General features: G+C 42.1%; 2 protein-coding genes across 4 annotated transcripts; one reads left to right on the forward strand and one right to left on the reverse strand.

The window, feature by feature from the left end:
* Positions 1-31,037: 31,037 nt before the first annotated feature.
* LOC126212958 (ankyrin repeat domain-containing protein 65-like) lies at positions 31,038-86,188 on the reverse strand. Of its 3 annotated transcripts, XM_049940484.1 has the most exons (6): positions 86,081-86,188; positions 71,637-71,771; positions 71,467-71,514; positions 55,653-56,214; positions 49,521-49,670; positions 31,038-31,700 (listed from the first exon to the last, which is right to left on the reverse strand). In XM_049940484.1, exons 2-6 carry the CDS (start codon positions 71,722-71,724, stop codon positions 31,214-31,216), a joined length of 1,335 nt encoding a protein of 444 aa, XP_049796441.1. In that variant the 5' UTR covers positions 71,725-71,771; positions 86,081-86,188; the 3' UTR covers positions 31,038-31,213. The 3 variants fall into 3 exon arrangements, with proteins under 3 accessions (XP_049796441.1, XP_049796443.1, XP_049796442.1); XM_049940486.1 differs by lacking the exon at positions 49,521-49,670; XM_049940485.1 differs by lacking the exon at positions 71,637-71,771 and having other exon boundaries at positions 86,081-86,156.
* Positions 86,189-105,983: 19,795 nt separating this feature from the next.
* LOC126212725 (neurogenic locus notch homolog protein 3-like) lies at positions 105,984-225,453 on the forward strand. Its single transcript, XM_049940136.1, has 5 exons — positions 105,984-106,161; positions 185,691-186,267; positions 203,189-203,338; positions 209,920-210,069; positions 224,884-225,453. The coding sequence occupies exons 1-5, from the start codon at positions 105,984-105,986 to the stop codon at positions 225,389-225,391; spliced, it is 1,563 nt and encodes a 520-aa protein (XP_049796093.1). The 3' UTR covers positions 225,392-225,453.
* Positions 225,454-288,358: the final 62,905 nt, after the last annotated feature.

Raw genomic sequence — 288,358 nt, forward strand, 5'->3', positions numbered from 1 at the left:
CCAGAGAGCCATGGACACATTCATTCATGGGTTGCACAGAGACGAAGTAAGCAAAGCTGTTAGATTGGTACGATGTAAAACGTTTCAGGAAGCAGTAGAATCAGCTGTTGGTTTCGTTGAAGCACTAAGACGACCGAATTAGATGCAGAAACAAGAACGCAGAGTTTACAACACAACAGTACAATGCTGCAAAATCACGGTCACAAGCGTAAGGATTGTAAAAAGAATCGAATCTGCTATCATTGCGGAATGCAGGATCATGTTTCGAGAGATTGTCGCAAGAAGAGGAAAGGTAATGCGAACAACAGACAATCGGCCAGATCTTTAAACGAGTATGTGGACGTAGGGGCGACCCCTCTGTCGGCCCCCTGCCAGAGACAGTGATTTCTGTTAGTTCCAGCGAAAATCAGACCGAAAATGACTTCGTAATAGGTGCCGTATATCGTGGGAGAAACATCAAACTACTTATTGACACAGGAGCACAGACCTCATTAATGTGGTGTGACATAGATAAACAGGATAAGTTGAAACCACCGCTATTAAAAGTGCGAGGGTTAAACAGAGGAAAACTACGTAACTATGGAGAAGTTGGCGTAGAATTAATTCTAGGCCAAGGCTAAGATGAAGGTGAAAATAAATACACAGCAATGGTGCAAGTAGTTTCAAATAACGAAACGCGTTACGTCGGCGATTTTCTCTCCGCTAACGAGGCAGAGATATTTGTCACAGAAAGAAAGATCAGACAAGGCGGTAACAACTACAATCTAGGAAATTGTTCTTCAGATCTTACTCAAAGTAGCAGCTATACTGACGCTTTGGTAATGCACCGCCCAAACGATGCATTATTTCAAACCGTCCAAGTCGATGTTCAAACTGATCAGCCTCAGCTAATTCCCAAGGGAACAGGAAAGACAATCTACGTTGATCTACGTTGAAGTTAAGTCACTCTGAGGCAAGGAAGGAACTTTGTAATTAATTGAGCGATCCGAGAAAAGTGAGTTACTGGATAAAATACATTGTTATGTTGCTAGAAGTGTAGGTGTCGGTACTATGGTGAGACAGGATGTCGCAAAAGTCCCGGTTACAATAACGAATATGAGCAATGGGGATGTTGTTTTGCCACGAGGAACAAAAGTTGCTGAAGTGTCGAGTGTAAGGAAAAGTGACGTAATACAGATTCCAGATGAGGTAACAAGTGCTGCAGTTATAAACATAGATGTTTGTAGCAGTACCGTAAAATTATAATAAGGAGGCAAAGTTAATAATGAACTGAAGCCCAAGATTTGGAAGAAGATAGAACATTTGACACCTGATAAAGAGAATATTTTGGCGCCTGTTTTGTTGGAGTATGCAGATTTATTCCGAGAACGTGCAAATTTACCTGTCACTCATGCAGTTCAGCATCGTATTCATACAGGGAATGCAGCCCCAATCACACAGAAATCTTACCGAATACCATTCAGTCAATGAGAGTCGGTAGAAGACATGGTTGAAGAACAATTAGAAGCTGGAATTATAAAACCACGAGATCACCCACCGTAGTGTTCACCTGTTGTAATTGTAAATAAGAAATCAATTTCTGGAGAACCACAGTTCCGTTTTTCTGTTGATTACCGATCTTTGAATGCTGTGACCACAACCGATATTTACCCCTTACCAAATTTAGTGGAAACCTTGAATTACTTGGGCAGATGTCAAATTTTTTCAGTATGTGATTTGACAAATGGTTATCACCAATTATCAGTGCATCCAGATGTTCACACAAATACTTCATTTGTAACAGCAATAGGAGTATGCAAGTATCTTCATATGACATTTCGACTTCGTAATGCTCCAGCTAAATTTCAAAGCCTGATATATTCAATTTTACCAGGGCTCACCCCAACACAAGCACTTGTTTACTGTGATGATGTAATAATTTTTGGTGAAAACATGAAGCAGTGTACTTAGAGACTACAAGCTGTTTTGAGCCTATAAGAATCGCAAACCTGTCTTTATCAGTAGATAAATGGCATTTTGCACAAAGTAAAGTTAACTATCTTGGTCATGTTATAACCAGTGAAAGTGTTCAACCTGATGAAAAATTAATTGAAGATGTAAAGAATTTTCCTGAATCACAGAATTTGAGAGAACTACAATCTTTCTTGGGATTGTCAAATTTCTACAGACAATTTATTGCCAGTTATGCGAATACAGCACGTCCAATGACACAGCGACTGAAGAAAAGAGCCACATTTAATTGGTCATCAGAGTGCAAAAAGGCAATGGATGAACTTAAAATTGCTCTAACCACAGCCCCAGTGTTAGCCTATCAAGATATCAGTAAACCTTATATTCTTTTAACTGATGCATCCAATTTTGTCCTAGGTGCAATTTTGTCTCAAGACGCTCATGGTCATGAACACCCAACAAAGCAGAATGTAATTATACTACTACTGAGAAGGAGCCTTGTGCTTTGTTTTTTGGTACAACACATAACAGATGTTTCTTAACAGGAAGAGAATTTACAGTTATTGCAGATCATGCCGCACTGAAATGGTTATTGACCTTAAAGGGTCCAAGTTCCACATTAACAAGATGAGCATTAAGACTAAGTGAGTACCAATTTAAGGTTATATGCCGACCTGTGAATGCTGATGCAATGAGTGGAAAAGTCAATGTTTGTGTTACAATAAGTCGAGAAGAAGAGTTAAAGGCAGCTCAAGAATTTTGTCGAAATAGATAGATTATTGTAGAAAACCACTAGTCAAGGAAACGTAGATATTCCAGAAAGCATTAAAGAGCAGATCATGAGAGAACAACATGATTATTTATTACCACGACATTGTGGTAAAAAAGCAACAAACATTAAAATAGTTAAAATGTTTTGGTGGCTGAGCCGCAAAAGCTGACTTTTCAGGTTTGTTTCACAATGTGATTCCTGTAACAAACGGAATAATGTAGTAAAAAGTAGAGCACCGTGCAAGAAGTGCGAGAGACAAGCAAACCATTTGAATGAGTAGGACTAGACGTCATAGGACCATTGCCTATGACTAAAGATGGAAACAAATACTTATTGTCAATGTTAGATCATTTCTCTAGATACCTTCTCACTATACCAATACCTCATCAGAGCGCTGAGACTATAGCTACAGTTTTTGTAAGCAAATGGATTCTTAACTTTGGATCACCATTAAGTAAATCTAGTGATCAAGGAACGAATTTTATGAGTGGATTACTTAAACAGATTTGTAAGCTCATGCAAATAACTGAGTTAAGGACTACACCAGCATACCCTGAAGGAAATGGAAGAGTTGAGCGAGTCCACAGAACAATCATTAAAATGGTTAGCCATTGTGTGATCAGAGAACATTACAACTGTCATGTCTGTTTACCTTACTTGGTAAGTTGTTACAATGGCAAAATGCACAGCTCAACTGGTCTAAGTCCATGTGAGATCGTCTGTGGAAGAAGAATGCATCCACCCTTGGACTTTGCGAGATAGACTGCCGGAATCAGCAATAAACATGTAAGGGATCTAGCATGCAAGCTAAAGATGCATGGAGGGGAGTGAAACAGCGAAATCATCAATCCTTTCTTCAGCAAGCAAGACAACGACCACCAAGCAGCAGTGCCACAGTATCGGGTTGGAGATCTTGTGTATCTGAGCAATGTGGTGTTAAAGAAGAGTCAAATAAAAAAGTTAAGAAGTTTTGGAAAGGACTATATCCAATCTTGGAGGTGTTGCCGCCAGTCATTCTTAAGCCCCAACACCGCTTTCGTTCGATTGTCGTTCATGTCAATCGTGTAAAGTAATTTCTGGGTAGATTTTCTGTAGTATTCCAAGATGACGAGGACAGACCGAGAGGCACATCTGTTCTTCTTAAACCCAGGAAACGAAAATCGCGATGTAACGGTCTAGAATTCGAGGCCAAGGCATCACCAAGTCCCGAGCGATCCTGTTCCAGAGACCTCTGCAATCTGCATAAACGTGTGTAGGTGTGAGAGTGCAATGCATATGTTGATTTCAGCCATGTGCTTATGTGAATATGTTGTGAAAATTTTGTGCTGAAGCTATTACAACAGTGCACAAGTGAAACTAAACATTTTATTTCACCGGTTACCACAAGAAACTCATTTAATTTATGTTCATTGTTAACTCTAGTATTTAGACTTAATTAACCATTGTTCATTTTTATTCTAATGTTTCCTATGATAGCGTATTCTACTTATGCTGTAATCGTAGTACCACAGAGTGCAGGTCTTTTGTTTGAAGCACTATCAAACATGGTAGTTTCAACAAGTAATTCAAAAGTTATCCTCAAGTACAGTCTGAGTGAAATCCAGCAACAGTTCAGTTCTGTAAAGAAGCAAACTGATCTAATTCGATCTGTTAAGGGTAATGATACAATTTTGGAAATGGGTACATCTTCGTGTAATAACTGGGTCACAGCCAGAATGCAGGCAAAGTCTACATTTACTAATTATGAACAAGAGTTTTACTGTTTTTTAAGGCCTTTGCCACACAAAACTTTAATTAGATATAAACGTGTCTGGTTTGATTTTGGAGGGAGTATCCTTCGTACCATTATTGGTACTTTAACTAGTCGAGATCTACTGGAAGCTAAAAGCAAAGTATTAGCTCTTGCACAACAGTCCAATACAAAATTCAACTAACATCTATAATGAAATTACCTAATTAAAGAATATGCAAAGAACTATTACTAACTACACAGTTTTCATTGAACAGATTGTAAAGCATTTTATCTCACATTTCCACATAATTCCTAATGAAATGAAAGCAAAAATCCTAGAACTATTCCAAGGATTAAATTCTGTGAGTGCACACTTAAATTTAAAAACACTTTTGTTAAGGATTACAGATAGTTTATCAAATGCTAGAACTGATGCCCTTAACTTAAGAACAGCCTTAGAAATTAGTTGAAATGATTGTTTGAGCAGTGTACTACTGCATCCGGAACAATTTTTACAGATCCTATTATCAATTGAGCGAGAGGTAGATGCCATCTATACTATGATTTACCCTGTTATTACAATTTATACAATTACTATAAGTAAACCAGCTCATATTCTTTAAAGATTGAATATGAATTAACTGTTATTGCTTCTATACCCACTGCTAGATCAAAGAATAATTTTGAAATGTATAAGATTTATACTTACCTTGTGAAATGGAGACAGGCAGGGATTCAAGTAAGATACGTACTGAATGATTATCTACTGATCAGCGTGCATCGAAGATATTTTGTCAGTAAATGAAAATGATTTGCGTATGTGTAAACGTAGTCATAAGTTAATATGCGCTGAATCAGAGGTATTCTTAGATAGTAGAGTGTATAGCTGTGAGAAAGATGTGTTTATGAATCATTCTCCAAGAGATGATTGCCCTAGAATTTTAACGCATCTTTATCATCCATTTCTTAAATGATGTTTGGAAGATGTAATTGTCTCATTTAACTCCAACCTTGATGTCACATTTACATGTAAAAGTTATGATACAACTGAGCTACCCTTTACACTCAAATTGAATAATAGTGGATTAATCTTGAATGCGACACATTGTGATTTATCATGTGAACTATTTTATATGCCTAGTATATTGCCTACTACATTTCATTCAACTGGGCATTGGCCATTAATGAGAATGTTATCTGCTTATTACAATGATTCATACATATTAACATATGGAAAGCATTTCTTATCAAGGTTTTCCATTTGCAGTAATTTAATTAAGGATATCCAAGGAAATGTGATTTCTTCCAATAATGAGTTAAGCTTCATTGAAGCAGCAAACAGAATTAAGTCTTTCGATTCATTCAGTAATGTTAATGTATACTTGCTTTCAGTATTGTGTTTTTATTGCTTTTATTAAATTGTTTTCTTGTCAACAGCATTTGTCATGTATGAAATTGTCATCCTGAAGGCACGCTTCTCTGTACCGAACGTTGCTGTGTCCGCAAATTAAACACATGTTGCAATGCCTTCTGATGCCACAAATGGCGAAATAGATTCATAACGCCCAGGAAGTCGTTTTGAGCCACCTATGGTTGCTCTTCTTCTCTGGGGAGAGTGACGTATGGGTCAACCGGTTGCACGCAGACATACGGTACGTAACACGCGCTCGCCAGCCGACCTATCTGGAGTGCTGACATCTGCTCGGTCAGTACACGTGCATCCGGCCGCAGTGCGACGCAGGAAGTAAGCCACTGGCCGCGATCCGCAGCGTGGCCTCAGGTGCAAATATGTCTCTTTTTCTTAGCTCACCATGGAAACTTTCGATACGACCATAATTACGATGTCAGACACAGTGGTGATGGGTGCACGTAGGATGCATGTTTTATGATCAGCCTTTGTCAATAAAACTGTTTAAACTTACTTCTCGGCGTTCACATAGTGCCACACCTAAAGGACCCACTGGTAACAAATCCTGACAAATATTTCGTCTAATTATCACCCAGGGCAACAAGACAAACAAACCCTTATACACTGTTGATGCGTTACTACGTGACATTTAACGATAATGATCACATTTCTGTAATAAATTTTCAGTACTCTGATGGCTTGAAACGGCATACTACTAATTATAAAACAAACGTGTTTCATGTCTAATTTGCAAAATATTGATGATAATAACTCACTTCCGAGAGAGCACTCTTATGTGAAGCCATTAACCATCGATAAATCATTATGTAACATTTTATTATTGCAGTAAATATAATATATCATTCCAAGAACGTCGTGTTTTTGTAAACCTCCAGTGTGTGCGCATTAAGTCTTGTCAGAGGTCTGTATCGAAAGCTAACGAAAGTCGATAGCCGATCATGCTGTCGTAGATGTTGCATGTGACGTCAAGATGACGTCACGTTTGTGGAAAGTGTGATGAAACGAGCGTTAACCTGTTTGGAAACATAGCCATAGTACATGAATGTTCATATCCTCAGTGCTTTGCTACTGAAAATTCGAATGGCTATTAGCAAAACTACTCTAGCAGCATTCCTAAACCTTGTCACTGGCGGAGCGTTTTAAAAAATAATAGCGAATTGAGAATGACTTGGTAAAATTAGTTGTAATGGGTTCCGTAATGTGAAAATTACCAACATAATATTACACGCAACTGAGGAAAACAGGCCATCTAAAATTTAATAAGAAAGGAGATCAGTCACAGACGAACAGAGCTGCCTCGTGGGAGGCAATCACATGTCATTAAACCCTCCTGCTGTGCCCGCTACGTTGCACTTCTGCTGGCTGAGACTGCCTTTCAAATGCATCGCTTACTTCACGCAATGCTGTATTGCAAAACACGCCGCTTCAATGTAGCCAAAGCCCGTCCTATCACTGGCGACCCAGCGTCCACGATCCGTGACCCGGAAAATCAGCGTCTTTATTTTTTCCTCAGAGTAAATCACTCACCAATGGAGTTCGAGAATGATTTTGATACCGACCCTGCGTCTGCGGGTGAAAGATTAGATTGTCGTTCTTCTTCGAAAGGAAAGAAGCTCTGAACGAGGATAAAATCGTAAAAAAAGCACATCTCCTGTATATGTATTACAATGGTATCAATTCTCACCTCTTTCATTCTACGAAGGTCACTCCAAAAGAAATGCACACTATTTTTGTAAAACTACAGTTTTCATTCTGCATGTGTGAAAGTTTTACAGTGTGTATAAACATCCTTCCTGCTTGTGTTCAAACTTAGTTCCACCTGTTCCAGTGCGTAGCACCGTCACAGCGTGTCTTCAAGATGGCTGCCACACTTGACGTTCGTCAGAAGTGACGTGATGTCATAGAATTCCTGTGCTGTGAAAACGAGACAGTGGGAAACATCCACAAGAGGTTGAAAAAGGTGTACGGAGATGCTGCTGTCGATCGCAGTACAGTTACTCGGTGGGCGAGCAGGTTGCGTAAAGAAAGCGGGCACGGCAATATTGAGGATTGTCCTCACAGCGGAAGGCCTCGTACCGGGCACACTCCAGACAATGTGCAGAGAGTTAACGAATTGGTGACTGCTGACAGACGCATCACATTGAACCAATTGTCATGCTACGTTCGGATAGTGGAAGGAAGTGTTTGCAGAATACTGAAAGTGTTGGCGTTAAAAAAGGTTTGTGTCAGGTGGCTTCCCAGGATGTTGACAGTGGCTCACAAAGAAACAAGGAAAACCGTATGCAGCGAACTTTTGGAACAGTATGAGAATAGTGGAGATGAATTTTTTGGAAGAATTGTGACAGGTGATGAAACATGGCTCCATCATTTTTCGCCAGAGACGAAGAGGAAATCAATGGAGTGGTATCATGCAAATTCACCCAAGGAAAAAAAAAAATCAAAACGACACCTTCTGCTGAAAAAGTTACGGCTACGGTGTTTATCGATTCCGAAGGACTCTTGCTTGTGCACATCATGCCAAGTGGAACCACCATACATTCTGATGTATATGTCACGACACTGAAGAAACTTCGAGCTCGACTGAGTCATGTTCGACCACATCGGCAAAAGCAGGATGTTTTGCTGATGCACGACAATGCACGGCCACGTGTCAGTCAAAAAACCATGGAAGCGATCACAAAACTTGGATGAACAATACTGAAACACCCGCTTTACAGTCCTGACCTGGCCCCATGTGATTATCATCTCTTTGGGAAACTGAAATACTCTCTTCGTGGAACAAGGTTTGAAGATGATGACTCCCTTGTGCACGCTGCCAAACAGTGGCTGCAACAGGTTGGTCCAGAATTTTACCGTGGAGGTATACAGGCGCTGGTTCCAAGATGGCGTAAGGCAGTTGAGAGGGATGGAAATTATGTGGAGAAACGAAAATATTGTCCCTAAAGGATGTATCTACACACTGTTAAACTTTGAAACATGTAGTATAAAAGATGGATTTAAAAAAAAAGAATAGTGAGCATTTCTTTTGGAGTAACCCTCGTATTAAGTCCATTCATTTCGTAAAAATTAAATTCATATTACTTAAGAGTGGTATATTACAGTGATTTTGCATATTGTCTCTCGAACTTTCTCGATATATTGGAATATTCAGCTTTTCATGTTACTAAATATACAATTCCTGCAAAATTATGAAAATCTTAATTTCTACAAGTATAATTTCATACAAACAAATTATGAGCGTTATTGGAAACTGATGATTACATGGATATAAGCGACAAGAGAGTCAAATTTTTTAATAATGATTAACGAACGTACATAAGCGAGCATACAGTGTTGAGTCCTGCCTGGTCGTCTAAGAAACCTGCTTTCTCGTATCGCCAGACAACAATTACAGCAAATCGTATTACTGTGTTTTATTAAAAAAGGAAAAAATACAATACTTAACTTTATGTTACACAGATGTGTGGCATGCAAAGGGCGGCATGCAAAATAAGCAATGTTCTTTGGTATAACAGTTCCCATGTCCGTGTTACATAGACTGCACATGGAAAGCAACTAGCGTCGATGCTGCTACAGACGCCGCTCATCTTGAAGCTACTGTTCAGCTGGGCCGTGGTCAGTCGGGCGTGGCGTGCATAGTGGCCGCTGCTGTCGCGTTGTCGTCCTGGAGAGGGGTCGGCCAGGCTGCGGTTCGGTGGCGTCTTCCTCAGAAAGCTCTCTGCTCCGTCGTTCCCGAGTGTCGTGCCGGCGCTTGACTTCAAGTCGACGAGCGATCTCGCCTCGCGCCCACCGCTGTCTGCTGCCGCTAAAGAAACCCTGAGAAACACAGGCAGCACCGTGTGGCGTGAAGCGCTGCCTGCGGCCTTCCTGCGGCGTCGGATGCCGAGGAGGGAGGAGCAGGTGGAGGGCGTGGCAAGCAGTGCCCTCTAGGAGCGGTGTCCCTCGCACATGATCTGCAAACAAAATCTGATGATCATAGAACAACATTAAGTGTATTTACGTAATTTGATTAGTTTAAGTAATAGTTGAACAAACAGTGAGAAATCAGTTACACGTGGGGCAGAACGTGGCAAACAGGTTGTGAAAAGCAGCTAAAAATGACACCATTAGCTGACAGTAAGCCATTAATCGAGCTTCTCTGACTGACACCTGCGTGGAACGGAAAGAAACTTCTTAGCATAGCAGGGATCCACATGGCCGCTCTGAGAGGACCAATACACGGAATTTGCATTTGCGAGAAATATTAAATCGCAAAAATGAAGTTAAGAATGGGGCACAGACGACGGGAGAACACATATAGAAAGAAAAAACCGGAGGCCGCCGACAGCTTCTCGGAAAGGAATGCTTTCAGAATGACAACGGGAGGTCTTTGACAAGCACGAAAAACATTGTCCCTGTGTTTCTTTTTTTTTCAGGATGGAAAACAGACCGGTGGAGAACACCGCTATTTTTAACAAATACTCGCATATCACGTGATGAAGGAGTGGAGAACTCGAGGTTCGATGTGAACAGTTCGTTTATGGGCGGACAGGAACGAAACATGAATGCTATAGGCCAGAAGGAAAGTAGTTTCCACCCTCCAATACGCTTCTAAAGCTTCATTCCGCCAAGAAACGACGCAAGTCGGCACCACAGTCAGCACTGGCCGCTACTACCTGTGGTAGGGGATGAACACAGGGTACAGTGGGGGAGAACGAAGTAGGTATACAGATCGGGACCCTGGGTAGGAGGAGAGGGCTCTTCAGATCAGGGCCACGTGTAGACGGAACACTTACTGTTCTGTAAGCCTACAAGAGTTTTTTAGTGAACACTTGTGTTCCCAGGGTTCGAAAATCTCGTAACATGTCCGGAGTCGAGATTACAGATTTCGACCCGAGTTAGTCACATTCTGCGGAACAATTAAGAGGGCAGAGCTGTACACGCCGCTCAGTCAGGGCGAGTGGACATTGCCATAGGTTTAGCCTCACGAAAAGTGAGGGTAGGTTTCCGACTGCTGACACAGCTGAGGCCAGAACAGCGTCGAGGTTCAGACGTCCGCACAGCGTCGACGCGCCGCCGCCATCGGACGCCACTGCCGGCCACAGCAGCCGCCGACAGAGCGCGCTGGATGTCGTGTTTCTCTGGCGCTCAGTAAGGCAGTCACTAACGTGTGTGTGCACTGCAGTTCTACTGGAGATTCGAGTTGTGTTACGTATTTTCTTCTCGTTCGCCTGTGTCGATGTTAGCCACGTATCGTGTGTGTCTTCATAGGGCTTAAAAGTCGAGAAAGGTATCGGTAAATATATGTTATTGCCCAGCTAAAATAGCATAGACAATAGGGCAATAATGAAGTGTCGTGAGTGTAATATTTGGGAGGGTAAATTGTTTTGTGATCCTTGTATTTTGAGTTACGCTAGGGGTTCTTCTCTCTTGTAGAAACGCATTTTAAAGGTTGTATGTGTTCATGTATCACGATTAAGTTCATTTGTGAATTCGTCAGGATCTTCCTAATTATGCACGATTTTCCAATGTCACCAACTACACACTTTAACCCAATGCTTTTGCTGTTCTATAATAAAAAGATTTAGTGCAGGTAACAGTTGTTTCTGTGTTCTACAGTAGAGGGTATCCTTCCCTCACTGAAATATTTTAGGACATGTGTGATGTCTGTTATTGTGATGTTTAATCGTGAACCAGGACCTCCTTACCTTGCAGGGCCTGAGGTCACAGGCACGTTAGTTCTGCCAGATATCCCCGTGTGTGGCAAGTGGCAGCGTCCGGGGAAGTACGTTACAACACAAGACGTTTCCAGGCACACTAGCACACTCTATGAGAATCCGGTCAGGTACGGCATCAAGAGGCTGCCGTTGTATGCGGGATTACTGTGGAAGGTAACGACAGTGTACTGGTAGCTTTCCCAAAACAACAAATATGTTAAATCATCAAATCTTCTACACAAGTAGAGAAGCTACCGTTGATGGTATACCTCTGGATGCTTTTCAGCAGTTATTAGAAATTATTGGCAGAGAGTCTGACATTCTGGCGGTTTTCATCCCAAAGTACTGTAACAGATAGCTACTGCAAGACTGTAGGTTGATAATATGAATTAATACTGATTGTAAATGCTGTTACAAAAAGATTCAATGTATGTTGACATTGTTGCTATATATTATGCTTCACTTGCTGCACCTGCGATGCCGTCGAGCACCTGTGCTACGGTTCATGTCACCACACCAAGTCCACGAGGCATACCTCGTGGGAATAAATAGAACGACAATAGAGCGTGCTCTGTACCAATGCTTCATTCGTAATAAAGATTGTTCTGACTGTATAAATGATCATTTTGCTCCGCTTTACCACAACATACAACTATGTATGCTTCTTTATTTATATACCAAGCTAGTATCGGGTTTTCTTATCAATCAGATGGTTTCCTTGCCTGAAATCCTTGTCAATAATATAGCAGAAAATCTCGTACTCCTTCAATCACTATAAGCAGGAATTATACGATGTTTACGCCACCCTATACAGGGTGCTTTTGTAAGAGCATGCAAAAATATAACAGGGCATAGAGAATGTTCCAGTGAACAACTTGAGGTATGGAACCTGGGGTCGGGCAAGCCATACTAAGGACGTATGGAAGCAAGCCTGGCCACCGCTTTGTCCAGCATTACTATTTTCCAGCTTATTTACAACTAACATTCGTACAAGTTTATACGTACTGTGCTCTTTATTAACATGTACATAGTTTATCTCTTGCAAGAAAACAAGAACGACGAAGCTGATTCAAATGGTTTAAATGGCTCTGAGCACTATGGGACTTAACATCTGAGGTCATCAGTCCCCTAGAACTTAGAACTACTTAAACTTAACTAACCTAAGGACATCACACACAGCCATCCCCGAGGCAGGATTCGAACCTGCGACCGTAGCGCTCGCGCGGTCCCAGACTGAAGCGCCTAGAACCGCTCAGCCACACCAGCCGGCACGAAGTCATGATGCAGGTTTAGTTTACTTTACCTGTCCATAAGGTGTCTCTGTTGTACTGTACATACATTGTCCCAAGACAGAATGTGCGCCCGCAGAATTTCCAGCTTGCCGGGATAGCCGAGCAGTTCTAGGTGCTACAGTCTGGAACCGCGCGACCGCTACAGTCTCAGAATCCTGCCTCGGGCATGGATGTGTGTGATGTCCTTGGGTTACTTAGGTTTAAGTAGTTTTAAGTTCTAGGGGTCTGATGACCTCAGATGTTAAGTCCCATAGTGCTCAGAGCCATTTTTGAACAGAACCTGCTATGAATCAGCGACAGAACCATTCATTACCCAGTGCCATACAGAGACGTACTGACGTGCACCTCGTGTATGGGGAAGTAAGCTGCAATGCTCTCGCTTCTGAAACATTGTACAGAGAACGATTCCCTAACAGGAATCATCCGTCGCGACGGCTGTTTATTTCTCTCGATCGACGAATACTGGAGACAGGTTAATTGGAAAGCAGCAGTGAGGGACCTGGCAACATGAGGATCATAGCAGAGATATTTGGCAGGTTGCGTCATAAGTTCGTTCCCCGATGTTATGCTTGCGTTGACGTTAATGGCCGACAGTTTCAGCACATTTTGTAAGGTACAGTAGAAATGGTACGTTCATTGTGTCAACAACGGAATTTGCAGATAACAGTAACTAATATAAACAAAAAAGTACGCAGTAATGTGAAGGTTATTCGTATTATCTCCTTAAGCAGGCTATCCCGATCCAAGCTTCGCTACCTCTAATTGTTCTATGGAGCATTCTCTATGTCCTGTTAAATTCTTGCACGCTCGTACGGAAACACGCAGTATATTAGACTGAATACCTTATGGAGCTTCTGTCACTAAAGCAAAATAAATATACAATGAATTGAAACATATTGTTCAACTGGTTTGGACTGGTCATACTAAGTCGCTATTTTAGGAGATAGGAAGAATAATGACAGTCATAATTCAGAAATAAAGAACTCCTATGATTATCTCACAAAGCGAAAGATTCAACAAAAGGGCTAAGGTAACAGCTGACACTAATCAGGAAATCTGGATTTCAGTCATGTTGTGGCACAAATTTAAAGGTGTCACCAAGTTCTATGACATAACAGAGCAAGGTCAGCATACATGACAGGTTAGCACTGATATCATTTCATTTCAGTGCACCTTCAGTTTCTTCATAGTGTCTGACATACACTTCTTTTCAGAGCCTTAATGTAAGTAGCCGGCCGCGGTGGCCGTGCGTTTCTGGCGCTGCAGTCCGGAACCGCGGGACTGCTACGGTCGCAGGTTCGAATCCTGCCTCGGGCATGGGTGTGTGTGATGTCCTTAGGTTAGTTAGGTTTAAGTAGTTCTAAGTTCTAGGGGAATTATGCCCTAAGATGTTGAGTCCCATAGTGCTCAGAGCCATTTGACCCATTTTTTTTTGTAATTTATCTTTCAATCGCTGCTGAACGATGTTTTGGCATTAGATTCTGTTTCCTGTCAATTCACATAGGGTGATACATTATTATAACATTTTACGCCAGTAGAGAGAGAAAAATTTGAGCAACAAAGCAATGGAGATAATTGTTTCATAAATTATAAACGTGGAATATACAGGGTGGACCTAAAGTCATCGTAAAATTATTATTACTTTTTTAAAAAGACTATTAAACTTACAGATTTGTAGTTTGTTAGAAAAGAAAGAATAAATCACGAACGTTTTGTAATGAGGTCCAAAATCTTCAACTTGTGCACCGTTTTTTGCTCGAAGAATGTCTAATCGATATTCGATTTCACGCCATACACTTGGCAGCATTCCTAATGTAACACCATCAACAGCATCTGTTATCCTTCTGCGATTTGACAAACTGATCTAGCATTTCGGCGTAGATGGTAGCTGATACTTCTGTTTGCACAAAACAGATATGGCCAGTGCCTTTGTTGTGGATTCAACCACGCCAACATTAATTTTAATGGAGTCCCTAACATGATCTAAGGCAATGTGTGGATTTTCAGAACCCTGTATCCTCAGACTATGGTTGTTAACTTCATATGTGGAAAGTAGCTTCATCCGAAAAAAAAGAATTTATTGAAATCTTTGCTAGTGTCGATTCGATCCAAAATCTTAGTCTGGTGTAAGGCGTGTCTTATATTGACCTTACATGCATAAAGGTGTAATCTGTTGTATAGAATTGTTCGCACTGTGGGGCTAGGAAAGTCTGATACATGGGATGTGCATCGAGTCGATCTGGAAGGGCTTCTCACTGACAGAGGGCTGCCCTGTTCACAGAAGATCCAATACACTGCTCTTCTGTTTAAACTTCATGTACTATTCAACAATGCTCGTTTCCATCCGGTGCTTCTCTCTCGTATTGTTTTCGAGAATACTGCTGCTCAGTAACTGGATATTTCTTCTCGTGATAGCAATGAATACACTGTGCCTTGTCTTCATGTGGCGCCATTTCACTACAATAGCGATTGTAGTGCTCTCCACTCAGTTTCTGCCTGCAGTAAAGGTATGCGAACAATATGATATTATAATCTTTTACCACGAGCTACACATTTCTGTGTTCTACATTTATCTAAAACAAATGTAGATAGTTGTGGAAAGATTTCTGACCAAATATCTTTGTTAAGTATAACAAATTTGTTTCTCGCTTTGACATTTCTCTGATAAAACCGTAAGTTTCATGTGTCACTTGTTGGTATTCGTACATACAGTAATACAGAAACGTCAGTGCAACGTGTAATATGTGCAGGCAGGTCGCTCGCATCGGCACTTCGATATGCACATTTCATGACAGGTGCGTGGAACATCGCCGTCATATAGGGCTACAACAGTCGGAAAAACCGGCCGTAGCATAACATTGCTTAAACGAGGGGCAATGTATGAAATCTGACGAAACTGTGAAAGTTGCCATTCTTTTATTGGTTTCTGGCGCATTGTCTATAAGGAGGCAATTGAAATCAGGCAAGCGGATAATTTTATTAATAGAGACAATGTGTTTCTTCTTAGCAGGATGTGGAACCCTGTACTATCCCATTTACATCTACGAGGTTACTTTGCTAATCACAATAAAGTGCCTGGCAGAGGGTTCAATGAACCACCTTCAAGCTGTCTCTCTACTGTTCCATTCTCGAACGGCACGCGGGAAAAACGAGCACTTACATTTTTTCTGTGCGAGCCCTGATATCTCTTATTTTATCGTGTTGATCTTTTCTCCCTATGTAGGTGGGTGCCAACAGAATGTTTTCGCAATCAGAGGAGAAAACTGGTGATTGAAATTTAATGAGAAGATACTGTCGCAACGAAAAGCGTCTTGTTTTAATCATTCCCACTCCAATTCACATACCTCCACTATTTCACGACAATACAAAACGAGCTACCCTTCTTTGAATCTTTTCTTTTTCATCCGTCAGTCCCACTCGATGTGGATCTCACACCGCACACAAATACTCGAAAATAGGTCGGACAGACGTGGTGTCAGCAGTGTCTTCAGTAGACCTGTTGCACCTTTTAAGAGTTCTGCCAATGAATCAGAGTCTTTGGTTTACCCTACCCACAACATTATCTACGTGATCGTTCCAATTTAGGTTATTTGTAATTGTACTCCCTAAATACTTAGTTGCATTTGCAGCCTTTAGGTTTGTGTGACTTATCGCGTAATCGAAATTTAGTGGATTTCTTTTTGTACTCATGTGAATAACTTCACACTTTTCTTGATTTAGGGTCGATTGACACTTTTCGCACTATACAGATATCTTATTCGTTTTGACCATCTGACTTTACAGACAATGTAATAGGGCTAGAGGGCTATACTCAGATTGACTCCTATGTCGTTAATATAGATGAGGAACTATAGGGGGCCTATAACACTTCCTTAGGGATCGCCCGATATTATTTCTGTTATACTCGAATTTCCGTCTACTACTACGAACTGTGACTTTTCTGACAGGAAAACACGAATCCAGCGGCACAACTGAGGCGATGTTCCTTAGGCACCCAGTTTGGATAGAAGACGCTTGTGAGGAAATGTGTCGAAAACATTCTGAAAATCTAAAAATATGGAATCAGTTTGATATCCCCTGTCTATAGCACTCATTACTTCATGAGTATAGAGAGCTAGTTGTACTTCACAAGGCATATTTTCTTAATCCGTACTGACCGTATGTCGATAAATCGTTTTCTTCGAGGTAATTCACAATGTTCGAACACAGTACACGTCCAAATACCGTACTGCAAATCGACGTTACTGATATGGGCCTGTAATTCACCGGATTACTCGTAATTCCCTTTTTGGGTATTGGTGTGACGCATCAAAACAGAACGTTCTTCGGTGCGGCCAGTCCGAATGCTCGAAAATCTTGCGACATATCGACGCCGCCGGTGTTCTGCTAAGGGAGGCGCCTGCCGGCCACTTTTCCAGGTCAGAAACAGTGATGGGAGGCCGTGTACGGTACGGATGCTCCCAGCACTCAGCCCTCATACGTATAATTCCTGCCGCTTTCTACGTACGAGATAGCTGCCATTTCAGTTCCCCCTGATTATTTATACCCGTGAATATGTTTTTAATTACCAGTTTTTCGCAGCATTAATGATTTTCCGTCCATTTACACGCGTGTCTTTGGTGTAAAGTGGTTGGTTGGTTGGTTTTGGAGGAGGAGACCAGACAGTGAGGTCATCGGTCTCATATGGATTAGGGAAGGACGGGGAAGGAAGTCGGCCGTGCCCTTCCAAAGGAACCATCCCGGCATTTGCCTGGAGCGATTTAAGGAAATCATGGAAAACCTAAATCAGGATGGCCGGACGCGGGATTGAACCGTCGTCCTCCCGAATGCGAGTCCAGTGTGCTAGCCACTGCGCCACCTCGCTCGGTATTGGTGTAAAGTGGTGTGAGTTCACTTTTTCGTGATTATTTATACGAGTGACGATGTTTCTTACTATCTGGTTTTTCTAGATATGTGCGAGGGTCATTCATTTATTAACGAGACACACCAAAGTCAAGAGTCGTTTTGTTGGCACTTCCCCGAATGATTTTAGAAATTCTGATGGAATGTTATCTATCTTATTTGATCGTAAGTCCTCCAAAGCTCTCTTAAAATCTGATTCTGATACTGGATTCCGTATCTCTTCTGAATCGATTTCTGTTTCTTCCCCCTAACAGGGAGTTTCAGTGTATTCATTCCACCTATCCGCTCTCTCCTCTGTATTTAACAGTGGAATTAACGTGGCACTCTTTATGCTATCAGCCTTGCTTTTAAGGTCACGGAAGGTTATATTGAAATTCTCATTTTCTGTGTCAGTCCTTCCCACAGTCATTTGTTTTTCAATTTCTTCGCATTTTTCAAGCATCCATTTCGTCTTAGCTTCCCTGCACTTCCTGTTTATTTCATGCCTCAGCGACTTGTATTTTTGTATTCCTGAATTTCTTTGAACATTGTTGTACTTGCTTCTTTTGTCGATCAACTGACGTATTTCATCTGTTACCCATGGTTTCTTCGCACTTACCTTCTTTGTACCTACATTTTTCTTTCGAACTCCTGTGATTGCGCTTTTTAGAGACGTCCATCCCTGTTCAACCGTACTACCTATCGAGCTATTCCTTATTGCTGTATCTGGAAAGAACTTCAAGCGTGTCTCGTCATCCCTTAGTACTTTCGTATCCCACTTCTTCCTTACTAATATCTTGAACTTCAGCCTCCTCTTCGTCACTACTATACTGTGATTTAGTCTATATCTGTGCCTGGGTAAGCCATGCAATCCAGTATCTAGCTGATATATTCCCGTATCAACCAGTCTTTTCCAAGTATACTGTCTCGTCTTGTGATTCTTAAACATAGTATTCGCTATTACTAGCTGAAATTTAATACAGAACTCAGTTAGTCTTTCCACTCCCTCATTCCTTGTCCCAAGTCCATATTCTCTTGTAACCTTTTCTTCTACTCCTTCCCCTACAACTGAATTCCAATCCTCCATGACTATTAGATTTTCATCGCGGTGTATGTACTGCTCTACTCTTTCAGTATCTTCATATTTTTCTCTATTTCTTCATCTTCAGCTTGCGATGTCGGCATGTATACAGCTCAACTATCGTTGTCAGTGTTCGTTTGCTATCGATTCCGATAATAGCAACCCTATCACTGATCTGTTCATTGTAACACACTCTTTCCCATACCTTCCATAACGAATCCTACTCCTATTATACCATTCTCTGCTGTTGTTGGTATTACCCTATACTCATCTGCCCAAAAATCCTTCACTGAACTCTTCTATATCTAGATTGAGCCTTTGCATTTCCCTTTTCAGATTTTCTACCTTCCTACGACATTCAAGCTTCGGGCATTTCACGTCCAGCCTCGGAGAACGTTATCGTTTCTTTCATTATTCAGTATTTCTCTTAGTCACCTCTCCTTGGTAGTCTCCCCCCCCCTCCCCCCAGATATCCAAATTGGGACTGTTCCGGAATGTTTTGCCAATGGAGAGATCATCGTGACACTTTTTCCATTACATTTCCTTGGAATTTTGGACATATTTTCACTTCCCACCTTTCAAATTTTTACAGTCATCAAAACTAAGACACTGCAGTGAGCTGCAAATTAATGTCACACTATCTGTTATGAACTTCGTCATTATATACACACCATGGGGCGTGGGTCGATTACATTTGTTAAGAAGGTTCTTTCAAAGTGTTGTGCATCTGAATAATAATTCGTATTCAACAGACTACTGCAGCCTACTCTTAGTGTGCTCCCTGCCGCCGTTGGATAAGCAGCTGCCAGCAGCAAGTCGTATACTCGTAGCTCACTTATTTGTTACATAGTTTAATTCTTAATTTCTTTGCGTGTTTTTGGGTACTTGCGTAGTTTAACTCATAAATTTCGGGCGTATTATAGTATTTGAGATTTGTAGCATCGCGTTTTAGTACCTGAGTAGTGTAAAATCGCGTAGTGTCCTTCTGCCGCCGAGCAGTGAGTCTGCAGTGCGCAAGTAGCAGCAAGTGGCTTATTTAGCGTTCATGTAAGTGTTGTAGTCAGGTTGAAAATTTGTTTGAGTGTTCTTAGCGCACTTGTTTAGTTAAATCCGTCAAATCATTGTGTAGTTTCGTAATTAGCAGGGGCAGATCTGCATTTTAATATCTGTGAATTGTAAAGTCGCGTAGTCGTCTGTCATTTGTTTATTTCTTTCAAATAGTCTTTGTACGTTACTGACAGTACAGTTAGCCTTCTACCGCCAAGCAGTGTGTGAGCAGTGCGCAAGTACCAGCATTACTGCATTTACTAGGCAGTCTTGTATTTTAATAACCGTTTAAATTTTGTGTCGAATTGTTCGTGCTCTCAGTAGACTAGTTCAGACGTTCTTTGCACAACAGTGTTTAGCATGGATAGGGACTGCGACTACTGTGTTCGGATGCGGGTTGAGTTGGCATCCCTTCGCTTCCAGCTTCAGGCAGTGTTTGCTTCGATCACACAGCTTGAGGCTGTGGCCAATGGGCATAACTGTGGAGGTCCGGACGGGGATTTGTAGGGGACGGCCAGCTCGTCCCACACATCCCCCGATCGGACTTTGGCTGTGGCTGCCTGGGATACTGCCCACATTGAGGCTGACCCTCACCTATGGTAGAGTGGGAGGTCGTATAGAGGTGTGACAGGGGGCGAAAGACATTCCAGAGGGCTGAACGGAAAGCCTCTACAGTTTGTCTGACGAACCAGTTTCAGGCTCTGTCTCCAGCTGATACTGATCGGCCGGACATGCCAGCTTGTCCTGTTCCAGAGGTGCCCCCAGTCTGCAATATCCGGGCGGTCGCAGAGGGTGGGCTTACTGGTAGTTGGGAGCTCCAATGTCAGGCGCGTAATGGCGCCCGTTAGGGATATGGCTGCAACGGAGGGGAAGAAAACCAATGTGCACTCCGTGTGAATACCGTGTGGAGTCATTCCAGATGTGGAAAGGGTCCTTCCGGATGCCGTGAAGGGAACAGAGTGCACCCATCTGAAGGTGGTCGCTCATGTCGGCACAATGATGTGTGTCGCTATGGATCGGAGGAAATCCTCTCTGGCTTCCAGCGGCTATCTGATTTGGTGAAGACTGCCAGTCTCGCTAGCAGGATGAAAACAGAGCTCACCATCTGCTGCATCGTCGACAGGACTGACTGCGGACCTTTGGTACAGAGCCGAGTGGAGGGTCTGAATCAGAGGCTGAGACGGTCCTGCGACCGTGTGGGCTGCAGATTCCTCGACTTGAAGCATAGGGTGGTGGGGTTTCGGGTTCCGCTGGATAGGTCAGGAGTCCACTACACCCAACAGGCGGCTACACGAGTAGCAGGGGTTGTGTGGCGTGGACTAGGCGGTTTTTTTAGGTTAGATGGCCTCGGGCAAGTACAGAAAGGGCGACAGCGTCAAAGGGTGCGGGCAAAGCCAGGACATGTGGGGACCAAGCATCAGTCTTTATTGTAATTGTAAACTGTCGAAGCTGCGTTGGTAAAGTACCGGAACTTCAAGTGCTGATAGAAAGCACCGAAGCTGATATCGTTATAGGTACGGAAAGCTGGCTGAAGCCAGAGATAAATTCTGCCGAAATTTTACAAAGGCACAGACGGTGTTTGGAAAGGATAGATTGCATGAAACCGGTGGTGGCGTGATCTCCTTACCTTGCAGGACCTGGGTTCACAGGCATGCTAGTTCTGTCAGATATCTCCGTGTGTTTCGAAGTATTTTACTACACTTGCACCTTCCAAAATTGAATAAAATGCAGAGTATGATGAGCTACTCTTGCCAAATAAAGAGACTCAAGCATAGCAAATTGTAATGGAAATTGAATTTTGTAAATAAAAAAATACAGCCTCTGCACTGTAACTGACACTATTAGATGACATGGCAAATCATCCTGCTGCATTACCTTTATTACTGAACGGTATTCTCCTTCTTATTCTCGTCCATTATCAGTCCTTTCCAATCGCCATGTAGGGCACTATGAAGATAGTCTTCAGTTGAATGCTCACAGGTAAAATCGTCTCAAAACCCCTCCTAGATATCAGTTGAACACATGTACCACCAAAAATTGGAATTTACCTCAATTTCCAACAGGATAACACATGGAACTGCCCTATGTCTTTCCACACCAGCACCTTTTCACAGACTGAGCTTTTTCTCACCTATTTTCGACTGGTGTAGGGGAAAGTGGAAAAAGGGGAGGGTGAAAACCCGTGCATTTATCGGTGTGACGTTGCGGCATCTACACCAGGGGGCAGGGGGGAGGAGTGGGGATCCATCATCTCGAATAAATTAAAACTGTCCCAGGGCGAACACTATTCCCCTACTATTGTACGGTATGTAGGAGGTGGGAAGTGGCTCAGGGAAGTTTGACTGGTTGTTTAGTACTCTTATGCATACCTGCACGTTGTTCAATTATCCTTCGTAAGCTTATAACAGTAGATGTAGCATTATTCACCTTACTGTGATCTTGTGTTAAGATGGCACTGCACCAAGCGGGTAAACATAGTAAATTATCCATTACTGAGTAATAATGTTATTTGATTTAGTCAGTTTACTTCTTCACAACAATAAAAAATTATACAACATGACGTGGAAGCAGTTACTCGGCCTGACATCGCTATGCCTCTCTTCGTTGCATTCAGTGAACTCGTTCGTACACGATGTGCATGTTGGCCAAATATCTACCAGCAAACCTATCCATATTTCCGTGTATCTCTGACGATAAACTACAGGGTGTCTTTAAAATTAATTCATTCATGTAGTTTCGTGAAAAACTGTATGGCAGTAGTAACTCATATATATATATATATATATATATATATATATATATATATATATATATATATATATATATATGTTTTAAATGAAAACGCATTGAGGATTGAATATGCAGCAGGATTTTGGAACATGTATTGTATTCGAACATTATGAATTACCTCGAAGCAAAGAGTCTATTGACACACAGTGAACAATGATTTACAAAACATCGTTCTTGTGAAACACAACTAGCTCTTTATTGGCATGAAGAGTTGAGTGCTATTCACAAGGGATTTGAGATTGATTCCCTATTTCTGGATTTCCGGAAGGATTTTGACAATGTACCACGCAAGCGGCTCGTAGTGAAATTGCGTGCTTATGGAATATCGTCTCAGTTATGTGACTGTATTTGTGATTTCCTGTCATAGAGGTCACAGTTCGCAGTAATTTGATGAAAAGTCATCGAGGAAAATAGATGCTATTTCTGGCGTTCCCCAAGGTAGTGTTATAGACCCTTCGCTGTTCCTTATCTATATAGACAATTTGGGAGATAATCCGAGCAGGCATCTTAGGTTGTTTGCAGATGACGCTGTCGTTTATCGACTAATAAAGTCATCCGAAGATCAACACAAATCGCAAAGCGGTTTAGAAGAAATATCTGAATGCTTCGAAAATTGGCAGTTGACCCTAAATAACGAAAAGTGGAAAGTTGTCCACATGAGTGCTAGAAGAAATCCGGTAAACTTCGGTTACACGATAAATCAGTGAAATCTAAAGGCCGTAAATTCAGCTAAATATCTAGGAATTACAATTACGAAAAACTTAAATTGGAAGGAACACACAGAAATTATTGTGGGGAAGGCTAACCGAAGACTGCGTTTTATTGGCAGGACACTTAGAAAATGTAACAGATCTACTAAGGAGACGGCCTACACTACACTTGTCCGTCCCCTTTTAGAACACTGCTGCACGGTGTTGGATCCTTACCAGATAGGATTGACGGAGTACATCGAAACAATTGAAAGAAGGACAGCACGTATTATATTCTCTCGAGATATGGGAGAGAGTGTCACTGAAATGATACAGGATTTGGGCTGGACATCATTGAAGCAAGGGCGTTTTTCTATGCGACGGAATATTCTAACGAAATTTCAATCACCAACTTTTCCTCCGAATGCGAAAATATTTTGTTGAGACAGACCTGCATAGGGAGAAACGATGATCACGACAAAATAAGGGAACGGAGAGCTCGTACAGAGAGATACAGGCGCTCGTTCGTTGCACGTTATACGAGGTTGGAATAACAGAGAATTGTGAAGGTGGCTCGATGAACCCTCTGCCAGGCACTTAAATGTGATTTGCAGAGAATCCGTGTAGATGTATATGTTGTTGATACTCCCCAAGTGAAGGTCAATAGCTGTGTCATTATCTATAGGTAATGATAGCTTAACTTTTACAAACGTTTGATAGACATATTACGCTTTATCATTCACGGAGACTCAAAGAAGCTGTTCAATTTCCATCAATATGGATATCAGCAACTCAGCTGACGGATCACTAACTCAATCACAATTATTTACTTGAATTATGGAAAAAGTATCAAATTATTCCCTGTACTTCTGTTATTACCGCCTCAGTTGCACCATTCTGCCTAGGGTGGGTTCCATTTCATGTCTATCTTTGTGAAATTTGTTTGACTGTCTTGTGTTCATAGGTCACAGTTTCACTTTTGCCTGAATGGGAACTTCTACCCTTTTGACAACTTTATTTGGATGATGAAATGTGTGCATGATGAAATGAAGATGGTATCAGTTTCATTTTTGATGTGTAATATATTCCATTTCCCATCCACGGACCATAGACCTCCTTGCCGTTGGCGCGGAGGTTTGCTTGCCTCAGCGATACAGACAGCTGTACCGTAGTTGCCAGCACGATGGAGGGGTATCTGTTGAGAGGCCAGACAATCGTGTGGTTCCTGAAGACGGGCAGCAGCGTTTTCAGTACTCGTAGTTGCACGGGCAGCAGTTTGGATGATTGACTGACCTGACCTTGTAACATTAACCACAACGGCCTTGTTGCTCTGGCACTGCGAACGGCTGGAAGCAAGGGGAAATTACAGCCGTAATTTTTCCGAGGGCACCGCTTTACTGTATGGTTAAATGATTATGGCGCCCTCTTGGGTAAAATATTCTGTAGGTAAAAAAGTCCCCAGCTCGGATCTCTAGGCAGGAACTACTTAGGAGGACATAATTATCAGGAGAAAGAAAACTGGCGTTCTGCAGATCGGAGGGTGGAATGTCAGATCCATTAATCTGGCTGGTACGTTAGAAAATTTAGAAAGGGAAATGGACAGGTTAAAGCTGGATATAGTGGGAATTAGCGACGTTCTTTGGCAGGAGAAACAAAACTTCTGGTAAGGTGAATTCAGGGTTATAGAGGTAATGCAGGAGTAGGATTAATGATGATTTAAAAAATAGGAGTGCGGGTAAGCAACTACGAAAAGCATATTGAATTCATTATTGTAGCCAAGATATACACAAAGCCCTCGCAGTGGTTGAGAAGGGAGTGAGACAGGGTTGTAGCCTATCCCAAATGTTATTCAATCTGCATATTGAACAAGCGGTACATTTTCTGCAGTTCATCACACTGCTGACTAGGGCACCCGCCCTGCCAGAGTTGCGGCACCTGCAGGCGCTCTGCCGATGTGACGCCTGGTGCAGGGAGATGCACAGACGACGGATGGAGGGCAAAAATTTAAAAAGGGAAAATATGCTGCAGCACCCTGCAATGTCACTGTGAAGGTCTATTTTACCCCACACACATCGTAATGTGTTGTGGAACTACAATTTTACAGCTCTGTTGGGACATGTGTTACTAACGGTTTTCTACAATTCGTTGTAAATAAACGTAAACCTATTATATTGTTTCATATCATGCGCAAACGATATGGTGCAAATATTGGTACTAACGCCATGCTATGAACACACTAGCTTTCAAACCATCTCTACTGCTGACACATGAGTAAATTTAGTCTGGGATCAGAACTAAGTGGTGTGAATATTGCTATTAATGTCAAATTATAACAGAGGTCGCCAATTAATGCATCGTCTGCACACACAGAAGCAGTCTTAGATTTGAAGTGAAAATGCGTTCTAACCATAGAGTTCATATGCCAGTAATATGGATGTGCCACACACGTGTTCTGTTTTCTTGGCACCAGTGTGTATCAGTAGCTCACGCGCACTCTTTGGTTCCAGCGAAGCTAAGAGTTCCTAGCTCCGCTGGTCAGCTGTAGGTGCTCGAGCACAGGGTATTTTGGGCACATGAAGGACAATTTTACATGGCCGATGGAGAATTTTGTGGTCAGAGTCATGGACGCTGAGGGGGACCTATTATTGCTGTGTTTGCGGTTGTTGGACTTTGCAGAGTCTTGGATTGTAGATGGCCAATGGAGTTGTGTGATTAATACATCAGGCCTTAGGCGGAAGGAAAATGCTTTGGACTGCTCGATACTGCGATTCTTCTAATTAACTGTGAAACTTGATATGTCTCACCAAGTACTGGTTTCACATCGGAGTAATCCATCGCATTCTGGTTCCACCTCTATCTTTGTTCAGTTAATGTTCTCCTCTGTGATTTTGCTGGCGCCTATACCTGGTCAATTTGTACAAAGTTTGGCAGTTATCTATTGCATGCAGTGGTGGAACTTCAGATACATTTCTGTGTGGTCAATTCATGGGCTGTGAGAGTAACTGATCTTCGGTGTTAACTGCAGATTTCGTTAGTTGTGATTGATTTGTGTTAATATTCCGCGCTTCTCTTACAGACCTATACTCTGGTCTACAATGTGTTTTAGTGTGAGCCAACTGATGGACTGTTCGGAGAAAACTACTGATTTGGCTACTTGTTATTTATTTTTGTTGTTGTGTACTAATTCCTACTATTCTTGCCAGTGACTTAAGATCTAGTATAAATGTCCATTATTAAATAAAAATACGAGTAGTACAGGCCTAAGCCAGGTTTTGTGACCAAGGTCATTACTTGTCTTAAAGGGGAGTCTGGCTAACTTCAAAATTGTACTAATCCACGTAACACTTTTTATCCACCGTCACTCATTCTTTGTTCGTATCGTAATTGAGGTATTTGGATATGTTACGTTTCCTTTAATAGTAACCGTAGGCCAGTGTGTATTAATTGCATAATGAGCTTATTTACTCTTCCTCGTGAGCCTCCTACAGGTATCCAGCGTAGTGTTAACTTTACTCTGTTTGTAACCTGTGGAGCGCTGTTGGCTGTTGGGCACTACTCTGCCCAACAAGACTTCTGCTAAGTCGTTCCAGTTAGAGCAATTGGTTACTTAAGTTTATTTTCGTCTTCTTTTTATATACAAGTTTCACACAATATGTAGAAGTTTATGTCAAATTATATATATGGTCACATTTGACCGACATACGGTATATGAAAATGGCTCTGAGCACTATGAGACTCAACTGCTGTGGTCATAAGTCCCCTAGAACTTAGAACTACTTAAACTTAACTAACCTAAGGACATCACACACATCCATGCCCGAGGCAGGATTCGAACCTGCGACCGTCGCGGTCGTGCGGTTCCAGACTGTAGCGCCTTTAACCGCTCGGCCACTTCGGCCGGCGACATATATGAAGTTCCTTTTCATACATTCATTTATTTACAGCGAGAAGTTAAGCAAGAGCGCCTTATCTGATGCCTCTTGACCAGCTAAAACGCACACATCAAGAAAAGCTTTGCATCAACTCGGTTTCGGAGAGTTTCGGAATATGTACAGAATGTGGAATAGAGCTCAACATAAACATCATTTCCTCCCTTTTTATTGCCCATAAAAACCACACACTGCATGTTGAACCACCATAGAGCGAGACGTTCAGAGATGGTGATCCAGATTGCTGTACACACCGGTACCTCTCACCCTCAGTAGCACGTCCTCCTGCATTGATGCGTGCCTGTATTCGTCGTGGCACACTACCCACAAGTTCATCAAGGCACTGTTGCTCCAGATTGTCCCACTCCTCAATGGCGATTCGGCGTAGATGCCTCAGAGTGGTTCAAGGGTCACGTCGTCCATAAACCGCACTACCTATCCCAGGGATGTGCAATTCGGTTCATGTCTGGAGAACATGCTGGCCATTCTAATCAAGCGTTGTCGTTATCCTGAAGGAAATCGTTACAAGATGTGCACGATGGGAGCGCAAATTATGGTCCATGAAGACGAATGCCTCGCTAATATGCTGCCAATATACACTCCTGGAAATTGAAATAAGAACACCGTGAATTCATTGTCCCAGGAAGGGGAAACTTTATTGACACATTCCTGGGGTCAGATACATCACATGATCACACTGACAAAACCACAGGCACATAGACACAGGCAACAGAGCATGCACAATGTCGGCACTAGTACAGTGTATATCCACCTTTCGCAGCAATGCAGGCTGCTATTCTCCCATGGAGACGATCGTAGAGATGCTGGATGTAGTCCTGTGGAACGGCTTGCCATGCCATTTCCACCTGGCGCCTCAGTTGGACCAGCGTTCGTGCTGCACGTGCAGACCGCGTGAGACGACGCTTCATCCAGTCCCAAACATGCTCAATGGGGGACAGATCCGGGGATCTTGCTGGCCAGGGTAGTTGACTTGCACCTTCTAGAGCACGTTGGGTGGCACGGGATACATGCGGACGTGCATTGTCCTGTTGGAACAGCAAGTTTCCTTGCCGGTCTAGGGATGGTAGAACGATGGGTTCGATTACGGTTTGGATGTACTGTGCACTATTCAGTGTCCCCTCGACGATCACCAGTGGTGTACGGCCAGTGTAGAAGATCGCTCCCCACACCATGATGCCGGGTGTTGGCCCTGTGTGCCTCGGTCGTATGCAGTGCTGATTGTGGCGCTCACCTGCACGGCGCCAAACACGCATACGACCATCATTGGCACCAAGGCAGAAGCGACTCTCATCACTGAAGACGACACGTCTCCATTCGTCCCTCCATTCACGCCTGTCGCGACACCACTGGAGGCGGGCTGCACGATGTTGGGGCGTGAGCGGAAGACGGCCTAACGGTGTGCGGGACCGTAGCCCAGCTTCATGGAGACGGTTGCGAATGGTCCTCGCCGATACCCCAGGAGCAACAGTGTCCCTAATTTGCTGGGAAGTGGCGGTGCGGTCCCCTACGGCACTGCGTAGGATCCTACGGTCTTGGCGTGCATCCGTGCGTCGCTGCGGTCCGGTCCCAGGTCGACGGGCACGTGCACCTTCCGCCGACCACTGGCGACAACATCGATGTACTGTGGAGACCTCACGCTCCACGTGTTGAGCAATTCGGCGGTACGTCCACCCGGCCTCCCGCATGCCCACTATACGCCCTCGCTCAAAGTCCGTCAACTGCACATACGGTTCACGTCCACGCTGTCGCGGCATGCTACCAGTGTTAAAGACTGCGATGGAGCTCCGTATGCCACGGCAAACTGGCTGACACTGACGGCGGCGGTGCACAAATGCTGCGCAGCTAGCGCCATTCGACGGCCAACACCGCGGTTCCTGGTGTGTCCGCTGTGCCGTGCGTGTGATCATTGCTTGTACAGCCCTCTCGCAGTATCCGGAGCAAGTATGGTGGGTCTGACACACCGGTGTCAATGTGTTCTTTTTTACATTTCCAGGAGTGTAGTTGCACTATCGATTGGAGGATGGAATTCACGTATCGTGCAGCCATTATGGCCCCTTCAAGACCACCAGTGGCGTACGTCGGCCCCACATAATGCCACCGCAAAAGAGCAGGGAACTTCCATCTTGCTGCACTCGCTGGGCAGTGTATCTAATGCATTCACCCTGACTGGGTCACCTCCAAACACATCTCTGACACTTGTCTCACTGAAGGCATATACGACTTATCGGTGAAGAGAACGTGTTGCAAGTCCTGAGGGATGCATTCACATATTGTTGGGCCAAACTGTACCGCATTGCATGGTGTCGTGGTTGCAAAGATGGACCTCACCATCGACATCTGGAGTGAAGTTGTGCATCATGCAGCCTATTCCACACAGTTTGAGTTGTAACACGACGTCCTGTGGCTGCACGAAAAGCATTATGCAACATGGTGGCGTTGCTGTCAGGGTTACTCCGAGCCATAATCCGTAGGAAGCGATCATCCACTGCAATACTAGCCCTTGGGCAGCCTGAGCGAGGGATGTCATCGACAGTTCCTCTCTCTCTTCATATCCTCCATGTCTGAACAACATCACTTTCATTCACTCTGAGACGCATGGACACTTCCCTTCTTGATAGCCCTTCGTGACACAAAGAAAAAATGCGAACGCAATCAGACCGCAGTACTGACCGTCTAGGCAGGGTTGAACTACAGACAACACTAGCCATGTACCTCCTTCTCGGTGGATTGACTGGAACTGATCAGCTGTCGGACTCCGTCCGTCTAATAGGCGCTGCTCATACATGGTTGTTTACATCTTTGGGCGGGTATAGACAACTCTGAACAGTAAAATAGACTGTGTCTGTGATACAGTAGCCAAAGTCAACATCTATCTTCAGGAGTTCTGGAAACTGGGGTGATGCAAAACTGTTTTTCATGTATGTAATTGGCTTAGAATAACATGTAAACATAATCTTAAATTACTCTAGATGGGATACAGCTCTGAGCATTGTTTGATATATTGTTACATTGTCTCTTAAGGTCAGATTAATAATATTTTACCTTTTATTTCTTACGGTTTGCACTTTGTGCAGCATACTACATGGAAGAACCAATCAGTAATTGTTTTACCAAAGATGATTTATTTTCGTGATGTGGACTCCTTCAATGAAAATTTCTGTGGGTGTATGCCTTATCATGAATTTTGAAAATTGTTGCATTGTGAACACATTTTCATCTCCGCAAGACATGGATATAATTAGTGAGCGTGTGTTTCTCTTGTAAATGCTTGTCTTGGCAAATAAGAAAATTCTTGATGTTTTTAAGAAGTGCTGTAATATCTTTATGGTATTGTAAGAGGAATGGTTTGTTTTGAGTAATCATTGTTATTTTTTCCACAGCAACTGTGATACTGTATTACAGTATTCTGAGGCACAAACTAAGCCTCTGGGGTTTCCTTGGGGATGACTGATGTTCCTGCTCAATACAACATGCTCTTTTTCTGTTCAGACGACTGTCTTTGGACTTTCATCATAACTGTTTACTTAAAGTCATACTTGGCCGACCTGCACTGGCAGTGTTTACAAACTGCACAGTTGGCTCAATAAATGAATTGTTCTTGATTAAATTAAAGATTTATTGTTACTGTGGTCCAACAACTTACCGCAACAGTACAGCGCCTTACTGCCACACTGGAGGTGGTGTTATTTGTAATAGCATATTCTTACCAATTACTTTACAATAATGAATTTAGTTAAAAACATGTTTATTATTAATGATATACGTTTCGATTATTGTTGAGTTTTCATGGAAGGAAACTCGCTTCTTGCTACACACATTAGTTTATATAAATCTCACATTGTCGCTACTGTTGTGATTTTGGTAGACTAGCGTTGTTTTTACTTCAGAGGTGTGTATTGTACTGCTAGTCTCGTCTTATCCTGTCTATCCAGTGTTGGTGGTTGAACTGCCTGGCGCGGTCCACTGGGGTTTTCCCCTTGTGGTTCCTGGCCCCGCTGTCAGCCCCTGCATCGAGTAGTGCAATCGCCTCCTCTGTGCGGCCGTGCTCTGCCGCGAAGTGCAGCGGCGTGTCCCCGTCCACATTCCTGGCATTGGGGTCTGCAGAGGCCTCCTCCAGCAGCCGCACCACGGCCGGCCGGCCGCCCCATGCAGCCCAGTGCAGCGGCGTGTTCTGGACCCAGTTCCCGGCGTCCACCTCCGCGCCAGCCCCCACCAGACAGCTCGCCGCTTCCACGTGACCCTGCCAGGCTGCCCAGTGCAGCGCAGTATTCTTGTTCCCATCCGTCGCACCCACATCAGCCCCAGCTGCCAGCAGCATCTGCAGCTCTTGCACTGCCCCATCGCTAGCTGCCTTCATCAGCCTCCTTCCTTTCTCCGCTGCCGAGAGGGTCCTACACAAAACACAGAAATTCTCGTACTTTTGTTCAAACACACACTTCTAATGAAGAAACGTATCAGAGTGGTACAACTGTAACCAATTCTATAACTCATCTCTCTGACAACTGATAAATCTCCCTTCTGTGATACAGAACACTGAGAAAGTTGTTTTATATTAACGTACAGATGCACAGTTACGTCATCCTCTCAAATTCTTCATGCACTCTCCACAAAAAATTCGTACATTCCAACTCTCAAGATACAAAGTTACCACATTTTGTCACTTTAATTCGTGATCGTTAGTTTTTTGACCTTAGAATTCAGTCGTTATAGAAGTTGTTGCCTTCCACTTCGTTCAGCCATTACTACGTCTCTGTGTGCAGCAGTCCTCTCTGACACTTGCAAATGTGACAAATAATGCTAATGACGTCTCCTGCTATTTAAAGAGAAGTTTCTGTTATTACAGGAACAAAAGTAAACCCAATTATCAACAAGTTTCTTGACACAAACTCGTCAAACAGAGAAAGCTACTGTTAACCAGGAAACCATTTAGTAGTTACGTTTCGGATACAGCAATAATACCAAACTGGACTCCTCTACCACTACACACAATCACACTCATTGACAGATGCACATACACACAGGAACTAACACAAACAAACAAACACACACACACACACACACACACACACACAGAAACATACACATAGAGAGAGAAAGAGAGAGAGAGACAAAGAGAGAGAGAGAGAGAGAGAGAGAGAGAGAGAGAGAGAGAAAGAGAGAGAGAAACTTTCGTCTTATATTCTTCTGGCTGTGATGCGCCTTAAGGCGACAGCGAGATCATGAGAGTAAATTAAAGTTTAATGAACTTGTCTCGATATGACAACCGTTGGAAAGTAAACCTTGTTTCCTGGAAAGTGCTGAAGTATGTAATTTACATGCGACAATCTCGCTAGGACGGGTCTAAACGAAAATACCTACATGCTGATACTACGCACTGTGCGGCATGTGCTCAGGGGAAGAATTTAGTAACATTTTTTGAAACCAAAGTCAATTAAGAAGTAATTATTTCCATTATTCTGGTAAATGACGTATTAAAATAATGAATCCAATATCCGATGATCGATAAAATACATAATTCCTTTTTCTAGAAATATTTTGGGCAGACAGATTTGCAAATGTTGCTGATTCTATTGAAAATCATACAGTTGACATACTCAAAACTCATTTTATAGTTCTGATAACTGCATCAGATAATAATGGATGTTTTCTATATAGAGAGAAACAGACGTGAATCCTGAATGACTGTACAGGAACGAACAGCTCTGAAGCCCTTTTGACTCCCACAAACTTGGTGTGGTCCTGGTCCTGGTCCTGGTGAAGGCAGTGTATTTATGTTTGCCTCGCACACATGTTTGAGTGTGTGTGTGTGTGTGTTTTGTGTGTGTTTGTTGTGTGTGTGTGTGTGTGTGTGTGTGTGTGTGTGTGTGTGTGTGTGTGTGTAGTCTGGTGAAGGTGTACCCACGGTGTGACACTGAATGTTTGAAGTAGTGCTACTTTGTTTTTAAATGCACAGATCACTGACAGACGTCAAAGTCACATCTCCAGGTTCAAAAAACTCCTACAGATGAGAGCCAGACTCTGAGCTGTTTGGGCAATTTAATACGGAGCTGTGGAAGCTGCTTCACAAACGGGCGTTAATCTATCATTACTGGTACTTTAATGGTAATCATTTATAACCTGACCAGAATCAGTGACGATTTAAGACACTTAATCTACTACGGTTTCTCATTACTACTGAATATTTTATGGAATCCCCACTTTAATTACAGCTCGTTGCCTCATGAGTACACCCAGTGCATGATCCTCTCTCCTCCAATCCAACAGATTTTCTGGGTGGACAAGATGCTGCAATTCTATATTTTGTTAGATCAGTCGTATGTGGGCTTCTGTGCCACAAAGTGTTTCGCTGTTAAAAATGATCCGCTACTCTGTACTCTAAATCTGTTGCTGAAGCAGCCACACACAACTTCTACAGAGCGATGAGTCTTTGCCTTTCATATGTGTGGTTATTGGGGCTGGTAGTGGTACCACCCAGCATGGGCGTGCCTCAGCTATGAACCAATGATAGCCACCTCCTATACTCGAGTGATCTCTGATGGGGTGTGGTGTAGCAGGCAATTTGAGTGGTGTTTCTAGCACTGATGTACAATGGATATGGTGGAGACCTGCCAACCATGCCCAAAATTGCATGCATGAAAATGAAAACTACACGTCATAAGCTTTCCTAGCATTTTCTCTCATATTTTTGACAAATATTACATACATATAAACTTTGTTAGTAATAGTGAGTCACTCCCAATTCTTTCAGTATTTAGCAGCGGTCCTTCCACTGCCCAAAAAATTTCCTAACAGAACACAGCCAGTGTTGTGTCACTTTCTATGTAATGACAGCATCTTCAAGACTGCCTTTAGTGTCACAATGCTACAGTACATGCAGATGTAGGATCTCAAACCATGGGGCTGACTGTGCTCCCATAAATTAAAAGTTTGCTCTCTGCATATGGATTACTGTACGTAGAATACTAACAGGAAATGGGGTAACTTATGATCCACTCTGAAATGTATGAATTACTATATAAAAAATTTGTTATACTTAACGGACTTTTAGCTGAATGATTCTCAAAACAGTGTTTTTCATTTATAATTTTGGCACACAATTTTTCCTCTCTAGTGATGAAAAATAATGTTTCGCCTCATGAAAGTAGCAGGAACATAAACCTACTATAAAAATATAATTCAGTTATAGTAAGTAGTTTTGAGAGGCACCCGGCCGGAGCGGCCGAGCGGTTCTAGGCGCTACAGTCTGGAACCGCGCGACCGCTACTGTCGCAGGTTCGAATCCTGCCACGGGCATGGATATGTGTGATGTCCTTAGGTTAGATTGGTTTAAGTAGTTCTAAGTTATAGGGGACTGATGACCTTAGAAGTTAAGTCCCATAGTGCTCCAAGCCACTTGAACCATTTGAGAGACAGTATGTGCCATAAGCAATAATTGAAGTGAAATTAATCTAATGCACTAAGAAAGAAGAAGCCAATCACACTGAAAACAATGAACATGCACTGAAGTGAAATGATATCCTGGAAAACCACTCAGAAAAGCTGAACTTGCAAAGTAATGTAATGAACATTAGTGACAGTTTAAATTTTGTTTCACATCACGACCGCAAGTTAGATTTCCTGCTTAGCATGAACAGACACTTTAACAGATTTTTTAATCTTTCACTTTGAGAGACAGTTAATAGGATTTCTTTTCTTTAAAACACTGATTTAGTGCATTAGTGATCAGTATATTTCGGTTTAGGAATGCACTTGAATTCCGTGTGTTTGTAAGTTGCTCTGTTGGTGAACATGTTTTTTCCACCATGCAGCTCCATTGATCGTTTGTCTACTATTCAGAATTGCAGGCAAAGTAAACTTGGAGGGATAGGAAACTGTATTATTTATCTGTGACGGGAACATTATCACAAATTACCTCCTACCTGCTGGCTCTGAGTTTTGTGGTCAGCAAGGGATTATTTAGATTATTCCCTGAAAAAAAAAAACTGTGTCCAACTAATACTCAGAAACAGAATCTAGCTTGTGATTTATTAGATCTACATTGATCGAAGTGTATCTGCTAGATGCTTCATATGGAATGAGAATGCATTTGGACATAGCAATAATTTCTTGCCTTTCGTGACGTTCAGTTCCATGGCTTGAGATCCAACATTTGCATGTCCTGTAGCATTGTGACACTAAAGATGGTCTTGAAGGTGCTGTCATTACACATGAAGGAATACACCACTGCCTTTGTTCTGTTTGGAAATGTTCTTGACAGTAGAAATACTACTGCTAAATACTTTTACCAATGGTATAAGTCTTCATGAAAGTTCCCACTTGTATCTTATAAGCAATTTTTGTGTCACAGACATCTACCCTTTCAAGCACTGACATACGGTTATGTTCCTAACTAACTCAAAGCGTATTGTAAATTGTGGGAAAATACATAAGATCCGCAAGCATCCTCTCGTCTGTTACATTTATGGAGACGATATTTAGGCTAGTTTTATGAGCTGGAACTGTTTCGTTGTCAATTACTGGTCTTGCTGTTCAAACGTGTGCAGTTTTCTGCAAATTTTAGTTCCTGTTGAACTGCAAACTGATTTATGAGCATTTTCCCTACATATCTTCTTCATCTTGGAAACCTGAAGTGCTTGTCATATTACGAGATGTGATTTAAAATCAGTAGCATGTGATGTTGCTGGCAGCAGACATCCCATACTAATCTGGGTATAGTGGTGTCATAAGATGCTGACTAACGATGACTGTGGATGCCTCGTTAATTATAACACTGTATATCATGTTACTCACTCATCTGTTAAATCGCATTTTGCTCACAGTCATATTAAAAATTGGTTTTCACTCAGTCATATGCATTGTCAAACCCAACTATCATTTTCGCTGGATGTGATTTACAATCTGAGGTCTGATATAAAATGTATATGTACATTCTGGCAATAGATCTGACATGTTCCTAGCTATAGTACTACGAAAACTGCATTGAGCTCGATTCTTTATGAGAAGCAGTTTTAGTTGGTTGGTTGGTGTGGGGAGTAAAGGGGTCAAACTACGCTGTCATCTGTCCCTTTCCCAACATTCAAACAGCTCTCGGGTTAAAAACATTACCAAAACGATTTCGGGAAAGTAAAAGGAGAAAGACTGACTCGAAACTACACTGAAGAAGAAAACAAAAAAGGCTAACAAAAGGGGGAAACGTAAACTAAAAGAAAAAACAGTGGATGGTATCAGAATAACATAGCAGATGTCCCGGACTGGGTGATCACGACAGAAATAAAGGATGAGCGAGCCACTCTGCAACATACTAAAACCTCCAGCCTTAAAGACAAGGCTAGACGAACTTGGACAGGGAAAATACGAACACCAAGGCTAAAAAACAGCAAAGAAAGAGTGAGGAAGAGTTAAAATAAAGGTAGATTGTGTGATAAAAACTCCCCTCACAAATAAAACGTAAAACGATGTCAACCGTTAAGACATTGACTCCCAACACCGTTAACAGTGCGATGGGAAGGTTAAAAGTCCACTGCAGAGCAACTAAACTAAGGCAGTCCACTGAGATGAGGACGACAGTCAAGTGGGACCTACAGCAACACTGAGGTACGTCCTAGCGACGGAGGAGGTGTCTATGAGTCAGCCAGGTGCGGCCGATTTGGGGTTAGCAAAGGACAACAGACTCCCTGCGAGTAGCTTGCATGGATGATTATCACAGATTCGTATTCTCCTTGACAACACACAGTTTATTTGGTGTACTGACCGTGTGTCATTCAGCGTCCCACATCCTGAAAACTTGACAGCATAAGACCAACTGGAGATCGGTCTCCAGTGGGAAGATCTCCAGAGTTGGTTTACTGGTAGCATGTTTGGTCAACCTGACAGCAAGTTCACTGCCCAGGATCCCAGCATGTCCTGGGGTCCTAATGTAGGTCACTGAATGTCCGCTGTCACCGAGGGCACAAAGAGACTGCTGGATAGTTAACAGGAAAGGGTGGTGAGGGAAGCACTGATTGAGAGCTTGTATGCTACTTAAAGAGTCACTAGAGATGACGAAGGACTCACCTGCGCAGGAATGGATATCCTGAAGAGTGCAAGAGATAGCTACCAACTGTGCAGTGAAAACACTGAAGCAATCCAGCTAGGAGCTCTGTTCAGCACGTCCAACGTGAGCATAAGCGAAGCCAACAAGAGCCATTGAGCCATCTGTGTAGACTGTTTCTGAGTCCTGGAACTCACCAAGAATAGAGAAAAACTGCCATGGAGGCCACAGGTGGAACTGAGCCTTTTGGGCTTTGCGATAGGTCCAGACGAACCAGTGGCTGTGGTATGGACCACGAAGTGAACACGTAGAAAAGTGATAGAAGGAAAGTGTCGAGATCAGTAAGAAGCAAACACAAACTGCAATTGGCATCCCCAATCTGCGCTGCTGTTGTCAGGGATGGGTAGCCATATTAGGGAAAGGAGATCATAATTTGAATGGTAAGGCGAATAATGAATATGGGCAGTATAGTTCGCAAGCAACTGCTGTCACCTAATTCGCAATGGAGGAACACCAGCCTTTATTAGGACGCTGGTTTAGGAAGCTCCTGTCGCACAGTGGTGTATAGAGTCCAGCAGTTGGAATGCTGAGGGCAAAGTAGAACCACACACCAGGTATCCATAGGAAAGAAGGGACTGCAAAGTGCTTTGCACAGCTGCAGCAGTGTAGGGCGATCAGCACCCAATTCGTTGTGGTGCAGGCATTGAATAACATTAACATGCTGCCAGCCCATTTTCTTAAGCTGACGAAGATGGGGAAGCCAAGTTAAAAAAGTATCAAAGACCAGTCCCAAAAAGCAGAACGTCTCCACTACATTAAGTAGTTGGTCATCAAGGTAAAGTTCCAGATGGAGATGGCAACACAACAAAAACAGAAGGGCATGACACAAGTCTTGGCAGCTGAAAACTGAAACCTGTGAGTGAGGACCCACTGCTGCACCTTTTGTATGACTTCCAGCAGTCGACTTTCAGCCACCAACAGAAGAGGAGCAAAGGGAAATACAAAAATCATCAGCATATAGGTGGGGAGATATTGAGGACCATTAACGATGATTAAAAAGATTGGAACGCTCAGGACAGAGCCAGTTGGGACCCCATTCTCTTGGATGTGAGGCGGACAGTGTGAGGCACCAGCTCGAGCTCTGAAATGCGTAGCGACAAAAAGTTCCGTATAAAAATCGGGAGCGGGCCCCAAAGACACCACTCATGCAGAGTAGAGAGGATGTGGTGTCGCCAAGTGATATTGTAGGCTTTCGTCAGACCAAAAAAGGCGGAAATCAGGTGCTGACGCAAGGAGACGGCCATTCAGATGGCAGTCTCCGGGTAGAGTAAGTTGTCAGTGGTGGAGCGAACTCGCCAAAAACCGCCCTGGGAGGGAGCCAGAAGACGCTGAGACTTGAGGAGCCAACACAACGGCCAGCTCACCATACATTCAAGCAGCTTGCACAGAGCGTTGGTGAGGCTGATAGGACGATAACAGTCCAAATCTAGCAGGTTCTTACCAGGCTTTAGCACTGGGATGATCATACTTAAATGGCACTGCGATGGGGAGTCGCCATCGCTCAAGATTCATTTGATGATGGCAAGGAAGTGGCGCTGATAATCCACTCACAGACATTTAAGCTTTTGGGAATGGATGTAGTCTGCCCCAGGGGTTGAGCCAGGAGAATCGGCAAGGGCCCTGAGCAATTCCCACTCACTGAAGGGAGCACTATATGTCTCGGATTGGTGTGGAGCGAGAGATAGGAATTGTCGTTTCACCACGATTTAATTGTCAGATGCAGAGATGCGAAGATAATGATCCACAAGACATTCTGCAATTACATGTGGATCGGCATATACAGCTCCATCTGTCGAAATTCCATGTATACCTGAAGGAGTCTCATATCCGTAAAGGCATCTGAGCTTGGTCCAGACCTGGGAAGGAGAGGTTTTTGTGCCAGTGGTGGAGATGTATCGTTCCCAATAGTCCCATCATTCAATGAGCTGACAGACCTGGACACAATGCAGTTTGAGGGCAATGAGGTGCTCTAGAAATCAATGGCGCTTATGATGTTGAAGGGTCCACCTACAGTCTCTAATGGCCACAGCGATTTTGAGTGACCACCAAGGCACTGACTACCACTGGGACAACCTGAGGAACAAGGGATTCAAGATTCAGATTGGGCAACAATGATAGTAATGGTGGTCCCATGCAAAGGAGATTCAACAGTTGTAGTGCCCTTGAAAGCATCCCATTCAGCCTTGGTAAGAGCCCATATGGGCAAGTGTCCAGGCGATGCTGGGGTAGGGACAGAAAGATGGAAAGTGGTCACTACCACACAAGTTGCCATGAGATCTCCAGTGGATATAAAGGAGCAGACCAGGACTGCAAACCAAGGGATCAATGGCTCAGTATGTGTCAGATGCCACACTAAAGTGAATGGGGGCACCTGTAATGAGGAGGCAAAAGCCGAGGTGAGTTAGTAGATCCTCGACAGCCTTACCACAGCAGCAATCTTGGTTCCACCCCAAACAAGGTTGTTGTTGTTGTGGTCTTCAGTCCTGAGACTGGTTTGATGCAGCTCTCCATGCTACTCTATCCTGTGCAAGCTTCTTCATCTCCAAGCACCTACTGCAACCTACATCCTTCTGAATCTGCTTAGTGTATTCATCTCTTGGTCTCCCTCTACGATTTTTACCCTCCACGCTGCCTTCCAATGCTAAATTTGTGATCCCTTCATGCCTCATAACATGTCCTACCAACCGATCCCTTCTTCTAGTCAAGTTGTGCCACAAACTTCTCTTCTCCCCAATCCTATTCAATACCTCCTCATTAGTTACGTGATCTACCCACCTTCTCTTCAGCATTCTTCTGTAGCACCACATTTCGAAAGCTTCTATTCTCTTCTTGTCCAAACTAGTTATCGTCCATGTTTCACTTCCATACATGGCTACACTCCATACAAATAGTTTCAGAAACGACTTCCTGACACTTAGATCTATACTCGATGTTAACAAATTTCTCTTCTTCAGAAACGATTTCCTTGCCATTGCCAGTCTACATTTTATATCCTCTCTACTTCGACCATCATCAGTTATTTTACTCCCTAAATAGCAAAACTCCTTTACTACTTTAAGTGCCTTATTTCATAATATAATTCCCTCAGCATCACCCGACTTAATTCGACTACATTCCATTATCCTCGTTTTGCTTTTGTTGATGTTCATCTTATATCCACCTTTCAAGACACTGTCCATTCCGTTCAACTGCTCTTCCAAGTCCTTTGCTGTCTCTGACAGAATTACAATGTCATCGGCGAACCTCAAAGTTTTTACTTCTTCTCCATGAATTTTAATATCTACTCCGAATTTTTCTTTTGTTTCCTTTACTGCTTGCTCAATATACATATTGAATAACATCGGGGAGAGGCTACAACCCTGTCTCACTCCTTTCCCAACCACTACTTCCCTTTCATGCCCCTCGACTCTTATAACTGCCATCTGGTTTCTGTACAAATTGTAAATAGCCTTTCGCTCCCTGTATTTTACCCCTGCCACCTTCAGAATTTGAAAGAGAGTATTCCAGTTAACATTGTCAAAAGCTTTCTCTAAGTCTACAAATGCTAGAAACGTAGGTTTGCCTTTTCTAAATCTTACTTCTAAGATAAGTCTTAAGGTTAGTATTCCCTCACGTGTTCCAACATTTCTACGGAATCCAAACTGATCTTCCCCGAGGTCGGCTTCTACCAGTTTTTCCATTCGTCTGTAAAGAATTCGCGTTAGTACTTTGCAGCTGTGACTTATTAAACTGATAGTTCGGTAATTTTCATATCTGTCAACACCTGCTTTCTTTGGGATTGGAATTATTATACTCTTCTTGAAGGCTGAGGGTATTTCACCTGTCTCATACATCTTGCTCACCAGATGGTAGAGTTTTGTCATGACTGGCTCTCCCAAGGCCATCAGTAGTTCTAATGGAATGTTATCTATTCCTGGAGCCTTGTTTCGACTCAGGTCTTTCAGTGCTCTGTCAAACTCTTCACGCAGTATCTTATCTCCCATTTCGTCTTCATCTACATCCTCTTCCATTTCCACAATATTGTCCTCATCGCCCTTGTATAAACCCTCTATATACTCCTTCCACCTTTCTGCCTTCCCTTCTTTGCTTAGAACTGGGTTGCCATCTGAGCTCTTGATATTCATACAAGTGGCTCTCTTCTCTCCAAAGGTCTCTTTAATTTTCCTGTAGGCAGTATCTGTCTTACACCTAGTGAGACAGGCCTCTACATCCTTACATTTGTCCTCTAGCCATCCCTGCTTAGCCATTTTGCACTTCCTGTCGATCTCATTTTTGAGACGTTTGTATTCCTTTTTGCCTGCTTCATTTACTGCATTTTTGTATTTTCTCCTTTCATCAATTAAATATTTCTTCTGTTACCCAAGGATTTCTATTAGCCCTCGTCTTTTTACCTACTTGATCGTCTGATGCCTTCACTACTTCATCCCTCAGAGCTACCCATGCTTCTTCTACTGTATTTCTTTCCCCCATTCCTGTCAATTGTTCCCTTATGCTCTCCCTGAAACTCTCTACAACCTCTGGTTCTTTCAGTTTATCCAGGTCCCATCTCCTTAAATTCCCACCTTTTTGCAGTTTCTTCAGTTTCAATCTGGAGCTCATAACCAATAGATTGTGGTCAGAATCCACATCTGCCCCTGGAAATGTCTTACAATTTAAAACCTGGTTCCTAAATCTCTGTCTTACCATTATATAATCTATCTGATACCTTTTAGTATCTCTAGGACTCTTCCAGGTATACAACCTTCTTTTATGATTCTTGAACCAAGTGTTAGCTATGATTAAGTCATGCTCTGTGCAAAATTCTACAAGGCGGCATCCTCTTTCATTTCTTCCCCCCAACCCATATTCACCTACTATGTTTCCTTCTCTCCCTTTTCCTACTGACGAATTCCAGTCACCCATGAAAATTAAATTTTCGTCTCCCTTCACTACCTGAATAATTTCTTTTATCTCGTCATACATTTCATCTATTTCATCATCATCTGCAGAGCTAGTTGGCATATAAACTTGTACTACTGTAGTAGGCATGGGCTTTGTGTCTATCTTGGCCACAATAATGCGTTCACTATGCTGTTTATAGTAGCTAACCCGAACTATTTTTTTATTCATTATTAAACCTACTCCTGCATTACCCCTATTTGATTTTGTATTTATAACCTTGTAATCACCTGACCAAAAGTCTTGTTCCTCCTGCCACCGAACTTCACTAATTCCCACTATATCTAACTTTAACCTATCCATTTCCCTTTTTAAATTTTCTAATCTACCTGCCCGATTAAGGGATCTGACATTCCACACTCTGATCCGTAGAACGCCAGTTTTCTTCCTCCTGATAACGACGTCCTCTTGAGTAGTCCCCGCCCGAAGATCCGAATGGGGGACTATTTTACCTCCGGAATATTTTACCCAAGAGGACGTCATCATCAAACAAAGTTAGGGGCATTAAAATCACCCAGAAGTAGGAAAAGTGGGGGTGGAGGCGAGAGATGAGAAATTAGTGCAGCTAATACATGGTGCAACACTTCACCGTCTGGAGGGACTTATATCTTGCTGATGGTAATTTCCTGCATTGTCCTCACAGTTTCCAAAAGTGTTTCAAGGGGGAATAGGTTCGCTACAGACATAGACATAGATGCAGACTCCACCTCGCAGTCTGTCACAGTCAGTACAATTTTTGTAGTACCCCTGTCAGGCACAAAGAGCTGGGGTCCACATCACAGGAAACAACGTTTCTTGAAAAGCAATGCAAAACGCAAGTCTAATGCTTAAAAGTTGTCATAATTCAGCGAGGTGGGAGAAAAAACCGCCACAGTTGCACTGGAGCAATAGGTTGTCAGTCATTTGGGAACACATGAAGGGATCAAGGAGACAGTTTATGCCTCAGTGTGACCATGAGTGCTGGTATCCAGGACTGTTGCGTCTGAAGCGTCAGCACGATATAGGACCTTGAGCGATTCTACAATCTGCACCTCGTCCTCAGACCTGGAACTGCTAGGGACTGGTGGTGTTGGGACCACTGGTGGCCCATGGTAAAGCGCGCCACAGCACGTAGCGTCAAGCAGTTGCCCTCCGTTTTCTGGCGGTGGCGCCGTTGTCGCAATTAAAGGCTTCGGTGTCTCCTTCTAGAGGGAAAGTGGAAAAGTGGGCTGTTCGCGTGGGTTTAAGATGTGGCTGTATGGGCTCTTGTGGAGAGTTGGCAGTTGCGGCATGAAGAAGCACTGTGAGACTTAACATCTGAGATCAATCCCCTAGAACGTAGAACTACTTAAACCTAACTAAGGACATCACACACATCCATGCCCGAGGCAGGATTCGAGCCTGCGATCATAGCAGTCGCGCGGTTCCGGACTGAAGTGCCAAGTACCGTTCGGCCACCGCGGCCGGCCTCCTGCGGGTTTATTCTACTGTTAGCCTCTGCTATGTCTGTGAAAGTCTAAGGCACCAATGGTTGTACTGTTTAAAATGCAGGGCACTAAGACCTGATTCATTCTCTCGCCTGCCATAACTGGTATTACTAGACTCACATGTAAAAGGTACTCTAAGAAAGAAGAAAAAATTCCTTTTTCCTCGTGGTAAGAACTAGTCAATTGCATAAGGAATTCCTGCTCATCTGGAAGCTCTGACTTACGTAAATTTGTGTTTATATATATATATATATATATATATATATATATATATATATATATATATATATATATATGGCTATAATCAAGCAAGGTTGTTAATGAAACTTCCTGGCAGATTAAAACTGTGTGCCTGACCGAGACTCGAACTCGGGACCTTTGCCTTTCGCGGGCAAGTGCTCTACCAACTGAACTACCCGAGCATGACTCACGCCCCGTCCTCAAAGCTTTACTTCTACCAGTACCTCGTCTCCTACCTTCCAAACTTTACAGAAGCTCTTCTGCGAACCTTGCAGAAGATTCAGTATAACTGTCACCCTTATTTAGCCTTCCTGTGCATAATTCTGATTAAATTTATGTGTGTGTTATCTCTACATTTACACAACACTGTGCTCTCGAAAATTATGGACTATTGTTTTGTAAGAGTGGAGGTGCCGTCTGATAGCGAGCCAGATGTGTTCCATCAGGTTGACACCAGGCAAATTATGTGGACGAGACAAGTCGAGTTCAGTACCATTCTCCTCCAGTCACTGTACCACAATCCTGTCTTCGTGACAGGGTCATCGTCGTTGAGGAAGACATAAAGCGTGAAAATGTACAGGTTATCTGCATTAGTGTACAGGTAATCCTCAGCTGTCATGGTGGCATCGGTTACAGATACCATGTAAGCCCAGATGATTACACCCACCACATAGTCCAGCTCTCACTGTCCAGCATATATGTTGTGCATCTTTTGGGTAACTATTCACCTGGATGATGGCATGTCTGGAGATTGCCATCAGCATAATGTAACCAAAAGAACATGATTCATCCTACTAGACCATACGTTTCTAGTGATCCACTGTCCAGTCTCGATGAGCCTGCTCCCACTACAGTGGTAATGACTGTTCTGGTGTAACCACTGGCGCCAGAACGAAGACAAAGAACGCAAGACCAGAGAAGGCAGTGAAACGACATGGGCCAATGGTGCACAGATTAGGACCGCACCATGACTGGAGTGACAACTGCAAGAAATGAATATAGGCGCCGCTCCTGCCAGCCTCGGCCAGACATTAGTGGACAGCATTAGCATGGCCTGGCAGAGACTGCTACGAGAACTGATATTTGTGATCAACAAACTGAGAGACAGACTTGCCTGAACATTGCATATTGCACTAGACTAATTTATATTGCATTTCGCCCATCGCTTGCGACTCCTGTTTACATTAAAGTTAAGTATTGTCAATCTGCTTTAACGAAGTAAAACTGTTAAAGTTATTTGCTTGAATTGTTGTATAGCATTTTGAGAACGAAGCATCCATTAGGCACCCTACACAAGACGAGAGGACAAGATCCAACAATGATGCTTTAATTCTGTCCACATGCAAACTTGTATCAGGTCATATAGTATGAATATTCACATTCAACAACTTGTGTCAAACTTTGTCCTGCGAACCACTTGTGCCGGCACCAGAGTTATGCTGTGTCGCCAGATCTGCAACAAATCACCACTCGCCCTGCTGTACAAACCTCTGACCTCGGTGTTCTGAGATGAGTTGTGGGCGCTCAACACATCACTATCTGCTCTTGGTTTCACTGGTCTCCAGCCACTTTCTCTAGATGCCGACAACGCTGGCACGTTCGAAGCCTCTCCGTTTCTGAGGTTATCATTCGTAGGCACTTAGTCTTTCATAGCTTGTGATCTTTTATGTAAGGTGTTTTACGCGTTCGCACAGCTGTCAGCGAGAAAGGTCTTAACTTTCTTCTACCTGTACGTTATTGGAACCATGCATAACAAAAGTCTTCCTCGACACACGTTCTGCTCTCATCTTGATATACTTACTAACACAATTCTCGACCATTCTTTTAAATTCTGTCCTAATTTGTTTTGTGTTCTGTTTTAACATTTGTTTCCTTCTCCACTAGCTCCCTCATCGCTTTTTGATATTTTATTGGGACTGCGTCCCTCAAGTTTTCGTAACTCTATAAATTGGTATAATTCCTTTTCTGTTACGTAATTTACCGAGATTCCACTAATTTTGAATATACTACATACAATATATTTTAAAGTATTTCCTCGACAGTATGTACACTGTGTTTAACAATATCGTACGTTTTGCGGTGTGCATGTTTGCTTGTCACCTCAAGCAGAGAGGTACGTGGCATTTCTACAGATTCTCGCTGTGGTCTGTCTCTTTAATAATTTTTTCGATTCATTCTTCTCGTTGGCTGTTAGCATGCACCTCTTTTTGTGTTACATCACCTGCATTATTTTTATGCACGACATTTGGCAAATGCTTGTCAGTTTCCAGTTCGTGATGTAACTTCAGAATAAGTGTTCTGTCTTCCATGATTAGGTATTACTGTTTGTGAATTGTATAGTCCACCTATGGTGTACGAGGCTTTTAAATGTAAATTGGATCCACAGTTTATGCATGCCCATGGCTGACCGTCCTGGTTCACCAAAGCACGAAGTACTGGAATCTCTGTGGAGCAGGCGTTGTGTTTCCTTAAATTCACTTATGAACTTTGTACCAAAATATAAACTTTACAATACTTCTTTCGCTCCCATATATTCCCTTGAGTAATAAAGAAATTCTTATGTCACACAATACCTTATTGTATTACACCTTAATTATATTAAGAAGGCATGTTGAACACTGTCATTGTTGCTAATTGTGGGCATGTATACGCATTGTTCACGTGCAAAATACATTGTCTTTGACTTTAACAGTAAGTGCATTGGCAATGAAATCAGTATATGGCCCTGTGCATGCGCTACAAACATGACACAGCTCTCTTGGAAGCCTTATTATGCTTCGCAACAGGTGCATAAACACACTGCCTGTGTCCAGTGGCCTATGGAAGCACAGTGAGGCTAGGACAGAGGAGCATGCTACTCAGAATGCTGCGTGCTTTTGGCACCACGTCAGTAGAAGCCTTGTGTGTGGTTATGGGGTCTTGCCGCATTGACGTCATTATCCACCACAGAGCGGTGGTGTGTTGGGTCAAGAGGGGAACACATGACTAGATTCCAGTAATAACAGGGGAAAACATTGTAGACATGAGTCAATTAAATAACTGCCACCTTGACACCTGAAAAGTGAACTGGGAGATGACCGACAAAGGCCATCGTATTTTCTCCTTCTTCCATAATTTACAGGTACAGGTTCATCACAAGCATACGGACCCAAGCCGTGCCATTGCTCACATTGCGACTGGGCTTAAATGGAGTGGGCCTTAGCTACAGAACTACACGCACGTGTGGGGCATATGGGTCTCCTGAACATTACATTCAACACCCTCACACATATAAGATCTGTAACAGAGCATAACGACATCAAAGAAATGCTACGAGACCCAAATAGTGTGATCTAAGCAACACAACTGTTAATGTTTCAAGAACACTGCACGAAATCTACAGACGAGGAAACTCATATGGCAGATCTCAGACAAGCACATAACAACCACAACAACACGATCCTTGCGAGAACACAAACTCAGACACACCACAGACATTGTTGTAGATGCAGGCACAGAAAATGACACAAGCACAGCAACAACATCAGACAAAGACTCATATTATAAGAGGTTCAATACCTAAAATAGACAAAAAAATATAACTATAAGAAAGGAGGCATCACATGCGATTTTTTCATTTACCTGATGTGCATTTTCAATACAACAGTTAAAAATGGGAAGGAAAACGACTAATTGAAGAACTGAGACACTCATTACATCTAAGGAATATGCTATATGGTGAGGCGAATCTTAAAGTTTAAGTTCTGTGGTTCCACTCCAGCCTATAACACTGCTTAAAGATAAAAACATCATGCTCAGAGACATACAAGATAACAGCACACATACGACATGTATATGGGTAACTACATCAAGCCATTGCAACACAAATAGTGCAATAGTGTGCCCTAGATAAGATCTAATAAGTATCACTAGTCCATAGACAGTATAAACAAATACACTCGGAGTCACTCATGATGTATTTCATTTAGTAACGTTTCTGCCAAGGCCCTCCGACATGGAATGGCATCACACAAATCATAATTTATATGTTATATTTTGTTTTAACAGTAAAATAATATTTGGAGATCATTCCTTTCCTATGTTTCTATTTTCTGTTCTAAATTACTATCATTTATTAATACTCTATTTCCTGCAACTAATTCATTGTTATTGCCATCCTTTTATAGCTCAAAACTAACTTTACTAGTGATGTAGAACAATGCAGTATTATATGTAAAATTGCATAATGCAAAACATGCTTTTTAAAATGTCAGGTAACAGGTCTTTAAATATGCAACAAATGTAATGCAATGTGCACTCACAGTTTTTCGTGAAGTCAACTACCATTATCTGCTACCACCGACAATCGATTTGCATAAAGATAAGTCGATATCAGGATGCATTTTCGCAGAAATTTCCCCATGCTGAATCAAGATCTGTACCCATAACACCTGTGAAACACCGTCAATTGCAGGGATTTGTTTACAGAAGACGTCATACGCCACTACACACGACTCCACCCGACCACACGCGCAGCAGGATTGCCTGGTTAGCACGAGCAGCCATCTTGACCATTATGTAGTGACCACCGAAAAGTTGTCCCATACTGGCTGTCGAATACGGATTTCTTGCTCATCACAAGCAGTCGCCTTTACTACTAGGCTGCCTCACCACACGACTGCACATGTGACTTCCAGTTTCATTTAGGCTGATGTTCCAAACAAATGATTTCCAAGGACTACTGCCAGACGATCTCATATTCAGCTCTCGTGGCAGACTGAACTTGCGTCTCTTACAGACGCCATTCATCCAATGGTGCTATTCGGGCGTATACTGTCAAACGCAATTATAGTTTCTGCAAAACAAACATGGAAATAAAACTGACAGCTGAAAGCTTGAGTCAAGTGAGGTCGTTTGATAGGATGACCAACTAGCTTCACTCTACAACATTCCATAACCTTATTCTGCTGATGGATATTATTTTTACGTCTTTTCCTTCATAATGACCCATCATCATTTCCTTTTGACGACCATAACTAACTTGTACATAATTATTTATTCGCACTAAAGTAATATTTTTAGTTACAATGCATAAATGTAGCTGTAACACCAATTTTATACAAATTTACTTTAGGAGTTGGGAAACCACCACTGATAAGATAACTTTCACCTCACAGACCATTCACTACATTTGGAGAGTAAAAGTTGTTTATGGTACCTTTGTCAAATAACTGCATGGATGGACCAACTGTGGTCTGAACAGGTTGTAATTCACACTCTGCTCCCAGAAAAATATCTCGAGAAACACTATGATACATGCGTACACAAACATCAAAAATTAACAAATAAAATGCCGTTTCTTGACAATTATAACTTCTATTTTATCGAAAAATACAATAAAGTGAGATTCTGTTTTTGGATAAGATCACTTGGCTAACGCCCTCATAAGTGGTATGATGAATGTGGAAATCGTGCATGTATAGAGCGACAGTACTCACCTCAGGAAAGAGACGGAAGCGTCGTCAAATGTGGGAGTGGGGCAGGTAGCTGTGTGCTTTGCAGCTGGAACAGGAGCCCTGCTGCAGTTTTTGTGGACAGTGTGCAGCGGACTGGTGGGGGTGACCTCGTTGTCTCCAGTCGCTGGAGTGCTGTGCAGAGACACAGGGTGTGGTCACTCTGTACACACGGAGGACAGAGGGCAGCCTAATGCTGACAATGCTGCTGAGAACTTGTCCAGACACAACTAATAGAACACACACTTTCAACATCAGTAGTGGGTCCTCTGAGACGAAGGACTTACCCCTGTGCTAATCGGTTTAGCCCCCACACTAGTAGCCGGCCAGTGTGGCCAAGCGGTTAAAGGCGCTTCAGTCTGGAACCGCGCGACCGCTACGGTCGCAGGTTCGAATCCTGCCTCGGGCATGGATGTGTGTGATGTCCTTAGGTTAGTTAGGTTTAAGTAGTTCTAAGTTCTAGGGGACTGATGGCCTGAGGGGTTAAGTCCCATAGTGCTCAGAGCCAGAGCCCCCACACTAGTAGCATCGCTTAGCAAACAACAGGCTGAGTAAATTAAAGTACAAATGAAAGGTACATGCTAAGGTCAACATTTAGGTTGAACTGATATGACAACTAGTCGTCAGCGTAGTTTAAATACATAAAAACAACATTCCCACAGAAATAAAAATGGAAATAATCTTTACATGTACAACTTGTACCATTATCATCAGATTGTATCGGTAGCTGTTAGGGACTTGGCTGTAGGATGCGCAGCTGGTAAATTACAGAAGAGCAGATTCTGAACTGTGCACCAAAAGAAATTTAGAGAAGCAAGGGATACAGATGTGTGATATTGTGCAGCTATTCCCTTAATACATTTAACTGTCACCAAAATAGGCAAGTAAATATACACTCCTGGAAATGGAAAGAAGAACACATTGACACCGGTGTGTCAGACCCACCATACTTGCTCCGGACACTGCGAGAGGGCTGTACAAGCAATGATCACAGCACGGCACAGCGGACACACCAGGAACCGCGGTGTTGGCCGTCGAATGGCGCTAGCTGCGCAGCATTTGTGCACCGCCGCCGTCAGTGTCAGCCAGTTTGCCGTGGCATACGGAGCTCCATCGCAGTCTTTAACACTGGTAACATGCCGCGACAGCGTGGACGTGAACCGTATGTGCAGTTGACGGACTTTGAGCGAGGGCGTATAGTGGGCATGCGGGAGGCCGGGTGGACGTACCGCCGAATTGCTCAACACGTGGGGCGTGAGGTCTCCACAGTACATCGATGTTGTCGCCAGTGGTCGGCGGAAGGTGCACGTGCCTGTCGACCTGGGACCGGACCGCAGCGACGCACGGATGCACGCCAAGACCGTAGGATCCTACGCAGTGCCGTAGGGGACCGCACCGCCACTTCCCAGCAAATTAGGGACACTGTTGCTCCTGGGGTATCGGCGAGGACCATTCGCAACCGTCTCCATGAAGCTGGGCTACGGTCCCGCACACCGTTAGGCCGTCTTCCGCTCACGCCCCAACATCGTGCAGCCCGCCTCCAGTGGTGTCGCGACAGGCGTGAATGGAGGGACGAATGGAGACGTGTCGTCTTCAGCGATGAGAGTCGCTTCTGCCTCGGTGCCAATGATGGTCGTATGCGTGTTTGGCTCCGTGCAGGTGAGCGCCACAATCAGGACTGCATACGACCGAGGCACACAGGACCAACACCCGGCATCATGGTGTGGGGAGCGATCTCCTACACTGGCCGTACACCACTGGTGATCGTCGAGGGGACACTGAATAGTGCACGGTACATCCAAACCGTCATCGAACCCATCGTTCTACCATTCCTAGACCGGCAAGGGAACTTGCTGTTCCAACAGGACAATGCACGTCCGCATGTATCCCGTGCCACCCAACGTGCTCTAGAAGGTGTAAGTCAACTACCCTGGCCAGCAAGATCTCCGGATCTGTCGCCCATTGAGCATGTTTGGGACTGGATGAAGCGTCGTCTCACGCGGTCTGCACGTCCAGCACGAACGCTGGTCCAACTGAGGCGCCAGGTGGAAATGGCATGGCAAGCCGTTCCACAGGACTACATCCAGCATCTCTACGATCGTCTCCATGGGAGAATAGCAGCATGCATTGCTGCGAAAGGTGGATATACACTGTACTAGTGCCGACATTGTGCATGCTCTGTTGCCTGTGTCTATGTGCCTGTGGTTCTGTCAGTGTGATCATGTGATGTATCTGACCCCAGGAATGTGTCAATAAAGTTTCCCCTTCCTGGGACAATGAATTCACGGTGTTCTTATTTCAATTTCCAGGAGTGTATTTGATTCACATTGGCCATCGAGCACTCTCAATAAACTAGCGAACATTGAGCAATGAGTAAGATAAAAAAGGCAAACAGAAGCATTCTATACATACACTTATGCGTGATATGTAGTCAGAAGTTGTTATTCGAATGAAAATAGAAATTATATACAGTTCTATCAGACTGTGATAAGAAGATTTCCTGTAGAACGAAGGAAAGAGTTGGATTTAAATTAAAGAGACATGGGTTACATAACACAGGAGACAATGCAATGTTGTGTAAATACGCATTAAATCATTATCAGTCATTAAATGTGACTAAAGTAAGCTGTGGTTGCTACAAGTGAGGAGAAGATACAGGTCGATGAGTGGAAACTCTATCAGTGATGGAAGCATACATAGGGTGTTCGGAAATTCTCTTTACAAACTACTAGGACTTGTAGTGGGGGGAGAGAACGTAATATGTTGAACAGGCACTCCGTCTGGAAATGTACTGCATGCATTCTACGACAGTTTGAGTTCACGTGTTTAAATCATTCACTTCTGCTTCAAGAAGTGAATTAGGCATGATGTAATACAGTTATTAGGTAACAGTCCGAAAGTAAACACAGCCAAGCATCCATTTATCACTTCCATACATCTGTTTGCATTAACACTTAAACATTACCTTCTGCATGTACAGTATGCTAGCTTGATCTTTTGCTTTGGAGTAATGTGAACACGTAATATTTAAGTGATAATACAAAGAAGGAGGCTTAGCTGATAAAGGAATCTTTCGTTGTGTTTCTTTCGAATTGTTATCTAGTAACTGTACTGCATCACACCTAACTCAGCTGCTCAAGCAGAAGTGGATGAGTTAAACATCTGAACTGAAACCGTCGTAGGAGGGAAACGGTTTGTTTCTGGACATGGATTCCAGTACTCACTCCCCTCTACAAATCATATAAGTCTCTAAAGGAAATTTCTGAACCTACTGTACACACACACACACACACACACACACACACACACACACACACACACAGACACACACACAAAACATCTGCAAAAAGCAAATATGTGTCAACTATTGGGCATTAGGATTTTATGGTGCATTTGTTAAGTGATACAGCATATAGAAAATGATAATGAGACAAAAGGTCTTATGAATACTCATATTGTGGGAGATGTATCAGTAACTGCAATGTATAGGCTAGGGAATGTCCTAACACTGTGAAGTTCTTTGGGCAGCCTTTAGAAACAGCATAGAGAACTACAAGCAAGGCTGCCAGGTTGGTAGACAACTGACAGATGTTCCACCAAGAAGCAAATACAGTGTTTTGACTAATAAAACCACCTTCCTAATGTGCTAGAGAATGGGAATGTCCAAATTACAGCACATATCCTTTGGAACAACGGAACACAAGGCGAAAGGAAATGGGAAGCGTTGTGTGGATGTGCGCATTTTGTGGATCTTTCTGGGTTGCGGAGACTGGTCTGTTGTCTCCTGAAGTGGCCGCAGGCTGTTTGAGGAGTAAGTACCTACAGCTTCCTGCAGACGTACTTGTGTCACGTCCTGCAACGGATGTCTTCCTCATGATTCGATTCAGCACCGCACCCTCCTTCTTGGATTCTAGCACACATCTTAAGATCTGTGTATCTAATAACACTCTACTACTTGGGGAGAATAAACAAAGTTTGTTCTGTGAACCGTAGGTATATTTCAGAAATGAACATAGAAAGTGAAGGAGAAACATATAAATCAAACTGCAGTAGTGGTGTGGAAATAGTGATCAGTCTGACCGTCTTCTGTACAGCACCTATTTTTTTCCAAGGTTTAATTTTTATGTCATGACAACATCAGAGATGGAAAGTTTTAAATTCTTTTCTGATCTCTTTGAACTGCGCTGCAGAGTTCCTGGTGTTAACGCCGGACTACACGCTTGTTGATCAACGCCATCCTTCCTTTATGCAGCATATGTCGGTTGTAAGTATCTCATCGTGAACACCAGAAGAGACAGCAGACAACAATATATGTAATATTGAGTAAAGAGATTTTGGTGAATTGCACAGCACACAGAATAAAGCCTGCAGGTCGCTGCCATGGCTGCTGACACTACACATCGTTGTGTCTGGTGTACATCTGTTGTGAGCAGCACATCACTGTGTCCACCCCACTGCTGATACAGCTCCTACCCTCTTCACAGCAATATACCGCTTATTTAGATTCTTTACATCAGAACCTATAAGGCAGCACATCTAATGGCCGCAAATAATGATAAAACCATTTATAAATCTACGAATAATTAAGTTCTCCAGTGATTTTTTAAACCTAACCTATCCGGTAATAAACCCAGTTGGATCTAGTACTTCTTTAATTCTAACAGGTGTGAATATTACTGAACTATCAGTTTAACAGGTAACAGCAGAATAATAATAAACACGAATTCTTTACAGACGAATGGAAATGGTAGAAAGCGAGCATGGGGAAGACCAGTTTGGATTCAATAGAAATGTTGCAAGATGTGAGGCAATACTGACCCTACAACTTATAAGATAGATTAACGGTAGGTAAACCTACGTTTGTAACATTAGCGGACATAGAGAAAGCTTTTGAGAATGTTGACTGGAATACTCTTTTTCAAATTTTGAAGGTGGCAGGGGTCAAATAGAGGGAGCGAAAGGCTATTTACAATTAGTACAGAAACCAGATGGCAGCTATAACAATAGACAGGCTTGACAGGAAAGCAGTGTTTGGGAAGGGACTGAGACAGGGCCGTAGCGTATCCCTGATGTTATTCAATCTATATATAGAGCAAGCAGTAAAGGAAAAAAAAAGAAAAATTAAGAGTAGGAATTAAAATCCATTGAGATGAAATAAAGACTCTGAGGTTTGGCGACGACATTGCAATTCTGTCACAGACAGCAAAGGACCTGGAAGAGCAGTTGAAAGAAAAGGACAGTGTCTTGAAAGGAGGATATAAGATGGACATCAACAAAAGCAAAAGGCGGATAATGAAATGTAGTTCAATTAAATCAGGTGATGCTGAGGGAATTAGATCAGGAAATGACAAACTTAAAGTAGTAGATGAGTTTTGCTATTTGGGGAGCAAAGTAGCTGATGATGGTGGAAGTAGAGGGCATATAAAATGTAGACCAGCAGTGGCAAGGAAAGCGTTTCTGAAGAAGAGATATTTGTTAACATCGAGTATAGATTCAAGCGTCAGGAAGCCTTTTCTGAACGTATTTGTATGGAGTGTAGCCATGTATGGAAGTGAAAGATGGGTGATAAATAGTTTAGACAAGAAAAGAATAGAAGCTTTCGAAATGTGGTGCTACAGAAAAATGCTGGAGATTAGATTGGTAGATCACAGAAATAATGAGGATATACTGAATAGAATTGGGGAGAAGAGGAATTTGTAGCACTTGACTGAAGGAAGGGATCCGTTGGTTGGACATATTCTGAGGCATCAAGGGGTCACTGATTTAGTATTGCAGGGCAGCGTGGGGGGTTAAAACTGTGGAGGGAGACCCAGACATGAACATATTAAGCTGGTTCAGAAGGATGTTGGTTGCAGTAGGTACTGGGAGATGAAAAAGCTTGCACAGGATAGAGTAGCATGGAGAGCTCCTTCGAACCAGTCTCTGGACTGAAGACCACAACAACAACATTAAACTAACATGAGAAATCAATGAAAGCATCGCGAGATATCAGTAAATGTCTGTCAGTGATGGTGTATTTTGCTGCACAGATACACGTAAAGGAGCTGGAAATACACGCACACACACAGAACTACACAGGACTGGACAACGTAGACATGTAGCTTCTCTTGTATTTACCTGGTTTCCGCTGGTGGCTCAGACAGCAGCTTGAGCACTTCAATCAGATCTTCAGGCTGACAATGTAGCGCATCTGCCCAGCCCTTCGTGGCCATCACGTGCAAAATATGAGTCTTTATGAAGGCGGCGGCGGCCTTCTTAAGGCTGCTACAGGAGTTCCGAATAGCGAGCACAGCTGTGGCCACCGCAGTCTCAACAGACAGCTGTGCAGCCAACTGCTGCTCGCACTGTGCCTTCAGGCCTGACAAGCCGTACATATCAGCCGCGACCAGCAGCTGGGGGGCCATTCTGGCCAGCTGCGGGGCCTGCAGGGTATACATGTAGGCCACGAGGTGGCGCAGCAGTGGGCCCCCCACGTCTGGGACTGCGGCCTCCAGCGTGCCGTGGCTGAAAACAGCGGCGAACACGGGACTCCTGGCGGCCAGGACGGCCCTGTGCGCTGCCAGACGGGTGTCGCCCGCCACCAGAGTCACCACGGCGCTGCCTCCAGCGTCCAGCAGGGTGCCCAGGTCCACAGCTGCAGCCTCTTTCACCTCCTGGGCCTGTCCTGCTGTGGGCGATTCTGAAACACAGCGTCACTGAGTAGACCCTCCCCCTTGCACAGCACCCTCCGTGTGAGAACATGCTTGAGCCACAACTGGATCTGCGTCAACCATCACTTCCTAACACTAAAAGAACCAGACTTCGCCAAACCCCTGGTAGTACCATGTGGGTCATTTTTGACCCGCAGTAGAAAACCACCATTTTGTTCGTATTTGGGTGGTATTTTAAGCGTCTTCATGTTGACAATACGTCTCTAAAATGAACAGTACATGGTCAAATATAAATTTTCTCTAAGTAAACATTTTTTTTATTTTAAATGTTACAGAAGAAATTCCACAATCTTTCGTAAATTTGGTAAAGCAATGTTGTAATGTTTTTCTTTATAAAAAGATTGAAACAGAATCAAAACATATTGTTTATGTGAGTATTAATAGTATTTTTCCTTTTATAGAAGAATAAGATAAGCACCAAATATTTGTGAAACATTCTGAAAAGCAGTAGGTGACTAAAATGCTCTGCATTTTTTGTAGTTATTGCAATGAAGGAAATAAAACATAAGAACAAATAACTTCAGCCTATAATTATAGATATTTAAGTATATTTAAGAAAAAGGACGTGACAGAATTGCCTACTCAGCGATTCAGAAAGCCGACAACAGTTTTTGCTCGGCATCTTTTGCACACGTACTTGTTGCACTTGACGTTTTATTTCCCTTTATTGTTTTGTTGTCCGCAGGAAACCTGAATTTGAGAAGACCTTCTAATTCCTTATTGGCCATTGGCAGTATCGAGTGGCTGTAAGGGGAGACTGACTTTTGTCTGCAGTATGTAAGAGGCAGCGAGGTCATCTGCTACTCTGAGGATAAGGTCCCGACCGGAAATCTTCTGAGAGGTACATAACTTAAAAATTGTGCGAGCGTTAATCATGGCGAGGTCAAGGAAAAGACACTTACAGAGCATCGTTGTGTAACAACTCGGAGACTGTAGTATCTAGCGATTTGGTCAAAAACATCGACTCCATCCTTAGTGTCATTATAAAACTTCACTGTTTCTGCAAGTTACTTCTCAGAATTCTCATTCTTCTGACATCCAGCATGCATGTTACTCAGGATACGGATATCTTTTACGTTTTCCCATCGTAATCTGTGAGAAGATGGTCGCCTGACTTGTGAGTGTGTTGCATACAGTGTGTCGTCTCCACTTCAGCGCTCATCTGCCTGTTTAATGGAGGTGAGGAAGCTGTCAGTCGTGACGTTCCATAAGGGCGACGCGACTGACATCTGCTGTAGTGTAAGAGAACTGTTAGCAGTGCTCCAGACAGTAGTGTAGGAGGGGCGTTGGGATTCTGCACTGTATAATATGTTGTCTCGAATGAAAAACAGCCCACAGTTGCACTAAATTTTGTTTTTTTAAAATCTGGACCGTGGTTTCTGCTATAATAATATAGCCTTCTTCAGAACTCATACACACAAATAAATGAATAATCTCTTAGACCAGCAGCTGTGTCAAGACCAATAAAATAGTTTCAAGAGGCATAAGCCTGTTTCGAATATAAATAAAATTACATATGGCAACGTATGTCCTCCGCCACTACCTCTGTTATACTGTCACTGCCACGATGAAAATAATGAAGTATAATATGTCACATGTTATTTTGTAGTTTTGCAGTGTTACTTCGCGTAGGTCTGCACGTCGCCAGTCCATAGAAAACGGAAAGCCTCGCTGATATAAAGTATCATTCGACAACCGAATAATTTGTATTTAACGTTCTTTTTGGCCCAAAGTATAATGTACCCTAACAGCTCGCGAATAACGTCGAGGCGTGCCCAGATCATATTTAGTGACAGAAAACCGGTATTACTGATATCAAACTGTGCGTTAAATAGGTATGGGTCAAAAATGACCCACATCGTACTACTGGTATAATAGATAAATTTTTCGTACTTCTAGGTGAGTGAGCTAGGGGGGATGAAATTTTGGTAAGTTGTACAATCCCATAAATGATTGAAAGTCACGGGAGCGTTTGGTCGTGCGATGATTATAGAGGCGGGTAACGTGGGTCAAAAATGACCCACATAGTACTCCTAGTAGGAATATTGCTCTTCACAAGTCAGCACAACAATACGACATTCTTCCTGTGTCAAAATAATGAGTCACGTGAATACCCACATATCCTTAACGACACCATTTGATCCAGCACATCTTAGATTCCACCTTAAATGAGGTGGACAAAGTCATGACGAAACTGTATTACTAATGGTTTGTGACAAAACGACGACAAATCAGCGTCCGAGTACCTGTCGTGGGTGGCCACGTACTCTGACACCTTGTTGCTTATTTAGGAAATAAAATCGCTGGAGGTGTAACGAGCGAGGAAAAAGTAAGAATCAGAACAAAACCTGGAAAAAAGATGTTAGCCTCTAAAACTGACTAGTAACACACCAGAAAAATGCTTCCAAAAGCGTGTTTGTAGTGTTTCATCTTGTAAATGTGAGACCTGGACTCCTTGATGTAAGGAACTGTAAAACGTAATACTTTTGAAATGTGCTGTTAAAGGCACACCGTGAAAAGTCAAAGGGACTAATAAGATAACAAACAACGAAATCAATAAAATAATGCTGGCTAGAAGGGGTTTGTTGATTATCTGTTTAGGTGCAATGGACATTTATATATCATCAGAAAAATACCAGAGGAAGTCCACGGTTGAAGTTCGAGAATCAAAGTACGAGAGATGCCTGCTGCCACATCCACACAGAGGTAGGAAAATCATGGGATAGCGGTATGCACTTTCACATATGGCGGTAGTCCGGCATACAAAAGGTATGAAGCGGCAGTTTATTGGCCGAGCTGTCGATTGTATTCAGGTGATTCACATGAAAAGGTTTCCAGCTTGATTATAGCCGCACTACGGGTATAAATAAACTTTGAACGCTGATTAGAAGGTGGAGGTAGACAAATGGGACATTCCATTTCGGAAATCGTCAGACAATTCAACATTTGGAGATCCACGGCGTCAAGAGTATGCCGAGAGTACCTCTCACCACAAACAAGGCAGTGGCCGACGGCGTTCATTTAGGGGCCGAGAGCAGCGGCGTTTGTCAGAGGCAAGGAACACTACGCGAAACAACCGCAAAAATCAATGTGAGACATACGATAAACGCATCTCTTAGGACAGTGCAGCGAAATTACGTTAATGGGCTATGACAACAGGTGACCAACGTGAGTGCATTTGCATAACAGCACGACTTTCTCTGTAGCCCCTCTCCTGTGCTCGTGATCACATTGGTTGGACCCTAGACGACTGGAAGACGGTGGTCTGATTGGATGAGTCCCGTTTAAAGTTGGTAAGATCTGATTGTAGAGTTCGAGGATGGTGCAGACCCCGACGAAGTCAACAAGACATTGTGCAAGCTGGTGCTAGCTCTATACTGGTCTGGACTGTGTTTACATGGAGTAGATTGGGTCCTCTGGTCCAATTGAGCCGATCATTGACTGGAAATAGTAATGTTTGGCTGCGTGGAGACAATACACGATTGGGCTCTAACTATGAGATAAGTATTTGATCGCTAAGTATCAAAACATTTGATTACCACATGAAGCTACAACAATTCCAAAACTTTTCTGTGCCTAAGGCAATTTATATATTACCCCTCACTTTGCAAATTTGCCAATATTGTACATTCAACTTTATTTAGTATACTCTGCCAAAGAGGACGGTGTCTTCTGTAAGTACTGTTTGTTTTTCGCTATGACAAATCTGGTTACAAATCTGTTACAGCCCTGGAAAACTCCAAGTTTCTGGTGTGGAAGCATGATCAATATTTCAACATCCAGGCGTGCAGTACTTACTATATAGCTACTCTAATCCATGGTCAAAATTTTGTTCACATGATGATGAACAAGGCAAAAGATATGAAACATCGCCAGGACCAAGGCTTGGTGGAGCAGGTGGGAAGGAAACAGAAAAGGGCTAGACCCTCTCATCGATGTGGTGATTATCTGTGGATGTCAGGAGGTTGCATTAAGGCCCCCTTAATGACTTAGATCCTACTGAAGTTGACAAACAAGATGACAAGTACAAGGGTAACTTTCGTGCAATTATAAAGCATGTTTCAGAGGACAGGCCTATGACTGTGCTGCATCTACGTGGGGGAATTCCTGTGGGGTTTATGCATTCATACAACAGAACTACCCTTTAGCTGTTTATTCTCACTGTGGAGCTCATAATTTCTGCAAAATCCATCTCTTTTTCGTTATTGAGTATCCCAGTTGAAGCAAAAAATTTTCTTAGTTTCATTATTGTCCGTTCGAAAGGCAAATTAACTGTTTGTCACAATTTATAATTACAATCTGACTATACCTCCTCTGCGTTTCAGAACAAAATACAATTCTGTGGATTTGGCTCCACCTAAATCCCTGGAGCCGGAACTAAACATTGAAATGACCAACACTCGGTGAGAGCTGTTTTCCAAATCAGAAGCCTACTTCTCGCCGCTGCATTGTCGTCATCGATGGCGTATAGACAATAGCATGAATCAGCCAACTCCCGTCGATGGGTACTGTCCACAGTGATCCCTGGGTTTCCTTAAATAGTTATTCTCCAGGAAGAACCGTGCTGTCCCGTTCTAACTCGTGACCGGATACGGGCACGGTCTTGCGATAAGGCCAGCGACCTCTTACTTTTGCCTGTCGAGATATCTATTGGTCTGTAGTTCTTAGTGCGCCTTCTGAAAATCTTGCGTGGCAGCTATGGACTGTATGAGCGTTACATTCTGTGACATACATGGTACAACCGTAATTCATGTTGCCGCTGCCCGCCCTTCTCCCCCAAAAGTGCATCTAGGCCACAGCAGGCCCTGGAGGCCTCGACCGTGTTGGAGCATTCACCATTCTGGGGAAGGGGGGGGGGGGACTGGATCCACTTCTATTCATATGGGATGAGAGCGTGACGAATTGTGGCTGCACACAGGAGGTCTTGGGTGGGGGAAATGGTAGATGGCGCAAAGAGAGTCGCATTACAGGCGTCTGGAGTGCAAGAAGGAGTTATGGCACCCATTAGTGGTTTGGATCCATGATGGGCCCATACTTCATGGATATGCCAGCAGCGACAGCCTCTTCGCAGCAACTGAAATTCAAACATTGCCTGCCCAATCAAATGGAGAATAAAGGGAGGGTGTCCACAGCTGCACTGGATCCTGCAAATAAAACCTACACCATCCATTGATCCAAGAAGGTATGGGGCTGTTCTGATTCTAGGGAAAATGGTGATTTATGAGGTTGACCATGTGGACTGATGAAACTAAATTGAACAGCAAGAAACAGAATTCTGCTGATGATAATTGGGGCCATTGTCAGTGACCAAGGCTTGTGGGACACCTTTAAGGGCGAACAACCATGCAACAATTTGGATCGTCTTCACTGAGGTTGCGAATGGCATGAAAAACACAAAGGAGAACCCACTGCTCACATTCAAATTCAGACGCCACACAGATCCAAGGAATGGGCCAGCAAAGTCCAAATGAAGACAGGACCAATGAGTCACCATAAGAGGCGATGGAAAATACTGACAGGGGGGCACAGCTTGCTTGTTTTGACATGTGAGGCACTCTTTCACCATTCTCGCATTGTCTCCATACCCTTCCAGTGGATGTATTGCTAGGAGAGTAAAAATGACTTCCCAATGCGATAGGGTTCTGGGAATGAGGACCTGAGCGTGGCCCATCGCGACCTTTATCAGCGCAACGTGATGCAAGGATAAAGACTTTTGCAGCGTGCTACAGAAGGCTTGGAGGTCTGGGTACATGAGACATTACTTTGTCTGCAGGCTGTCTTTCTGTTGTATAATGCAAAACCTCCTGGAGGACATGGCCTGTCACTGTGTGTTATCCCACAAGGCGTGCATCAATTGGAAGATAGGTCTTTGGTGATGGCAGTCTCACTGTCCTCATGAAAACAGACTTCTGGACCCTCATGAAATTCTGGGTTCTGGCTGACATGAAATCGCGATAGGATATTGGCATTGGCGGCATTACGGTGATACTGGATACCATAGGCATATCCTGAGAGAAACAGAGCCCACAGTGGAAAGTTGCTGAATACTTGAAGAGTCTCATTAGAGGCTTATGATCTGTCATGAGTGTGAAACGGCGGCTATAGATGTAGGCATGGAAGCGTTTGCTGCCAAAGATGATGACCAAAGCCCCCTTTTCTATGTGGTTCCTCTGTCCTGCTGTAAGTGTCTTGGATACAAATGCTGTGGGTCGCTCCATGCCATTCTCAATATGGGACAAAAGTGTGCCAGTCAGCATCAGCCACTAATACCAATGCTTTCGTTGGATTGTATACCATGAGACAAGTCGGTCGAAGAGGGCCTTCTTCAGGTTTTGCAACACCTTATTACATTAGGATGGCCACTTCCAGGGAACTCTGTTACAGAGTGATTGGTGCCAGAATCGCTGAAGCATGAGGCATGAATGGTCTATAGCAGTTTGGCTGACTTAGACTTCGGCTGGAATGCATCTATCGAGGCCAGTAATTTTTCGATGGCAGGCACACAATGTGGTGTAAGCCATATGCCTGATGTCCTGAAGATGTGTCCTAAATATTCGACCTGGTGGATGGAAAAAGAACATTTGCCAAGATAACAACGAAGGTAAGCTTCTGTGAATGGGGAGAAGACCAACATCAGCTGTATACTTTCCAACAACCAGAAAATTGTCAAGGTAGCTCACGGTCCCTGAGACGTCCTTTAAGTGTTGCTCATCCCCGCCCCCCTGTAAACCATGGACCTTGCTGTTGGTAGGGAGGCTTGCGGGCCTCAGCAATACAGATGGCCATACCATACGTGCAAACACAATGGAGGGGTATCTGTTGAGAGGCCAGACAAATGTGTAGTTCCTGAAGAGGGGCAGCAGCCTTTTCAGTACTTGCAGGGGCAACAGTCTGGATGACTGACTGATCTGGCCTTGTAACACTAACCAAAACGGCCTTGCTGTGCTGGTACCGTGAACAGCTGAAAGCAATGGGAAACTAGAGCTGTAATTTTGCCCGAGGGCATGCAGCTTTACTGTATGGTTAACTGATGATGGCGTCCTCTTGGGTAAAATATTCCAGAGGTAAAATAGTCCCCCATTCAGATCTCCGAGCAGGGACTACTCAAGAGGACGTCGTTATCAGAAGAAGGAAAATTGGCGTTCTACAGATCGGAGTGCGGAATGTCAGATCCCTTAATAGGGCAGGCTGATTAGAGAATTTAAACAGGGAAATGGATAGGTTAAAGTTAGATATAGTGGGAATTAGTGAAGTTAGGTGGCAGGAGGATCAAGACTTTTGGTCAGGTGAATTCAGGGTTATAAGTACAAAATCAAAGAGGGGTAATGCAGGAGTTGGTTTAATAATGAATAAAAAAAATAGAAGTGCAGGTAAGCTACTACAAACAGCGTAGTGAAAGCATTATTGTGGCCAAGATAGACATGCAGCCCATGCCTACTACAGTAGTACAAGTTTATATGCCAACTAGCTCTGCAGATGATGGAGATATTGATGAAATGTATGATGAGATAAAAGAAATTATTGAGGTAGTGAAGGGAGACTAAAATTTAATAGTCACAGGTGAATGGTATTCGAGAATAGGAAAAGGGAGAGAAGGTAACATAGAAGGTGAATGTGAATTGGGGATTGGAAATGAAAGAGGAAGCTGTCTGGTAGAATTTTGCACAGAGCACAACTTAATAATAGCTAACACTTGGTTCAAGAATCATAAAAGAAGGTTAGATACATGGAATAATCCTGGAGGTGCTAGGAGGTATCAGATAGGTTATATAATGGCAAGACAGAGATTTAGGAACCAGGTTTTAAATTGTAATACATTTCCAGGGGAGGATATGGACTGACTACAATCTATACGTTATAAACTGTAGATTGAAACTGAAGAAACTGCAAAAAGGAGGGAATTTAAGGAGATGGGACCTGGATAAACCGACTAAACCAGAGTTTGTACAGAACTTCAGGGACGGCATAAGGGAATAATTGACGGAAATGGGGGAAAGAAATACAGTAGAAGAAGAATGGGCAGCTCTGAGGGACGAAGTAGTGAAGCCAGCAGAGAATCAAGTAGGTAAAAAGACGAGGGCTAGTAGAAATCCTTGGGCAACAGAAGACATATTCAATTTAATAGATGAAAGGAGAAAATATAAAAATGCAGTAAATGCAGCAGGCAAAAAGGAATACAAATGTCTCAAAAATGAGATCGACAGGAAGCGCAAAATGGCTAAGCAGGGATGGCTAGAGGACAAACGTAAGGATGTAGAGGCTTATCTCACTAGGGGTAAGACAGATACTGCCTACAGGAAAATTAAAGAGACCTTTGGAGAAAAGAGAGCCACTTGTATGAATATCAAGAGCTCAGATGGAAATCCAGTTCTAGGCAGAGAAGAGAAAGCAGAAAGGTGGAAGGAGTATATAGAGGGTCTATATAAGGGCGATGTACTTGAGGACAATATTATGGAAATGGAAGAGGATGTAGATGAAGATGAAATGAGAGGCACGATACTGCGTGAAGAGTTTCACAGAGCACTGAAAGACCTGGGGTCGAAACAAGGCCCCAGGAGTAGACAACATTCCATTAGAACTACTGACAGCCTTGGGAGAGCCAGTCCTTACAAAACTCTACCATCTGGTGAGCAAGATGTATGAGACAGGCTAAATACCCTCAGACTTCAAGAAGAATATAATAATTCCAATCCCAAAGAAAGCAGGTGTTGACAGATGTGAAAATTACCGAACTATCAGTTTAATAAGTCACAGCTGCAAAATACTAACACGAATTCTTTACAGGCGAATGGGAAAACTGGTAGAAGCCGATCTCGGGGAAGATCAGTTGGGATTCCATAGAAATGTTGGAACATGTGAGGCAATACTGACCTTATGACTTATCTTAGAAGAAAGGCAAACCTACGTTTCTAGCATTTGTGGACTTACAGAAAGCTTTTGACAATGTTAACTGGAATACTCTCTATCAAATTCTAAAGGTGGCAGGGGTAAAATACAGGGAGCGAAAGGCTGTACAATTTGTACAGGAACCAGAAGGCTGTTATAAGAGTCGAGGGGCACAAAAGGGAAGCAGTTGTTGGGAAGGGAGTGAGACATGTTTGTAGCCTCTTCGTGATGTTATTAAATCTGTATATTGAGCAAGCAGTAAAGGAAACAAAAGAAAAATTCGGAGTAGGTATTAAAATCCATGGAGAAGAAATAAAAACTTCGAGGTTCGCCGATGACGTTGTAATTCTGTCAGAGACAGCAAAGGATTTGGAAGAGCAGTTGAACGGAATGGACAGTGTCTTGAAAGGAGGATATAAGATGAACATCAACAAAAGCAAATCGAGGATAATTGAATTTAGTCGAATTCAGTCGGGTGATGCTGAGGGAATTAGAATAGGAAATGAGACGCTTAAAGTAGTAAAGGAGTTTTACTATTTGGGGAGAAAAATAACTGATGATGGTCGAAGTAGAGAGGATATAAAATGTAGACTGGCAATGGCAAGGAAAGCGTTTGTGAAGAAGAGAAATTTGTTAACATCGATAATTGATATAAGTGTCAGGAAGTCGTTTCTGAAAGTATTTGTATGGAGTGTAGCCATGTATGGAATTGAAACATGGACGATAAATAGTTTGGACAAGAAGAGAATAGAAGTTTTCGAAATGTAGTGCTACAGAAGAATGCTGAACATGGGAAGATCACATAACTAATGAGAAAGTATTGAACAGAATTGGGGAGAAGACGAGTTTGTGGCACAACTTGACAAGAAGAAAGGACTGGTTGGTAGGACATGTTCTGTGGCATCAGGAGATCACAAATTTAGCATTGGAGGGCAGTGTGGAGGGTAAAAATCGTAGAGGGAGACGAAGAGATGAATACACGAAGCAGATTCAGAAGGATGGAGGTTGCAGTAAGTACTGGGAGATGAAGAAGCTTGCACATGGTAGAGTAGCATGGAGAGATGCATCAAACCAGTCTCAGGACTGAAGACCACAACAACGACATAGTACCTCCAAAAAATTGATGTAACTTCGGCGATGTCAAACGGAAGCTATGTGTATTGGAGCAATCCAAAAGGAGTGGCTATGATGGTTATGATTACAGTCTCCTGGGAGCCGTTACGCAGTGTGAGGTGGAGATAAGCATCATGATGTTAATTTTTGGCAAATAAGCATAATGAAGGTCATTTTTGGCAAATACCATAGACCCAGCGAGATGTAAACAGTGTCCTGAAGCATGGGAGTGGTATATCTGACGACTACAGACTGGGCATTCACAGTGTCCTGGAAGTCACCACAAATGCAGCCAGCGCCTGATGGTTTCTCCACAGTGAAATTGGAAGGGCCCATTGGCTGTGTGTTACTGGGATGAAGATGCCCTCATCCTGAAGATGTTGCAAGTCCTGTTGATGCTTATCCTGGTATGCAAACTCGACGCTACAGACCTTAAATAATTTTGGAGCTGCAGTAGGTGTAAGGTATATATGGAATCCCAGGATGCTCACTGGCAGAACACTGGTCCTAATTTAACCAATATGTAGGTGGTGTAGGAAGAGGCCCAGGGCTTGGACTGCATCAGAGGTGGCGCAGAACTCAAGCCCCAAGGCATGAAATAAGTCTATGCTGGATAGGTTTGAGATATAAGGGGCCACAACCTTCAGAATCCAAGCTGGAGCTACTGAGGCGCCACAGTAGCGTTTGCTATAGAAAAGGCCTCTAACAGATATGTCCTGTAACAGAAATGGTGTTGTTACTATAACTTTGTTGTGAAGCGGTGACTGGAGGAGACTTAATGGCTTGTGTAGCCCAGTCGATTACTGTAGCTGATGACCCAGTGTCAGTCTGGAATCTGACTGGCTTCCATTACAACTTAGCTTGTATAGAAAGCAACTGAGTAGACTACAAGAGTATAGCCTGTACCAGTGTCGCTTCTGTAAAATATGGCTGGGAAGAATATTCCTTGGTGTCGCCCAGTCACCAGTCCACAGACATAGAAGTGGAGGTGTGGCAAATTTCAGCTTTGTGGGCACACTAACACCTAGTAACACAATTCAGCTTGTGGAAATGGCATTGAGGACTTTTCCAGACTTGGGCTACAACCAATGTTGCATAGCTTCCAATTTGGGTTATGTGGCAAATACCAGAGTTGGGTCTTCGATAAAAGCTGCTGCTGTGGCAGCCTGCTCAGAAGCCCGACTGATAGGAAGTCATGAGATGAGCAATGGATCTTTGAGGTTCAGAAGATTCTATTGGAGGTTTTCATCAGGAATGTCAGCTAAAATCTTGTCACAGATGAGAGCTGGTGCACAAGGGATGCATTGTGGCACATGGGGACCAGCATTCCTGGGAGAGACCCCGGACCCTAGCTATTGATTTAGGAATGTAGATTCTGACAGCTAAAGAACTTGCATTGATCCGCAGCAATGTGTATCTGAGCATTGAAGTTTTACACAGCTTTCATGCGTTCATGGGTGGACTATGGGTGCATGGTTTATGCATTGGCGAGGCCTTTCGATTTGAATTGACACTGTCCACCTTGAGGGGCTCCAGTTGGCCACAGGTCGCTATAGGGCCAGTCCCATACCCAGCCTATGTGCTGAGGCTGGGGGGTCACCAGCAGCTCCACCTAGTGCATCAGGCATGCAAGTTCCTCACAGCTCCAACTTCACCCACACTCTATATGTTGTTCATCCCCCTTATTTCGAACCGTTGAAGAGCCACAATGCCATTTGCGATCCACGTGCACCATGTGCTGGAGTCCCTCAGTGTGGAGCCAGTACTGCCCCAAATCCAGGGTTTTAACTGCCTTGGTTACTGGAGAGACCCAGAGTGATTTTAGATTTGGGGCGCTACAAGAGAGATTACACTCCTGCTTCCGCTTTTAATGACATATTTTCTGACATTTTACCTGGGCACCACAACAATATAGCTGTTTTTATGCATGTATCGCTACGGAGGGATCCTGTTGGTTGCTCTGTTTTTTTTTTTTACAGATCTTGCCCTCAAGATCATACTGCGTTAAGCGTTTACTGTCTTTTATGCAGAATTTTATGCGATCTTGCGGTCATTGGCGTAGGTGAGACGTTCTTCCAGTGATAAATTTCTTGTCTCATCCGATTTTCTAAGTTCCCTTCACTCTGTGAAACTTTTGTACTCAGCAGGAAAGCTAGTCCCCCCTCCATCTACAACGACTGGGGATTTAGGTGTCCTTTTGCTGGGTACCAGGACACATCGGAATTGCGAGGAACGAAAGGACAGATCTGGCAGCCAAGAGGATTGTCTCGATTCTCAAGTATTACAGTGTGCCATCCTCCTGTATGCTATCACCTCGATGTTGAGCTTAAGAGTCTTGCATCTGTGGGAGGGTGAGTGGCTGGAGGAGACTTTGGTCCACAGAGAAAGCTCTGTTCTGGAGAACAGATGTAGCGTAGGTGCATAGGAAACACGACAGAACCCAGACGACAAGTGCTGCATTCCACTTGGTAATGTATGCAAGAGTTAAGAAGAATCAGGATACTTGTATAGAATTCTTCGGCCTAGGAAAAGCGTTCTACAGCGTGATATGACTAGAAATACTCGGAAATTTGGGTATACAATAATATGTATAGGAACACAAAAGAAGCTATAAGAACGGAAGACTATGAGAAAAGAGATGTGCTTAATGAGGGTGTAAGGTAGTGAAACGGTGTTTCCCCCCCACTGTCTAATCTGTACATTTAGGAAACCGTAATGAACATAAAAGACAAATGTAGGAGTTGGATTAACAGTCATGGTTATAAAGTGCCATGGGGAAGGTTCGCTTAAAACATTACTGTCAGTGAAGACCAGGAAGAATTATAATGTCTGTTGTATGGAATGGGGAGTCAAATGAATGCAAATATGTACTTAGTGTGAACAAATGAAAGATTAACGTAATGAAGAATACCAGAAATGAGATTAGCGTTAAATTAACGTCAAAGTCTGGGATCACAAAATAGATGAAGGAAATTTGCTTCCTTGAAAGCAAAATTACAGATGAAGGACAAAGTAAGGCGGATTTAAGAGGCAGACATACAGGGGGAAAGATGGCTTTCCTCCGTCGAAGGTGTCTACTACTACCAAACATAAGGAAAATATTTCTAAGATATTACGTCCTGGTATGAATTTTCAACATGGAACGTGATATAACCCATTCTACTCTGAAGGTAAGAGGTTGGTACAGGGAGGAAGTCGCGACAGTGCATCAGACTAGGCAGAAGGTAAATGACACAAACTGACCAGGTACATGAGATGCTCAAATGTCACTGACATTAGACTTGCAGTGTATTCCTACAACAACTAACTCCCAATATTTTACATGAAAGTTATGAGTCACCTGTCTGTAACCACTGGGTAACTCAACCAAATCATCCTTTCTTCAGAAATAAGCATCACATGATGTGGCAGTACATCATGTAAACAGCTGAAAACCTACTCTGGGGAACTAGATGGAATACATAGATTTCACTCATGTTTTAATGCAACACTTCACCACAGTATTTGTCTTATCAAAATGAAATACACCATCATATGAACTCATTAGAAAAACGTGCCCTACACAACTCTAATTGGATGTTATAAATGTGGAGAACCTCAAATTATTAAAATAATTAATTCATACAATCAAATGTATTGAATGCTGTGCAATTAGGAATAAAAATAATTTGGCTTTCAGAGGAATATTCCTATCTTTGTATTTGTGTATACCTTAGAGCGTTGACACAGAAATTGTTTTTCTGTAAATACCTTGTGTGATTTGACTAAAGCCTTTGTGCTGTTCAGCCTGCTATTAGCAATTATAAAATCAGTAACTCATCAGTTAACCGGCTAAAACCTTGTCTCATCACAGGAAGTTTCTGTGGCATCAGTACAAGGAGTTACATTTTTGTATAGCCCAGCGTCCCCTTATGCTTCGAATTTCTGGTAACAATCTGCACACAGCAGGCGTTAATTAGGTGTGAAATTAAATTAATGCTTACAGACGACACCAACGTGGTTACTTAAAATTTATGATCTACAGACATCAATTACGTCCCATTCTTGAATGACATTTTGTTTACCATGTGGTTCCTTTGAAACAGTGTACATATCAACTACATACTGCTACGAAAATGTAGACCAACTTGTAGTTACTTTCTGTAACGTACTGTTACAGAAAGTAAATAGCAATAATTTGATGGACATTCACTCAGATGACAATCGTAATAGGGAACATTACATATCTCACACTGTGAAGAGGTAACTCGACGGGTTTTGGTTTATTATTGATTTAGTAATGTTACTAACAAGAGAATCATAATGCTACTGGTATAGTTGTAGCATGTGCCACGTAACTGGTTCTTACAGGCATACCTGTCTTCCTAAAATAACCATTATTTCCAAGAAAATAGAAACTAGTATGTTGTTCAAAATAAATTGAAGGAGTAAGTGCTACAAGTCATCTATATAGATGGGAATACTTAACACTCCTTTAAAATTTACTGTTTGTGCCCATGTGAAGGTTCTATGGAACTCTGTTTTACATGAAAGCAAATGTTCAGCTGAACCACAATGATGACATCCACTATTAATTTAAAAATTCTGCCACTGATGAAGGGACACGTTGGAAGCAAACGTACCATAATTTTGAACCCATACCTCAATGAATTTAAACAGATAAGAAACAGGGATATAACGTAGTCAGCACAAGCATTACAGTTTCTGATGGGTACCTCCTGAGATGATTACCATTATCAGATTCGTGTTTTTAATTGGTTACATAAATATTGTGAACGTGAGAAGGTTTTTCTGTAGTCAATATAAATTTATGCAAGGCGGTGTACAATGTACTACCGTAATCCTGGAAGACATGTCAAATACCTGTATACCACGACTACTTATGTGAAATGATGCTGTTTAGCTTCGTCTATTCATGTCTTATATTGATCTAGATGGGACCACTAAACTTTTATGAAAATAATTCAGAAAAAGGGTATGATTACCACTCTCAAGGCCTACCAACACGTATGTAACACATATGTAAACTGTATTCCAACTCATACCGACTATAAAAGCAAAAGTAATAATATAGAAACTCAGTGAAGTTAGAGATTTTACACATAATAATCAAATCAGTTATTAAATCATCAAATAAGCCTAGCAATGAGATAAGTTTGTACTGCATGAATTTCTTGAACCATGAAAAGTTTCTGGAAGTAATGGAAAATAATGACACTTACCCTGATTGTCAGTTCCAAAGTGGTAGACTGTGAGTACAGGATCGAATCCTGAAACACAAATATACGAAATACGTAATGAACATATTGAATATGTTTTTCATTACCTACTAAAACTGGTTATTCATTATCATATACAGACTTACGTCAATTTACACAAGTAAAATCTTTACCTGTACTGGGATGAGAGTCGCTATAGTCGGCAGCTGTGAGTACTGCGACAAAAATAAAGATGAACCAACTAACGCTTCTGCGGAACATGACGTAAGGACAATGCTGTCAGGCCAAATAAACAACTGCTGGAGAATCTGTAAATTTATGAGTAAATATATCTCCACAGTTCATTTACTTTCAACAAACTGGATTGAAAATCTAAATTAATATAATAACCTAATTTGGATTACGATGGTTAATGGGGAGACCACACTAGGAGGTTCGAAAAATCCAGTTTTTATAATATAAATCGTTAAGCTACCTATCCAAGAATACTCTGTCAAAATTTCAAAGCAAAATTCGCATTCGTACAGAAGGAAATTCTTCCGATATAAGATTTATCAGGCGATGAATTACTGGAGAAATGTGTAGATGGCCACACACAAAATGCTAATGAAACTTTTAATTCCAGTATTTGGTGATTAGCTCCCAAACACTTGCACTCCGGACTAAAAGTGGTTGATTTGGCGTCGTATTTAGCAGCTGGCTTATTCAATGAAGGAAATTCATCCCTTCTGATGGCCATGAATGAGGCAGGAATTGTAGGAGACACGTAAAGCTTCAGTTATGCCGAACAAATGGGTAACCAGCGCGTATGCCGGCAGAATCGACGTAGTTCATTGAATCGAAGGAATGTCGGAAAGCTAGGAAAGCACTGCAGCAAGCGCAAAATGAAGCCTGTGAGGAAGAAGAATGATTACGATATGGCGCTGGAATCGCAGATCAATTGGTAAGCATTTTACACTATTGTTGACTTCCATGAATTTCCAGTTTCCAAGAACTGATTTCTCAAACGCGTTCATCTCTAAATGACTTTGTTCACATTTGCGTGCAGTCTAACTCAAAAAGTATTCAATCGATCATTATTAAATGTGATAGTATGATTGTGTATAAAACTACTAATTATATGAACCAACTTATGAGGAGATGTCATGATTTCACGGGTATTTTTCTTCGCCTAAATGGAGAAAAAAACGTGAAAATCACAGTAAATTGTTCCAACGCCTGCACAGTTTTTAATTTTCATTATTTTCACCTGCATTGAGGCTCATATTCTTACAAAATAAGTTAGTAATGTAAAATCAAATCCTATCTGATTTAAGATAAAAATCGGAATGGCTACACTGCACGTAATTGGAGAACTATACTCACAATCTTCAGCAGATATCACAGAGCAACTTTGTTATTTTGGCTGAAATTAATCAAAAAATTCACAAAAACTCACGGACTTCGAACATCGTCTGGCGATTAGACGTCACTTTTATAATACGTCTGTATGCGAGATTTCCACACTCCTACACATCCCTAGGTCCACTATTTGACATGTGATAGTGAGGTGGAAACGTGAAGCGCCAAATACAGCACAAAAGCGTACAGGCCGACCTCGTCTGTTGACTGACAGAGACTGCCGACAGTTGGAGAAGGTCGTAATGTGTAACAAGCAGACATCTATCCAGACGATCACACAGGAATTCCGAACTGCATCGGGATCCACTGTAACTACTATGACAGTTAGGCAGGAGGTGAGAAAACTTAGATTTCACGGTCGAGCGGCTGCTCGTAAGCCACACATAACGCAGGTAAATGTCAAACAATGCCGCGCTTGCTGTAAGGAGCGTAAACATTGGACGACTGAACAGTGGAAAAACGTTGCGTGGAGTGACGAATCACGGTACACAATGTGGCCAGCCGATGGCAGGTGTGGTTATCGAGAATGTCCAGTGATCGTCATCTGCCAGCGTATGTAGTGCTAACAGTAAAATTCGGAGGCGGTGGTGTTATGGTGTGGTCGTGTTTTTCATGGAGGGAGCTTGCACCCCTTGTTTTTTGCGTGGTACTATCACAGCACAGGCCTATATTGATATTTTAAGCATCTCATTGCTTCTCACTGTTAGAGAGCAATTCGGTGATGACTATTGCATCTTTCAAAACGATCGAGCACCTGTTCATAATGCAGAGTCTAAGGCGGCAGTAGAAGACAATAACATCCCTGTAACGGACTGTCCTGCACAGAGTCATGATATGGGTCCTATGGAACACCTTTGGGATGTTTTGGAGGACCGACATCATGCCAGGTATCACCGAAAAACATCGATATCTCTCTTCAGTGCAGCACTCCATGAAGAATGTGCTGCCATTCCCCAAGAAACCTTCCACCACCTGATTGAACGTATGCCCGAGTGTGGAAGCTGTCATCAAGGCAAAGGGTGAGCCAACACCATATTATATTCCAGCATTAGTGATGGAGAGGCCACGACCTTGTAAGTTATTTTCAGCCAGGTGTCCGAATACTTTTGATCACATTGTGTATTTTCAAGGTCAAAATGTTACATGAGTCATCTCGCATATATTAAGAGAAAATGAGGCACTCCCTCATACATCACTCACTCACTGTCTTTATGTACAACAAAGCATTTGCACAGCATTACACAGAATGTTACCAGTTTCCTGTATAGTGGTAAAGTCAAAACCAGTTCACAATAATTGTACAAATCGCACCAGTTGTGTAAGTGGACTGTGTCAAGAATGCGAGAGAAGAGCACTGGCAGAGATACCAACATTCTGGTACATTTTGAAAACTACGGAGTACACGAGGTCTTGTCCAGGCTGGAGTTTAGGGACGTTCATCAGTCTGTTAGTGAAGTACTGGTGCAGGAAAGAGAGAAGAAGGTAGCGCGCGTTTAGAGAAAGCTGGTTTCTGGTACCAGAGAGCAGAGAAGGGAACAGTCGGCAAAGTGCGGTCAGCTACGACAAAAGGCTGCAAATACAGGAGGGTCTGCTCTGCATGGCGACTGCGTCACAAGAGGGCGACACTTCAGAGTCCTCTGATCCACAAGACGCGCACAGTGGCAACATGTGACCCCCTTTCTCAAGCTTCCAAAATGGCTGTGGGGTACATTCAGCAGAGGAATGAAATCGTACCCTGTGAACGGATTTTTCTAGATAGAGCCCCATATGCTATGCAGGGTTCTATATCTACATCTACATCTACGTGATTACTCAGCTACTCACAATAAAGTGCCTGGCAGAGGGTTCAATGAATCACCTTCAAGATGTCTCTCTACCGTTCCACTCTCGAATGGTGCGCGGGAAAAACTAGTACTTAAATTTTTCTGTTGGAGCCCTAATTTCTCTTGTTTTATAGTCATGATCATTTCTCCCTAGGTAGATGGGTGCCAACAGAATGTTTTCGTAATCGGAGGAAAAAACCTGATGATTGAAATTTCATAAGAAGATCACATTGCGACGAAAAACATTTTTGTTCTAATGATTCCCACTCCAATTCACATATCATTTCCGTGGCACTATCTCCCCTATTTCGCGATAATATAAAACGGGCAGCCCTTCTTTGAACTTTTCAGGTGTCATCCGTCAGTACCACATGATGGGGATCCCACACCGCACAGCAATACTCCAGAATAGGGCGGACAAGCGTGGTGTAAGCAGTCTCTTTAGAAGACCTGTTGGGCCTTCTAAGTGTTCTGCCAACGAATCGCAGTCTCTGGTTTGCTCTACCCACAACCTTATCTATGTGTTCGTTCCAATTTAGGTTATTTGTAATTGTAATCCCTAAGCATTTAATTGAATTTGCAGCCTTCAGATTTGTGTGAGTCATCGCGTAATCGAAATTTAGCGGATTTCTTTTAGTACCCACGAGAATAACTTCACAGTTTTGTTTATTCAGTGTCGATTCCCATTTTCCGCACCACACGGATATCTTATCTAAATCATTTTGCAATTCGGTATGGTCATCTGATGACATTGTAAGACAATAAACGATAGCATCTTCTGCAAAGATCCTAAGACGGCTACTCAATTTGTCTCCTATGTCGTTAATTGTTCTTGTTGTTGTTGTGGTCTTCAGTCCTGAGACTGGTTTGATGCAGCTCTCCATGCTACTCTATCCTGTGCAAGCTTCTTCATCTCCCAGTACCTACGGCAACCTACATCCTTCTGAATCTGCTTTGTGTATTGATCTCTTGGTCTCCCTCTCCAATTTTTACCCTCCACACTGCCCTCCAATGCTAAATTTGTGATACCTTGATGCCTCAAAACATGTCCTACCAACCGATCCCTTCTTCTAGTCAAGTTGTGCCACAAACTTCTCTTCTCCCCAATCCTGTTCAATACCGCCTCATCAGTTACGTGATATACCCACCTTATCTTCAGCATTCTTCTGTAGCACCACATTTCGAAAGCTTCTATTCTCTTCTTGTCCAAACTGGTTATCGTCCATGTTTCACTTCCATACATGGCTACACTCCATACAAATACTTTCAGAAACGACTTCCTGACACTTAAATCTATACTCGATGTTAACAAATTTCTCTTCTTCAGAAACGATTTCCTTGCCATTGCCAGTCTACATTTTATATCCTCTCTACTTCGACCGTCATCAGTTATTTTACTCCCTAAATAGCAAAACTCCTTTACTACTTTAAGTGTCTCATTTCCTAATCTAATCCCCACAGCATCACCCGATTTAATTTGACTACATTCCATTATCCTCGTTTTGCTTTTGTTGATGTTCATCTTATATCCTCCTTTCAAGACACTGTCCATTCCGTTCAACTGCTCTTCCAAGTCCTTTGCTGTCTCTGACAGAATTACAATGTCATCGGCGAACCGTTAAGTTTTTATTTCTTCTCCATGGATTTTAATACCTACTCCGAATTTTTCTTTTGTTTCCTTTACTGCTTGCTCAATATACAGATTGAATAACATCGGGGAGAGGCTACAACCCTGTCTCACTCCTTTCCCAACCACTGCTTCCCCTTCATGCCCCTCAACTCTTATAACTGCCATCTGGTTTTTGAACAAATTGTAAATAGCATTTCACTCCTTGTATTTTACCCCTGCCACCTTGCCGGCCGAAGTGGCCGTGCGGTTAAAGGCGCTGCAGTCTGGAACCGCAAGACCGCTACGGTCGCAGGTTCGATTCCTGCCTCGGGCATGGATGTTTGTGATGTCCTTAGGTTAGTTAGGTTTAACTAGTTCTAAGTTCTAGGGGACTAATGGCCTCAGCAGTTGAGTCCCATAGTGCTTAGAGCCATTTGAACACCCTGCCACCTTCAGAATTTGAAAGTGGGTATTCCAGTTAACGTTGTCAAAAGTTTTCTCTAAGTCTACAAATGCTAGAAACATAGGTTTGCCTTTTCTTAATCTTTCTTCTAAGATAAGTCGTAAGGTTAGTATTGCCTCACGTGTTCCAACATTTCTACGGAATCGAAACGGATCTTCCCCGAGGTCCGCTTCTACCAGTTTTTCCATTCGTCTGTAAAGAATTCGCGTTAGTATTTTGCAGCTGTGACTTATTAAACTGATAGTTCGGTAATTTTCACATCTGGCAACACCTGCTTTCTTTGGGATTGGAATTATTATATTCTGCTTGAAGTCTGTGGGTATTTCGCCTGTCTCATACATCTTGCTCACCAGATGGTAGAGTTTTGTCATGACTGGCTCTCCCAAGGCCATCAGTAGTTCTAATGGAATGTTGTCTACTCCCGGGGCCTTGTTTCGACTCAGGTCTTTCAGTGCTCTGTCAAACTCTTCACGCAGTATCTTATCTACCATTTCATCTTCATCTACATCCTCTTTCATTTCCATAATATTGTCCTCAAGTACATCGCCCTTGTATAAACCCTCTATATACTCCTTCCACCTTTCTGCCTTCCCTTCTTTGCTTAGAACTGGGTTGCCGTCTGAGCTCTTGATATTCATACAAGTGGTTCTCTTCTCTCCAAAGGTCTCTTTAATTTTCCTGTAGGCAGTATCTATCTTACCCCTAGTGAGACAAGCCTCTACATCCTTACATTTGTCCTCTAGCCATCCCTGCTTAGCCATTTTGCACTTCCTGTCGATCTCATTTTTGAGACGTTTGTATTCCTTTTTGCCTGCTTAATTTACTGCATTTTTATATTTTCTCCTTTCATCAATTAAATTCAATATTTCTTCTGTTACCCAAGGATTTCTATTAGCGCTCGTCTTTTTACCTACTTGATCGTCTGCTGCCTTCACTACTTCATCCCTCAGAGCTACCCATTCTTCTTCTACTGTATTTCTTTCCCCCATTCCTGTCAATTGTTCCCTTATGCTCTCCCTGAAACTCTCTACAACCTCTGGTTCTTTCAGTTTATCCAGGTCCCATCTCCTTAAATTCCCACCTTTTTACAGTTTCTTCAGTTTCAATCTGCAGTTCATAACCAATAGATTGTGGTCAGAATCCACATCTGCCCCTGGAAATGTCTTACAATTTAAAACCTGGTTCCTAAATCTCTGTCTTACCATTATATAATCTATCTGATACCTTTTAGTATCTCCAGGATTCTTCCAGGTATACAACCTTCTTTTATGATTCTTGAACCAAGTGTTAGCTATGATTAAGTTATGCTCTGTGCAAAATTCTACAAGGCGGCTTCCTCTTTCATTTCTTCCCCCCAATCCATATTCACCTACTATGTTTCCTTCTCTCCCTTTTCCTACTGACGAATTCCAGTCACCCATGACTATTAAATTTTCGTCTCCTTTCACTACCTGAATAATTTCTTTTATCTCGTCATACATTTCATCAATTTCTTCATCATCTGCAGAACTAGTTGGCATATAAACTTGTACTACTGTAGTAGGCATGGGCTTTGTGTCTATCTTGGCCACAATAATGCGTTCACTATGCTGTTTGTAGTAGCTAACCTGCACTCCTATTTTTTTATTCATTATTAAACTTACTCCTGCATTACCCCTATTTGATTTTGTATTTATAACCCTGTAATCACCTGACCAAAAGTCTTGTTCCTCCTGCCACCGAACTTCACTAATTCCCTCTATATCTAACTTTAACCTATCCATTTCCCTTTTGAAATTTTCTAATGTACCTGCCCGATTAAGGGATCTGACATTCCACGCTCCGATCCGTAGAATGCCAGTTTTCTTTCTCCTGATAGCGACGTCCTCAGGAGTAGTCCCCGCCCGGAGATCCGAATGGGGGACTATTTTACCTCCGGAATATTTTACCCAAGAGGACTCCATCATCATTTAATCATACAGTAAATCTGCATGTCCTCGGGAAAAATTACGGCCGTAGTTTCCCCTTGCTCTCAGCCGTTCGCAGTACCAGCACAGCAAGGCCGTTTTGGTTAATGTTACAAGGCCAGATCAGTCAATCATCCAGACTGTTGCCCCTGCAACTACTGAAAAGGCTGCTGCGCCTCTTCAGGAACCACATGTTTGTCTGGCCTCTCAACAGATACCCCTCCGTTGTGGTTGCACCTATGGTACGGCCATCTGTATCGCCGAGGCACGCAAGCCTCCCCACCAACGGCAAGGTCCATGGTTCATGGGGGAACTGTCGTTAATACAGATCAGAAACAGTAGAGTGCCTATAACACTTCCTTGGGGAACGCCGGATATTACTTCTGTTTTACTCGATGTCTTTCCGTCTGTTACTACAAACTGTGAGCTTTCTGACAGGAAATCACGAATCAAGTCGCACAACTCAGGAGATATTCCATAGGCATGGTTGGAAGAAGCTTGTGAGGAACGGTGTCGAAAGCCTTCTGGAAATCTAATAATAGGAATCCCCCGCCGACAGCACTTATTACTTCGTGAGTAAAAAGACCTAGTTGTGTTTTAAAAGAACGATATTTTCTGAGTCCTTGCTGATTATGTGTCAATAGATAGTTTTCTTCTCGGTGCTTCATAATGTTTGGATGTACTGGTTGGTCACATAGGAACTGCAAGAACTCATGCTAGTTTCCAGGACAGCAGCTCAGCTATATGCGTAACAGAAAATGTAAAGTATAGATACAGGGTGACTAACATAAAATTTGCACCGAAAATATTGCGGAGATGGAAAGTGCTATTGATGCGCAGTTATCACAGAACGTACAGGTAGTCAGGGCTCCGTATTGTTGGCCAATAAACAGTTTGTAATAATATTTGTAAAGTGTATTTTTTGTGCAAAGGTACACTTTTTGAATGGAACAATGCTTACTGTCTTTAAGAAACTAAAAATAGTGTAAATTATAATGTTGGTTGGTTTGTTGCAGGATTCTAGTGCAAGCTGCTTACAATATAAATACTTTGTAAAGTTGCCACACTGTCACTTGTACAATACCTGTGGTAGTACACACTAAAGGACAACGTAAATGCATGCACTAGTTATGTGGATCCTGGGCAGTAACGAGGTAACTGACCATCACAAGTTGTGTTCACAATGACCACCAGTAGCGGCAGCACACGTTTGCTATCTGATATGGAGCGACTGCTGCACACATGCTAGCATTTCGTCGAACATCTCCGAGCAGTGTGCAGTTATGACTCGTTGCGTATCATCAAGTGTAGTCGGTATGTCCTTGCAGACAGCGTCATTCAGCTTTCCCCACAGAAAAAAGTCTACAGGCATCAAATCTGGAAAATGGGGCAGCTAACGTACTGGTCCTCGCCATCCAATCCAACGTTTTGGAAACAATTTGTGAAGACACGCCGTAATACTCCACGCACTATGTAGTGCACAGCGGTCATATTGGTAACACAGGTTCCTCCTTGGGCGCAGAGGAAAGCCTTCTAGTATCTGTGGGAGATGGTTTGTTAGGAGGCTGTGATAGTTGTGCGCATTGATTGTTCTATCTATGAAACTCATGCCTATGATTTGATGGTTTACTATCCCACAGCAAATGTTTACACTCCATGGGCACTGATGTTCCACCCAAGGAAGCCAATGCGGATTGTCAACATACCAATAGTGCACGTTTTCACCGTTTACCTGGCTTCACCACGAAAGAAGACACATGAAACATCTGGAGTACTAGTCGTAATGCTTATGTACAGAAGTTAACACGATTCTTATAATTGTTTCCATGGAGCTCTTGACTGAGGTAGATGTAATGGGGATGGAATTTACGCTGATGGAGAATGTGTAGGGCACTTGCCTGACTCGTGCCACTTCCACAATCGATTGCACAGGAGGTACTGTGTTGATCAACTGCAACAACAGCAAGAAAATTAATTTCCCCCCATCTGTCATCACTTGTTTCATTCTGTTGCGTTCCATAGTTGTTACACTATCATTTTCACACAATTGATTGAGAAGATGGGCGAGATTGGGCTCCTGCCGCATGCACCGATAAATCCCATTGTACACACATGAGATACTGTTTAGACTGTCACTTAGTAACTCATAGCAGTGCACTCAAGGAACACACAAGTACACTGTAAACCAACGTAACAACATCGATCTAACAACAATGCAGGTTGAATGGCACAAAGAAGTGTCAGTGTGGAAACTTTTCACAATGTCATATCCCATAAGTGGCTCGCACTAGACTTCTGCAGCAAACAGCACTGAAATTCTAGTTTACCCCATTTTTAGTTTGTTACTGGCAGTAAGATTTGTTTCATTTGAAAAATTACAGGTACAGAAAATACAGTTTCTAAGTATTATTACAATCTGTGTATTGACTAACAGTACGAGACTCTGGCTTCCAATTCATTCTGTGAAAACTGCACGTCAATATCACATCCCATTTCCTTAATATTTGCAGTGGAAGTTTGAGATGGTTCACCCTGCAGTCGCCATACAGAGCACCACAACATACAAATCAAGAGAAGAAAATGGTTTCAAGCCCTTGACATGTAGGCCACACAGTATTATATGTGTGTTGTGGGAGTATTATCAGCTTGTTTTGTCATCACGTTTAATAGGGGCTACAAGTCTGGGGAGGTTGAAATACATAGAGAAGGGAATGCTAGAGAAAGGGGCAGATGGGGATGGATGGAGATAAAGAGGGATGGAAAGAGAGATGGAGCACCAAGAGATGAATAATGAGAGCTTTATAGCGTAAACTCACGAATCCAGTCACAGATGATACTCCACAGGTATGTAATTTTATTAGAAGCTGGTTGTGAGGAACGGTGTCAAAAGCTATCTGTAGGCCTAGAATTATGGAATCAACTACAGGTCCTCTGTCGATAGCAGTAATTACTTTGTGTGGACAAAAAGCCAGTAGGTTTCCATAAGAAAGATATTTCCTGACTCAGTGTTGTCCATGTGCCGATGATTCAAGGTACTTTATAAAGTTGGATCAGCCTGTATATTCCAAAATCTTACTGACTATAATGTCTGTGATATGGGTGTACAGTTTAGAGGATCAGTTGTATGTCACTGTTCCCACAATTTCACTTGAAAACCTGTATGGCACATATATTGCATACATCTCTGCCTGCACACTGTCTTCATCCATCTCCTCCTCACCCCTCTGTCTGTCTGTCCAGTCCTATGCCCTCATCATTTTCCATCTTACAACTACTCACCTACACTATCCATCTGGCTCCTGCAACCCCTGTCTCAGTTCATCTCATTCTCCCTCTACCTCTGATTATCTCCTCTATTTTCTCTCTCTACATTTCCTCCTCCTCCCTCTCACTCTGTCCATCTTCTCCATCCCCTCTCTCCATTTTCTCCTTTCCCTTTTCTCACTGTCCACATCCTCCTCCCCACTTTGTCCATAGCCTTTCCATCACTCTCCCTCTCCATCTCTTCCTGCCTCCAATCTGTTATTCCATCTAAATCTGCCCCCTCTATATATCCATTTCCTCTTGCACCCTCTCCCTTTGCATCTCCCATCCTTCCCTATCCACTTCCTCCTGGCCTCTTTCACTTATCAATCTCCTCCTGCCACCGTTTCTCTTTCCATTATCTCCTACACCTCTCTACCTTTCTGTCCTCCTCTTCTCCAAACCCATCTCTTCTTCACTGACCTCTGTGGCCGAGCGGTTCTAGGCGCTTCAGTCTGGAACCATGCAGCTGATACAGTCGCAGGTTCGAATCATGCCTTGGGCATTGATGGGTGTGATGTTCTTAGGTTAGTTAGGTTTAAGTAGTGCTAAGTCTACAGGACTGATAACCAGATATTAAGTCCCATAGTGCTTAGAGCCATTTTGAACCATCTCTTCTTCCCTACATTTTTTCCTCTCCTCCTGCCCATCTCTCCTACCCATCTCCTCCTATCCCCCACTCATCTACCCCAGCCACCTCTCCTAATTCATCTTCTACTCCCGGCCACTCAGTGTTCACCTCCTCCCACTCCCATCTCTCTTTATGTCTTCTCCTACTCCTTCTCTCTCGGTCCATCGCCTCCTATCATCTCCCCCTGCCTCCACTTACCGTCCATCATTTCCTGGTCCCTCCCTCAGTCCATCCCCTCCTCTATCCATTTACAAATTCCCCAGCCATGCCCACCCACATATGTAGCCATTACTAAACATGTCGGTAAAGCAGGCTGATAATATTCCCACAACAAACATATTGTGGATTGCAGCTTACACATCAGGGACTTGAAACCAATCAGTGCCCCTGATGTCATGCAAAGAAAATCGATAAACCAGGTCAGTTCTACTTGATCCCAACACGCTGTTGTTCAGTACAGCCTACCCACTGTAAAACCATTTTGTACAGTCGATTAGTAGGCATCACAGCAAAGCAGGTTCCTAAGACCAGCCACCTCTATATGAACACAACATGCCTATTATATGGAGCAGCTGATATGGCATGAGCCGTCAAAATACGATATGGTCCATATTCCCACTCCTATCGACCTGGAAGGCTACAAGACAAGCAGTGATGATGCTCATACAGTCATGTAGTTTGTTTGTTTCTCATATTTCGGTGAAATATGAGAAACATAAACATAAGTTTTTCATATTAGGTGCATTGTTTGCTACCTACTGCCAGGAACTCCATATGACCGACATCTGCAGTCATTCGTCCCGTGAGACAGTAGAATGGGGCGCTCTGCGAAACTCACAGACTTCGAATGTGGCCAGGTCATTAGGTGTCACTTGTGTCATACGTCTGCACGCGAGATTTCCACAATCCTAAATATCACTAGGTCCACTATTTCCAATGTGATACAGCACAAAAGCGTACAGGCCGATCTCGTCTGTTGACTGACAGAGAGCGCCTACAGTTGAAGAGGGTCGTAATCTGCCCAGACCATCATACAGGAATTCCAAACTGCAATAGGATCCACGGCAAGTACTATGACTTAGGTGGGCGGTGAGAAAACCCGGGTCTCGTGGTCGAGCGGCTGCACATAAGCCAAGCATCACGCTCGCAAAACTGTACGAGGTTAAAGTAAAGCACGATTTCTATTTATCTTGTTGTTACTGGTCTGTTGAATCTAATAAAACATGACCCAGACGTCTATCTGCAGTGGAACGTCCAGAGAAGGCAAGGTTGTTGTACAAGTAAATTTGTTTACTTTTCATTAAGAATGTAGAAACGTTTATGTCATTGTTGGTTACCATTAATGAGTTGTTTCAGTCGTTCCCTAACCTTTACACTAGTTTTCTGTACTGTTCAATCAAAGAACACAATAAGAACAGTGTATTTAAGTAAAACCATATAGTAACCGTTGTAGTTTGTAGATTATTTCTGAAATAAGGATGCCTTTCAAATTTACGACGTATGAATACGCCGATATAGTGTTTATTTATGGAAAATTGATGGCAATGCTACGGCTGAAATTAACGAATATCGCGGACGTTATCAAATCTCGGAGGATTCCGAATGGACGAATCATTAGTGGAGTATTTCGAATGTTACAGGAGACAGACAGGTTCTCTACCTAGCGTTCATAATCAGTACGAGAGCTCGACACGTGAAGACGACGATGAAGATATTATGGATGCTGTTCAACGTAGCCTGGGTACAGTACACGGCGTATCTCTCAGCGACTAGGCATTTCACAATGTAAGGTATGATGTACACTGAAGTATAATAATGTGTGTCTCTACCATAAACAAAAAGTGCATCATTTACACCTGGGAGATCCTGCCCTTCGCTTGGAGTTTTGCAACTGGTTAAAAACTAATCGACAGTTACACAAATACGTTTTATTTATTGATGAGGCACTGTTTACTCGAGATAGTATAAACAATTTTTTTAACGAGTACGTATGGTCTGAAGGAAACCCACAAGCAACAGTGCAGCGCAATTTCCAGCAGCGATTTAGCATAAATTTGTTGTCTGGTATAATCAACAGACACTTTATTGGACCATTCATTTTCCCAGGACGTCTAACTGGCATGTCGTACTTACAATTCCTTCAAGAAGAAATGCCCCACTTGCCCGAAGATATTCCGCTTGCTACGCGACTGCAAATGTAGTTTCAATATGACGGCGCGCCTCCACATTTCACCAGCGCAGATACTGCACATTTAAATGAACATTTTCCACAGAAATGGGTTGGTCGTGGTGCTACACGTCTGTGGCCACCCAGATTGCCCGATTTAACACCAATGGATTTTCGTTTATGGGGATGGATGAAAGGCATAGATTATGATGACAAAGTCAATAAACGTGAGGCACTACTTGGTTGCATTATGAATGCAATAGACGAAATTATGAACAAGTCTGTGAAACTGAAAGGAGCAACAAAATCTGTTCATACACGTGGAGCTAAATGCACTGAACTCGGCGGAGACATTTTTGAACATTTATTGTGATTGTGATTGTATTGCGAAATTTTATGTACTTTGTACAAGTTTCTTAACAGTGAGCTTCGTTTTTTTTCGGTTTAACACGAATTCACGTGTGCTGTGGTATAAATAAAAGCAGATTATGTGACACATTCATACAGTTCCAGTTAACGCTTTTACCACAAATTTTCCAAAATTAAATTCTCTACAACTTCTGTTGAAAACTTTCTGTAATTGTCTAGAACTTAAAAAAAACTAATTGGGCGAGGCAGTTAACAAATTAAAAATTTTACGAAATTACGCCTTTGCTTCTCTGGATATTCTGGAAAACTGGGACATGTTTTACTATATTGACCAGACCAATAACAACAAAATAAATGGGAATCGTGCTTTACTTTAAACTCGTACAGTTTTGCGACGGCCTCATGTTAACGAAGTTGCTAAATTTCAGGCAAAATTTTTATTAGCCGTAACCCCGTAACCAAACATTTGCATATCTTCGTGAATCCCCCTGTATATTAGGACTGTATGGCAGTATTCCAGCAGATCTCTACTGCTTCAGTTGTCGAATCTGACAAGTTTGCATCAAAAGTAGCAGGTCCTCGGGAACCTGTTTCTGTGGCACACAACATGTAACAATAATTAGTGTGGCCAGTGGCTCCATTACGTAGACTACGCCGTAAGAATCAGTAGCTGCTGAAATGCGTAGATGACGTGAACCGATACCGGAATGCATATCAAGAGCTATTGCGCTAGAGGTGGTAGAAACATTTGAGAAAATTGTATTAAAACTCGGTACCACCTCTAGCTACTCTCGTTTTCATAGATACCGATTTTAAGGAGGGTACCATTGAGAACAGGAGACCGTCGAGGAAAGTGATACGCTCAGCCCACCGCACAGTGCTGGAAGAAACACATAGAGACTTACCAGATGTGTGAGTTCTGCTCTGTGCCGCTGCAGCCAGTGTAGTGGGCTGTCGTGAAGACAGCCTTTTATCCATATCTTGGCCACTGCTGGACTGGGTTGACACCTCCCACCTTCTCTGTCCGCAGCCTGCCCTCTGCTCCAGAACCCCTCCCCCTCTCACCCCTGCCCCCCGCCCCCCCTCCACCAGCCCCTCATCAAACTTTCTCGGCGTCCGACGTTGGAAGTATACTTGCGCAACGCCTCGCAGCACTGCCCTCAAGGGCACGTGATGATCTTGGCAACCGCTCTGCTGCTCATTCTGACCTCGCGGCATCTTCCAGTACGACTCCGTGTTAGCCAGGTACCTGCTCACAGCAGGGTGCTCACATCAGAGCCTGCTCCAGTCCATCCCCTGACAAGCACGCCATGAGGATGCAAATACCGTCAACACTGCGTGTACCCTTGACAGTGGCCTCCATTCGGCTACGAAGGAAATACACGGATTTCGTATGATATGCACCAAATGATGACTACATCTGTAGAGCTACTAGTCGGGGGTGAGCTGCGATCACACGCTGTTCCAGGAACTCGCAGACTCGCATTTCTATGGGACTAAGATCGATAGATTTAGTGGGGCTATTAAGATGTGATCGGGTTCCTGAGCGTTTGTCAAGAGGGGAACGTATCCATTCAGTCCTGTGAATGTGGCTGTTGTAATCTATCGAAATGGGAGTGTCTACAGCATGCTCATCAGGAAGTGCAGAAGTGAGTGGTAAGGTGGTAGAACAGTAAGCAGGGCACATGGGCTTCTGGAGTGGAATGTTGGCGTCATTTGTGGACACAAAAATTTATTCTCACGACGTTAATTAAAACAGAGCACTGTTAACAACACAATGCTTAATTAGCATTTGCAAATTGGGATGATCTACACCGGTTATTCAATTGAATAAAAGCAATGAGACTAATTCAAAACATAATTTTAAAGAGAAACAGCCTCATGGCCACAACTTTAAATTAATAAGAAATTACTTTACACAAATGTAACCGTATCATAACTACAGTTCTGAGCTCACTAATCACTTGTGAATATGAAAAATTACAATTTGTAAAAGCTATTTGCTTTCAAAACAAATACTCAAATAGCAAGGTCTCATAAACACGTGAATTAACTATTATGGAAAACATTTGCCAATATGATGTTACAATAGCCTGAAAGATTTATACAGCAATCAGCACCCTCTCGACGTTTGGCCTTCACATCGGCCGCGCGTCTGAATTCCGTGCTCGAGAGCTAAAGTGACACCAGCAGGCAGGAGGGCCTGCGCAAATCAATAACGGCTTCTAGATCACACAAACCCAGTATTAAAACACAGTTCACTAAATTCCTAAAACCAACAGCCAAGTACTGGGTAGCGCCAAACGCAGGACGAGATGTTAAACGTTATAGTGTGCCAATCCCAGTTACTGTTAAAGCAATAGTTCATTACATAGTCTCCAATGACGTCAAATTTCACTTGATATATTTTTAAACCACAACTAGTTCAAGGTGATAATCATCAGACAATCCGCACACATCGTTAAAAAGCAAAGCGCCATTTGAAGATGCAAAGTTGTTACTATTACAGTTGCCAACGACAATGAAGTTGGCAATTCCAATTTAAATTGGCGGCTCGAGTTTTGTACAGAGAATAAGCTTTGACTCATAAAATTGACGACTTAACGTATTATCAATGAGACCTGCAGTCTCATGTGCTGCTGGCTACCAACGCTAAATGTCCAGTGTATACGGTTCTCTTAGCAAAGTTCATTCGCAAACTTGTTGAAATGGCCAGACACACAGTGACAGCAGCAATTAATAATAGGTTTGATGCCTGCTGTCATTAACGAGGTGTGACACTCGTCTTGCTTCTTACGATCACTGTCCCCACGTCGCATTACATGGAGGTGAACGTTAAGACACGTTGGGCAGTCTGCTTTGGTATACACTCAAATCAGCCACCTTTATTGAAGTTGTAGTCCTACCTCATTACACAACTTCGCTTGATTGTTTCTGATGAGGTCGTCAGTCATTTAATTTCTGTATAACTACAGCAATCTCTATCCATTTCAACGTACCTACTTTATTCAAGCCTCTGTCTCCTTCCACAACTATTACCCCCATTGTCCACGTATCTTTCCACAATGGAATCGACAATTCATTATTGTATCAAGACGTCTCCTATCAACCAGCTTCTTCCTTTACTCAAGTTGCGTCAAAAATTTCCTTTCCCTCAATTCAGTTAAGTACTTCGTCACCTAATCAAATGAAAGTATATGGTTCCAGAGATCTCTTCAAGTCTGAAACATCTGTGTTATATATATATATATATATATATATATATATATATATATATATATATACTCCTGGAAATGGAAAAAAGAACACATTGACACCGGTGTGTCAGACCCACCATACTTGCTCCGGACACTGCGAGAGGGCTGTACAAGCAATGATCACACGCACGGCACAGCGGACACACCAGGAACCGCGGTGTTGGCCGTCGAATGGCGCTAGCTGCGCAGCATTTGTGCACCGCCGCCGTCAGTGTCAGCCAGTTTGCCGTGGCATACGGAGCTCCATCGCAGTCTTTAACACTGGTAGCATGCCGCGACAGCGTGGACGTGAACCGTATGTGCAGTTGACGGACTTTGAGCGAGGGCGTATAGTGGGCATGCGGGAGGCCGGGTGGACGTACCGCCGAATTGCTCAACACGTGGGGCGTGAGGTCTCCACAGTACATCGATGTTGTCGCCAGTGGTCGGCGGAAGGTGCACGTGCCCGTCGACCTGGGACCGGACCGCAGCGACGCACGGATGCACGCCAAGATCGTAGGATCCTACGCAGTGCCGTAGGGGACCACACCGCCACTTCCCAGCAAATTAGGGACACTGTTGCTCCTGGGGTATCGGCGAGGACCATTCGCAACCGTCTCCATGAAGCTGGGCTACGGTCCCGCACACCGTTAGGCCGTCTTCCGCTCACGCCCCAACATCGTGCAGCCCGCCTCCAGTGGTGTCGCGACAGGCGTGAATGGAGGGACGAATGGAGACGTGTCGTCTTCAGCGATGAGAGTCGCTTCTGCCTTGGTGCCAATGATGGTTGTATGCGTGTTTGGCGCCGTGCAGGTGAGCGCCACAATCAGGACTGCATACGACCGAGGCACACAGGGCCAACACCCGGCATCATGGTGTGGGGAGCGATCTCCTACACTGGCCGTACACCACTGGTGATCGTCGAGGGGACACTGAATAGTGCACGGTACATCCAAACCGTCATCGAACCCATCGTTCTACCATTCCTAGACCGGCAAGGGAACTTGCTGTTCCAACAGGACAATGCACGTCCGCATGTATCCCGTGCCACCCAACGTGCTCTAGAAGGTGTAAGTCAACTACCCTGGCCAGCAAGATCTCCGGCTCTGTCCCCCATTGAGCATGTTTGGGACTGGATGAAGCGTCGTCTCACGCGGTCTGCACGTCCAGCACGAACGCTGGTCCAACTGAGGCGCCAGGTGGAAATGGCATGGCAAGCCGTTCCACAGGACTACATCCAGCATCTCTACGATCGTCTCCATGGGAGAATAGCAGCCTGCATTGCTGCGAAAGGTGTATATACACTGTACTAGTGCCGACATTGTGCATGCTCTGTTGCCTGTGTCTATGTGCCTTTGGTTCTGTCAGTGTGAACATGTGATATATCTGACCCCAGGAATGTGTCAATAAAGTTTCCCCTTCCTGGGACAATGAATTCACGGTGTTCTTATTTGAATTTCCAGGAGTGTATGTGTGTGTGTGTGTGTGTGTGTGTGTGTGTGTATGTAGACTGGAGCGAGAAATGAAAATTCATACCAAGGCCAGGATTTGAACCTGTGTGTCCTGCAGCCTAGGCAGCTGTGCTGGTTAGTACGCCACCCTGCTACAGTGGGTTTGCAGAACAGTGTACACTACACTTGCATGCCTCAATGTTCAATTAAAATTCCCATTCCTACCAAACGGCCTCAGGTGTGAATATGGATTTGGTTTGAGGAGGGAGGTGCTCTAGGATAGTCTGTGGAGTTGTGCAAAGCCATTGTGCCAGCGTGGCGCAGTGGTTACTGCTTCTCCAAAGTGCGCAGGATCCTCATTTCAAATCCCTGCCTTGGTACAAATTTTTGTCTGTCTCTTCTATCTTCTTCATTTGTTATTCAGTACATCATACCTTCAACGTTTTTTAAAATAGAACCATGCTGTTGTCTGATCTGATAATCATCCACGATTTACTGCCAAACAAATACCTACATGTCATACTGCATAACACTTAAACTGATGTTACACCTTAACAAACACTTCTTCAGTGTAGCTTTCCCTGCTATTGTCACTCTACACTCTATATCCTCTGCACTACAGTCTTCATCAGTTATTTTGCTGTCCAAACAGTAAAAGTCATCTACTACTTTTAGTGTATCATTTCCTAATCGAATTAGCATGGCACTGCCTCATGTAATTCTGCCACACTTAATTGTCGTTGATTACTAATCTCGATGTTCATCTTATAATATATCATCAAGTCGCTATCCATTTATTCAAAGTGCTCTTCCAAGTCCTTCGCAAGCCTTATAACATTAGGATGTCGTAACCATACTTAAATGTTTTTATTTTTTTACCCTGAACTTTAATTACCTTCCAAAATATCTCCTGATTTTTCTTCAAATCTTGCTCCACGTACAGACTCAATAGAAGCGGCGATTGTTTACAATCCCGTCTCTCTCCATTCTCGACACTTATAACCACCTTCTTGTTTCTGTACTTAATGTGAATAACCTTTCACTACGTACAGTATCTGATCAAAACTATCTAGACACCCGGTTCATAATGACTTACAAGTTCGTGGCGCCCTCCATCGGTAATGCTGAAATTCATTGTGGTGTTGGCCCACCCCTAGCCTTGATGACAGCTTACACTCTCGCGGGCAAACCTTCAATCAGGTGCTAGAAGGTTTCTTGGGGAACAGCAGTTCATCCTTCACAGAGTGCTGCACCGAGGAGAGGGGTCGATGTCGATCGCTGAGGCCTCATACGAAGTCGCGTTCCAAAACATCTCGACGGTGTTCCATAGGATTCAGGACAGGGCTATGTGCTAGCCAGTTCATCCCGGTTCTTGTCGTGTAACCAATCCGCCACAGGCCGTCAATTATGAACGGGTACTCGATCTTGTTCAAGGATGCAATCACCATCCCGAATTGGTCTTCAACAATGGGAAGCAAGACGGTGCTTAAAACATCAGTTTAGTCCTGTGCTGTGATAGTGCCACGCAAAACAACTAGGGGTGCAAGCCCCCTCCAAGAAAAACACCACCACACCGCAACACCACCGCACTACTCACGCTGGCAGATGTCGTTCACTGGGCATTCGCCATTCCCACACCCTGCCATCGGATCTTCACATTGTGTACGGTGATTCGTCACTCCACACAGCGTTTTCCCACTATTCAATGTTTACGCTCCTTACACCAAGCGAGGCGTCGTTAGTCATTTACCGGCGTGATGTGTGTCTTATGAGCAGCCGCTCGACCCTGAAATCCAAGTTTTCTCACCTCCCGGCTAACTGTCATAGTACTTGAAGTGGATCCTGATGGAATTTGGAATCCCTGTGTGATGGTCTGGATAGATGTCTGCCTATTACGCATCACGACCCTCTTAAACTGTCGTCAGTGTTTGTAACTCAACAGACGAGTTCGGCCTGTACGCTTTTGTGCTTTACGAGTCCCTTCACTTTTCCACTTCAGTATCACATGGGAAACAGTGGACCTAGGGATGTTTAGGAGTGTGGAAATTTCGCGTACAGACATATGACACAAGTGACACCTAATCACCTGACCACATTCAAAGTTCGTAAGTTCCGCGGAGCTCCCCAGTCTGCTCTCTCACGATGTCTAATGACTACTGAGGTCGAAGGTATGGAGTACCTGGCAGTAGGTGACAGCACAATGCACCTAATATGAAAAACACACGTTTTTGGGGGCGTCCGGATATGTTGGATCACAGAGTGTATACAGGGTGTTTCAAAAATGACCGGTATATTTGAAACGGCAATAAAAACTAAACGAGCAGCGATAGAACTATACCGTTTGTTGCAATATGCTTGGGACAACAGTACATTTTCAGGCGGACAAACTTTCGAAATTACAGTAGTTACACTTTTCAATAACAGATTGCGCTGCAAGTGATGTGAAAGATACAGAAGACAACGCAGTCTGTGGGTGCGCCATTCTGTACGTCGTCTTTCTGCTGTAAGCGTGTGCTGTTCACAATGTGCAAGTGTGCTGTGGACAACATGGTTTATTCCTTAGAACAGAGGATTTTTCTGGTGTTGGAATTCCACCGCCTAGAACACAGTGTTGTTGCAACAAGACGAAGTTTTCAACGGAGGTTTAATGTAACCAAAGGACCGAAAAGCGATACAATAAAGGATCTGTTTGCCAAATTTCAACGGACTGGGAACGTGACGGATGAACGTGCTGGAAAGGTAGGGCGACCGCGTACGGCAAACGTGAGGGCAACGCGCAGCTAGTGCAGCAGGTGAGCCAGCAGCGGCCTCGGGTTTCCGATCGCCGTGTTGCAGCTGCGGTCCAAATGACGCCAACGTCCACGTATCGTCTCATGCGCCAGAGTTTACACCTCTATCCGTACAAAATTCAAACGCGGCAACCCCTCAGCGCCGCTACCATTGCTGCACGAGAGACATTCGCTAACGATATAGTGCACAGGATTGATGACGGCGATATGCATGTGGGCAGCATTTGGTTTACTGGCGAAGCTTATTTTTACCTGGACGGCTTCGTCAATAAACAGAACTGGCGCATATGGGGAACCGAAAACCCCATGTTGCAGTCCCATCGTCCCTGCATCCTCAAAAAGTACTGGTCTGGGCCGTCATGTCTTCCAAAGGAATCATTGGCCCATTTTTCAGATCCGAAACGATTACTGCATCACGCTATCTGGACATTCTTCGTGAATTTGTGGCGGTACAAATTGCCTTAGACGACACTGCGAACACCTCGTGGTTTATGCAAGATGGTGCCCGGCCACATCGTGGATTGGCCTCCCTATTCGCCAGACATGAACCCCTGTGACTTCTTTCTGTGGGGACACTTGAAAGACCAGGTGTACCGCCAGAATCCAGAAACAATTGAACAGCTGAAGCAGTACATCTCATCTGCATGTGAAGCCATTCCGCCAGACACGTTGTCAAAGGATTCGGGTAATTTCATTCAGAGACTACGCCACATTATTGCTACGCATGGTGGATATGTGGAAAATATCGTACTATAGAGTTTCCCAGACCGCAGCGCCATCTGTTGTTGACAATTGTAACTACTGTAATTTCGAAAGTTTGTCTGCCTGAAAATGTACTGTTGTCCCAAGCATATTGCAACAAACGGTGTATTTCTATCGCTGCTCGTTTAGTTTGTATTGCCGTTTCAAATATACCGGTCATTTTTGAAACACCCTGTATTTCATCTCAGTGTCTTTGAGAACTCGAAGAGGTATTTCAGTCAACATTGTCAAAAAATTTCCCTAAATCTACAAACGCTATAACAAAAAGTTTGCTTTTCTGTTCTAGAGAAAGTTGCAGGGTAAGTGCAGCCTGGTGTATGCCTGCATTTCCTTGGAGCATATGCTTATCTCCCCTGACATGGGTTTTTTGTCACTTTTTCCATTCTTCTATAAATAATTCGTCTGAACATATGGCGACTGTACCTCACTTAATTTGTGGGTCTGTAGAATTTTCACTTGTGAGCATCTGCATTATGGGAAATAGGAACTCTCACATTCTTCCAGTGGTCTGAGGATATTTCGCCTGTGCCTGTCAACACTGATATTGACTATTGATGACTGGAAACATGTTGACCGGTCGGACGAGCCACGTTTAAAATTGTATCTAGCGTCTAGACGCCGCCTCATGAATCCATGGGCCCTACATGTCAGCAGAGGTCTGTTCACTGTTCTATAATGGTGTGGGGCGTGTGCTGTTGGAGTGATATGGGACTCTTGATATGTATAGATACGACTCTGACAGGTGACACGTATGTAAGCATCTTGTATGATCACCTGCATTCATTTCTGTCCATTGTGCATTCCGACGCACTTGGGCATTTCTAGCAGGACAATGCGACACCACCACACGTCCAGAATTGCTACAGAGTGGCTGCAGGAACACTCTTCTGAGTTTAAACACTTTCGTTGGCCACAAAACTCCCCAGACATGAACATTACTGAGCATATGTGGGATGCCTTGCAGTGTGCTGTTCAGAAAAACTTTCCACCCGTTCGTACCCTTACGGATTTATGGACAGCTCTGCAGGATTAATTGGGGTCAGTTCCCTCTAGCACTACTTCAGACAATAGTGGAGTTCATGACACGTCGAGTTGCGGCACTTCTGCGTGTTCGCTGGGGCCCTCTATGAAAATAGGCAGGTGTACCAGTATCTTCAGCTCCTGCAGTATATATGATGCAATTAAGACTTTTTGTAATTTTGCGATAAATGCTGTAGATATGCTAATGTTAATAGCTGATCTTCCCAAAATCCATATATATTTGCAATTAATATGAGAAAAATAAATATAATATATCATGTTGTTGTTGTTGTGGTCTTCAGTCCTGAGACTGGTTTGATGCAGCTCTCCATGCTACTCTATCCTGTGCAAGCTTCTTCATCTCCCAGTACCTACTGCAACCTACATCCTTCTGAATCTGCTTAGTGTATTCATCTCTTGTCTCCCTCTACGATGTTTACCCTCCACGCTGCCCTCCAATGCTAAATTCGTGATACCTTGATGCCTCAAAACATGTCCTACCAACCGATCCCTTCTTCTAGTCGTGCCACAAACTTCTCTTCTCCCCAATCCTATTCAATACCTTCTCATTAGTTATGTGATCTACTCACCTTATCTTCAGATTTCTTCTGTAGCACCACATTTCGAAAGCTTCTATTTTCTTCTTGTCCAAACTAGTTATCGTCCATGTTTCACTTCCATACATGGCTACACTCCATACAAATACTTTCAGAAACAACTTCCTGACACTTAAATCTATACTCGATGTTAACAAATTTCTCGTCTTCAGAAACGATTTCCTTGCCATTGCCAGTCTACATTTTATATCCTCTCTACTTCGACCAGCATCAGTTATTTTACACCCTAAATAGCAAAACTCCTTTACTACTTTAAGTGTCTCATTTCCTAATCTAATCCCCTCAGCATCACCCGATTTAATTTGACTACATTCCATTATCCTCGTTTTGCTTTTGTTGATGTTCATCTTATATCCTCCTTTCAAGACACTGTCCATTCCGTTCAACTGCTCTTCCAAGTCCTGTCTCTGTCTCTGACAGAATTACAATGTCATCGGCGAACCTCAAAGTTTTTACTTCTTCTCCATGAATTTTAATACCTACTCCAAATTTTTCTTTTGTTTCCTTTGCTGCTTGCTCAATATACAGATTGAATAACATCGGGGAGAGGCTACAACCCTGTCTCACTCCTTTCCCAACCACTGCTTCCCTTTCATGCCCCTCGACTCTTATAACTGCCATCTGGTTTCTGTACAAATTGTAAATAGCCTTTCGCTCCCTGTATTTTACCCCTGCCACCTTCAGAATTTGAAAGAGAGTATTCCTGTTAACGTTGTCAAAAGCTTTCTCTAAGTCTACAAATGCTAGAAACGTAGGTTTGCCTTTTCTTAATCTTTCTTCCAAGATAAGTCGTAAGGTTAGTATTGCCTCACGTGTTCCAACATTTCTACGGAATCCAAACTGATCTCCCCCGAGGTCCGCTTCTACCAGTTTTTCCATTCGTCTGTAAAGAATTCGCGTTAGTATTTTGCAGCTGTGACTTATTAAACTGATAGTTCGGTAATTTTCACATCTGTCAACACCTGCTTTCTTTGGGATTGGAATTATTATATTCTTCTTGACGTCTGTGGGTATTTCGCCTGTCTCATACATCTTTCTCACCAGATGGTAGAGTTTTGTCATGACTGGCTCTCCCAAGGCCATCAGTAGTTCTAATGGAATGTTGTCTACTCCCGGGGCCTTGTTTCGACTCAGGTCTTTCAATGCTCTGTCAAACTCTTCACGCAGTATCTTATCTCCCATTTCATCTTCATCTACATCCTCTTCCATTTCCATAATATTGTCCTCAAGTACATCGCCCTTGTATAAACCCTCAATGTACTCCTTCCACCTTTCTGCCTTCCCTTCTTTGCTTAGAACTGGGTTGCCGTCTGAGCTCTTGATATTCATACAAGTTGTTCTCTTCTCTCCAAAGGTCTCTTTAATTTTCCTGTAGGCAGTATCTATCTTACCCCTAGTGAGACAAGCCTCTACATCCTTACATTTGTCCTCTAGCCATCCCTGCTTAGCCATTTTGCACTTCCTGTCGATCTCATTTTTGAGACGTTTGTATTCCTTTTTGCCTGCTTAATTTACTGCATTTTTATATTTTCTCCTTTCATCAATTAAATTCAATATTTCTTCTGTTACCCAAGGATTTCTATTAGCTCTCGTCTTTTTACCTACTTGATCCTCTGCTGCCTTCACTACTTCATCCCTCAAAGCTACCCATTCTTCTTCTACTGTATTTCTTTCAGCCATTCCTGTCAATTGTTCCCTTATGCTCTCCCTGAAACTCTCTACAACCTCTGGTTCTTTCAGTTTATCCAGGTCCCATCTCCTTAAATTCCCACCTTTTTGCAGTTTCTTCAGTTTCAATCTGCAGCTCATAACCAATAGATTGTGGTCAGAATCCACATCTGCCCCTGGAAATGTCTTACAATTTAAAACCTGGTTCCTAAATCTCTGTCTTACCATTATATAATCTATCTGATACCTTTTAGTATCTCCAGGATTCTTCCAGGTATACAACCTTCTTTTATGATTCTTGAACCAAGTGTTAGCTATGATTAAGTTGTGCTCTGTGCAAAATTCTACAAGGCGGCTTCCTCTTTCATTTCTTCCCCCCAATCCATATTCACCTACTATGTTTCCTTCTCTCCCTTTTCCTACTGACGAATTCCAGTCACCCATGACTATTAAATTTTCGTCTCCCTTCACTACCTGAATAATTTCTTTTATCTCGTCATACATTTCATCAATTTCTTCATCATCTGCAGAGCTAGTTGGCATATAAACTTGTACTACTGTAGTAGGCATGGGCTTTGTGTCTGTCTTGGCCACAATAATGCGTTCACTATGCTGTTTGTAGTAGCTAACCCGCACTCCTATTTTTTTATTCATTATTAAACCTACTCCTGCATTACCGCTATTTGATTTTGTATTTATAACCCTGTAATCACCTGACCAAAAGTCTTGATCCTCCTGCCACCGAACTTCACTAATTCCCACTATATCTAACTTTAACCTATCCATTTCCCTTTTTAAATTTTCTAATGTACCTGCCCGATTAAGGGATCTGACATTCCACGCTCCGATCCGTAGAATGCCAGTTTTCTTTCTCCTGATAATGACGTCCTCTTGAGTAGTCCCCGCCCGGAGATCCGAATGGGGGACTATTTTACCTCCGGAATATTTTACCCAAGAGAACGCCATCATCATTTAATCATACAGTAAAGCTGCATGTCCTCGGGAAAAATTACGGCTGCAGTTTCCCCTTGCTTTCAGCCGTTCGCAGTACCAGCACAGCAAGGCCGTTTTGGTTAATGTTACAAGGCCAGATCAGACAAGCATCCAGACTGTTGCCCCTGCAACTGCTGAAAAGGCTGCTGCTCCTCTTCAGGAACCACATGTTTGTCTGGCCTCTCAACAGATACCCCTCCGTTGTGGTTGCACCTACGGTACGGCCATCTGTATCGCTGAGGCACGCAAGCCTCCCCACCAACGGCAAGGTCCATGGTTCATGGGGGAAGAATATATCATATTTGAGTAAAATAAATTATCTGAAAGAATAAACAGAATGAGAGAGATGAAATGTAACAACGTGAAACCATACCAGTGCAATGAGCACATCATCAGACATTAAGATACAATTATTTTTGAAGGTTTTGTGGCCGGCCGCGGTGGTCTAGCGGTTCTAGGCGCTCAGTCAGTAACCGCGCGACTGCTACGGTCGCAGGTTCGAATCCTGCCTCGGGCATGGATGTGTGTGATGTCCTTAGGTTAGTTAGGTTTAAGTAGTTCTAAGTTCTAGGGGACTTATTACCACTGATGTTGAGTCACATAGTGCTCAGAGCCATTTGAACCATTTTGAAGGTTTTGTGGAACTCCTTTCGTCGTGGAATGACAGTCGAATTAATTAGTTGTGGTTTCGCAGCTTGCTTGAAACCACTGGCCAGCTGCACTGATGAGTGACTTTCCACCAGGGAAACACTCAGGCGCTCCCTGGACTCGTCGCGGGTCAACTGCGTAGGGGTCGCCAGCGATAGCGCGGGCCTCGCCTTCACCAGAGCGTGCCGTTTTGCGACCAGATAACACGAAGTAAAGGAGAGATCATTTCTTGTTGCCGTTCTAATGAAAATTCGAATGGCAAAAACCAAAAGAACAGCTTTAAAACAAGAACAAGTGGAGCAACGAAGTAAATGAAAAAAACACAAGTCTTGACATTTTCCAAGAAGGAAATTAGAAGCCATCATTGCTGACGTCAAGCTGCTGTTGAGTTATGGAACAAGTTTTATGCTCACGTATCACGTACTCTCCTTGAGTGTCACAGCGCTGCAGACATCGGCGGCCAGCTTGATTCCTCCTAGTTCAGTGACTTCAGGAAGTCACTTGGGGCAGTGCCGGCACTCCGTTTGCTGAGGAAACAAGACGTCGCCGATCAGGGGACCAGGCTCAATCCTTCCCTGCGGACAGAATTCAGCACACTGCTCTTAAAGGAACTACATCGTCAGGTGGAAAGGTGATTCCAGTCGCATCAGAAGGACGTGTCAAAGGACCGATACTGTTAACATTACATACCGTGTGTTTCCGTAAGGTCGAACAAAAATTCAACAGGACATAGAGATTGCTCCACTGAACAATTTGAGGTATGGAACCTGGGGTCTGAGAAACCAGCTTAACAAGATATGGGAGTATACTCGTCCACCGCTCTGTCTAGTGTTACTGTTTTCCAGCCTATTTACAACTAACATGTGTAGATGTTTACTGTTGGCCCTCTGAATTTTACTGTTGGCACGACAAACGCTGGCAAAAGACGTTCACTTCGCATTCGACATACCACACCCTGCCATCGGATTGCCAAACTGTGTACTGTGATTCGTCACTCCACACAGCGTTTTTCCATTGTTCAATCCTCGAGTGTTTACGCTCCTTACAGGAAGCGAGGCGTCGTTTGGTATTTACCGGTGTGATGTGTGGCTTATGAGCAGCCGCTCGAACACGAAATCCAAGTTTCACTCACCTCTCACATACCTGTCGTAGTACTTTCAGTCGATCTTGATGCAGTTTGGAATATCTGTGTGATGGTCTGGATAAATGTCTGCCTATTACACATTACGACCCCCTTCAACTGTTGGCGCTCTCTTTCAGTCAACAGACGAGGTCGGCCTGTACGCTCTTGTGCTGTACGTCTCCCTCCTCGTTTCCACTTCACTATCAAATCTGTAACAGTGAACCTAGGGATGTTTAGGTATGGGGAAATCTAGCGTACAGACGTATGACACAAGTGACACCCCAATCACCTGACCACACTCGTAGTCTGTGAGTTCTGCAGAACGCCCCATTCTGCTCTCTCACGATGGTTAATGACTACTGTGGTCGCTGGTATGGAGGACCTGGTAGTACGTTGCAGCACAATGCACCTAATCCCAAAAACGTACTTTTGATAACATTGTGAATTTTTTTTCTCTTCCTTTTCCTACACTCGAATACCAGTCCACTACCAAAATTAAATTTTGCTCTCCATTAACTTATGAATAATTTCTTTTATTTCATATTAAATTATTTCATTTTATGTATCATTTGCGAAGTTCTGGATATTTTTGAACACATTCTAAGTTGGTATCTGAAAGAATCATAAGTTGTTTTCGCATGTATACATAATCTAAGTGATATCTCTACCAGGGAATTTCCTCGCGTCTAGAAATAAAAACAGAGGACGGTGCTATACGAGCTGAGCCGAATAAACCCGAATTGGTGAATGCTATTTGCAGTTTGTTTATGTGGTTGATTGGAAGTGCGAATTATCAGCGTTATTTTATTAGTTAAATCCATAAATTCAGACTATCAGAGTGGAAATAACTGGTAAGACGGATTACATATTATACTTCTGCGCTTATCCAATAAAAGGAAATTTTGAGAGGAAATTTTTGCCAGATCGCTACATTACCAGTTGTACACTCCCCGGTTAGCAGTCGCATTAAGTTCTGCTCTCGGTAGAGAGCGGAAAACGAGTCGTACGAATACGTAATGACGCCTGAACGGGGAACAAACGCACGATAATTGAACCTGTGGTGCTGGCAGGGTTACTGAAATTAACCAGAGAATAAGCTTTCACAATGGAAGGAATACTTACAGAATTTTTGATGAAAAGATTCTTTTTAGAACGAGAAAGGAGAGGAAACGGCGACACCACACAAATTATGTGGAAGAATATGACGACTGCAAATTTATATAATAGATTTGGTAGTACTATTTTTCGATCTCATGAACGAAACATGATACTATTTCTTAATATAAAACTTTCTGCTTGTAGTAGGCCTAATAGGCATTTGCTATTGATACTTCGTGAATTATGCTGTCATGTTACTTACGTAAGCGAGGTAAATAAAAATGATCATTTGTGCGAAAACAGTCTCACTTATTTGGTGTGTGTTACAATTGCAGCAATATTAGGAAGGGCAGTTCATTTTATCTAGCAGACAGTGGAAAAATAGACATAATCAAGTCGAAAAACCACACAAGTCTTGAGTACTACGCGTATTAACAGCTTTTACAGGATTAGAAGACGACATCTTGATTTTGCATATAGCAGACCGTTTGACGGACTTTTATGAGGTAATAGATTCTTTCACAGGAAGGAAGGCACGCCATGGAAATCTGTAGCAAGATTAGAGACAAAAAAATTCTGGGACCTAAGGATTAAAGAGATGTGTATTGTTTTGATGGTCTCTTATTTTCACTGTTTTTTTTTTTCTTCCTTAGGAGGAGGCAGGATGTGAAACCGAATGACTAGAAGCAAGAAAGGCACTAGAGGACATTTTATTTTCCACTGTCCTGAATATACGTTTGATGGCTTCCACTGCAAAATATACACGATCGAATTCCACAGAGCAAAATACAGTGACGTGTGATAGAAGAATGCTGTATGAAGAAGCGTGGCACTCCAGTTCAGTTTGGCATACTTAAGACCGAATAAGTTGTCTTACAAATCCTCGAACATATATATTTTATTCATCAAACCCTCGAGAAAGATGCGCATTTCAAAATGGACATACGTTTGAATAATTTAATCTTTTTAAATTTTTTACGTTATATCACAAACACTCGAGGTGGGGGGGGGGGGGGGGGAGGACGGGTTCCACTACGTTCCTGCCTCGCTCGCCATGTTGTAACTCTGGGAACTGAAACAGCCTCTCGAGTGCACCGCGCGTTGTCGGTGTGACGTAGGGAGCCGCCGACTCAGCGAAGGCGAGGCGCCGCATATCGCTTGTGAACCACTGCCCTCGACCGCCAGCAGTCGCTATCAAAGTTTATTTTTTCTTTTCTGAGAAGTAATTACTCACCAGTGCAGCTGAGCAACAAACAAACTGCGAAGAAGGGCGCTGCTCATGAGGAAAAAGACGTAAAGTCACTCTCTGTATGCAAATTTTATGATATGTTTAATATACAGTTCACGTCAAATTATATCGCCGTTTTCATTATACAGGGTGTATGAAAAAGAATCATCCGATTTGGCACGTCTACATTTTTGAAAGTAACAAAGATATAGGAGGTTGGTTCAGTAAGTAATGCCCCACATTTTTTCCTCAGAACGTATATATTGTTAAGACTCAGAATTTTGTGACAATATAATTCAACATGTCTTGTTCATGTCCTATTTTTCTGCGTAGTCTCCATCACGATCTTTGGCTGTACCCCAATGTTGTGGAAGAGCATGTACTACCCGCTGGTAAAAGCTCTTGTCCTGCGGGCGTAGCCAAGTTTTCACTGCATGATGACACTCTCGCCATCTTCAAAGTGTGTTCCCCGTAGAGAATCTTCAAGCGGCCCAAAGAGATGGAAGTTGGGGGGGGGGGAGGGGGGGGGAGGTCTGGACGGTAGGATGGATGCCACAGTGATGTACAAACCAGTTTGGCGATGTGTTCCCGGGTACTCATACTTATGTGCGGGCGTGCATTATCGTGTTGGATCAAGATTTCTGCTGGTTTCTTGTCCGATCGGACATGTCGGAAACGGTTCTTTATTCAGAGTCTTCAGGTATGTCAATGAATTGATGGTTGAATCCCTTGGCATCACATCTACCAGAATGACGCCATCACAATCCCAAAATACTGTCATCATGACTTTTCCGGCAGAGGGGGTTGTCTTGAATTTCTTCTTTTGTGGTGAATGAGGATGATGCCACTCCATCGACAGCCTTTTGTTTCCGGCGCCAAGTGGCGCACCCTGCTTTCGTCACTGGTAACGATCCGTGACAGAAAGGTCCCTCCGTCGGTCTCAAAACTTCAGATGAAATGGCTTTTCTTTTAATCTTGTGGTCCGCTGAGAGCATTCGTGCAACCAGTCGTGAGCACCTCTTTTCATATCCGAGAGTCTCGATCATTGCAGACGCACTTCCAGTGGTGACCGACAACTGTAGAGCCAATTGTCGAGTTGCGTTGCGCCGGCCGGCACGAATAATGGCTTCCCCACCACTCAGCATGTCTGGAGCAGTGGCTGTGACAGGACGTACCGAGCATAGCTGATCATGGAGTTCTGTTTCTGAATTTCCTGAGGCTGTAACTCTCTTTACCCATCGGCCAACTGTACTCCTATCAACTGCATCATCGCCAGAGACTGTACGCAAAATTTTATGGATGTTCACCCCAGTTCGTTTTCCTGTACACAAGAATTCAATAACATCATGCTGCTTGTAACGTGAGTCGTATGTAGACGCAATGTTGACGCTGTACTACGGCTCTGCCATCTGCCAGAACGGTTCGAAACTTCACCGGGCACAGAACAAACATAAAATGTGAAGCATCAACAAGGACATTTGTCTTTGTACATTAACGCATTTTCCAAACAAAATGTGGAACACTACTTACTCAGTGACCCTCGTACAATGAATATCTTTTTTTCATTAACGGGAAACTGAAAAAGTTTCTTTTTCATACCTTCTCGTAGGTGTTCAGTATGCTTCCTTTGACATGAATGGCAAATGTCAATCCGATATTCAAACTGTTGCTCACTGCAGCTAGCATGTCCTGAGTTACAGCCTCCACAGCTGTTGTCATGCGATGTCTCAGTTCACTCATTGTTGTTGGTAATGGAGGCAAATAAACACAGTCTTTTATAAACCCCCATAAGAAATAATCACATACAGTAAGGACCGTAGACCTGGAAGCCAGTAATGTAAGGGTGAATCATTTGGTCCATTGCGATCGATCCATCGTTCAGTAATCCTTTGATTTAAAAATTCCCGCACTTCCAATTGCAAGTGTGGCGGTGTCCCATCCTGTTGGTAAATGAAGTCGTTCGAATCAGTCTCCAACTGTCGGATAGGAACGCTCACAAGCATGTGGAGATATGTGCTTCCTGTAACAGAGTTCTCGGCAAAGAAACACGGACCGTACACCTTTGTGTGTGAAACTGCACAAAACATATTCAATTTTGGAGAATCCCTCTCATGTTGTACAACTTCATATGGTTCTTCCGTACCCCATACTCTCGCAGCATTACGGTCCACCTCTGCATTAAGTGGAATGTTGCCTCGTCACTTAACACTAAGGGTGGGAGAAAACTGTCACCCTCCATCTGGCTGAGAAGAAATTACGGAACTCCACACGTTGCTGCCTGTCGCCTTCACGATGGGCTTGCATTAGCTGAATTTTGTATTGCATCGAGCACAAACGTCGACGCAACACACGCCAGACGGAAATCGGGGGCATGTTGACTTGTCGAGCTGCACGGCGAACGGATTTCTGCGGACTCCTTCTGAAACTATGGCGGATGCTTTCGTCGTCTGTGTCACACACTCTGGCACGGCCCGGCGATTCGCCTTTACACAAACAACCTGTTTCTCGTTGTTCGTGCCATCGTCTAATGCTCTGTGCTGTTGGAGCATCCACACCATACCGAGTACGGTGAACAGCTATTACCGTCCCGCACTGCACAAAACGTAGAACACAAAACGCTCTCTGTTCTCTTTGCTAGTACTGAAGTGGGCGCACGTGACTGCTACCTCGCGGGAACCATGTAAAACTTGAGTGTTTTCTCTTTCCATCAGTACATTATTCACGCACATATCTCAAGTAACAGAATAGGTGCATTTTTATCGGGTCATCGTATTTTACACTTAGTTGATTGGAATCGAAAGAAGGTCGGAAAACTAGGAAAGTACTGCTGCTAGCGCAAAACGAAGCGTATGAGGAAGAGGAAGGGTTATTATATGCTGCTGGAATTGCAGATTGATCGGAAAGAATTTTACATTATTGTTAACTTCCTTGAATTTCTAGTTTGCGAGAATTTATTTTTCAAACGCGTTTATCTCGAAATGACTTTTTCTACATTGGCGTGCAGTCTAACTCAAAAAGTACAGAACCGATCATTATGAAATTTGATAGTATGATTATTTATAAAATTACGAAATGTTTCAACCACCGTGTGAGATGATATCATGGTTTTAAGGGTATTTTTCTTTGCTTAATTAGAGAAAAACAATCCTGAAAATCGAAGTAAATTGTTCCAACGCCTGCAGACATATTAATATTCATTATTTTCATCTGCACTGAGCTTCATATTCTTAGAAAATAAGCTATTAATGTAAAAGCAAAGACTTTTTGATTTCAGATGAAAATCGGAATGGCTGCACTGCACGCAATTGGAGAACTATACTCACAACCTTCAGCGGACATCACAGCCTAACTTTGTTAATTTTGGCTGAAATTATTGAAAAAAATTCACAAAAAGTGTTCGAAATATGAATTAAGTGGTATAAAAATTGTTTAAAATTCTAATTAAATCTTCCTACCCCAAAAGAATCTCGAAAATTCGGTGTCAAACTGCTTCCTCGTGTGGTTTCCCCCTCAATCACAAAATTATCGACAGTTTTGTACACTTTCAGGTGTGAACCCCTTCTCGTCCAACAGGAAGGATATAGAAAAGGCCAAGGACCGTTAGGAAGAGCGAGTGAAAGTAAGCAGTCAAGATCTTCTCAATTTTATAGCTCTACGAATGTAGTCATCAATTGTAGGGCGCATCGCTGGAACGAGACCACTGTCATGGCTGGACGTAGTGCTGACGGCAAGTGAGAGGCGCCTCCAGAGGGCGAGTAATGGTCTGTCCGGGGTGCGTATCTCGGAGAAGGAGAGGGAAAGGCGGCTGAAATGAGCAGCTCGTGATGGGCAAGTACGTCGCTGTGGGAATGCAGTCGGCTGAGGCTTGGAATGAACAGCGTCTGATGTGGCCCACGTGGCTTTCTGCTAGTGAGAGGTTCCAGCCACTCTGTTCCGCGATCGCTCATCTCAATCTCTGCAGTTTCGGTGTTCGTGCGATGATTGAAAGGAGGGACCGCATTTCGCGGTGAAACATTTTAGAAATACCGAATGCGTCACTTTGCATTACGATGCCAGTGTAGCCACTGGGTGACACGATACGCGACTTGAATTCACTTACTGGGTTTGCGTAAAAGCAAGATTTCTTAGTTCTTCGACTAAGAAGAGACGGGAAAAATACTTCGAATGTCAGACCTATGCAAGGGTTATCGTTGTCGGTGCGGAGGGGGGAGGGGGAAGGAGTGGGGGGAGGGAGGGGGTCTCGAGGAAAACTGCGGACAGAGTGGGTGGGAGGCGGCAGACCAGTCCAGCACAGGAGGCGAGTCTCGCTGCCGACCACCACTGCACTGGCTGCCGCGGCGCCCGACGTGTCTGGTGAGTCTCTACATACTCCTTCCATCAACGTACGGTAGGTATATACTGTGCGTGTTACTTCCCTCAATCTCCTGTTCTCAGTGTTGTCCACACTTAAAAGCGGCGGGTATGAAAACGGGGAAAAAGTAAAGTGAGACCGAGCTCTTTTTCTCTTTTCCCAACTATTTTCCTCTGCCTGTAGCGTGACAGCTCTTATTATGAACTCCTGCGTTGAGTCCTGTCAGCTATGATCTTTGGTAAATACTGATTCTTACAGCACAATGGAAATAATGGTGCTACTAGCAGTAGTTATTATTGTCCCGAGTTGCATGGTCTTGAAAGTGGTTTCAGAACGAATGTTGCTTTTGATGTATACTTGTCGGATCTAAATGACAACTGAAGCAGGCGAGGCTTCCGCAATGAAGTGGGACAAGCGTGTAACGGCAGTTGTGGGGAAGGCGGATAGTCGTCTTCGGTTCATTGGTAGAATTTTGGGAAGATGTGGTTCATCTGTAAAGGAGAGCGCTTATAAAACACTAATACGACCTATTCTTGAGTACTGTTCGAGTGCTTGGGATCCCTGTCAGGTCGGATTGAGGGAGGACATAGAAGCAATTCAGAGACGGGTTACTATATTTGTTACTGGTGGGTTTGATCATCACGCGAGTGTTACAGAAATGCTTCAGGAACACGAGTAGGAGTCTCTAGACGGAAGGAAGCGTTCTTTTCGTGAATCGCTACGGAGGAAATTTAGACAACCAGCATTTTAGGCTGACTGCAGTACAATTTTACTGCCGCCAACTTACATTTCGCGGAAAGACCACAAAGATAAGATAAGAGAGATTAGGGCTCGTAGAGAGTCATATAGGCAGTCATTTTTCCCTCGTTCTGTTTGGGAGTGAAACAGGGAGAGAAGATGCTAGTTGTGGTACGAAGTACCCTCCACCACGCACCGTATGGGGGATTGCGGAGTATGTATGTAGATGTAGATGTAGAAGTTTTCACTCCGCATCAGAGTGTGCCTAAGTTGAAACTTCCTGGCAGAGCACTTTCCCGCGAAAGGCAAAGTTCCCGAGTTCGAGTCTTGGTCCGGCACATAGTTTTGATCTGCCAGGACGTTTCAGGCGACAGTTGCTGGAACACTTCTACAGAGTGGTAATGTACGTAACATCTGTTTGCCAGCAGGAAGAAAGTCAGATGCTCTGGGTTCATATATGTTTTCACTAAACTAAGTAACAACATGGAGGAAATCTGGATGTTCACTTTATGTGCAGGCTGATTCCAGAACTTTACTCAGCAACGTCGTTCGAAACGACGACTATTTGGAACGCCTGCAGCCTTACGTGTGCAAGTACGTGACGTACACGATGCCACATATCCCAGTCACTAGATCGAATGGGGAGACCAATTTGCATGTCTCCTGCGCTCCCCTCATCGGACGCCTCTTAATGTTTCTTATCTCTTCTCATATCAACAACATCGTCTACATGACACGGTGTCTGTAGAAGTTGAGTTTCGTTAACACATGTTGCCGTAAAATTTACAGTCCGTCACTCAAGTTGGATGGCGTCACTTTATTTGATGTCACACTTTTGAGAACGTGTGTTTTGGTCCTGACATTAAATAATTTGTGCAATACTTAATCAGTTTATTACTTCCCATTCGCTCAGCCACCAAGTCGGTACACACTCAAGTTTTATATCAAAGTCTGCACCATTGCTGTAGTTCAAAGTCTCACTCTATTTCTCAGACGAAATAACTCTTTTATTTCGTACACATTCTCTCTTAGTGTAACGTATACCCGTGTTCTGTAATAACTATTGGTTCCTTCTCGTACTTCCCTTGTCTCCACACTTCTTCTTGATAATCATATATCGTTTCCGTCGATACACAGGTGAAATTTGAGTTCTTGGACCTTTTCTCTTTCCTTCTGTCTTCTGACTCCTCTGTCGATAATTTCGAAACAAATAATGGTCTCTCCACACATTTTTGTATTTTAATGCGACAGTGCTGGTGTGTTACTTTGCTGGCTACTTTACCTCTTCCTTAGTCCCTGGGTGCTCAAACTACTTCCACTGCCTGCGTGCTATAGTTCTTTTCCCTCCGACTATTACTAAACTCTCCTGAGTAAAATCATTACTTTCCCTACTAATAAAACAAGACTCTCCTTCGGCCCACCTTTACGTAACCACATCCCTGGTTCAGCTAACTCGCTTTCGTCTTTAAAAAATTTGCACAGGTTAAAATTCTCATATAGGACTAAAGTATTCCCTTTGACGCACGAAGCAATAGGAATTTTATACACACTGCGTTTAATTTAGTTTAAGATCTGAAATGCATACTTCTGTTGGCAGCAGGTAATTATTGCTTGTCTGAAACCTCACTTTAAAGTCGCTGGAAGGCGACATAGTTTTATGAGGATTAACAACAAGAGTGTGCCTTTTACCGATGTCTTTATGGGACCTCGCACGCCATTTTCCCCCATTCCGAGGTCAGTTTCATTCCGGCGACATCCTACGATTTCTGTTATGTAGGTCAGACTCCACCAATGGAGAAAGGATGCCATTTAATACTACATCTAATTGATTTCTCTGTAGAACTTTGTGGCCCTCACAGTCAAAGACTTTGGCAACTTCACAAAATATACAGCGAGATCTTTAATTTAGCTTACCTCGGCAATCGTTCAGTTTCTGAGATTCAGTAGTGTTTTCTCTATACAGAAATTTTTGCGAAAGCCAAACTGAGCGGCTGTTAAGAAGTTGTGGTCAGTCACACAAATCAGTATTGTATCCGAGCCACACTCTCATAGAGTTTTGAAAAGAAGAAAAGAAAGAGTCCTTCAGACTCTAATAGGTCTGTAACTAATTTCCAATATCTTCATTTTTCAAAATGGTTCAAATGGCTCTGGGGACTTAACATCTGAGGTCATCAGTCCCCTAGAACTTAGAACTACTTATACCTAACTAACCTAAGGACATCACACACATCCATGCCCGAGGCAGGATTCGAACCTGCGACCGTAGCGGTCACGGGGTTCCAGACTGAAGCGCCTAGAACCGCACGGCCACACCGGCCGGCATCTGCATTTTTGCAGATCTCTGTTTCCACACTTCATTGAAGTCTGTCAGGCAGTATGGCCCCAGTCATTAAATGATTAGATACGGACTTAATAACTTAGGACCAGATTAAAATAGAAATAAATCTATTGCGCCTGTACTGGGTTTGTTCCCACTTTGAAGAAGTAACCAGAATCGCTATAGCAGAGATTGACACGGTTGAGGGTCGGCCCCACATGGCAAGGAGGTTATGAGGGAGTTATTTATTTTAGTAGGTACCTACTACGAAAATGTGGCACTGATAAACTGTTTTTCATAATTTTTTAGTTTCTTGCCTAATAAATTGTGATCGCTTTCTCCACACATTCCCCATCCACAAATTTAGTAGCAATTGCCTCTTAGCTCAGATACTGGGTATGATTTTGGTAACAGCAGTTATAGCTGTATGGCGTGCTACGTAGCGACTACGATAGGTCGACCATTATCTGTAGAAGGCAAGGAAGGACTGAAAAGTGTACCTCTGAATGTTGATAAACTGAGGAACGAATGAGGTAATAAGTCCAGACGAATATGTTACACTGTGTCCAGAACACTCGTGATCAGTCTGCCATGCATGTATTGTCCAGGTATGTAAGAGTACTTTAGCATTTGTGTGTAATTGTTGTAGTAGTAATGCTAGTAGCAGTAGTAGAAGTTTTTTTTATTAGTAGATCACTTTTTACAGGCATATCGGACACGTCTTGGTATTACAATTTAAGAACGACAAGTGAACGAAATTCACTGATAGAGACATTAGAGGCTTATAGACGTAGAATGGAATAAGTGTGACAAGTAGTTAGCCGTGGCCTCATAGTAGGAATAAACCTAGCATTTACCTAAGATGATTTACGGATACCACGAAAATCTAAATTAGGGTGGGAGAATGAAGAGTGGACCATCCACCCTCCCGAATATCAGGCCAGTCGGTTAAAGACAGTGCTACCTCATTCGGTTTATCCCTTGCATACAATACTTCAGGCAGCAGGGTTCAAAATGGTTCAAATGGCTCTGAGCACTATGGGACTCAACTGCTGTGGTCATTAGTCCCCTAGAACTTAGAACTACTTAAACCTAACTAACCTAAGGACATCACAAACATCCATGCCCGAGGCAGGATTCGAACCTGCGACCGTAACAGTCGCACGGTTCCGGACTGCGCGCCTAGAACCGCGAGACCACCGCGGCCGGCAGGCAGCAGGGAACTCGGTTGGATGGGTAAGTAGTGGATGGCCAAAGTAAACAATCTAGCACGCAATACGAATTCATCAAACAAAGTCGACATCTAGAAAAATTACAGAAGTCGGTCATTAAAGAATTATGCATATTACATGATCACAAAATTTAAAGATACTTATTACTCTGAGGTCACCTAGCAAGATTACTCATACTTCACAGAGCAACAGCAGAGGTTGCTTCGAACTTTACACCGAGACAGCCATTTAGTTAAATTCAGACAGAATGAAATTATTTGTCAAAAAACGAAGGAATCATTAAGTGAAATTAAATGTATATGAAAACAAGGGAACTACAAGCATAATTCTTCCCATGGGCATGCAGCATTATTGTATGGTTAAATGATGATGGCGTCCTCTTGGGTAAAATATTACGGAGGTAAAATACTCCCCCATTTAGATCTCCAGAATTTAAGGAGATGGGACCTGGGTAAACTGACAGAACCAGAGGTTGTAGAGAGTTTCAGGTAGAGCATTAGGAGAGAAATACAGTAGATGAAGAGTGGGTAGCTTTCAGAGATGAAATAGTAAAGGCAGCACAGGATCGAGTAGGTAAAAAGACGAGGGCTAGAAGAAATCATTGGGTAACAGAAGAAATATTGAATTTAACTGATGAAAGGAGAAAATATAAAAATGCAGTAAGGAAGCAGGCAAAAAGGAATATAATGTCTCAAAAATGATATCGGCAAGAAGTGCAAAATGGCTAAGCAAGGGTACCTAGAGGAGAAATGTAAGGATGTAGAGACATATATCACTAGGGATAAGATATATGCTGCCTACAGGACAATTAAAGAGACCTTTGGAGAAAAGAGAACCGGTTGTATGAATATCAAGACCTCAGATGGAAAGCCAGTTTGAAGCAAAGAACGGAAAGTAGAAAGGTGGAAGGACTATGTACAGGGTCTATACAAGGGCGATGCACTTGAAGACAATATTCAGGAAATGGAAGAGCATGTAGATGAAGATAATATGGGAGATATGATACTACGTGAAGAGTCTGAAAGAGCACTGAAAGATCTACGTCGAAACAAGGCCCCATGTGTAGACAACCTTAAAATAGAACTACTGATAACCTTGGGAGAGACAACCCTGACAAGGCTCTACCATCTGCTGAGCAAGATGTATGAGACAGGCGAAATACCCTCAGACTTCAAGAAGAATTCAATAATTCCAATCCCACAGAAAGAAGTTGTTGACAGATGTGATAATTACCGACCTAACAGTTTAATAAGTCACGGCTGCAAAATACTAACAACAATAATTTACAGACGAATGGAAACACAACTACTAGCCGACCTCGGGGAAAATAAGTTTGGATTCCGTCGATATGTTGGAACACGTGAGGCAATACTAACCCTACAACTTATCTTGGAAGACAGATTAAGGAAAGGAAAGCGTATGACAATGTTGACTGGAATACTCTCATTCAAATTCTGAAGGTGGAAGGGATAGAATAGCGAAAGGCTGTTTACAATTTGTACAGATACTCGATGGCAGCTATATGAATTGACAGGCATGAAAGGGAAGCAATGGTTCGGAAAGGAGTGAGACAGGGTTGTAGCCTATCCCCGATGTTATTCAATCTGTATATTGAGCAAGCAGTAAGGGAAACAAAAGAAAAATTCGGAGTAGGAATCAAAATCCATGGACTAGAAATACAAATTTTGAGGATCGTAGATGTCATTGTAATTCTGTGAGAGGCAGCAAAGGACCTGCTACTGGAGTCGAACGGAATGCACAGTGTCTTGAAAGGAGGATACAATATGAACAACAACAAAAGCAAGACGACGATAATGAAATGTAGTTGAATTAAATATGGTGATTCTGAGGGAATAAGATTAGGAAAAGAGCAAAATAACAGTTGATGGTCGAAGTAGAGAGGATATAAAATGCAGATTCGCAATGGCAAGGAAAGCATTTCTGAAGAAGAGAAATTTATTAACTTCTGGTATAGATTTAAATGTGAGGAAGTCGTTTCTGAAAGTATTTGTTTGGAGTATAGCCATGTATGGAAGTGAAACTTGGACGATCAGTAGTTTAGACAAGAAGAGAATAGAAGCTTTCAAATGTGTTGCTACAGAAGAATGCTGAAGATTAGATGGGTAGACCACATAACTAATGAGGAAGTATTGAATAGGATTGGGGAGAAGAGAAGTTTGTGGGACAACTTGACCAGAAGAAGGGATCGGTTGGTAGGACATGTTTTGAGGCATCAAGGGATAACCAATTTAGTACTGGAGGGCAGTGTGGAGGGTAAAGATCGTAGAGGAAGACCAAGAGATGAATACACTAAGCAGATTCAGAAGGAGGTAGGTTGCAGTAGGTACTGGGAGATGAAGAAGCTTGCACAGGATAGAGTAGCATGGAGAGCTGAATCAAACCAGTCTCTGGAATGAAGACCACAACAATAACGAATGTATACCAGGCTTCCAGTGAAAGAAATTCATGGCACAGTAACCAATAGCAAACGATGTACTAGTTTCATAAATAACATAATCAAAATGTCTTAATCAACCTTATGGAGGCATTCTAGACAAGCAACGGCTGCAATAAAAGCTTATACTAATTACGTTTTCAATGTAACTTAGCCAAGTGAATTATTTGCGGAATATGACATCACTTTGACGGTATAATGGTCGGTCCGTGAGACAATTCCAAGTTTTAATGCATTTCCCAAAATCATGACAAAGCTCTCAGTTCAAACTGGCGAGTTAATGGCTACATTTATTATTTAACACAAACATACGGTCGATAGGTGGAAGGGCTGGCTGGAGTGGCCATACGGTTCTAGGCGCTACAGTATGGAGCCGAGCGCCCACAACGGTCGAGCCGGCCGCGGTGGTCTCGCGGTTCTAGGCGCTCAGTCCGGAACCGCGCGACTGCTACGGTCGCAGGTTCGAATCCTGCCTCGGGCATGGATGTGTGTGATGTCCTTAGGTTAGTTAGGTTTAGTTAGTTCTCAGTTCTAGGCCACTGATGACCTCAGAAGTTAAGTCGCATAGCGCTCAGAGCCAAAAGGTGGAAGGCTCCTCGAAAACACATACATTAGGCATGCTAAAAGCTGCCAAGTCTCGTCAGTAATTAATCTTGTGCCCAGAACCCAGCAAAACAGTTTGCTGATGTGGAGATTTAAATATGGACCAACAATTATAACTGTTGTCACACAGGCTAGCACACTGTGGAACTAATGTTTACGCTCCCTCGGATTCAGCAACTACGGTGGCCAAACATCCGCCACAAAGCAATGTTCTACACTTGTCCATTTAAAACAACTTCGTTATATTAAAATCGTGTGCCGGACCAAGACTCAAACTCGGGACCTTTGCCTTTCGCGGACGAGTGCTCTACCATCTGAGCTACCCAAACACGACTCACACCCCCTCCTCGCAGCTTTACTTCCGCCAGTACCTCCTCTCCTACTTTTCAAACCTCACAGAAGCTCTCCTGTGAACCTTGCAGAACTAGCACTCCTCGAAGTCTCGGTCCGGCACACAGTTTTAATCTGCCAGTTTTAATCTCCAAGTACCTACCGCGACTTACATCCCTCAGAATCTGCTTAGTATATTCATCTCTTGGTCTCCCTCTACAATTTTTACCCTCCACGCTCCCTCCAATAATAAATTGGTGATCCCTTGATGCCTCAGAACATGTCCTGCCAACCGGTCCTTTCTAGTCAAACTGTGCCACAAATTTCTCGTCTCCCCAATTCTGTTCAATACCTCGTCATTAGTTTTGTGGTCTACCCATCTAATCTTCAGCATTCTCCTGTAGCAACACATTTGAAAGCTTCTATTCCTTTCTTGTCTAAACTATTTTTCGTCCATGTTTCACTTCCATGCATGGCTACACTCCACACAAATACTTTCAGAAACGACTTCCTCACATTTAAATCTATACTCAATGTTAACAAATTTCTCTTCTTCAGAAACGCTTTCCTTGCCATCGCCAGTCTACATTTTATATCCCCTCTACTTCGACCTGCATCAATTATTTTGTTCCCCAAATAGCAAAACTCCTTTACTACTTTAAGTGTCTCATTTCCTTATCTAATTCCCTCAGAATCACCCGATTTAATTCAATTACATTCCATTATCCTCGTTTTGCTTTCATTGATATCATTGATATCATACCCTCCTTTCACGACACTGCCCATTCAGTTCAACTCCTCTTCCAGGTCCTTTGCTGTCTCTGACTGAATTACAATGTCATTAGCAAGCCTTAAGTATTTATATCTTCGCCATGGATTTTAATTCCTACTCCGAATTTTTCTTTTGTTTCCTTTACTGCTTGCTTAGTGTTCTTACAACTGTCATCTGAGTTCTGTAAAATTGCATATAGCCTTTCGCTATACTAACCCTGCCACCCTCATAATTTGAAAGAGATTATCCCAGTCAACATTGGCAAAATCTTTCTCTGAGTCTACAGATGCTAGTAACGTATGTTAGCCTTTCCTTAATATATCTTCTAAGATAAGTCGTAATGTCTGTATTAGCTCTTGTGTTCCAACATTTGTACAGAATCCAAACCTATTTTCTCAGAGGTCGCCTTCTACCTGTATTTCCATTCGTTTGTAATGAATTAGTGTTAGCATACTGCAGCTGCGATTTATTAAAATGATACTTCGGTAATTTTCAAACCTGTCAACACCTACTTTTTTTTGGATTACATTCTTCTTGAAGTCTGAGGGTATTTAGCCTGTCTCATACATCTTGCTCATCAGATGGTAGAGTTTTGCCAGGGCTCGCTCACCCAAGGCTATCAGTAGTTCTAATGGTATGTTGTCTACTCCTGGAGCCTTGTTTCCACTTAGGTCTTTATATGCTCTGCCAAAATCTTCACGCAGTGTCATATCCCCAATTTTTGAGAGGTTTGTATTCTTTTTTGCCAGCTTCATTTACTGTATTTTATATTTTCTCCTGTCATCAATCAAATTCAATATCTCTTCTGTTACCCAAGGATTTCTACTAGCCCTCGTCTTTTTATCTACTTGATCCTCTCCTGCCTTTACTATTTCGTCTCTGAAAGTTACCCATTGTTCTCCTACTATATTTCTTTCCCCCATTGTAATCAGTTGTTCCCCAATGCGCTCTCTGAAACTCTCTGCAACCTCTCCCATCTCCTTGAATTCCTACCGTTTTGCCATTTCTTCAGTTTTAAGCTACAGTTCATAACCAATAGATTGTGGTCAGAGTCCACATCAGCGCATGGAAATGGCTGGCAATTTAAAACATGGTTCTTAAATCTCTGTCTTACCATTACATAATCTATCTGAAACCTTTCAGTGTCTCCAGGCCTCTTCCCAAGTATATAATCTTCTTTCATGATTCATAAAGCAAGTGTTAGCTACGATTAAGTTATGCTCCGTGCAAAATTCTACGAGGCGGTTTCCTCTTTCTTTCCTTACCCTCATTCCATGTTCACCTACTACTTTTCCTTATCTTCCTTTTTCTAATGTCGAATTCTAGTCTCCCATGACTATTGCATTTTCGTCTCCCTTCACTATCTGAATAAATTCTTTTATCTCAGATTTCTTCAATCACTTCGTTGTCTGGGGAGCTAGTTGGCATATAAACTTGTACTACTGTGGTAGGCGTGGGCTTCGTGTATATCGTGGCTACAATAATGTGTTCACTAAGCTGTTAAAAGTAGCTTACAGCGCTCCTATTTCTTGTTCATCAATAAACCTACTCCTGCACTACCCCCATTTGTTTTTTTTTTTTATAACCCAGTATTCACCTCACCAGAAGTCTAGTTCCTCCTGCCACTGAACTTCATTAAATCCCACTGTGTATAGCTTTAAGCTATCCATTTCCCTTTTTTAATTTTCTAACCCACCTGCCCGATTAAGGGATCTGACATTCCACGCTCCGATCCGTAGAACGCCAGTTTTCTTTCTCCCGATAACGACGTCCTCTTTAGTACTCCCCGCCCAGAGATCCGAATGGGGGACTATTTTGCCTCTGGAATATTTTACCCAAGAGGACGTCATCATCATTTAACCATACAGTAAAGCTGCAAGATCTCGGGAAAAAATTCCGCTGGAGTTTCCCGTTTCCCCTTGCTTTCAGCCATTCGCAGTACCAGCACAGCAAGGCCGTTTTGGCTAGTGCTACAAGGCCAGGTCAGTCAATCATCTAGACTCTTGCAACAACTCAAAAGGCTGCTGCCCCTCTTCAGGAACCACACGTTTGGCTGGCCTTTCCACAGATACCCCTCCATTAAGGTTGCACCTATGGTACCACTATCTGTATCGCTGAGGCACGCAAGCCTCCCCACCAACGGCAAGGTCCATGGTTCAAGTGGGGGGAGGGGTGCGGGGGTCTGTAATAATACTACTTCGAAATACAGCAATGATTCACTTAAATCTTATATTTATTCATGTAACTCATTAATCCGTCTTTCGTAAGTGTTTATATTATTTTCGAGAATGGTTACAACAGAGAAATGGGCCACTAATTTTCTACATACATATACATTCTGCTTACCTCTCTTTAGTAGGGGTACACCTCTTGCCCGTTTTAAACATTCTGGATATTTCCCTGATGTGAAGAAATTCGTCCGTCATGTTTATTAAGGGAGCTTGTATATTCTCTGTGCAGTGTTTCAGTATACACATTGTTACTTCACCTAATCCTACTGACCTTTTATATTTTACTTATGCATAGTGTTACTAGCTTCTTGCTCTGATGATGTAGCAAGATAATTGCACTTATGACTTTTTGCAGCAGTTAGCAACGTTTTGTAAATCTTTTAGCAACTGCGTTAAAGATTTAATAATTGTGGTTCATTATGATTGTTTATAATGTAACCGAGGTACACAAGATCTGGAAGTACTTCTTAACAACTGCTGTTATTCATTGGTTTTTCTGAGACATTTTTTACTGATTTAGATGTTTTTCAAAAGGTCTTTTGAAAATCCAATTTAAGTGTTGAGAATTTAGACGATTGTACATTTACATTCGTTTTTCAATACACTTCATCCCAAGTTTGGTTTGTTGGTTCTTTTGGAAAATCTTGTATTATGATTTCTGATAATTGTGTTCCATAAACTTGCAATTTAGAGAATTCTCCATACCCGTTTTTACTGTTATTTGACAGAAACGCTCTGATAGACCAAGATCTTGTACAGCTATGTCACGCTTTTCCCTATCCATACTTTTGGCCACATGATCAATCACTGATGCCGTTATTGTAGTAACCATTGCTGTATTATTGACCAACAGGGATATCCCAAAATTCTGAACGATATTTGTGAGGATGCTACTAGTTTCATTTATGATACCTGTGTATATGTTTATGTCTTTACGCAACAACATGTAGACTATTGTACTTGCGATTTTTGCAACTACTTCTGTTAATTTATTGAGAAAATGTCCACACTCTCTCCAGGAGATTGAGACAAACCAACACTGTTTAATTTCTTGGCGTTATGTGGTCCTGTCCATGCAATAGTCAATAGATCAGAGAGTTTTTCTTCACTTACCGTACTAAGGTCATTCTTGCTTCAAACTATGATCCTTTTCTGAAATATATACGTGACTCTCCGCCATTTGAAGTAGTCATACAATAAGAGTGTCCTTTCATGCACCGACAATACTGCATATTCGATTTTTGTGTCTCTTGACAAACGCTCAGTAATGCGCAGTTCAACGACTAAACTCAGCTTCAAATTTTTACATTTTATTTTATATCTAATGCATGTTTATATGAATGATTGTTAAGTTTGTGATGTGTCCTGTATTGCTTTTATCAATGGTCTCTTTTTCCTTACGACATGTAGAAGATGTGTTAGAATCTGTCTTAAGTGTCATTGATTGAGAATTTTTTAATTTGTTGCAGATAGTATTTAGGCAGGGAAACCTGTTGTGTGGATTTATCCTAGCAAAGACCTATTTCTGCTGCCAGTGTCATGAGGTGTTTCACAACGCATCTTATTGCCCGAGGTCCACCTGCTCTATGTTCATGAATCAGCTGTACCAATCTTCTCGTCCCAGTTCTGTTTAGGTGTAGGGTACGCCTAGCGAAGCCCAATCTATTGATAATGCTGGCAGCCACCAGAGGCAACATGTGCAAGGTCGTCTGATATCAGTGCTGTCTCTAAACCCACATTAATCCACTTCACAGCATCACTGAGCTGTAGCCATGGTCGTTAGTCCGAATACTGCCTGCTTCGATGCTGCTCTGCACGCTTATATCTCCTGTGCAAAACTCTGCCTCTCGGGATAACTTCTCTAACCTACATTTGTTTAGGTCTGCTTACGATATTCAGTATTAGATTTCCTTCCGAAATGTCCTATCAACGGATTTCTTCTTTTATTCAAGTTGTGACGTAAATTTCTTTTTCTTGCAGTTTGATTCAGTAACTCATTATCTGTTATTCTATCTACCCATCTAACCTCCAACCTTCTCCGTTGCACCACATTTCAAAATCTACTATTATATTCTTGTCTGAACTATTTATCATCCACGTTTCACTTCCACTCACGGCTGCACTCGTAGCAGATACCATTAACTAACACTTAAACTGATATCAGATCTTAATAGATTCCTCCTTTTTAGCAATTCCTTTCATGATGTTCCAATCTGCATTTTATATCGCACCTACATGGGGAATCAACAGTCCTTTTCCTGTCCGAATAACAAAGTTTTGCAACTATTCTTAGTGACCCATCTCCTAACTTAATTCTCTACTCGTCACTTCATCTAATTCGACGAAATTTCAGAATTATTGTCACACTTTTATTGATGTTCATTTTACAACCTCTTCTCAGGCCTATATCCATTATGTTCAACTGATCTTTCAAATCATTTGCTGTCTCTGACATAATTAAAATTTCGTCTGATAACCTTAAATTTTACATTTCTTCTACATTATTTTTTTTCCTTTATCAATTTGTCCTAGGTTTCTTCACAGGACGATCAATGTGTAGATTTAATTACGTACGCTGTAGGCTTCAAAGCTACCATTTCATGTTCTGTGACACTTATAACTGCAGTCCAGTTTCTGTACAAGTTGTAGATAAGGTTACATTTCCCTATTTATCCCTAATACAACTAGAAACTGTAAACGGAGAATTCCAAATCTACAACGCTTCGCCCTTCAAATGATATACGATACATTGCTTCTAGAAGAGGAGAAAATTCTTTTGCATACTCTACATAGAAATGTACTGACATTCTGTCAGGTCCAGTGGCTATTCCTCTGTAGAGAGATTTCAGTTATTTCTCTGTCCAGTGGACATTTATTTGGAAACAAGGTTTACTATGCCAGCTGTTATACCTCGTTTCGACGCCATTGTAGTCCGTAGTGTCAGGACATATGGCTTTAGTGCTTTAGCTGATTTAACAGAAGGAAAAAACTACTTAGGATTTTGTGTGAAGTCAGCATTTAGATTTTAACTTTCAAATTCGTTGAATCATGCAGGTTATTGTCTTTTGTTTACAGGACTTGCAAAAAAGTAGAATAGAATGGCTTCGTTAAATAATTTATTTTTCCAATTATTAAGTTCTGTGCTGAGAATAGAAAAGGTTATATTTCCTTCTTTGTAAAGAATTCGTGAATGTACGTATAAAAAAATTTCCTGTTCCATGTCCAAATTCTAAACTGTATATTTTATTTACAAATGAGTCTCCTCCGTATCTTCTGGCAGCGGTGTCTGGACGCCGCAAGGCCAGAATATCAGACCTACACTACAGGCCAGCTCGCCTTTATGTGTCACAGAGGTTGGTCGCACACCGACGTTTTAATACGCTGGTGTGCAGATGAGAAATGATTCATTTTTCTAACAATTTATGGGCTGTTTGGTGGAGTACTGATAAATGACTGGTACAAATAAATCAGTACAGGTAATAACGTTAACTAACGCAATAGCATTACAGTTCAACGTTCATGAATGTTTATTGATATTAATGAAATATCAGTGAATGGTGATCTCACTTCAGTGTGGATTCAAAGCAAAGCCATTAACAAATAATCATAAATAAAGTGCAGAAGTGCAGCATAGACGCAAAACATGTGCATGCAGATCTTTTTTTATCAAAGCAGTATAAGATTTGCAGACAACATTGTTGTGGCGGCAGAGAGTGCAAGAGAGATGGAACAAATGTTAGATGACCTAAACACAAAATTAGAATGACAGGGAATGAAGATTAATAAGAAGAAAACGAAAAGCGTGGTAACTGGAGGAAAGGGGAGAAAATGCCATATGTAGATAGGGGATGAGGAAATTGAGCAAGTGAATAATTACTTGGGAAGTGTATTTATGGATGATATGTATGGCTCAACAGAAATTAGGAAAAGAATTGCAATGGCAAAAGAAGGATTCAAGAGGAAACAGAAATTACTTTGCGGACTACTAAACAAAGATCTGAGGAAAAGACTTGCCAAATGTTACATCTGGAGCATTTCACTGTAGAGTGCGGAGACCTGGACATTGAGGAAGGAAGATGAAAGATGGAGGCACTAGTGAAGTGGATATGGAGAAGAACTGAAAAAGTGAAATTGGACGGCCAAGTAAGGAATGAAGAAGTATTGAGAAGAGTTGGAGAAGAAAGAAACATGCTGAAAGTCATAAGAAAGAGAAAACTGAACTGGATTGGACATTGTTTGAGGAGGGACTGTTTATGGAAGGAAGGAATAGAAGGAATGGTGGAGGGAAATAGGGAAAGAAGAACAAAATTATATCAAATGCAGGACAATATCAAAGGAGACAAATATTCAGAAATGAAAAGACTGGCAATGGGCAGACAAAAGTGGAAGAGAAATAATTCAAAATCCAAGACCGCTCAATTACTGTTTACTGAATAACGGGTTTCAACACACTACAGGTGCCATCATCGGATCTGAATGTAGCTTAACATTTATAAACCATTTGGATATAACGGTAAATAAGGCAGACCAGCTGATATAAAATCATTGTGACAAAAAAAATTAAAAAACCAACTGCTCTCGTGGTCATTCTTTTCCATCAGATATGTAGTTTTATCTTGTGACTTCGGTTTTACATATCTGATGGAAAAGAATGACCATGAGAGCAGATGGTTTTAGTTTTTTTTGTGACAATGATTTTATACCAGCTGGTCTGCCTCATGTATCGTTAAATAAAAATGGATTACAAATGTCAAGCTAGATTCAGATCCAATGATGGCACAAAGGTTACCCAGTAAACAGGTTACCCAGTAAACAGTATTTATGTGATCTTGGCTTTTGAATTATTTATACAACAGAGTGATCGCCCGACTACGCACTGTGTGTTCACTGCAGAAAAGTGAAAGAGGCTTAACCAACGACAAGACCTTCTTTAAGGCAGAATACCATACTACTTTGTACAAACATTTCAAGAAACTTTGTTCCTTTACAGAACACGATACCAAACATCGTTCACTGCTCATCATCACAAACGACCAATAACATCAGCTGTAGCAAAATAATCTACAAGGTGACAATATTGAACTATATGAGAAAAATCATAAATTGGTCACAAACTACCAGGCGTGCACGCACTTTACTAGTCACGTAAACGTCACTACAGATATTCGAATTTAGCTCATGACATGTTCGATACGCCTGGCATCATTCGCGATGATGTGGTGCAAACGAATAGCGAAATTCTGCAGGACACGCTGAAGTGTCGCAACATCGATGCTGTCGATGACCTCCTGAATGGCTGTTTCCAGCTAAGGAATGACCTTGTCGTTCTTGATGTACATCTTATCTTTCATATGGCCCCACAAAAAGGAATCGCATGTGTTCAGATCCGTACAATATGGCTGTCAGTCGAGGTCCATGCCAGGGGCCCCTAGGTATCCCAGAGGCAGCATGCGGTCCCCAAAATGCTCCTCCAGGACATCACTCTCCTGCTTCGATGGTGTCGAGCTCCATCTTCCATGAACCACATCTTGTCGAAATCAGGGTCACTTTGGATATTGGGGATGATATAATTTTTCAAAACCTTCACGTACCTTTTGATAGTCACCAAAGGAGTATCGCACCGACTGCTATGTCACCCGGTGAGGGTTGAGAGATTTCTCGATCGCTGAATGCGGATTCTCAGTCCACCAAATGCGCCAGGTTTGCTTCTCGATGAACCCATTAAAATTAAAGTGTGCTTCATGGCTAGACCAAACCAAACACATGCACGTACTAATCCCCATCACCCTCATCTGCCAACCGTGCACTTTTAACGCAAACCGTTGATAAGTTATGGCGATTTCATTTCATATACTTGAATAATTGTCAACCTATAAGTTCACTTCTGTCTTCATTCTCACAAGCACGAAGCTAAAGTTCCAACAAGTGTTCCAAAATAAATTATCTGACTGTGTTTAGGGTCCTTCAAATCCTGCACGAAGTGAAAGTGTGGGCAGAGCTCAGTAAATTAAGGGAAACCCACACTCCACACCCAGAAATAGTTCGTGCTAAATCGCACGGCTATATTGCAGAGCAGATCTCTCTTCAGATTTACCGGAACGACCTTCCAAGCCAGCAAGCTGCCGAAACTCGAACGACGAAACACCATAGAACGAAAGAAACGAAAGAAGCATAGACAACACGCGCAATGATTCACGCTCACTCTGTGGCGTCACGTATCACGGACACGACGTTTAATTCTGAGAAATATTCACATTTAAGGCTGTCCTACGTACGTACTTTACATTAAATTCAAAATAATTAAATTAAAAATATCCTTACATATCACGGTCATTTTGTGTTCACTCAAAACATGAGAACTGCAATATTGCATAAGTAGTTGTTGTTGTGGTCTTCAGTCCTGAGACTGGTTTGATGCAGCTCTCCATGCTACTCTATCCTGTGCAAGCTTCTTCATCTCCCGGTACCTACTGCAACCTACATCCTTTTGAATCTGCTTAGTTTATTCATCTCTTGGTCTCCCCCTACGATTTTTTCCCTCCACGCTGCCCTCCAATACTAAATTGGTGATCCCTTGATGCCTCAAAACATGTCCTACCAACCGATCCCTTCTTCTGGTCAAGTTTTGCCACAAACTCCTCTTCTCCCCAATCCTATTCAGTACCTCCTCATTAGTTATGTGATCTACCCATCTAATCTTCAGCATTCTTCTGTAGCACCACATTTCGAAAGCTTCTATTCTCTTCTTGTCCAAACTATTTACCGTCCATGTTTCACTTCCATACATGGCTACACTCCATACAAATACTTTCAGAAATGACCTCCTGACACTTAAATCTATACTCGATCTTAACAAATTTCTCTTCTTTTGAAACGCTTTCCTTGTCATTGCCAGTCTACATTTTACATCCTCTCTACTTCCACCATCTTCAGTTAATTTGCTCCCCAAATAGCAAAAGTCATCTACTACTTTAAGTGCCTCGTTTGCTAATCTAATCCCCTCAGCCTCACCTTATTTAATTCGACTACTTCCCATTATCATCGTTTCGCTTTTGTTTAAGTTCATCTTTTATCCTCCTTTGAAGACACTGTCCGTTCCATTCGGCTGCTCTTCCAGGTCCTTTGCTTCTGAGAGAATTCCAATGTCATTGGCAAACATCAAAGCTTTTATTTCTTCTTCGGATTTAAATTCCTACTCTGAACTTTTCTTTTGTTTTCTTTACTGCTTGCTCAGTACATAGACTGAATGACGTTGGGGATGGGCTACAACCATGTCTCACTCCATTCTCAACCACTGTTTGCCTTTCATGCCCCTCGACTCTTATAACTGCCATCTGGTTTCTGTACAAATTGTAAATAGCCTTTCGCTCCCTGTATTTTACCCCTGCCACCTTTAGAATTTGAAAGAGAGTATTCCAGTCAACATTGTCAAAACCTTTCTCTAAGTCTACAAATGCTAGAAACGTAGGTTTGCCTTTCCTTAATCTTTCTTCTAAGATAAGTCGTAAGGTCAGTATTGCCTCACGTGTTCCAGTATTTCTACGGAATCCAAACTGATCTTCCCCGAGGTCGGCTCCTACTAGTTTTTCCATTCGTCTGTAAAGAATTCGTGTTACTATTTTGCAGCTGTGGCTTATTAAACTGATTGTTCGGTAATTCTCACATCTGTCAACACCGGCTTTCTTTGGGATTGGAATTATTATATTCTTCTTGAAGTCTGAGGGTATTTCGCCTGTCTCATACATCTTGCTCACCAGATGGTAGAGTTTTGTCAGAACTGGCTCTCCCAAGGCCATCAGTAGTTCTAATGGAATGTTGTCTACTCCCGGGGCCTTGTTTCGACTCAGGTCTTTCAGTGCTCTGTCAAACTCTTCACGCAGTATCGTATCTCCCATTTCATCTTGATCTACATCCTCTTCCATTTCCATAATATTGTCCTTAAGTACATCGCCGTTGTACAGACCCTCTATATACTCCTTCCACCTTTCTGCTTTTCCTTCTTTGCTTAGAACTGGGTTTCCATCTGAGCTCTTGATGTTGCATAAGATATTAACAAAAATGTAAATCATATTCAAGTAAGATCTGTACACACAAGAATTATGCTACTTAAAGAAATAGGATTATGTATCGCTCATGTCAGAGGTGCGCCCATCTGCCATTTGTTCATTTATTCTCTAAGACGTTACATAAAATGTATCTTTTACTTTTTTATTTAGTATTTTCACTAACGCCCATTTTCATCAATCAGTAAACATAGGCTGAAATAGCATTCAACATTAATTACGGTATCACCATCAATTATGATTACGCATGCAACTAAATAACTCAAACTAACTCTTTATTACGTGCAGCTGCGGCAAGTTCAGAGTACTGGCACATCTATACAACCGTACTGCTACAAAATAGAGCAAGTTAAATACGTGAAATATTACTTTTGTAGTGTTTACGAACGTCTATAGCTATCATTTGACACATCAGCCCGAAGAGCATGTTAGTCATTAATTATCAATGGCCTGTCACAATATTCGCCAGGAAAAGTATTCCTACGTTTTGTGATAACTATCACAACATTTTGATCGATCTTGCGGTGGGCTCGTTTCTTCACCAACATCTCTGTGATATCTTTGTTTTCATGATATCGTGTTTAGGAGATCGCCCCTATTCGAGTCAGAACTCAGTTGCCAACGTTATACAGGGTATTTCATAAACAATCATTATATTTGGCACGTCTATATTTCTGAAACTAATAAACATATACCACGAACTTTGTTTTTTGAGGAGCGGGAACGGGAAACAGAAAAAACTTTTTTTTCATGCCTTTACATAGGTGTGTAATATACCCGTCTTGAGCAGTACAGCGTATGTCAATGCGATATTAAAATTTTTTCCACACTACAGCGAGCATGTCTTGAGTTACAGCTTCCACATTTGCTGTTATGTGATGTCTAAGTTGATTCATTGTCGTTCGTAATGGAGGCACACAAACAGAATCTTTTATAAACCCCCACAAGAAATAATCACATACAGCCAGGTCCTGTTAGCTTGAAGGTCAGTGATGTAAGGCTGAATCATTTGGTTCAGTGCGACCGATCCATCGTTCGGTAATCATTTGATTTCAAAGTTCCCGCTCCTTCAGATGCCAGTGTGGCGGTGCCCCACCTTGTCGGGAAATGAAGTCGTCCGGATCAGTCTCGAATTGTAGAAAAAGAAAGTTGTGAAGCATATCAAGGTATGAGCTTCCCGTAGCAGTGTTCTCGGAAAAGAAACGTGGACCTTACACCTTTTCCTGTGAAACTACACAAAATACATTAAATTTTGGTGAATCTCTCTCATGTCGTAAAACTTCGTGTGGTTCTTCCGTACCCCATATTCTCACACTATAACGGTTCACATTTCCATTTAAACAGAATGTTGCCTCGTCACTAAACACGAAGCGTGGAAGAAAACTGTCATCCTCCATCTTCCTGAGAACGAAATTACAGAACTCAACACGTTGTTGTTTGTCACCTTCACGAAGAGCTTGCATTAGCTAAATTTTGTATGGTTTCGTGCGTAAACGTCGACGCAACACACGCCAGATGGACATTTTGGGCATGTTGAGCTGTCATACGGACTTCTGCGGACTCCTTGTGAAACTATGGCGGATACGTTCGACGTCTGCCCGGCGATTTTCTTTCACACAAGCAACCTGTTTATCGGAATTGTTCGTGCCATCATCTAATGCTCTGTGCTGTAGGCCTATCCACAGCATACCTAGTACGAAGGTCACGATGAACTGTTCTTACTGACCAGCACTGCGCAAAACGTATAACACGAAACGCTCTCTGTTGTCCCGACACCATTTTTACCAGAACTGAAATGGGCGCAGACTGCTGCTACCTAGCGGAAACCAAGTAAAACTCGAGAATTTGCTATTTTCAGCACTAAGTTGTTCACGAACTTACCTCAAGTAACATAATTGTTATAATTTTTGAAATCGGATGGTAATTTTTGATACACCCTGTGTTTCTTAGAGCGCAGTTGTCTGGAATTTTTTTTTTAAAAAAAAGGCGAAGTAGTAAATAAATAAAAATTTTTATATAATTACGTCTTTGCTTCTCAGGATCTTCTGGAAAACTACTGCAGATACACGTTGGGACATGTTTTATTAGATTCACCAGACCAAGAACAACAAAATAAATGGAAATCGGGCTTTACTTAAACCTCGTACTGATATTCGATGGCTTCATATTGAGGAAGTTGCTTCATTTCAGGCAAAATCTTTTATTAGCCGTAACTCCGTAACTAAACATTTGCGGACCTATGTTTATATGAACTTTTTACTTTAGTTTTAGTTGTGAAATAACAAGTTAAAATATTTGCATACCTTCGTGAATCACCCTGTATATTCGGAACAACGGAGTGGCATCCATCTTGTAAAATGGTGTAATCCATAATACTTTACGCTTCTTTATTTACTATACAGGTAGTGGTAAAAAATGTGTTTTGCGGTTACACTTGTTCGTAAAATTTCAGGTTGTTCAGCAGACTACAAGTTTGGTGAAGTTATTCTGAGGGAAAAGTTCTTTACTTGGCTCGACACCTGAGACCTTCTGCCATGTTCTGCAGAGGCTTTAGTTGGTTCGTCCGCATTTTTGTGGCGGTAGTCGTATCTACTGGCTGCAGTCACCCAGTTTCTGTTACAGGTAAAAAATTTTACTTTCTTCGATTCATAGGAGTCTGGGTATGATAACGGATAACAATTTTTGTGAAGTAATGAACAATATGTTTTTCATTGAGATTTTTACGAATTTCTGTTTCCGAATCCTATATAGAAGCCACCGTACATAGTTTAACAACCGGCAACTCAGGTAAGTGTTTGATCCGTTACTACTACAGACACCTCATGGTGTGGGTGCTATTATATTTAATCACGGCAGTCTTATCTGGTGGTCTGAGAAGTCCACGCCGGCACCGTGGGGTGGCGGTCGTATTCAAACACACTAGATTGCTACCTGAAAATATCGAGCTTTTGTTTTTAAAACAGCGATAGACGATGTAAAATAATTGTCTCGTCCAAGGGTCACACAAACTTGTATCAGTACTGTACATTGCTCCTCGATGATAGGCAATACGTACGTCACACGCTACTTTCTTCCCAGTAGCATAACTGGCAGAGTCGGGCGTGACCTACCCGTGGCACACGCCGGAATGAACTTGTTGGGATAACTGCTTTGGGTAGCGGTGCAGTCACAAGACAACTGACAGCGAACTATGCAACGTCATTGCGTATCACTGTATCATTGCTTTTAGTTTTGTAGAAAGCTCTAGTTGGAATGCCATTTGGTCACCATGTTGCGTATACAGGATGGTTTTTACCACCGCGTACAGACTCTAGGGATTGATCGATGAGAGGATACGGAACAAGAAAGGTCTAATGAATTTGTGTCGGCAAACGCATGGTTTCCACGTTAGAAACCATTCATTCAATCGTACACTGTTACAAAGACTGCGGCCTAATACTCGCTGTACCACGCAGTGACAGGTACAGTATGTACTGAAAATGCTTTCCATGTGCCACAACGCATGCGTGCATACGCGCCGTAGCGTGCTCTGTCTCACACCGGCCAGGCTGCACCATAACAGCGTCATAGGCAGGATGAATACGCTGCTCCAGTGTCTCCACATCTGGAACTGGCTACGCGTGCACGATACTTCTGAGGTGGCCCCATAACCAGAAATCGCACGGGTTGAGATGCGGTGAACGAGCAGGCCATGCAACTGGACCACCTTCTCCAACCCATCAACCAGGGAAGACACGAATGAGATGCGTCTGGACGTTAACGGCAAAGTGTAGCAGCCACATAACCATTAGAATCATCAATAGCACTTCTTCCAGAAAGACGCCCGCAAGAAGTGCCGATAGTTCGGGCCTATTAGGCGATGTGGAAGGAAGACTGGTCCCAAAATACGGCCGCCAATTATCCCGGCCCACACATAACGGCTGCACCGATGCGGATGATTCGCTGTCACCATACCATGGGCGTTCTGCGTACCATCCCACAGATACCTGTTATGAGAGTTGAAGATACCACTCCACGTAAAGGTGCCGTCATCTGTGGACAGGATGGATAACACAGATCCCGGAACCGTGGTTGCCTGGTGAACAAATCAGTGACAGAACTGTTCCCTATGTGGAAAATCTGTCGCTAGTACGCCCTGCACACACTGTAAGTGGTAACGGTAGCAACAATCGTCATGGAGAATGCGCCACACGGTCGTCTGGCTTACCCTGTACAGGCCGGTCCACTGCCTGCTACTGAGATGGCGGTCGCCTTCCACAGTCCTGATTACATTTTCTTCCAACTCTAGTGTCTGATCATTTCGGGTACGTCCTTGACGACTTCCTGCATCCTAGGTCATGATGTGCGATAAACAGTACCACCCTCTAGGAGGATATCATGCATACTGTAACTGTAGCTGCATGGTATTACACTGCAGCTTCTGTAACAAAGAATGATCGAATAAATGGTCTCTGGCATACGGATCATGCACTTCTGGGCATCATCAGACATTTTTTGTTCCTTATCCTCTCATTGATCAATCACTAGAGTTTGTACATGGTTGAAAAAATCATCTTGTATATTCCATAGACCCTTACAGTGATAAAAGTAATCTGTCTGTGGAACATGTCGGTAGAATTTGCACCAAGGTTTAATGATGCACATCTAGCTGTGTTATGTTCCACACCGTACCCTTCTTTTTTGTTTCTTTATAGAGACATACTGATGTTGCAGAGTTCATCTTTGACACGCAAGTTGAAAATGTGACACGAAACCAGCTGAACTGGAGAATCCGACAGTTCCCATGGCTATTTACTCATAATTTCGTATACAAACCGACTTCCTCTATTTCCCTCGTGTCCAAATAAAATCAGATATGACACATAAATTCTCCTCTAAGAGTCACGTGCTAAAACTTCACATCAATTTTAAACATATTTCGTGTTAACTGTATTAAAATCCTGCTTGAGTTGCAATATATTCCGTTTTCGTACGGTGTGTACCACCAGAAACGTATTTTCTGCTGTAACATCAATTGCGATCAACATTTATCCTCCATAAAAATTATCGGAGTAGCAGCCTCATTCAAAGAAACATTTATCCCATGTTTAATTGCCTATCAAAGTGAATAACCGTAAATTATATAAAATTTTCACAAGTTACCAGTGATATGTAGTACATGTGCCATAGAAAATCAGTGTTTGTGTAGCGCTTGTTGTAAGTAACATGTATCCCATTATCTGCATTTACTGTAAACTAACGATAATTTTCATTTGGTTTTCGACTAAAATCTCTAAAAATTTCACGAGATTAGTAGCGTTTATAGACGATATAAAGGAAACATCGATTTGCGTACGGACTGCTTCAGATCTTAACGCTAACTAGCTATACTTGGAGATTAACTGGTCCAGAACATAAAAAAGAACCTGCAGGCTTACTTCAATGATACTTGTTTACTGTTCTGTAAAACATTACACCAGCCACACTGCAGCCCTACTGTGAACACCGTCCTCGAACGTGGAAATAGTTAGCTGACGTTCGTCAGTTAAGATCAGTCGCCTGGAAGCTGCTGTATATGGGTGTTTCTGGAGAGTTACCAGCAGTCATGTAACAGATATGCCACAGATACCTGTTACTATCTCCTGCTGTCGCTTCTACACGGAGTACATGATCTGTCCCCACTGATCCACTTGGCTGTCATCAGCTTCTACAGGAAGTACATGATGTGTCAGGAAATACATGATCTGTCACCGCCCTTCCACTTGGCTGTAAGCGGTCTGTCAGTGGTAGGACTAGGCTGCATGGACAGTAGAGTGGGGACCAGGGAGGACCCAGCACGTGGTACCTATCACCCTAACCAACAAATAGGAGGTGCAGGCTTCCACTGAAATCGAAACTGAGTCAGTGAGACTGACTTCAGTTGTTGAGTAATATGGTATGTGCAGTGTCAAGAAGGGGAAAACACAAAAGGATAGCATCTTTTAACAGTATCAAGTACAAATGTACGGCAAGTGAATGTATCCATTAGGGAAATGCAGAAAACGATGTGAGGGAACACTAAGTGTACTCACTGTCGATGGCTGGGAGCCTTATTCAGCCTGCCGAAGATGTCATACCGTCAACTGCTGAGGGAACGGGGTGCTACCGGCAGCTGATTGTGCTCTGTGGCCACACTTGGATCATTCAACTGCCAGAGATAGTTGAGAATGGTGGTCTCACTCATATAATTTCAGTGAGACTCGCAATTTGCTGCAGTGCAAAACTGGTCGTGCCCCCCACGTTCTGAATCGAATGTAACTACTGACTCAGAGTTCGAAGGTTCTGTGACAAAGCAGCCTGAAATTTCTTGGACTTGCATGAAGGGGTTGAGTACTCTATGAACACCTTAAATGGGTCAGGTGTTTGGTACACATCAAAGACTGCTGCTCAGATAGCTGTTTGGGTGCGGAGTGTACACAACAGCTTTCAGATTAGACTACTCTCCATCCAGTCCAGATAACGATAGGGACCTGAAAGTGTCAGTAATAGTTCCAAAGAAGAGTCACATACTGGCGAGAGTATTACAATTCAAGTGATTAACTGCTGAAGCACTGATAACAACGTGCCAGGTTTGAAGCTGGCCCAGTAGAGCTCACATAAAACCCGATACAGAAGGCTGGTGGAAATGCGGAACTGACAGCAGCGAGATACTGATAAAAATTTCAGCATGTATCGAAAATATACATGGAGATAGTATGGCATTTGTCGCAGGTCACAGGCAAATTGTACCAACCAAAACAGAAACGTAAACTCCATGTGAGGCTGTCTGGGAAAGACTCAGTATCATGGATGGGCATTAATTTGGAATCAGGTCCCTCTGTCAACTTCTAGATCTACTCCAGATGCAACCAAAAATTATAGAGAAAACGGAAGCACTGTGACATAAGTTTCCAAGTCACACTCTCATTGATGAAGTAGATGCTAATTGTGCAGCACTCGACTGAGAAAATGACAGAGGTGGGGGTGATAAGACTTCTGGTGAAACACCTCTAAATGTCTGAGAATTACCTAAAACACTGTTTGGGAGCCCACTAGTGATATTGCATGTGATAGTTTCAAAATGACCATACCTCTTTGAGGAAGCTCACACAGAAACTAGTATCAATGACCATGAAGCAACAATGATTTACAACGTACAAATGGGAACTAAAACAAGTAGCAGAATACATATATGTTCAGCAAACCAGATATAGGAGCTCTGTCCGGCACACAGTTTTAATCTGTCAGGAAGTTTTAATCTGCCAGGAAGTTAGATATAGAAGCAGTTGTGACCAATTTGAATACAAAACTCCGGAGAAAAACATGTAGAAAAATTGTGGTTCAGGTTTATAAGAACAGTCAGTTGTGCACTTTGTACGTATGTAGAGCAGTTCATGATAAGAGGGATACTCCACAGTCTGGAGTCATTTTAAAGAAACATCTAAAGAAAAACAGACAACTGGTCAATGAATGCTAGGTAAACGTGGGGCTACATGTAGGAAGATGCTAAATGAGATGTATTTAGCTGATGAAAGAGAATTTCGTCTAACCTACTCAGACTACCGAGTCGCAGATAGGCACAACAAAAGGACTCTCATAATTAAAGCTTTTGGTCATTAAGGCTGCAGTCAACAATAGACAACAAGCACACACACACACATATGCACTCACGCAAACGCAACTCACACACATGGCTGAACTCTCAGGCAACTGAAACCACACTGCAAGCAGCAGCACCACTGCATGATGATAGTGGCGACAGGGTGGGGTTAAAGATGAGGTTGGGGTGGGGAGGGGTAGGGGTTGTATGTGGGGGTGGCGGACAGTGAAGTGCTGCATGTTAGATGGTGGTAAGGGGACAGTTGGGGAGGAGGAGGGAAGTATCAGAAAATGAGATAAATAGAAAGACTGTCTTTGGTGGTGAAATGATGGTTATGTAGTGATGGAATGGGAATAGGGAAGGAGCTGGATGGGTGAGAATAGTGACTAACAAAGGTTCCCACAACCCGCCTGGCGTCCTCCTTTGCTAGTCACTGTCCTCACCCATCCAGCAAGGTGCCCTGTTCCCACCCCAGCGCTACACAGACGTCATTCCACCACCACCCCCATTTTTATTTCTCTACGTTTCTGCTACTTCCCCTCCCTCCCCACCTCTCCGCTGCCCTCTGTCTAACCTGTAGCACTTCACTGTCCAGCACCCCACCATACTGTTGCTCCCCTCCCTGCCACAGCCTCCTCCTCTCCCCACACCCAGTCGCCACCTCCACCATGCACTCGTGCTGCTGCTCACAATGTGGTTTCAGTTGCCTGAGACTTCAGTCGTTTGTGTCAGTGGCGTGCGTGCGCTCTTGTGTGTGTGTGTGTGTGTGTGTGTGTGTGTGTGTGTGTGCTAGTCTACTGTTGACGAAGGCCTTATTGGACAAAAGCTTTAATTCTGAGAGTTTTTTGTTGTGCCTGTCTATGACTCAGCATTACCGCTCTATGGTGAGTTGCAACTTTCGTTTTTGTAATATTGTTACATTCCATCCTGGATTTTTCATAATTTGACTCCTACTGAGAATACTGTAACAGAATAGGAAGGATCTCTCACAAAACCAAGAAAAGGTACTATGTAAAGCTGGTACCAAAGTTAGTGTCAGAGCACTCGTGAACTGGGTAATGACAGCAATTAAGAGTAGCAAATCAAAATCAGAAATTCCGAATGAGTATCCTGAAATGTTTCTCTAGAGATGGTACTGTGGGGTATTGCTCCAATTTGTGACGGTGACAGATATAGATGTAGAATTAGTGTCACTAGTGTTGGGAAACAGCTGAGATTTAACAAGGCTCCAGAGCGTGATGGAATCTCTATCAGACCCTCCACCGAACTTTCGCCTGAGTTAGCCCCTCTCTTAACCAAAATCTATTGTAAATCTCTAGCACAAATAACAGTGCTCAGTAGTTGGAAGAAGTTCAAGGAGACACGCATCTAGTAGAAAAGCATCACGAGTCATTCACAAAACTACAGTGCAATATCCTTGCCATCCATTTGTTATAGGATTCTTGAACATATTCTCAGCTCAAACGTAATGAGGTTCCTTGAATAGAAGGACCTCATTGCCAATCAGTACAGATTTGGAAAACTGTCACATTTCCTTCATGACATCGTTAAAGCCTTAAACAAGGCAGTAAGGTAAATGAAGTAATTTAGGATTTTCGATAAAATTATTTGACTCACTACCATAACCACACTTATTACCAAAAGTAAGATTACATGCGGTATGATACGAAATTTGTGACTTAACTGATGATTTCTTTGGTAGGGAGGACTCAGCATGTTACCTTCAATGTAGAGAAATTGGTGTGTACAATGTAAGTGTATTGGGATCCACAGTTTCTGTTGTATATCAATGGTCTTGCAGCAGATTAATGATTTTAGAATTTTCGCGGATGATGCACTTATCTATAATGATGTACTATCTAAAGAATTCTGCACAAACATTGAGTAAGATCTTGACAAAAAATTATACTCATCAATGAAAGAGTACAGCTGGTACCAGTTAATTCATACAAATCTCTGGGCGTTACAATTTGGGACATGAAACGGAACGATCATGTGCCCTCAATTGGAGATAAGACAGGTGGAAGGCTTTGGTTCATTGGTAGAATACTAGGGTGATGGAATCAGTCCACAGAGATGACTGTTTACAATTGCCTCATGTGACGATACCAAGAATGTTGCTGTAGTGTGTGGGAGCTGTATCAAATTGGACTGGCAGCAGGTATTGTAAATATGTAGAGAAGAGCAACACGAACAGTCAATGATTCTTTGATCCATGGAGAAACTGAGCTGGCACACTTTGAAGATAGACGGATACTATTCCAAAAAAGCCCACTTTGGAAATTTCAAGAAGCTGCTTTACACCTCGAATCTAGGAATATACTACAACCCACTACATATCTCTCTTACAGGTGTGGTGCGAATGAAATTAGCTGACTTACAGGACGCACACAGGCAATTTAAACAATCATACCCAAGCTCCATTTGTGACTGGAATGTGAAGAAGCCCTGGTAACTGATACAGTAAGAAGTACCCTCTGCCTTCCGCATCAGAGCGGTTTGCAGAGTATGGATGCTGATGTATACGTAGATTAACAGAGTTGATGGGGTTATTGAACAGAATCTGTAAGATTTGTGTTTGAGAAATAACTTCCCTTTTTCTTAAGCATCTAAACTCTGTGGATAGTGGGTTAAAATTAAGAGCTATATTGTATGTAAGATCTCCGTTAATCAATGACCGATATTTCAGTCCATTGTGGATTCCACTATTCTGGCTTACGTGGAAATATGCTGTCACGCATACTTGAGAACCCCACACGACAGTTTCAAGGGAGCTCTCTAGCGATCACTTTCTGGTGTGTTCCCCAAGTTCATGCGTTGACTGTGTTGCGAGGGCGAGTTTGGCTATTCGCACTCTACACGTTCTTATAAGTCCTTTGGTGGTTGTAACGTAGTTAACGTGAGGAGCGTATAGTGTGAGGTCCGCCAGAGTTTTACACCTTTCGCTCGCCACACCTTCACGATGGTAGTCATTCTCAGTTAACCTCACAGATCGCCGATCCCTCTGACACTGTCCTGGTCATACTGCCACCCTAACAGCTTCATTCTTCACACCAATGCAGCTGACCATTAGCAGCAGAAGAGCCGCCCACTATTATTAAAAGGCTCTGTGCCAACTCTCTAATACTGTCCCAGACTGTGAGGTACCGGGTTCAGACCCCTTTCTGCTATTGGCACAGTGCAGATCACTGTCAGTGCCATCCCTCGACCCCTCCCATCCCCCCCCTTCCCCCCCCCCCACGGCGCAGTTGCGCTGTCGAGTGTCTACAGGGTGAGTCACTAACTATTGCCACCAAGAATAACTTGAAAAGTATGACAAGACCTCAAACGTTTCTGGGAGAAAATTTGCATGGGCCAAGGGGACCATAATGTGACGCTGGTTTTTTGTTGCTAGGTGGGATCGTGTCAGAGATGTGAAGGTCTACTTTGTTTTTTTTTTTTTAAATAACATGCTACAGTTGGGTACTTATCGAGACGAATCCAATGATGTGTAACAGGAAGTTCTTTGAAGGTCAACGAGGGTCACAAATGTGGCATGAACATCGATTTACAGAAGGTGTTCGAATTTCTCCAACCTTCTTATGATGGACTGAGTGGTATTCCTTATCACATCGGCACTTATCAAAGCAGCAGCTCTGACATTTCTCTCTTGCATATCTCAGGTGTAGTTGGGGCGTCTTTATAAACAATGTCTTTTATGAAACCCCACAAGAAAAAAATCCAGAGGTGTCAGGTCTGGCGAATGAACCGACAACGACACATCTCCTCCGCGTTCAATCCAACAATTTGGGAATTGTCTCGGCAACTCATTTCTAGACATCAACGAAAAATGTGCTGGACACCCATCGTGTTGATACCACAATCTGTTCCTCGTTCCTAAAGGTATTTCTTCCAAAAACAAACATAATGTTTCTTGCAGGAATGTGGTGTACTTCCTACCATTAAGATTTCCTTCGATGAAATAGGGGCCTATATTCTCCAGAATACTTTTTCAATGACACCTAATGAGACTGCACAACAAGAACTGCTTCATGGACCAATTACTTTTGTTGGTTGCAAGATAAAATTTTCTTGTACTACTAACGAGGTTGTTAGTGGCAATTCTTGGTTGACCTTGGCCATATTAAGAGGAGGTGATTCACCATTATCTGGACTGGAAAGTTACAACGAGAGAGATATTATAGCTTTTCGTATGTTTTCAATTGGAGTGTTACCTAACAGGAACTATGGAACTTGTGTAGTGATGACAGACAAGCCTTTTTCTTTATACACAAGAAATAGGAGGAAGATCAATGCTGATGACTGAATATTTGGTGCAAGATCTTTTTTTTAAAAAGACTTAAAACACTAATCAGTTACTCAATCATCTTTATCTTCTATGGGTTGCAGGGGTACTGACCCCTGGGGAGGTGGGTGGGTGTTTTCGCATGGCTGTCTTCACTTAGACGCTGTGTGTGCCTCCATATTGGCGGTGACCTTGAACGAGTTTCTTCTTGCATGGCTGTCTTTGTTTATTTTTATTTGTTTATTGTTGTCTTATTTCTTTTTTACGAGTTTATGTTTTTTTTTATTTTATTATTAATTGTTTTGCTGTGTTCTGTTACACGCTGTGTGCGCCGCCATCTTTGCGGGTGACCTTGAACGGGACTTAGCCGCAGTTTGTCTCAATTTATCATACACATATGTAAAGGTACGACGTATAGGGTGAGTATGTTGAGGATATCTTTCAGCATATAGGTCTCTAGCTGTCACTGAATTTCGTTGGCACTCTCCTTAAATGAGAAGCATATCGACTTGTTTTTCGAAGGAACACATCATTCACACTCGCTTGATTCGGCGATACTAGTCTTACCATTCCTGTTAGTGTTCTATTGCGAGCCCGTCGAATGGTGTTTGCATGTGAAAGAGGCGTTAGCTAGATATACCACATTCGGCGACTATTTACTATCTGCATGATATACGAGAGAGAGTTGTCAGAGTATGTGCTTCTATGAGTGGTAAGGAATACCACTCAATCCATGATAAGAAGATTGCAGTAATGCATTGATACCGATGGTCATCACTTTGAACACCTTCTGTGAATGGACGTTCAAGCCACCTTTGTGACGTTCGTTGACCTTCAAAGACTTTACTGTTACACATCATTGGATTCGTCTCGTTAACCGTTTTCAGAAAATAAATACCAAACTATAGAACCCCATTTTAAAAAAAAAAACAAGTTGACCGTCATACCTCTGACACTGGTTAGCACTGAAATACCGTGCCAAGAAGAGAATTTTCTGATTTCGTTATACAGCAAGAGCCACGGATAATTTTTGGCACCTTTTTTGAATAGCCACATAAGATCGACACTGCCACCACCGGCATCTCACAGAATCATTTGAGTACTGACTAATTGCACAGACCAGTTATCTGTTCTGTTAATGAATAATAAGTTTCTGTTCCCTAAACAATCGGTTGGACACTCTTATTTTATGCGCAATCATTTACTTAAACAAGGTCCTATTCCAAGTGATGCAATAATCCTAGCATTGAACTGAAAACTAATTACCTCCCATAAAAAAAAACAATAACTTGTGTGGAATAGTCCCCTTAGAAAAATTATAAAGGACTGTGCTTAAACTGACAAAACAATATTTTACTGTGCTTAAACTGACACACAATATTTTTAGCGCAACGCAATCTGACTTTCAATAATCCCTACAAAAGAATGGCCCTGACACAATAACCTATACCAGTTATGAATCACTTAACTCACAGAAATTTTCGTTATTCGAACTACTGCAATACAGCGTGCGCCAATAGTGCCAGCTGAATAAAAGATTCTAACTACTGAAGGCACTAACTGCTGATAGGCATAGTCAGCTAATGAAAGATTTTGATAGAGAATAAACAATGTATTTACCTTAATAGTGTTCAAATGTCATAATATATACATCAGTTCATGACATCCAGTCTTACAAATTTAGTCTCTCTGATGGACATACGTCCAGATCATCCGCTGTCAAAACTCCCCACATCCACCACTGCTGGCGGCTCACCTCCAACTGCGCAACGCTACGCGCTGTTAACAGCCAACTGCCCAACACTACAATAGCAACTATTCCAACAATGCCAACCAGCCACAGACTGCACACAGCACAGCCAGTGATTTTCATACAGAGCGCTACATGGCGTTACCAACATAAAAACCTAAATAGCCCACTTACATAGTTGACACTATAAGTATTCAGTCAGGCCAAGCTTTGACGTACTCCACGTATTTTTCATACAAGGATAGTTGATGTTTTATTAAAGTGTAATTGCCAAGAAAAGATTTGAAGTATTCAACTTAAAGGTTGTTCGTATTAAAATCTTAGTGCGGTGTAACAGTTATCTGTAAAAATTATGATAATTCATAACAGTGACTGGTTAGGCTTGAAGGGCAAGCTTAATGATGATTGTGCAGGTCTGAAGTTAAAGTGTTTATAATGTCATGTATAGATATTTAATAGTGTTTCTTATATCGTGTTGTGACTAAAATGTACAACCGTCATCTGAGTCTACTGATGGACCAGTTTCAGGGTCCTCATGCTAAGTGCTGAAGCAAATTTAAGTCATGTAACAATTATAGGATTAGTGATGTACCCTTGCCAGATTTCTAATATTTGTATGCTATAATAAGCAACTGTCTACAACTATTGAAATTATACTGCATCCAGGCACCACATATCCCTTTTGTGACAAATAGTATAAAGAAGCAAATGTTACCCTACAACAGAAATAATAGTAAGGTTGTTGTTATTATCGTCTTGAATACAAAGACTGATTTCACGCAGCTCTCTGTGCTACTCATCCTGTGCAGGTCTCTTCGTCTCCAAGTAACTGCTGCAACCTACATCCTTCTCAACCTGTTTGCTGTATTCATTACTTGGTCTCCCTGTATGACTTAAATGCCCCCCCCCCCTCCCGTCCCCTACCGCGCTTCCCCCCAGCACTAAATTAGTGTTCTCCTGATGTCTCAGTAGTTGCAGGGGCAACAGTCTGGATGATTGACTGATCTGGCCTTGTAACACTAACCAAAACGGCCTTGTAGTGCTGGTACTGCGAACGGCTGAAAGCAAGGGGAAACTACGGCCGTAATTTTTTCCCGAGGAAATGCAGCTTTACTGTATGGATAAATGATGATGGCGTCCTCTTGGGTAAAATAGTCCCGAGGTAAAATAGTCCCCCATTCGGATCTCCGGGCGGGGACTACTCAGGAGGACGTCGTTATCAGGAGAAAGAAAACTGGCGTTCTACAGACCGGAACATGGAATTTCAGATCCCTTAATCGGGCAGGTAGATTAGCAAATTGAAAAAGGGAAATGGATAGGTTTGTTGGATATAGTGTGAATTAGTGAAGTTCGGTGGCAGGATGAACAAGACTTTTGGTCAAGTGGATACAGGGTTATATATACAAAATCAAATAGGGGTAATGCAGGAATAGGTTTAATAATGAATAAAGCAATAGGAATGCGGGTAAGCTATTACAAACAGCACAGCGAACGCATTGTTGTGGCCAAGATAGACACGAAGCCCACGCCTACTACAGTAGTACAAGTTTATATGCCCACTAGCACTGCAGATAACGAAGAAATTGAAGAAATGTATGATGAGATAAAAGAAATTATTCAGATAGTGAAGGGAGACGAAAATTTAATAGTCATGGGTGACTGGAATTCGATAGTAGGAAGAGAAGGAAACGTAGTAGGTGAATATGGATTGGGGTTAAGAAATGAAAGAGGAAGCCGCCTGGTGGAATTTTGCACAGAGCATAACTTAATCATAGCTAACACTTGGTTCAAGAATCATAAAAGAAGGTTGTATACATGGAAGAAGCCTGCAGATACTGACAGGTTTCAGATAGATTATATAATGGTAAGACAGAGGTTTAGGAACCAGGTTTTAAATTGTAAGACATTTCCAGGGGCAGATATGGACTCTGACCACAATCTATTGGTTATGAACTGCAGAATAAAACTGAAGAAACTGCAAAAAGGTGGGAATCTAAGGAGGTGGGACCTCGATAAACTGAAAGAACCAGAGGTTGTACAGAGATTCAGGGAGAGCATAAGGGAACAATTGACAAGAATGGGGGAAAGAAATACACTAGAAGAAGAATGGGTTGCTTTGAGGGATGAAGTAGTGAATGCAGCAGAGGATCAAGTAGGTAAAAAGACCAGGGCTAGTAGAAATCCTTGGGTGATAGAAGAAATATTGAATTTAATTGATGAAAGGAGAAAATATAAAAATGCAGTAAATGAAACAGGCAAAAAGGAATACAAACGTCTCAAAAATGAGATCGACAGGAAGTGCAAAATGGCTAAACAGGCATGGGCAGAGGACAAATGTAAGGATGTAGAGGCTTATCTCACTAGGGGTAAGATAGATACTGCCTACAGGAAAATTAAAGAGACCTTTGGAGAAAAGAGAACCACTTGTATGAATATTAAGAGCTCATATGAAAACCCAGTTCTAAGCAAAGAAGGGAAGGCAGAAAGGTGGAAGGGGTATATAGAGGGTCTATACAAGGGCGATGTACTTGAGGGCAATGTTATAGAAACGGAAGAGGATGTAGATGAAATGGGAGATATTATACTGCGTGAAGAGTTTGATAGAGAATTGATAGACCTGAGTCGAAACAAGGCCCCCGAAGTAGACAACATTCCATTAGAACTACTGACGACCTTGGGAGAGCCAGTCCTGACAAAACTCTACCATCTGGTGAGCAAAATGTATGAGACAGCCGAAATACCCTCAGACTTCAAGAAGAATATAATAATTCCAATCCCAAAGAAAGCAGGCGTTGACAGATGTGAAAATTACCGAACTATCAGTTTAATGAGTCACGGCTGCAAAATACTAATGCGAATTCTTTACAGACGAATGGAAAAACTGGTAGAAGCCGACCTCGGCGAAGATCAGTTTGGATTCCATAGAAATGTGGGAACACGTGAGGCAATACTGACCCTACGACTTATCTTAGAAGCTAGATTAACAAAAGGCAAACCTACGTTTCTAGCATTTGTAGACTTAGAGGAAGCTTTTGACAATGTTGACTGGAATACTCTCTTTCAAAACCTGAAGGTGACAGGTGTAAAATACAGGGAGCGAACGGCTATTTAAAATTTGTACAGGAACCAGATGGCAGTTATAAGAGTCGAGGGACATGAAAGGGAAGCAGTTGTTTGGAAGGCAGTGAGACAGGTTTGTAGCCTCTTCCTGATGTTATTCAATCTGCATATTGAGCAAGCAGTAAAGGAAGCAAAAGAAAAATTCGAAGTAGGTATTAGTATCCATGGAGGAGAAATAACTTTGAGGTTCGCCGATGACATTGTAATTCTGTCAGAGACAGCAAAGGACATGGAAGAGCAGTTGAACGGAATGGACAGTGTCTTGAAAGGAGGATATAAGATGAACAGCAATAAAAGCAAAACGAGGATAATGGAATGTAGTCGAATTAAGTCGGGTGATGCTGAGGGAATTAAATTAGGAAATGAGGCACTTAAAGTAGTAAAGGAGTTTTGCTATTTGGGGAGCAAAATAACTGATGATGGTCGTAGCAGAAAGGATATAAAATGAAGACTGGCAATGGCAAGGAAAGCGTATGTGGATAAATTTGTTAACATCTAGTATTGATATAAGTGTCAGGAAGTCGTTTCTGAAGGTATTTGTATGGAGTGTAGCCATGTATGGAATTGAAACATGGACGAAAAATAGTTTGGACAAGAAGAGAATAGACGTTTTCGAAATGTAGTGCTTCAGAAGAATGCTGAAGATGGATAGAGCACATAACTAATGAGGAGGTACTGAGTAGAATTTGGGAGAAGAGGAGTTTGTGGCACAACTTGACTAGAAGAAAGGATCGGTTGGATGGACATGTTCTGAGGCATCAAGGGATCACCGATTTAGTATTGGAGGGCAGAGTGGAGGGTAAAAATCGTAGAGGGAGACCAAGAGATGAATACACTAAGCAGATTGAGAAGGATGTAGGCTGCAGTAGGTACTGGGAGATGAAGAAGCTTGCACAGGATAGAGTAACATGGAGAGCTGCATCAAACCAGTCCGAGGACTGAAGACCACAACAACAACAACGATGTCTCAGTGTGTGTCCAATCAACAGATCCCTTCTTCTAATTAGGTTGTGCCACCAGTATCTGTTTTCTCCATATCTGTTCGTACTTCCTCACTGATTATGTGTTGTGGAACAGTGGGGCTTTCTGCGAGCGATGTGCGGTAGGAGAAGTAAGGTTTGCTAAGAAATTACCGGACGTCACTCGCACTGAAAATGTACCTAAGGACCAGTTTAAAACTGGGTTTGAAGAATATTACAAGGGGGGAATATAAGTAGTATGTTAACGTCGGCCTCGACTGTTCCGTCCGCACAATGACACGTCGGACACGGTTGGCTCTGTAAAAAAACTTGGCACATAGAAAGTAAATGATTAAGCAAACACAAATTTAGGGTAACTGACACTATAATTACGAGCTTGGACTTAACGTACATATAACATGTTAACACTTACGTCAATAACAATGACAGAACTTGAGTGGTTTGAAAAGTTTACAAATCACGTAGAAATGTCCATTCATTAACTACTCAACGTTTTTCACACATGCTAGTGCCACATGCAACAAAATGACGTAGTTAAATATTATACAATGGCAAATAAATGGCTCTTGGCCTCTTTCATTACTCAGATCAGTGTTTTGTGTGACGAGATGTGGCTGTGTGAAAATACATCTCATCGCCTCCCGTGTGGAGAATGAGAACTACTGGATTCTCGTGATCCATACGTAATTCCAGTGATGTTATAGTTGCACACAGTACATTCGTTCATCTAAATTGTCAAAATCACACTCTTCAATTAATTAAAATAACATATACATCATAATATCCACAATATGTATCAAATAAGTGCATAGAAGTGTTTATGCTTCTTTTCGCACTATAATGCTTCAGTTCATTGTGGTCGGTGCCACAGTTATTTGTGTTCGTCTGTCTATGCACAGGCGGTGACCTTCATTCTTGAAAAGTAACTGTACAACGCATTGATCTAGCTTCCATATTATTAAATTTAATAAACTCAGTCCTGATGAAAAGGGAGAAACTTATAATCTAACATGAAAATCAAAGGTAGATTGCTTATACACTAATCACTTTCTGTACATTTGTACGATGTTTTAGTTAGTTCAGGCGTTTTGTCTCTTTCGTAGAGTTTTTTGTGTGAATTGCACGGTATTTGCTTATCGCTTAAATTTACACTAATAAATATTCATGTTGCACACGAACACAAAACACTTTGACGCTCTTCGCCGTGAGTTGTCGATGGTGGTTTGTGGTCTTATCTCACCGCACCTTGACATGGCTACGTGGGCAAGACAAGGACATTGAGAAGCTGGCGTCTCATTATGTTAAATGTTCGTCCATGTAGATAAATTTCCGTGAGTTGTGTTTCTTTTGGTGCCTATTTTTTATCATGAAACAATAAAGAAAATCTGACTTAGGTTATGCTTAACAGTAAGCTTACATCACTTATAGGGTAAGGGATAAGGGTGTGAACATCATATTTACAAAGCTAGCGTGAGTACTCGCTCACTTAATTTATACATTGTTCAGTAATATCTTATTTCCGCTCCGAAATGACTATACCAGCCAACCGTTGTGGCCGAGCGGTTCTAGGTGCTTCAGTGCGGAGCCGCGCTGATGCTACGGTCGCAGGTTCGAATCCTGCCTCCGGCATGGATGTGTGTGATGTCCTTAGCTTAGTTAGATTTAAGTAGATCTAAGTCTGGGGGACTGATGACCTCAGATGTCAAGTCGCACAGTTGTCAGAGCCATTTTTTTTACTATGTACACTCAGTACTTGACATGAGTCTTTGGTTTGGATGTATTTATTGTTATACAGGTCTCTATGTTCGGGGAAATGACCATGTCCATATTTTGAATTGCCGCTGGACACGCGACAAAGTCAATCAACTAGCATTCTCAGAGGGGCATATCTTTAAATGTGAAAACTTTCATTTTGAATACGCATTATTCGGTATTCCTGCGCTCTGTAGTATTCGCTTCGCGTGGTGATCCGCAAATATTTAAGCTGGCCATGTCAAGGGACAAATGACTCATAAATTCTGTGAATGTTTCCGTCAGGGTCACGTCGTTCGTTGCCTTGTTTTCCTTCTTACCGCTCAGTCCACATGGTTGATTATCTCACTTGCCGCTGGAGTTTCTTTTATCATCCGCACGTCTATATGTGTCGTTACATGCTGCGGTTACGAATAATTGTTCTCTCTCCATCGTGTCGCGCCGTCTGTTCCTCAGATAAAATTATCTTCGTCTTACATCTAACAAAATTCATCATGTAGAATGTCGGCAGTCGGCTCACCGGCTACGTCCTTCCTTTGTATTCAACTAAAACCTCAATATAAATCGGCATCCAAGGCCAGCAGTCGCGTAGGACTTCATCTTCTTAATAACTAACTTAAAACTAAACCTATAATTTCTCCAGTAAATCTGGTCGGCGACTTTCCTTAGTAATTTTCTTTTCTTCTTTTTTCTGTGCGGCAGTGTCTGGACTCATGGGTTCATTCTTCTTCTTGTCTTTCAGCGGTCTTTTTGTAGATGTGATCGGCAAAATCTTCCTCAATGGTCATTATCATTTTCTTGGCTCGAAGCATACTTCTTAATGTACTGATTGTGGTATAGACCCTTTATTCCTCCAGACACGTGATCGGCTATCAGATAGCAACCAATGTGTGGTTTGGGCAAAATTATGTATGGACTCTCGTACAAGCGCCTCCACTTTTTATTTAGACGGTACAGTAATGAAGGTTTGCAATGTGTCCTCACTAATACTTTTTCATTGAGTTTGTAGTCTACCACTTTCCCGTTCTTCTTACCGTGTGCTCTCTTTCTGATATTCGCATGGACAGTATGTGAAATCATGGCCTGAGTTTTTCATCGAGTTCTTCTTCATCACTCTGAATTTTAGGTATAGGATCGACCCAGTCGTTGCGTTCCCTTTGATTCGACATTAGTTCTTGTGGCGTGTAACCGGTTGACATGTGGGGCCGGTTTTTGACTATCTGCTCCAATGGGGTTATAATTCCACCCATTTTGTTTGGCGTGTCGGAATATATGTGCGGATTAATCGGTTGAATTCCTTAAATACTTGTTCCGTCAAGTTTAACTGTGGTCTGAATTTCGAAATCAAAATTTGCTTGATGTTGTTCCTTGGGAGAAAACCTCTCCATTGTTTGCCCATAATGTTCGAGGCATTGTCCGAAAGTATGGCCTCCGGTTTGCTGAAACGTGGGAAGTAATCCTGCTCTATTCTTCTTGGCTTTCTGGCATTCTAGACAATTTTGTAGGAGTTTGTGTACCTTTTTTCCATGCATATTAGGAACGTAGCAATACATCGATATTTTCTTCTTGCATTTTATAGGATCGAAGTGCCCCCAAGACAGGTGGGTATACCATAACAAATGTTCCACATAGGCATGGGGTATGCACACGCACCTTCTTCCAGTTTCTGTTGTCCGATGAATTAATACTCTTTCAAGTAATTTGTAAAATTTCGCTAACCGGTGTTGAGGTTCAAATGGTTCAAATGGCTCTGAGCACTAAGGGACTTAACATCTGAGGTCATAAGTCCCCTAGAACTTAGAAATACGTAAACCTAACTATCCTAAGGACATCACAGACATCCATGCCCGAGGCAGGACTCGAACCTGCGACCGTAGCGGTTGCGTGGTTCCAGACTGAAGCGCCTAGAACCGCTCGGCCACTCCGGCCGGCTAACCGGTGTTGAGGATTTATCTTAAGTATTCCCTTTACGTTATTCCATTTTCTATCGGCGTCATGCCAGGTCTTCATTTGTCTGCACAGCCGTAGGTAGTAGTTTCAGTGAATCGGGTCTTCCATTAACAATATCTGTCCATTCAGTAATTTTCCCTCAAATTCATAGTTTTCGGGCATTCCCTCCGGCATGCGTAATAGGACATCGCTTATGACGTTGTCGGAATAAACTTTTAAATTTCGACCATAAATATATTAATTGAATCTCCGAAATGCCCGTACGATGGTTAAACCTTCCAATCCCGTTACTCACCAGTTTCGCTCACACTCCGTCATTACGCGACTCGCGAAACTGATAATTGTGATTTTCTTCTCTCCGTTTACTTGTTCTTCTTGGAAGAGACAAGCGCCTAGACCCTGAAAGGAAGCGTCGCAAGATATACAGAAGTCTTCATCTAAATTTGGATGGTTCAAGATATCACTAGAGAGTAATGCTTCTTTTATCTCCTTGAAAGCTCGTTTACACTCTTCGGTCCAATTCCACGGAACGTTCTTTTTCAACATGTTGTGTAATGACGGGTGGTTAAGGCATTGTCCGGATAGAAAACGCCGAAAGAATGACATCATTCCAATGAACCCTTTAAGCTGACGTTTCGTGGTGAGTGTAGGAAAGTTTTCTATAGCTGAAAGTTTCTTGGGACCCGGTCGAATTCCTTCTGAAGATAACACGTGGCCTAAGAATTTGATCTCTTGTTTCCAGAATTTTGACTTCCTGAGGTTGGCAGTAACTCCATAGTCCGTGAACCTTCTGAACACTTTCTCGATGAGCTGGATGTGGTTTTCCCATGAAGTGGGGCAATTATCAAGTCATCGGCGTACACCGCACTTTGTCTAAAATTTCCGGTCCCAGAACGTAATCCGAAGCCGCAATAAATATTCCAGAACTGACATTAAAACCAAACGGAACTACTTTGAACTGATACGACCGGCCGGCGAAAATAAATGCTGTATACTTCCTCGATTGTTGTGACAGCCAGACCTGACAGTAGCTACGTCTTGGGTCAAAACTAGACAGATACCTTACATCTCTAAATTTCTGGAATTTCTCTTCGAGCGGTTCAGGCCTCCTCCAAACCGGTGATATTATTTTACTAATGTTGCTAGCGTCCAGTACCAGCCTTACACTGACCTCTTCCTTCATAACAGGAACTAAGGGGCAGCAATAGGGTGAATCAGAGTTTTCGATAATGTTCCACTTGATCAATTTTCTTATCCCGCCTCTAATATCTACCTTCTTGGATTGCGGAACCGCATAGGTGGTCTTGCAGTACGTGTCTTGGGGAATGACCATGTCGAACTCGAAGTCTCTTATTATCCCAGGCTTGGTAGAAAACACACGTGAATATCTCACTAAAAGATGGAATAAATCCTGCTGTTCGTCGTCTGTTAGTTCAAGTGATTCCAAGGTTTTCCGAATTATTTCTTCTTGAGCCGGTATTTGCTCGTCTTCGTCACAATCAGCAACATGTTGGCTGAAATGCAACAGGTGATCGCTGCGTACTTTACCCTTCCGGTGCTTTGCAATTGCCATTCTGTCAGATTTATGAATGCATCCGCTGCTCATGACATTGTGAATCCGCTACTCTTATCTTGTCACGGAAAAGGTCAACCGTAATTGCTTTGTCGTTGACTGTCAGCTTGCATGTACCGTTATAAATATCAATTTTTTCTCTCGTCTTGCGGAGAAACTCCACACCGAGTATGCAAGGAATGGATAGATTTTTCACAGCTAAGCACACACATGCAATTGTCGCTGATTCTATTCGGACTGGTTTACTCTATGAACCATGGAACAGAGAGCACCGTTGACTGTACAGTGGGTACTTTGATTAATGCAGATACTTTTCTGAAAACACACAACGACATAGCATTCACGTGCACCTGTATCAATAATTGTTATGATGGGTATATCCCTTTGTGCTGAGCTGCTACCGTTTGACGTAGCGCTCGTGCTATTGTCTTCAGTTATCGTCACGGTAAAGCTTGAGTGCTATGTTACCGTTGGTACGAATCTCGGCTGCTTGCAAAAGTTGTAGTTCGGCGGCGGCCTGACTTGGGTGTAGAATATGGTCGGACTGTATGCTCCACGCGGCTTCTGATTTTGTTTAAACTGCTGCTGATATTTTGCATTCGTTGCTTGCTGTGGTGGTGCATTTTGTTGGTATTGCATGACTTGGTTCTGCTGCTGAAAACTGTTATGTTTTCGCGACCCATTTTGGTAGCCTTCATTGTTTTGTTCGCCGTATCGGTTCCCACCGTAGTTCTTACCTTGGTAACCGTTGCCGTATCTGCTTCGTTTGTAGCCATTGCCTTGGTTTTTCGGATTGTCGTTACAAATGGGGTCGAGTCTGTAATTATTGTTACGTCTGTTCCGCTGGTTGCCATTCCTATAGTTGCCATTGTTCTTTCCGTCGCTTGACTGCCAGTTAGCGTTTACCTGTTGGCTGCCGTGTATTTCGGCGGCCGGTGCGCTTAGCGTTTGATATCCGTAGCTGTGGTTGTCCTGAACACGCGTGTCTTTATAGATGAGGTCTAAACTGTCCAACACGGATAAGAACATCTCCTGGTCTTCATCCGGAACGTTTACTAATTTTTCCCTTATCGATATAGGCAATTTCGACTTGAGAATCATCATTACATCTTTAGTGGTGATTGGTGTATCCCAAGAGCGAATCTTCCTCAAGTACTTCTCAAAATACCTCCTAAGACTCACAAATTTGGCATGAAAAGCTTCAGCATTACTCACTTCTTTCCAAAGTCTCTGCCGTACTCCTGAGCTCCAAAACTAATGCAAAAATTGGTGTTCGAATTCGGCAAAGGTATGACATCTATCGACCATCTCTGTTCCCCATAACGCATTTTCTCCTTGAATGAATCCGATAACAAACTGTTTGCTTTGGCTGTGTGACCAACTTTCTGGAAATACGCCAGAAAGTCCCTTTAAAATACGAGATGGTGAATGTTTCTTTTCTCTGGTATGAATATTTGAAAGACTCTATGCTTCAATACGCTCTCTTCTTTCAATAGATTCCCGAAGCGATACTTGAGCTATTTGTTCCGGCTGTAAAGGTCGGTAGTCCTGCTTCGGCACTGATCGTGCGGAAGTTTGGTGCTGGCGGTCGAAATATTCCGTCGAGTTGTTTACGGTTGGTAATTCGCTTTGGGTTTCTCCATGCGCGTCATTATTTTGGAGCTCATTTAGCGGTGTATCATTGTCTCAATTTGACCCTCAAGTTTGCGTTTCCACTCTTGTAAATCTCTCATGAAGACACGTCGAATGTGTCTTAACTCGCTACAGACTGTGTCTCCTGAACTTCCGGGAGCAGCTAAGACTTCTAACGTGGCTGATTTTACGGTGTCTTTGAGGTCGTTCGTTACCTTGTCGGAAATTTCTCTGTCTTTGGTCTCCACCCAATCTTCGTATCTCTTATTCAGTTCCGTGGTGTACGTGTCTAAGACATGCCTTATTTTACTTTCAAGTATTCAACTTAGACATGTCATCTGACAATTCTGTCATTTTATTGCCTATTTTCTTGATATTATCTTCAAGCTTGTTGACCTTTCCTGACACTTCCTCGTAGATTTTTAAGCGTCTTCGCCGCCTCAGACTGGCAAGCGGTTACTTGAAGCTGAAGTTGGTTGGCGATTGATTTCATGCCATTTTCCAACTTCACAATTTGATCTGCCACTGTGGAAATGTTACTATCCATTTTTGCACGTACGTCGGTTTTAATCGAATCTACTTCACGTTTGAGACCTTCTTTTAGTTCGTCCTTTACCGAATCTATCTTGATTTCCACTGTACCAAATTTGGTTTTCTTAATACCCTTGACTGAGTCAATTTCTGCCCTTACTGTAACCATTTGTGATCCGAGTTTACCAGTAACCGATTTTAATTGGGCCTTCAAATTACTATTCATTGAGTCAAGTTTAGTTCGTACATCTGCCTTTAAGTTACTTCCCATAGAATAAAATTCAGTTTCCAAGTCCGATTTTAAGTTGGAGAACAACAAGGCTGGTTCCTCGTCCCACTCCTTCTCTTCGCGTTGCCTTTCCTTCTCATCACGTTCCCGTTTTTCTCTCTGGCACATTTCAGTACACATGTCAAGTTTATCCGATTGACTCATCTGAGATGTTTGTCCAAATCTTAGCTCACGCTCCTAGTCCTCTATATTTAACACGCCTTGCTGAGACTCCGGGAGATTAGAAATTACACGCGAGCGGACGTGGTATGTACCAGCGTTTGTTTCGGGAAGTTCATCTGCGGAATTATCCACTCGCTTGTCTTCTGCCGTGTTTGCAGCCAAGGATTTCGCGATAGACCAACTGGTAATGTTTTTAGATACACTACTGTACTGCTCATACGGGGTGTCTATCTCTGAGTTACTAAAACAGTCAATTGTCACTGGCGGCAACGAAAACTGAATAGCACGACACAAAAGAGGCGATTTGGATTCCACTAAATGTAAACAATTGAAGACAACGGTGCTGTCCCCCACCAACGCTATATTTCCATATCTTGGATTTGAATGACAAGAATGACTACAAGAGAACATATACAGACAACTACAGTCAAACAATAAATATTTTGAACTTCAACAAAATCGACTTTAAAAATTTCAAAGAAAGGTTTTTAAGATAACTAATCTGAATAAATTTTCGAAATGAAGCGGGGTTTGCGGGAAAGCTGGATTTTAAATGAGCGCAGCACTTGAATGTCAGAAAATGCACTACAGAAGCAGGGTTTTCACAAACACAAAGGATTCTACTCACTTTGCGTTGTCTTGAAACAGCGACTCGTAACTGTAATTACGGCCACCAGATGTATTTTATCGTTCTGTTGGTAGTCACCAGAATATGATCCACGTCCGTCCTTTCCAGAAAAGTTCCGTCTCTGGTTCCACATGATATTAAAAACAAGAGGATGAGCTATGATTTTGATTCATGTCGCTGTTCGGGTGCCACATGTGATGTAAGGAATTATTATTAGTATTATTATTGTTATTAAGCATCAGACTGAGGAGGGGAAGCAACATATACTTGCGTGCCTCCCGTTCCCGTTTAGAAAGTGCCGCGTACCATTGTGGAACAGTGAGGCTTTGTGCGGTTGGAGAAGCAAAGTTTGCTAAGAAACTCCCAGACGTCACTCGCACTAAAAAAGTACCTAAGGGCCACTTTAAAACTGAGTTTGAGGAATATTACAAGGGGGGAATATAAGTAGTATGTTTACGTCGGCCTCGACTGTTCTGTCCGCACAATGACACGTCGGACACGGTTGGCTCTGTAAAAAAACTTGGCACGTAGAAAGTAAATGATTAAGCAAACACAGATTTAGGGTAACTGACACTATATTTACGAACTTGGACTTAACGTACATATAATATGTTGACACTTACGTCAATAACAATGACAGAACTTGAGTGTTTTGAAAAGTTTACAAATCACTTAGAAATGTCGATTCATTAACCACTCTGCGTTTTTACACATGATTGTCCCACATGCAACAAAATGACAGTATTTATCTGTAGGGTTTAACAAATTACAAGTCTAATAATGACCCCTATGTAATGGTGCGTCCGTATGATACAGGAGATAAAAAAAATGATATCGTCCGGCAGTGGACGATGGGTTGCGCGCTTCTTTTTTTTAGTATTCAATTTTCTTCAGTCTGTCTTTAATATCGATGTTGTTACATGCGTGCAGAGTTAATCTATTCTTAGGAGCGTCAGTGGTGCTGGCTTCATTTCTCCTCGTAAATCGTCAAAATAGATCATTACAGTGCGTAGTTAAATATTATACATTGGCAAATAAATGGCTCTTGGCCGCTTTCATTACTCAAATCAGTGTTTTATGTGACGAGATGTGGCGGTGTGAAAACACATCTCACACCACAAATTTCTATGCTCTCCATGTCTAAACTCTTTATCGCCCACGTTTCACTTCCATACATCGCTACACTCCACACAAATACTTTCAGGAAATACTTCCTTACACTTAAATCTATACTCGATGTTAACAAATTTCTCTTCTTCCGAAACGCTTTCCTTGCTATTGCTAGTCTAAATTTTATATCCTCTCTACCTCGACCATCATCAGCTATTTTACTTCTCAAATAGAAAAACTCATTTACTACTTCGTGACTCATTTCGTAATCTAATTCCCTCACCATCACCTGATTTAATTCCACTAAATTCCATTACCCTCGTTTCGCTTTGGTGACGTTCATCTCATATCCTCCTTTCAAGACACAGTCCATTCTGATTTATTGCTCTTCCTACTCCTTTGCTTTGTCTGACAGAATTACAGTGTCATAGACAAACCTCAAAGTTTTTATTTCTCCTTTCTTGACTTTATTTGCTCCTCCAAATTTTTCTTTATTTTCATTTATTGATTGCTTAAAAACAGAGATTGAATAAAATTGGATATAGGCTACAAACCTGTTTCACTCCCTTCCCAATCCCTGCTTCCCTTTCGAGCAAGGACAGCAAATGTTTTAAGGACACTATTTTCCACCAAGTAAGCTGATCGAAGTACCTCTTGTAGAAGTTAATATTGCTCCACAGTTAATAACTGTTCACTTGTAATAATCATTCGGTGACTGCCTTAATATAGACTATAAGTGCTGTTGTGAGCCAGTTGTTGCAAAAACGGTTAATAACCTTCTGTGTTGTTCAGGCAAAACTGCTGTTACATTGCTTGATAAATTTTGATACTGCTTGGTGTCTTATTTGTAAAACGTAATTTCAGTATCAAGTGAAGTCAATCCCAATAGTTAACTCCCTTTATGATCCGTGCTCGCTCTTGATACCACTTTTTCTAATTAGGCTGGCGACCGTTTCCTTGCGTGTAATCGCAGTTTACTTTATTATTAATAGAACCGGGATTCTAGTCTCGTTTATTCTGTTATTACCTCCTTTCAATAGGAATGCTTAGAGAAACGAAAATAGTCCCATACCTTGACCATTAGACACAATCACGGTCAAATTAAAATCCTTTATCAGGAGGAACATTAGGGTATATTACTAATTGAGAAAGAACCGGTAGTGTTATGAACCATAGGTTGCCTTTATCATCGCGTGTAGAAATTTCTGACGTTTTCGTCACTGGGCGAACCAGTGCATCAGCAGGTGTGGCGATTCGTGCAAGGCGACGGTTCCACCTTGCTTAAAATGCTCTGGTCAGCGCTCAGTTTCAGATAGGCGATGTGTGGTATTTCTCCATCAACAAGTGCTACAACGTACAAGGGCATACGCCACGTCGGGAAGGGTAACTGATAGCTCACAGTACACACACTCAGATTGTGTACGACAGCCTCCCATTCCACTAATATGCCCGTATATTCCGCCACTAACTCCAAGGTTTGCGGCATAACCGCCCATCGCTAAACAAAACTATTCCAGTAGACCGTCACCACCGCCACTGGCATCCTAGTTGGAAAGAGACAGCCACCTGCCACTTTACAAATACGGCCCATACGACAATTCTTAGACAACATATGTGTATGGAGATAGGCAGCGATTAATTTACTTATAATCAATTATTCAAAATGACAGTCACAATCGCATTATTTATTTTGCCGCCAACCGGTTCCAACTCGCGTTGGGGTCATCTTCAGGGCAATTTACACCTTTTGGTCGCTTGCCGCCAACCGGGTCGAAACCGGTTGGCGGCAAAATAAATAATGCAATTGTGACTATCATTTTGAATAATTGACTCTATGACAATGATTAACGCCCCTCCCAACTCCTAGCGGATATGGCAGGATTTAGGGTACAACAATGGAATGCGCTATCTGCGATCACCAACGCGGATGTACTCCCACAAGACCTTTGGGCGTGGAAAACAGCACTGGCAACCATCTCTGATACAAGGTCTCAACCTGACACTGCAGCCCCCTTTGGGGATATCGGGTATACTGAATAGACAGGGAGACCGAGAAGGAGCTGCGCTCTTCACCAGTGGTGTGCTGTGCCACACACCAGTACTGATGTACCACGACGCTATCGCAGCTTTCAAGCGGTAGCGGTCAGGTTCTCGTCTGCAGTTGGTCGAATCACCATTGTGGCTGTCTGCTGTCGTATATTTCCATCGACGAGTCATATGCATGCACAGCAGCTGGAACCTCCTGTTACTGGGTCAGCGACCCTCAGCCGCCTACCTTGTTTCCTATTCCCTCGTTTCTTGCATGGACTGCTATTCTCATCCTGTGGGATCGAGTCACGACACTCTTCTTGTACCAGTGTTCACACAGATCCCTGTAACGGTCAACAGGTCACGTCTGAAATGGCTCGTCCTGAAGGCGGATTGGTCATGGTACTGTGCAGTAATGGATGCACCATTTCCCTCGTTCCCCAGCGAGAAGTCACCGCATGTAAGGTATATTATCAGATTAGAATGGTGTTTAAAAAACCAGGAAAAGCTCCCCCAGACGCATTACGGATTTTCTAAGGGTAGAAGTATTTTTGACAACTTCACATCCGGTGCAATGGACACTGAAAAAATCTTTCTCACTTGAGGGTACCTTATGACTTAATTTCTTGATTTTTCAGGAGCTTATGACTGTACTACTGCTGCACCTCGCACTTTTACGAATTATCTATGATTTACTAGCCTGTCGTACCGTTTACATCAGTGACGATAAATAAGTGTCATATGGGCCTCGCGTGATGTCTTATGGCATTCCACAGGATGCGATACCGAGTCCTTTACGTCCCTTCCCATACACCCTTCATGTCACCGACCTGAAGACTACCTGTCCCCAACGCCAAAGTTTTTCAGTACGTGGATGATATTGTATCTACGCCCATTCACCATCTCACTAACTTGAACAAGTGTTCTGCGAATTCTGCATTCAATCGCATTTCATCCTCTTCATCAACAACTTCATGGCAACATATTGGTTACAGTTCTCTGAACATCATCTACGGAAAGTGCAAAGTGCTCTGGCGTACCCACGCTAAATTGTGTTAAAAGATAAACATCGTTTTAAACCATGGGCAGGCCAATCTTTGCAATGTGTACTAATCGTCAGTTGAACTTCCACGCTAGCTAAAAAAAAAAAAAAAAAAAAAAAAAAAAAAAAAAAAAAAAAAACTGCCGTCTTGCTACATTAACGTTTGATGCGTGTTTCTCAAGACCTACGTTTTACTGATTTGCGTCTAAGTACACTCAACTAAGTCTTAAGCTGCTGCCCGCAAATACTGGAACGCATTCCACTGAAAACAAGGCAATCAGTGTGGTACCAACACGACGGATGTCCCTCCCATTCCGGACGCACACTGAAGAGCCAAAGAGACTGGTACACGTGGCCATTATCGTGTAGGGCCCCCATGAGCACGCAGAAGTGCCACGAGACCACATATCAGGGACTCGACTGATGTCTGAAGTAGTGCTGGAGGGAATAGACACCATGAAACCTGCAGGGCTGTCCACACGAGAGGGTAGGGATTTCTTCTGAACAGCACGTTGCAAGGAATCTCACATATGCTCAATAATGTTCATGTCTGGGGAGTTTGGTGGCCAGCGGAAGTGTTTAAACTCAGAAGAGTGTTCCTGGAGGCACTCTGTAGCAATTATGGACGTGTGGGGTGTCACATTGTCCTGCTGGAACTGCCCCAGTCCGTCGGATCGCACAATGGTTGCGAATGGACGCAGGTGATCAGACAGGATGTTACGTACGTGTCACCCGTCAAAGTCGCATCTAGACATATCGCAGGTCCCATATAACTCCAACTGCACACGGCACACACCATTACAGAGCGTCCACCAGCTTGTACTGTCCCCAACTGACATGCAGGGTCCATGGACTCACGCGGTTGTACCCGTACCCGTCCGTCCACTCAATACAATTTGAAAAGAGAATCGTCCGACACGGCAACATGTTTCCGGTCATCAACACTGCAACGTCGGTGTTGACGACCCGAAGAGAGGCGTAAGGTTCGTGTCAGGCAGTCATCAACGGTACACGAGTGGGCCTTCGACTCTAAACCTCCTGTCGATGATGTTTCAATGAATGGTTCGCACACTGACACTTGTTGCTGGCCCAGCATTGATCTGCAGCAATTTGCGGAAGTGTTGCACTTCTGTCACGTTGAACGATTCTCTTCAGTCGTCGTTGGTTCCATTCTTGTAGGATCTTTTTTCCGGCCACATCGATGCCTTCGACGTGATGTTTTACCGGATTCCTGATATTCACGGTACACTCGTGAAATGGTCTTAAGGGAAAATCCCCACTTCATCGCTGCCTCGGAGATGCTGTGTCCCATCGCTCGTGCACCGACTATAACACCACGTTCAAACTCACTTAAATCTTGATAACCTGCCATTGTAGCAGCAGTAACCGATCTAAGAACTGCGCCAGACACTTGTCTTATACAGGCGCTGCCGATCGCAGTGCCGTGTTCTGCCTGTTTGCATGTCTCTGTATTTGAATACGCATGCCTATGACAGGTTTCTTTAGCTCATCAGTGAATAATGACACACGTTCCTAAGAGGATATTTGGAGAGCATCGGAACGGTCGCTCAGGATACGGAGATTGACCGGCGCACCCACCGAACTTCTATACATTTATCCGTGGCGAATATTAGAGCGAAACTTCTGTGATGAAACACCGACAACTCCCGAAAATATGAAATACTTAATGACATGGATGCATACTGCCGTTAACTCCAGATGAAATTCTACCTGCGGTATTGTTTCTCCAGAATCACTTTATTACGTGTAGTAGCGATCAAGGCCCGTCTTAGCAGCTTCTCCCTGTCTAGAGGAGATATCCCAGTTCATCACGCCCGTCCAAGTTACCTGCGTCGACCGACTGTCCATGCGTTCGCCTGCATGGAGCACGGAAACGCGAAGCTCCCTTTGATCGTTCATGAGTCCACTTTCTCCCCTGTCGGTTCGCACGAAAAATAGCATATTTTTTTGCGTTTTGTTGCCAATTATGGCAGAATAAATTTCCTAGAGACTCTCAAAGCTCTCTACCAGTAGAGTCTGTCTTGCAAACTGTCTGCACAACTCCTTTGAATAAGCTGGTGGGATTGCTAAACGTCTGCAAGAAAGAATGTGGACTGTGGTTACCACAGTGATAGAGGAGGAAGAATGGGGAAGACACCTTCAAGTCCGTCGAGAACCAGTAATTTCTGCAACTACGTAGAACTCCTTTGCTGTTGTCGCATGTGGTAGCTTAATGTGGCTCAAGTTGTGCAACCTTCGACTATTAGTGACTGATGTGTTCCATCACGCCAAAACACCTTAAAAATGAGCAGCGGATGCAATCATAAATCTGACAGAATGGCGATTGCAAAGCACTTTCGTAATAAGCATTTGGAGGGACGAGATTATAAGAAAGGTGGTGCACATATGTGGCTATTCATCGAACTAGCTTTACATACCCGAAAACGGCGGTTCAGCTTTACGTAACCTAATTCATGCGTAATTCAACTGCTTCCGTGGCACATATTACAAAAACAATAAAACTCCACACAAGAACTGTAGTATGTATATGAATGTTACTTTATTTGTCCCTCCTTCGATTCTATACTACTAGATCATATGCGATTAAACATTGCTGATTTGTTATGTGTCAACAAACGGAGATTTCTGGATTGTATTAAAGTTGTCGAAGGAAAATCTAGAAACTGGAAATGTCGAGAATAAAAGCAAGCCAAGAAAAAACAAGAGCAGTTAATGAAAAAAATGAAGCAAACATTTTAGCAGCCGTTAACACACAATGGAAATGTAACTGACAGGCATCTCGGAAGTTGCTGACTTTCAACTGAATGCAAGTGGCGGCAGGCGAAAACGCCATCCGTGTGTGCAGGTACGTCAACATTGAGGCGTTACCATAGACATGTACTCAAATTTTATTGTCGAATAGGTGGTGCGCGAGTCCTTTTAACATATTTGTGTGTGTCACATTGTTCAGCGGCAGTTCTTGCGTTTCCGTGTGTATGAAGTATGTGAAGTGAGTTAAACATAGATATAGACATTTCTGTCCGTGTGTGACGTAACAAGTGGTGTTAATTATAAACTTCAAACTACAACTCGGAATAACACAACTGACAATTTTCTCTGCTTTTTACAAACTAATTGTAATAGTTTCCGCGTAGCAATGCTTTCACTATCAAGCGAACCAGATGATGCAGTCATTACGAAATTGGTTTCTTATTCGGGAAGAGTTTGAATCTGTGCATCCAGATTTAAGTTTTCGTGATTACCTTAAGTCGCTCCTAGCAAATACTGGAGATGTTCCTTTGAAAGGGAACTGCCGGATTCCTTCCCCGTCATTGAAACATTTCGTCCGTGTGCTCCGTCTCTAATAATCTAGATCTCGACGAGTTTGAGCCCCAATTTGTTCCCTTCCTCCTTTAAATAACTTACGCCATGTTTACAACGAGCTGTTGGTCAATGTACACCTCCAGCACGGAAGAGAAAGGCATCACGAACCGCAGAAACAAACGAGCAAATTGAAGTAAGACTGGAAAGCGGTCGACTACGCGTTTTTAGATTCAGACGAGCACTGCATACCGATCTATATCTTGGTGCATTACACTGTGGCGCTAATTATGATCTGAGGCATCACACAGGTGGGATTATTGTAAAAACTGATAATTAAACTTGTAGTGCCCTCTAAAATGATACACCAGCAATGCACTGAGCAGATGGATAAGAGAAGTAGACGAAATTACATTCATCACCCTCAACATTATCAACGTTAGTACCAGGTGACTTAAAACTATCGAATATTTGTTTGCAGAGATGGTCACTCGGGTTATTTTAACATAGCCACAGGCAGCCATTCATGGGATGAAGTTAAACAACTTAGGTGCACTGGAGGGTCATCAACTGAATGCCATAATATTTTCTACGCCTGACTTTATAGAAACATTAGTACAACTCACGTTTCCAAATGACATTACCCGGTGCAACATGTATCATGTGTGAAATTTCTATCACAATATTCACAGTACAAGGGAAAATATGTCATCTTACAGGATCTCTACAAGCGTAGACAATTAAAGATACAAATTATTTCAAATTTACTTCATGGCAAACACTCATGAATATGTTGGTTAACGTTCAGTTCAGTATAAGTGCTAAAGGAGAAATTGTCACTGCATTACAAATTTTATTCGATCTACAAACGAATTAAAACTATAGTTCACATCTGGCCTTGAATAAATGCCTGCTGATGCGTACAAAGTTGTAGCTAGAGCTGGCGGAACACCTGTCAACCAACGCAAAACAGAAGACTAAACTCCAACAATTAATTAAATGATGACAGTTACAGTTGGCGCAGAGTTAAAATCGCGTGTTCGCAAAGAATTTAACTAACGTGACGTAATTCTTCTGGCGATGTTCATCGAGTATCCAAATCCCATCTCTCATACGAAGGATTGCAGTATCGGACTGTATTTTGACGTAGAGAACATGGATGTCTTCACAACATTAAACTAAGAAATTCAGAGAGTGCTAAGGAAACAAATAAGGAAATTAAACCTACGAATTACTATTCACATCGATTGGTGATTCGTGAAAAAGCTGAAAATCAGATCTTAAAATGTCGACAATAGTTCCAATGCTACATTCAACTAGATTTAACCAAACGGCGTTCCAGATATAGTCTGTCGGTAAACTGAAGAGCGAGCGAGCGAGTCCCCACTCTGCCAACCCAGCTACGTCACAGGGCGCTTCTACAGGCTGTTTCACAACGCAGTACCGGCCCTGCCGCGGCGCGCGGTTTAAATCTGTGGCGACGCCGTAGACAGAAATACGTCTCGGCTGCGTTCATTTTTATACAAATGCATTAAGACCATAAGGAATACAAAAAACGATAGCTTCTTCCGAAACACAACATTATAGAGTAAATATTATTAACATAAGAACGGAAGTCAGTATTAGACTACAAACATAGAACCGAATGGCTGTTCATGTGAATGTATGTTCCGCTATTGCTATTCGTAAAACGAACCCCATACAATGCAATCAATCTCTAGAATTTAAGGCTTGTTCTTATTTTGTGTTTCTACTAAAAGGTAGAAGTCTTCTTTGAAGGGCTGCATTGAAACTTAACAACTCTTGCAACACCAAGAGTGTTTAAAATGTAAGCAGAAATTTATAATTTTGCGTGTTGTATTAGTCCGACTTGCACTACTTTTTTGTCACTGTCTTTGTAAACATGCCTCAAAAATATGTGTACAATGTTAAGCATACTGGGTATTTACTGTGTTGCAGCTGTCAGAAAGGTTACATGTGTTTCGGTAGCATCAACCATTATTTGTTTTGTATGAAAATAAATTAGAGAATCTGTATTAAATTTGGTTATAAGAATGGAATAAAGTGTATGAAACTTTTGGAAATGGTAAATATTGCTGTTGGTGAGACTGTTCTGAGTAAACCAAGGGCAGACAAGTGGTATAAACGTTTCAAAGCAGGCCTTAAAGGACAGCGGTTTTACAAGCATGGATAAGAATAAAAATGTACAGTTAAGAGGCGCATAAACTGTCCCGAAGAAAGAGAGCTCCTGAAGTGTTTTGGAAATTGGAAAAAGCAGTGGCATAACTGTATAGCATGTATTGGTGAATATTTTGAAGAGGATAACATTGCTGTAGATTAACAAATGAAGTTCTTACCAAAAAATAAAAATGAATATGTGAACGCACCTCGAATGTCAAGATTTTTGCCCAGGAGTCCAGAATCGGTGTACATGTTTCGAATGAAATTTCAGCAGAGTTTAGAATAGCTATTGCGCACATGTTTTAAGTAGTATGTCTTGGAACCAGGCGAATAGTGACCGAGATACAGACTTAGTGTTCCATAAGCATCAAAGGTTTTGTGTGATTTTGAAACTGTCTATAACGATGGCTTTCCTCCCAAAATTATTAGTTTTCCTTCGTGGCGATTCCAGTAAACGAAGCAGCTTATTTTTCCGTTCCTAACTTATGTGTCCTACTGGGTGAGGCTGACGTTTGCATAGATTGCAGCCCTTTAATTGGGACTGGTAATGTTAGCCAACAGTTCGTTTTGGGCGGCCTCTTTAATACACGCTGTAATAACATTGGAGACGATCGAACGCTCGTTACTCCGCATATACCTCCACTTCTTCGTATTCTGCATATTTTCTCGCAATGCTAGACTATTATCCACTACTTCCGGATATCGAAGTACATCAGTAAGTATACAAAGTTAACTCACTGATGCTAGCAACTAAGTAAGATCCCACGAACAGAAACGACGTATACCACTGCACGCCGATCTACACCGCTAGACAGGTAACGGGCAACAGATTTTGGGTGCCCCTGTAGGCCGGTGGCAGCGTTCTTCCGGGAAAGGCCACTTCCCCAACCAAAAGCGCTGCTCGCTCTTGAGTTTACAGACTATAGTTCCCTTATTTACGTCACTCAGTTGTTAATTATGTCAACGGAATGCCAATGAGCTGGGAAAAACAGTTATATTAGTGACAAGGCTTTCCACAGCACATGAATGATACACGCAAGTTACAATGACATTTGTTTGCACAAATGGCCACTCAGGTTATTTTAACGTATTCACATGCAACCAGTCATGGGATGAAGCAAAACAACTTAGGTTCACTGGAGGGTCATCAGCTGAATCTCATATTATTTTCTGCGCCTGACTTTATACAAGCATTGAAATTCTAAATTATTTTCTTTGCCGATCATCATGGTTTTCGAGAGACACGCTGCTGGATGTATTCCGTTGAGCGGCAAAGTAGAGGAGTATCATACGAATACATTTTGATTTTATTGACCACAAAATCCAGGCCACTTCAAACTCATCAGCAGAAGCAAAAATACCAGAAATCGACATTGACCCATATCTAATGGAAGTCTTCAACAAAAACCTGATTCATAATCCATATCACTTCTGCAACACCGGTTCTCCTTACATTCCCGTCGGGAAATGCAGGAAAAGTAACGAAAGGTGACTGTCGGCGAGACCACACCTGGCAATGACGGATACCAATTTTGTCGTCGACCATTGACTAAAGATACCAGAAAATCGATCACTTTAAAACTATAAAACCATAATACTGAAGTAGTTAATCATTAGGATATACTACATTCAACGTCGTCCTCGAAAACGTGTAAGTCTCACACCAACAGCGAGTAGTGGAATTTGTCAAAAAAGGAGTGATAGGGCAGTGGAAAGCATATATCAATAAAATCGACCAATGTTAACTGGTACCCTGTAGCAGTGACTCTGTATGGTGCATTTTTTTTCTCCCCCAAGCCACGATTGACATAATTTTTCCTTTGACAGTTCACATTCAAAATGAACAGAGCGTGTCTTTCACATACATAAAATGCAGTGCAGGGGCATTGTCACCACCTCGAACTGTGTTACCTGCATTTTCTCACTATGCATGGCCGTTACTTTTGATAAGCCGCAATTTTACTCTCATGTCTCAACATACTACACATGGAAACGTTAAATCCAGCCTAGTCGTCAAATACGGTGTGTGTAGAAAACTTGCTTTCTCAGATCGCTAGGCAACACTCAGACAAATCGTATTCGTGACTTTTATTACAATAGGAAAAGATAACAAAACTTTGTCAATTACACAGATGTGTCGCAACAAAGGGCGACATGCAAAATAAGCAACGATCTTCAGTATAAACGCCGACTGCTGTGGACGCGTGGTTCTAGGCACTTCAGTCCGGAACTGCACTGCTGCTACGGTCGTAGGTTCGAATCCTGCCTCTTACATGGATGTGTGCAATGTCCTTAGGTTAGTTAGGTTTAAGTAGTTCTAAGTCAAGGGACTGACCTGAGATGTAAGTCCCATAGTTTTCAGAGCCATCTGAACCATTTTTTTTTTTCAGTATAAACAATCGTAAGTTGCTGACATACAAGTGCCTAACCTCCAAGCTGCTACAGAACTCGCTGATCTTGAAGCTACCACTTAACTGGGCCGCGACCAGTCGGGCGCGGCGCTAATGTAGTCTTCGCGTAGGGGCCGCCGCTCTCGCGTTGTCATCCTGGAGAATCGTCGGCCAGCGTGCGATTGGCCGACGTCTTCTCACAGCCATCTCCATTCTATCGTCCACGACTGGTATACCGGCGCTTGACTGTAACAGAAAACATCAGCGAACAAGTTGCAACGTCGCCAACAACGTAGAGCAGTTGCAGCTGTCCTAGTTTGTAGTCGTCCAACGGTTTAGGCCGCTTGTATACTGGTCGCCCAAACAATGCACAATGCTTCTGTTTACGGTTACTGTTAATCAGCGTACGTAGACCGATATCCTTCCAACAACTAAGCAGAGAAAACGGTGAGGTAGGCTATGTTTCACTTATTTTGGAGCCCTTAAGGAATATAATCGCCTTTAAAACGAGCCACATAGGGGCACTTCACTCTGTGATGCAGCGAATATTGCTCAACCATAGCAAAAACATACCTTATCTGCAGCAAAGTTCACGTCAAGCGTAACCGGAATCGTGGGCCATTTTGGACACACCAGCAACAACAATAAACCGTCTAACAACGGAAACGCATGGAGTTTGCTTCATGCGCCCCCCCCCCTTCCTTAGTTTACTCAAAAAAACGCCAATTTTAGAAGAATACCCGCTTTTGAAACCCCGTGCCACAAAATAGTCGCGCACTGTGCTTCGTTGGCGTAGTGATCGCTATGGAGAAATGAGGCTGCAAAAAACAGCTGTGTCCTGCGTCGGGGTGTCTACCCCCACCCTCACTATGTGTGCACCGGAAGTGAGTGCAAACGTCCCAACCGTTGCGGAATTCCGCTACGCGTATTGGAGTTTTTTGGCCTTCGTAGCGTAGCGGCGAAATTCTGAAATTGTTAAAAATGTAGCGGAATTCAACTTTCTTTGGCGAAATGTAAAACCCTCGTAAATTTTCACTGCCAAGTACAAAACATGTAATATATGCACGGGAATGCAGGTACTTTCTCCATGATGACAGACATTACAAGTGAAAGACCTACTAAGCTAGTCGCAGAAACGTCAAGTGACTTGTCGAAAGTATGACTAGACATCCAAAACAAGAACCATTATTGATCATCATTATATTTCGTACACAATTACGGAGGGACATTCCCGTAAGTTTGAAAAACGTATCAATTATTATCTGAGAACTGAAGGTGATCAAATTATTGCTGCATCAACAAATTCATACATTTCACTGTGATTTTAATAAACATTGAAACGTTTCACACACACACAATGCTAAAAAGAACCTTATAAATTAGCTCCTTACGCCTTAGTCAGTTCAGATTCCATATAAAGAGGAAAATTACCTGTCGGATCAAACTACAATTACTATGTTAACAACAACTATTTGAATGAAGCACGATATTCAGGTCCAGCACTGGACATTGTCGTCCTAGCTGTCGCTGATCGTTAAATGCCCCAGCTGGAAAGATATGGAATATATTTGTTTATACCTTAAATTATTTATTTAGCATGAATATCGTCAGCAATTATGTAGACTATGTCATCAATTACATTTGAAACTGTAGTGGAATTTGGATGTGCTCATAACGGAATTAACTTATTTTTGGCTGGCAACATTGAACGGAATAAATCCAGTGTGTTCTGTAGCTTCCCCTTTGGCAGTCACAATTAGAGTGACGATGTTTCGGGCGTAGTGTGTTAAGCCAGCTTAAACTGTGCGTGCGTGTGTTTAGTTGTTAAAAGAGTCGCTTTTGAAAAAAAAAAAGAAACTATGAAACGGACAAGACAGAAATCCCTTCTGTTCTTTTTTTATTTCTAAGAAAGAGACACAGAATTCTGATGCACTTGTTTCGAAAGAGAGTGGGATGTCACAACGTGATGCGGAATCTCAGCATGAAGAAGCGGGACCATCCAGGAAAACTGAGGATGAACCAAAGAAGGGTGAGTCTCCTATTTACCATAATAAAAAGGGTTATATGAGTTTGAGCCGCAGTTTTGCAAAAATTAAGAAGAACCTTCTAGTTTAACATTTAATTACAAATGAACAAATGGGCCTATCACAAAATACGTTATACCAATTTTTTCTAGTTTAATTCTGCGTTAGGCTATTATATGAGAGAATTTGGTTATAATGTTTAATAACTATTTTCTACTTATATTTATAGTAACAATTGCCTGGATTATGGGCGTTTTCCCTGGGAACTACTCACTTGAAAACTCTTGAAACGTGTTAGTCTCATATTAATGAAATTTCATGTGGTGCATGCATTGGCATTGGCAGGGTAAATCTCAACTTCAGGAATTATTCAATCACTTATTGAAAGTTTCTTATAATTTTTCTAAAATAAGTTTTCCATGGACAATATAAATATAGAAAGCGTGTGATTGTTTTGGAGCTCTCTTTTTATGATACCTAATCTTGAAACTACGACCACTGAGACTGTACAGTGTGATATAATTTTATGAAGTTTAATAATGAATAATAGTTGTAACTTTGTCCATGTTGAAGTAGTTTCTTTGCCAGCAAAAATGGTGGACTGTTCATTGGCTGAAAAGTAAATGTGACAAACAGTGGCAGATAAAAAAATTTTGCACTCCTGGTGGTGCAACTAGATTGTGAAGAAATTATTAGTAAGTTAGTAGCAAGACGTAAAAGGCTAAATATAATACTTTAAATTAAAGTAATTAATGTTTATTTTAAAATTAACTTACTACCTGAAGTTGCAGCAAAATGCCAAAGTGTCACAATTTAATACAAACACTAATATAATAATATTATTGCTTAATATAAATGATTAATAATGATCTTCAAAAATATATAATTACCTCCAATGTTAGCTTAGAATTAGTTGGTTTTTCATAAATAAATACCTCAACAGCTACAATACATATGTTTTATTTAATGACGCTTGCATCAATTAATGTTTCTCTACAGTTACACCTGCATGTAATATGGATGCTACCGTATTTGTGTGTTTTTAAATTTCTGCTTGATTGACTATTGGCGTTAATAGCAAAATATTTTTATGTGGTGGGGCGAAGACAGGTTTACCTTTTTACCTACCCTAAATGATAGTGTTACACCCCCCCCCACCCACCCACCCATCCAAAAGCTGTAGGTATGTTCCTGTCTCAGTACATTGTGAGGTGCACCAGGAACAGGGAACTCGCTACTTGAAATTTACTGAAATTCCAATGTGACCCACGATTGCAGATAAGGGCTTCTTTTAGTCAGTGTATATTGAATTATTTTGTGGGTTTCAGGCACTTTGTTCCCAGAATGCAGCAGAGTCTCACTGAAAAAGAAATCTGTGAACTGTTATTGGACGAAAAATATTCAGATACAGAACCTTTAAGCGATTTTGATCCTTGAGATTAAGAGAACGTAAGTGACGATGACATAACTGACGATGAAAATACACAACAAGAAATTGCTTCTCATTCAAGTAATTCATAGTCTGGTGATTCAGTAGAGAGAGTTAGCCTGCTCTCAAGTAGTTCAAGTGGTCTACCCATCCACCAGCTAGGTCCAGAGCAAAGACCACATCATCATCACTCACCTGCCTGGTCTCATCGATACAGTTCCTGAAAAACGCATCATGTCACCAATTCAATCACGGCAGTTGCTGATATCAGATGAAATGATCGCACATATTTGCACTCACACTAATCAGAAAATAACAGAATATTCAGAAAAGTATTAAACTAATGCTACTTCCACTAACCATGTGAGTGTTATGGAAATGAAAGCGTCCTTTGGGTTGTTACTGTTATCAGGTGTATTGAAATCTGGCCATGAAGACATACAGGGTTTATGGGCAACTGCTGGAACAAGCCGAGATATATTCAGAATAACGATGTCAGTGAGGCGATTTATGTTCCTGTTATCTGCTTTGAGATTTCAATATATAAATTCTAGGGAAGGAAGAAGAACTAATGAAAGCGCTACTCTCACTCCGAAATATTTAGAAATTTCATTCAGAACTGTCAAAAAAAATAGCTGCTCAGAGTATTTGACAGTTGATCAACTGCTTTGCTCTTTTAGAGGGAAATGTTTTTTCAGGGTTTATATGAACTCGAAGTCTGCTAAATATGGCATCAAGCTAAATATGGCATCAAGATTATGTGCCTTTGCGATGCTAAAACATATTGTTTATACAATGCTTTTATCTATGTGCTTCACGAAAAAGAGGAAAATATTATTTATGTGGTCATAAAACTGACAGCAAACAGTCACAAAACTGTGACACATGTTTTAAATTCATCTGTAAATGGCATGCAGGAAAAGAAGTGTTGTGTACCAAGTGTCATTCTTCGTTCATGTACTGATATAGATAACATTTGGACAGTTCCATGTTTCGTTTTCATTATTATTGTTTCTGACTGATGGCATGTAGAGTCGTTATTTATGTTAAGGGAATGTTATGAGAAACCCCATAGTGTATCTAGGTTTTTTGATGTAAGCCTTTTTTGTTATCATATAACATTCCAAAGTAACATACTAAAAATCTCATGAAACATGAAACATAGGTCTTAAAGCTAGACAAATAATACAATGTAAAATTTTTACTCAATAAAAGTTTATTTATATTTGAAATAAAATTTATTTTAATACAATCATTATGTATTTTCATATGAATTATATCTTTTATGGGGATTATGTTGAATTTTTATTTAAGGGTCCATTTGGACCCACGATTATAGTTATGTTCGATAAAATATTGCTTCCAAGGGTTAACATCCATGCATTCTAATAATCAAAATCCGAACATTCGATTCACGCCAAACCTCTATAATGAGGTATTGGTTTCGATGGACGACATATGCTTATCAGTCCCTAACAAACTATTGGGAATGGCTGCCGCAAATCGAGCCTCAAACAACGGTTTCGTTCACAATAATATGACGTTGACTAATTAGCACATTTGTTGAAACGAATGTTCTGCTATTGGTTCCAGACCAACGTATAGGCTATGACACAACCATGCATACAATTACAAGTCAATGTCATTGATAGTATATCCTACATGCCCCAGGAGGCAAAATCAGAACGTTGCCATTTCATTTATTTTGAAAAACATATGGACGGAATAAAGTCGTACCCTTGCAGCTGCGTCATCTGGAACTGCAGCAACTCCTTCTGATAGTGGCCAAACATCACATTTAGCAACAAAACTACTGTCGACTGTTCAGTCACTGTGATATCTTGTAAGGGATCCGTGATCCCACGAACATTGATGCTAGTATCCGACGCCCAGGTTGATAGTAGACAGGAGTCGATTGTCAAGCGCTGCAGGAGGCAGTGAGACTAGTGTCGAGTGCGGAGTAGTACTGGAGAATATCGAGTGAGAAGTAGTGCTGGAAAGATGGACAAGAATGGTGGTCGAGTAAAATTCACCGGAGTATGACGAGTGAGCACGTCCCCCTGATCGTTGAGGGGTTGACCCTCACTAACACCGGTTCGCGAGTGATATGGAACAGAAAGTGACAAGTGCCGAATTACGTGTTTCGCGTCAACCACGTCGGCCAGCAACAACCATGGATTGCAGTGAGGATTGTTGTGAATGTTAACCATCAGCACTGCGTGTGACAAAGAACTGAAAATTAACAACCAATAAAAAGATATAACTGTGATTAGACGTGTAGGGCGAAAGTAGCAACTGCCTCAGCATTTGTGTGTTAGTAGGAAATATATATATCAGTTTCTACATTGCAACCTTTGTGGTCCTTAATAATAGACAAACTTTCTATCATTTCCACTATTCAATCTCAGAACAGCCGCACTCGGTTGAAATACCCCCGAAGCCAACAGAAAACCGATAGCCTTTCTTCCATTAAGCACACGGTCATATAATCGTAATAATTAACTGTTTGGCGGCTTCGGTAAATTACACAAAATCCAATAAGGAATTTTAATCGGGGGTGTTTCATCTTGGCTCCCGTGAAAAGGACAGTTGCAATCTTCGGATCCAAACAATGATTTATTAAGCACCATTTTTGGTTTCAGTGGAAAGACATTTGCAATTATCGGACGATTTTAGTGCAAGGATAATTCGGTATTGTCGTTACCGTGACAAAAATTATAGTATTCCAACTAGAAACAGTGTAATGTAACGTATTTATGGTGAAATTAGAAATCGCGGGAACGAAGCACATTATTTAGACAATACAGTGCAAAAGTGACTCAGAAACTGTAAACAGTTTATTTTTACGAGTTGAAGTGAGAAGTGTTAATTAATAATGTATTGAAGTATGGACACGAAAACCTGCGTGAATTACTATAAAATTCATACTCTAAGAAAAGGCACGTTTGTGCATAATAGCGAGTGAACCAGCCAAAATTCCTTTACAAAAGTATCAGGAACATGTATTCAAGTGACTTTGTATCCGAAATTGTTTTTTGATCGGGGTAAATCGCTCAATTTGATGTGGACTCGTAAACTGTTACCGCATTTGCGAGTGTTGTTTTTGGCGTAATTGTTGGATGACGTCACCCAGAGTGTGAGCGGCTAACGAAAGCATCTGAAGCAGTGAAGAGATTCCACACGCCGCGACATCAAGGATTTAGACAGCAGAGATGTACCACACTGACCAGTGACTACAGCGGAGCCACGTGGCTGAAGTAGAAACAACGACGACGCGGAGTTCGACATCTAGTGGCGTACCCCGGAAGTATACGACGCCTGCGCCACCTACCCGCCGATGAACGAAATACGTGACAACAGCTCCATCCCGTCGCCAACCACCGAACTACGAGACTGCGTCAGCGCGATTCTCCGCGAGCTTCGCTTTGCACACGGCACCACACCAGCTACAGCGACGCTTCGCCTGACAGACGCCACTCCAGAGGAGCCAACGCCAACACGACTAGTAGCGCGACTTCAAACGTCAAGACATCGCGACTTCGACGAGCGTCGAGGGGTGAGTGAGGACGAGTTTCTGGCGCGAGACTAATTAATATTGCACTATCTTCATAGCGCGGAAGGAACTTCAAATTAAATTTCACAATTGCAGAAATTATAAGAACAATATTTTTTAACATTTTTTTGCAAATTTTCACTGAAGCCTGGTATGCTAATATGCGCTTGTGTTCATGCTGTACAGCGCAGAATTGTGCCTCATTTGCATTATTTATTGTAAACTACGTATTTATATGTCTTCTAAGTTGTGTATTTGTTACTTCGAGATTTTGTGTATAAATGCAGTCATTGATGTTTGATGTGGATAGGCTTCTGTAATTTATGGTGTTCAATGGAGAGGTCAATTTTGTCAGTCTGCGTTAACCTAATACATTGAAGGATTATTTCGTTATTAGCTAATTAGTAAGTGTTTGGGTTACTTGGAGGTTATTTTAATTTAATTTTATTTCTCTTTCTTGTCTGTGCATAGTGAATAGTTAGAATGGATCCTGAATTGAAGGAAAAGGTTGTGGAGGAGGTAGTTAGAAAAATGGAGATAGGGCAGGAGGACAAGGATGAGTCAGGAATTGGTAGCAGTGGAATGTCAATGGACAGCCCATTGGGGTCATTCAACTGGTTACCCTGAGACACCGGTAAAAACAATTAGAAAGGAACTGAGTCTTGAGGATGGACTATCGCAGTCAGTAATACTTAAGGTGCTCCAAGGAATCGACAAGCATATGCGAGAGATGCTCCAACAAATCAACAAGCGAATAGAAGGGATGTCCAAAGGAAGTGAAGAAACCAACAAACGTATAAAAGAAATGTCCAAAGGAAATGAAGAAATTAAGAAAGAGAACAAAGAAATCAAGAAAAGTATAGTAGAGATGTCCCAAGAAAACCAGGAAAACTTAAGGAAAGGACTGCAGAAATTCCAGGAACAGATGAGAATAACTCTTCAGGAGAGAGATGACAAGCTACAGGTGAAGGTAGATCAACTCCGAGAAGAGATGAACGATATGAGAGAAGAGATAATCGGAAAAGCTGAGGGAGATGTGAAGGATGTCGAAACTGAATTGGAAGGGAGAATGAGAGAAATGGAAGCATACCAGAACCAACGGATTGAAGATGTGATACAAATTCAACAGCAGTGCCAAGTGAATATTGGTAAATTGGGAAATTGGCAAGTGAAATTGCAGGAGGCTGTGGAGCATGTAGTCACAAATGAGATCAAACAGCTGCAGGAGGGAGTCCAAGAGCTAGAAACTAAAACCAAAGAGATTGATGGGAAGATAAATAGTGTCACCTTAACAGTAGGAGAGGGCAACTTCGTTACATTAGTAAATGCTGATAATAGGTATACCCAGACCAACATGGGGCAAAAATATAAACCCAAAGGGGCATTACATCCAATGATATTTACTAAGTGGTTACGAGGAGTTTTCCCAGCACACTTACGAGATTCAGATAAAATTCAGTTCGCAATAGGCCTGGGGAGTTAGGAAGAAAGAAGAAGCTACCAGCTACAGTCAATTTCAGGAAGAATTTTTAAAGAAATACTGGTCCAAAAGTCACCAATGTGCGACACTTGAAGATTTACTGCATCGCAAGTCCCTTAATATCTGGAGAGGTACCTTGAGAGAATTTGCTGAGCATCTATGGAAGTTGAATGAAACATTGGAGCAGCCATTGAATGATGACATAATGATATCAGCAATTAAAAGGAGGTTAAGTCGTAGGATGCAAGAAAACTTATCTGGAAGCCTGATTAAAGACAAAGATACTTTAATGGAAGTATTGGAGCAATTAGAAACTATTCGTGCACAGGAAAACAATCAGATATGTGATCAGAACCAAGGTGGAAATAATTACCGTCAAAATCAACTTAATGGCCCACCGAATTACAGAGGTAGAGGTGGAGGTAATGGACATACGAACCATGGCAATGGTCGACAGTTTTACCACAATCATGGGAAAGATGATGATGATAATGACAGGAAATATGAGAGGGAAGAAGATAGACGAAGGGATCATGAGGTACGAATTGAAGAAAGTTAGGTGTAGGGAACCAGCAACTCTTTTGCTGGTATACCAAGTGGCGATTGGTACACTCCCAGCCGGGTGAGACTACATTTCTCATTTCAAGTTTCACTTCTCTACCATCTTTCTCTATCGCTAGATTAAGAAAGTTATAGTACTTAGAATAGCCAGTGGTCATCCAAATAATACAGTCAGCAACCATATAGCAAATTTATAGTTCACTCATATATGGACAAGTAGTTAAGGTGTAGGGAGCCAGCAACTCCTTTGCTGGTATACCAAGTGGCTACTGGTATGCTCCCAGCTGGGTGAGACTTTATTTCTCATTTCAAGTTTCACTTCTCTACCATCTTTCTCTATCCTTAGGTTAAGAAAGTTAGTGTGTAATAGGATTGGTAGTGGTCATCCAAGTAATTCAGTCAGGAACCATGTAGCAGATTTATAGTTGACTTAAAATAAGGATAAGTAGTTACTGTTGATGTAGAGTATGAGATGTCAAAGAATCAATAAGTCAAAAATCAGCTTAGTGTCAGTACATTGCAAAATTATTAGTTCCAGAAGTAATAAAATGAGAACTAGATCAGAAAGCTAATGTTTATAAAATGTGGTGGGAAGCTAATTGGTCAAACAAGAGTTTGTGTAATCTTACAGAGTTGTTTTAAGCGGCATGAAAAGGTCAAGCAATTGTAAGAGAATCGAAGTAATGGATCAGCTTGTAAGTAGATGAACATATAAAGAAACAAATACATGAGGAGATAGTTGTTCGAATAAATGATGTGAAATATTATGTACAGAGAGACTAAGGAGTCTGGAGTAGTATTTTTATGCAGTTATTGCAGCGAATATGGAGGATTGATGCAGGTCGAAGATATATATTTGTTTGCAGTTGAAGTTGCTGTGAATTTGAGGGAGTTATGTGTAATGAAGTGTATTGAGTATGAGATGTTTGAAGTATTGAAGTATATGGAGGATTGATGTAGGTTGAAGATATATATTTATTTGCAGTTGAAGTTGCTATTAAGTTGAGGGAGTTATGTGTAATGAAGTGTATTGAGTATGAGATGTTTGAAGTATTGAAGTATGTCATTTAGCACATGAGCAACATCAGTTTGCAAGTTACTTGTAGGTATAAATGTTGATCTAAAGTGTGCTGATAAAACAGAAAGTGTAACTCATGAGTAATGATTAATTCTTGTATCCAATTAGCTATCAGAGTCAATTATGGTTGTGCTTAGGTCAAGCTTTAGAAGCAGAATTCTGGCACTGTGTAATGAATAATAAATATCCATATAGCAGATTTGAATTAATATCAATATAATAGGAAATATTGTACCTTTCATGTAAGCTTTAGTGATAACAATTCACATATGGCAGTAATGTTTGGCAAAATGAAATGATCCGTAATTAAAAATGTTTCATTGGATGGCCACATTAGTTATGGCGATGTAAATAGTTATGTAAGACATAATTAGTGGTATAATGGAGCATTTAATATTATTGAATCTGTAGAGGTATGAGGAATTGTAAAATAATTGCATACGTCAAGGTGTAAATGCTATATTTTGTTTTGATATTCAATTTTGCTTGTGTTAAAGACTCAAATGAAGAAGTTGTGAATTTCTTCCCTAAGTTTGATGTGTGTTGCCCAAGTGAGTTATAAGTTAGAGTGATAGTAGTATGGACGGCAGGAACCCCGCTAAAAAGTACGGCATACCAAAGGGGTACCTGGCATTCAACCAGTTTGTTTTCTTGTCTTTGCTGTAGCTAGTTATAAGAGATTAGCCAGTAACAAATATGTAGTTAATGGCCCAGACAAACCTTTGAAAATGAAGATTTTTGGTAATTGAATGTAAGACAAAGTTTTCTAAAAATATTTACCATGCTATGTTAATTAAGATATATTGATGTTGTATAATGTTTCTTTAGGGGCAGTTTGCTACCGGAGACAATAGGGTATTAATTGTGATATGATGTAATTTTCAGTGTTTTAACCAGAACTTAAATGTTCCACATTTTCATTTATATGCTATGTGATAATTTTTCCTATTATTCTTTTTCCCCTGTGGCTACAAAGAAAGTTTTTAGAGCGGGGATGCAAGGGATCCGTGATCCCACGAACATTGATGCTAGTATCCGACACCGAAGTTGATAGTAGACAGGAGTCGATTGTCAAGCGCTGCAGTAGGCAGTGAGACTAGTGTCGAGTGCGGAGTAGTACTGGAGAATATCGAGTTAGAAGTGGTGCTGAAAAGAAGAGCAAGAATGGTGGTCGAGTAAAATTCACCAGAGTATGACGAGTGAGCACGTCCCCCTGATCGTCGTGGGGTTGACCCTCACTAATACCGATTTGTGAGTGATATGAAACAGAAAGTGACAAGTGCCGAATTATGTGTTTCGCGTCAACTGCGTCGACCAGCAACAACCATGGATTGCACTGAGGATTGTTGTGAATCTTAACCATCAGCATTGCGTGTGACGAAGTACTGAAAATCAACAACCAATATAAAGATGTAACTGTGATTAGACGTGTAAGGCGAAGGTAGCAACTGCCTCAGCATTTGTGTGTTAGTACGAAATATATATATCAGTTTGTACATCACAACCTTTGTGGTCCTTAATAATAGACAAACTTTCTATCATTTCCACTATTCAATCTCAGAAGAGCTGCACTCGGTTGAAATACCCCCGAAACCAACAGAAAAACCAATAGCCTTTCTTCCATTAAGCACACGGCCATATAATCGTAATAATTAACTGTTTGGCAGCTTCGGTAAATTACACAAAATCCAATAAGGAATTTTAATCGGAGGTGTTTCAATCTCCATTGAGGAGGGGGTTAGGTTAGTGGAGGCAGGTCAAATGTACAATCCTACACCATATGGTGGGTATTCTGGGTCCAGCCATCTTGACTGACATCACGGTCGCCATCTTGGATGACGTCACAGTGGCGATCTCTGGTGGCGACGATATGATCTAAGTCAGTTGGAGTCCAGACTCAGTGGCACAAGCACTTGTTTGAAACTGGTTAAATAATAAAGACAAGTACATTTTTCCCACCATTTTAATAGATGTGACGCATTATCATGTTGGAATTTGAGCTTCCCGCCATTTAATGGGGGAGGGGTGGTTGGGTTAGTGGAGGTAGCCCAATTGAACTTCTTCCCGCCAAAATCCGCCATCTTGGATAATGTCATCATGGCGCTCTCAGGTGGCAACGATATCATCTATACCAGTTGTGCTCTAGAGCTTGTGGCGAACACACATGCTTGAAAGTGGTTAAATAATAAAGAGAAGTTCCTTTTTCCCGCCATTTTTCCTGATGTGACGCATTATCCTGCTGGTGTTTGAATTTCGTGCCAATTTTTTTTCTGGAGCGTTAGATTAGTGGAGGTAGCCAAATTGACCTATCTTCCTGCCAAAATTCAAACTTCCCGCCAAAATCAGCGATCTTTGATGATGTCATGCGCTGTTGCCAAGTCTACAGGCCGCCATCTTGGATGACGTCATGGCCGCCATCCTCAATACATGTGGCACAATGGAAAGTGTGGCCACAGCAGCCTTGGTTCTCTACTGCCCTGATACATTTGGACACGACTCTTGACAGGCGACACATACATAAGCTTCCTGTCTGATCACCTGCATCCATTCGTGTCCATTGTACATTGCAACGGACTTGGGCAATTGCAGAAGGACAATACGACTCCCCACGTGTCCAGAATTGCTACAGAGTGGCTCCAGGAACACTCTTCTGAGTTTAAACACTTCCACTCGTCACAACACTCCCCAGACATGAACATTATTGAGCATAAGTGAGATTCCTTGCAACGTGCTGCTCAGAAGAAATCTCCACCCCTTCGCACTCCTGCGGATTTATGTACAGCCCTCCAGGATTTATAGTGTCAGTTCCCTCCAGCACTACTTCAGACAGTAGTCGAGTCCATGCCACGTCGTGTTGCGGCACTTCTGCGTGCTCACGGGGCCCTACACGAAATTTCCTTGGTTCTTCAGTGTATATAACATTCAAATGCTTAGTGTGGGTAATTAGTTATACTTGCAGATCGTTAACCTTCCTACATGTAGACATACATTGTGTAATGGGTATAACTGCAGATATTTCTACAGGTGACTGAGAACAGTGTACTAAACAATATTATATCAGTACTTGCGCTATTTGCAGACTAATAATTATGGCTGTTAGTGGTCTTACGTTTTAGATGGGTTATTACTTGCAAGTACACATGGCACAAGCAAGCCATTGAAAGTGTACTTTTCTATGGGCAGCAGATCAGGTATTGAAGGGTGGATGCGTAGAGGCAAAATGAAAGTCTATAGTGACAGGCGTAGTCCATTTTTTCGTACAATTATGATGGTGAAGTACACAAGATATATAAAAAGGACTGAAAGAAGTGTATATGGTTGCTAAAACCTTAAGTGCCTATACAATTTAAGTTAGTCTTATTAAACTTTATTTTGTGTCTCAAATCTGTTTAATTTTTGTGTCAGAAAAATCTGATAAAAAACAGATGTAATATGCATACAGGAGAGACGTCTTTCGTTATTCAGGAATGAGACCAGATATTATAGATAAACCGTAGAGTATTAACAATATGCACACAACAGTATAATGTTCACGGACGAAAGAAAAACACTGGAGCAATCGCCTGTTCCCTGTTGACTACACAGGGGCAGAAACGAAAGGAGGAGAAGTATTGTGAAAGCATCATGGAGTTTTTGAGCATTGAGGAACAGGGTGTGTAGTCTCCAGACGGACTTGCATTTAGAGCAAAACATCTTTCCAACCCTGATTCCTTGGCCACCGTCTTGGCGTGGAATACGACGACCACGGTGAGGTGCAGCTATCTGTCCTCAGCAGGGAGCAGCCTCAACGACAGCAACATTTAATGCGTAAGCACTGTAAGTTGTGTATGGATATATGTACAAAGAGACATAACCAACGAAATGTTTGACACAGCACAAAATATAAACGTTTTCCTTGTGGTTACAAGTGTGTGAAAGGAAAAGCCAACAGCCAATGCACAAAAGATGTGTATGTGAGTATGCAGTGATTCTGTATACCTGCTTCAATATTGCCTATATGTGAAAGGGAATTCCATGGTGTAAGCTGTTCTGAATCAGCAGCTTAAATGTTCAAACGCCACCTCTATTAACCCTTTAGCGACAGGTAGACGTCCAAGCTATTCCTTTCCATGATGTTAGACCTGGCGCACGGCTCAGCTCCAGAAACAGGTGTTCCTCCTGCGGCAGTGCGTGTCTGCGGCCAATCGCGCACTGAAGACAGTTGACAGTGATCAAGGACAGCGACAGGTCATACATAAAGCACGCCAGTGGCGAGACGCAATCAATACCTCCACTGCACGATTAACAACGGTGAAGTCATTGATGACAGTGCCACTAAAGCAGAGTTATTAAACACGTTTTCCGAAACTAATTCACCAAAGAAGACGAAGTAAATATTGCTGAATTCCGATAAAGAACAACTGCCTAGATGAGAAACATAGAAGTAGAGACAAGTAGGCAAGGCTTCCGGTCCAGATTGTACCCCACTCAAGTTCACTTCCGATTATGCTGATGCTACAGCTCCATATATAGGAATTATATACAACCGCCTGCTCACAGAAAGTTCCGTACCTAAATACTGAAAAGTTGCTCAAGTCTCACCAATACCCAAGAAGGAAAGTAGGAGTAATCCACTGAATTACAGGCCCACAGCACTAACGTCGATTTGCAGTAGGGTTTTGGAACATATACTGTGTTCGAACATTATGAATTACCTCGAAGAAAACGATTTATTGACACATAGACATCACGGATGCAAAACACATCGTTGTTGTAAAACACAACTACCTCTTTATACTCATCAAGTGATGAGTGCTATCGACAGGGCATGTCAAACTGACTCCATATTTTTAGATTTCCAGAAGACTTTCGACACTGTTCCTCACATGCGTCTTCTAACCAAACTGCATGAATATGGAAAATCGCCTCAGTTGTGCGACTGGCTTCGTGATTTCCTCTCAGTAAGATCACAGTCCGTAGTAATAGACGGAAGGTCATCGAGTGAAACAGAAGCAATATCCTGCGTTCCCCAAGGAAGTGTTATAGGCCGTCTGTTGTTGCCGAGCGGGGTAGCCGCGCGGACTGGGGTGTCTTGTCATGCTCCCTGTGACTCCCCCGTTGGAGGTTCGAGTCCTCCATCGGGCATGGGTCTGTGTGTCGTCCTTAGCGTAAGTTACTTTATGTTAGATTAAATAGCGTGTAATTTTGGATGACCTCAGCAGTTTGGTCCCATAAGACCTTACCACAAATTTCCAAATTTTTCCCTCCGTTGTTCCTGAACAATATTAACGACATAGGAGACAATCTGAGTAGCCCTCTCGGATTGTTTGCAAATGATGCTGTTATTTACCGTCTTGTTAAGTCATCAGATGACCAAAACAAAGAGCAAAATGATTTAGATAAGATATCTCTATGTTGCTAAAAGTGGCAATTGAAGCTGAATAAAGAAAAGAGTGAAGTTATTCAAATGAGTGCAAAAGAAATCCAAAGAAATTTTGATTACGCGATAAGTCACACTTAATATTAAGGCTGGAAATCCAACTAAATACTTGGGGATTACAATTACAAATAACCTAAATTGGAACGATCACACAGATAATTTTTTGCTTACAGCAAACCAAAGACTGCGGTTCATTGGCAGAACGCTTAAAAGCTGCAACAGCTTTACTAAAGAGACTGCTTACACCAGGCTTGTCCGTCCTATTCTGGAGTATTGCTGTGCGGTGTGGGATCCCCATCGGGAGGGACTGATGGACGACATAACAGTACTGGGCTCGTTTTTCATTCATAATTGACTGTTGTCTTCCAAAGCTGAAAAAAATGTATTTGCCTAAGGTGAAAGACGTAAGAGCAATACACTGGCGTATGTTTACGATTATTTGGTTTATTAAGGAAAGGCAAGCCTACGTTTCTAGCATTTGTAGACTTAGAGAAAGCTTCTGACAATGTTGACTGGAATATTCTCTTTCAAATTCTGAAGGCGACAGGGGTCAAATACAGCTAGTGAATGGCTATTTACAATTTGTACGGAAACCAGATGGCAGTTATAACAGCCGAGGGGCATGAAAGGCAAACAGTGGTTGAGAATGGAGTGAGACATGGTTGTAGCCCATCCCCAACGTCATTCAGTCTATGTACTGAGCAAGCAGTAAAGAAAACAAAAGAAAAGTTCAGAGTAGGAATTTAAATCCGAAGAAGAAATAAAAGCTTTGAGGTTTGCCAATGACATTGGAATTCCCTCAGAGAGAGCAAAGGACCTGGAAGAGCAGTCGAATGGAACAGACAGTGTCTTCAAAGGAGGATAAAAGATGAACTTAAACAAAAGCGAAACGATGATAATGGGAAGTAGTCGAATTAAATCAGGTGAGGCTGATGGGATTAGATTAGCAAACGAGGCACTTAAAGTAGTAGATGACTTTTGATTTTTGGGGAGCAAATTAACTGATGATGGTGGAAGTAGAGAGGATGTGAAATGTAGACTGCCAAAGCGTTTCAAAAGAAGAGAAATTTGTTAACATCAAGTATAGTTTTAAATCTCAGGAAGTCGTTTCTGAAAGTATTTTCATGGAGTGTAGCTATGCATGGATGTGAAACATGGACGATAAACTTTATACAAGAAGATAATAGAATCTTTCGAAATGTGGTGCTACAGGAGGATGCTGAAGATTAAATGGGTATACCACGTAACTGATCTGGAGGTACTGAATAGAATTGGGGAGAAGAGAAATTTGTGGCACAAATTGATTAGAAGAAGGGATCTGTTGGTCTGCCTTTTTTTTTTTTGAGGCATCAAGGTATCACCAGTGCAGTATTAGAAAGCAGCGTGGAGGGAGACCAAGATATGAATACATCAAGTAGAGCGCCGTAGGTACTTTGAGATGAAGGAGCTTACATAGGATAGAGCAGCATCAAAGCAGTCTCTGAACTGAAGACCACAACAACAACAACAACAACAACAACATGTTTACGATAGAAATCAGGAAGGAAAGTTATTCCTACAGGGTGACAATTCGAGATTGAACACCGAGCGAGGTGGCGCAGTGGTTAGACACTGGACTCGCATTCGGGAGGACGACGGTTCAATCCCGCGTCCGGCCATCCTGATTTAGGATTTCCATGATTTCCCTAAATCACTCCAGGCAAATGCCGGGTTGGTTCCTCTGAAAGGGCACGGCCGACTTCATTCCCCATCCTTCCCTAATCCGATGAGACCGATGACCACACTGTCTGGTCTCCTTCCCCAAAAAACCAACCAACCGAGATTGAAATTTTCACACTGCAGCAGAGTGTGCGCTGATATCAAACTTCCTGGCATATTAAAAGGGTGTACCGGACCGAGACAAGAACTAAAGACCTTTGCCTTTTGAGGGCAAGTGCTCTACCATCTGAACTACCCAAACAGGACTCACGTCCCCTCCTCTGGGCTTCAGCTCTACCAGTACCTCGTCTCCTACCTTCCAAACTTCACATAAGCTCTTCTGCGAATCTTGCAAGGCTAGCACTCCAAAAAAGAAAGGATATTGCGTTGGCATAGCTTAGGCACAGACTGGGGGAATGTTTGCAGACTGAAATTTTCACTCTGCAGTGGACTGTACGCTGATATGAAACTTCCTGGCAGGAGTGCTAGTGAAGTTTGGAAGGTAGGAGACGAGGTACTGGCAGAACTGAAGCCCAGAGGACGGGACTTGAGACGTGGTTGGGTAGCCCAGTCGACAGAGCAGTTGCCCGCAAAAGGCAAAGCCCTGAGTTCGAGTCTCGATCCGGCACACAGTTTTAATCTGCCAGGAAGTTTGAGGGTGACAATTATTGACCTACATGAAATGAAATCGTCATAGCTTCTGAACGGTTTGCTTTATGACGTTCAAATTGCACCGTTGGCTGCGGGGGATGATGGGAATTAGTTTGCGTATGCACGTGCGCCTTGTTGTTGTCGGCTATGTGCACGAGAAAACGTCACAGTACAGCGTACCTGAACATATACCACTTGTGAAGGCCTACTACACGAGCAATAACAGCCCAAATGCGGCTCAAAGGAAGTGGTGCGACCGAGATCAAGATGAAGACAACCGGTCCGTGTGTGCTAAAAATCAAGATGCTGACAGTGTTCGCAATGTCGGTGGACCAAAACGGATGGAAACGCCTGAAAACATCAAGATGACAAGCGCTGTGTTTCAAACCAGCCGCAGGAAATCTATCAGACGAGCTGCACAGCAGCTGGGAATCAAATGGGAGGCACCGCGACGTATAGTTGTTGAAGACCTGCATCTTTTCCCATACAAAATTCAAACTCCTCAGCCATTAAGCCCGAGGGCCATGGAACAGCAGTTTTGTTTCGGATACACTCTTGTCTCCAGAATTGACGAACAGGACTTTGATGTGAATATGGTTTCGTTTCGCCCCTAAGCGAAATTGGCACCTGTGGTGGACTAAGACTGCGCATTCGGTGGTCGAGAAGTCTCTGCACCCTTAACGGGTGACTGTGTGGTGTGCAGTCTCCAGTCACAGAATAATCAGTGCAATATTCTTTTGGTGACTACCGAACGGTACATAAAAGTTTTGTAAGATGATATCATCACGATTATCCAAAGTTACCCAGGAGGCACAGGCATGGGTCTCGATTGGCCTCCATGTTCTCTGGATCTGAATACATCGACTTCTTTCGGTGGGGCTGTATTAAGGTCAAGGTGTACAGCAATAGCCCAGAGACTGTTGCTGAGCTGAAAACAGACATTCAGGAGGTCATCGCCAGCATCGATTTTCCCGACACTTCAGCGGGTCACGCAGAACTTCGCTATTCATCTGCGCCACCTCATCGCCAATGACGGCAGGCACATCGAAGATGTCATAACCTTAATCCGAATATATGTAGTGACGTTTACATTTTGAATAAATTGTAACACGCCGAACTTTGTAACTAATTAACATATTTTCTTCTTCTTTATATACAGTCAGCCAGAAAAATGTATGCACACCATAAAGAACGAAAACTATTACTTATGTGTTTATTTTACAACTAATAATTCATCACATATGTTGTACAACTTTCAGCTTAGCATAGGGTTACTTTAAGTGTTAAAATGTTTACAGTCGGTGGCTATACACATAGCAGAATGACGAGCGGTCGTTAAAATTCTCTAAGCACTATGGTACTTAACATCTGATGGCATTACTCCCTTAGAACTACTTAAACCTAACTAACCTAAGGACATCCCACACATCCATGCCGGAGGCAGGATTCGAACCTGCGACTGTAGCATGAGCGCGATTCCGAACTCAAGAGCCTAGAACCGCTCGGCCACAGCTTCCGGCTCGTCGCAACTATGTCAGTCAGTGTTACAGTGGAGATCACTGCACATGTCGCTGTAATCTACTGGCGAAGTTCTTCCAGCGTGCGTGGCTTACGTCGATTGACGTTATCTTTCACAGTTCCCCACAAGTAAAAGTCCATAGGTGTTAGATCTGGCGACCGTGGAGGGAACTCAATGGGTCTTCTTCATCCAGTCCAATGCCCCAGCCGCGGGACACAATGGGAATTAGAATGCCCATCGAACACCCCATGTTGTTGTCGGCCACTTTTATTTGTATGGATTCGTTAGTAAGTGAAACTGGCACAGTTGGGGGCTGAGAGTCAGTATTTGGCGATCGAGATGTCACTTTACCCTCAATGGGAGACTGTGTGGTGTGCAATGTCCACTCATGGATTATCCAAATTCACCTTGGAGGTGCACTTTTGGGACCATTCTGGTTCTGATGCACACAGAGGCCACTAGCATGGGCCTAGACTGTATTCACTTTCAGATAAAACAGCTATGCCATGCATACCTGCTCTATTCTCCTGCATTAATACATGTAACACTTCTCCCCCTCCCAAGTACCTGTTATGTTGAATAGATTAAAGGTAATTGTTTATAGTACACCACCCTGCCGGACTCATTTGTGAACATGCGTAGAACCTGTGTAGAGTGCACTCCAATGGAAGTCTTCTCTTTTATAATACAGCTTCCACATAACATATAACTCTCTATGCATATTCCTACTCTCTCCTGTACCTCAAACTTTATTTGGCCATTTTACATCACGAGACGTTTCCTGTATACCTACCAAAGCTATGTATTTACAATTTCAAATTAAGTTTAATGATATTACTCCTTCTTGGATTCTTCACTTTTTCCCGAATCCAAACTGACTTTCTGATAATCCTGTGTCAATTGTTCGAAGACAGTGGAAGCTTTTATTTGATAAGGCATTCTCAACTAAGCTAAGACTTCGGTAATTTTCGTATTTTAAGACATTCCTCCTTTAAGGACAAATATCGTATAATGTTTTTCTAGAATCTGAGGGCAAATTCCCCTTTTTCTATATGTTACGCTAGGGAGTATTTAACAGATTTCTAATTCCAATTCTTCTATGTTCGACATATTCAGCTAGAATGTTGTCTTTCCCAGGGCTTTCTTGTTTCTCGGATTTTCGGAACTAGCTGATAGAAAATAAGTGCAATAAATAATAGTAATTTAAAATGTCATTTAAAGGATCAACCTGATCGTCTAACGTAGTAACTGGAACTGTGACTATTTTCAGCGCTAATAACAGCTTGTAATGAAGAACTTACACCAACTAAGGTCAGTTATCAGTACCATCTGCAACAATTTGGTAGGGTGTCATCAATTATCAAATGATGGAAAAAATGTGTGTTGAAAATATGGCATATTCTCTATGACTGGCCCTGACATATCCCCCTACAGTAATGGCTCCCAACCTTTCTGAGACCATTATCCCAGAGTGCAAACAGACACTAGCTAGAGCTCCACCTCCCCCACCCCACCCCCCTACCCACCCAAACACACACACTAAGTCATCATCTTTAGCAATTAACTAAGCTCCACTAAGAAGAATATTTCCTTTGAAATTTTTTATTTTGAAAGTGATGAAAGATAAATGATACTTAGCTTTTGTAGACGTTTAATTAAACCTCAGACTAATATGTCAATTATACAGTTGGTACTTCTGATTTGTAATGATGTAGCCTTTCTCATTGCGTCTAAGACTACCCAAAAATGGAAGTTAGCTAACTGTCTGCAGTGAAGTTATGCAGTTGTTACAAAACTTGTTTCCTCTACACCACTTCTCTCTCTATTGACGCTTGTGTCAGCCTCACCCTGCACCTTTACTTAAAATCAATCAAGTGAAAATTCGTGCACTCTACTTACTGTTTCTGAATCACTTGATTGCTGGACTCCTTACTTCTGCAGTGTCAGAAATCGAAAGATTTTAACTTGCCAACGCTTTGTGTCTGACTAGGTGCCACAAACAATAATAAAAATAAAGTACTGTACACATCTTACACTACAATAGTAGCCACTACATAGTAAGTGTTGAGTTGGAAGTTTAATATTTTTTTCATTTACTATTATGAACTTTGTGATGACGAAATTTCTGGTCATTTGCTAGAAATTTTTATGAGATATTGAAGCATATGTGATCTATATGTCTCGATTTCTCCATCATGGTACAAAGTTAAAACTATTGTGTGCAGCAGGAGGATTATGTGTGGAAGATGAAGTTCATACATTCGTTTGACAAGCTGTAGCATGCACCACATTGTGTCATTCATTACTTCTATTATTTGAAAATAAAAATTAATTAATGTTAACTTATGTAATAACTATTACATTGTTGTGAAATAGTAATGATAAACATGATCTTTTAGAAATAATTTAGTATTGTGAGCGAAACACAGTTGGACACAGTTGTTTGTACCCCACATAAAATTTAATTTTATCCACTGGGGGAGGGGGGGAGGGGGCCGTTATGCCACTACCCTACAAAATATTGGGTGTTGTCATGTTGGAATATGTGAGACGTTGCCATCAAGCTATGCCCGCCACCTCTATATCATGTTTCTAGAAAGCCATTCCAGACTGTGACAGCAGTTAGTTGATCCCCTGTATCAGTTCCTGGAGAGAAACATGCTGGGCTAGCAGTTAAGGGCAGAGGGGTACAGATTTCAGACATAAAATATCATTGTTTTCTTAAATAAGTGTAGAAATTGGGACTGTGTGTTGAATAAAATATGCTCTTAGTTTTGTGCTAGATCTCCATTTTGATACTTTGAGCAAGTAATTGTACAAAGAGACAAATGATAGGAGGCCTGTATTCCTTCCATGGCATTTATTACAAGCAAATAGGGAAGTTTTAAGAGGAGATGTAATAGATTTCCAAAAGTATTATTTCCTTCATCTACACACTTTAATCTAGTGTGTGAATTTTATCCTGATGGCAGCTTTATAAATGCCTTTAAATTGATAAAATGATTAACTCTGCACTGGCAGCCACTCCCACCTGTCCCTTGGGAAACTGTGTTCCAGAATCCCTCACAGTGGGACGAGTTCAGGAGGCTGAGGAGGCCACGGCCGTGGATCTGGGTGCCCTGCTGGACGCCGGGGACGGCGCTGTGGTGACTCTGCTGGCCGGGGACACGCGGCTCGTGGCTCACAGGGCTGTCTTAGCCGCCAGGAGTCCCGTGTTTGCGGACATGGTCCGTCGCGTCACAGTAGAGGGCAGCAGCAGCCAGCTCGTACTCTCGGACACAGAGGGTCCTGTGCTGCGCCAGGTGCTGGCATACCTCTACACCCTGCAGGTGCCCCAGCTGCCCAGCATGGCCCCACAGCTGCTGGTCGCCGCCGACGTATACGGCCTGTCGGTACTGAAAGCGCACTGTGAGCAACAGGTGGTCGCCCAGTTGTCTGTCGAGACTGCGGCAGCTGCAGGTGTTATCGCGATTAGGCATTCCGCCAACAGGCTGAAGCAGGCCGCTGTCGCCTTCATAAAGGCCCACATGCTCCGTGTGATGGCGACGCAGGGCTGGGCTGAGGCTGTAGTTAACGACCCACAAACCATTGTGGAGTTGACTCATCTGATTGCAGAGACACCGACAGACACCAGGTAAGCGTGAGACAAGTTACAATTCTACGTTACACAGCGGTAAGTGTGTGTACTGCCAGGCCTAAAATGTCCACCACAAAGTTTAATTAGATGTGCTTGCGCAGTAAAATACACTACTACTGATATCCATTTTCTTGTATACACTATGTGATCAAATGTATCCAGACACCTGGCTGAATATGAAGCCCTCCATCAGTAATGCTGGACTTCAGTGTGGTGTTGGTCCACCCTTAGCCTTGATCTCAGCTTCCACTCTCGCAGCCATACGTCCAATCAGGTGCTGGATCGTTTGTTGGGGAATGGCAGCTCAATCTACACGGAGTGCTGCACTGAAGAGAGGTATCGATGTTAGTTGGTGAGACCTGGCACGAAGCTGGCGTTCCAGTATATCCCAGATGTGTTCTGTAGCGTTCAGGTCAGGACTCTGTGCGGGCCAGTCCTTCACAAAGACGTTACTGTCATGCAACCACTCGGCCACAGCCCATGCATTATGAAAAGATGCTCTTTCATGTTGAAAGATGTAATCGCCATCCCCGAACTGCTCTTGAACAGTTGGAAACAAGAAGGCGCTTAAAACATGAATGTAGGGCTGTGCTGTGATAGTGCCACGCAAAACAACAAGGGGTGCAAGCACCTTCCATGACAAATACGGCCATATCATAAAACCACCGCCTTCGAATTTTACTGTTGCCACTACACATGCTGGCAGAGAGCGTTCACAGGGCATTCGCCATCCCACACCTTTCCATCCGATTGGCACATTGTGTACCATGATTAGTCACTCCACACAACGTTTTTCCACTGTTCAATCGTCCAATGCGTACGCTTCTTACACCAGGCGAGGCGTCATCTGACATTTACCATCGTGATGTGTGGCTTAAGAGCAGCTTCTCGATCATGAAATCCTAGTATTGTCACCTCCCGTCTGACTGTCATTGCACTTGTAGTGGATACCGACGCAGTTCCGATTTACCGTGTGATGTTCTGGATAGATGTGTGCCTATTACAGATTACGACCCTCTTCAACTGTCAGCAGTCTCTGTCATTCAACAGATGAGGTCGGCCTGTACGCTTTTGTGCTGTATGTGTCCCTTCACGTTTCCACTTCGCTATCACATCGGACCTACGCATGTTTAGGAGTGTGGAAATCTCGCGTACAGACGTATGACAAGTGAGACATCAATCACCTGACCACATTCGAAGTCCGTCAGTTCCATGGAGTGCCCCATTCTGCTGTATCACGGTGTGTAATGTCCACTGAGGGCGCCAATATGGACTACCTCGCAGTAGGTATCAGCACAATGCACCTAATATGAAAAACGAATGTTTCTGGGGGTGTCCAGATACCTTTGGTCACATAATGTATGTCATACAAATACCGGCGTTGTCTGCATTAGATTGTCACACACTAACTGAATAGCTTGTCTAAATGCTCTCAAGGAATACGTATGCTCGAAGTAAGCAAACATAAAGACATTGTACTTCGCAACTACGCGGGTTGAATGCCACAAACAAGTGCCGATGTCGAACATTTCAAATACGGTATCTCGTAAACGACTCGTACTTGGATCCTGGAAAACTAGCTGTGGCCACTGCAGGTGCCGTTCTAGTGATGGACGCAATGATGGACTGCTCAGATCACAGACAGACACCACAGTGACATGTGCTGTTGGCAGCTAGGGAAAGCCCGCTCTGTTCTCTGTGCTGTACATGCTACCCTAAACCTCTTCCTTCAAAGTACCCTCGTTTGTTGTCTCCACTGCTTCTGGGAATGAGATACCTATAAATGGCGTTACACTGTGTAAAGTGAAGGTGAAGAAGCGGAGCAAGTCTGTCGCTCTTTACCAGGACCAGGGAAACATCTACACTATGTGGTCAAAAGTATCCGGACTCCCCATAAAACACACGTTTTTCATATTAGGTGCACTGTGCTGCCACCTACTGCCAAGTACTCCATATCAGTGACCTCAGTAGTCATCAGACATCGTGAGAGAGCACAATGAGGCGCTTCGCGGAACTCATGGACTTCGAACGTGGTCAGGTGATTGGGTGTCACTTGTGTCATACATGTGTACGCGAGATTTCCATACTCCTGCACATCCCTAGGTCACTGTCTCCGATGTGATACTGAAGTGGGAACGTGAAGGGACACATACAGCACAGAAGCATACAGGCCGACCTCGTCTGTTGACCGACAGAGACCGCAGAGAGTTGAAGAGGGTCTTAATGTGTGATAGGCAGACATCTATCCATATGATCACATAGGAATTCCAAACTGCATCACGATCCACTGCAAGTACTATGGCAGTTAGGCGGGAGGTGACATAACTTGGAGTTCATGGTCGTGTGGCTGCTATTGGCCACACATCATGCCAGTAAATGCAAACAATGTCTCGCTTGGTTTAAGGAGAGTAAACATTGTACGACTGAACCGTGGAAAAACGTTTGTGGAGTGACGAACCACGGTACACAATGTTGCCATCCGATGGCAGGTAGTGGGTGTGGCGAATGCTTAGTGAACGTTGTCTGCCAGTGTGTGTAGTGCCAACAGTAAACTTTGGAGGCGGTTATGATGCAGAGCAATTCGTAGGTGGTGATTGCATCTTTCAACCCGATCCAACACCAGTTCTGAATGCACGACTTGGGGCGGAGTGGTTACACCTCAGTAATATTCCTGTAATGGACTGGCCTGCACAGAGCGCTGACCTGAATCCTACAGAACGTCTTGTGATGTTTTGGAACACCAATGTCGTGCCAGGCCTTGCCGACTGACAAAGATACCTCTCCTCAGTGCACCACTCCATGAAGTTTTGGCTGGCATTCCCCAAGAAACCTTCCAGCACCTGATTCAACGTATGTCTGCGACAGTAGGAGCTGTCATGAAGGCTAATGGTCGGCCGACACCATATTGTATTCTAGCATTACCTACAGAGCGCGCCACGAACTTGTAATTCAATTTCAGCCAGGTGTTTGGATACTTTTGATCACATGGTGTATCTTAGAATGCTGCAGCACAGTTCAAAGTGTGCAGCAACGTATTTTAAATTCCCTATTCGTGACGTTTCCATTCTGTAAAACGTGAAATCTTCGCTGTAGTGGAGTAGTCAGTCACATTAGTCGCTACACCCATATCAGTACAACACTTTTGTGTGTTGTGTATCTCCCTTTTACTTTCTAGATATATATGTGGGATTCGCTGACAATTTCTGTAACAAAATTCATTAACTCTAACGAACTATTCGAGGGGAATTAGAAAAAACGTTTTTGAAGTTTACTAAGCTCTAAGGAAAATGTCATTCTCAATCGGAGCATATATGGAAAATTTCTCTTAAAGAAGGTGATATAAAAACATAATTCTTGAACACCACATGACCACCTCACAAGAAAGGCGACCGGGTTTCACAACAGCTCTGCCGCTTCAGGCAGTTGCACATAATGCTCTGTCTTCCTTCACATTTCCTTCCCGCTTCTAGTCTGTTCTTTCCCATGATATTGCCATACTTCAGTGCACTCCCTTGTGCAACACACAAAGGAAGGCGCTTTTTTGTGTGAGAACTCCGTACTTGGCTTTAGAGGAGGGTCTGTCAAATATCTACTGACCATTCTTTGCTTAATTTTCCTTGTGGCTTTTGTAGATATTAGTCTTGCAGTGTTTTCTTCTGGTAGAACTTAGTGTTTTCCTTTTCTGACCTGTTCCAGTTATTGGCCCATCCCCAACCACGTCAAAATGAAAGAGATCTTTTGATCCTTCTATACTTTTTGTGAACATATCACATTATAAATACTCACTATAATGCTAGTGACTAGTAATTACCATAAATTACTTTTATTTTTAGATATATCTGAATTTTTGTGCACCACTTACTGAGCTGCTTCAAAAACTGGAATTCATATCCTTCACATAATAATCCTTACACTCAATGATTCATTTCTCATTTACTTTTATTGTTGCAGAAGTGTATTTCACAATTACAAACGAAAATCAATGTTTGAATGAAAATGCTTATCGCCATAGCCATGTTTTCAAGATGCCTATTATTTACACATTAACCTTAAATATGTAATTCTATCCTAATTATTTACAAATAAAGTTGGGAAATCCATTTCTTAACTTAAATAGCGTGCATGTCACAAGACCTAACCAGTACCTTCTTCATTGCCTCAAGCTATGTACACTACTGCATTGTACGTATTCATCTGCTTACCATGACAACCAGTTCACACACAAGTATCCATCCACGTTACGTGCATGTACATGAAGCCTCTCTTCTTATGTCAATCGTAAATTCATCGCCCAGTTTCTTCGTGAGAAATCACAAACGTTAACCAACACACACACACAACTACAAGTGCCAAAAGTAGAAACTGCCACATCTTCAGTAACATAGTTCTCATTTGATACACGTATCTCCAAACAGTTACTGCCATTGAACACCGCTGCTACATGTAGCACTGTTTGCGGAGATCTGGAAATGCTTGTCTTTTTCCATGACAACACTTGCTTCATAAGCACCACTTGTAAATTGCACGTCGTCCAAACACCAGCCACAACTTTTTCACTCGTTATCACACTATATACAAATTTCCATCAACTGGCGTATGTAGCATAGTTCCTTTGTCTGTGCATTGCACTTATATTTAAATTATTATGCACTAATATAAAACACACACACACACAAACAAACACACACAAACACTTCAGTGACTACCTTGCAGTCTCCAGATATTTGCCTGTAACTTCTTCTAACTTGAAGAAGGCACAATGGACTTTCTCTACTGTCTATGTGAAAGCATGATTTCATGAATCTTTACTGAGATATATTTGGTGCATTGCCTTATGTAACCTATTTCTCATGGTTTTCAATCATATTGAATCATTCTTGTATCCATGACATATACTAATACAGTCTGATAAATATCATTACACTGAACCCAGTAACAAAACCAAATTCTTGATTATATATATAAAATTAATGTGTCTGCTTATTTTGCTGATCATACTCTTAGACTCGTTCAGCCTCGCAGTCAGGTACTATTCAACGTTCACCTGTTTCGTGTGAGTGCTCATTGGCCAGTGTGAATCAAATAAATCTATTGGCCGAAGTTTCAATTCTGTGATAAAGGTTTTAATGGAAGTTAAATTTTTACTGCAGTAGCTTCGTAATATGACAAATACTGTGCTCCATTTTTCTCTGAATTTCCTTCCCCAGTCATTTCAGAAGTATCCGGCACCATATTTACTGTATGTTCCCCCTACCGCCCAGTCTATAGCATATGACCTACAATGATCTGATGGACATAGTAGCAAATTAAGTAAATTTAAACGTTTTGCCAATCTAATTTCTGAGTGATTGTAACTTGGTATGTTAAACTGCTAGTATGAGGAACTCATGAGAGACAGTGTGTAAACTGATTGTCTCACTAGGTAAGTCATTTATCTTAGTGGAGTAGTCGACCCACTATCGCCTTTGGCTGTATTGGTCCCATTATCTGTGGATCGACAGCTGCCCAGTGGTCTCTGTGTTAATACATGTATCGGAACAGTCTACCTCTGCACTGTGGGGCAGCCACTGGACACAGCAGGACCAACCCCCAATATACAGCCACACAGTGAGCACAGTGACTGAGGCCGGACCCTCACCACAGCTGTGCAGACCACAGGTCCCCACTCAGGCCCCGTCTGTGGTATGTCGTGAGTTCTGTCACTACATAAGCATATCTTTAAACAAATTAGAGGATGGTGGCGTTAGCGAAGTGTTATGGCGAAAAAATCGAATTTTAGTTTCTGAAAAGCAGAGATGGCAATGGTTAACAGTAAACTTATTGTTTTAATCGATGTCAACATCTTTCATTGTATTATGTTCATTCACTGTGGTAGTATAGGGATTGTTTCCTACGCTAAAATTCTTTTACAAAGTTTCTGTATATGTTAATGTAGTGGATGGAGTTTCTAGTTTCATTGTTGGTTATGTATCTCCCAAATTAATCTGGAAGGGAATGGATGTGGAAGTAGGTTGCTGGTGCATTGCTATATGAGATGAACATAAATTTATGGACTTTACCAGCTGCAAAAGTGAAAGGTAGAGCCTGCAGAAAGTGAAGCATGTAAGACTGGAAAGATAACCTCCACGTAGGACTATGAACATCACTTCATGTGGAATTTATGTTTAAATATACATTACATCAACAAGAACTGAAGTATCTGGAAGGGCTAACGAAACTAAATGATACTTCACAGGTTGAGACAGTATGTGACATTATATCAGTCATTGAAAAATCCAATCAAAAAGTACACAGAACTTAGTGGCATGAACCGATTTATAATTTGGCATTGCAACCACACTCACCTGGACACATACGTTGGTCCTGTTGGGAAGAGCATCCTAAAGTCATTATATCCTCTCTTGAGGCAAAGTGGCCCATAACCATTGCAATTCGTCCTTGATATCACGGTTACTACGACTGCAATGGATTGACACACGACATGATCCTACTTGTTAGATCTGGATGTCTTTCGGGACATGGGGGTATTTCAACGTCATGCAGACAATTCATTGAGATACATCCCATGTGTGGGTGAGCATTTTCCTGTTGATTGTTGACGTCACAACACTGTTGCAAGAGAGGCAGCAAATAGGGACACGGGACGTCAGTGGCGTACCATTGTACTGACAGTGTCCTCAGTCAGTATGAGTCTTGAGCTGAGGTCATACCCAGTGGATCCACACACCATGACACCAGAAGTGACACTGCTGCACGTCTCCAGAAAACAGGAAGAATGCGACCTCTACCAAGGTCGCCGCCATAGTGTCTGACGATGCTCATCTGGTCCAGTACAAAATGTGATTCATTGCTGTAATGCCACTAGTCTATGCATTATATTCACAGCACCACCCCAGTAGTAGCCTTTTCTGTGTTGGTAGTAATGATAGCTACACGTGGCTCAATAATTCCACAGTCCATCTGCTAGTAGTCTCTGACACCAATGCAGGTATGAGGAAGACATGCTCATGGCCTTAGGGACTGTGAACAAAACAATACATTACTGCGATTGGCTGGTCCAATAACAAAAGTGTCAAGGAAGGTGACCACGAGTGTATCTAAGAAGATTAAAAAAATGAGTGAAATATAAGTGGTACACTTTTATCGGTTGCAATGCTGTCTCGAGGCAGTAAAATATTGCCGGACATGATAGCGTTGCCAATCTGGCTCCAAACCTGGAGAGACCCTAGATACTTCTGTTAGTACAGGGTGGAGCAAATGAAAATGGCATTGGAGATTGGATACGTTTGCACATGAGTATATGCATATAGCCACACCCTGTGACATGCACGCCACGTGATCCACCACGTGATCCACATCAGTTCAGATTGCAGTGCAGGCTGTGCCAGTGTGAGTGGATCAGAGCAAAGGGGGCGATGGTACTCACAGTGGAGCAGCAGGCGTTCGTTGTGAAAAGTTATGTGAGAACGAAGTCATGGAAACGGTGTGGTCAGTTGTTTTCTGCGAAATTTAGTGGTTTTAAAGTGTGAGCAACGAGTCCCATGCAACGCTTAATCCGAAAGTGCTGTCAAACAGGATCTGTTTTGAAAGAGAAAAAAAAATGCCTAAACTCCCCTGCACACCGCAAAACATGGCTGCAGTGCGCCAGAAAATGTTTCAGAGACCTACCAAATCAATCCAACACCTGTCACAAGAGACCATGATATCACACTGATTATGCAGACCTGCATATTCAAGGTGGTCCATTGACTGACTGGGCCAAATATCTCACGAAATAAGCGTCAAATGAAAAAACTTGTCTAGCTTGAAGAGGGAAACCAGATGGCGCTATGGTTGGTCCGCTAGATGGCTCTGCCATAGGTGAAACTGATATCAACTACGTTTTTTTAAAATAGGAACCCCCATTTTTTATTACATATTCGTGTAGTACGTAAAGCAATATTAACGTTTTACTTAGGCCCCTTTTTTCACTTTGTGATGGATAGCGCTGTAATGGTCACAGACATACGGCTCACAATTTTAGACGAACAGTTCGCAACAGGCAGTATTTTAAATTAAAATACAGAACGTAAGTACGTTTAAACATTTTATTGCGGTTGCTCCAATGCGATACACGTACCTTTGTGAACTTATCATTTCTGAAAACGTATGCTGTTACAGCGTGATTACCTGTAATTATCACATTAATGCAATGAATGCTCAAAATGATGTCCGTCAACCTCAATGCATTTGACAATACGTGTAACGACATTCCTCTCAACAGCGAGTAGTTCGCCTTCCATAATGTTTGCACATGCATTGACAATGCGCTGACGCATGTTGTCAGGCGTTGTCGGTGGATCACGATGGCAAATATCCATCAACTTTCCCCACAAAGAAATCCGGGGACGTCAGATCCGGTGAACGTGCGGGCCATGGTATGGTGCTTCGACGATCAATCCACCTGTCATGAAATATGCTATTCAATACCGCTTCAACCCTACGCGAGCTATGTGCCGGACATCCATAATGTTGGAAGTACATCGCCATTCTGTCATGCAGTGGAGCATCTTGTAGTATCATCCCGTAATTTCTATTGTGCCCAATGGCAGAACTATACACGACGTTCAAAGTCGTCGTCATGCAATTCCTGGTGGACAGAAATATGGAACGGGTGCAATCGATGTTGATGTAGCATTCTCAACACCGATGTTTTTGAGATTCCCGATTCCCGCTCAATTGGCCTGCTACTGATTTGCGGATAAGCCGCGACAGCAGCTGAAACACCTACTTGGGCATCATCATTTGTTGCAGGTCGTGGTTGACGTTTCACATGTGGCTGAACACTTTCCTTAAATAACGTAGGCTAACTATCCGGCGAACGGTCCGGACACTTGGATATTTTCGTCCAGGATACCGAGCAGCATTCATAGCACACACCCATTTGGCATTTTGATCACAATAGCCATATGTCAACAAGATATCGACCATCTCCGCAATTAGTAAACGGTCCATTTTAACTATGGGTAATGCATGACGAAGCAAATACCGTCCGCACTGGCGGAATGTTACGTGATACCACGTACTTATACCTTTGTGACTGTTACAGCGCCATCTATCACAAAACGAAAAAAGTGGTCCACCTAAAACATTGATATTTCTTTACATACTACACTAATATGTCATAAAAAATGTGGGTTCCTATTTAAAAATACGCAGTTAATATCCGTTTGACCCATGGCAGCGCCATCTAACGGGCCAATCATAGCGCCATCTGGTTTTCCCAGTTCAAGCTAGACGAGAATCTCTCTTTGTAGTGTTTTCGTTTGATGCTTATTTCGTGAGATGTTTGGCCTGGTCACTATCAATGGACCACCCTATATATCGCTATCACATGTCTGTTGGTCATGCATTAAAACCACCAGATGTTCCTAAGCACCTCCTCATTTGTGAATTTCAATTCACGGAGATAACAATGAATGGCTTGGACATGGATCTTTTCTTTATATCTGATGGAGACTAATTTCAGCTGAGTTGTTACGTTAAGTAACAGAATCACAGGTCTTGGGTAGCAGAGAGTCAGCCGAACTTCCACGAAACACCTTTGCATGATCATAAGGTTGGATTTTGGTGTGCAATGTCTGCACACAGCATTACTGGTATCACCCTCTTCAATCAGCTGCTGACTTTGGCCCATCACCTTGCCAACATTTGGGAACTATTTGTGGCAGCATTAATGGAGGAGGGAAAGGCGTTCAGTTACTTCCAAGAAGATGGAGCAACTGGTCATACAGCAAGCCGGACCTTTGAGCACAGATACACAATTTCATGATTCACAGTTGTTAGCAGAGGTCAGCCTGGTTGGGGCCCTACCTGGCCACCTTTGTCACCTGATCTGTCAGTGCGTTATTACACTGCACGAGAGCCCTCAAGAGCATAGACAATCACAACAACCCTCACAGTCATCAAGAACTGCAGCAGAACACTCCAGATGAGACTGCAGCAGTTCAAACATCCAACCTTCGATCCGCCTTCAGCAACCTACCGACCAGGGCCCAAAAGCATCAAGAGATGAATGGTGCTCATTTTCAACAGCTGCTATAGTCATCTTAGTGCTGCATTCACTTTCCTCTGTTGTATTGATTTGTACTATAGAACTCTAATCTCTGGCTGCTTTTATTTGACCCCACCTTCTAATAAATTTCGTGTGTATGTGCATCCACCTTAGACTACTGTACATGGAAAGAGCAAAGCTATACAAGTCAGTAAGCTAGTAACCTTTCTCTCTGAGTCAGAAAATATAATGTTATCTTTTGTAACTGCAGTATAAGTATTTGTATTAGTGTTAATATTAGTAACAAATGTCAGTAGTAACATAGAAGTAACAGTAGTAGTAGTAGCTTCTAGAGAAAATTCATGGTGATGTAGTATTAATAGAGGCTTTCAATAGTTGTAAGAGTTATATTGTTTATTACTGCAATTACAGTATCAGTTCTCATTGTAGTGTTAATAGCAATATGTAAAATGAAATAGTAAAATTAGGCAAGATGATTTTAAATAACGAATGCCACTATGTAGAGCACCACATCGATATCCATATAAATGTTGGAGCATACTAGTAGACAGAAATAAGGACAGTGAAAATCTTATATTTTAGACATACCATATTAGAATGTTCAAAATAAGAAGGAAATAAGGGAAAAACAAGCTTGACATATTTGAGGTACCTAGTAGTTCCCCGAGAGCATGGCAGAGGATGTCCTGAGGTGGTACTGTGTACCAAAACCAGTAACCAGTAGACTAAATGAAAACTGCTACTAAGGACTAAAACACTCATCAGCCAGAACATTATAATCACCTATGTAATACCTGATATGTCCACCTTTGCAATGGATAGCAGCAGTGATACATCATGGTCTGGAAGGGAATTGGCGCCACACTGCCCACGCAAGGCACCTAATTCCCAATAATTCCTCACCGGGGGAATGAGCTCTTACGCCCCGTCGAGGCACATCCCAGATGTGTTCGATCGTATTCCCATCTGGTGAGATGTGGGACCAGCACATTAATTGAAACTCGCCAGTCTGTTCCTCGAAATACTTCATCACTTCCATTACTAGTGATATGGTGCATTACCTTGTTGAAAAACGCCACTGCCATCGTGAAACATGATCATCATGAAGAGGAGTATGTGGTCCGAAACAAGTGTATATTATTTGTTGGCCATCATGGTACCTTGAACAATCTCTACTGGACCTATGAATGTCAAGGTGAATTTCCCTATAGCACAAAGGAACCAGCGCCAATTTCTCTCTGTCCCACAGCATAGGTTCCCAGGAGCTGCTAATGTGCCCATTTCAGTCATAGTTGCTGATGTCATGGTGTTAACATTGGCAAATGTATGGGTTGTCAGCTGCAGAGGCACACTGTTAGGAATCTTGAGGGTACTGTGTGTTCAGACAAACTTTTAGCCTGCACTGTCTGTCGCGTTCTACCAGTCTGCCCGGCCTACAACATTCGAGAATGTAATGAGGAATGGCCACCCAACCCCATGACGTCTGGACATAGTTCCACCTTGGTTTCGCCACATGTCGAAGGCACTCACCACAGCGCTCCTCGAACACTCAACAAATCGTGCATTCCGAAATGCTCGTGATGAGCGTTCAGGTCATCATAAAATTCCCTCCTTCAAACTGAGACATATAGCATACCTTCCCCTTCTACAGATGGACAGCACATTTGCTGATCCTACACCGACTGTGCATGCGTCTGACTAGCAGTCATTCCTCATAAAGTGACGCTGCTATTGCCAGTACACGTTTAATCGATGAGAGGCAGGTGATCATAATGTTCTGGCTAATGAGTCTGTTATTTATAAATTGCAATGATCGCTGATCCACCCAAGAGGGTATAGCGAAAATGACATAAATAAATAAATAAACCAATAAATGAATTCCTGAACCATGGTGCAGGATAACACATTGCTGATAAAAGACCGTTATTTGGTCTCAGAAGGGTAGGTACAGTTGTAAAGTGGTCACTGTGAGCCCGGTATGCAATATGGCATTCTTCCCTTGTCCTGACCAGACGTGTTAGACTGTAACCTTGACAACGACAATGCCTGCCCTCGTGGTCATGTGCAACTCAACACTGCTACATTGTAACATCTAAATGCCCCAAAATCTTATTGCTGCACTATTTAACCAGCCACACAACTGGAGATCAAGAGTGGAGCAGCTTCCAAATTATGTCAGTTGCAGATAACGCATGCGTAGAAAGTGTCTCTGTATCCTTCACAAGTATCACACAACATCTGACACTGTTCACGGGCGTTATATAAACGTGCTGTGGTGTCCGGTCTACCTGTCATGGAGATTTGAAACCCTGGTCAGTTACACTGCAGCTGATGGTGTGTTTGTGTAAGAAGCCAGAATGACATCTCACCACTTTTTCAGTATGCTTCAATTTTATCTGTCACGCATCGCATTATTAATTCTGCACCAGTGACTTGTAACAGTACACTTGTTTCAATCGGTATCTTCACTCTTCTTTGGATTCACAGACTGAATAGCGTTCAGTTTTGAATTTTAATGTGACACCTTTTATTTCACAGATAAGAGAGACATTAGCAACTACCAACCTGTTTCACTGTTTCTATCATTTACCTACATTTTTGAGAAGGTGATGTATTGTAGAAGATTATCACACCTTGGCAACAATAATATTGTCACCAAATCACAGATTGCCTTTCAGAAGGGGTGCTCTACTAAGAATGCCATTTAAATGTTCACACACCAGATAGTACAAGCATTAAGTAACAAAACAGCACCGATGGGTATTTTCTGTGACCTATCCAAGGCATTTGATGGTGTAAATAATAATATACTGCTAGATAAAATTTGTAGGGTTGGTGGTGTAGTCAACCAATGCATCTTATCACATCTAACAAAAAGGTTTCAAAAAGCTGTATTTAGTAGTAATTCAACCAACAGAATTCAGGGACATAATTCTGACTGATTGGATATCATATATGGGGTTCCCCAAGGCTCAATCTTAGGTCTACTACTGTTTTTCATATATGTTAATGATCTACCATCTAATGTACAGCGAGCAGAATTAGTTCTTTTTGCAGATGACAACAGTATTGTTATCACTCTCAGTATTAATACTGAACTGGAAGATATGGTAAACAAAGTTCTCAAAAGTTTCATTGTTTGGTTTTCTGCAAATTGTCTCACCCTGAATTTCACAAAGACACATTATATACAGTTCTGCACCTCTGGGGGTACTGCATCAGTGATAAGTGTAACACATGGTGGTGAAGTAATACATAAGGTGGAAACTTTTAAAATTCTTCGGTGTCCATATTGATGAGAATTTTAATTGGAAAAACATAAATTTGGGAACTCCTAAAAAAACTTAGCTTCGCTACATTTGCACTTAGAATTATAGCAAATTTTGAAAAGAGATAAATCTGTAAGTTGACATATTTTGCTCCTTTTTATTGAGCAATGTCATATGGAATAAAGTTCTGGGGTAGTTCATCTTTAAGAAAGAAGGTCTTCATTTCCCAAAAACGAGTTGTAACAATAATATGTGGCGCTAACTCGCGATCGTCTTGCAGCCATCTGATTAAGGAGTTGGGCCTACTGACTACCGCCTCACAGTATATTTATTCCCTCATGAAGCTTGTTGTAAACAATCTACTACAGTTCAAAAGGAACCATGAGGTACATGATTACAATAATAGAAGAAAAAATTACATTCATTACTGAACATTAAGGTTTTCTTTAGGTTGCCATTAAGGTTTGAACAAAAAAATTAGACCACTTACCCTGTGATATAAAATGTGTTACAGACAGTATGGTAAAATTAGGAAATAAATTGAGAAAGTTTCTGCTTCAGAACTCCTATTCTGTAGAAGACTCTCTATGTTAGTAATGTGTAAAAAGTTATGGGTGGGAACTGATAACTCAATCTGTATTTCTAGTTACCATTTTTGCGGAAAAAGAATAGTAATTGTATGGTGATGTTTAGAGTACAAATAGACGTATAAATTAACTGGCAATTTGAGTCTAAAATGACTCATTCCACGACATGACGATCTATCGTGCAATTTGATGCATGGAACATGAAAGTAAGTAACAAGCGTTTCTTTCTATTCACTGTGAGTGGGCAAAACTCACTTAAACATCTGAAAATTCGGTAACTGTCTTCTATCGTACCTCATTCGTTTCATATTATGCAACATTTACCAACGACATTGTACCTTGTAGACATACTGTATTTTGCTATTTTGTCACCGCCTTGTGAGGCACTAAAATACCAAAATACAGAAAAAACTCGCAGTGCAGCTATTACGCGGTAATGCCGTACGAGCACTCTGTCTAAGACTCGTGGAAGTCTAACGACTTGATGGAACAGTAAGTGATAAGAATTAGTCCCTACATGTTATATGTCTACTTCTAGTACTCATAGATGAACTTTTACATTATACCATAAATACCTTACGCCTCAGTTGTCTTTGATAGCGAGTAGCGAGCGGCGAGACGGAAATGACGCCCCTTGTGACAGTAGTCTGCTTGGCAAAGGAGCATTCGGCGCTTTCGAGTTTCTCTCCCTGTACACAGACACGCAAGTCTACCCCAGTTTTCGGCGCAGCATCCTCCTCACCCAGTGGTGACCCACGATGCAGCCGCCGGGCTGTCCGCCGTTTACCCAGGGGGCGACGCGACGCCTGGGGCGGCTGGCGACTTAGGCTGTCGTCATCCTGGCCCCAGGGCAGAACTGGCGCCATTCACCGTGTCATCTCACGTCACGCGAGCGTTGCGGTCCTTGTGTCGTTTTGGGTCACCAATAATGTTCGGAAGCGACATCCCACAGACTAACAACCTTGCACAACATCATATCACTGGCATAATTCATCTCCTTCTTGATTTATATCCCATTTATTGGTGTTCTGGGATTATTTTCGCGTCATTCTGACAGACAACAGCGACGAAAGAACCCAAAGAGATTTTTAGATATCTGTCTCCAATTTCTTCCCCCTATAGTTCGATTCCTGTCTCCTAAGCGGGTAGGAAGTCAAAAATGTAAAAAAAAATCGACTTTTCGAAAATATGTCTGTTTTGTAGAGTACATCTTTCTGGATAGTTTGATGTATAAAACAAATATATTTCAGTGATTATAACGCACGCTATTTGGTCCTACGTGTACCAATATGAAGCACTACACCCCTTACCATAGACGTCTGCTGTCATACATACGTGTATTTCACTGTGTAGAACTCGAATGTTTATATTTGCGCCAGAGATGGACTTACGTGTAACAAAGGACTATTGACATAGAAGAAATGTCTTGATGGCGGCACCCGAACACCAATGTAAGCTTTAATGAATGTGCATGGAAGAGATTGCCAAAAACCAATTTTTGTCTGGAAGAGATGCACTTGCTGTTGGTGTTTATGATGCAGTTACATGTTTTAATGATGGTGTGCAAAGCCGGATATGTATTTTAGGGAAAATGGGAATCAAGGGCAGAGCGAACTGCATCAAAGCTTTATATGCGATAAATAGAGAGCGTGTAGTGAAAGCACGTAAATCATTTTTGGAAGTGGAGGAATGTGGAAAGAAAACTGATTTACAAAATGGAAAAAAACCTCTTTATGGTGCTGGACAGTTCTAAAAGATGCCAAATGCAGCCAGAAACTTTAATGGCCATTTTCTGCAAAACACAAATTTCTGTTCTCAGGTACATGTAACATCCAAAAACAAAATTCCTTTTCCAACGTGGTATCCTTATTAAACACAAACTCCTTAATGCAAAACTCTAGAATTTTCCATCTCTATTAAAAACTGTGGTAAAGTTTGAGATAATTAACTATAAAATTTGAGTTTTTTTCTAAACATGAAGTTTAAAATGTAACAGGTCATTCATTTTCTTGTAAATTAAATAAAATCTAGAATTTCATACACCTTTATGTATGCATTGTATGCTGTGCAAAATTAATCGAACAATCTCTCTTACTTATGAAGAAAAGTGTTTTCCAACGTGGTATCTGTATTAAACACAAACTCCTTAATGCAAAACTCTAGAATTTTCCATCTCTATTAAAAACTGTGGTAAAGTTTGAGATAATTAACTATAAAATTTGAGTTTTTATCTAAACATGAAGTTTAAAATGTAACAGGTCATTCATTTTCTTGTAAATTAAATAAAATCTAGAATTTCATACACCTTTATGAATGGATTGTATGCTGTGCAAAATTAATCGAACAATCTCTCTTACTTATGAAGAAAAGTGTACCTATAGCAAAAAATGCAGCCAATAGTAAGCGAAAAAATTATAAAGTTTCAGATGTAAAAAAAATTTATTTCGTTATGTTTTTGATCTTTCACTGCTATGATTGTGAACCCTGGTCATACTGACAAAAATTCTATGAATTTATTTGTAAAAATATAGACAGTAGAATTTAGTATCTTGTGGTACCTCTTCTGCTCCATGTCGGCCTTTTGATGTCCAACCCGCTTAACATACGAGCTACAAACACCATCTCATGACGGTAGTACCACATTATGTGGATTTAACGGTTACTGTCTTTCAAATTTTTTTTGTGATTTACGCTGTTGTGTATTAAAATATTGTTGACCAATTGGTGTTGTAAGCACAGTTGTTGAGCTTTGTACACATCTTATATTTGTGCTTTATATTGTACCAAATATTGTGTAATATGCAAGGCTACAGGTATGAGAAAATGAGGAGAAGGAAGATGAATGATTACCTGAATGCTGTCATTCATCTTACGTGGGCCACTGCCGTCATTGGCAGTGTGTGTTCTATTATCTGTGTGTGGACAGTACCTCAGCCATACAGTCTGTGGTAATCTGCCACTGGACTCGATGTGAAAACCCTTTTTGAGGCAGTGTTCTTCCTGTGCAGCACGCCAACTGCTGGAGAGAGCAGGACCGGCCCCTCCTCGCAGCCGCACAGTGGCCACAGCGACGACGGCCAGAGGCCAGCCACAGCTGTGCCCCCCACCTCTCCCCAGACGACTCCCCAGCCTGATGACGTCGCCACATCTCTACTGCGGTGAGTTCAGCCACTTAACGTGTAGACTGTCCACAATCACAGCGCGACTTGTTGGTCAGTTAGCCAAGTGATAAAGTCAAGAAATCGAATGTCGCTATTTTACGTTTTTGACGAAGCAGGAGTTGTATGTCTCGTATAAAGTTTTTTCCTTTCACTAACTGTTACGTTCGATGAGAGAAAGATATAAGGGGTCTCTACACCATTCTACAAGTTTTTAGCATGACTTGCTTTCAGTTCCTAACACAGCTCACTTGTGTAACATAACACTGAAGACTAAAACATAAACACTCATCAGCCAGAACATTATAATCACCTATGTAATAGCTGATATGTTCACCTTTGGAATGGATACCTACAGTGACATGTCATAGACTGGAAGGGAATTGGCACCACACTGCCCACACAAGGCACCTAATTCCCAATAATTCCTGGCCGGGGAATGAGCTCTTACGACAAGTCGAGGCACATCCCAGAATTGTTTGATCACATTCACATCTGGTGAGTTGTGGGGTGAGCACATTAATTGAAACTCGCCACTCTGTTCCTCGAAATACTCCATCACTTCCATTCCTTGTGATATGGCATATTACCTTGTTGAAAAATGTCACTGCCATCTTGAAACATGATCCTCATGAAGGGGAGTATGTGGTCTCGAACCAGTGTATAATACTTGTTGGCCATCATGGTGCCTTGCACAATCTGTACTGGACCTACGAATGTCAACGTGAATTTCCCTAGAGCACAATGGAACCAGCTCCAGTTTATCTATGCCCCACAGCATAGGTGTCCAGGTGCTGCTAATGGTCACATTCCCATTTCAGTCATAGTTGCTGATATCGTGGTGTTAACATTGTCAAATGTATGGGTCATAAACTGCAGAGGCACACTGTTAGGAGTCTTGAGGGCACTGTGTGTTCAGACACACTTGTAGCCTGCACCGTCTGTCACGTTCTACCAGTCTGCCTGGCCTTCAAAATTCGCGATATGTAATGAGGGATGGCCACCCAACCCCATGACGTCTGGACATAGTTTCACCTTGGTTTCGCCACATGTCGAAGGCACTCACCATAGCGCTCCTCGAACACTCAACAAGTCGTGCATTCCGAAATGCTCGTGATGAGTGTTCAGGTCATCATAAAATTCCCTCCTTCAAACTGAGACATATAGCATACCTTCCCCTTCTACAGATGGACAGCACATTTGCTGATCCTACATCGACTGTGCATGCGTCTGACTAGCAGTCATTTAACCGAGCGAGGTGGCGCAGTGGTTAGCACACTGGACTCGCATTCGGGAGGACGATGGTTCAATCCCGTCTCCGGCCATCCTGATTTAGGTTTTCCGTGATTTCCCTAAATCGCTTCAGGCAAATGCCGGGATGGTTCCTTTGAAAGGGCACGGCCGATTTCCTTCCCCATCCTTCCCTCACCCGAGCTTGCGCTCCGTCTCTAATGACCTCGTTGTCGACGGGACGTTAAACACTAATCTCCTCCTCCTCCTCTAGCAGTCATTCCTCGTGAATTGAGCTGCTATTGCCAGTACACGTTTAATCGATGATAGGCAGGTGCTCATAATGTTCTGGCTAATGAGTCTGTTATTTATAAATTGCAATGATCGCTGTTCCACCCGAGAGGGTATTGAGAAAATGACATAAATAAATAAATAAACCAATAAATGAATCTCTGAACCAAGGTGCGGGATAACACATTGCTGATAAAAGACCATTATTTGGTCTCAAATGGTAGACACAGTTGTAAAGGGGTCACTGTGAGCCCAGTATGCATTATGGCATTCTTCCCTTGTAATGACCAGACATGATAGACTGTAACCTTGACAACGATAATGCCTGCCCTCGTGGTCATGTGCAACTCAACACGGCTACATTGTAACATCTAAATGCCCCAAAATCTTATTTCTGCACAATTAGACCAGCCATGCAACTGGAGATCAAGAGTGGAGCAGCTTCCAAATTTTGCCAGCTGCAGATAACACATGTGTAGAAAGTGTCTCTGTATCCTTCATAAGTATCACACAACATCTGACACTGTTCACGGGCACTATATAAACGTGCTGTGGTTTCCAGTGTACCAGTCATGGAGATTTGAAACCTTGATCAGTTACACTGCAGCTGATGGCATGTTTGTGTAAGAAGCCAGAATGACATCTCACCGCTTTTCCGGTATGCTTCAATTTATCTGTCATGCATCGAATTATATATTCTGAAACAGTGACTTGTAACAGTACACTTGTTTCAGACTGTGTCTTCATTTTTCTTTGGATTCACAGACTGAATAGCGTTCAGTTTTGAATTCGAATGTGACACCTTTTATTTCACAGATAAGAGAGACATCAGAAACTACCGACCTGTTTCACTGTTTCTATCATTTACCTACATTTTTGAGAAGGTGATGTATTGTAGAAGATTATTCACCTTGGCAACAATAATATTGTCACCAAATCACAGATTGCCTTTCAGAAGGGGTGCTCTACTAAGAATGCCATTTAAATGTTCACACACCAGATAGTACAAGCATTAAATAACAAAACAGCACAGGTGGGTATTTTCTGTGACCTATCCAAGGCATGTGGTGGTGTAAATCATAATATACTGCTAGATAAATTTTGTAGGGTTGATGGTGTGGTCAACCAATGGATCTTATCATATCTAACCAAAAGGTTGCAAAAAGCTGTATTTAGTAGTAACTCAACCAATAGAATTCAGGGACATAATTCTGACTGATTGGATATCACATGTGGGGTTCCCCAAGGCTCAATCTTAGGTCCACTACTGTTTCTCATATATGTTAATGATCTACCATCTAATGTACAGCAAGCAGAATTAGTTCTTTTTGCAGATGACAACAGTATTGTTATCACTCTCAGTATTAATACAGACCTGGAAGAAATGGTAAACAAAGTTCTCAAAAGTATCATTGTTTGGTTTTCTGCAAATTGTCTCACCCTGAATTTCACAAAGACACATTATATACAGTTCTGCAGCTCTGGGGGGTACTGCATCAGTGATAAGTGTAACACATGGTGGTGAAGTAATACATAGGGCGGAAATTTTTAAAATTCTTAGGTGTCCATATTGATGAGAATTTTAATTGGAAAAACATAAATTCGGGAACTCCTAAAAAAAACTTAGTTTAGCTACATTTGCACTTAGAAAAGAGATAGCCGGCTGGAGTGACCGTGCGGTTCTAGGCGCTACAGTCTGGAGCCGAGCGACTGCTACAGTCGCAGGTTCGAATCCTGCCTCGGGCATGGATGTGTGTGATGTCCTTAGGTTAGTTACGTTTAATTAGTTCTAAGTTCTAGGCGACTGATGACCTGAGAAGTTAAGTTGCATAGTGCTCAGAGCCATTTTAGAAGTTGACATATTTTGCTTCTTTTCATTCAGCAATGTCGTATGGAATAATGTTGTGGGGTAATTCATCTTTAAGAAAGAAGGTCCTCATTGCCCAAAAACGAGTTGTAACAATAGTATGTCACGCTCACGCGCGATCGTCTTGTAGCCATCTGATTAAGGAGTTGGGCCTACTGACTACCGCTTCACAGTATATTTAATCCCTCATGAAGCTTGGTGCAAACAATCTACTACAGTTCAAAAGGAACCATGAGGTAAATGATTACAATAATAGAAGAAAAAATGACATTCATTACTGAACGTTAAGGTTTGAACCAAAAATTTTGACCACTTACCCTGTGATATAGAATGTCTAACAAACAGTATGGTAAAATTAGGAAATAAATTGAAAAAGTTTCTGCTTGAGAACTCCTTCTACTCTGTAGAAGACTTTCTATGTTTGTAATGTGTAAAAGGTTATCGGTGGGAACTGATAACTCAATCTGTATTTCTTGTTACCATTTTGGGGAAAAAGAATAGTAATTGTATGGTGATGTTTAGAGTACAAATAGACGTATAAATTAACTGGCAATTTGAGTCTAAAATGACTCATTCCACGACATGACGATCTATCGTGCAATTTGATGCATGGAACATGAAAGTAAGTAACAAGCGTTTCTTTTTATTCACTGTGAGTGGGCAAAATTCACTTAAACATCTGAAAATTCGGTAACTGTCTTCTATCGTACCTCATTCGTTTCATATTATGCAACATTTACCAACGACATTGTACCTTGTAGACATACTGTATTTTGCTATTTTGTCACCGCCTTGTGAGGCACTAAAATACCAAAATACAGAAAAAACTCGCAGTGCAGCTATTACGCGGTAATGCCGTACGAGCACTCTGTCTAAGACTCGTGGAAGTCTAACGACTTGATGGAACAGTAAGTGATAAGAATTAGTCCCTACATGTTATATGTCTACTTCTAGTACTCATAGATCAACTTTTTCATTATACCATAAATACCTTACGCCTCAGTTGTCTTTGATGGCGAGTAGAGAGCGGCGAGACGGAAATGACGCCCCTTGTGACAGTAGTCTGCTTGGCAAAGGAGCATTCGGCGCTTTCGAGTTTCTCTCCCTGTACACAGACACGCAAGTCGACTCCAGTTTTCGGCGCAGCATCCTCCTCACCCAGTGGTGACCCACGATGCAGCCGCCGGGCTGTCCGCCGTTTACCCAGGGGGCGACGCGACGCCTGGGGCGGCTGGCGACTTAGGCTGTCGTCATCCTGGCCCCAGGGCAGAACTGGCGCCATTCACCGTGTCATCTCACGTCACGCGAGCGTTGCGGTCCTTGTGTCGTTTTGGGTCACCAATAATGTTCGGAAGCGACATCCCACAGACTAACAACCTTGCACAACATCATATCACTGGCATAATTCATCTCCTTCTTGATTTATATCCCATTTATTGGTGTTCTGGGATTATTTTCGCGTCATTCTGACAGACAACAGCGACGAAAGAACCCAAAGAGATTTTTAGATATCTGTCTCCAATTTCTTCCCCCTATAGTTCGATTCCTGTCTCCTAAGCGGGTAGGAAGTCAAAAATGTAAAAAAAAATCGACTTTTCGAAAATATGTCTGTTTTGTAGAGTACATCTTTCTGGATAGTTTGATGTATAAAACAAATATATTTCAGTGATTATAACGCACGCTATTTGGTCCTACGTGTACCAATATGAAGCACTACACCCCTTACCATAGACGTCTGCTGTCATACATACGTGTATTTCACTGTGTAGAACTCGAATGTTTATATTTGCGCCAGAGATGGACTTACGTGTAACAAAGGACTATTGACATAGAAGAAATGTCTTGATGGCGGCACCCAAACCCCAATGAAAGCTTTAATGAATGTGCATGGAAAAGATTGCCAAAAACCAATTTCTGTGTGGAAGAGATGCACTTGCTGTTGGTGTTTATGATGCAGTTACATGTTTTAATGATGGTGTGCAAAGGCGCATATATATTTTAGAGAAAATGGGAATCAAGGGCAAAGTGAACTGCATCAAAGGTTTATATGTGATAAACAGAGAGCGTGTAGTGAAAGCACGTAAGTCATTTTTGGAAGTGATAAATTCGGAAAGAGTGAATCATAGGAATGTGGAAAAGACGAAAACTGATTTACAAAATGGAAAAAAACATCTTTATGGTGCTGGACAGTTCTAAAAGATTCCAAATGCAGCCAGAAACTTTAATGGCCATTTTCTGCAAAACACAAATTTCTGTTCTCAGGTACATGTAACAGCCTAAATAAATATCCGATTCTTTTTCCAACGTGGTATCCTTATTAAACACAAACTCCTTAATGCAAAACTCTAGAATTTTCCATCCCTATTAAAAACTGTGGTAAAGTTTGAATTAATTAACTATAAATTTGAGTTTTTTCTAACCATGAAGTTTAAAATGTAGCAGGTCATTCATTTTCTTGTAAGTTAAACAAAATCTAGAATTTCATACACCTTTATGTATGGATTGTATGCTGTGCAAAATTAATCGAACAATCTCTCTTACTTATGAAGAAAAGTGTACCTATAGCTAAAAATGCAGCCAATAGTAAGTGAAAAAATTATAAAGTTCCACATGTAAAAAAAAATTATTTCCTTGTGTTTTTGATCTTTCACTCCTAAGATTGTGAATCCTGGTCATGCTGACAAAAATTCTATGAATTTATTTGTAAAAATATAGACAGTAGAATTTAGTATCTTGTGGTGCCTCTTCTGCTCCAAGTCGGCCCATTTGACGTCCAACCCGCTTAACATACGAGCTACAAACACCATCTCATGACGGTAGTACCACATTAAGTGCATTTAAGGGTTACTGTCTTTCAAATTTTTTTTGTGATATACACTGTTGTGTATTGAAATTATGTTGACCAATTGGTGTTGTAAGCACAGTTGTTGAGCTTTGTACACATCTTATATTTATGCTTTATTTTGTACCAAATATTGTGTAATATGCTAGGCTACAGGTATGAGAAAATGAGGAGAAGGAAGATGAATGATTACCTGAATGCTGTCATTCATCTTACGTGGGCCACTACTGTCGTTGGCAGTGTGTGTTCTATTATCTGTGTGTGGACAGTACCTCAGCTGTACAGTCTGTGGTAATCTGACCACTGGACTCGATGTAAAACCCTGTTGCAAGCAGTGTTCCTCCTGTGCAGCACGCCAAGCGCTGGAGAGAGCAGGACCGGCCCCTCCTCGCAGCCGCACAGTGGCCACAGTGACGACGGCCGGAGGCCAGCCACAGCTGTGCCCCCCACCTCTCCCCAGACGACTCCCCAGCCTGATGACGTCGCCATCTCTCTCCTGCGGTGAGTTCAGCCACTTAACGTGTAGACTGTCCACAATCACAGCGCAACATGTTGGGCAGTTAGCCAAGTGATAAAGTCAAGAAATCGAATGTCGCTATTTTACGTTTTTGACGAAGCAGAAGTTGTAGTTCTCGTATAAAGTTTTTCCTTTCATTAATTGTGACGTTCGACGAGGCAAGGATATAAGGGGATCCATACACCCTTCTACAGGTTTGTTACATGCCTCGTTTTCAGTTCCTAACACAGCTGACTTGTGTAAGATAACACTAAATATTTCCCCAAAAATAACGACTGTGCTGGTGTGTTGGGAGCAATTTCAGTTTTCAGCGAAAACTCTGTCTAGTAATCTCGCAGAAAGCCCTAAGATATTCTGGTAATACATTAAGCACACTAGTGGAAAGAAGCAGTCAATAACCTTCACTGTGTGATAACAATGGTGAAGTCACTGGTGACAGTGCCACTAAAGTAGAGTTATTATACATAGTTTTCCGAAACGCCTTGACCAAATAAGAAGAAACAAATATTCCTGAATTCCTATTAAGAATAACTTCAAAGTGAGAAACATATAAGCAGATATCCTCGGTGTAGCAAAGTAGCTTAAATCACTTAATAAAGGCAGGGCATCCGATCCAGATTGTATATGTCAGGTTCCTTTCAGAATATGCTGTCATAAAAGTTCCATATTTAGCAATTATATACATCAGCTCGCTCACAGAAATATCCGTACCTAAAGACTGGAAAACTGCTCTTGTCACACCAGTACTCAAAAAGGGAAATAGGAGTAATCCGCTGAATTACTGGCCCATATCACTAACGTCGATTTCCAGTAGGGTTTTGGAACATATGCTGTCTGAACGTTATGAATTACCTCGAAAAAAAACGATTTATTGACACATTAACAGCAAGGGCCTCCTGTGGAACACAACTAGGTCTTTATACTTGTGAAGTAATTAGTGCTATCGACAGGGGATGTCAAAAGATTCCATATTTTTAGATTTCCTGAAGGGTTTCCTAGCCTAACTGCGTGCCTATTGAATATTGCCTCAGTTGCGCGACTGAATTCGCGATTACTGTCAGAAAGACATCAAGTAAAGCAGATGTATTATCGGGCGTTCCCCAAGGAATTGTTATAGGCCCTCTGTCGTTCCTGATCTATATTAACGACGTAGGAGGCAATATGGGTAGCCCTCTTAGATTGTTTGCAGATGATGCTGTCATATACCGTCTTGCAAAATGATTTAGATGCGATATCGGTATGGTGCGAAAAGTGGCAATTGACCCTGAACAAAGAAAAGTATGAAGTTATTCACACGAGTACTAAAAGAAATCCACAAAATTTCTATTACGCGATAATTCACACAAACCTGAAGGCTATAAATTCAACTAAATACTTAGGGATTACAATTACAAATAACCTACACCGGAACGATCACGTAGATATTGTTGTGGGTAGAGCAAACGAAAGACTGCGAATCATTGGCGGAACACTTAAAAGGTGAAACAGGTCTGCTAAAGAGGCTGCTTACACTACGCTTGTCCGCCCTATTCTGGAGTACTGCTGTGCCGTGTGGGATCCGCAACAGGTGGGACTGACGGATGACATCGAAAAAGTTTAAAGAGGGGCAGCTCATTTTTTATTACCCAGAAGTAGTGGAGATAGTGCCACGGACATGATTCGTGAATTGGATTGGCAATCATTAAAACAAATGCGTTTTTCATTACGATAGGATCTTATCATTAAATTCAACTACCAGTTTCCTCCTCCGATTGTGAAAACATTCTGTTGGCACCCACCTAAATAGCGAGAAATGATCACCACGATAAAATAAGAGACCTCAGGTCTCGCACAGAAAAATTTAAGTGCTCGTTGTTCCCGCGCGCCGTACGAGAGCGAAACGGTAGAGATACAGCTGGATGGTGGTTCATAGAAACCTCCCCCAGGCACTTTATTGTGAATAGCAAAGTACTCACGTAGACGTGGATGTAGATGGTTTCCTATCTTATGAATTAACTATGAGGGAAGAACCCTTATCTTGGATTTCCACGATTATTCTCCCAACGGTATGATGAGGAATTCTCTCACAGGGTGTGTGGTAACACCGCAGCTGAGGGAGCGGAATCAGTTGAGATCCGTGGCTTATATCCTACTGCGAGAGACGTATGTGGCAACGTCTAGTGGCAGTTTTTGGGAATCATTCGTGGCAACAACAGCTTCAACGAAAGTGGAAGTCGGACCTGTCGGTGTCCTACTGATAAAGGCGGCCATTTTAGATCACGAAAAATTTTTTCAATCCTATTGTGTGGGCATGGTTGAGTGGAGATGGTCACAGTAGCCATATGTCGAGAGCTGTAAAACCTTCTGTAGCTCAGGGAGTTTCACAAGCGACCTGACATAAATTTTTCTTTTTATTCATCGCTGATCAGTTTCAGTGTAAATTCGTCGTGACTTCACTTTTCTTATTTGAAATCATAGATCTATAGTGGTAGTCACCGATATTTGACTGACGCTTTGTAAAATAATCCTGTCTGATAGTGAACTAATATTGTTGCAGGACACATTTCAGTTGATGCCTGAATTCTACAGGCCTAAAAGTGGCAATTCAGAGTATTCAAATGCCTTTACAATTAATGAGAGCAGAATCCAACAAGTTATTGGACAATAGATGTGTCTGACCTTACCAAGTAGTTTAACAATGAGAATGGGATCAGTAATGTTTCAGTGGACTTATGAAAACATATTCTCTCCCAGTGATTCAAGGATTTCGGCTTTAATTACCTATTATGGTCAGCCACAGATGTACGATGTCTTACATTTAATGTTTGCACCAAATTGAGCAAATACTTCTCAGAGTACTTTTCCCAGTCTAAAAGCTTTATGCACACAGGCAGTCAACAAAACTTAATCCATGGGTCTGATAATATAGAAAGATACAGAGAATGTACGCTGAAATTTTATAAGATACTGATAGGTATTTACCCAATTTGTCGAATACAAATAGCATCAGCCATTTGACATAAGAAGACAACCAACGAGAAGTAAGTGTAGCAGGAAAGACTAAAGATAGAGAGATCAGCGAAGAAGACTGTGTAGATGAGCCAGAAACTCGTCAATGTAAGATGATGCAGCATAATCAATAATAATTAATGAATATGATGTCAGGCAACGTCTGTAAATTATGTTGTACGTACTAGACATGAAATTGGCAGAGGCTCAGGAGAAAATGGGCAGAAAACAAATTAGAAAATAAATTATTGTTGTTGGACAAGAGACAAGACATGGAAAGGAAAGAATGTTCCAGCATAAAAAGACTGATATAAAAAGAGGAGAAAGCTGGCTAAACAGCAACAGAGAAACATCAGCATGAGGAAATAAAATATTAAGAGCAGGAAATGAAACATATTAAGACAATACTCGATAATGGAGTGAAAAGTTTGTTGAGAGAGAGCTAAAAAAGCCAGGATGGATAGCAGATCGTGCGTAACATGGTAGTAATGTGAATAACAATGTACGGGGAGAAGAGAGCCAAGGCTTCCTTTTTTCTTCGGTTTCAGACGGCTGTGGTGGAAGAGGGCCTACATAAACATAGGCTTTGGGAGACTAAAAGCGTGAACACCTTTAAACAAAAATAGTTTACAATCATAAATACACAGATGGAAAAGAATCACAAAACCAAAAACCTGTTAATATAGAATACTGAAGCGTCGGGAATACATTTGCCAGGGTAACATATTTAACTGATTAACTCTGCAAGATCGCAAGTTAATGTAAGTGCGAGATAAGCCACTGGAAACGTGAAATGCTGGAGCACTGTAAGAAGGTCGAATGCAAGCGTGCAGATATGCATGCATTGTGTTACTCAAGTATCGGATGTCAGTATTTGAAATGGAGTTCGATGCCTGATGCACTTGGTTGGTAAGTACAGGGACGATTAATGCTGTTGGTGAATGATGCCAGAGGAATTGTATGATGATGTCCCATATCTACTCTGCTGGAAACAGACCTGGTGACCGAGCATGCCAAGAGACGTGTCAACACTCTATAGAGTATGTTGGGTTACAAGAGCAGTAAGTGAGCGAGCGTTATCCTGTTGAAAAACTGCCCCTGGAATGCTGTTCGTTAATGGCAGTAGAATGGGTCGAATCACCAGATTGAAACAGACAAGGTGTGTGGGATAACCATGAGAATGTTCCTGCTGTCCCAGATCATAACTCCAGATGTAGGTCCAGTGTGTTAACACACAGAAAGGCTGTGAGTTTTTTTCAGCTCATTTTATCAATAGACTGGGGGCTCTTCGTCTTAGCAGTGTAAAACTTCTAGTAAGTTTTGACGTGGTCTCACTTTTTACAAAAGTTCCTCTTGCAGATTCTTTGACACTGATTGGTAGCATGTTTCCTGTTGATATCACTGCTTTGTTCAGGCATGCTCTTTCCTCAACTTATTTTATGTTTAATCAAGAATATTTTGAACAGACTGACGGTGTCGCCATGGGTAGTCCCCTGTCTCCTTTGGTGGCCAACCATTTTATGGAGGATTTTGAAGAGGGAGCGCTTGAATCAGCTGCCCTGAAACCAACAGTATTTTGGCGGTATGTGGATGACACTTTCATAGTGTGGCCTCATGGAGAAGATACATTAATGGCGTTTCTACATCACCTCAACTCCATTCATAGCAACATCCCGTTCACCATGGAAATAGAGAAAGATGGTTGTTTGCCTTTCTTGGATATCCTGGTTCGAAGGAAGAACGATGGTTCTCTAGGGCATTCAGTTTACCGGAAACCCACTCATACTGATTTGTACCTGCAAGCATCGAGTTGCCATCACCCATAGCAAACCATGAGTTTGCTTAAAACACTTGTTCATAGAGCTGATACTGTCCCAGATCTAGATAGCTTACCTCAAGAACTCGCCCATCTAAAGACAGTATTCAGTGAAAATGGGTATTCCATCCGGCAGATTAACAGGGCACTAACAGTTAAAACTAAGAAGCAGGAAGAGGATAAAGAGGAGAACATGCCGGAACAATCTTTAGCTTTTCTTCCTTTCGTTGGCAACACGTCGTTTAAAATAGCAAGAATCCTCCGAAAATTTCAGGTAAAAGTGGTTTTCCGCCCACCATCGAAGATTGCGGACCTTGTGGGATCAGTTAAGGACAATCTGTTGCTACGAAAGGCCGGAATTTACAAGATATCGTGGCAATGTGGTATGGCTTACATAGGTCAAACCACACGCACCGTGAAAGAACGCTGCACTGAACATCAACGTTACGCCCGCCTTTTGCAGCCAAGCAAGTCCGCTATTGCTGAACATTATATTGCTACTGGACGTTCAATGGAGTATGAGAAAACAATGATTTTGTCCACAGCAACGTCTTTCTGGGACGCCATTATTAAAGAATCCGTAGAAATACGACTGGCGGAAAATCTGTTAAACCGTGACAGCGGCTACCAGCTGGACAGTGCATGGAATCGCATCATCTCCACGATTTGCTCAAATCGAATACGACAGAGTGCGTCGACGGCCGTGGCAAACAGCAACGCAGATGGCGACTGAGTTCCGCTATTCCACCATCGAGGGCGCTGCCGGAGGGCAGTGTGGTTCAACTATCAAGTTTTCGACTCATGCGCAGAATAGTTACAGCACGCTATATATTGCGGAACGGGGGCCGTTTTCGCCAGTCTGCGACGGCTCACCTGAAGATGACTGGCAGGTGCCCAGTTGAAATACCGTGCGACGTATTGAACGACCGGCTGCAAGCCCGAAATTTGTTTGAACACACAGAAAGGCTGGTTGTAAGCCCCGAAATGGCCTAATCAAAACATGGCCATTACAGACAGCGAGGCTGGTGGTTTGGGATCAGTGAGACGCATGTTACAGGGCATCTGGTTCGGAGTTGTCTTTAAAGTAACCCTTTTGTAAGAGTTCATTGTGTTACTTGGTAACACCTGCTGCTCAAACTGCTGCTGGAGTTGTATTACAATGCGCCAGAGTAATACGCAGAACACGATGGTCTCCCCTCTCAGTAGTCCCACGTGGCCGTCTGTAGGCCAGTCTTCTTGCTACCGAAATTCTTCTGATCACCGCTGCCAGCAGGCATGTATAGCTGCTACATTACTGTGAAATATTTCTACATCACGGAAGGAACAACCAGAATCTCGTAGCCCTATTACAGACTTCGTTTAATCCCTATGAGATGTTGATAAATGCGTCTTTGTCGTCTCAAAGACATTTTTTCCCTACATAAACTCACTAAGTCCAGTCTCAAAATGTAACTAACGCTAAAGCCCGTTACAGCGTATAATTAAAGCAGGCTTCATTTGCTTCCTCACAGTGGTGCTACTAGTACCACTCTTAAGCGACGTGACTGCCGCAAAAAGTCATCATCATTCAGATGTAGAACCACGCCTACCAACTTTCGTTAATGTCGCACAGCTTTATCTTGGTGCTGCAATCCTTCATTGTATGTACTATTTCGAAAGTAAAAGACGTTGTTAACAATGTTACCAAAATCTCAAAAAGTTATTGAACGATTTACTTCACATTTTTACGCGATACTCTAATGGACGTTGGGACAGTGGTCATGAGATCAGGAGCTGCAGGTGATAACATACTGTTAGTAAATGCACTTTCATTGGTCATCTTTTGCCGCAGCCCACTGACGCCAAATTTAGCCGCACTTCCGAACAGATACGTTGGTAGTACCTTCTGCATTGATTTCTGCGGTTATTTCACGCAGTGTTGCTAGTCTCTTAGCACTGACCAACCTATGTACAAGCCGCTGCTTTAAGTCGCTATCTGAAGGCTGTCAGCCACAGCATTGACCGTGGTGACAGGTAATGCCTGAAATTTTGTATTCTCGGCACACTCTTGACACTGTGGATCTTGGAATACTGAATTGCCTAACGATTTCCGAAATGTAATGTCTCATGCGTCTAGCTTAAACTACCTTCCGGTGTGAAAAATCTGTTAATTCTCGCTGTCTGGGCATATGGTCACAATCACGTGGGAAACTTTTCACATGAATCACCTGATTACATATGATAGCTCCGCCAGTGCACTGCCCTTTCATATCTTGTGTAAACGATACTACTGCTATCTTCGTATGTGCACATCACTTTTGCACAACTTGTCACCTCGATGAAAGTCATTTAGGATTGACATATGTACCATGTTCTAGGTAGCCAAGGCTAAATAACTGCAGAAAACTTAAGACAAAACTTTCCACAAACAGTCATAGGAAGGACTGACACAGAATATAGAAAAGTCAAAATAATAATTACCATGGGAATTCCATTCCCAACGTCAGAAGAGAGAGCAGATAAATGGAAAGATCACATTGACAGCTCCTATGAAGGAAGAACTTTTCTCATGACATGGAGGAGGAAGCAATCTGTGTTGCCGTGGAAGATATAGAGGATGTACTGTTAGAGGCAATATTTAAAAGAACTCTGGTCGATTTGATAACACGTAAAGCTAAAAGGATACATAAAATTTAATCATGACTACTGAGTTCATAGGGGAAAGTGGCACCCAACGACTGTAGAATCAATGAGACAGGCAATGTACCGTCACACTTTCAGAAAAAAATCATCCACATATTTCCAGAGGTAACAAGGGCAGATAATTGTGAAAACAAAAGCGCAGTCGTCTTTGGAACTCATACATCCGAGCTGCTGATGAGAATGATATAAATAAGAATGGAACAGAAAATTGAGAAACTGTCAGATGACGGTCAGTTTGGTTTTAGGAGAGGTAAAGGCGCCAGAGAGGCAGTTCGAAAGTTGTACTTGATAATGGAAGCAAGTCTGACGAAAAGTCAAAATACAGTCAAAAGTTTTTTTACCTAGAAAAAGCATTAGACAATATAAAATTCTGCAGGATCTTCGAAAGTCTTACGTAAACGTAAGTAAGTTACAGGGAAAAACAGGTAGTTTACAATATGTACAAGAACCAAGAGGGAAGAATACTGGAAAATAAAGAACAAAGTGCTCAGATTAAAAGTGTGTAAGACAGGGTGCAGTCGTTTCCCCTACTATTCAATCTATTCGTCGAAGAAGCTATGATGGAAATATAATAAAGGTTCAAGCGTGGGATTCAGATTAACAGTGAAAGGATGCCTAAGAAAAAATTTGTTGATGACATTGCTGTTCTCAGAGAAAGTTGAATTGAATGGAGAGTCTGATGAGTAAGGAATATTAATTGAGAATGAACCACGGAAATAAATTTCTAATGAGAAGTAGCAGATATTGGAATTTTTTACATTTAAATTGGTGGTCATGAAGTAGACGATATTAAGGAATTCTGGAAGCAAAATAGCTCATGATATACAAAACAAGAAGGACATAAAAAGCATACTAGCAAAGGCAAAATTGGTACAACTAGCCTACATAATTCTACCATTATGAAACAAAGGTCATAATTTGAGGAATAAATTTATGAGAATCTATGTTTAGAGAACTACTTTGTATGATACTGAATAGTAGACAGTGGCAAAACACTGGGACTGAGGAGACTACGGGCGTCTGAGATATGGTGCTAGAGAAAAGTGTTGAAAATTAGGTGGGCATGTTGGATATGGAATGAGGGGATACTTCGCAGAATTAGTGACATGGGGAAAGACTGACAAGACGAAGGGGATGTAGAAACTGAAGAGAAAGGCAGATTGGCCTACATCCAGGAGTTAATTGAGCATGTAGTGTGTATCTGCTATTTTGAGATGAAGGTTGGTGCAAGAGAGGAATTCGTGGCAGGCCACATCAAACCAATTGGATAACTACTGGCTAAAACAATTTCATTTGGCAGATTAATAAAAATTATTTGTACTTAATTGTCTTTAGTTCAGAAAGAAAGTTTTACATGTTATTCCTGAAGCTGCAACACACAGTTTGTAACATCAAAATGTAGGTGTTGCTGTCACATGCAAATAACATGGCCCGTTTCTCAGTAGACATTCAGTTACATCGACAGTTTCTGGACCTCATTAGTGAACATTAATAAGGGATATGTCTACGTTTCATCTCTATGAAGGCTTTGACTCTGCTGAGGAAACTTTCAGTAATGGGTCTGAACTTCAGTGGAAAAATGAGAACCCATCCTTCCTCAACGTTGGACTCTGCAGCGAAGTCTGCTTCTAACTCATCCCAAAGCAGCTACATTGGATTCAGCTCGGAATTCATGGCAGAATAGTACATTCATGGAATGTTGTTGTCCACAAACTGTCACATGACAGATAATGATTTATTACAAGGAGCACTGTCTTGCTAATACAAACAATGATACTGTATTGTATGCAGTACATAAAGCTGGAAAACGTGATTGATATTCTGTCGAATTTAGTGTCCTCTTAAGCTCAATAGGGGAATAATAACATAGCCATGGATATACCCCATAATGTAACGCCATCTTCTCACTCCTTCACTTTTGGCATTACACAAAATGGCAGGCAATAGTCATCAACCAAAAACAGAACCTTCCATCGGACTGCCACAGGTGGTTCATCTGTCTGGACCATTCGTTTCCACTCATTCATCGTCCAGAGGCATTACGCTTTACACCAACGTAAGTGTTGCTTAGTACTGACTGCAGATATGTGTGGCTCATTGGGGGGGGGGGGAGCTACTCGACCATTTTACCCCCTTCTTTTTACCTCCCTGTGGACAGTCGTTATGCTGGCTGCAGTGCTTCATGCGATTTTTTACAACGACCCTCCATAAAGCTCCATGGTCCCTATTGGTCGGTGCATGGATCCTCCTCTTCTACCTTTTGCTATGGTTGTTCCTTTGCATTTCCACTTCACAAGGGCTACTGTGTAAGGGTCGAAATATTACTGGTACATTTGTTACTCAGGTCCACATTCGAAATTACTGAACCTCCCTGATGGACCCATTCTGCTATTTCTGGTTTTCTGCTGACAACACATGTGTCTCTGCCTCCTTTTATACTGGCAGATCGTCCTTTCATTACATTTGTTGGTCAATCACACATTAGATAGAGGTGTTTATATAGTTTTGATCCTATTGTGTAGCTTGTCCCAAATGTTATTCAATCTGTATATTGAGCAATCGGTAAAGGAAACAAAAGAAATATTTGGAGTAGGAATTAAAAGAAATTGCTGATGACATTGTAATTCTGTCAGTGACGGAAAAGGACCTACAAGAGCAGTTGAACAGAATGGACAGTGTCTTGAAAAGAGGATATAAGATTAACATCAACAAAAGCAAAACGAGGATAATGGAATATAGCCAAGTTAAATTAGGTGATGCTGAGGGAATTAGATTACGAAATGAAACGCTTAAAGTAGTAAATGAGATTTGCTATATGGGGAGCAAAATAACTGATGATGGTCGAAACAGATATGATATAAACTGTAGACTGGCAATAGCAAGGACAGAGTTTCTGAAGAAGAGAAATCTGGTAATGGCGAGTAAGGATTTAAGTGTCAGGAAGTCGTTTCTGAAAGTATTTGTATGACGTGTAGCTATGAATGGAAGTGAAACTTGTATGATAAACAGTCTACACAAGAAGGGAATAGAAGCTTTCGAAATGTGGTGCTACAGAAGAATGCGGTGGATTAGGTGGGTATATAATATAACCGATGAGAAGGTATCGAACAGAATTGGGGAGAAGAGGAATTTGTGACACAACTTGAAGCAGGGATCGGTTGGTAGGACATGTTCTGAGGCATCAAGGGATAACAAATTTAGTACTGGAGGGCAGTTTGGAGGCTAAAAATCGTAATCAGAGACCAAGAAATGAATACACAAAACAGATTCAGAAGGATGTAGGTCGCAGTAGTTACTTGGAGATCAATAAGCTTGCACTCGGTAGAGTAGCATGGAGAGCTCATCAAAGCTGTCTCTGGACAGAAGACCGCAAGAACCTGAACAGTGTATGTAAATGCTGTCAGGTCTTTAGTGTGTTCACGCAGCCAAGATCCAGATTGCCTAGTAATTTGAATGGTATGAAAAGCGCATGAAATTCGATGTACACTGGTGTCCAAAATTAAAGCAACAAACTGAAGTTTTGCGAGGTTGCGTTTATTTTGCCATAAGATAGTACAAACAGGTGATAGTGAAGTAGGAAAAATGTTAAGAACAAAGAACATAAACAACTACAATATGCATAAAGGTAGAAAAAAATGTTCTTCGTTTTTTACAACTTAACAGATTTGCAAACACAATCCAACAACTGGATAATGTGCTCAGCATGGGCCGTGAGCACCTCTGTCTCATACAACCCTGACATCGACAAGGCAAGCTGTGAATGATGTCATCAATCTCACGTGGAGGCAATAACTCCATTCCTCCTGCATCACTGCTCTCAAGTCTTATGGAATTGTTGGTGGATGCTTGTGTGATGCAACCCATCTCACTACTACATATATTTAGTATGCATACTGCAAACAATTTACAATAAATCCACACATTATAGAATAATTTGTCCTCTATAAAATTTACAATATTACAATGCTAATTTATAAAATAAAATTCATCGAAAACTATATACAGTATAATAAAATTTTATACAGTCTTTGTTTCCCTTTTCATTCTTCCAGAAGTCCACATATGCCCTCGCTACTTTGCTGCACGCCATCAGGTTTTGGGCCGTGCAGGCTCTTGGATGGTTTAGTAATGGACATTGAAGCAGGAGGTTCATCGTCTGGATGTCCCCACACGGACACAAAGCACTTTCACTAATTCCCCACTTGTGCAGATTTCTGTTACATCTGTCCATTCTTGAACATAGCCTGTTCAGGGTTTTCCATCTCTCCCACACAAGTTCCGCATCTGATGGCAGCACTTCCTCAGAATCGTGTGCATGTTCTTGTTGTTCCTGCCACAGTCTTTTTCTAGAAGTTTTTGGTGAACCTGTGAGCGGTTCGGTTGAGTGGAGAAAACTACTTCTTGACATAAGGCGTTTTGGTACCATTTGGTACCCATGAAGCAGATGACATTGATTTTGAACCTGTTTTGTTCGTTCAATTCTGCTCTGTATTGAACATCGGACATTTGGCGGAGCAATTCCTGACCAGCAGTATATGTGTTCTACTCTTGTTGGCTTAAGACATCCAGTAATATGTGAACACATCTGGTTCAGGACAGTGTCCAGCTTGCAAACTCAGCAGCAGAGTAACAGAGTGCCATTGTGGTGGTGCATAAAACTTTTGGATTAGGTCGAGATTTTGATGTTGTTAGCTTGCCAAGTAAGTTATTCCGTGATTGGATTTCTGCCCTGCTCTTCTCAATGTGCCACTTGAATGACAGTGTCCTACAAGAGTAACTCCCAAGTTCACTTGGAGAGGGCAGTGTGTTAATCTTGTGACATTCCACCAAACATTCAGTTCTTGTTTCGCCTCTCTGTTGTTAAGATGGAATAGGCGAGTCTGGGTCCTACTTGGATTGGAACTGATTTTCATTGTAATAGTTGGTGAGATTTTCCAGGTTCTCTGCTAGTATTTCCTCAATATCCTTGTAGTTTTATGCCTGAGCTGCTATTGCCCTATCATCAGCATAAATGAAAGATCTTGACCAGGGACTAATAGGCTGGTCATTTGTATAAATATTGAATAACATGGGGGCAATAACACTGCCCTGGGGAAGCCCATCTTTTTGTAGTCTCCATCTGCTCTTGTTACCTTGGAACTTAACAAAATACCTTCTGTTAAATAGAACTGATTCGAGTACGGCAGTCAATTGAGGACGTTTTGTTGTTTTTTCCACTTTTGCAATGAGATTTCTGAGGTTGAAGGTATCATATGCTTCCATAAAATCTATAAACACGATCCCCATAGTAACTCTTTTCTCAAACCCATCTCCAATATAGTGGATTAGGCTGAGAGCTTGACTGGTACAAGATTTGCCATGCCGAAATCCTGCTTGCTCTTTTATTAGGGTGCCCTCAGTAAGCTCTTTGAATCTGCTTAGTATCAAACAGTTTGTGTGTTGTACACAACAGAGAGATTGGCCGATAACTCTTAGGATCTTCTGGGTCCCTACCAGGCTTAAAAATTGCAGTTATTTTTGCCTGTACCTAGATTTCAGGAATTCGTCCAGTTGTCCAACAGTAGTTCATAAACTCCAACAGCCACAATTTAGAGCGAACACCAAGACGTATCATCTGTTCATTTTCAATATCATCTACGCCTGCGGCCTTACCAATCTTTAAACTTTTGATTGCTTCTTTCAGTTCTGATATTGTAAATGTATGATCGAGTGTATCATTATTTTCTTCTTGGAAAGCATTTAGTCTACTCGTATGCCCTTTCTTCAGTCTGTGTTTCGCTTTACCGTTTTTCAGCAGTTGGGAGGCTATTTGGTTTGCTGTACCGCCAGCAAAGCCTGGTGTACCTGCAGGTATACCATCTAATTTTTGAGCAGTCTCTACGCTTTCCGACTACTGTGAGTCATGTTAATGCTTTCTACAGTCTGTTACAACTTCTGTCTTCTATTTTCAATCATTGTTGTTATGACTTCTTCGCCCGCCTCCATTGTTTATGGGGAGAATGGGTTGGCATCATAAAGACCACAATACGTTTCGTATTTCTCTTTTGTCTCTTCGCTGTAGCCTTGAATGTACGATTTTCTATATCCTCTTGTGTATTCTGCAGTGCACAGTATTTTAAAGCTTTAACAAACTCACTGAAGTTTTCTGGTAGAGGTGTGTATCTGCGATATGCTCTATGGGATTCAAATTGGGAGATCGGGCTTACCATCCCAGGTGTGCAATATCTTCCATTTCCAAGAAAATGTCAATCAGCTGATCTCTATGGGGCATACCTTTATCGTCCATCAATACGAAGTGGTAGACCACAGCACCTCGCACCGACGGCATATGAGGTTCCAAGATCTCGTCACGATACCTGACAGGAGTTGCCAATTCACCCATACAATGTCATGAAGAGGTGTTCAGGTAGTCCACGTAATCACTGAGGACACCATTAAAGAACCACCCAGATATCAGTCTCTTTTGCACGATATTTGGGTCACGAAATCCTGTTCCACGTTCCCTCCATATGAAAATCCGTCGAGAATCACTCTCCAGACCATTTTGGGACTCAAGTTGACGACTTCACTCTACACATTTCTTTCCGTGGTCAGAGGTACATAAACAATGGGCCCCTGACAATAAGTGGCACTCTGGTGAGATCTTCTGTATAACGTTTGCCTAGATACAACACATCCAGTGCATCCTGCAAGGTGAGGTGCCAGTTGCTGTGTAGTAGTAAGGCAGTACCGTGATGCCCTTTTAACCAAATAACGGTCCTCCCTTTCTCGTATCACATGTGGTCTGCCCTCGTCTTCGAGATACAGTTTCCGTCTCTACGAACAGTCGCCACATCTGAGAAACAACAGTGCGATTCACATCAAGCCATCGGGCCACATCAGGTTGTGACTGTCCTCCTCCCATTCTTCCTATGGCCCTCCACTGCGGAGAGCCTGGTATGCGTCTTCTCTGCACCATACTGCACCATCTGTGACTGCGTCTACAGCGATTGTGGATGTGGGAGTACCCAGCAAACACTACCCCATTGCTAGCTGCACTGACTTCGTCGTGGGCGTGGTTGTCCTTTGACTGGAATGCTAACTTCCGTGTAGAACACGGTTGTGCAGATATCTGTTGACAGTTTGCATGATTACATCATGAATTGGACACAGGACGTGAAATCGCATTTAGAAGCTTTAATTTTCGACACCAGTGCATTGCAGTAATCTTCTCGACTTTTAGGGACTCATCAAAGTTCTGCTTTGGCCATAGTGTTTCATCCTCGGGCGTGTGCGTTTGGAGCAATTTGTAAGTATTCTCCTTTTGTTGCAGGGATCTTTCTGGAGACGAGAAGGGCAAGATGCTGATTGCGGCAGCTAAGGAGGGGTCAGTGAGCAAGGTGCGAACGTTGCTGACGGTGGGGGCGGACGTGGAGGCGATGGACGAGAACCAGCAGAACTCACTGCACTGGGCAGCAGCCAGGGGACACTTGGAGGTGGCGAGGCGTCTGCTGGAGGATGGAGCTGATGTCAACGCCAGGGACCGCTGGCAGAACACGCCTCTGCATCAGGCTGCATGGAATGGCCAAGCACCCGTGGTGCGGCTGCTGGCAGCATCCCCTGCCAACCATAACGCCAAGGATAAACATGGGAACACACCACTGCACGATGCGGCACGGCGTGGCCACCCAGACGCGGCGACTGCGCTACTGGATGCAGGGGCTGACAGAGAAGTCAGGAATGACGATGGGGACACGCCGCTGGACCTAGCCAAGCGGAACAACCACCAGCGGCTCGTAGACATCCTAGGATCAAATATAGTGCAAACGACTGTGAAGTAAAATAGAAAAAGCCTTCTATGTACCCTTTGTTACTTATAAAATAAATAATACAGAAAAGTTTATCCTGCAGCCTTGGTTTGCACCCATATTTACATAGTACAACCAACGACCCAAGTACCATTGCACCAAGTGCTTATAGACGACTGTAAGTTCAAACGGGGACTCTCCTTTTGCTGAAAATTCAAAACAAACTGAATAATTCTTGATTACTAACGAACACCAGTTTTCTACAATATTTTTTTACTGAAAAATACTTTTTAGGTGCATGTTTGGTGCTATGTGGAACTTATATAAAACTCTTATAAATTTCCTTATATCCAGATTGCTGACACATAAGCTCTGTACTTAAATTACATCTTCATTTGAGATCTTTCACTGAATTTACTTCTGTACCTAATGTGCTGACAGTCCAGCAACTTGTGTCTGCAGTTAAAAATTGGTATTATTACCAGTACTTACAACACATTAGTTCCGATTCCAGACTGAATTTTGTTGTATACTGCCAAGCTGTCGACATCCCGTGGCCTAGGAAATCTCCTTCTCGGATCACTAGACAATACTTGTAGCTAATCGTAATAAACAGTTTTATTACGAAATGAATCAATCACATTACTTAACTCTGCAAGCAAAGGGCGACATGCAAGAAAGAAATATCTTCAGCATACACAATTCCTAAGTAACTGGTCTCGATGTGACTAATCTCTGATGCAGAAGTGGCCGCGACAAGCTGGGAGTGGCGCGCATGTTGTCTTTCCCTGAAGGCCGCAGCTGCCGCGTTGTCGTCGTAGACAGAGGTCGGTCAGCGTGATATTGGGTGATATTGGGTGACGTCTTCTTCACAGCCCTGTCTGCTCTATCGTTCCCGACTGGGGTGACAGCGCTTGACTTTACGTCATAGCATTCCTCCCCCCAAAACGACGGACCGTCGTCGTATAAGGAGTGCGACAACGAGATGGAAGGCCGGAGCGTGGATGCAGCGATGGACTGGAAACTGTGGCTGCAGCAGACGTCAGGCTTCCAGTTGTAGCCCGCCATCTGGCCTGCGCTCAGGTGGAAATGTCCCCCGGAAAACGCACAAAAGGGCACGCATCCAACTCCTGAGACCCATAAGCAGATGGAGAAGCCGCAAGCTGCTGCGGCGTTGGCGGGTCCAGCTATAAGCGTATACCACAAGCAACCAAAAGATCCCACAAAATCTACGTGCACACGTTGCCATGGTGATTGCGACTTAAGCCAAGAAGAGAATTTTTATGATGGAGCGAACCGATTTCCCGCACATGCGTGACGCTGTTCTATTTGGCTGTTTGTACCCTCCCAATTACAATATCGACGATCTAACTGTTTCGTAATAATCCCCCAGAGTCAGTCCACTATCATTTTGAACAAGAATCAACCCTCACTTTATATCGAGGCTATGCCGACGTGCAAAGTATTGGCGCGCTACGGAGTTTTTAATGCTATACTATGAGCGAGGCAAATTGTGCGAATGTAGTTCAGCAGAACGTCCAAATCTGAATCAGCTTCCGTGGCCTGTGCAATTTTCCTGTTGTTCCGAGGAAAAGGTTGAAGCAATTCCGAATCCTGACCATCAATGTGACAACAAGATGCTGCAGAAGCGTCAAAGTCTGTACAAGTGTCAATCGTAAGACGTGAAACTACGTTCGCATTACCATGTTGATCTGTCATAAGATTTACAATCTCATACTGATATTGGAATAACAATAAAGCCCATCTTCGCAATTTTTGGCCAGTTCGTATAGGTACATCGACGGCAAAGGCTTGTGATCCGTTACTAAGTAGCATTTCATGCCATACAAATAGTGATGGAATTTGGTGACACCATGCACAATAGCCGGTGCCCCTCTCTCTATTCGTAAATAATTACACTGAGCTTTGGAAAACACTTTTGATGCGAATGCAACAGGCCTGTCTTTATCACCCAATCTATGGGAAAGAACTGCACCGAGTCCATAACAGGAAGCTTCAACTTGCAACACAACAGATTTGCAGGATCAAAGTGAACTAAGCATCGATCACTGAGTAACGCATCTTTAAACTTCTTGAAAAGCTACTTGGCACTCATTTGTTCAAACAAAGGGGACATTCTTGCGACGCAAGCGGTCGAATAGAGCTCCATTTTCTGCAGCATCCGGTATGAACCGAAAATAATAGTTCATTTTCCCTAAAACTGACTGCAATTCTGTGAAATTTCGAGGAACTGGCAGGTCTCGTATGGCTAACAAATGCTACTGAAGAGGATGTAAACCTTGATTGTTTATGACATGACCAACATAGTGTAACTCAGGTTTAAAAAAATCACACTTTTCCGGTCTACACTTTAGTCCTGCATCAGGTAACACACAAAGCACGCAAATTTGCAATGTGTTCTTCAGGGGTACGACCTGCTACGACAATATCGTCTAAATAGTTTGAACAGTTTGGTACTTGAGTAGTCAGCTGTTCCAAATACCGTAAGAAAATGGGGGGTGCGGAGGCACTGCCAAAAGGCAAAAGCAAACATTTAAACAAGCACAAATGAGTGTTCACAACGCACACTTTTTTGATTCTTCATCTGGTGGTGTTTGAAGATATGCATCGCGCAAATCAAAAATCGATGTTTGAAACGTAGTGATCAGTGCCTAATCTATCCATGAGATCCTCTGGGAGTGGCAATGGATAAATACCACTCACTTTTTCCAATTGACTGTAGTCTTAAAGCCAACACAGAGGTGAATGAGATCTGAAGGTTTGGGGAGCAAAACCAGTGGACTTGACCATTGACTAGCTTGTATGGGTGCTCATTCTGAATTTGTGAATAGGTAGATAGAGCTTTCGACAATACTATTGTCGCAAATGCGGTAGGCCTGTCTTTATCAACAATTCTGTGCGAAATCGCAGCACCGATTCCGTGAGACGAAGCGTCAGTTTTCAATATCATTGGTTTGTGAAGATTAAAGTGAACTAAGCATCGATCACTGAGCAATGCATCTTTATGTTTGAAAAGATACATGGCACTCATCTGTCGAAACAAAGGGGACATCCTTACGACGCAAGCGATGCAATGCAGCTGCGGCATGTGCAGCATTAGGTATGAACACAGTATAATAGTTCATTTTTCCTAAGGCTGTCTGGAATTCTGGCACACTGCAAGGAACTGGCAAATCTCATGGGCTAACAAAGGCGAATGAAGAGGATGTAAACGTTGACGGATTATGACATGACCAAGATACTGAAGCTCAGGTTTAAAAAAATTACACATGTCCAGTGTGCACTTTAGTCCTGCATTAGATAACACACAAAACAAAGCACACAAATTTACAACATGATTTTCAGGTATATGGCCTGCTACGACACTATCGTCCAAAGAGTTTGATCAGTTTAGCACTCGAGCAGTCAGCTGTTCCTAATAACATTGGAAAAGATCATCTGTGGAAGCACTGGCATAAGGCAAACGCAAATATTTAAACAAGCCCAAATGAGTATTCACTACACACACTTTTTGAGATTCTTCATCGAGCATTATTTGAAGACACGCATCGCACAAATCAGTTCTTGAAAAGTAGCGACCAGTGCCTAATCCATCCAAGAGATCCTCTGACCGACGTAAGGGGTAAGTATCAGTTTGTGGGTTGTCCATGCACTTGAAGTCGAGACAGAGGGGAATGCGACCTGAAAGTTTGGAAGAAAAACCAATGGAGTGGCCCATTGACCAGTTTGCATGGGAACAATAGCTCCGCTAGCTTGCAGTTCTTTATGTCAAAAAAATGGTTCAAATGGCTCTGAGCACTATGGGACTTAACATCTATGGTCATCAGTCCCCTAGAACTTAGAACTACTTAAACCTAACTAACCTAAGGACAGCACACAACACCCAGCCATCACGAGGCAGAGAAAATCCCTGACCCCGCCGGGAATCAAACCCGGGAACCCGGGCGTGGGAAGCGAGAACGCTACCGCACGACCACGAGATGCGGGCTTCTTTATGTCCAGCGGCTATTTTGTCCAGTAATGCAATAGGGACAGTTCTAGCCCAGAGAAATTTCGGTTGACCATTGTCATTTGGAGTAGGCTAATATGTGGAACAAAACTGTTAGCCTTGCCTAAACGTTCAGAAAAGAGCTAAGGGAATTCTTTTAGCAAACCAGCTACACTGTCTTTAGCATTGAATGCATTGACTGCCAACACATTATACTGAATTTGAAAGCCAAACAAATCAAATGAATCAAGGCCAAATTAGCTGTCACAATTGCATGATTGTAGCACAGTGAAAGTTAAAGTTCACGAATGTGAGCGATACATGGCAGGCAAAGTACATTTTCTGAGAACGGGAATGTCTTGTCTGTTATAAGCCATCAGGTACATGCTAGCTTTATACAGGCATGGGGAACCTAAAATTTACGATTCAGCGATTTTACTGAGGCACTTGTGTACAACTGAAATTTCACATGTTTTCCGCTAATGTGCAAATGAACAATAAGTTTGCCCACAAACTTTTTGTGTGCACTGAAGAAACTGCACAGAAGAAACTGTTCACTTGCTAGTTATGCTGATGCCTGCAGCAGGCGTTGACTACACTGCATTGATTACATGGGCCTTGTGATTACAATTTCGTTAATGTTTGTTCTGTTACATACATATGGATTGTACGTGACCTTTCTTTCCCAAGCATAACACTGTGCTTGTCTAGACAGGCAGTCTTGGCGTTTGTGAATAGCAACAAGGGCATGACTTTACTCTGTTTGCCTCTGTGGAGAGCTGGTTACGCTGCATAGAGAACTGTTTATTTGGCATGGCGCTCGCAAGTGGCCGCTGCCTAATGGGCCTGTCGCGAGCAAGGGACTCAACTTGACAGATTGGCGGCTGCTTAAATTTATCAGCCGACATGGCACCCAAATTGTGCTGATCTAGTATTTCCACTACTTGCTGAAGAGAATGATCAGACAGTTTCAATGCCTGTTCTGTAAGTGTGACATCAGTTACATTGTACACGATCACATCACGTGACATAACATGTGTATATAAAGCACCACAACCAGTTTTGAATTAACATTCCCTCGTCACACCATGCAAATCTGTTACCCACTCACAGTAAGATGGTTCTGACCGTTTCTTCCAACGAAAGAATTGATATCTAGCTGCTACCACATTCACTTGTTGTTCATAATAGTTAATTAGCGAATCTACAACCTTATCATAGGGAAGTTCACTCAGAGTTGCGGTAGGGAATAATCTCTGAATGAGACAAAATGCAGCACTTCCTACTGTTGATAATAAATAATGAGGTTCCACAGTACCTGGTATGTTGTGAGCAATTATGTGGGTTTCAAACTGTTGCAACCACTCGAGCCATTCCTCTTGTTAATTAAACTGGCGGAAAGGCAGTATGACACTTGGAGCTAGAGGTGTGGTATTTTGCGCTTCAGTTATGGCTTTAGGTGAGTAGCTGCTGTACTGGACTCAGTAGAGTTGCGATTTGCTGACTCTGAAACTGAAACATCTGTGTCAGCTGCGTTGCATATATCGCGAGCAGCTGTGCCGCTGGAGCAAGGGGTGGGAGAAGTGGGTTGCTCGATTTGGAAGAGAGAACTGCAATAAACAGACAAGGCAGGCTATAAAAATAAGTACAGAAGCAAAGAAAATCTCCGCAACGCCCACCTGGAAACACTGATTAGCGAAAACCATATGAGAGAAACTATTAACTCTGTGGTTCACGAATTTCACAGCAGTGGACAACTTATAATGGTCAATTTTCTGGCATTTTTAGTCATGCGGCTGCAAATGCATGCAGCGCACAACACCAGTAGGGACTGCCGACTGCAGTGAACTGGATGCATTAGCAGCCTCAGGACTGATTGAAAATGCCAAAGAAGCGACCATTAACAGCTGTCCACTGTAGAGGATTCTATGCGCCACATGGTTAAAACAAGTAAACACACCCTTGAAAAGAAAAGCAAACGCAGAATTAAGGCGCCAGTAAAATAGAAAAGGAAATCTGTGGCCGTCAGGGACTGAGTTCCTCTTAATACTCATCACCAATGTTGTATCATGCCTAGATGCCCAATATATTGTGCCTAGGGAACCTGCTTCTCGGATCGCTAGACAGCAGTTCAAGCCAATAGTATTTAAGTGCTTTACTACGAAATGAACCAATGGCAATACTTAACTTTCACAATAACACAGAAGTATTGCAAGGAAAGGGCGACTCGCAAGCAAAAAAATCTCTTCAGTATATACAATTCCTAAGTCGCTGGTCTTGAAGTGCCTAATCTTGACGCTGTGGCCGCGACCAGTCGGGACCTACCCTGAAGTTCTCTTCGCCCAGAGGCCGCTGCTGTCGCTTTGTCGTCTTAGAGAGGTGTCAGTCAGCGTGCTATTTACAGACGTCTTCTACACAGCCCTCTCTGCTATAACGTTCCCGACTGGCTAGCCGGCACTTGACTTTACACTGGAACTAATTGACTCATGTCAGAGACAGCAAAGGACTTGGAAGAGCAGTTGAACGGAATGGATGGTGTCTTGAAGGGAGGATATAAGATGAACATCAACAAAAGCAAAACAAGGATAATGGAATGTAATCGAATTAAGTCAGGTGATGTTGAGGGTTTTAGACTAGGAAATGAGCCACTTAAAGTAGTAAAGGAGTTTTGCTATTTTGCTATTTGGGGAGCAAAACAACTGATGATGGTCGAAGTAGAGAGGATATAAAATGTAGACTGGCAATGGCAGGGAAAGCGTTTCTGAAGAAGAGAAATTTGTTAACATCGAGTACAGATTTAAGCGTCAGGAAGTCGTTTCTGAAAGTATTTGTATGGAGTGTAGCCATGTATGGAAGTGAAACATGGACGGTAAATAGTTTGGACAAGAAGAGAATAGAAGCTTTCGAAATATGGTGCTGCAGAAGAATGCTGAAGATTAGATGGGTAAATTACATAACTAATGAGGAAGTATTGAATAGGATTGGGGAGAAGAGAAGTTTGTGGCACAACTTGACCAGAAGAAGTGATCGGTTGGTAGGACATGTTCTAAGGCATCAAGGGATCACTAATTTAGTATTGGAGGGCAGTGTGGCTAAAAATCGTAGGGGGAGACCAAGAGATGAATACACTAAGCAGATTCAGAAGGATGTAGGTTGCAGTAGGTACTGGGAGATGAAGAAGCTTGCACAGGATAGAGTAGCATGGAGAGCTGCATCAAACCAGTCCCCAGGACTGATGACCACAACAACAACAACAACATGTGCATAACAGATAGCTCAGTGATTAATCTGTATAACTGCAGTGTGCCATCTGCAGCAATAATCAAACAAAGTTATGTGCTAATCCATGAAAAGTGTAGCAGTTTATTTTAATGAAGAAGGAATTGTAGAATGACATATAATCACAAGTAGAACACACAGCAGTAATACTCTGCTTAGGAGATTTATTAGCACATATCATGTAACATTGATCTCCACTATCACATTACAGAAAGTTACAGATATTTTTCCCTTTTTCCCACACTTTCCTTCTGCCCATCTTCAGCGCATTTTCCTCTGTCAGGCATTACATCTACAATGCGTCTGCAGGGGCCGCCCTGCTACCAGCTGCACAGCAGCCCTGGAGAGGCAGCCGCCCCTGCCGGAAGCATCTCCACTGCCTCAGGCATCTGTCTGCCCAACTATGGCCTGCGGGAAGTGTACAACTGCATGAGGAATTTGTATAGGGAATTCTGTCAGAAAGTTTAACATGTCAGATAGTGCGTGACTGCCACTCCACTCTCAAGGGGTAAAACCCGAAACCGCTCATAATATTTAAAAAATGGCTGCAAAGATAGAGAGGTATTTGTTTACCTTCTGCCAAAACAGACAGTAGAAGATTACAGTCAACAGACTCAGTTCTCAAACAGAGGACTGCTAGAGACTGCCAGGTAGTAGCTAAAAAGCTTCAATATAATGGCCATGTAATACAATACTCTTTGAGACTATCGGAAACCAAGTTACATTCAATTAAATAAGAACAACAGATAAATTTGGTTTAGACTAAGGAAAGATGAAGGAGTGCCCAGATGCACTAATACAGTCGTGAATGAATGATGACGTATGTGAAAAATAAAATGAGTGTTTTCTTGACGTTATCCCATCAATTTTCCGACATCAAAGTACAACTGTCAAAAGAACTGAAGTTGCACTTCAGACAGAAGGCAGACTGCCAACTATGAACACAAGGCAGCAACACATAGTTCACAATGCTGGACACACACATCAGCTAGAAGGATTCAATTACGGTTGTAATTAAAGTAATTGAAATAAAATTCTCTACTTTGGCCCATAAATCGAATACAGAACTCAAATTTATTTATTGATTCATTAATTAATTGAAAGGTCGATACATTTATTAATCACAGTTATAGACTTGCCCACACTTTCGCAGAATACTAAAGCAGAATATTTCTTCTCATTTTTTGTATAAAGTATGGTGTTGAATGCAGCTCCAAGCAAAATCAGCTGCAGACAATGAGTGCCTCATACTTCAGTATCTAGATGGTGTATAACTTATGTCTTCCATGTAGTCACCCGTCCAAAGTTCAACAATGAATAAGGAGATTTTATTGCAAACATATTTTAGAATTATCTGCAGATAATTCAGGTTTTGTATATATTATGTGCTGTTGGAATGTCACTAGGAGTGCTACTAGAGATTTATCTTGGTTTAATGTACTAATCGGATGAGTATCTCCAAACAACTTACCTCATCCATGCCAATCTGCACAGACCTTGAAAACATTGATCATACAAATTCCAACTCACAGTTTCCTCGCAAGATACCCTAAAACAATGGATAAAGACAGTAAGATTTAATATCATCATCATCATCATCATCATTTGAGACTGATTATGCCTTTCAGCGTTCAGTCTGGAGCTTAGTCCGCCTTATAAAATTCCTCCATGATCACCTATTCAGTGCAAACATTGGTACGTCTTCTGATGTTAAACCGATTACTTCAAAATCATTCTTAACCGAATCCAGGTACCTTCTCCTTCGTCTACCACGACTCCTCCTACCCTCTACTGCTGAACCCATGAGTCTCTTGGGTAACCTTGCTAATCCCATGCGTGGAACATGACCCCACCATCTAAGTCTGTTCGCCCTGACTCCTACATCTATAGAGTTCATTCCCAGTTTTTCTTTGATTCCTCATTGTGGACACCCACCTGCCATTGTTCCCATCTACTAGTACCTGCAGTCATCCTAGCTACTTTCATATCTGTAACCTCAACCTTATTGATAAGGTAACCTGAATCCACCCAGCTTTCGCACCTATACAACAAAGTTGGTCGAAAGATTGAACAGTGCACAGATAGCTTAGTCTTGATACTGACTTCCTTCTTGCAGAAGAGAGTAGATCGTAGCTGAGCGCTCACTGCATTAGCTTTGCTACACCTCGCTTCCAGTTCTTTCACTATGTTGCCATCCTGTGAGAATATGTATCCTAAATACTTGAAACCATCCACCTATCCTAACTTTGTTCCTCCTATTTAGCACTCAGTCCGTTTATATCTCGTTCCCACTGGCATTACTTTCGTTTTGGAAATGCTAATCTTCATACCATAGTCCTTACATTTCTGATATAGCTCTGAAATATTACTTTGCAAACTTTCAATCGAATCTGCCATCACAACTAAGTCATCCGCATATGCAAGACTGCTTATTTTGTGTTCACATATCTTAATCTCACCCAGCCAGTCTATTGTTTTCAACATATGATCCATAAATAATATGAACAACAGTGGACACAGGTTGCAGCCTTGTCCTACCCCTGAAACTACTCTGACCCATGAACTCAGTTTACTGTCAACTCTAACTGCTGCCTGACTATCTATGGAAAGACCTTTAATTGCTTGCAAAAGTTGGCCTCCTATTCCATAATCTCGTAGAACAGACAATAACTTCCTCCTTGGTACCCAGTCATATGCCTTTTCTAGATCCATAAAGCATAGATACAATTCCCTATTCCACTAGTAACACTTCTCCATTATTTGCCGTAAGCTAAAGATCTGGTCCTGAGAACCACTAAGAGGTCTAAACCCACACTGATTTTCATCCAATTTGTCCCCAACTAATACTCGCACTTTCCTTCCAACAGTACCTGAGAAGATTTTACCCACAATGCTGATTAAAGAGATACCTCTGTAGTTGTTACAATCTTTTCTGTTTCCATGTTTAAAGATTGGTGTAATTACTGCTTTCTTCCAGTCTGATGGAACCTGTCCCGACTCCCACGCCATTTCAATTATCCTGCGTAGCCATTTAAGACCTGACATTCCACTGTATTTTATTAGTTCAGACTTGATTTCATCCACCCCAGCTGCTTTATTGCACTGCAGTGTATTGACCGTTTTCCTCACTTCCTCAAATGTGATTGTATTTCCATCATCATTCCTATCCCACTGTACATCGAAATCTGAAGCATTATTGATCGTATTTTAACCTACATTGAGAAACTCCTCAAAATATTCCCACCATCTCCCCCAGGAATCAACAGGTTTCACTAGCAATTTTCCTGACCTGTCCAAAATACTTGTCATTTCCTTCTTACCTCCCTTTCGAAGACTGCTAATTATACTCCAGAATGATTTTCCAGCAGCTTGACCCAAAGTATCGAACCTGTTTCCAAAGTCTTCACAAGATTTCTTCTTGGATGCTGCAGTTATCTGTTTGTCTTGGTTTCTTTCTTCTTAACAGTGTTAAAAAAATTGGCAGTATGCTTTAATTGATCAGATGTATAAAACTGAACATTACACAAAATGCACAAACGTAGAGTTCTATGATTTCAATATCAGTGAATCAAATCTAGAATCAGTTAACTCATATAATTATCTGGGGTAACTGTTTGTAGGGATATGACCATAACGACCACAAAAGCACATTCACAGGTAAAATAGATGATAGATTCTTTTGCAGGATCTTAGGAAAATGCAGTCAATCTACAAGAAAACTGCGAACAAAACTTCTCTGTATGCATTCTTGAACGTTGATCTAGTATATTGTAGAAAATAGAACTAACAGCAGGTATTAAATGTTTACAATAAGGACAGCACAACTAGGATTTTACTATAGTATCTTAATTTAGCAGTCCACGTAAGAATGGAGAGAGAAGAGAAGCTAGGGGTATCATATGATACAGTGGTAACTGTCTGCTGTCAGCTACCTCAATGGTTTCTACAGGGCAGGTGTATTGGAACAACACGGGTACTAGGACAAACTACAGTTATCCAAGATGGGGGCGATTACATCATCCAAGATGTCGGCGATGACGTGATACAAGATGGCGGATTTTGGAGGTAAGTGTGAATTTTGTCGGGAAAGTATCAAGCCCCCCTCATCCCAGAAAAATGGCGAGAAGTTCAAATTCCAACATGGAGCAGTCGCCTTCCCTCCTACAGACACCTTGCGACAAAATAGCGCAGTTGGGCTAGAGTCTAAGCAGAGTGTATGACCGGAAATCATGTTACTGGAAGTGCAATCATCTCGGATTTGTAGAGTATAAAAGGATGCATGACATCCGCATCTAATCAGTCTTCTGTGGTAGATGAAAGTGTCAGCATGGATTCCTCCAAAGTGCTTAAAACACCTCAACTATTAGGGGGGAGGACGAGACCAGCTGACGAACGCTTTGGTTTATGGTTACTACTGGAGAACCTGGACAATCTAGTTTCTGACATTGGTAACATAAATTATACCGAAAATGGTACGCTCCTTAGCAAGCACTATTTAAATGTGCTTCCTTTTATTACAGAACCCTTTTGCGATAACTTTGTGGTAGTTAAAATCTGTGATCAAGAGGACTGTCAGGAGCAGTTAGTGAAGGGACGATCTGTAATGTTAAAATAGGAGATGTGTGGCTCATTTAACTATTATCTACGTAGTAAAGTCTCCAACTTCGTCACCGCGAGACATGGTGTCAAGACGAAGCTACCATTTCTCCTACATGGAAGCGACAGTGTGATAGCTAGAGGAATTTTTGACAAAATCGTCAAGGAAGCACTGGAGACGATTTCGAAGAAACATAAGAATCCTGTGGCTATACCATATAAAGTGGAATTAGAGGACTTTAAATTGGATGTTCTAATGGAGGAGTTGCCCAGAATATTGTAGCAGCTACTTATGGACGATTATTACCTTTTGGATTTAGACATAACGCAAGACTTTGCCGGAATTTTTAATGAAATGGAGACGTGCGACTACCTAATATCAACCCACGACTTCTGCATGGAAGGAGACCATCAGGGAAGCAGCAATGTGATTGTGGACAACGATAAAACATCTGGAAGAGACTGTTCAACGCGGATGAGCTCCAATTGTAGGGTAAAGGTATGTAACAAATTTATATGTCAAATCACAAGTCCAGGAGTAAACAAAGTTAGAAGTTATAGATGGATAAAGTGTCCAGACACGAGCCCACAGGAAACATTTACGTATTCTTTGGCTAAGGAGTATGGCATTACCAAGCTGGAGGCCACAATATACAACTACAGAATGGATCGTGTGTTCGAGTCAATGCTAAGTTGTTTAAGTGTATTGGACACCAACAAGCAGTATTTACGATGTGCCCCACTTTACTCTCTGCCAATTGCATCCATGTGGTGTCAGCTAACTAAGAATTTACAGAACAGTTGCTGTGTGGTGTTTAACAACGTTCTAAAATTTGTCTACTGGGGTAATAAGAACACCCGAAAATTGACGGGTGTGCAAGTAAGTCTGCCGGACACTCAAGACCGAGAAAAGCTTATAAATTATACTTGTCTGCATACAGTTTTAATTATCTACCTGTAAACTACGTGGAGATCTTTAACTCTGACTCCAACAAAGACAATATAAGTACTACTCAGAAGCGCTATGTCAGAGCAGGAGAAACTTATTTTTGTCAGTCTAGAACCCTGTCTAGAACCCTGTTCTCCACAATACAGATATCGCTGAATTGGGACTGGTTCCTAAAGATAATGTTATACCTCACGTCTTAAGAAAAAGGACCAATGTATCAAACAGACTTAAACCATTCCCCATTAAATAAATTAGTCCATTAAGTGCAGTTAATGTATTAAGAGCACGGAAACGAAAGCTGGATATGGAGGAACTCGAAGTAAAGAAAAGGAGACTGGAGTGTATCGAGAAGACGTTATAAAGCAAGAATATAAGCTGCAATTGGAAAAGGAAGAAGCTATTGGCGATGTGAAAGCCAGGTTTACGTATGGATTTAAACATTCTGTATGGAAAAATCTGACTACGAAAGGGGAATACAAAATATTGGCATTTACAGTAAACAGCCATAGAAACTGGTCACATGTTGGGGTACTGGCCGAAATCGGTGGAATCGAGAACGTTTACTATATTAAGGGATGCACGAAAAACGTGTTTATTAATCTCTATTCCCGTTTGGATCGGCTTAAAAGGGATGGTTATATTCTATCTAAGTGTGGCGTGCTGGATGTTGTCCACCTAGCAACAGAACAGCCATTTGCCAAGTTTAAAACTGATGCAATAACTACATTTAATGGCCACTCGCTTGCAAAAATAGTAAACTTAAAGTTCTATACAGGAATCCCGGAAGAATGTGGAGCAGAAGAGTTGCCGACATACACACAGGAGGACGTGGAACGCTTTAACAGCAGCGTCATGGAGGATATACGAGGAAAAATTAAAATCCCCGAATGCTCTCGCCTAGAAGAACTGCAGGAATGAACAGGGCTAATAATTAAAGCCATAAAACAAGTATTTTACAGGAAGAAAATTAGATATGTATTAGAATTCGAGAATATATCTTCTCTGTATTTGTCAAATTAGTGGTTGGAGAAAGAATGATAATGATGTGCATTTAAGCTATAAGTTAAAAATTAAATTGGACATTATTAAAGCTACACCTAACAAAAATAAAGAAAGAGATGTTTTCTGTGTGTAAATGTATATGCAAAAGTTAATAAAAAATTTCTAAGAGGTTATTTACGTGTCTTACTCGCTAACATACCAAAAATCATAAGACACTTCCTGCATACATCGATCTATGTCCCTGTATTCCGGATGTGGAAGTGAGCGGTTGGGTGACCTTGAAAAGTAGTTGAAGGTGAAGCGAACCCTATTTCTTACCTGTATGAATATTTCGGCTGTTTGTGCATGCACATGAGCATGTGCTGATTATAATATGCATCCTGGCTCCATCCCTCTGCATTGCAGAAATCTGCTGAACAGAATTCTTGTACTTATAGCTCCTACACTCCTCCATTATCATACTCTTCCATACGTGATGTAGTGAACTGTGGTTACAGGCCTCCCTCGAATGTCTGCATGTAACACACCTATTGAAAGGGGCTCTATCATTCACATTCATCTCGATGATCGAACACAGGACGATGGTTTGACCTTGACGGCTCAGCAAAGACGGAACGTGCACTACCAATTACAGTCATCTCAGTGGAGAAAAATAAATTGTCGCCATCTTGGATAACGATACTCGCGTCATCAGCTGACGTCAAGACAGCGTCCTCTGTGTACCAAGCCACGTGGTGGATACACTGGGTGCAGCCATCTTGAATAACGGTACTTGCGTCATGATCTGACATCACAGTGGCGCTCTCTGGTGGCGACGATATGAACTAAGGCAGTTGGAGTCCAGCCCTGGTGGCGAACACACATGCTTGAAATTGGTTACATAATAAAGACTGAAACGTCCAATTTTGAACAATTATACATGACTGTGCTTAAACTGACACAATATTTTTAGCGCAACGCAATCTGACTCTCAATAATCCCTACAAAAGAATGGCCCTGACTAACATTAACCTATACCTTTCACAAATCACTTACCTCACAAAAATCTTCGTTACTCGAACTACTGCAATACAGCGAGCGCCACTACTGCCAGCTAAATAAAAGATTCAAACTACGGAAGGCGCTAACTACTGACAGGCACAGTTAGCAAATGAAAGATTTTAATAGAGAACAAACAATGTATTTACCTTAATAGTGTTGAAAACTCATAATATACATAGCAGGTCATGACATCCAGTCTTACAAATTTCAAAACTCCGCCATCTCTCTCCCCACATCCACCACTGCTGGCGGCTCACCTCCAACTGCACAACGCTACGCGCTGTTAACATCCAGCTGCCGCTGCCCAACACTACAGTGGCAGACAACAATGCAAACTAGCCACAGACTGCACACAGCACAGCCAGTGATTTTCATACAGAGCGCTACGTAACGTTGCCAATAAGAAAACATAAACAGCCTACTTACATAGCACCCATGCTCCCCACAAAAAATTTTACAAATTGTTTTGAGCACTGGCCAATACAGAATTGAAAAATTTTTTCATAATTGTATTAAGAAAGATATCAAATGCACACACTTATTAATATAATGTTGGTCAAAAGCTAAAATCTTCTCACAGTCCATAAAGACAGTCCTGATCATTCATCACAGTAAAATTGCAGTTTTTTTTGTCAAACTCTGAGCAGTAAAAGACAATGCACACGGAAGTAGTGGATTTCCATGCAGTCTTGAAGAAGTAGTGTCCTTCCAACGGAAAGACAGTGCTGACTCTTGACGTGCTGACAGGTAATGGGCCACTACATAGCAAACCCACAGCAGAGTCATTCGACGTTTTGAAGAATATTGGTAGGTAGGTCATCACAGAGTAGACCCACTGTAGTCCTGGTAGAGATTACGGTATTGGTGGGCCACCAGAGGTGCAGACCCACTGCAGTCCTTGTAGAAATAATGGTAATGGTGGGCCATCAAAGATGCAGACCCACTGTAGTCCTTGTAGAGACGGCCAGCAGCCATCTGTTGCAACTGTGCAGGTGCACAATCACCATCGAAGAGTCTTGCGGAGAATATAGCAAGTCCATAACCACCACGTGTGCACTCATAAAGTTTTTGAAATTGTCCTTAGAACCAGCAATGCTGTTATCCAGACCCTTGCTGGATTATTAACACACGTGCAAACACTAACAATCCCTACTTCTCACATACTGTCCATATACTATGACCAACAGAAATGTGTGCAGTGAAATGTAACTTACAAGTTAATAATATGATGAACTGGTGTCAATTACAGTTCTATAACATGAGAATACAATAACAAAGGTACAAAATACATCATTAAAGAACATAATAGTACATATAACATTTGTAGTGAAACAGGCTTTACAAAAGAATAGAAATAAACATGCACATCAGTGTTACAAGAATTATGACATAAGTACATACATAAAGATCAGAATAACTTTTGAAACATCAACTTCACATATGAGCAACAAAACATAACAGATAAATAATGTCTAAACATCTTTACAAAGTAAATAACATAGTATTAGAAAAATTCTACAATGTAACTCATATCAGCTAAACACATAAAGACAGGAAAAAGACAAATACACAATGGTACATACACACATAGCAAAATAATACAAAAGGAAAGACACGGTTCTTTTTCAGTGTGACATTGGTACTGCAGTCCAACGCAAAACTTCATTCCATAGATCTTTCCTCTTATTTCAACATTTGTTTCCACCAAAAAAATCCTGTCCAAGCATGCTTTCTGTATTTATATGTTGACATATTTCTTACCTCATTATTTATTTTCCATTATCTTACATCATTTATTTCCAAGAGAATCCTACCTTAACTTGTTGTCTCTAAAACCTACTTTTTTTGTTCATATCCTCTTTCAAAATACTTGGTTGGGTAAACCATATTCTTATAGCTTCTCAATGCATTTCTCCCAATTCATCACAACTCGTTCTCTTATACAGCCTACCCCACTTTAAACTAACTTAAATCTGCTGAGCTCAGATGCTAAACTAAGGAACGAGGCAATGCAGCAGCACAAAACAATTAACACAAACAGCAATGATAAAAAATTCAAATTGGCAAAGCAATTGCAATATTACAACTAATATAAGGCACTGTGCAGCAAACAAGAAAAATAAATGCATAGTAAAACTGGCTTAACAGCGTAATACAAAGTCAAATTCAGTAACATTATGCCTGGCAAACAGCAGCAGAAAATGCAATAACTTATATCTAAACATGACAAAGCTCACGCAGAAAAAACAGCCTACTTACAAGACAAGTAAATTTTTCCCGCCATTTACGTAGGTATGATGCATTATCATGTTGGAACTTGAATTTCCCACCATTTTCTTGGGGGAGGGGGTCGTGACACATTACTGTAAAATTCAATCTTCCCACCAAAATCCGCCATCTTGGATGACGTCATCACCACCATCTAGGATTACGTCATCGCCCCCATCTTGGATAACGGTACTTTGTCCCAGTACAACTGTTGTTCCAATACTCACCGGTGTTGATGTAGAAATGTTGTGCTTCCTAGCAGAGCAATGTATGGTAAATGGCAGACTGGTGTAATGTTATTAGACACATATGACCTAGTTTTGCTAGCTAATTTAAGCAAAAACCTTGAAAAATAGCTATGTCTAAGCTTTAAATATCGTAACAAGTAGTGTCACCAAGTTATTACTGAACAATAGGCACTGCTTTCTAAAGCCGCTGCTGGGACTCCCTGCTCCGCCGATCTCTCGTCTGCTGCTGCTCTTTCTCGCTGTATTTTAATTTCATCTGCTTGTAAACTATTAAGGCTATAGTGATGACAAATATGAAACAAATTGTTCAGAACCATTTTGTAAATATCCTTAACAGTGTTTTTACACTTTTGGAGGTTTCTTAAACTTTCTTTGTAAATCTCATTGCACACGAAAAAAAAGCTTTAGGTTATCGTTTGATAGTTATGTTTTTGGTATTGTTGCCATTTGCTTGAACGTAATCCATATCATCCTTTTTAGCTATCCATACGGTAAAAAGGCAAACAGACAGAAGACGTCGATTTTAAAGCAAATTTAAATATATTAGTTCAAGGTATGAATCTCCCAGAGTTTTTTTCGATAAGGCTTCTCAAAGATGGCCGTTACTAAAGTTGTGCTTCTTCAATGGAAACAGACTCTTATATCTCATGTGCTGACACTTGGAATAGAAAGCGCAGATATTTAGGAACACAAAGCTGGTACTGACACTTACTCTGACATTTGCATGTTAAAATGTTGGCAACTAATCTAGCATCTCTGAAAATTTTTCTTATGTTTCTGGAACGCGAACAGCTGTTCATCTTTCCTCCTGTCCTGATACACTGCTCTAAGTTGTTCCCTTAATCTGCAGTGTGACGAGCATGTTACACAATGGCCCGTTCTGCACAAGAAGTCCTCTCAGAGACAATAAGCTCAATCTTGCTACTAAAATATTAGGCATATTTCCTCACTCTCCTCAACAATTCAATAGTAATGTCCACAGCTCGTGGTCTAGTGGCTAGCATTGCTGCCTCTGGATCATGGGGAACTGGGTTCGATTCCCAGCCCAGTTGGGGACTTGCTCTACACGGGGGCTGGGTGTTCCTGATGTCCTCTTCATTTCATCATTATCATCATCATCATTTGTGACAGTGGCTAGACTAGACTGCGAAAAAAAAGAATTGGACTGTGTAAAAATTGGGAATTTGTATGGGCGCTGATGACCATGCAATTGAGCGCCCCCCAAAACCAAACATCAACACCAAAAGTAATTTAGGCAGCATTGTCAGCGAACATCAGTCCTGGCAAACTTCACGCTCTAGCAGGTCCAGCTGTCAGGCTATTACTGTGCTGGACTGGGTGGGCAGCAGCTCACTGCTCTCCCCTCACCAGACGGTCTCTGGCTGTGGACTACTCCCTGATGCTGCTGTGGGCTTCAGTCCCAGCTCTAGTCTGATGCTGTCCTCCACACTACTCTACCCTCTGTAGGTCCCTCCATTTCTGCATAGCTCTGAAACCTTCATCGATTCGACCCTGTATCCTGTAACCAAGCCCTGGTCTCCCACTGCAGTATCCATCACATCCCCCAGACCACCACAACTTTCCTCCATTACCAAACTGATGGTTCTTGATCCTGATCCAATTTAGTACTTCCTCAATAGACACTATAATAGTACTACAGTAATTGTTTATATATCTGGAACAGCTTTAAGGGTTATTGTCATTCTGATGGGTATTCTACTTGTATAGATTTAATTTTCCTAAATGGATTCTTTACCAGTTCCATTTTCTATGACTTTTCATAAATATTTCTTAGGTAGACGTCTGCAAAGAATTTACCCAATAGGACCATTCTGAAAAGTGTCCCAAACAATAGCTTTCGGACATGTCCAAAACTATTGTTTTTTATTGTGTTCTGCAGATTCATTGTCGATGAGCAACGAAGCTTTGTTGCTCATGTGGCGCAGTTTGTGTGGCTGACATTTCAGTTCTTTCGTAATGGCGGTTCACGGAGACGGTTTGTCTGATGAACAAATTTTAAAATATTTGATCTCAATGTCGGATGGGGAATACGAAGGAGAAGATCCTCATTATATTAGTGAGGCTGGTGAGTTACGAGAAGACAACGCTGCAAGCGCTGTTGACGATGAGGAATATATTCCACCCATCAATGAAATCAGTGACTCTTGAGACAGCGCTGTTGCAACTACCGGACAAGAGCAAGCCGAGAAGCTGCAAACCAGTGTTGCTTTACCTACAGTAGGTACGTTTATATAGCCGTTGTACTATAATTTCATATTTTATCGCAACTGATTGTGTGTTCTATTTTTCTGTATTACAATTTGAAATTCATGGTTTTTGTAGTGAGCGAATTATTCTATTATATACTGTATATTTAGGTACATTAAATAACACTGTGCGCTTACCTCCAGCTAACAGCACTAGACGCGTTCGTGGCAGAGTGCAAGAAGAAATTCAGATGGAACTAAATCCTTCCATTGGGAGTAGTGAGACAGCTAATGACGGAACAACGTGGACTGTTACACATATGAAAGCTGTTCCTGGAGGACGTCCACAGTGAAACAACTTGAAGATAGCACTGAGACCTACAGGCTATGCAAAGAAGATTGACAGGAAAGGTGTATATTGCAGTGCATGGATACTGCTAAATGATGACAGGGTGCTACAAAATATAAAGGAATTAAAGATAATAGATCAAACCAAGAGCTACATGATAATAATATAATGGCGTGTGACGAGGGCCTCCCGTCGGGCACACCGCTCGCCTGGTGCAAGTCTTTCGATTTGACGCCACTTCGGCGACTTGCGCGTCGATGGGGATGAAATGATGATGATTAGGACAACTCAACACCCAGTCCCTGAGAGGAGAAAATCTCCGACCCAGCCGCGAATCGAACCCGGGCCCTTACAATTGACAGTCTGTCGCGCTGACCACTAAGCTACCGGGGGCGGACAGCTACGTGGTGATGATCAGACCATTAGTGTCGATTCAATAGAAGCCCAAATATCACTTACGTATTTACGATGCGTATATATAGAAAAAAAAAACTTTCCGTTGAAGCTGTTATGGTCGAATACATGGGGGCCAGCATTTTTTCGTAACACAAAGATCAGAAATAAGTTCACCGAAGTATTTCGGTTTATGCGATTTGACGAAAAGAGCACACGTCACATAGACTAAAGACAGGTGGTTTTGCACCTGCTACCCCTGCTTGGAATACTTTCATTGCCAATTCCTTGGTGTGTTATATTCCAGGTGAAAATATCACTCTGGATGAGCAACCGTTTCCATACAAGGCTAGATGCTCTTTCATTCAGTACATGAGCAACAAAACAGACCCATTAGGAATATGGTTCTGGCTAGCGGTTGATACGAACTCTAAGTATCTGGTGAATGGGTTTCCTCACCTCGGCAAAGATTAGAAGCGTCCCACAGGTGTTCCCCTTGCAGGGCATGATGCAACGTGTCTTATGCAGCCCTCTGTTTCCGCAGGAAGAAACATAGCCTGCGCCAATTTTTTCAAAACGACATGTCTTGCAGAAATTTAGAAACGTAAGAGTACAAGCATTGTAGGCACAGTGAAGAAATCTAGAAGGGAAATACCTCGATCAGCAAAATCTGCTGTGGCACCTTTGCACACAACTATTCTTTGTAAGTCAGGTGACATAACACTAATATGCTATCAGGAGAAAAAGAACAAAAATGTGCTTATTTTGAGTTCAATGCATGACACAGTAACTATCGATGAACGACATCTTAAAAAGAGTCAGTGGCCTATTGCAGTAGCACTAAGTATGGCGTTGACGTAAACGATCAAATGAATCGGCTTTGCATGGTGAAGCATGGATGCCGCAGATGACCCATGCAGCTTTTGCTCAATGCCTTGGATTTAGCAGCTATAAATGCTTGGGTACTCTGTAAGGAAGTAAAACGAGAAAAATTTAGCAGACATTAGTTTATACACAAATTGGCAGAAGGGTTGGCTTCAGCATATAAGGACACAAGGGTACAAAATACTCTTCCTCATACAGCATCACAATATCGCAGCATTCGGAAGACTGGTCAAATTGGAGGATGTAGAGGCAACAATAGAAGCAAGCATTTATGTTTAATGTGTGATATGTACGTTTTTGGACCATGTTTAGGCAATGCTGTATACTCTTGTGTGAGGTGTCCTACGCAGCAGGTGGTTCTGAATGAGTAAAAGCAGTGTTATAAATGTTTCCTCTACAATACAGGGTGGTCCATTGATCTTGATCTGGCCAAATATGTCACGAAATAAGCGTCAAACGAAAAACCTACTTGTCTAGCTTGAAGGGGGAAACCAGATGGCGCTATGGTTGGCCCGCTACATGGCGTTGCCATAGGTCAAACGGATATTAACTGCGTTTTTTTTTAAATAGGAACCCCCATTTTTATTACATATTCGTGTAGTACGTAAAGAAATATGAATGTTTTAGTTGGACCCCTTTTTTCGCATTGTGATAGATGGCGCTGTAATAGTCACAAACATATAGCTCGCAATTTTAGACTAACAGTTGGTAACAGGTAGGTTTTTGAAATTAAAATACAGAACGTAGGTACGTTTGAACATTTTATTTCAGTTGTTCCAATGTGATACATGTATCATTTTGAACTTATCATTTCTGAGAACGCATGCTGTTGCAGTGTGATTACCTGTAAATACCACATTTATGCAATATATGCTCATAATGATGTCCGTCAACCTTAATGCATTTAGCAATACGTGTAACGACATTCTTCTCAACAGCGAGTAGTGTGCCTTCCGTAAAGTTTGCACATGCATTGACAATGCGTTGACGCATGTTGTCAGGTGTTGTCGGTGGATCACGATAGCAAATATCCTTCAACTTTCCCCACAGACAGAAATCCGGGGACGTCGGATCCGGTGAACGTGCGGGCCATGGTATGGTGCCTCGATGACCAATCCACCTGACATGAAATATGCTATTCAATACCGCTTCAACCGCACGCGAGCTATGTGCCGGACATCCATCATGTTGGAAGTACATAGCCAATCTGTCATGCAGGAAACATCTTGTAGTAACATCGGTAGAACATCACGTAGGAAATCAGCATACATTGCACCATTTAGATTGCCATCGATAAAATGGTGGCCAATCATCCTTCCTCCAATAATGCCGCACCATACATTAACCCGCCAAGGTCGCAGATGTTCCACTTGCGCAGCCATCGTGGATTTTCCGTTGCCCAATAGTGCATATTATGCCGCGTTACGTTACCGCTGTTGGTGAATGACGCTTCGTCGTTAAATAGAATGCGTGCTAAAAAATCTGTCATCGTCCCGTAATTTCTCTAGTGCCCAGTGGCAGAACTGTACACGACGTCCAAAGTCGTCGCCTAGCAATTCCTGGTGTATAGAAATATGGTACGGGTGCAATTGATGATGATGTAGCATTCTCAACACCGACGTTTTTGAGATTCCCTATTCTCGCGCAATTCGTCTGCTTCTGATGTGCGGATTAGCCGCGACAGCATGTAAAACACCTGCTTGGGCATCATCATTTGTTGCAGGTCGTGGTTGACGTTTCACATGTGGCTCAACACTTCCTGTTTCCTTAAATAACGTAACTATTGAAACGTCCCCTTTTTAACAATTTATACAAGACTGTGCTTAACCTGACACACAATATTTTTAGCGCAACGCAATCTGACTTTCAAAAAAATCCCTACGAAAGAATGGCCCTGACTAACATTAAACTATACCTTTCACAAATCACTAAATCACTTACCTCACAAAAATCTTCGTTACTCCCACTACTGCAATACAGAAGGCGCCACTACTGCCAGCTAAATAAAAGTTTCAAACTACGGAAGGCACTAACTACTGATAGGGATAGTTAGCAAATGAAAGATATTAATAGAGAACAAACAATGTATTTACCTTGATATCATCATATATAAATATAGCAGTTCATGACAAATTTCAAAACTCTGCCATCTCTCTCCCCACATCCACCACTGCTGGCGGCTCACCTCCAACTGCGCAACGCTACGCGCTGTTCACAGCCAGCTGCCTAACACTACAATGGCGAGTATTACAATAATGCAAAGCAGCCACATACTGCACACAGCACAGCCAGTGATTTTCATACAGAGGTGGCGTTACCAATAAAAAAACCTAAACAGCCTACTTACATAGCCCCCATGCTCCCCACAAAAAATTTTACAAATTGTTTTGGGCACTGGGCAATACATATTTGTTAAAATTTTTCATAATCGTAATTACAATAACAAAGAAATCAAATGCACACACTTATTGATACAATGTTGGTCAAAAGCTAAAATTTTCTCACAGTCCATAAAGATAGTTCTCATCATTCATCATAATAGTAATTACAGTTTTTTTTCACAAAGTCTCATTAGTAAAAGAAATTGCACACAGAAGTAGTGGATTTCCATGCAGTCTTGAAGAAGTAGTGTTGTCCTTCCAACGGAAAGACAGTGCTGACTCTTGACATGCAGACAGGTCATGGGCCGCAACAGAGTAAACCCACAGCGGAGTCAGTCGACGTTTTGAAGAGTATTGGTGGGTAGGTCATCACAAAGCAGACCCACTGTAGCCCTGGTAGAGATTACGGTATTGGTGGGCCACCAGAGGTGCAGACCCACTGCAGTCCTTGTAGAAATAATGGTATTGATGGATCATCAAAGATGTAGACCCACTGTAGTCCTTGTAGAGATAATGGTACTGGTGGGTCATCAAAGATGCAGACCCACTGTAGTCCTTGTAGAGATGGCCAGCAGCCATCTGGTGTGACTGTGCAGGTGCACAATCACCATTGAAGAGTCTTGCGGATAATATAGGAAGTCCATAAACCACCACTTGTGCACTCACAAAGTTTTTGGAATTGTCCTTAGAACCAGCAATGCTGTTATCCAGTCCCTTGCTGAATTATTAACACACGTGCAAACACTAACAGTCCCTACTTCTCACATATTGTCCATATACTATGACCAACAGAAATGTGTGCAGTGAAATGGAACTTACAAGTTAATAATATGATGAACTGGTGTCAATTACAATTTTATAACATAAGAATACAATTACAAAGGTACAAAATACATCATTAAAGAACATAACAATACAGATAACATTTGTAGTAACAAACTTTACAAAAGAATCGAAATAGCATATACATCAGTGTTACAGGAATTATGACATAAGTGAATATATAAAATAATGAGAATAGTTTTCGAAACATTCATTTCACACATGAGCATTAATACAGAACAGAATAAATAATGTCTAAACATCTTTACAAAGAAAATAACATAGTATTTGAAAAATTCTACAACATAAATCTTATTAGCTAAACACATAAAGACAGGAAAAAGACAAATACACAAGGGTACACAAACACATAGTGGGATAACACACGGAAAGGACAGGGTTTGTTTTACTGCAGTATTTTGCAAACAAAACTTTCTTTACTTCTCAGAGATCTCCCTTCGTTCTTCATTATTTCCAAAACTGCTATTTATACCTGCTTTCTGTACTTTTCTCGTATAGCCTCTCAGTGCATTTCTTCAAATTCATCGCTACTCATTCTCTTATAGGCTACGCTCTCTTAAGCTAACTTAAATCTACTGAGCTCAGATGCTAAACTAAGGGACGAGGCAATGCAGCAGCACATAAAACGATTAATACAAACAGCAATGAAAAAAAATGGAAATTGTCAAAGCAAGCTGCAGTAAATCTAAATTACCAAGCAATGCAAGGTTACAACTAATATGAGCCAATGTGCAGCAACAAGAAAAATAAATCAGTAGTAAAACTAGCTTAACAGAGTAATACAAAGTTAAATTCAGTAACACTATGCCTGGCAAACAGCAGATATCTAAACATGACATAGCTCAAGCAGAAAAAAATATTACACTAAAAATGGCCATGTCTAATACCTATGTCACATCTTAACCCTAGAGTGATGCATCACGAGAACTTACACTAGCAGATAAGTTACCAAATCGTAAAGAAATTATTTATGCAATTCCTGTGAAGGGAAATGTCTATTTATGTGCCCTCGTTTTCTTGGAAGTAGATCATAAATTTCTTATTGACTGGATCTTAATATTCATAATATATATAGCAGTTCATGACAAATTTCAAAACTCCGCAATCTCTCTCCCCACATCCACCACTGCTGGCGGCTCACCTCCAACTGCGCAACGCTACGCACTGTTCACAGCCAGCTGCCTAACACTACAATGGCGAGTATTACAACAATGCAAAGCAGCCACAGACTGCACACAGCACAGCCAGTGATTTTCATACAGAGGTGGCGTTACCAATAAAAAAACCTAAACAGCCTACTTACACTATCCGGCGATTGGTCCGGACACTTGGATGACGTCGTCCAGGATACCGAGCAGCATACATAGCACACGCCCGTTGGGCATTTTGATCACAATAGCCATACATGAAAACGATATCGACCTTTCCGCAATTGATGGTTCAAATGGTTCAAATGGCTCTGAGCACTATGGGACTTAACATCTTAGGTCATCAGTCCCCTAGAACTTGGAACTAGTTAAACCTAACTAACCTAAGAACATCACACACATCCATGCCCGAGGCAGGATTCGAACCTGTGACCGTAGCAGTCCCGCGGTTCCGGACTGCGCGCCTAGAACCGCGAGACCACCACGGCCGGCCGCAATTGATAAACGGTCCATTTTAACACGAGTAATGTATCACGAAGCATATACCGTCCGCACTGACGGAATGTTACGTGATACCACGTAATTATACGTTTGTTACTATTACAGCGCCATCTATCACAAAGCGAAAAAAGTGGTCCAACTGACATTCGTATTTCTTTACGTACTACACGAATATGTAATAAAAATGGGGGTTCCTGTTTAAAAAAAACGCAGTTGATATCCATTTGACCTATGGCAGCGCCTTCTAGCAGTCCAAACATAGCGCCATCTGGTTTCCCCTTTCAAGCTAGAGGAGTTTCGTTCTTTTTAGTTTTTTCGTTTCATGCTTATTTCGTGAGATATTTGGCCCAGTCACTATCAATGGACTACCCTGTATATTGTGCGTTTCAGATATTTGTGATAAAACATGGTTTTCTCTTCTACAGAAAGTTATTCATTCCACATTGTGTTACATAATATTTTGATTAATTTTAGATTAAAAATTTTCATTGTACCATGCGATTCTACAGAACGATCTAAAATTGTATCGTGGTAAACTGTGTAACTTGTCTGAAATACATTCTCTTCTATTAGTGTAAAGGCTTATTACATTTACTGGTTGGGACAGAGCTCAGCATCGTGCAGTAATGTCTCACATTGATTGGTTGGTGGCTGTAGTAATTGTCATTCAACTAATTAGTATTTATTAATAAATGATACATCTTGACTGAACTTACTGGAGGCTCTATCAGTTCACACCACGAGCTGCCAATCATCATCAGGTCACATAAATATTTTCATAAAATGATTGAAGAAAAGCGTTAGTTATCAAGTGAGATGAACAATAAAGATTAATTTTGGGTTAGCTCACTATGTTGTAATACGACCATTTATTAATCTCTTGTTGTAGTCAGTGAGACAGTTGTGAATTGCACATTGTCTAAATGGTGTAACTCATGCTTCTAATTCAACTACACGGCCTTATATCATGACCTACAAGATTCGCATTTTAGATCAAAGTATTCATACAATACTCGTTTGTAGTTGTGATCCCGGACAACTCAGCAGAGTCAGTGATAACCATGGGCAGCGAGTGCTTAATACCGTGCCCCCAATTGAGTAACTACACTCTGGAATGCATAAAACATTTCACATTATTTATAATATACTGTATGGCACCAGAAATCTTAGGAAGTCTTAAATTCAATGTACCTGCTGCCACTCAGCGTCAGAAAAAATTTGGCTGAAGGCTATAAAAATATGTCTTTGTCATTATTAAGATACGTATGACACTACAATCTTTAACTGGACTGGATATGTGCTTTTAACATTTACGATATTCTACTAGTGACAATCGCGGGGTTCAAGGTTGGATTTCACTTATTCCCTGGATTTACTGGAAATGTGCTCCACATTTAGGCCAGTTTTAAGGAAAAATCAAAGGTCAAAAACCCCAAGCGAATTAGAACATCTCACCAAAGTTATCACTTTCTGTGTCATAACGAGATATTGCTGTGATAATGACTTCTGATCGGCTATTAGAACTTTAAGACGGACACTATCAATTGTATACTTTATTTAATTTTTATTGAGTTTTGCGATGATTGCATCAGTTGTACTTTCATTAGAATGCAGGCAAAGCAGTAGACCATTCCTACAGCTAATCAGTCTTCTCCTCTGGGGATGGAAATACTTGACTCTTCACATCACTACATCACTGTGTCATTGGCGATATTGTCGGTTGGGTAACGTTTGAGATCGATTGTTGAACATTCAGAAGAGCCATAGTGGATTCTCAGCTATGGGTGTATGCCATTTTGTGACAGCAACACTCTCAGGGACGGACAACACAACTCGAAAAGGTGCCCAGCCTGACATGATGCTGTATTACATCAATATTTTAAGATGAGTACAAGCAAAAACTCATGTTAGTGCCCTTTGAAAAGGAATCGATTAATACATCGCAGTGGTGTTTCCTCAAACAATTTAACTTTGAAATATTGTCTTTACAGGATTTATGTTAAGAGCAGTTATTTACATGAATTGGTAGTTTCAGAATACTGATCATAAAACTGTCCAATATCAAGCAACATGCCGGTCTCTGTGGCCGAGCGGTTCTAGGCGCTTCAGTCCGGGACTGCGCTGCTGCTGAGGTCGAAGGTTCGAATCCTGCCTAGGGCATGGATGTCTGTGATGTCCTTAGGTTAGTTAGGTTTATGTAGTTCTAAGTCTAGGGGACTGATGACCTCACATGCTAAGTCCCATAGTGCTTAGAGCCATTTGAATCATTTCAGGCATCATGTTGACATTGCCACACCACTTACTTTCCTTCTTGACTATTTTTCGACCGTGACTGTCTCAAGAACCATGTTAAAGAGTTTTTTTTAAATTACCGCTACCAGTCACAAACTTTGTCAACTATTGTATTACTTATTTATTTAGCGACATGTTTGGAGGGTTAACCCTCATCTTCAGTTAAATGGCACTAAAACAACAACTTTACAATAAGGTCATACTGATATTACATAGTCTTTTCGTAAATGCTATGGTCATCCTGTGGAAGAAGAGAAAACTTAGTAAGAGGCGATGTAACTTTGGAAGCTGGGCTGATGTTTGCAAGAAAATGTTGTGTAACACTCAGTCACTTTTTTCTTGTGGCGTGGCAGTCTCATTGTGATGTGTTGCGGTGTATACATTTCCGTGAATCTTTTGGTCACTGTTCACAAAATGTCACTAATATAAAATAAAAAAAGCCTTTACAATCTTTCCTTCTGCTCGATATTCAGTTTTAGGTTTTGTGCATTTACAGTACGGACAGAAGTGTCTTTCTAAGCGGCAGAACATCAGAAGTGACTTATAAAAGTTCTCAAATGAGCCACACTCACATTCCTCTTCTTTTGCCACAACACAGTTCCATATGAGGTGATTCTCGAGGAGCAGGGTAGACACACATAGCATCAGCTTGTAAGCAGTCAATGAGCACTTCACATTTTTATTCCCACGACGCTGCCCATAATATGTTCATCACTGATACATCCTGATTTCACATCAGCCTAACAGTCAAATGGTTCAAATGGTTCTGACCACTATGGGACTCAACTGCTGTGGTCATCAGTCCCCTAAAACTTAGAATTACTTAAACCTAACTAACCCAAGGACATCACACACACCCATGCCCGAGGCAGGATTCGAACCTGCGACTGTAGCAGCAGCGCGGCTCCGGACTGGAACGCCTAGAACCGCACGGCCACCGCGGCCGGCCGCCTAACAGTCAGCGATATGTGATTTGAGAACTGTACTGTGTGAGGTCCCCTCCAGCAGTTCTACACAACTCATTGTCCCTTATCAGTTACATACAGTATTTAATTTAGACAACCCCCAAACCACTTATAAACTCCGTTAGTTGAATATACTGTAAGTGCAATCATGTTTTCCCAAATTCCTTTACAGATATGCCTATTATTTCAGTAGCATCCTCAACCTCTGCATATGGCAACGTCTTTGTACCCCACACTTGCCAGCCCCCACGGCAAACGAACTTAGTTGTTTGGCTACAGGAATGGCTTCTACAGAGTGCGATCTTTATTCTGTACTCACTCCTATGACATATCATACTTGTATTAAGGTCATAAATTCAGACCCAAGTTAGCTCGCCTAACATGAAAAAGTTCTTCATATCTGTTTACAAAAAACAGAATATAAGATAGGCAAAATTCCCTAGCTAGACAAGATTCTAAAAGAATGGAACCTTCAAAATCCAGGTAAATTCTCTCTCTCTCTGTCTCTCTCTTTCTCTCTCTCTCTCTCTCTCTCTCTCTCTCTCTCTCTCTCTCTCTCTCTCTCTCTCAGTATGAAAGAGGGGAACAAAAAATTCCTGTTACTATCACTAAATCACTACTCTCAATGGTCACCATTTGTCTGTGTTAGTCTCCACAAGATGTGCTCTGTGTGACCGCCAGCCATTTCAATGCATCCTTCCATCCTACATCAGATGGAATCATACATTCGTTGGTACAATTCTGATTGTTGCCAGATTGTGTCACAGATATTGAACAAGCATTCTCTTAGTGTATCGACATAATTTGTGGCACTGCATATGGCAAGGTCCTCACAGATCTTCAAAGCCAAAAGCCCACAACATTAAGGTCAAGAAGCCAGGTAGGCAAAGGTATTGGTCCTCCCCAAGCAATCCATCACTCCTCAAAGATTCATGTTAGGTAATACCTCACCTAATGCATGTACCAACATTCTCCAGCAACACATGTAATTGGTTCCAAAGAAAGTGACGATTCCTAGCACAATTCAGTGTGTGGTGTATAACGTAAGGACATAGCACTCTCCTCCAATGGATGTCTGCCTAAATGTTGATACTAAATGTGTGGTGGTGTCACATATCTTCAAGCTCACATGGGTTGGTATTGGCCTATATGTGTGTATATTATGGCAATTTATGGTACCATCTCTTCTGAAGCCCAGTCCATTAGTTAACAACACTTTTGCTGTGAACTACAGTATACCATGCCATGCATATTTGGCAACATAAAGGTTACATGCCCATAAGCTGTTTTCATCTGCCTGCCAGAAGGAGAAGAGCATATGTGCCATCTCCTACGCAGAGTAGTAGGCCACGCCTCCTTTGGATACTGTACATGCAGTGACAGAAATGCAAACAAATTACAGGAATGTACTGCCCTGTCACAGCAAACAATGCACCATACGAGCCCTACAGATACACCAGATGAAAATAACATACTTGACCAATACATTACATGCTGTATCATGCTGCGGAATACTGTAAATGTTCTTGGGTTTGAGTGGATGCTTCATACGAATGCAAACAAACTGTGTTGCAAAAATGTCTAGTACATATGCTGTTTTCTCATTTGTATTGTGTAGAAGTATATGGTGGGCAAGATATGCTCTTCGTAAACGCACACAGGCCATGACGCTAAAGATAAATGTTTCTGGGAACATTTTTTCTTAACTTGGTGCATACTACACCCTCTGCAAATGTTTGAATCTCTCGCCCTTTATATACACATACTAAAAGTTAAGTTCTGATACTTCTATTGGTGGTTGGGTATGATGTACTGAACCCATTACATCAGTATTTACATCATTTGTTGACTAACAATTTAGCAATTACAAATTGTATGTTTTTAGGATGGGTAGTAACTCCAAGTACTTTTGGCAAGAGCAAGCCATAAATTATTATTATCTCCTGGGCAGTAGGTAGGTGCTGAAGTATAGACATGTGGGCCCAAAATGAGTAGTCATTATAGAGTAACAGGGATAATCCGCTTAGAGGTGCAGCTACAATCATGTAGAAAACACCAGACAATAAATCATATGACATGTTAGTGCGACGACTGTTCATTGCAGGGAAAAAGCAATCACTTTATTGCTGTGCGTACTTATTAAGGCACCACATTTAAAAGAATCTGCATTTGTACACAGCACACAAAATTACTAGAATATGTAGAAGGGAGTGAGTATGTAATATCTTGAATAGGAATTCATATCCCGAAATGAACTGTTCTATCACAGTTTCACTTCAGATGAGTAACGTGTCCACATCTGCTGAGGGGAAGAGAAAAGTCTCAGAGTTTTCTTGTCCTGGTATGCTACAGGGTAGGGAGGATGACGTGCACAGCAACTGATGGTCACTTGATGTCATTAATGTCATATGCAAGGTATGCTATATAAAACTCCTGCAGAGACAGAGGAAGGTATGCTGGCACAAGTTCTGGACACTGCACTAGAAATTAAAGAGACACTAGGTGGGAAGGAGATTGCATACCAGAACATGCTTCATAAGCACAATGTCTGTAACAACGCAGGTGGTCGCCACATCAGGCACCTGTTGTAATGCATCAACAGTGTTCTGTGCATACAGCATGCTGGGTTGCTTTTTCTTTCGGTATTATGTAAACATTTCAGGTTAAAATCCTAATACAAATCAATGTACTTAAATAGTAAATTCATGTCTCGTTATATTTCATTTCGAATTGTTACTTGATAACCACATTGTCTCTCGGATCATTCAAATCGTCAAGTATAAGTGGATGGGTTAAATATCTGAACTGAAACTGTAATAGAAGAGAAACAGAATGTTTCCAGATATGGGTTCCTATTCTACATATTATGAACTCCCTCCCCTCTACAAGTCCTAGAAGTTTGTAATGGATAGTTCCAAACACCCTGTATACATATGAGTTACATTTCTGAGAGAAGAATAATTAATTATCTAGAAGCACAAGTTATTAACAGAGTCTGTTGAAAAAACAGACCAGTTCTCATTACATAAATTCTTAACTACACGAAAATGAGATATACATTTGATTATGCTGCAAAACCATTTAAATTCTTTTTGTCCCTTTACAACGCTGCATGGGTCTTATACTTCCCAGAAGTTTCATTCCATTGTGCCCTCTCGTTTACTTTCCTTCTCCAACCTCTAATTCCTAGGGCCCTGGAGTTTCCTTCCACATCATTTAGTCATCCCTTGGTCTCAACATAATAACAAGAAATCCACCTCACATCACCAGCTATGATTATTTTAAAGAACATGGCTGTGGGACGAACTTGGCGTCAACAAGAAGCATTCCAAGTTGCTGTGTGAGGAATTCGTGACATGATCCAACTGAAATGCTACATTCATCTGCAATCTCTCGGACAATCAGTCTTCTATTGACAGGCACAATTTCCTTCACGTTCCTGACATGAGCGTCGTCGGTAGGCGTCGAAGGACGTCCTGGACGAGGATCATCTTTAACTTCCGTCCAGCCGTTGTTACACCATGTGAACCATTCGTAACGCCGAGTACAGCTTAACTATTCATCAGCGTAGGCTTCCCGCATCACTTGGTGTTTCTCTGTAAAGGTTTCTTGAGTTTGACGTTAAATGTAATGCAGACGCGTTGCTCCTCTAGCTCTGCCATGTCCCAATTCACACACTGTAGGACACAACTTTCTACTCACTACAGCACTGAACCATAACTAACGGACGTACAGCAATGAAACTTCAGCAGTTACACGTTTAACATAGGCGTGTTCAGGGATGCCAACCCAATTCGTTCCAGCACAGCACTGGTCCGAAATTACAAACGTTACGGAAATTTTTTAACCCTAGGACTAACTCTGGGGTCATAGGTGACCCCAATCATCTTTACTGTGGATAAAATAATATTTCTATTTCTTGTAAAAATCCAGAATTTTATGACTTTTACCACACAGTATTGTAGTTCTCTCACAAAATTTTTTAGAGCGCTTGACGCAACATTTAAATCAATACTTAACAAAAACTACTGTTGGGGTCAATTATGACCCCAGATAGATTATATGTAACATTCATAGAATGTATAGATTATCAACTATCAATCTCTTTCTTAGGTATTTTGAGTTGGTAACACTGAATTCAGGTGTTATTCAGGTGTTACTCAGAACTAACCTCAAACTGGAAGTTCGTTTGTACGTTTGTTGTTGCAGTGTAATTTCAGCATGGATGGAACACGTTTTGCTCCTGGCTATAGTGTAGAACAAGCTATGGAAGACTTATTTCGTAGCAGTAGTGATTCAGAAGGTAGTGACGCCGAAGATGATGGAACAGAGACACAGGTAGACCAAAGTGATGAAATTTGTTTACATGAATTAGAAGAAAATGATATTCTTGCTGAAAATGATGACAGTGGAGAAGATGAAAGTGCAGTACTGGTAAGCAGGGGTCGGGATATTGCATGGAGTACAAAAGAACCATCAATTCGTAGATTTCCAATCCGCAACATACAACGATTTTCAGCAGGTATTCCTAGTACAGTTAGTGTTAGCTCAGCTGTTGACTGTTTCAGGCAGTTTATTACTAATGAATTGCTGGATATAATAGTTCAGTTCACAAATCAACGAGGAAATGAATTGAAAGTGTCTGGACAATTAGTTGACTGGCGTGATACAGACAGATGCGAGCTTCTTTCATTTTTAGGCTTGCTGATGCTGTACGGCGTACAGAAGAGCCGGGGGAAACCTATTGACGAATTTTGGGACTCTGAATATGGCACTCCTCTATTCCGTGCTACTATGTCGAGGAGACGATATCAGGACATTCTGCGTTCACTTCGTTTTGACGACCGCATCACAAGACTTGAAAGGAAAGAGAGGACTGGAAATAAGGCTGAAGCTGTACAGGAAATATTTGATTTGTTTGCCGTGCAATGTCAAACATCATTTATACCTTCCAGCAACATTACTGTTGATGAACATCTTTGCGTATACAGAGGTCGGTGCAGTTTCAAGGTCTACGTTCCTTCAAAGCCAGGAAAGTATGGCATCAAGATATGGTGTGCAGTAGACTGTGAACATGGTTATCTGACAAATCTTCAAATGTACACTGGAAGGAGAGGTGATGTGAGAGAAGTGAATCAAGGCAAGAGAGTAGTCTTAGATTTAGTGCGTCATCTGGCTGGCAGTGGTAGGAATATTACCACTGACAATTTTTTCACGAGCTATGACCTTGGCCAAGAATTGTTGAAAATGAAGTTGACACTTGTAGGTACTCTACGTTCTACAAGAAAAGAAGTCCCAAAAGAGTTTTTGCCTTCGAAAACTAGGGAAGAATGCACTACCAGGTTTGCATACAGTGGTAAAACCCTATTAGTTTCGTATGTTCCAAAAAGAAATAAGGCTGTGCTACTCCTGTCAACACAACATCAATCATTTGAAGTGCCCAAAGAAAACAACTTGAAACGAAAACCAGAAGTAGTGTTGTATTACAACTCAACAAAATCAGGTGTTGATACGCTAGATCAAATGAGCTCTTACTATTCTGTGAAAAAGGGTACAAAACGTTGGCCATTAGCAGTATTTTATGATCTTGTCGATCTAGCTGCACTCAATGCCTACAGACTCTTCTGTGTTGCTGTTGAAAAAACAGAGAGACGTCTTTTTCTAATGAAGTTGGCCAAAGAAATGGCAAAGCCCCAAGTGGAACGTCGTTTGAGTTTACCGCAAGCAAGGAACAAGGATATTATTAGCAGTATCAAACGGTGTGGATTTGATGATCTGTTAGACAATGGACATCCCGACATAATACCCGACAATCAGAAGAGAAAGCGAGGCAGATGCTCCATTTGCCCCCGATCAAAGGACACAAAATACAGTTCAACATGCAAAAAGTGTAACAAATTTGTTTGCAAGGAACATTCTGAAATAGTTACAACTTGCAAAATATGTGCAGATGACTATGGTACGGATTCTGGTTAGAATTATGTTTCCTATTGAGTTGTTCATCACATTTTCTGTACATTTGAAGCCATTGTGAAACATTTATGAGTGAAACAAATTATGACTTAGAGTAATATTGTAACTTCTGATATGTAATTACTCTGCCATATGTAATTTAATTCTACTATGTACATACCTGTTAAAAAAGCTGTGAAATGTGTCTAAATAATAAATAAAATGTAAATAAACAGTATTAAACGAAAGTACATTGTTCTCTGAATGATTAGTACACACAGTCAATTATATATTGATTGGGGTCATGTGTGACCCCAGATGGAGTATTAGGGAAATTTTAGCAGAGTGAGTCCTAGGGTTAACAGACCTCATACAGAAAACGACAGCTCAGCAGAAACCTATGTCCCACTGTGTGTGTGTGTCGGAAGACACTACAGAAGGACCCTCTGTTATCTCGACTTACATAAACCATGTGTGAGACAATCTGGATTCCCAGCCCCCCCCAATCTGACGGTTTTCTTATCGACGAACCCAACCAAATGAGGTGGGCTTCGTCGCTAAGACAAACCACGCATGCGCATACTAATTCCCATCTTGCCCCGCGTAAACCGTTCAGAAGTTGTGACGACTTTGTTTCATATAGTCGAGTAATTGTCACCCTGTACCTACATTTCCTTAGGTATCGACTCTACAACCTCGGACGCTTTTCCCAGATCTGCAGGTACACTGAAAATGTGCTGTTTTTCTTTATTTACTTTCCACTACTAAACTAAATGCCAGAATACCCTCGGTCATACTTTTTTATCTCTCTTTTAATACAGAATTGTATAAATAAACATTTTTAATCAAGAAATGGGAAAGGCTGGTGGGATGAGCTGCTGACAGCGGAAATCTGGTAGAAATCTTATGGTTAACTAAGTAGTGTTAGTGTGGGCTCACGCAAACACATAGAGCGCCATTCCTGGCTGTAAGGGTGAACTGCGCAGCCTCTGCCCCTACAGTAGAGCACCGACCCGAGCGTACGAGAGTGATACGGAAGGATGAGCGGGAGAGGCGGAGAAGATTCGATGAAGGGTTGCGCGTTCAGCCACGGGATCGTTCACTAGTCGCGAGAATCTTACAGAGATGCTCAGCAGACAGCAGTGGCAGTTGCTACAAGTCAGGAGAGGGCTCCTGTAGGAAGTCCGAGAGAGCGCGATCAAAGAAGAGACGGAAAACGTATCACTTCCTCCACATGTAACTCAGCACGACCAGAAAATCAGAGACGTCAGAGCTCATACGAATGTTTATAGGAAGCCATTGTGCACATGCACCGTTCACGAACGGAACAGGCGACGGGAGTAAACAATCATAGAGGTAGCAGAGATACCCTCCGCCACACACCGTAAGCGACTAACGGAATGCTGTCGTAGATATGGAAGAGGAGGCAGTGATCGTATTGACGCTCGACACAGGAAATACTGGGCAGCCTTTGATAAAAACCACAGAGTCCACATGGAAAACACAAACGCATTTAATAAGAGGAGCCTTTATAACTCACTTCAAGCCTACTACTGAGAGAAATACCACAACTCATCTTACCGACGTTGCTGGTATCACGTCGTTATTTGAAATATTTATGTTAGTTTGACAAAAACACCTGTTAAATAAACAGGTGGTGCCTGTTCTTTCGGTGATGTCCGGTAGAACAGACACCACATATTCATGGAAGCGACAAAGCAGTTCGTATAGGAACGCGTATTCAAACACAGAGATATGTAAACGGGCAGACTATGGCGCTGCGGTCGGCCACGGCAGTATAAGGCAGCAAGTGTCTGACGCAGTCGTTAGATCGGTTACTGCTGCTACAATGGCAGGTTATCGAGATTTGAGCGTGGAGTTATAGTCGGCGCACCAGCGATGGGTACACAGCACCTCTGAGGAATTTCCCGTGCGACCACTTCACGAGTGTATCGTGAATATCAGGAATCCTGTGGAACATCAAATCTCCGACATCGCTGTGGCTGGAAAAAGATCCCGCAAGAATGGTACCAACAACGACTGAAGAGAATTGTAGAATATGATACAAGTGCAGCTCTTGCGCAAATTGCTGCCGATTTCAATGCTGGGCCATCAACACGTGTCAGCGTGCGAACTATTCAACGAAACGTTTTTGATATGAGCTTTTGGAGCCGAAGGCCCACTCGTGTACTCTTGGTGACTGTGCGACACAGCTTTACACCTCGCCTGGACCTATCAGCATCGACATTGCGCTGTTGATGAGTGGAAACATATTGCCTGGTTGGACGATTCTTGTTTGAAATTGTATGGGGCGAATGGACATGTACGGGTATAGAGATAGCCTCACGAATCTATGGACCCTGCCTGTCAAAATGGTTCAAATGGCTCTGAGCAGTATTGGGCTTAACATCTGAGGTCATCAGTCCCCTAGAACTTAGAACTATTGAAACCTAACTAACCTAAGGACATCACACACATCCAAGCCCGAGGCAGGATTCGAACCAGGGATTGCAGCGGGCGCGCAGTTCCAGACTGAAGCGTCTAGAACCGCTTGGCCACAACGACTGGCCCCTGCCTGTCACCAGGGGAATGTTGAAGCTGGTGAAGGATGGTGGGGCGTGTGCGCTTGGAGTGATATGGGACCCCTGATACATCTAGATACGAGTCTGATAGGTGACACGTAGTTAAGCATTGTGTCTGAACACCTGCATCCATTCATGTCCATTGTGCATTCCGACGGACTTGGGCAATTCCAGCAGGACAATGCGTCACCCCACACGTGGAGAATTGCTACAGAGTTGCTCCAGGTACACTCTTCTGAGTTTAAATGATTCCGCTGGCCACCAAACTCACCAGACAAGATTATTGCCTTGTAATGTGCTGTTCAGAAGAGATCTCCACCCCCAGATACTCTTAGGGATTTATGGACAGCCCTGCAGGACTCATGGTGTCAGTTCGCTCCAGCACTGCTTCACACATTAGTCGAGTCCATGCCACATCGTGTTGCAGTACTTTTGCGAACTCGCGGGGCGCTACACGATATTAGATAGATGTATCTCTTTCTTTGCCTCTCCAATGTATACGTAATTAAGGTGAGACGGCCAATGATCTCCTCAGTGCAGATGCACACCAAGCCCGAACTCTTACGGTAATCGGCAAAATGCCGCGAGTAATGTTCATAATTGGGAAGGTGCTCTAAATTATTAGTATGTGGATAAGTTGAATATTTCGGTTGGACAGAAGGCATGTTATGTCAATTCGTGCAGTTGCAATGACCAGCACATCTGGGAAGTTTAATGATCAGAAAATCTACCTAGTAAGCTGGAGACTCGGATACAAATCGCAGTCTGCCACAAATTTTCAACTTTTATCATTGATTTGAATCAATACAGGCTGCCAGCCAAGGTCTGTAATTCCTTAACACCTATTAAAGTTAGTACTACAGTGCATATTTGTTGTCTGAAAAGGAAAGAAGACACGATGTCAATTACCAATAAAACAATGCAGAAAGTTCTAAAAATTAAGAGACCCTCAGAAACTGCCAACTTGTCTGTAGCTGAGATTTTTCATCAACTGAGAACATGTCAGGAAAGTGTTATCTCTTGATTCGTGTGACTAGTGAAGTGTAGCGGTACCAGTTAGCTTTATCAGGCCATTTATCAATTGCCGTAGTGCGTCTAAGTACATTCCTCACGTCACAATGACATGAGCTCTAATTCATATTAGCCACACGTTGTAGAGGTTTCAATTATTTGCTTTCGAAAGCAGCTATGATCTGAAGTTCCTGTGTTTAGAAAATGATGGTGAAAGAGCAGAATAAGAAGCGGTTTTAAAACAAAAACAAATGAACAGTGAGAATCGTTAAGTTCAGGAAATGAGAAAATGAGTGAAGTTGTAGAAATGTCACTATTAGCTCTTTAAAGCTAATATGTCTCCCATAAAAAAGTGGAAGAAACGGGAAAAAGAACAACAGGAGAAGACGTGGACACAGTCATATTCAAGATGGGACTCGCTCCATTATAAGAGATGGTATGAGGTGCATACATAAAGTAAGCTCCAGCGCTGAGATGGCTTGAGTTGTGTGATAGATGTCCACGCGAAGGAGTAGAGACGGGACGTGAAACCGATAATAGTTTAACGGGCAAAAATTCTAACAATCAAGGAAATAAGGAGCCACTGGGATCGAGCGAGGAAGCAGGGCCAAGTGCTGGTGGAAGTAACACAACACCTTACTTCTAATGCGTTTATTAAAACTAGCTAAAATACAATGTACAATCTGCCAAGATAATGTAGGGAGAATCAACATTAAGAAACTAGTTCATCAACAATTTAACATTGTACCACGCAACATAATACTGCGTATGCCTTAAGGGCTGCAATCACAAAGAAAGCCTGAAGGGCCAAATTAACAAGATAAGAAAATCTTAAAAATATCAACTGGAAAATAACAAGTGCTTATTAACAACTCGACCTTAAGGGCCAGGTAATAAATGAAATTAGTCAAACAAATTCTGCCATAAATAATTAATGGCCAGGAATTTATCAGTAAGCCGGCCTTAAGGCCCTAAGTACGCTGACAAGGGAGGTTAAGTATTAAAACTGGATTTCAAAGCCTTAAGGGCTGTAGAACTTCCAAAAGGGGGGCCTGAAGGGCCAATTCATCAAGGTACTTAATAAACAGCTCAGACTGAAGGGCTGGCCGATGGTTGAGGTTAGGCAAGTTCTCAAAAATAGAAGGCAAATCAACAAGTTTATCAGTAATCGAGCCCTAACGACCATAGTACATTTAGAATCCACATTAAGCATTAAGAACTATCATACAGCGAAGCAATTCCCTAAAACTTAGCAAGCTTATATAAATCAACTAATACTATCCAGCTTAAAACCTAGGGACAACAATACATGCATATACTTCTAAAAGGTAAACTTGCATAAAATCTAAATTTAAAATGCAAACAATCGCACACCAACATGGCCAGCAAATTTACAAAAGTTTAAGCACAGTTGCTGAGTATGAAATACAAGCAGCTGCAAGGCTACCAATCAGTCATCGTGCCCCAATATCATGATTTGAATCTTCAGGTAGTACGAAACAGGAAAAATACAAGGCGAGCCCCAAAGAGGAATGAAATGATGCCCTTCAATTACAAATCATTAAACCGCAGCGTAAAGCTTCCAGATTTCACAAATTGGCGTAAAAGCCACCAGCTCAATCGACACTGCTCATATAGGCAAACATGCAAATAAAATTCTCTAACCCTGTAAAACTTTCAGTCTAAAAGGGGGCTGATAATAACATACGGTATTAAAACAATCTTTAAGATAAACGCATGCACCAACAACTTTAAAGGTGTGCAGACCCACGTACTACACAAACTTCTTTTCTTTCTCTCACATACATAGAACACGTAGGCTTGGAACTGACTACCAAATTGGTCACAAGAATCAATAGATAGCCACCAATACATCGGTACCTAATTAGACAGTCTCCTAGTGTGACATGACAGAGCAACCGTTCACATTGACAACCTTTGATTCAACATGTTCTACTATCCTCGTTGTACAGCATCGACCATGCCCGGAGTGCCTACTGCAATTTTAACCAAGCAATTCACGCTCACGTCGACGCCTAACCGAGGAACCAGCCCAGCAGTACAAGAACAACCCCTACACACTCGAAGTCAAATTCCGCAAACGCAGTGCAGAACTAACATTCAACCTTTTCCTTCATAGGTTCAGAACCGACGAGCTAACCGGTGGACGGAAAACACACAATGTCGGCGGCAGCAACATCAAGGAAGTGGCAAACACCACACTAATACAAGGCAATAGCAAGTCAAAAGCACAACGGCAATAGCGAAATATACTCAACTTCAGTCCCGGAGGAAAACCTGCCGCCCTCAGTGCTCAAAACATTCCCGGAGCAACCGTCCTCGGCGACTCCCACTATTCTCCGGAACAGCAACATCACAGCTCCTTACGTCAATTGTCTTCCGACAAGAACAAGCATAATCGGAGCTAACGGCTTCTCAATGTCAGACACGCTATGCCGTAGAACCTCCCGGTGGAATGAGCCGGCCGACACCAAACAAACCACCGCAAGTAAGACAAAGAAGCACTTCTGGAGTCGATGGCGTACTGCCTCGCTTCACGACTCAAGTCACTCCAACCCACCGACCTAGGGGGCGGGGCATGGGACGATGAGAACAGACAGTTCTAGGGGACTGATGACCATAGATGTTAAGTCCCATAGTGCTCAGAGCCATTTTGATGAGAACAGACAGCGCCGCCACGCGGAATAGCGCCGGCGGGAAGCCAAGGCGTAACTAGGGCCCTGTTTAAACGAGACGGAGAGAAAAAAAATGGTTCAAATGGCTCTGAGCACTATGGGACTTAACATCTATGGTCGTCAGTCCCCTAGAACTTAGAACTACTTAAGCCTAACTAACCTAAGGACATCACACAACACCCAGTCATCACGAGGCAGAGAGACGGAGAGAAGCTCCTCTCAAATAATGTAGTGCAGTTCTAGTGTTGTGACGGCAATGGTTACCGCACAGTGCTAGGACAAAATGGTTGCCCTAACACTGTCTCCCACCAACTACGAGGTTCGTGCAGTTATCCTATGTTCGCATGCTCGGAAGCTCACTCCTGCAGAGATTCATCGCTAGGTGTGCCATGCGTGCAGACACGACACTATGAGCGACAGTACTGTCAGTAGATGGTGCAGGCGATTCGCTGAAGGACGAACCAGTATTCACCACCTCAGTGGTCGGTGGCCGACCGTGCCTGGTGACACCAGAACAGCTGGAAATGTGTGCGGCGAGGAATTTTGCAGAATCGGCGCTTCAAATTTACTGAACTCTCTCGTCAATTCCCAAAACGTCTCGCTCGTTGTTTCCCGAAATTGTCTCCCACTTGCTTGGTTTTCGTAAAGTGCGTGCAGGATGGTGTCAAGGCAACTGAAACATAAACACAAAACTAAAAGTCTGGCTCTAGCATTGGTACTCCTGCAGCAGCACGCAGAGAAAGATGACTAGTTGCTCAACCATGTTGTCGCTGGAGAAGAGACAGGCGCATCGCATACCACACCAGAAACAGTACAGGATTCTCCTTAGACGAGGCATCACAACAACGTTTCACCAGGCAACGTCTGTCAACTGCTGTTTGTGTATGAGAAATCGGTTGGAAACTTTCCTCATGTCAGCACGTTGGAGGTGTCGCCACCGGCGCCTATTTTGTGTGAATGCTCTGAAAAGCTAATCATTTGCATATCACAGCATGTTCTTCCTGACGGTTAAATTTCGCTTGTGCATCTTCGTGGTGTAGCAATTTTAATGGCCAGTAGTGTATTTCTTACCACTGTTGCAGCCCTACGATGACTGCGGGCTTACGACGAAATTTAAATTGAAAATTTTATTTTCTTTGCAGTTTTTATTTTCATATTAAACATAAACAAGCGGAATATCAAGTAATATTAATTATTTTGCTGTTCACTGAAGGATCCAATGTCTGTTACCACTTTTCGAGTAATGCTAATTCGAAGACAAGCTGTTACGTTGAAGTCTGCCAGTGAGCTTCTGTGGGTGGATTTCCTTCTCTTTATCGCGTAAAAAAGCAGCATCTACTTGTAAGTCTAAACAGCGACGTAATCTTAGCTACATATTTGAAATGTTGTACAACACTACTTTAGGTCAACTGGAGTCTAGGAGACCTCTTTCGCTATGAATCTGCTCATCCAACGACACATGCAGGTGTATAAGTTCCTGCTGTAGCAGAGTTTCCACACTGTCAATATAGCCCGAAAATCAGTGTAACTGCGTTATCCTTTGCAACGTGAAAAGTAGTATGGGAACTTGACCCAACTGCAGATTCAATCGCTGAGAGTTCCTCCTTAAAACAAAAATTTATTTTCATAGTGAAAATTTTGGGCAAATTATTGAGATGTTTCTTTCTTTGATCCCGTACTTCTTTGTTCAGTCATACCGCTTAAAAGCGAATTCTTTTTTAGCTTCTCCACTTCGACTTCTCCGTGTTTGCCATCCAAGTGTACATAATCATTTGCACTGAAATGTATTGTACTGCACTTGTAAACAGAATTTATCTGTCGTGTTCAGAGTTCTGAAGCATATTAATAAAACAGTCATGATAAGTTAATCATGACTCCATAGCATATAACAAACATGTAGTTTAGGCATCCTGCACTGATACGTTAATGTTGATGTGTCTGACCGCTTTGATTTTCTAACCCAACATCCATGCTAGCTTTCATCCCTTTAAAGACAGCTACACTCCGTTTTAAGGAAGATTTCTGTCTAAAACTTCCATTTCATTTAGAAAAATTTACTAGCTACTCATACTTTTGGAGAGTTGACTTTTAAAACCCAAAGCTGTTTGGCTGCATTCGAATTACAAGTGCGTCTAAGAAATATTTGAAATACTGACTGCATAAGGGGCTGTGGCACACCGAAAGACGCCAAAAATAATTTCTGCTTTCTATCAGCATCAAACACAACCATCTTTACTTTGGCCTTGGCATAACTCAGACTGCGAAAAACAAGTTGCAAGATTTCCGGGGAAACTGAAGTGAAACAATTGGCAGCCAGTGAAGCCAATCTTTGGAAATCCGTTACTTTCTCTATTGAATGTGGTAAATAAATTTTGGTAATACATTGAAGTCCTGTTCATTACAGTGAATAAATTCCAAAGACATTGGCATTAGCTTACAATCAGATATCCGTTCCACTGCATCTCCTCAAGAAGACCGTGAGTAGATCTTTATCAAGAAAATTCAAGGGAAAGGTTACCCTGCTTTTGAAATGATAGGAAGAAGCCTCATGTAACCAGGAAGGGAAACCCCCTTGGTGCCAGTGAATTTTAAAGGCTATTCGTCTTGTACCAACATTTAAAAAAAAAAAAAAGTTTTTTGCTTCTCTAAGCTGAGTACCAACATTTTTATTATAAATACTAACCAACTTGACTGAAATTTTTGCAGAAAGTAGTCTGGACGTGTTTACATACTTCTGCGTATTTATATTGTAGAAATTGTAATTTGTTTATTTCATCATCACGTTAATGTATCGATAATTAAAGAAAATTTAAAGCTGAAAATTGAAATAAACGCTGAAACCAAATTACTAATATTTCTCATGAAATGAATGCACGGAACCATTGAGGTATGTCTTGTGGATGTACCTACAGAATTCGGCATGTGAAAATTGTGGTGTCAGTAACAAAAGTTGGTTTTCAAGACCACCATTAAAATCACATTAAAAGTTCAGAACTCGAAAAGCTATGACGCTGTGTACTTCAGAACTTAGGTACTGCTACATCTTTTCACAATACACACGATTTTAAAATGTCTTATGCTATTGGGAAAGTGGAAGACAAGATAAATTTTTGATTGGAGTGTACGCGTACGCACCGCCCCATGAAAACTGTGTGTTCGTATCTAAGGCTACGCCGAAATTCATTGTACTCATTCCTCTGAAGGCAGCACAGTATTTGCACTTCTCATGTGCTACCAGTGGGCCGTGCTGCGGCACGTAAACTGTACAGCGAGTGCTCCTAGTGGAACATCCCCTTAGAAAAATTTATGAATTACAGTGCTGATAAACCTGTTACGTTATTTGATTTTCTAGCAGCTGAGCAAAACTGAACCTACTCAGACATTTCTCTCTTTACTTATTCTGATCATCACTAAACGGACACACAATATTTTTTTAGCTCAACGCAAATCTGACTTTCAATAATTCCTACAAAAGAATGGTCCTGTCTAACAATAACCTATACCTTTCATGAATCACTTACCTCACAAAAATCTTCATTACTCAAACTACTGCAATACAGCGAGTGCCAATACCGCCAGCTAAATAAAACATTCAAACTACTGAAGGCACTAACTACTGATAGGCTTAGTTAGCAAATGAAAGATTTTGATAGAGAACAGACAATGTATTTACCTTAATAATATTCTAAAGTCATCATATATATATATACGGGGTCAGTCACCTAACGTTACCGCTAGATATATTTCGTAAACCACATCAAATACTGGCGAACCGATTCCACAGACCGAACGTGAGGAGAGGGGCTAGTGTAACTGTTTAACACAAACCATACAAAAATGCACGGAAGTATGTTTTTTAACACAAACCTACGTTTTTTTTAATGGAACCACGTTAGTTTTGTTAGCACATCTGAACATATAAACAAATACGTAATCAGTGCCGTTTGTTGCATTGTAAAATGTTAATTACATCCGGAGATATTGTAACCTAAAGTTGACGCTTGAAACCTCCGACGTTCAGTTGCGTGTTGTAACAAACACGGGCCACGGTCGGCGAGCAGCATCTGCAGGGACATGTTTACGATGACGACCGTGTTTACGAGTGTGGCTGTAGTGCACTGTTGTGGTTTGGTCTTAACTGTCGCAGTGTCCGCATGTAGCGCTTGCTGCTATTGTTATTCTGCATTCGTCTCCGCTCGGAGACCAACTGTAGTACACCGTGTTACCAGACGTCTGTGATAGTGTGGTGTTGTAGGAACTGTGACCATGGTGTATTCGAGCTCTGAAAAGGCGGAGATGATACTCATCTATGACGAGTGTCGACGAAATGCAGCTGAAGCGTGCAGGGTGTATGCAGAACGGTACCCGGACAGAGAGCATCCAACGTGCCGCACATTGCAAAACATCTACCGCCAACTGTATGCAACAGGTATGGTCGTAGCACGCAAACGGGTCCGTAACAGGCCCGTCACAGGAGAAGCGGGTGCAGCTGGTGTGTTAGCTGCTGTTGCCATGAACCCACACACGAGTACACGGGACATTGCGAGAGCCGGTGGACTGAGTCAAAGTAGTGCCATGCGCATACTGCATCGTCACCGCTTTCACCAGTTTCGTGTGTCGCTACATCAGCAATTACATTGTGATGACTTTAATCATCGAGTGCAATTCTGTCAATGGGCATTAACAGAGAACGCGTTGCAGATCTACCTGTTTACCGATGAAGCGGGTTTCACAAACCACGGGGCAGTGAATCTACGGAACATGCATTACTGGTCCATGGACAATCCTCGCTGGCTCAGACAGGTAGAGCGACAGCGACCGTGGACTGTAAATGTACGGTGCGGAATCATTGGCGACCACCTCATTGGTCCTCACTTCATTGCAGGGGCCCAAACAGCTGCAACATACATCGCGTTTCTACAGAATGATCTGCCAACGTTGCTCGAAAATGTCCCACTGGAAACGCGTCGACACCCTTGACAGGATGTTCGACGGGCGTTTCATAGGACGTGGAGGACGCATAAATTGGCCAGCCCGTTCTCCTGATCTTACACCTCTGGACTTCTTTCTGTGGGGTACGTTAAAGGTGAATGTGTACCGTGATGTGCCTACAACCCCAGAGGATATGAAACAACGTATTGTGGCAGCCTGCGGCGACATTACACCAGATGTACTGCGGCGTGTACGACATTCATTACGCCAGAGATTGCAATTGTGTGCAGCAAATGATGGCCACCACATTGAACATCTATTGGCCTGACATGTCGGGACACACTCTATTCCACTCCGTAATTGAAAACGGAAACCACGTGTGTACGTGTACCTCACCCCTCATGGTAATGTACATGTGCGTCAGTGAAAAAGACCAATAAAAAGGTGTTAGCATGTGGACGTAATATGCTGTTCCAGTCTCTTCTGTACCTAAGGTCCATCACCGTTCCCTTTGGATCCCTACGTAATTCGGTGCTCTCCGATACACACGATCGAACAGCGGAGGAGTGGTACTCAAGCGTCAACTTTAGGTTACAATATCTCCGGATGTAATTAACATTTTACAATGCAACAAACGGCACTGATTTACGTATTTGTTTATATGTTCACATGTGCTAACAAAACTAACGGGGTTCCATTTAAAAAAACGTAGGTTTGTGTTAAAAAACATACTTCCGTGCATTTTTTTATTGTTTTTATTAACCAATTACACTAGCCCCTCTCCTCACTTTCGTCAGTATTTGATGTGGTTTACGAAATATATCCAGCGGTAATGTTAGGTGACTCGCCCTGTATATCTTTTTTTTTTTGTCAGTTTGAAGGTGTATTTTTTGGTAGAATTATCTGTTATGTATGTGATGTTTATTCCCTGACTTTTTAAAATGTTGGTGACTTTATGTGTGAATTTGTATCTGTAAGCAAATTTGTGTTCTCTCACATACTTTCTTGATTGTTCGGTGTAGTGTGTAGTTGTTGTGGTACTGATTGTGTTTGGTTGTTTTCTGATGTTTTCAGTGGTTTTGTGCTTTCTGCTTTTATTTTACTTTTAATTTTGTTGTTTATGAATAATTCATATCAAACCAAAAGTGTAACATAACTCCATTATCGATTCTGATGATGCCTTAAACCGGGAAAAACCGAAACGCGTTTCTGAGAATGAAATACAGTGCAGCAATGGAAGTCGTTTTTATTTTCAAAACAAATATCCGTCTGTTTATTTTGCGGAGCATAGCGGCTTCGAATGCTGAAATGTCCAAATTCCTAAGGGACCGAACTGCTGAGGTCATCGCTCCCTAGACTTACACAACTACTTAACTAACTTATTCTAACAACAACACACGCACACATGCCCGAGGGAGGACTCGAACCTCCGGCCGGAGCGGCCGTGCAATCCGAGACATGGCTCCTCTAACCGTGAGGCCACTCCGCGCGGCTCGCGGCTTCGAGTGGGCAACAAATTACCGAATATCGTCACAAATAGACATCCGTCTCTTTTGAAAATTCGGTACAAGTTATCCTCGTGTTCAGCACCTCAGTTCCGACAGCGAAATGTGCCAACAGAAACGGCGACATTTCAGTTAAGTTGTCGACGGGTGGGCGAGTCACACAGGGCTCGGTACGCGAAAGAAAGGCCCCCATCCGCGACTGTCCCGGGGCAGCTTTCTGGAAACTCGAATATGACACTCAGTGTTTCAATGAGGCGTTCAGTCTTCTGACAGTCATAATGGGAACTCACACTTTCAGCTAAAACAGGTCAAAGCAGAATTAATGCGAACGAAAGAACAGCAAATTAGAGGGCCAGTTATTCGGGAAACGCCGGCAGGGAATTTTCCAGATGAAAAACTCGCATCGTACCACTTTCAACATGACAAGCACAGGTACCAGTAGTAGTTCCTTGCTTGTAGTCAACATGACAATGGCGATCGTTTAACAATTGAAACCGCCGTAACTGAACACGTGCAGTCATACTTCGCAGATCGCTTGACACACAGGCCGTCTGCGATGTCGTCCCTGTTGCTGCAGGTTCAAACCTCAGTCACCTCGGAGCACAGCCAATACCCACAAGAGACAGTTGTCAAGGATGACCTGAGGCAGATTCCCAACGTGCCAAAAATGAATCAACAGGTAACGATGACGAGTGGACATAACTGGACCCACTGTTACACAGACTGGATTGAAGTTACCGCTGCCTTCCACATTCCTGCCGTACTCCTCGAAGGGATCATTGCACTTGCACCAAAGAAAACTTGTGGTCACACGGTGGGAGATGTTCACCGAAGCTCTCACCTAACTGCAGACTACAAACTCTTTATGAAACGTTTCGTGCCAGTACTGAAAACCACAAATGCATTAGTCTTTACCGAAACTGCGGAGATCTATAGAAGAACATTTGCCAAGTCGTTTGAGGGTACAGGGGTGTGGCAGCACACGCAGTAAAGAACACGTGTGACGTCAGCAGTTCTTCCGGTCGACTTGCTTAAGACTTACGATTATGTCAACCGTGAAGACATATGGCATAACTCTTGCACAAACTAGCTTTGCGCGAACATTTTACAAGCTCAGTACGGAAGAGGTTAACCAGTACAGTTGTACAATACCTGTCAGTGACTCGAAAACACGTCCTGTGACAACTCCTAGGTCTGTCAGGCAAGGCCATACGCTGTCAACGCCTCCGTATGTCTTAGCCTTGGATCATTTTCTTAGTATTGTCCACAAAACACTAAATGACATTTCAATAGAAAAAACCAAACGTAATGTAACAGCGTATGCCCGAGATGTGGGCGTCTCTCTAAAAGACGAATCTGACCTTAATCTAGTCTGCCCTCTGTTTCTGACTCAACCGGTAAAAGGGACAACATTAACCAAAACGTTTCCGCTGCCCACTGTAGCAAGTACTGAAGACGCCGAGCATTCCTTCACTTCAGTGGTCGAAGTGAGTCAGTGCGCGGTCTGTGGCGCCGGTATAAACAGATCGGACAACACCAGCAGCCTTCGGCATATCTCCAGACACATACAGTCACAAGTTTCGGCCGACATCGGACCATAACTGGTGCAATTATGGCCGTCCTCCACCGTTTCCAATGCGAAAACGAAATTACGTGTGTGAGAGACGATGAAATGTGGCTTTGTTTGTACTGTACGCTGCTCTGTTACAACTTCGATTGGATTCAGGATATTGTCGCTAAATGCCATACACGCGCTGTTAGAAGGATGCCGATAATGCAGAAATATTCGGTGCCCACAATTGAAATGCAGGGAGTATGTGACGTCCCCTTCGTGAAGAGGTGTCTGCGGTGAACATCGGCGTGTCTGACGACGGCAGTAACGGAGATGCGGAACTGGGATGTTTTCGCTCTGCTGATGACCGCTGTATCGTCCCAAAGCGCCGCAACGGCAGAGAACAACAGAACAAGGGTGTGAGGAACGTGTCGAATCTACGGCGACAGCGTATGAGATGGTGCTGTCTTATCACGGCTACGGTGTGTGAGATTGCGCGTGAAACGGTACGAAGTGCTTAAGGGGCTCCGGAAAGGCTCAAAATCATGAAAAGTTCAATTTTTACTTTTTTGCGTTTTCTGAATCTGCAGACTATTACCTTTTAATAGATATATAATTTATTCAATTCCGAAGACTACAACTATTTTTAAATTTTTTTTGAAATGTGTTCTACATGGGCGTGACCCACTGTGGCGCTGTTAAACTGCTGTCAAATGGTGTTATTATTAACGTCCGTGTTCATCAGGTACATTTTAGTGATGTGAGATAAAGTATGCGATGTGGCTAACCTGTGATGGTTCAATATATATCGCTGGTGTGATTGTCGATTGTTTCATGTTTATTTACTCTGTCGTTATCTCGAAAATATTCGTAATTAATTCTGTTTCTTGAGTCTCTGTTTCGTTGAAGTATAATAATGAGTAAAAGTAAAGTTATTAGAAATCCTCTGAAGGCTTTTAAGAAAAGGAGAAATGTTGGAAAGCCAAAGGTATGTGTTATTACTGTAAACAATAAAGACGATAACCAAGTGAGTGAACCTAACCTCTCAAGTACACCTGCCCATAGCAGTCAAACTGGGAAAGAAAATACTTCACAGAAGAAGCTCGGTTCAATGAGTGAAACTATGAATGTTTTATGGGCGAATCGGATGTGAATGAAATATTTGATATGTCGGTTCTCAAAGGAATTTTTTCAAACTGTGTAAGATGTATTCATTGTAGTGAAGTTGGTCTGGAACTCTCCATAATAAAGCACGTAGGACTTGCTAGTGAAATACAACTGAAATGTGATAAGTGTTCGTACATGACCACCTTTTGGAACAGTGTTGCAGTAATTGCAACTGAAGAAAATGGTAGCAAAATCTACGAACACAACAACGAGCGATGCTTGCTTTAGACAAGGAACGCCTTTGGGCTGCAGACAGGGCTGTAAAGAGTCTAGAAATACAAGCAAGAGTAAACAGGAGGAGGAACAAGAGGAAGCTGGAGGAGGAGTTTGCAGAGGATGAAGATAATCCATCCTATGGACCTGGAATGCACTAAAAAGTTAATCCAATCTTTGTCGCTCGATTCCCAAAACTTTTATTTTCTCATACTAATTACATGTTTTCTAAGGATCTTCCAAACATATTTGTTTCAAACTTTCAGTAAATGTTACACAGTACCTTCTGCATAATTTAAGACAGCCTTTTTCCAAAAAACTGTATATTTTTGAATATATAAATAAAAAATTGCAAAAAAATGTTGTGAATTTTCATTACAAAATCATCTTTAATAACTGAACTAAAATTTTGTAAAATCCCTGTGTTAAGTTGTAGCCCATATTCCAATAAATAATCTGTAAAAAGTTCAACTTCCTACCTCAAATACTTTGTGAGGAAAGATGTAATTTATAAGCGTTATTTTAACATTGCAAGTATAGGGCGTTCCGGAGCCCCTTAACCCATTTTCTACCTCCGTGTCTGGTCGTTTCAGAGCCGAGACGAGACGAGAAGTGGCGCTGTCAGTTTCTGTACAGACGGAGACACCGGTACCGCACTTTCCCCGTTTCCACTAAGCGAGAAAACTTCTACACCGGTTAAGACAGACACTCGGCTAAATAAGTGGCCCTCAGTTCCTCAGCGACACACGACGGCAGGTCTGCGGATCGACTGTTTCGTTCACACCAGTGCTTCGATATAAACAACGAAAGTTGTAGTTAATATCTAACTCCTGGAGCTTACGGACGAACTGTTGTGGAGGCAATAAGTCAAAGCGAGCGCTGGATAACTGGCAGGCTGGTGAAAGCATTTGAAAGTCAGAGTTGAGTGGTCGAACAGCATCGAAATTCAGCCATCGCAAAACTCAGCCTGGTTAATCGCCCTGTCCATTTGTTTCGACACATTCAACATGTGGGCGACGTACCAGGCCCTTGACACCACAAAGACGCTGGGTAGCCCTGATTTCTGAATTAGGTTCATCTTGCGTATTGCGTGTCTGTTAGTTACAGCCCTGACAGTAGTCAGTATTCACAGCCAGTTCAGTGCCACCGTGTATGGCATCTGCACACCGAGCTGCTCCTATGTGCAGGTCCGCGTTTATGGTGACGGCTAATACATTCACACGTGGTAGGTTTTAATTTCGATACTAGGATTTTTACAACGAGTTTGCAATCGTCATTTAGGAGGGTTATTGGACGAAGATCTCCGGCTCTATGACTACATGTTTCCTTTGGTACAAAAATAATCATTTCCTCCAAGAGAATTTGGGTGGCAGCAATAAGTTCATTCACATTCCCTGTAAAACAGGTTCCAATAACGTCCCAATACGTTTGATAAAACTGATTTTGGCACACGTCTACATCCACGTCTACATGGATACTCTGCAAGCCACACTTAAGAGCTTGGCAGAGGGCTCATCTAACCACCTTGACATTAGTTCTCTGTTATTCCATCTCGAATACAGAGCGGAGAAAACGAACGCCTACATCTTAGCGTGCGACCTCTGATGTCCCTTATTTTATTACGATTATCATTTCACCCTATGTTGGACAGCAAAATATTTTCGCAATCGGAGGAGAAAGTTGGCGACTGAAATTTCGTGGAAAGCTCCCGCCACAGCGAGAAACGCCTTTGTTACAGTAATATCCACCACAAACCCTGTACCATGTCAGTGACACTGGCTGCCCTATTTGTAGATAAGGCAATACGTGGTGCCCTTCTTTGAACTTTTTCGATGTACTCCTTCACTCGTACCTGGTAAGGATCCCACACCGCTAGCAGTACTCCAAAAGAGGGCGGCCAGCCGTATTGCAGGCAGTCTCTTTCCTACACGTATTGTGTCTTCCAAGTTTTCCGCCAATAAATAGTAGTCTTTGTTTCGCTTTCGTGACAATATTTTCTCTGCGTTCTTTCCAACTTACGTTGTTTGTAATTGTAATTCCTTGGTATTTAGTTGTGTCTATGGCCTTCAGATTTGATTGATTTATCGTGTAATCGAATCCTTTTACCACTAATGTGGATGATATCGCCAATAAATAGTAGTCTTTGTTTCGCTTTCGTGATAATATTTTCTCTGCGTTCTTTCCAACTTACGTTGTTTGTAATTGTAATTCCTTGGTATTTAGTTGTGTCTATGGCCTTCAGATTTGATTGATTTATCGTGTAATCGAATCCTTTTACCACTAATGTGGATGATATCGCCAATAAATAGTAGTCTTTGTTTCGCTTTCGTGATAATATTTTCTCTGCGTTCTTTCCAACTTACGTTGTTTGTAATTGTAATTCCTTGGTATTTAGATGTGTCTATGGCCTTCAGATTTGATTGATTTATCGTGTAATCGAATCCTTTTAGCACTAATGTGGATGATATCGCCAATAAATAGTAGTCTTTGTTTCGCTTTCGTGATAATATTTTCTCTGCGTTCTTTCCAACTTACGTTGTTTGTAATTGTAATTCCTTGGTATTTAGATGTGTCTATGGCCTTCAGATTTGATTGATTTATCGTGTAATCGAATCCTTTTAGCACTAATGTGGATGATATCGCCAATAAATAGTAGTCTTTGTTTCGCTTTCGTGATAATATTTTCTCTGCGTTCTTTCCAACTTACGTTGTTTGTAATTGTAATTCCTTGGTATTTAGTTGTGTCTATGGCCTTCAGATTTGATTGATTTATCGTGTAATCGAATCCTTTTACCACTAATGTGGATGATATCGCCAATAAATAGTAGTCTTTGTTTCGCTTTCGTGATAATATTTTCTCTGCGTTCTTTCCAACTTACGTTGTTTGTAATTGTAATTCCTTGGTATTTAGATGTGTCTATGGCCTTCAGATTTGATTGATTTATCGTGTAATCGAATCCTTTTAGCACTAATGTGGATGATATCGCCAATAAATAGTAGTCTTTGTTTCGCTTTCGTGATAATATTTTCTCTGCGTTCTTTCCAACTTACGTTGTTTGTAATTGTAATTCCTTGGTATTTAGTTGTGTCTATGGCCTTCAGATTTGATTGATTTATCGTGTAATCGAATCCTTTTACCACTAATGTGGATGATATCACACTTTTCATTATTTACCGTCAATTGCCAATTTTCGCACCATACACATGTGTTTTCTAAATCGTTTTGATCTCCTGATGCCTTTACTGGGCGATAAACAACAGCATCATCTGCAAACAACCCAAGACAGCTGCTCCAGTTGTCTCTAAAATCGTTGATATAGATAACGAACAACAGGGGGGCTATGACAGTACTTTGAGGAACGCCAGAAATCACTTCCGTTTTACTCGATGACTTTCGGTCAGTTAGTACCAACTGTGACCTCCCGGATAGGAAATCAAAAAATACAGTCGCATATCTGAGACGATATTCGATAGTCACGAAAATTAATTTCAAGTCGCCTGTGAGGTAAAGCGTCAAAAGACTTGTGTAAATCTAGAAATACGGAATCAATTTGAAATCACCTGTCAGTAGCACTCAACACTTGGTGTGAGTAAAGGGATAGCTGTGCTTCACAACAGTGACGTTTTCTAAAGCTTTGTTGACTGTATGTCAGTAGACGTGTTGATTTGTATTTTGCATATTACGTGATAAATTGTCTGAAGTGATCACTGTCAGCTGCGACTTGTGGGTATTCGATGTGTTTAGAGCTGAGTGAGGTCTGAACCTGCGGTAACGGGGAAGACACTGCACAAGGGACAGTCGGGCTGTGGGCGGAAAGATACACAGAAGGTGAGCGGACGTGTTTAGTTACAGCGGTTTCCGCTGTTAGACAATCGCCATTCTGATGCTGAACACATGGAAGGAAGCTCTTGTGCATTTTGTGTTTTGCCTTTTGAAAGTGCTTCCGTGCGATACTTTCATTTGGAAAATTTCCTGTAGGCCTTGCCTAACAACTGGCGCTCCCATCTGCTATGTTTTGAAGCGCATTAATTGTGTTTTGGTCTGTTTAAGTTGACAGTGTGGGTCGCTGTTACCACTAGCAGAAGGCCTAGTGACATCTGAAACAGTGTTTGTGAAGTTCGACTGCAGTTTCTATTCAAAAACCTGCATCAGAGCAGCAGCTGGTGAGGGCCTCTCGTACAGCAGGTCTGGCGTAAATCGCCCACCGGACTGTGACTGGGTTTAAATTTTGCCGTTTGTGTTGACAAATTTTCATGGTATCGATGATTTCGGAACGGACGTCCTGAAGAGGAAGGTAACTGGTATTGAATTTCTAAAGAGAAGCAGGTCTCTGTGTGATGGTAATGTTAATTTTAGACGCATGTGGAAGCCACAATCGTCCGTAAGCTACGCAGTCAAAATTTCAACTTGAAGCCACAACATATGATTGTAACTGCTGTGTTCAAAATTCATAAAGGAACATGGCTGAAGCGAGTAGTGTACTCATCACAGATCACTCTGGCGGTTTTTTTAGGAATCTGCTCACATTTTCCAACATTTCATATTTGTTTCTCTCTTTGTTTCTTTTCTTCGTACTCCAACTACGTTCCAACCCAATACTTGAAGTCATTTTACATTTTGCAATCACATGTTCAGAAATAGCAACAGTTCAACTACGTAAAGAGAAACGTAAGATATAGTGCATTAAGTAATCGGTAGATGGCATACGAGTATAACCACCATTGAAAGGGCACTACTCCAGGAGTAAAGCCCTTTCATAAATGATGCTGCCGTAACTGAGTCGCACCGACACATTTGCAGTATCGGGAATATAAAGTCCTCCTCATACAAAAATATGTATCTATGTGTGTAGGATCTGTTACTGTTCTTAATTCATTTTGTCAAAATTTGGAGTATGGGCCTTTCAAAACTGACTGTATCAGTATCAAATGTACCCTCTTAGGGTAGACAAGACAGATTAAGACGTGACGCAGTTGTCAACAATACACGGCTCTCGTCATCGGCCGACGCCGTCGCTTAGCAACGGTTTGAGTGGAAAGGCGAGCAAGACGACTGTTCCTGTCCCCGTTCCCAGCAGAGTCTTAGAAAACAGACAAACGCGGCAAGAGCGCGCAGCAGCGGCAGCGGCCTGTGGCGAGTCACCAACCAGCCTCTGGTCTCTGTCTGCCAAAGCACGGCCACCGAAATGACTGCACCTTTCTGCGCATGCGTAACATTAATTCTCGACTCGTGCGTGTTTAATAAACGTGGACATCATCGACACAGCAGTCATATTTAGAACAATTTAATTTTACAGACCGGTCGAAATGATTATTCATACGAAACTGTCTAGAGCAGTTTGTGTAGGACAATCATCAATTTTATTTAGCTTTTAACTACAGGAAGATCAGGCGTCTGCAAATTAAAAAAGCTCCTACAAAGCTGCCTTGCCAAATGCTTTCTTCATGCGCTCGTTTAGATAATGCTCGACGAGGTTAGCACATCATTGTGGCTTGCTGAAACACACGTCCTCCATGGACCTATCGTAAGACATAATTTAGTCTTACTAGATTTTCCACCGGCCTGTAGATGAATTTCAAGTACTATTTTGGTTCAATTCTAGTGGCCTGTTCCACCAGTCAGCTTTGATCAGCGACGTCTTGTTTGACATCATCGGTCTACGATGCGAAAGATCAATGGGTTTTAGTGCCTGACGTAAAATGTGCCGTTTACTGTATACACGTCGCAGTTTCCCAGTGTGTGGTTGGGCAGTAACCTAAGGGCACAGCTTAAACTGCTGCTAGTGAATCAAGCAGCAATCGTGTTTCTAATCTTGCTTCTCGTAAAATATTTGACTGCTTCTTTCCCAATAAGACATGATTTCTGAAGGTGAGGTGAGGCAGGAATCTAAGGGGACAGCTTAAATTCCTGAGAATACAACGATCGGCAGTCTTATTTACAATCCTGATTCTCGCGAATACTTGGCTGTATTTTACCACAAACGGCACGTTTTGTGAGGGTGAAATCAGGTAGGAACCTAAGAAGATAGCTAGGCCTACACAGGTAAATTGTAGTTATTTTCTCTGACACTTCAAAGGTGTGTATTTTTTTCGGTTCTTGTCTCTGTCCTTGAGTTATCGAGGTGAAGTTTAGTTGTCGATTCCACAATTTCTTATTTGTCGCTGTAGCACAGAATGTAACGACAACAATAGAAATCCTGTAACGAAGACCTGCATCCACCTACTACAGAAACGCTGAAAATAATGAAACTTGAACTCGTGAATTTTCCTTACCTCTGTAGGTTTTGTCCTTTGAAATGACAGCAATAACGTCAGCAAAAACAAGATATTTCATCTGAGATCTTCCTTTTCTTTGTTCTAGATGGATTCCTTAAACGTTTTTCTCTTGTACTTCTCTTACTCCCTCTCTCTCATGCCCTTCTCTGAGATCGCATTGAAGAGAATCGGTGAGAGCCCATCGCCGTGCCGGACTCTTGTGTTAATTCGGAAGGCTTCAGAAATTTCTCCTAGGAATTTAACTTTTTTAAGTTGTGTCTGTAAGTGTCTTGTTTGACTGACTGTCCGCTAATTTTGTCAGTACCTGCTTCTTCCAATGTTTTTTGAAATCAGCGAATGTAACGATTGTATTGAGGTATCGCATTGTTCTCATCCTGATGAGAATTCTCTCTGGGCAAAAACTATTTTTCCTCAACCGCACTTGGTAGCCGCCGGTTGTGTGTTCTGCTTGGTCTTCTGTCTTTCTCAGTAGAGGCGTCAGAATGGAGCTGGGTAAGTGTGGGCGTCTGTCCTGTCTCCCTTCTTATGTGGCGGATGGATTATCGCTTGCTTCCAGTCGTCCGGTACTCCTCCATCCTCCCAGCAGTATTTCGTAACCTCGTAAACGGTTTCAGCTGCCCCCTCCCTCCTAGTTTTCACATCTCAGCCAACATCCCGTCTTCTTCTGGCGCCCCTGTTGTTCTTCTGCTGGCCAGTGTATTGTCCAGTCTAATGAAGGACAGTGGCTCTGAAGGTGGCTTTTCCTTTTGAGGCTGTCTGAAAGTTCCTCGCAGTTTAGAAGATTTTTTAAGTATTTTGCTAGTAATACAGAGTTCTGTTTGTTGGTAATCAGTTGGCCTTTTGAATCTTTGAAGTCCACCTGCTTGTTCCTTGTTATTACTTCTTTGAAAACAATATAGAATTCCCTTGCATTGTTCTGTCTGAGGTCTGGGTCTATACGCTTCCCATATGTTACTTTTTATGTCATTTTGCCATTGTTGTGCTAGATTTTAATTTGTCCCCGCCCGAAATCCCCACTTTCCCGTGATATCCGATTAGATTCAATAGTTATTACTAAGTATTACTGTTATTCCATAATATTCCGCTAAATATGTCAGGAGCCATTACACGCACGAGGCGGCTACACGGGTAGCAGGGGCTGTGCGGCGTGGACTGGGCGGTTTTTTATGTTAGACCGCCTCAGAGAAACACAGAAAGGGCTTCAGTCTCAATGGGTGCAAGTCTGACGCAGGAAGAACGTAGATCCAGGATCCATCGTTATAACAGTTGTAAATTATCCTACCGTCATTGGCACAGAAAGCTGGCTAAAAATGGAGATAAGTCTAGCCGGAATTATTGCAAAGCACCCGACGGTGTTCAGAGAGGATAGCCTAACACAGAGTTCGCGGTGGCGTGTTTGTTGCTGTTAGAGGTACCCATAGTTTATCTTTTAGCGAAATTGAAGTAGATAGTTTCTCTAAGTTAGTATGAGTTGAGCTCACTCTTGGCAACCGGAATAAAATAGTAACTGGACCACTTGCCGACCTTCCAGCTCAGATGAAGCAAGTTGGCAGAGCGCTTGCCCGCGAAAGGCAAAGGTCCCGAGTTCGAGTCTCAGTCGGGCACACAGTTTTAATGTGCCAGGAAGTTACGTAAGTGTTATTTGCAAAGTATCCATGTAGATGTAGACGTAGATTCCGAGTTTACTACGAGTGATATTGTAGTGGGGTTTAAAGGCCGTCTATGGTTCTTTCATTTGCTCGCGTGAACTGTGACAATAATTTATTTAATGCATGTTTGTTTTTGTTGGGAACATTCATATTTTACACTTTGATGCGTTATATGTATGGTAGTTTATGTTTTCTCCTTGATCTTCATTATGTACATCGTTGAATAAATGGTCTCTAAAAATGCGTGTTCCTAGCAATACGGTGTATTGCGTATTTGATTAAATGGTCAACTTTATAATCTCACAGAGGACGAATTAGAGTCAATATCTAATAGTTTTTCATGTTGTTACTTACTTTTCTTCTACCTCAATTTCTTTGTGATATAACTTGTGGCTATTCAATTAATCGCGTGAGCTCCTGTGAAATTGTATTGTGTGTATGTGTATTATCTTTCTTTTCTGCGATACATTCTTTGGTTTAGGAATAAACCTCATTGCCTTCAGATGTAGCGTTGTGACTTAGATATGATGTCGGTCCAAGCCATAGAGTAGAAAAATCTCTGGAGTGTGCACTGCACGATACGCACGTTGTCAGCATTAAGCTGAAATTATCACGTGATCTCGTAATCACTCTTTTTAAGACCAGTTCACCTCGGCCATTGAGTCCCGTCACATTAGGTCAAACATCCCACAATGCATTTCAAATGGCGGCATTCATACAAGTCGTCAACAGACCGTCACGTCTCGTCTCGTCACGGCAGGTTTCCCGGGAAGGAAATGTCGACAATATCATCGTCTGCCAACATCGTAAGTTAACCTATTTTGCCGCATTCACCTGTATTATGGTAGTTGATATTGTGCTTTTGTATCTTCTTAATCTTTATTTTATTATTGTGCTTTATTTTCGTGGCAACTTGTAAATGTTTCATGCCGACTTGGAGGTTTTTTGCATTTGATGTTTTTACACAAGCAGTGTGAGATATCCGAAAGCGACAAAACTATTTAGGTTTGACAGTAACAGCACAGATGCCCACTTTCCCACACCACAGAAATGTCGACGTTTTGAAATGTTGTTTCACGTCTCAGCACAAACGAAACCGATCAAGAACATACCTTATGAGGTTTTCTTTGGCCATTAACAACCTTGTTTCCTCAGTTGCAATACTATACTCTCACACAGACTAAGCGAACTGCCGTGACAGACAGTGTGAACACACGCTGACGTGACGGTGCAGTGAGACGACGCCCGCTCATTTTACTCATCTAAGCTGAGAGAAGAATTTATTCCAGGTATCGAATGCAAACTGTTATGGCATCTACAAAACACCTGTCCCAAATACACAGCACATACGAAGGGTCTCTGTCGGTACTAAGGATATGGCGGCATTCCAAATTTGTGGGACGTTTTACGGACAGACATACGCCGCCCCGAAAATCAAATCCGTGCATCCGAATGTTGACTCTGTGGTCAAAGCCGAGGGTGAAACGGGACACTAGAATTTATTCATTGCTCTTTTACCGTTTGTGTACCATTAAGTGAGGCGTCTTTATCGTCCTTGCGCCAATGAAATTCGCATCCTTAACACCAGTGCAATGCTGTCACGTTATGTTGGCTTCTCGTCTCCCTGGAACTGAAATAGTAGAGACTGCACGGATTCGAGCTGCCGATACTTTGATTCATTTCGCTGTCGACTTTGGCAAAGCCAAATTCTCGTAATTTTCTGTAGTATGGTATGTATGACACACGGACGTGTTTCTCATTTAAACCTGTGTATGATGTGGGTATTCCGTTTGGCATGGTGTCACATTTTCATGCTATGAACATGCTGTTTACACCTTGTAGACACAGAAAACACTGATCTTCGAAAGATGTATTTGTAAGTGTATTCACAGAAAACATAGTTCCTCCAAAGATGTATGATTTTATGTACCTATGATCTTCCTGTGAACATGTGTTATCGTACAGGGACATACAACCTATACTATTCATCTTTGGGCATCAGTCAATCAGTATCTTCCATAGTATATTTTCAGACCAAATTCACTACACATCTAACTACTGTACTAATGTTCATTCTGTGGCTCAATTGTTTAATGACTGGAAAACATATTTGCTACCTGTTTGTCACAGATTTAGACGATTTGGACTTTCTGCACGCTGTGACACTCATTTCAATAGACCTTCACGATGACTTCACTTAACAATGTCTGATTATACCCAGTGAACCTGATAATGACTTAAGGCCAAAATCATGATATTAATATAGGACAAGGAAGTCTGTACAGTCAGAAGGCGGAAATATCATTCAAAAGCTGTGATCGACGTTGATTAATGCTGTGTTTCATTTCGGTGATATGTAAAGTACAGCAGTGAGCATCATTAACCCGTGACCCCTTACGCACTTGTGTATCCTGTTATCTGATAGGTTCGCCGACGACGAGTTCATCTATCAGCCTACACATGAGCAATATCTCGCTGGCAATGTCACCAGCAGTTGTTGCTAATTATTGGTCACAAAACGCACCAGCGATTTATATGGCAATTTTAATCAGTAATTCGAACGCCACTAAGTCTCGAACACCTGCTATCGGAAATTACCTGGAGTGATGATCAAAACGTCGTATGTCCGTTAATACTCGCAGAGAAACAAGAGTTGAAATGTATTAACGTTGTTTTGGGATGTTACCGACTGGAAATTGTAACATCTCAATTAAAATCGTGTTCAGACTTTAACTATCTGCTCTTCTTCCTTTTCCCTTATCTCAGCATTTCTAAGTAGGGCTCAGGATTAACTCATTGCAGCTTATATGTATTATGGGTATTTTATGCTGTACTACATTGTTGTCAGTTAATTTTTCTCAAACTTTCCCTGGAAAGAACTACTCGTGACAATTCAAACCTATTCGTGAAAAATGCGTGTTTCTCCTAACTCATACATATTTTTAAAGCATAATATCTAGGAACCCATAATGGAGAGAAAAAAATCGTAGATGCAAGTTTGCAGAAAAATGCTCTACAAAATCTATTGACGCTGCGTTTACCGAAATTTCCACTGGAATAAAGACACATAGGGAAAAAGATTTTGTCGCGATTTCGGGTGGTTGTTCGAATGTGACCACATGCACAAGTCCACTCTAATGTCGACACCTTAGACTTTACAGCAGGGGTAAGTTAATATAACATACTAAAAATTTGGAACTACCGGAATAAATGCGATCGCGGATTACTAATTGCATTGAGCTACAGGGTATTCGGAAATTCCTGTTGCAAATTTCTAATACTTGTAGATGGTAGTGGGTAAATAATATTTTGAAGAAAAATCCACGGCCGAAAACTTACGGCTTGTCTCCAGCTGTTGAATTCACCCACTTTCACTTGAGAAACTGATTTATGCTTTGTTGTTGTGGTCTTCAGTCCAGAGACTTCTTTGATGCAGGTCTCCATGCTACTCTATTTTCTGTGCAAGCTTCTTCATCTCCCAGTACCTACTGCAACCTACATCCTTCTGAATCTGCTTAGTGTATTCATATCTTGGTCTCCCTCTACGATTTTTACCCTCCACGCTGCCCTCCAGTCCTAAAGATGTTTTATCTGCGGACCACGGGAACAAAAAGGACTCCGGCCGAACACGCGGCTGAGTGTTGTCTAAGCACAGTCTAGACTTAACACCACACAGGTGCCCGTTTTTCTTATGCACAGCGACGGCAGCGCCCCAAGCGGACAGTAACCTGCACTCCTGAAGACGATAAGGGATGAGAGCGGCTAGTATCGTGTGTGACGACTTACAACACAGTTTTCACAGGAGGCAGCGTATGTAGTGCAGTAAAAATCGGCATTAACTTAAAAAGTACGCCGTATTTGTCTCTCTTTAGTTTGCTAAAGACCTCGGGAGGTACACAGTGGTACATTAAGCGGGGTTTACAGGGGCACGTATCGGTCGCGCACGTTCACTTACACGAGTAAAGGTGCGCGTGCGGGCGCCCAAAATAGCACGTCGTAGCAACTGGCGCACGTAGAGATGAAAATTGAAACCAGGTGTACCTAGTATCTTGGCCTCGTTTCGACTTTATCCATTTACCTACCTTCGTGCAAAATTTGTCCAACTTTGA

Source organism: Schistocerca nitens, chromosome 11 (genome assembly GCF_023898315.1).
Source record: "Schistocerca nitens isolate TAMUIC-IGC-003100 chromosome 11, iqSchNite1.1, whole genome shotgun sequence".
Lineage (NCBI taxonomy): Eukaryota > Metazoa > Arthropoda > Insecta > Orthoptera > Acrididae > Schistocerca > Schistocerca nitens.

What these genes read in the sequence shown, in the direction of transcription:
- LOC126212958 (XM_049940484.1), bottom strand. Translation starts at nt 71,724, where the DNA reads ATGTTCCGCAGAAGCGTTAGTTGGTTCATCTTTATTTTTGTCGCAGTA. An exon ending in CGACTCTCATCCCAGTACAG is followed by an intron (nt 71,515 to 71,636) that starts GTAAAGATTTTA and finishes TTTGTGTTTCAG; the next exon opens with GATTCGATCCTGTACTCACA. An exon ending in GCTTCCGTCTCTTTCCTGAG is followed by an intron (nt 31,701 to 49,520) that starts GTGAGTACTGTC and finishes TGTTTTGTGTAG; the next exon opens with GACCCTCTCGGCAGCGGAGA.
- LOC126212725 (XM_049940136.1), top strand. Translation starts at nt 105,984, where the DNA reads ATGCAAGGGTTATCGTTGTCGGTGCGGAGGGGGGAGGGGGAAGGAGTG. An exon ending in GAGACACCGACAGACACCAG is followed by an intron (nt 186,268 to 203,188) that starts GTAAGCGTGAGA and finishes CTTCCTGTGCAG; the next exon opens with CACGCCAACTGCTGGAGAGA. An exon ending in GTCGCCATCTCTCTCCTGCG is followed by an intron (nt 210,070 to 224,883) that starts GTGAGTTCAGCC and finishes CTTTTGTTGCAG; the next exon opens with GGATCTTTCTGGAGACGAGA.